General features: G+C 43.5%; 5 protein-coding genes across 8 annotated transcripts; 3 read left to right on the forward strand and 2 right to left on the reverse strand.

Annotated features, from left to right (window-relative positions):
* Nucleotides 1-1995: 1995 nt before the first annotated feature.
* Nucleotides 1996-54095, reverse strand: LOC144683951 (cytokine receptor common subunit gamma-like). Of its 2 annotated transcripts, XM_078547568.1 has the most exons (9): nucleotides 53684-54095; nucleotides 41951-42038; nucleotides 30307-30488; nucleotides 26069-26211; nucleotides 19975-20140; nucleotides 18430-18517; nucleotides 12809-12893; nucleotides 4987-5219; nucleotides 1996-3914 (listed from the first exon to the last, which is right to left on the reverse strand). In XM_078547568.1, exons 1-9 carry the CDS (start codon nucleotides 53823-53825, stop codon nucleotides 3896-3898), a joined length of 1146 nt encoding a protein of 381 aa, XP_078403694.1. In that variant the 5' UTR covers nucleotides 53826-54095; the 3' UTR covers nucleotides 1996-3895. The 2 variants fall into 2 exon arrangements, with proteins under 2 accessions (XP_078403694.1, XP_078403693.1); XM_078547567.1 differs by having other exon boundaries at nucleotides 1996-5219.
* Nucleotides 54096-82185: 28090 nt separating this feature from the next.
* Nucleotides 82186-102072, forward strand: cnpy3 (canopy FGF signaling regulator 3). Its single transcript, XM_078547570.1, has 7 exons — nucleotides 82186-82771; nucleotides 82888-83001; nucleotides 91047-91170; nucleotides 93878-93974; nucleotides 96157-96279; nucleotides 98054-98171; nucleotides 99393-102072. The coding sequence occupies exons 1-7, from the start codon at nucleotides 82762-82764 to the stop codon at nucleotides 99641-99643; spliced, it is 837 nt and encodes a 278-aa protein (XP_078403696.1). The 5' UTR covers nucleotides 82186-82761; the 3' UTR covers nucleotides 99644-102072.
* Nucleotides 102073-114885: 12813 nt separating this feature from the next.
* On the reverse strand, nucleotides 114886-141339 carry psmd10 (proteasome 26S subunit, non-ATPase 10). Its single transcript, XM_078547571.1, has 5 exons — nucleotides 141049-141339; nucleotides 139719-139817; nucleotides 135019-135165; nucleotides 125352-125518; nucleotides 114886-116602 (listed from the first exon to the last, which is right to left on the reverse strand). Exons 1-5 carry the CDS (start codon nucleotides 141160-141162, stop codon nucleotides 116449-116451), a joined length of 681 nt encoding a protein of 226 aa, XP_078403697.1. The 5' UTR covers nucleotides 141163-141339; the 3' UTR covers nucleotides 114886-116448.
* A 235-nt stretch (nucleotides 141340-141574) lies between these two features.
* Nucleotides 141575-198624, forward strand: atg4a (autophagy related 4A, cysteine peptidase). Its single transcript, XM_078547569.1, has 13 exons — nucleotides 141575-141906; nucleotides 143819-143929; nucleotides 148072-148143; nucleotides 161697-161795; nucleotides 165905-166006; nucleotides 170324-170396; nucleotides 177331-177410; nucleotides 179183-179367; nucleotides 180056-180134; nucleotides 181543-181688; nucleotides 193614-193670; nucleotides 196027-196138; nucleotides 197013-198624. The coding sequence occupies exons 1-13, from the start codon at nucleotides 141876-141878 to the stop codon at nucleotides 197075-197077; spliced, it is 1212 nt and encodes a 403-aa protein (XP_078403695.1). The 5' UTR covers nucleotides 141575-141875; the 3' UTR covers nucleotides 197078-198624.
* Nucleotides 198625-208534: 9910 nt separating this feature from the next.
* Nucleotides 208535-233124, forward strand: LOC144683955 (tumor necrosis factor ligand superfamily member 13B-like). Of its 3 annotated transcripts, XM_078547573.1 has the most exons (6): nucleotides 208535-208867; nucleotides 210280-210415; nucleotides 214627-214683; nucleotides 216521-216633; nucleotides 220802-220952; nucleotides 229360-233124. In XM_078547573.1, the coding sequence occupies exons 1-6, from the start codon at nucleotides 208622-208624 to the stop codon at nucleotides 229473-229475; spliced, it is 819 nt and encodes a 272-aa protein (XP_078403699.1). In that variant the 5' UTR covers nucleotides 208535-208621; the 3' UTR covers nucleotides 229476-233124. The 3 variants fall into 3 exon arrangements, with proteins under 3 accessions (XP_078403699.1, XP_078403700.1, XP_078403701.1); XM_078547574.1 differs by lacking the exon at nucleotides 214627-214683 and having other exon boundaries at nucleotides 216518-216633; XM_078547575.1 differs by lacking the exon at nucleotides 214627-214683.
* The last annotated feature ends 55234 nt before the right edge of the window (nucleotides 233125-288358 follow it).

Here is a 288358-nt window from a genome sequence, read left to right on the forward strand (position 1 = left end):
GGCTGAATGGCCTACCCCTGTTCCTATATCCCTGCATTACTATTTGGCACTGACACCGGTTGTTGAAGTAAGACAGAATTCCATACTCTGTCACTCAAAACAATCATCATAGCATGTCTTCAAAGTAAGATTTTTTTTAAGTACTTTGATCCTGTGTTCTTTGATAATTGAAAGTCAAACACCCTGTGTAGCAACCTACTCTTCCATATTTGGGCCTGCACCATTGAGCCTTATCCTCTTTACCCAATTCCTACCCCAGGAATTATTGGATGAAGATTAAGAGTTGGAGTCTTAACTGATCTTTCACCATTTTATTAATCCTGATGTAGAACAAGCTGATTGATTATTGGTCAAGTGCATAACTAGAAATAAACATAGAAAAGCAGACTTCTATCCTGCTTGTTCAGTTAATAGCTGAGCCCAGCCAAGCAGAGCAGTTCCAAGTTGAATCATTGGATCATGTTGAGTTAGCTGATCTCACTCAGGGTGAAGGAAAGAATGCCGCAGTTTGTCTTTAGCAACTCTGCAATAGAGGGCTGAATTATACGAGGCACGTGGACATTGACCCCCTCCCCCCAACCCCCGCATTACCCGTTCTCTGCCCAATTTACTCATTGAACCACATCGTATTCCAGTGAAGGTTAGTACCTAGAGTGATGGCTGGAGAGAGAACAATGGAAGGAAAAATACCATTTTAAAAAAGGAAAGGAAGATGCAGGTATATTTACCAACATGGTGGGGTTGAATTAACAACTATGAACAAGACCATAAGCACCTCAAACTTCCTGTGGCATTAAGTTAAATCAGCAGTTGTTCCTGCCTGATAAACTTTATCTTAGAACAAAACATGTGGTGGATTCAGCAGCGCAATGATAAAATTCTGCACCCACCTCTTATCAGCTAACTATTCTGTGTAGGAGTTGGTATCAGTGATCTCATTTTTTGCATTTAGCTTCTATAATAATTTGTCAGAATTTTTCTTAAAAAGGGAGCAGTGACTTTCTAAATTATCACATAATCCTGACAGTTCCAAAGGAAATTACTATCTTGAGCTTCTTCTTTCCATTGATGTGAATGGAAATGAAAATTGTGAGGTAGCATGGCATGTGCCCAAGCAGTGAGTTGAAAAACTTACCTACTCATGTCATGTATCTGTGCTGCTATATCCTCTCCTTTGTTTCTGGGAACTGAATGTACCCTAGGTGCATTTGTTAGGAAAATCCTCATTACGAAGTTTTCCTCCAGTTACAAGCGTAGGAATGTTTAGTATACCTGAAGCCTTGCAATTGCATAGGAACATAAACAGAAGTGGGCCATTCAGCCCTTCAAGCCTATTCCGCCATACAGTTAGATCATGGTTGATCTGTACTTTAACTTCACCTACCTAGCTTGATTTTGCATCCCTTAATACTCTCTCCCACAAAACATTATCAGTTGACCCAGGCTCAACAATGTTTGGGGGCAAGAATTCCAGATTTCTACCATGCTTTGTGTGAAGAAGTATTTTCTGGCACCACCCCTTAATGGCCCAGCTTTAATGTTAAGCTTGTGCCCACTGGTTCTGGACTCTCCCACCAGAGTTTGTCTCTATCTACCCTATCAAATCCTTTAATTATCTTCAACACCTTAGTTAGATCATCCCTTATTCTTCTGAGAGCAAGGGAATACAAGCCTAGACTCTGCAACCTGCCTTCATAATTTAACCCTTTAGCCCAGCTAGCATTTTGTTGAATTTATCCTTCACCACCTTCAGTATATATCCTTTTGAGGTGCGTGTCATAAGCTATAATCAGGGATAATCTTGAGTTTCAGCCTTTTATCAGCTTTGTGGAAGCGATTGGTCAGCTTTTAGTAATTTTCTACCTGCAAATCAAGGAATCAACTGGTGAACTTTGGATTTAGGTGGCTGAGTACCAACTCACTAACAATGGAACCGAGAATTTGAGTCTTGACAGTTCAAAGTCAATAAAAAAAGTGTCAGGAGAGCAAACAGAATGAGAGGTTCACATTTTTGTGCGTTTTTATTTATTAATCACAGGAATGATTTAGGTATATGCAGAGCAGCAAACTGGCATAACTCGAGTTACTACAGGGACTGCACAGATCTCATGGAATCAGCTTAACAACTTAACTAACCATAGGTCTGTGAAGTCACCTTCCTAGATATAAGAATTAATGTTTATACAGAATGCTAAAACAAATAACCTGAGCCAAAAACAGTTATTGTTTTGTTCAGTGTAAAAAAGGAAGGCAGGTCAAGGTGGCCCCTCTGAGCTCAGCACTACCCCCACCCTCATCTGAAATAACTGACTTTATCAACAATCTGTTTCTGTGTTTCCGTGGGGGTTGAGGGATGATCGGCTAATGTGTTAGAGGTTTTGGTATGTATGTTGGGGAACCCCAACTCCTAGGACTTTTGTACTAAAGGTTTATTTTACATAAATGCATAGTCTTGCAACAAAAAGTAAATTAAAATTCATGAATAACGTGTTAAAAAGCTGATAAACATGTAGTGGATGTGGCAGAGTTCAAAGGGTGAATTTAATACTTAGCATTGGTAACAAAATATGGCTGCCATACCTAAGTTGGAAAATGAATGGAAAAAGTTGACAATTCTGAACTAGTAAGTAAGTTTTGAAAGGGGAGTAGCTTTAAGCTTTAATTCACTGTGTCACAAGTGTTTCTGACCCACTATTCCAGACATAGTGAGATCTTGATTCTCATCATTTATTTGCAGGGAGAGACATCAAATGTCTTGATTACCTAGAACAGTGAAGGGGCAAGGGAGGGTGTTGATCTAAAACTGGGACTTCTTGGGGCAATGAAATTTAAACTGCATTAAATACAACTCTGTCTTTTCTTTCTAACAATGGTGGTGGTCTGGCAGCTAGCTTGATCAAGGAAGGTGGGTGACCTAGGGAGACTCACAGCAGAGGAAACTAACTACACATTAATTCATTATCGCAAAAGGAAAAATGCCTTTTATGGGATCATTCTTACACTTCAAATTCTGTAGTCCCTCTGACAGTTAAAAAAGCACATGGCCATGGGGAAAGTAGGACTTCCCTCATAATTACTTGATGGGACGCACGGCAACAGATTCTATTCCTTTCCTCTATGTCACAGTTAGATAGATCTAAGCTCAAGGCAATGGAAGGTGAATAATGCTAAATAAAGGGAGATTTCAACCTGGCTGCCAGGTCAGTGTGCGCTGTCTATTCAATTTCCAACCCTTTTCCTTAAGGTGTTCCTGGCAACGTAAAATAGTTGTCCAAAAAATTATGAAATTTTCAGTGACTTGTCACCATATCCAGCTTGAACAGTCCATTAAAAGTAAATTATTTTATAGTAGTGCTTCTAACAAATTTGATGTTATTGGTTTGACCTCCCCCTGTTGGCCAAGATTGCTATTTTGGCATCAGGACTCATGGTTGCTAGGCTATCCTCCAAGTCAACGGACATAAAAACTGGGAGAGATGTAAAATGGGCTGCTGACTTGCTTTCTCCCGTTTCACGCTATTGTACCAAGACTTACTGCAATGCCCTTGAAATGTGGACATCGAGCAAGTGAAACCCATTTTGACGAGTTCAAATAATGGTTTATCCATCAAACAAAACTTCATTTTACAGCAACTGCCCACATAGAAATTAAGTTAACATTAAATGCATGCGTAAAATGTTAAGGTACACTGGAGAGAGAATGACAGAATCATAATATATGCAAAGCATTGGTTGAGTAATCATCAAACTGCATGTTAAAAGTGTGCAACAGCCTGGTGTAAGTCACTTGTGACACCGCAACATAGTAACAAGCAAATGTTCCAACGCTATAATGTTCAGGCTGCTACCGACTCTCTCTCTGCCTTTGGTCAGTCCTTGTTCACTGTTACGCTCTTCAGCCAGACCTGGTGCTGCTACAGCCTCAACAAAATATGAAATAAAACAAAGAGCAAAAAAAAAAAGAAACACTCTCAGATGAGTCTCATACATGTATTACAAAAGAAAAGCAAGAAATTACACAACAGAGAGCCTCAAAATTGTTACACACCTCATGGATCACACAAAATGCTTGCACTCAGCTCTTTCATATTTTCTCACAGCCTGTGACATTGCTCACTTTCTCAGACAGGATACAGCCCATCTCATTCTCTTCCTTAAGAAGACAACTTACATCTTAATTGAAAAACATGCCGAATCTTAGCAATACAAAATACCTAATTGACATTTTGAAGCCAAATGACTGATATACCAAATGGGAACTCTTTCTGAGTAGTGGTAGCCACAGGTAACATTGATCAGCAAGTTGATTTTCCATTCATTTATGGGGAAAGATCAGGGGCTTCAGGCCTCCTATTCCCAGCTAGCATACCTTGAGACTCTACTCCCGTCCAGCAGCAGTCAATTGGGAAATCAGCTCTCAAATGTGGAATTATAGGTAAAGCAATATGCACTTATGTTGTCCAAAAGCAAAATACCGCGGGGGCTGGAAATCTGAAATAAAAACTGAAATTTCTGAATGCACCCAACAGGTCAGGCAGCATCCTTGGAAAGACAAATAAAGCTAGCGTCTTTAGGTTGATGAAAGGGTATCGCCCTGAAATGTTAACACTGTTTATCTTGCCCAGCTTTCCAAATATTATATGTGCTTGAAAGGTTAAAAGAAAATTGCCACAGTTTGCTATAAAGCTGAAATATAAACAGATAACATCAGAAAAGCACAAGAGGTTGACTAGCTTCTAAAAGAGAATGGGGGTTTGTTTCTCCTTCATATCCTGACTGACCTGTTGTGGATTCCCAACATTTTCTGTTTAATTTTCCTATGGAGGTTACTGTAAGATTTATAATTTTGGGGATTTTATTCCCAAGAGACCTGTGGAATCTTTTTAGGATTTTGTACCACCATAACTGGGATTTCTCCAGCGTCATATAGGCTTGCAATGCTGCAAAGGCTAGACTCTGACGTAGATGTTTTCATTAATGGCGTACCTATTGCTTTCTACAAAAGCTGCAATATCAGAGAACAGTGTTGCAGGAGAGGTGTTTTTTGGTTGAATCTCTCCCTTGTTGCCAGGAATGAACACCTTCCCTGGGATCTGTGTACTCCCTCCATGGACATTGCTCTGGATGGAGTTGGCTGGTGACTCACTCACGATACACACGTTCTCATGGTAGTTTGATTTGAAACCTTCCAATGCGTCCTTTGGGACACCAAGCCAATCCTGAAATGAGTAAGACAGTAGTAAAGTGTTGATCCACTTCATATTGGTTTGCTATAGTAACTTGATTAACATGACATTGTAAAACCCCTCTGTTGTAAGGAGGAGGCCGAGTTGTGCTTTCAACTCCCACTCTAACTCTGCACTGACTGCTGAGGTAGCCCGCGCTGGTCTCCTATTGGTTACTACAGATCATGTGACCTTCCTTAACAAGTATTATTCTTAAAGGTACATTACACACTAAATAACACCATAATTACTACATTCTTCCCCTTTTAACTCGGCTATACATATATTTACAAGAACATATTTTTCAAGACAACATAATATTTACACTGGGTTAGGAATTTACAAATTCAGTCTTTCAGGTGGTTTCCTGGTACATGTGGAACGTTGCAGTTCCACAACTTCAGGTTCTTTGTAAGAAACTTCCTTTTCCGGAGTTGCCTCAACATCAGGGGCTTTGGTGGGCACTTGCATTTCAACTCTTACAGGAACATCAGACATGTCAGTCCTGGGTTAAGTATCCTCAACAGGAAACGCAGACCCGGTCATAATCACTGGTGGAACCATATCTTGGTGATTTATCTCTCTCTTCCTTAAATGGTCCACATGTTTACGGATGATCCGACCTTCTACCTCCACATGGGAAGATAGAGGTCCAGTCACCACACTTATTTTAGCCGGTAACCACTTTGGTCCTTCCCCGAAGTTTTTCACGTATACCTTCTCTCCCACAGTAAATCCCCACTCGTGACTATGCCAGTCGTGTCTAGTTTTCTGGCTTCCCTGACTCCTTTCCACCTTCCCCTCTAAATTCGGCATTATTAAGCTCAATCTCGTCCTGAGACAGCGTTTCAACAATAACTCCGCAGGTGTGACACCTGTTGTTGTGTGAGGGGTAGTCCTGTAATGAAAATGAAAGCGTGCTAGCTTGGTTGTCAAGGAATCACCAGTTAGCTTTCTCATGCCTGCCTTGAGCATTTGAACCGCCCTTTCGGCCAGTCCGTTTGAGGAAGGGTGGTACGGTGCAGCTTTCGCATGAGTGATACCATTCAGGCTGATAAACTGTTGAAACTCAGCACTCGTAAATGCCGTGCAGTTATCGGAAACGACTACTTCTGGTAGTCCGTGAATGGCAAAACTCTGACATAGTTTCTCAATTGTAGCAGCCGACGTTGGTGACTTCACCTCATATACGTCCAACCATTTTGAATGGGTATCGACAATGAGCAGAAACATTGTTCCCAGGAAAGGTGCAGTGTAGTCAATGTGTAACCGCACCCAAGGTCTACCTGTCCACTCCCATGGGTGTAATGGAGCTGTCACTGGCAACCTTTGCAGTTGCTGACTTTGCACACAGTGCTTTACTAAACTCTCTATTTCACCATCCATCCCAGGCCACCATAGATAGCTGTGTGCTGTGGTCTTCATTCGGGAAATTCCTAGATGGGTACTGTGTAGTTCAATTAAAAGTGACTCCCTTCCCTTGGAGGAACTATCACTCGTGCTCCCCACAATAAGATGCCATCCTGGCTGGTTATTTCATGTCTTCTGTTGAAGTACAGTTTCATTTAGTCAGATACGGGTGCCTGTGACCAACCACGTAGCACTTGTTCTTGTACCTGAGATAGGACTGGATCCCGACTTGTCCAGTCCCTGATCTGTCGAGCACATACCGGCGAGGAATCCAAGAAATTTAACAGTAAAACAAGTTCCTGTGGAACTGGGACGTGCTCATCATTTTCTTATAAAGGCAAATGAATAAGGGCATCGGCGTTTGTGATTTGATTGCCAGGCCTATGTACAAAAGTATTTGTACACTGCCAGAATTAAAGCCCATTGTTGTATTCTTGCTGAGGCTATGGGTGGTATAGCCTTGTCCTCACTAAACAATCCTAGCAATGGTTTGTGGTCTGAAACGATTGTAAAATGGTGGCTGTGTACATACTGGTGAAATTTCTTGACGTCAAAGATAATGGACAGGCCTTCTTTTTCTAAATGCGAGTGTCCCTTTTCCTCTGTGGTGAGCGTTCTTGACATGTAACCTATTGGCCGTTCCGTGCTGTGGTCCATTTGATGAGAGAGCACTGTTCTCACTCTGTAGGGAGATGCGTCACATGTCATCACCAATTCTTTCGTCTGGTCATAATGCACTAATAGATTGGACGAGTGGAACCATTGTTTCATCTTTATGAAAGTTTCTTTCTGGGGCGCCTCCCGAGACCAACGTTGATTCTTTTTCAGTAGAGAATGCAGGGGCCAGCACAGTAGACAAATTGGGTAAGAACCGCCCATAATAGTTGATCATTCCTAAGGCCGGTTTGAGCTCTGAGGCATTCTTTGGCGCAGGTGCCTCCCTTATGGCTCTCACTTTCTCCTCGATCGGGTGGAGGCCCTGTGAATCTACCCAGTGACCCAAATAGATTACCTCCCTCCTGGAAAAGTGCCTGGAAAGTGCACTTTTCTTTTTTCTAGCGCAGACTTTAATCTCAGCCTTCATTCTGGCCTTCACTGTTGGCCATTCTTCTCTCAGATGCAAGCTCAACTTGTCTGAGCTCAGTGGCTGAGTCTCCCAAAATTTCATTATCTGTCTGCTTCTTGGGAAATTCTCCGACTTTTGCTTCCAAATCCTCTTTGGCTTCATTTAGCTGATTCTTCAGCTCTTCCGTCTCTTTTTTGTATTTGTTTGCTGCTCCTGGAAAATTGAACATTGTTGTGTCTTCTCTGCCAACTCATTCTTCAGTTTGCTCAGAGAGGTGCTGAATTCTTTCCTTGCATTGCCTCATCAAATGTCCGTTCCTATGACAATAGTAGCATTCAATTTTTTTAAACTGCCAATCACCAAAAGACTGATTGTTTCCACCTCTATTAAAACTATTCTTCGATTTTGCTGCCAGGTTATTTTTCTTTATTCTTCGGTTAGCTAGGGCAGTTTCCCGCAGAGTCTTGCTTTTTTGCATCTCTTCTAGTTGAGGTTTCCTGCCCAATGTGGAGTACAGAGCCACTGTGTGCACCCTGTATTGCTTTTGAATCTCTTATTGCTCTTTCTGTTCTGGCCAGCACTATCTCTAGCGCCTTCTTGAAATCCTGAGTCACTTCAGAAAATAATCTTTTCTGAATAGTGTCCTCTTTCACACCACACACCAAATGATCTCTGAGCATGTCGTTCAGAGTCGTACTGAACTCACAATGTTCCGTCAGCTGCTTCAAATTTGCCATGTAGCATGCAATTGTCTCTCCCTGGGCTCTGTTTCATGAATTAAACCTGAACCTTTGCATCGTGACTCAGGACTTTGGTTGAAAATGACCCTTCATGAGATCCACCAATTCACCGAAATTTTTCAAATCTGGGGCTCTGGGTGCCATCAAACTTCGAATCAAGCTGTAGGTTTTGCTCCCACAAGTACTCAAGAGGATCGCTCGCCTCTTCCCTTCCCCCATAATCTCCATTCGCTTGAAAAAAGAATGTGAGACATTCTATGGGCAGAATTTTCTGGCTGACGAGCGGGTGGCGGGGCCCGCACATCAGCGCTTAAAATGTCGCATGAGTGTCCCGACGTCAGCGCGCGGCATCGCGATGTTTAGGTCGGCGGGCGCGTTACGCAGCACGACGCGCGCCCGCCATTAATTAAAGGCCTTGTTAAGGCCATTAAGTCACCAATTGTCAACGATTTTGAGGAGCCCGTGCAAACTTTGGCTCGGCGCACGGGCCCAACGGGCTGACGGGTAAGTGATTTTTTAACAAACCTCATCCACTGGCGGGATGAGGTTTGATATCGGATTTAAAAAAGTTTAATAAAGTTTTTGTGTATTTCATTAACAAGTCCCATCTCGTGTGACATTTTCACATGAGGGGGACATGTTAATGATTTTTATATTGTTCTATTTTTAATCTTTCACAGCTTTTCAGCGATCTCCCTGCGATACCACTTAGCCTCAGGGAGATGTGCGCTCTTTCACACGCATGTGCGAAAGAGCGCACTCTCGCAGTTGGGGAATCCCCCCGCCCGCACAGAAAGCGCAAAGCGCTTCCCGTCGGGCGTCATGTTGGGCGGGCCTTAATTGGCCCGCCCATGTAAAATGCTCCGTTTTGGCAGTGGCGATCGGCTGCCCGCCCGTCAAGGGCAAAATTCAGCCCTATGTATTGAAACCAATTGTCTGTGGCTGACTTAAAAGGAACAATTCTCCCAAATTGTGGCATTTTGAGAGAGGATAACTTCTTCAATTCTAACGGAGCTTGCTACTTACAATCACTGAGCGAGATACAATGCCAATTTCTTTCCAGCTTGATTTCTTATGTTCAATCCTGTTTTATCCTCATCACCAGTTTGTTACAAGGGTGTTTGAGTTGTGCATTTAAATCCAATTCTATCTCTACACTGACTGCTGAGGTAGCCCGCACTACTCTCCTATTGGTTACAACAAATCATGTGATCTTCCTTAACAAGTATTGATTTTAAAGGTACATTACACACTAAATAAAGCCATAATTACTACACCTTTTTGCACTTATTCAGAATTTTGAAGCTCCATCTGTTTTTATAATGGTTCCTGCTGTTGGTGCAACACTGATCTAATTGTTTTATTTTTCTTTTGTTGTAAGGTTTGCTTCCTTCCCTTCCCTGGTCCTGCATTCTAGAATTCTGCAAAGCCACTCCTAGGCTCCTGTTTTGTTCTCAAACAAAATTAGAATCTGTATGAGAGAGGCCAGTAGGTGATTCTCCTGTCAACCTTTCCCTCTCTACAGAGAAGAGGATATGGTGGAGATAAGTCCACCCCTTGCCTTATAATTCCACTGTGACCCATTTCCACCAGGAAGGGGGAGTTAAAATCTCCTCCAATGTCTCGTTTCCAAGCTTACAAGGGCAAATTTACAAGCTTCCCATCACCAACCGTACTTTGAAACATAAGTACTGTGCTCTTGTGGCAGCAAAGACCCCAGTAACAATATTGATGTCCATAGTCTCAAAGCCGCCCAATTAAACTGGAGGCCCATAATAACGTCATTACTCTGCACACATTTGCAAAGGAATAGCTCTCTATTCCCAATCAGCACCTCATAGGAAATAAAACCAAGGAAGGGTGATGCTCAGGGATTGATAGAACCCTTTTCTGCTGAAATCATAGAATTATAGAATGGTTAAAGCACAGAAGGAGGCCATTTGGCCCATTGTGTCCATGCCAAATCACTGCAAGAGTATCTGACCTAGTCCCACTCCCTCTCCTTTTCCCCATAACCCTGTAATTTTTCTTCTCCTCAGGTAATTAAGCAATTCTCCTCTGGAGGCCTGAATTGAGTCTACCTAGGCCGTAATCTCAGACAGTGCATTCCAAATCCTAACCACTAGTTGCAGCGAAAAGATTTTTCCTCACGTCGCCACAAGTTAAATGAGCCTTTAGACACATTAAGATAGTGGCTGGCTGAGGAAGGGAAAAGGACCGTGCATCCCTTTGTAGATCCACGGTCTTTCTGTTGCCATGAGGCAAAGGCAACAAACCTTCACACCTGTGCAGCTCAGAAACCACATGGAACTGATACAATTTACTGAAGCTGTGGCAAAATGTTCTGCCCATTGCACCTGGTGAAGCAATATTGCTGACAGAATCTCGACCCAGTCAGAACAAGAATTTTTTTTAACTGAACACACTGCGGCCTTAGGGAGACCAAATGCAGATTAGGTGACTACTTTGCTATAAACACCTCCATCCTGCCCACATATGTGACACTGCTCACTGTTACTGACCATGTCAATTACACCTCCCACACAATCTGACCACTCGGGCTTCAGCTTCCTACACTGTCTCAGTAAAGCTCATGTGCAGTCCTTTGGTATTAATATTAATAACTTCAGACTTCTCACTTTCTTGGTAGCCAGCACTGGCAATTTGGAATGGGTGTGCCAATGTTTCGGGGCTCTGAGTAAGGGCAGAATTAATGTTTGGGAATGCCTTTTGGAACAATGTGCTGCTGAAATCTGCACCTTTGGTGTGAATCTGTTTTATTTCTTCTATCAGGTGTCTGTGCTGCTAAAGCCTGCTCTGCTTTGCAAGTTTTTCATGCTTCTCTTTCTATCTGCATTACTTTGAGCTGCATGTTCATTGTGGCTCATATATGCTTATTAGTTATTTCCCTCGTTATGCTTCCTATTCTCTCATGCTAATCGCACGTCTGCTGATTGAAAATCTTAAGTAGCAAGCTCGTTGGTAGTTCTGTTAATCAGTGCGCTGCTGTAGTAATCTGATTTGTAATATACCATTCGTACTGGCATTTGCTTTAAAGCATTGCTGCTCTTAAGATAATTGGCCTGAATTTTTCGGATAGCGGGATCCTGCTTCCCGCCATCCGAGGAGTCGGCGGGGAACACATCCGGCCGACTCCGAGGGCCCCGCAGCTATTTCACACTCCAATCAGCGGGCAGGTGCGGAAAATCCTGCCCTAAGTCCTGGTACTGGCGGCCCAGTTAAGTTCAAGGCCTCCCAGGCAAGAGAGGGTAGGGAATGCCTGGTGGGGAACGGAGCAGGTGATTGGGGTCTTGGGGGACAAGCTGCGGGGTGGGGGGATGGGGCAGCTGCCTTTCAGAAGGGGGCTTCTGGTGGAGGCGCCCCACACCCCCTGCACCACCTTCCAACCCGAGATGTAACTTTGTTCTTTATCGGGCTTCCCCCACGGAAGTTCAATCCTCCCACCAGCCCTAAAAATTGAGCCTGGCAGGAACCCATTTAAGGACATCAAATAGGGCAAGGGTGGGCTTCCTGTATGAGGTCCCGCCCACTCCAGCGTAAATTTGCTGTGTGGTCGGGGCGGGCGAAAACATGGAGGGAATCCCCTCCTTTCAATTTCATGGTTTCCCCACCCCAGCCTAAAATTCTGGCCATTGCGTTTTTGACTATTTTTTTTAAATGGCTCTTCTGGTTACTAAACTTGTCAACTCCTGCTCTAGGCTAACAGTTCTGTGCAGTTTTGAGGAAGTGCTTCACTGTTGGAAGTGCTGCCTTTCAGGTGAAATATTAGAGCAAGGCTCTTGTCTTCTCTCTCAGTTTAATGTAAAAGATCCAATGTCACTATTTTGATGAAGAGCAAGGGAGCTATCCTTGATGGCCTGGCCAATATTTATCGCTCAATTAACATCTCAAAAACCAAATAATTTGGTCATTATCTCATTGGTGTTTGTGGGAGCTTGCTGTTTGCATATTAGCTGCTATGTTTCCTACATTACAACAGTATCTACACTTCAAAAGGTATTTCTTGGCTGTAAAGTGCTTTGGGATGATCTGAGGTAGTGAAAGTTGATATAAATGCAACTCTTTCTTTCTTTTTAATTTCCCCCTCAGCTTCACTATGTTTCTGTAGCTTCCATCCATCCAACCACACCCGCACCTCCCGCCCCGCCATACCATATAATCCATTTCTCATTCCCTGTTAAAGGGATGATTAACACCTGCCCCCAATGCCACTTTTTCAATGCCACTCTCTAGAAGTCCTGTGCCTCCCTCCCTGTGAGGAATTGTCTCTGATTGATACTCCAACAAAGGCAACATGATTGAAATAAATCTGTTTTAACAAAGGCTATTTGTCTTCCTTATGTTACCTGGAAGTTGCCATTGTGATTGTTAAATAAAGGATCAAAACTTCTGCCTGGATTTGGAATCTTTGGGATGATTATCACCTTCAACCTGCAAAAAAAAAATCAGTGGGTCAAACTTTGATTTAAACATTAAAAAATCAGTGGGTTAAACCTTGACTTAAACATTAAACTGAGCAGGGCTCAATGAATCATATGTCCTGAATCAGTTGAATGAAGCAACCTGTCTCCAAGGAGAGAGATTCAACAGTGGTAATTACAATACAGGGCTCCTCATTCAAGGTCAAATGCAACTCCCCATCTTGTTTAAACTCTTCTCAGCTGGGCTGTGTAAATGATACCATCTGATGGAATATTTTATCTTATTAAAGGAGGGTGGCAAGTAAAATAACTATAAAGGTGCTTTGTTTCATGTCCTGAAAAGCATATCTTGGACTAGCTGATAAAGAGGCTTTGGAGCCAGCTGCAGGTTCCTTCCAAACTCTTGGCTGAAGAACTAAGAGTAGTCACCCTGATGTTGCTGAAATCACTGAAATACCTAAAAGCTTTCCACAGGAATGGCTGTTCTAGATAGTCGAATTTCTGAGTGCACTTCACTGAACCGGAATCCACCAATCATCTATTTGGAGAGACTGTGGGCATGCTGTACACAATCCTCTGTCTTGTATCTGCAGACTGTCTCCTCCTCCAGTTTATTTGTATCTAAGTTTGTAGAATGCTCATGACATTAATAAATGCCAATATTTGGAACCTGCTGCTCTTCATCTTTATCTCCTTTTGCAAGTCAGCACAGGTACAATTAATCCTGATTATGGAAGTACAACAATGAAAATAGTTTGTTAATTATACATTAATTGTGTTGAATTGTGTGCAAATGGTGGCCATTAACAGGGCATTCTCTTAAGTCCCTTATAAATAGACACACCTTCTGTGCCTGGTGGGCACCACAGGGACTGGGGTGCTTTATCGACCCCCTTAATCACATTTTGGTTTGATGTTTGTAGGTTTCCTTTAAATTTTGTCTTTGGTTTTACAGTTCCCTAATTTAGGGGCTGTGTTTATTTTGTCCCTGAATTTGTTAATTTAGTTTATTTGGTTGACTCCGAAAGAGTTATAAATAGACCCAATGGCCTGGATTTTCCAGCCCCCCCCACAGCAGGTTCCCCCATGGCGGATGTGTCGAGCCGTTCAAATGTCCATTGAATTTAGTGGGACTGGTGGAAGGTACCACTGGCAGGAAGGGCCAGAATATTCCAGCCAATAAGTCTGTTGTTGTTGGGTTAGAAAATGTTTTCTTGTAATGTGTAACTCTGTAAATAAATATAAAATTGTTTAAATATTGGCTCCAGTTCTATCCTTCATCAATTAGTCTTCTGGAATGGAACATGGTAGCAGAGAATACTTATAAAGATGAAGGTTGAAACCTAAGGGAAAAAATCAGACAGAAAACTACAATTCTAGTAGCCATTGTGGAAAATAGCAGAAAGCAAGCGTACATTGTGGGGATATGATAACCCTCCAATGTTCTTGCAGCCTGAACCATATGCCTAGTGGAAGAATGAAGTGGACATGTGGACGTTGCTAATTGTATAAATTAAGGGTAAGGATAAACAGCTGGAGGACATTCATTAGTTGAGCACATATAAAGAGAAACTAATAGGCATTGGGGTGGGGAGTAGGGTTAGGAGATGTACACTTGTAATGTTTTGCTTTGTGAATATATCTAAACTGAGTAAAGATTGACTCCTGGTCTCCTCCTTCACCAAATGACTGTTAGAAGTTTAACAGACATGGTTTACATCCTTACCAAAGAGAAAACTAGTCATGGTGTTGGCATTGGTGCTTCCTACAAGAAGTAAAATCAGGAGTAAAGTATTTTGTAAGAAGACTTGGATCTTTTTCCAATTGTGAAGTTTTGGTGGCTGAGGATAAATTAATGAAAGGGAATTAGATAGTTGGAGAGAGTTTGGAGTTTTTCTGAGGTACCATACACGGGGAGACCTGCTTTGTCACATAGGTAGATTTTGTACAAAAAGCATTGGCTGGGATTTCCCCCCCCCTACCCCCACCCCCACCCCAACAGCCCCCCCAACCCCCCACCCCATGGCAGGAACCATCGCTGGCAGGAAATAAAAATTTGGAGAGGCAATAAAAAGTTCATTGACTTTCAGCAGGACCAGAAAATCCCAGCTGTGGGCGGGGCCAGAAAATCCAGCTCGTCCTTCTAGATGGGATATATGAGGCTAAAGCAAGGCTAGTGGCTAGGGCTTTTGAGGAGCAACTAGGTGATATGGATGTTAAATTGGGATTCTTCCATGGCTGGGAAAAATGGGAAAAGTGACCTTGAAAATCTTTTTAGCTCTTTTGGCTACATATTCATGGGGAGCATAGATCAATCGATAAAAACCACACTTCTGCAGGGTGATACCTTTCAGAGAGATTTGTTTCTGAAACTGGCCAAAGAGACAGTAGACGCAGAAGAAAAACCATCGAAACTAAAGAAAACGTGGCCTGAATGGTGCTGCAAGGATGTGGTATTTTTCAGTGAGATCTGTTTTGCTGAAAATAAGTTGTATTCAACTAAAAGCAAATCCCAGTGTTTTACTGGTATCACAAAGGAAAACTTTCAGGCATCTTGATTTGTTATGGGACGGTACTGTGGAATTTGATTGATGTTATTAATAAGATTAGAATGGAATTTAAGTTTGGGAGTCAGGCTTGTGGGACTTTTACATACATTGGTTTAAACATTAAGCAAAGTAGGTCCGGAATAACTTTAAATCAATAATCCTATTTAAAGAGTTACTCCCATCCCGGTTAATGGTAATAGATCATCACAGGAAGATGAGGTTATATCTTTAAAGAAGCTACAGAAAAATTGCAAATCTTGATTGGTCAGTTGCACTGGTTGTGCACTCAGGCTAGACCAGAGGCTAGTTTTGATGTGTTGGAGTGCAGTAATATGATGAAATGCCCTAAAGCAGAGAATGTTTTAAGGGCAAATAAAACATTAAGAATGTTAAATCTGGATAAATATATACTTAAATTTCCATCATTGGGTGAAACAAAGACCATTTTTAGGCATTTTTTAAAGCAATGCTTCACATAGAATCATAGAATAGTTACACTACAGAAGGAGGTCCTTCAGCCGATTGTGTCTCTCCTGGCCCTCTGAAGGAGCAATTCATCCTCGTGCCAATCCATTGTATTTCTCATACCCCCTGCAAATTTTTTCCTTTCAAATAATGGTCCAATTTCCTTTTGAAAGCCTTAATTGGCCCTGCCTCCACCACACTTTCAGACAATATATTCCAGATCCTAACCGCTCAGCGGGCAGGATTTTACACATCGGCGAACGAGGGCGGGGCCCGCTCACCGACGCGTAAAATGATGCGCGGTGACATCGGGGGAATTCCCGACGTCACCGCGCCCCATTTCAATTTTCAGGAAGGCGGGAACGCAGCAAAATCAGCTGCAGGCCCGCCGACCTGTCAATGGCTTCCATGCGGACGTCACGCTGGGCAGGCCTTAATTGGCACCCCCACATAAAATGGCGGCGTGCCTCCAATCGGGGGCGCCAATCGAAAGCGTGCCTGTCTGCGCCAGCCCATCAACTTCCCCCCTGACAGGGAGAAAATTCAGCCCAGTGTGTGAAAAAACTTTTCCTCATGTAACCATGCCAATCTTCCTGATGGTTATTGTAGTGTAACTGATTCCACAATATTTCTGGTGGATGAAAATGGGAAATATTGTCCTTCAGCTTGGGAAGCTAAGGAAATAAAAATAGGGTTGTCAAAAATACTCTGAGGGCAACATTTTCCCTTCAGGGGGCGGGGGGATGTGTGGGAGCGGGCACGGGTGGGCAGGTTCCCGATCGGCGCCCGCAGTTGGGGGTGCGCCGCCATTTTATGTGGGTGGGCCAATTAAGGCCCACCCAGCGTGACATTCGCTCGGAAGCGCTGTGCGCTCCCTGTGCGGGTGGGGGTGGGGATTCCTTGAGCCAGGAGTGCGGTGTTCCGCGCATGCACACGAAGGAGCGCCCAGATCTCCCTGAGGCAAAGTGCCGCCTCAGGGAGATCGCTGGGAGTTTTAAAAGTTTTTGGAAGTATGAAAAAGAAATTCCTGACATGTCCCCTCACGTGACACTGTCACATGAGCTGGGAAATGTCAATTTATTTTATTTCAACACTTTATAAATATTTTAAATCCCTCATGAAACCTCATCCTGCCCGTGGATGAGGTTTCATGTTTTTTCCTAAAGGCCACCTGGCCTCCTCGCCTGCCCACCAACCTTAAGGTTGGACGGGCAGGTCCATTAATTGGCTTAATTACTTTTTTAAAGGCCTTAAGTAGCTGCTGACAGTTCGGCGGGCGTGCAGCTGCGTGCCCGCCGAACTGAAAATCTAAATGACGCGGGGTGATGTCGGGACACACGTCCATGTCACCCCGCGTTAGTTTATGCATCAGCGAGCGGTCCCCGTCCCCTGCTCGCCGACCAGAAGATGTAACCCTAAGATAAAAGCAAAATACTGCAGATGCTGGAAATCTGAAACAAAAACTCTTCTTCAGAAGCCTGAAGAAGAGTCATAAGGACTCGAAACATTAACTCCGTCTTTCTCTCTACAGATGCTGTCAGACCTGCTGAGTTTTTCCAGCAATTTTTGTTTTTGTTAAAAATACCCTGGTTGGTGAAACGCTGCCTCCTGTCAAGGCTGTGGATATGGGATTCTATTTGCCAAATATCTTAAGTGAGATTCTGTACAAGTGGGTGTACTGAAGACAGAATACCCATCGAATAGTGTGTAGAAGATAATGGTTCCTTGTGGGATAATGTCCATTCTATGAAAAGTGTGAGTGAGAAAAGGTTACAGATTGACCCTGCTGGCTTGAAACAAATGGTAGAGAGAAAGGAAATCTTTAAAATTAAATGGATGGATGCAAGTCACCAACTGTTAGAGATCCTGGAGGATGGGGTGTCTCACAAAGTAAAGCCTTGTTCAGGATATAGAGGTCTTTGATTTGATTTGTTTTGAAATTTTGGCTGTACATATAGTCTAACTTTTATTTAAAGAGAGAGAAGGAAATCAGTTAATTGCATATCAATTGTATGAAGGCGGTGGGCATGAGCTGGGAATTCACTTCTGCCCCTATCAAAAGGAACAGACTGAAACTGTGGTTTTGGGGTGAGGAGGTATGGCTGCCATGTATATCTCTGTAAATAAATGCTTCTGAAAGTGTGTAAAGATTGGCTCCAGTGCTATCCTTCATTACCTGATTTCCTGGAGAATACCCCTTCCCCTACCGCCATGTACCAGTTTCCCACCCAACCACTTCACTTGGTGCTTTTGTTCAGGTTAGAGTAGTACCATGTAGAAAATTACAAAGCCAGACCTCAGTTTAGCATCTTGCGTGCGCATCTGTGGGAGTCCGCTTCAATACAGCTGTAGCCTCAACAAAGAAGCTAGTAAATACTATTGTATACAGCCCATGGCATGTTGTGGATGTAGAAGTGGGCACATGGAGCACCCTGGTATACTCTGGTAGCAGAATTATAAAAAATATGACACAATATAGTATAGTGGTTTATAAATGATAATATTGGGGGATTTGTGCTATTTGTAACTTACCGTTCACTCTTTGTGAGAGCAAACACAAGTAAAATTAATCCCAATAGTGAAAGTCCAGTGATTATAGTACGGAGTTCTGTTGACTTCTCTGCAAAAAAACAAAACAAATTGGCTTAATTTTCCTTTTCTTTTAAATGTCTCTTTTAATAACTAGTACTTTTTCCTGCTAACCCTATTGTCATGAAGATATTAATGTATATAATGTTATTGGAAATTATTTTAAATTGGACTTGTAGAAGGGTCTGTGTCAATGGTTGTGAGTGTGTGTGTGTGTCTTAATTGGATTAAAGCCAGCTAGTCTGGGTGCTTCGATGTGTAGTGGTTTTGAGATGTTAAACAGTAAAGAAGTTAAAGTAAAGAGTACATTTTCATTTTGTGGAATAATCCATTCAAAGACTGGGAGTGAAATCTTGCACCTAGCTAGGAGACACCAAGCAATATGTTGATATCACTATTAAAATTGATACTATGAAAGGGGTTTTATTGTTAGAAGAGGTGGAGTTCAAAGGGCCTGGTGATACAATGAGAATTTGCATTCAAAGGGAAGGATAGGTATATACAGAAAAGGGTTTTGTGTAAGTAAGTCAGAGGGATGCCACCTGTAAGCCTACAACTGTGCGAAGGAATCAAATTGAAAGGAACCTCATTTTGAATTCATAAGATAAAATGTGCTTTGCCTGGTGTCTCTTTAAGTCTATGAGTTATTGTTGCCTTGGTGAAGGTTTACCTAGGAGTGATTAATTTGGGGATTTGTTTAAACGTTATTATAGTAGTAATTTGTAGATGTGTATGTGTTTAAATTTGTTGCTAAATTAATAAATGCTTAACTTAATTTATATAAAAACCCTGGTTTCATTTTGGTGGTTTCATTTCTGAATTCAGAGTTGCATCTCAAACATGCCAGTTGAAAATATAGGTTATAACAGTTGTTTAAAGTTTCCCTCTGGGATTTTAAATAACTCAGCCTTTACCAACTGCTGTGTCATAACATTATCCCTAAATAACAATTTTCCCCACACCTCTGATCACTAATAATGCACTTTGATTGAGAGATGCACTATCAAATTTGGCACAAATTCAAACAGTAGGTTATACTGATTTGAGTACTGAATTGTCATCATCAGTGATATCTGCTGGTTCATTCTGGCAGACAGGCTATACAAGAAAGCAGAAACTGGACAATAGCTTTCTTGAGTGCTCCAATTAATGGTTCCACTATTGCCACTCCCCTCACCTTCTCTGTGAGACGCACGAAGAATCCCATGCCCTTTTGGGGGAGTGAGTCCATCCAGCGCCTATTCCAGAGTGAAAAAATGATCTAATTTTGAATGGGCAAGGCAGCTAAATTACATACGTTATATTTAAGGTTTTGCACCTTTCCCCTCAGCCACCTTCTCTCCAGCTATTTCTGACTTTGTGCAATAGTGCAAAATAGATCACAATAGCTGGTTTTACATCCTTCCTGTTTTTTATTTACTTTAAGAGATCATTGTAACATTTATTTCCAGGGCCTAGTCTATTGCACTGCATATATGCTCAACTTACCTGGCAGGGTGTCATTTCTTCCCCACTGAATAGGTAGGCTCCATTCACTCCACAGCTTAGTTGAGGCACAATACTCGTTAATCTTACTTCGCACTTGAAAGGTATAGAGTTTCTCTGGATCTATACTCGACAAAACATATCTTGCTTGCGAATTGATTTTATATACCTATGTGAACAAACCAAGAAAAAGTAGTATGTAATCAAAAGTGATAATGATATTAACATCTCAGTACTGGGGTAAACAATAGACTGGATTTTACTGGGCACCATGTTCCCCGCCCACCAGCAACAAAAAGGTCGGTCAGGAGCATATCCATCAAAAAGCTGGCTGCCCCACAACTATTCAATTTGCGCCAGGTTGCTAATTGGCTCAGGGCAAGACTCCTGCCCCAATCTGGGGAGGAAGTCCTGCCTTAGAGAGCTGTCAGACAATCCGATTGGCCGGTAGCTCTGTAGCCCCAGCAGCGCCAGGTTCGAGCGGTGGCCACTGTTTGGACCACAGGCAGTCTCCAAAGGAGGGGGGCTAATGGAGGCCACACTAAAGGTCAGTCTGGGGTTTTGGCACAGTCTGGCAGGCATTCCCCAATGAGAAGGGGTGAGAGGGTAGGAGGTCGAGAGGAGGGTGAGAGAAGTGGCGGTATGACGTGAGGTGGTACCTTAGATGGGCACAGGGGACCTCCAAAGGAGGCCAAACCCTGCCCCCCCACCCCACCCCCAATTTGCCCGACACCAGCCTATGCAGTAAAAGCTGTCGGGCTATCCAACTGGCATGGGCCTTTCTCTGCCACAAGTAAAATAGTGGTGGGAACGGGATGAGGATTCAAGTGGCCATTAATTGGGCCCAAAGTTGGGAGGATGGCCAATGCCTACACTATAAAATGGAAAACAGTTCAGGGTCAGTGGGTAGGCGGCAGGCAGGCTACATGCTAGGTTTTATGAGCACCTCCCAACCTTTCAAACAAGACAGCGGGGGGTGTAAAATCCTTCCCAATGTATCTCTCTGCTGTTGTTATTTATAGTGATTGGTGAGGAACTCATTTCAGATCAATATTTTCTCACATCCTCAATAGTTTATTGTGAATAGTATAAGGAAGAAGGGACAATCCAAGTTCCTCTGAGCTGAAAGGTCATAGTCAACCATGGAAAGAATAGCCAATTTCAGTCAGATTCTTTTGTTCCATGTCCTACATTCAAAGTAATAAGTACTGAGGACATAAGTGGAAATATCTGCACTTATTAATGAAATACCAAACAGGCTAAAGTTGATCTTAGTTTATATTTAAATTTTAGTGTTGATGAATTCTCTTCCTAAACCTCTCTGTCCTTCCACCACTCTCTCTCATCTAAGATGCTCCTTAAAATCTACCTATTTATCTAAACATTTAGTCACCTGTCTTAATATCTAGATTGTTAAAGAGGGGTCATCCACGGGCATCTGATTTAAGACCTGGTACTTACAATTCCTGTGCCATGTGGGAACTTTAGGGAATTTCACATGTCTTGGGAGATCACATTTGTTGCAAGTGTCTCCAGCTGCCCCACATTGAGCCCAGGATTTCCTAACTTGAGGGCCAGTTAAAGTCAATGCGGAGCATCAGGGTGGATGAGTGTTTCCTGGATTGTAAGGGCCAAGAGGCAGTAACAGTTCAGGATAGTAGATGAGTGACCATTCGGAAGAGTAGGAAGAGGCAGGAAGTACAGGAGTTTTCAGGGGTGAGTTCCACTCTCTAGCAGGTATTCAGCATTGGAGCCTATGACACCTTGAAGGAGTGCAGTCTAGACCATGATACCAATGGGCAAGGGACTGCACAGGAGGGACTGGCAAAGTGTAGCAATGTGGTTCCATTAGATAAGTAGGTAACAAGTGCAGCTAATTTATCACAAAATGAATCAACACTCTGTCAATGATTCAATGACTTGGCTGGAGGTTGAGAGAGGTTGCATACAAGCACATAGGTAAAACAAGAATATAACTGTAAGGTAACAGAGCAGAACATTTATAGGCATAAAGGAAAATAGCCATTGTTCAAGGCCTAATGCCAAAATGTTGTGATGACACAGACAAGTGTTAGTAAGGATATAACAAATAAATCAGTTGAAATGAAATTAATAGGGTTTTGGAAATTATTTTGCATAGGCCATTATGGTAGATAGAATATAGCACAAAAAAATTTTCATAAGTCAAATCATCCTGTTTCAATCAGCTCTCCCCTTATACTTAAGGCAACATTTGCAGATACACAAGAGCACTGCTTGGAATAATGAGTAGACCATATAATAAAAGGCGAATTACAGCATATGAAAAAGACTACAGACGTAAAATAATAGGCCTTACTGTAAATTGCCATTTCTCACACCAGCCACTCTATCACCTGTTTTTGGTGTCAGAAGCTAAGAACACACAAAGATATGAATTAGAAGCAGGTGTAGGCCATTCAGCCCCTTGAGCCTGCTCCTCCATTCAGTAAGATCATGGCTGATCTGATTGTGGCCTCAACTCCATATTCTGCCTACCCCCAATGACCTATGACTCCCTTGTTAGTCAAGGATCTAACTACCTGTGCCTTAAAAATATTCAATGACCCTACCTCCACGGCTCCCCGGGGAAGAGAGTTCCAGACTCACAACCCTGTGAGAGAAAAATTTCTCCTCATCTCCATCTTAAATGAGATACTCCTTATTTTTAAACTGCATCCCTAGTTCTACCTCTCCCACAAGGGGAAACTCTTTTCGAGTTACCAACAGTCACAGATTGCAACTTCTTTCGAGTACAATCACAGTTCTTGGTTTTCCAGGAGTGGGACATGAACCCACAACCCTCTGATTCAAAGGCGAGGGTGCTATGAACTGAGCCACAGCTGATACCTCCTCCCACAAGGGGAAACATCCTCTCAGCATCCACCCTGTCAAATCCCCTCAGGTGATCTTGTTGATCTTTCAACAAGATCACCTCTCATTCTTCTAAACTCCAATGGATACAGGCTTAGCCCGATAACCCCCCGCCCCTGAATTTTAGCTATCAGTCAAGTAACTGAACTCTGATTGCCTACTTCATTTTATGTAGGACCTTTACAAGTGGCAAAGATATTTTTTTTGGTGAGTTATTGCTTGACACACACAAAAATTCATCAGTATATTTAGGAATCTCCAGTCCACGCCACTGGGAATTTTAAGCCCACCTATATGAATTCTGTTTATAAAACCTGAAGTACACATTCTTTTCCCGTAGGTGCATCCCCCCACAGTCCTAAGTTTGGAGAGATTCAATACAAGTTGGCAGAGCCAAACCCTAGGAACTTCACGCATACACAGGAATCCTACTGAAGTTTACCTAACCAAAGAGCAAGGTACTGGTAAGCTTCCTGCTCCATTACGGCAGGATTCTCCAGAGTCAATTCCCATCACCAGGGGAAGTCTGTCCTTCCAAGTTCCATTACTAAAATAACTTTGTTGTTCAATTATCAACCATGCCCTGGAGTACTATACACTTGCCTGCATCACGGACTTAATTATTGAGTCTTTCATGGCAGGGGCTCGAAGGTGTTGTTAAAAACAAGGAGGAGAGGGATTCAATTTGGTTCTGAAGTCCCCATCATGAGTTGTGCATGTTTGGAGTCGCCATGCCGACAGAGAGACCCTAACTACCATTTCCCCAGCAACAGTCATTAGCCCATTGTTAGACACAAACAAGGTAGATTTGAGATTTCCAAACTCTCAGCTGCTTCTCACACATGGCACGGTGAACAGCGTAACTCTGCATAAAATAAGAATGGGTTGCCACCATGCTCCTAACTACAACATGGTCCCACACTGTATTCCATTAAATAGTCATTCCATTTTTTTTACCCTTTCATGGGGTGTGGGCATCGCTGGCAAGGCCGGCATTTATTGCTTATCCCTAATTGACCTTGAGAAGGTGCTGGTAAACTACCTTCTTGAACTGCTGTAGTCCATCTGGTGTAGGTACACCCACAGTGCCATTAGGATGGGATTTCTGTCCCAATGACAGTAGAAGAATGGTGATATAATTCCAAATCAGGATGGTGTGTGGCTTGGAGGGGAACTTCCAAGTGGTGATGTTCCCATGCATCTGCTTCCCTTATCCTTCCAGATGATAGAGGTTGCAGGTTTGGAAGGTGCTGTATAAGGAGCCCTGGTGAGTTGGCACAGTGCATTTTATATATAGTACACACTGCTGCCATTGTGCATCGGTGTTGGGAGGGGTGAATGTTTAGGTCAGTGAATGGGGTGCCAATCATGCGGGCTGCTATGTCCTGGATGATGGCAAGCTTCTAGAGTGTTGTTGGAGCTGTGCTTATCCAGGCAAATGGAAAGTATTTCACAGCACTCCTGACATGTACCTTGTAGATGGTGGGCAGGCTTTACGTAGTCAGGAGGTTACTTGCCAAAGAATTCCCAGACTCTGACCTGCTCTTGTAGACACAGTATTTATATGACTGGTCCAATTCAGTTTCTGGTCAATGGTAATCCCCAGGATGTTGTTAATGGGGGATTCAGCAATGTTAATGCCACTAATGTCAAGGGGATATCTCTTGTTGGAGATGGTCATTGCCTGGCATTTGTGTGCCATGAATGTTACTTGCCACATACAACCCAAGACTGAATGTTGTCTAGGTCATGGACACAGACTGCTTCAGTATCTCAGATGTTGCGAATGGTACTGAACATTGTACAATCATTAGTGATGACGGGAAGAAAGGTCATTGATGAAGCAGCTGAAGATGGTTGGGCCTAGGACACTACTCTGAGGAACTCCTGCAGTAATGTCCTGGAACTGAGATGTTTGGCCATCAACAATCACAACCTTTTGTTCTAGGTATGACTTCAGCCAGTGGAGAGCTTTCCTCCTGATTCTCATTGACTTCAATATTTCTAGGGCTTCTTGATGCCACACCTGGTCCAATGCTGCCTTGATATCTAGGGCAGTCTCTCATCTCATCTCTGGAATTAAGCTCTTTTGTCCATGCTTGGAACATGGCTGTAATGAGGTCAAGAGCCAAATGCCCCTGGCGGAACACAAACTGAGCATCAGTGAGCAGGTTTTTGCTGAGTAAGTGCCGCTTGATAGCACTTTCATCACTTTTCTGACAATCGAGTGGAGGCTGATAGGGCAGTAATTGGCCAGAATGAATTTGTCCTACTTTTTGTGGACAGGATATACCTGGGCAATTTTCCAAATTGTCAAGTAAATGTCATTGTTGCAGCTGTACTGGAACAGCTTGGCTAGGAGTGCAGGTGGTTCTGGGGCATAAGTCTTCAGTACTATTGCCGGAATGTTGTCAGGGCCCACAACCTTTGCAGCATCCAGTGCCATCAGCCATTTCTTGATATCACATGGAGTGAATCGAATTGGTTGAAGACTGGCATCTGTGATGCTGGGGACCTCCAGAGGAGGCCGAGATGGATCATCCACTTGGTACTTCTGGCTGAAGATGGTTGCAAATGATTCAGCCTTGTCTTTTGCATTGATGTGCTGGGGTCCCCCATCATGGAGGATGGGGATATTTGTGGAGCCTCCTCCTCTAGTTAAATGTTTAATTGTCCACTACCATTCACTACTGGATGTGACAGGACTGCAGAGCTTTGATCTGATCCATTGGTTGTAGGCTCTGTCTATCGCTTGCTGCTTCTGCTATTTGGCATGCAAGTAGTCTTGAGTTGTAGCTTCACCAGGTTGACACCTCATTTTCAGGCATGCCTGGTGCTGCTCCTGTTTGCACATGTGATGCTTAGTAGAAGCTGTTGATTTTCTGTAAGCCAATTATGACAGGTATCAAGCCCTAGATTTATGAACGTATCACCCTACCTTCCTCAAGGTTACATCCCCAAGCAATTACTATTGTAAATCTCAGAATTTTACCATCAGCTATATGCCATTCATTTGCCTTCAGTCTGGTGAAAGGGCCAACACAGAGCAATTTGATCCAAGCCAGCTAGCAAAGGATAGATCTTCATCCTAATTCCCAGTGACAAAGGGATAACGCACTACATTTTTTCAGTGTAAAAATTAACTACTCTTCTCTGTTTATAAGGTAAAACACTTGTTAGTCTTGTTGTCATTGTCACACTGTACCTGCCATTCTTTATCCTTATTACTCCGGTACCTGATTTCAAACATTCGACATCTCAGCAAGTTCCCTGGTACGTCCCAGCTCAAAATGAGCTCGTTGTTGTTCGAGATATTCAGTGCCAGGTCTCCAGGAGGATTGAGTTTCACTGAAAGATATGAATTAAGTTTTTGTCCTGTTACTAAAGTGGATTAATCCAAGCATTTCAGAGAATGATACTTTCAGAAAAAAATTGTGGTGTAATGGAACTGGAGCAAGTGAACTGCCCGAGCTTCAAGAGCTTTCAGAATTTCTGAAAAAAATGAAGGTGCAAATTCAATGCAAAAATAAGATATTGTGGTATCCCTTACACCCCACATACCGTCAATCTCTTTGTACCTCTTTTGTCTCTGCTTAAACGAGGAACCCATCTGATTCCCTTTGAAAACGCAGTACACACAAACTGTTAAGCAGTCTATTCCATAGGTCAATGCTCTAAACAGGGAGGCCACAAAATTTGCCGCTATAATGCCACTGAGGCCAGTGCTACAGAAGCCAGAGGCCCTCAAAATGGCAGGAACAGTACCTGTGCCCATTTTTGGCACAGCCGGCAAGGAGCCACATGTTGGAAGGGCACTAGCACGGGCTTGCCATGCATGCTCCATAATTTTCAGTGGGTAGAACTTGATGTCAAACAGCCTCTCAGGCTAATGGGGAGCACATTCTACAAATTTGGACCGCACAGGTCCCATGAATGCCCTGTGTTAACCATTCACCCCTGCACATGGATTCAGATGCTGGGGGGACTCCACATATGCTATTTAAAGGGCCAGTGAGTGTAGCATGAAGGAGCACTAGTAAAATTGAAGTCATTGGGAATAAGGGTGAAAACTCTAGCTGAAGTCAACCCTACCACAATGGAAGTTGGTTGCGGTTGTTGGAGGCCAATCACCTCATCCCGAGGACATCGCTGAGGGAGTTCCTCAGGCACAGCCATCTTCAGTTGCTTCATTAAAAACCATAAGGTCAGAAGTGGGGATATTTACTGAAGATTGCACAGTGTTGAGTTTCATTCACGACTCCTCAGATAATATTAGTGGAGTGAAGGTTCTCTGCACTACTTTCAATGCACTTATTTCCGTTCTTAAATAAGGAGACCAAAACTGTACACAGTACTCCAGATGTTGTCGCATCAACCTCCTGTACAACTGTAGCAAAACTTCCCTACATTTATATTCCATTCCCCTTGTAATAACTGACAACATTTCATTTGCCTTCCTAATCACTTGCTTCACTTGTATAGTAACTTTTCCTGATTCATGTACCAGGACACCCAGATTCCTCTACACCGTAGAGTTCTGCAATTTCTCGCCATTTAAATAATATGCTGTTTTTCTATTATTCATGCCAAAATGGGCAAGTTAACATTTTCCCATATTATACTCCATTTTCCACATTTTTGCCAATCACTTAACCTATCTACATTCCCCTGCAGATTCTTATGTCCTCTTCACAACTTACTTTCCTGTCTATCTTTGATTCATCAGCAAATTTAGCAACTATACATTCAGTCCCTCCAGCCAAGTCATTGACCTTCTACTCCATGATCTCTTATTTTGTGTGGTAGTAAGTGATGTGACACCTTGTCAAATGCCCTTTGGAAATTCAAGTACATCACATCTACAGGTTCTCTTTTATCCACGTTACTTCCTCAAAGAACTCTAATAAATTAGTCAAACATGGGGGAGAATTTTCCCCCTGTCAGAGGGCTTGTGCAGGGTGGGGGCAGGCAGGGGCGGGCGCAGACCCCATCGGCGTCCCTGATCTATTCCATGCCGCCATTTTACGTGACATGCACCCGGAAGCACCGAGCGCTCCCTGTGCGGGTGGTGGTGGGGGGTGGGGGGGGGGGGGGGGGGGGGGGGTGGTGGGGAGGTGTGTGGTGGGTGCATTCCCTGAGTTGGGGCCTGCATTCTTTGAGCGCAGAAATCTCCCTGAGGCACAGAGATTGCCTGTAACACCACCCGACTCCACTCCGGCCTCAGCTCAAATGCTACCTCTAGAGGTGCCTCAGGCAAATTAGTTTAAGTTTTGAAAATTTAAATAAAGAAAAGAAAAAATTTTAAGACATGTCGCCTGATGTGACAGTGTCACATGTCAATGAACATTAATGAAAAAATGTATTTAATTTATAAACCTTTCATGAAACCTCATCCCGCCCGCGGATGAGGTTCCATGAAAAATGCAAAGGCCGCCTGGGCTCTTCGCCTGCCCCCCACCAACCTTAAGGTTGGGCGGGCAGCTCAGTTTATTACTTCAATTGATATTTAAATGGCTTTAATAAGCCTTTGACAGTTTGGTGGGAGTGCAGCTGAGTCGGCTGCGTGCCAGTCGAACTGAAAATCTAAATGACACGCAGTGATGTTGGGACACCCACCCAACGTCACCGCGTGTCATTTTACACCTCAGCGAGTGGGCCTTGCCCCTGCTTGCCGAGCCAAAAATTCTGGCCATGATTTCTCTTTCACAAAACCATGTTGACTCTGCCTGATTGCATTAAGAATTTCTAAGAGCCCTGCTATAGCCTCCTTAATAATGGATTCCAGCATTTTCCCAATGTTAAAGCTAACTGGCCTACAGTTTCCCGCTTTCTGTCTCCCTCCTTTCTTGAATAGAAGAGTTACAAATGCTATTTTCCAAACTGATGGGAACTTTCCAGCATCTAGGGAATTCACGGGCAGCAGAGTTTTGAATGATCTGGGGGGTTGAGAGTGGGAGAAAGAAAGAAGAAAGACTTGCATTTATATTGCGCTTTTCATGACCACTGGACATCTCAAAGTGCTTTACTGTCAACCTTTTGAAATGTAGTCACAGTGGTAGGAAACTGAGCTCTCAATTTGCACTCAGCAACCTCCCGCAAACAGTAATGTGTTAATGACCAGATAATCTGTTTTTTATTATATTGATTGTGGGATAGCTATTGGCCAGGATGCCAGGGATAACACCCCCAGTCTTCTTTGAAATAATGCCATGGGATATTTTACAGCCACCCGTGCAGGCAGAAGGTGTTTCAATTTAACACTTCATCCAAAAGGCGACATCTTTGACAGTGCCGCCCGCGCACCCTCTATAAAACATTGGAAAACAGTCTTGAATTTTATTGTACTCAAGCCCTGGAATGGGAATGGAACCCTGGATCTTGTGACTCAGATGCAAGAATGCAACCAACTGAACCATGGCTGATACTTGGAGCCCTGCCCATGGAAGTGTCAATACTAGAGGTAGCATTGGGGCTGAGGCAGGAGTGGAGTGGGGCGATGTCACAGGCATTGTGGAGGTGGTGGTCTAAGTGATGCTCAATTTTTAAAATTTAGTTGTTCATGGGATGTGGGTGTTGCTGGCTAGGCCAGCATTTATTGTCCATCTTGAATTGCCCTTGAGAGTGGTCAGAAGTTCATCTTGGGATTAAATATGACATCAAGTTTGTAAACAGTCTGGTTCAAGCAGACAGTTGCCAGGGAAAGGGAAGGAATCTAGGGAATGGAATTTATGGCACAGACTGAAGACAATGGCTTTGATTTTTTCCATATTTAGTTGGAGGAAATTTCTGCTTAGCTAGTACTGGATATCCGAAAAGCAGCCTAACATTTAGAGACAGTTCAGGGCTCTAGAGAGGTGGTGGTGAGATAGAGCTGGGAGATATCAGTGTACATGTAGAAATTTTCCAGATGACATTGCTGAGGGGTAGCATACAGATGAGAAATAGGAGGGTTACAAGGTTAGATCTTTGAGAGACACCAGAGGTAAAGAGGTGGGAGTGGAAAGAGAATGCATTGTAGGTGATTCTCTGGCGATGACTGGGCGGATAAGAATGGAATCAATTGAGTGCAGCTGGATGTTGATGAAGAGGTGCTGGAGGAGGATGATGTGGTCAATTATGTCAAAGACTGCATAGGTCAAGAAGGATAAGAGAAATTACCTTTGCCAGAGTAATGTAGGATGCCGGTTATAACTTTGATAAGAGCTCTAGTCAATAATGCTGAGGATTCTTCTTGATGAGGCATCAATATTAGCAAAGGGGACATTGCACTCCTCAACCTCAATCAAGCAAAACATTCATCAAACACCAGTCCCCACTTCCTCCCCATCCCCTCTCCCCATGTTAACATCATTATGAAAGCTAAAGTGTTTGAGGCAAACTCACCCTTTAAAGCACACTGGCATCACTGGCTCTATCTTATGAATTATTAACTAGTTTTTCTACCTTGATTCTGCAGCTGGAATGACTGGGTCTGTGGTAACGCATTTCCTGAGTCACTGGATCCATTTTTGTAAACAAAAAATTCTTGAAACTGGATAATCTCATTTTGTGAGAAATTGCAACCAATGTTATAGCCATTCTGCTGAATGTAGTTCCCACATTCCTTTACTGGAGCTGAGGAATACCTGTAAGGAATGAGAAATGGTTATTATTTCATTTATAGTACCTATTTGTAAGCTGGATATTCAAAATCAGTTGGAAAGCTGAATATTTTTGAAAATGCTTAAGAACTATTTAAGGACAAAAAGACTTGAAGTTAGATAGCGTCTTTCCTGTCCTCAGGAAATTGCTTTATATCCAATGAAGTGCTTTTGAAGTGTGGTCATTGTTGTAATGTAGGAAATATGGTAGCCAGTTTGCACACAGAAAACTCTCACAAACCAGATACTGGCCAGGATTTTCCCCTTGGCGATTTGGGGGCGGGGCCCGCTCACCGAGGGGAAAATGATGCGGGATGACGTCAGGAGGAACCCCCGATGTCATCCCGGTCCCTTTAAATTTTTAGGAAGGCAGGTGGACAGCGAAATCAGCTGTCCGCCCGCCGACCTGTCAATGGCCAATTGAGGTCATTGACAGGCTAATTAAGATCATTAAAGACCTGCCCGTCCAAGCTTAAGGCTGGTGGGCAGGCCAGGAGCCCCAGCGGGCTCCAGATTATTCATGAAACTTCATCCACTAGTGGGATGAAGTCTCATGTCCGTTTTTTAAAAAATTAATAAACTTTGTGTGTTTCTTATTAACATGTCCCATCTCGTGTGACATTGTCACATGAGGGGGACAAGTTAATAATTTTAATATTTCTATTCTTTGACTTTTCTTACCTGTCACTAATCTCCCTGAGACAGCACTTTGCCTCAGGGAGCAGTGCGCTCTTCCGTGCGCATGCGTGAAAGAGCGCACATTGACAGATGGGGAATCCCTCCACCCCCCCACACAGGAAGTACATAGCGCTTCCTGTCGGGAAGGCCGCTGGGTGGGCCTTAATTGGCCCGCCCACTCAAAATGGCGGCAGGCCCCATTTCGGTGGCGGGGTTTGGCTGTCCGCCCACCGCCGAGCCGGTGGGGCCTGCATGCCATCCGAGGGCAAAATTCTGTCCAGTCTTTGTTTTTTGAATTTGTGATTTGGGTTGGGGGATAAACATTGGTCAGGTCACCAGGGGGAATTAACCTGCTACTTCTTCAATATAGTGTCATGGAATCTTTTACATCCACCTGAGCGAGCAGATGCCCAACTGAAAGACGGATCTTTTGTGATTCTTTGCATTGTATTACATTTCAAAGTAGCGATACGGCTTTGCATTTGTGGTCTCAGGTGAAACAACAGGCCGCATTTTACATGCTCCAGCCATGTGTGTGTTTTTGGTGGGGTTGGAATGTAAAATTGGGTGGGTGCCCATCCCGTTACCTTCCTTCCCACTCCTGGGATCACCCCCATAATTTGTGGAGGGTGGGAGGATGGGTGGGGGGATGGGTGGGCCCCGAAAATCAGCAACACGCCCGCCATATTAAAAAATAATAATAATCAAGAGTCAATTGGGCTTGTTAACAAACCACTTGACTCTGATAATGCGTGGGCAGGCTGCTTTTTAAAAAATCTTTTGCAAAGGACAGGAAAGAAGCTGGGTGGTGCTATCTTTAGGGGTCCCCTTTGCGGATTGGGGGGAAAGCCCTCCCTAAGGTAGTACACCCTCTTTCTTCATACCCGCCTGCTCCATTAACCACACCACCCCCATCACAACCACCTCCACCCCTCTGCCCCCCTCCTTAAACTGCCCAAACCCTCCATGCCCAAGACTCCAGACGTACCCGGCTCAGGGATCCATGGGCCTTCTTCTTGGGCCTGCTTGCAGTCCCACCAGTGCCCACTCATACGCTCTTGGCACTGCCAGGACTGATGGAGCTGCCAGCCAATCCAATCGTCCGGCAGCTCCCAGGGGTGGGACTTCCTCCCCGGTGAGAGGCGGAAGTCCCGTATGGCACCAATTCAGCCCACCCGGAGCTCATTATGGCTGTTGGTCAGGCTGGCGTGGGGCGGGTTGTCTCCATGACGATTTTGCTTCTGGGTGGTGGGGGAGTGGAGGGGATTGGCTGCAATCCGTCTACTCCTCCTGTCCAACTTCAGCTTGTAAATTATATGTTTCAGTGAATGTATCAGGAATTCATATTTTGTAATTTTTAATCCTAATAATAATCTAAGATCCTTCCATGTTCTACCCAGCATGCTTGGCAAAGGGGTTCGGCCGTTGACTCCCAAACCTCTAATTTCCAGTAATCCACAAAGAATCACATGACAGTGGCCCAGTGATGATCCTGCCTTTTATTTCCTCTCAATGCCTTGGTTGAGGACACTGGCCTTCACTTAGTGTTTGCACATAGCAGCGTAACATCTAAACAGAAATAGCACCAATTCCAATGTAGTTTGACAGGATTCCAAGCCAAGCTGTGGGGGCCATTGCTATAAGTGCCCAACTTCACCAAAGAAGCAAACAGATTTGATAAAGTACACACATCTAGGATGTTTGGAAACTAGTCCAGGAACACTATTCTATGAAGCAGTTTTGTCTCCAAGCTGCCAGATAAGAAAGGATCATAACTTTATTGTGTGCTTTGCAAGACAATCTTTAAAATTGAAAATTTTAATAGCAGCTTGGTATGTGACATTGAGTCTACAGCACAGAAACAGACCATTCATCCCAATTGGTCTATGCCAGTGTATATACTCCACACAAGCCTCCTCCCACTTGTCTTCAGCTGACTCTACACATTTCATACGATTCCTTTTTCCCTCGAGTGCTTATCTAATCTCCCATTAAACACATCTATCCTGTTCTCAATAATTACTTGTGGTAATAAGTTCCACATTATTATTATTCCTTGTGTCAAGAGGTTTTGCCTGAATTCCCTATTTGATTTATTAGTGAGACTCTTCTATTTATGGCCTATGGTTTTTGTCACCCCCACAAATGCAACAGTTTCTCCACGTCTATCCTAACAACCCCTTTCAGTATTTTAAAGACCTCCATCAGGCCACTTTCCAGCTTTCTCTCTTCTAGAGAGTCCCAACCTCTTCAGTCTTTCCTGATAGTTACAGCTTCTCAGTTCTGATATAAACCTTGTGAATCTTTTATTGCTCTTCTCTAAGGCCTCTCTATCTTTTCAATAGTGTGGAGACCAGAACTAGGCACAGTACTCTTAAGTCTGACCAAGGTCCTGTACGAGTTTGACATGACTACCCTGCTTTTCAATTCTACCCCCCTGGAAATGAACCACAACACTTGGTTTGCATTTTTTATGACTTTATTAACCGGTGTCACTACTTCTAGGCCTGAATATTTTGGTCATCAGACCTGGGAATAGCTGGGAAACGGGCCCCTGACCGCGATTGGCCCCCGGCCGCGATTTCACACTGGCTGGCCAATCAGCGACCAGCCAATGTGAAACACGTGCTGAAAAGCTCAGCGCTGCCGGGGTGGGGGTGGGAAGAGGGTGGACGATAACATCTCCGCAGGCACGGGTGAGTGTTTCAAGAGTGCTCTATGAAGGCAGACAGCTGCCTCAGGGAGCTGCAGACCTACCAATAATGAAATGAAGCAGTAAAAAGCTGCAAAAAAAATGTCCATGCATCACAATCAAGCACCTGAAAGCATACCTCATAAAAATGCTGTCCCCAGATATTTCTTTTTATTTTATTTCCTAATGGAGATTTGATCCCACCCTTGGATAAGGTTTCATGAAAAATGTAAAGGCCGCCTGGTCGATTCATCCATCCACCAACTGTTGGACAGTTGGACAGGCCATGAAAAGTCGCAGACAACTAATGGGATTAATTGCCTGCTTAATTGTCAGCGAGCGCATTTCCAACTTTAGTGTGCTCCAGCCGAACGAAATATTGCGCGAGTGCGCAATGATGCCAAGATGCTCGCCTAACATCATCTCATGCAATTTTATGCCCAGTCGGGTCAGGTGGGCGCCCGTCCATGAGATGTAAACTTCTGCCCCTAGTTCTTTAAAAATTAATAAATTTTATTGACTTAGACACTAGGGCATTTTCCCATCAGGATTTCAAACCTGTACATGGATTTCCGAAAAGTATTTGATACAGTGCCACACAACGTCATGTGAGCGAAGTTATAGCTCATGGAATAAAAGGGAAAGTAGCAACAAGGATACAAAATTGGCTGAGCGACAGGAAACAGTGAATAGTGGTAATGTATGTTTTTCAGGCTGGAGGAAGGCTTGTAGTAGAGGTCCCCAGGGATTAGTGTTGGAACCCTCGCTTTTCCCCATATATATTAGTGACCTTGACCCTGTTGTACAGGGCACAATTTCAAAATCTGCGGATGATACGAAACTTGGAAGCATTGTGAACTGTGAGGAGGCTAGTGCAGAGCTCCAAAAGGACACAGGCAAAATGGTGGAATGGGCGGGCAGGTGGCAGATGAAGTTCACTGTGGAGAAATGTGAAGTGATTCATTTTGGTAGAAAGAACATGGAGTGACAACATAAAATAAAGGGTACATTTCTAAAGGGAATGCAGGAGCAGAGAGACCTGGGTACATATGTGCATAACTCATTGAAGGTGGTAGGACAGGTTGAGAGAGCAGTTAATAAAGTGGTCATAAAGAGATCAGCTGTCTTTGATGTGGGGCTGTGAATACTGTTAGAAATTAGAGACACTTTAAGTAAGCTATATTTGTATTTGTAGGTGTTAGGAATGGGTTTCAGCTTTAATATTTAAGTTTGGTTTGTGTCTCTGTACCTGTGTGTTAAGGAGAGGTCAAGTTGAGTTTCAGTTTCACTTTAAAAGGTGCTTGCATTTCTAATGAAAGTTTTATGACTGTAAGCTAAGGTAAAAAAAACAGAGTAGAAAATAAACAGTGCTGTTGCCTAGCAACAGGGGTCCAGAGAGGCCCTCCCACAGACACACACACAGAAAACTAGAAACAGTGACTTGATTCGGAAGATGTGGGAGTTCAGTTGATTTGAAGACAGCTGTCAAGCGGAAGCAACCAAGAAGGGATGGATAGCCAGTCCCAAGCTAAAATTGGTTGAAAGTAGAGAGAGACTGGAGCAAAAGGGACAAATAGCAAGTCTTAACCTAGACTTCCAAATCCAAGGGGAAGTCCCAAGCAGACCTTCTAGTCAAAGGAAGAACAGGAACCTGGAAAATATCCTGTTAATGAAGTTAAGAGTGAGAGGCAGAGGGAAAGGCTCCAAGCTTCAGATTTAAAAAGACATAAGCTGCAGAAAGCAGATTTAAAGCGAGAACAGCTTACAAGAGGCAAGAAGGTCCAAAGAGATGGCTGAAGGTCTGTAACTCTTTGCTATGGGCATGTGAAGAAGTGGTGTACTGTTGATAGCTGAGTTGGTGAGAGAGAGTACGTGGAAGACATCTTGAATGCATGTGGTGACCCAGGGAAGAGGAACACCAGAGGGAGAGTTCAAAACCCTGGAGGTGAACCCTTGCAGAAGACATCTGAGAGAAAGTGTCAATTTGGGAGAAGATTCCAAGGTGAGTTCTTGGAGATTAGAGATTGGAAATCCCCCTGTGAAAGATGGGGTTCAGTGAGACAGGTTGGCTCATGGTGCGACAAGTGTCTGGGGGGAGTTGAGGAGAGAGCCATAGCATCTGTTTGAGGTGGCATCTGTCACTTGGTTTCAGGCTGTGGTGTCTGACCACAGGTTGCCATTGGTTTACATAGACTGTGTACTTACTGTGTACTTTAAAGTATAAGATAGCTTTTGTAATTTGTGTTTTCCTTACAAATCTGTATATATCTGTAAAGGTATAGTTGTGGGTGAAGGAGCATTGTAATATAGTTAATCTTTTCTTGTTTAATAAAATGTGTTTTTGTTAAAAGTTCATCAGCTGACTCCTGTGCCTCTGTTCAGTAGCCTCTCTCCACGTATCTAAGCAAACAAAATAAAAGTTAGGATCTGTCGGGCTGGGTTCCACCCTGGGGTCAGGCTTGTCCAGTGGTAACCTTGGGTGGGATCATAACAACACAAATGTTTGTTTTTTATAAAGGCTTAAGTACATGAAGGGATTTAAATGTATTAAATAGGGTTTTATCAATAAGGGTGTAAATTTTAATCTAATGAAATCTGTAATAGCTACTTAGAACTTTATTTTATTTAGTCTCAGCATTGCTCCTGAGGTCTTTCCATGGTGGATATTGGGTGAGTTGGCATTGAGTGTATAAGGCACTAGGTGGTGGGTGAGGGGCATGGGTTGGCATGAGTAGACAATAGGTTGGCATAGGGGCTATAAAGGGCTTTGGGGATGATTGGGGGGGCCATGGGTTAACATGAGTTGGCACTAAGTTGGCATTGGGATTATAAAGGGCCATGGGGAAGATTGGGGTCATGAGTTAGCATGAGTTGACACTAGGTTGGCATAAGGGTTGGGGATGAGGCATAGGTTGGGATGGAGGATGGGGGAAATCGGTGGGGGCATGACGTGTCATGAGGTGGCATGAATGGGGAATGGGATTGTGTGGGGAGGTGGTGAGGAATTGTGAGGGGTGAGGGTTCTTTTTTGTTTTACTGTTTTTATTAAAACTGGAACAAAGTCCCAGAGCACTGAGGTGGGCCTTTAAAACAGCCCACCTCCCCACTCACCAGCCCCTGTGCTGCTTCTGCACTGTTTCCAAGGTCAGTGGACCCTGACTCCACTTAGCACCTGCCACCCACCCCCCGGAACAAAAATCCAGCGGTTTGGATCAGTTTCTCCCGAGTTGGGTTTGCGGAGCTGGGAAATTTCCCAACTCTGCGCTTCCAACTCGGGCACAAAAACTCAGTGCAATGTGGTGAAGTGTAATCTTAAGAAGGGAAAAGCAGAACATCTTTGTATACAAGCTACATAGACCATGCATTGCAGGAAGTTCAAAGGAGGTTTACTAGATTGATACCTGGAATGAATGGGTTGTCTTAAGAGGAAAGCTTGGACAGTCTGGGCTTGTTTCCATTGGAGTTTAGAAGAGTGGGAGTGATTTGGTTGAAGTATACAAGATCCTGAACGGACTTGACAAGGTAGACGTCGAAAGGATGTTTCCTCTTGTGGGTGAGTCCAGAACAAGGGGACACAGTTTTAAAATTAGGGGTCGCCCTTTTAGGACAGAGATGAGGAGAAATTTTTTTCTCTCAGGGGGTTGTGCAACTTTGGAATTCTCTGCCTCAGAAGTTGGTGGAGGAGGGGTCATTAAATATTTCTAAGGCAGAGGTAGATAAATTCTTGTTAGGCAAAGGAATCAAAGATTATCGGGGTTAGATGGGAATGTGGAAATCGAAACACGAAGTTCAATCAGGATCTTATTGAATGGTGGAGCAGGCTCGAGGGGCCAAACGGTCTACTCCTGTTCCTATTTCTCATGTTCTTATGTATCAGCAAGAAAAAAGAAAGGGAAACATTGTTAACCTTTATTGAGGATTGGTGTTTGGTGGTGTGGCGTGGAGAGAGGGATATGCACTGATGATGAAGTATAGAGTAAAGAAGTCATGCTGCAATTATATAGGGCTTTGGTAAGACTGCACATGAAATGCTGTCTACAATTTTGGTCTCCTTACCTAAGCAAGGACATACTTGCCGTAGAGAGGTTACAACAAAAGTTTACTAGATGGGTTCCTGGGGAGGGAGGGCTAGTCTATGAGGAGAGATGGAATAGAACTTTTTTTTTGTTTTATTCATTCAAGGGATATGGGCTTCGCTGTCTAGGCAGCATTTATTGCCCATCCCTAACTGCCCTTGAGAAGGTGGCGGTGAGCTGCCTTCTTGAACCCTGCAGTCCATGTGGTGTAGGTACACCTACAGTGCTGTTAGAGAGGGAATTCCAAGATTTTGACCCAGTGACAGTGAAGGAACAGTGACACATTTCCAAGTCAGGATGGTGAGTGACTTGGACGGGAACTTCCAGGTGATGATGTTCCCATCTATCTGCTGCCCTTGTCCTTCTTGATGGTAGTGGTCATGGCTTTGGAAGATGCTGTCTAAGGAGCCTTTGTGAGTTTCTGCAGTGCATCTTGTAGATGGTACACACTGCTGCCACTGTGCGTCGGTAGTGGAAGGAGTGAATGTCTGTGGATGGGGTGCCAATTAAGTGGGCTGCTTTGGCCTAGATGGTGTCAAGCTTCTTAAGTGTTGTTGGAGCTGCACTCATCCAGGCAAGGGGAGAGTATTCCATCACACTCCTGACTTGTACCTTGCATATTGTGGATAGGCCATGGAGAGTCAGGAGGTCAGTTAATCGTCACAGGATTCCTAGCCCCTGACCTGCTCTTGTAACCACAGTATTTGTATGGCTAGTCCAGTTCAGTTTCTAGTCAATGGTAACCTCCAGGATGTTGATAGTGGGGGATTCAGTGATGGTAATGCCATTGAATGTTAAAGGGCGATGGTTAGATTCTCTGTTGTTGGAGATAGTCATTGTCTGGCACTTGTGTGGCACAAATGTTACTTGCCACTTGTCAGTCCAAGCCTGGATGTTGTCCAGGTCTTGCTGCATTTGGAAATGGACTACTTCAGTATCTGAGGAGTTGTGAATGGTGCTGAACATTGTGCAATCATCAGCAAACATCCCCACCTTATGTTGGACAGAAGGTCATTGTTGAAGCAGCTGAAGATGGTTGGGCCCAGGACACTACCCTAAGGAACCCCTGCAGTGATGTCCTGGAGCTGAGATGACTGACCTCCAACAACCACAACCATCTTCCTTTGTGCTAGGTATGGCTCCAACCAGCGGTGGGTTTTTCCTCTTGTGGGTGAGGATTCCCATTGACTCTAGTTTTGCTAGTACTCCTCGATGCCCACTGAGTCAAATGCTGCCTTGATGTCAAGGGAAGTCACTCTTACCCGGAATTTTCTGGCATGAGCGGTGCTCTCATTGAAACGTAAATACTTTACAGAAGTTTCGGCAGAGTCTATGCTGACAGGTTGTTTTCACCTGCAGGAGAGTCTAGAACTTTAGGACATGATCTCAGGAGTTGGCCATTTAGGACTGAAAAGAGGAGAAATTTCTTAATTCAGTGGCTTTGGAGTTCTCTACCCTGGAGGGCTGAGGATATTCAGTCAATGAGTATATTCAAGACTGAGATCTATAGATAGAAGGACATCAGGGAATCAAGGGATAAGGCATATGAGACAGGGCAGGAAAGTGGAGCTGATGTCACAGTTCAGCCATGATCTTATTGGATGGCAGTGCAGGTTTGAGGGGTCGAATGGCCAATTCCTTCTCCTATTTCTTATGTTTTTATGATGATCTTATTCTGGTGTTTACTTTTACTTATTTAAATGGGGAGATGGTGATATTGTGGACTCATAATCCAGAAGTCCAAGCTAATGCCCTGGGTACATGGGTTCAAATCTCATTACGGCAGCTGGTGGAATTGAAATTCAATTAATTAACCTGGAATTGAAAGCTCGTCTCGGTAATCTGACCACGGAATCATCAATGCTTTTCGTGAAAATCCATCTATTACAATAATGCCATTTAAGGAAGGAAACCTGTGGGTCTTATCTGGTTTGACTTACATGTGACTCCAGATCCACAGCAACGTGGCTGACTCTTAACTGCCCTCTGAAATGGCCGAGCAACCCATTCAGCTCAAGGGCAATGAGGGATGGGCAACAAATGTTAACTTGGTGATTAATTACCAAGAACTAACCCCACCTCACCTCTCAGCCCCGTAATCCTCAGCTGAGACCAGTTCACTGAACACTGAGCCAGGGGTTGTAGTCTAAGAGGCTTACTGTCCCACACAGCTCAGTATCTCAGTGGGCAGTGTATTCACCAGTCACGTGAATGTAACTTCTTTATTCAAAAAGGCAAGGAGACAGAAAGCAGGAAACTATAGGCCAGTTAGCTTAACATCTGTCATAGGGAAAATGTTACAAGCTATTATTAAAGATGGACTTTGAAAAATTCAAGGCAATGAGGCAGACGCACCATGGTTTTGTGAAAAGGAAGTTATGTTTAACCAATTTATTGGAGCTCTTTGAAGAAGTAACGTATGCTGTGGATAAAGGGGAACCAGTGGATGTACTCTACTTACATTTCCAGAAGGTATAGGATAAGGTACCACATCAAAGGATTTGCAGAAAATAAAAGCTCATGGCGTAGGGTGGTAACATATTGACATGGATAGAATATTGGCTAGCTAACTGGAAACAGAGGGTAGGCATAAATGGGTCTTTTTCTGGTTGGCAAGATATAATGAGTGGTGTGCCACAGGGATCAGTGTTGGGACCTCAGCTTTTTACAATTTATTTAAATGACTTGAATGAAGGGGCAGAAGGAATGGTTGCTAAATTTGCTATTGACACAAAGACAGGTAGGATGGTAAGATGTGAAGAGAACACAAGGAGGCTACAAAGGGATATAGATAGGTTAAGTGAGTGGGAAAAGACCTGGAAAATGGGGTGTAATGTGGGAAAGTGTGAAATTGTCCATTCTGGCAGGAAAAATGAAAAAGAAGTATGTTATCTAAATGGTGAGAGATTGCAGAGCTCTGAGATGCAGGGGGATCTGGGTGTCCTAGTGCATGATTTGTGAAAGGTTAGTATGCTGGTACAGCAAGTAATTAGGAAAGCTCATAGAATGTTATCATTTATTGCGAGGGGAATTGAATTCAAAAGTCGAGAGGTTATGCTTCAGTTATACACGGCATTGGTGAGACCACATTTGCAGTACTGTGTACAGTTTTGGTCTTCTTATTTAAGGAAGGGTGTAAATACTTTGGAAGCGGTTCAGAGGTTTACTAATCTAGTACCTGAATTGGGTGGGTTGTCTTATGACGAAAGTTTGGACAGGCTAGGCTTGTATCTGCTGGAGTTTAGAAGAGCAAGAGGCGACTTGATTGAAACACATAAGATCTAGAGGGGACTTAACAGGGTGGATGTGGAGAGGATGTTTCCTCTTGTGTTGGAATCTAGAACTAGGGGTCACTGTTTAAAAATAAGGGGTCACCCACTTAATACAGAGACGAGGAGAAATTTTTCTCTCAGAAGGGTCTTTGGAACTCTCTTCCTCAAAAGGCAGTGGAAGCACAGTCTTTCAATATTTTTAAGGCAGAACTAGATAGATTCTTGATAAGTAAGGGGGTGAAAGATTATCAGGGGTAGGCAGGAATGTGGAATAAGGTTACAGTCAGATCAGCCATGATCTTATTGAATGGCAGAGCAGGCCTGAAGGATCAAATGGTCTACTTCTACTCCTAATTCATATGTTCACATGTAAACTCTTAGAGAAGCTTTCCTAGTCGCCTGATCGGCAATGCAAACTGATATTCATGGGAGCTGCTGCTGTACAGTAGTTCTGAGCCAAGTTCTATCAGAACAAATTCATGAAACTCTGCGGTCGAGCAGCATCCGTGGAGAGAGAAACAGAGTTAATGTCTCGAGCTCGTATGACTCCTCTTCAGAAGAAGGGTCATACGGACTCGAAACATTAACTCTGTTTCTCTCTCCACAGATGCTGCTAGACCTGCTGGGTTTTTCCAGCATTTTCTGTTTTTGTTTCAGATGTCCAGCATTCGCAGTATTTTGCTTTTATTATGAAACTCTGCACTCACTTCACCTGATCAGCAGACTCACCAGTGATACAGGGTGTAGTTTGGTTTCCCTTCACTGTGGTTCCATGTACACTCCATAAATTCCTCATTGTAGACAATGCAATTTACATCTGGAAGGAAAGCAGAATATGCATTTACACACTGTGGTCTGACCATCCAACACTCAACCAAATATAATTTGAACTATAAACTGATATTCTAGAATATCAGATGACTCTGGAATCTTTTCACACCCTGCATAGGATTGCAGCCAGAAAACTTGACATTTATGCCTGGTTTTGTAATATTACAAGACTTGAGGGTATTCAAGCCCTTGTTTATGTAAATTAGGTATATTCCCACTGGATAAGAAAAAGCTGAGAAATGAGATGAATGCTGTTTTGGGATTAGATAATGTAAACTATGACGGAACAGGAGAACCAGAGCATATGGCCTGTGCGTGAAAGGGGAAGATTTAAAACTAATCTGTGGAAACATTGGGGTGGATTTTAGCAGCCCTCTGGAGGCAGACTGAGAAACAGGAGGTTTGGTAAAATGACAGCCTAAGGGAGGAGAGCCTGATGTCTCCTTGCTGCCTAGGATATTACCAGAGGTAGGAACTGCAGTAGTGCCCTGTGCTCTGGGGGGCCATTTAGACCAATTAAGTAGCCTTTTATCAGCCACTTCCCACCCCTGCATGCATTTTATCCATACCAGGAGGGAGCTGCCGCTGTGTGGTGAGACCGTGAGGTGACCCTATCAACCTCCTAGTAGATTTCCAGGTGGGGCGCAGGGTCTCATTTATGGCCACTCCATTGTCCATGGAAGTGCCTCCTAGCAGCAATAGCTGCTCCTGTGGCCACACCGCTACCAATGGAAGGTGTAGCCCCCTCCTCCCCAATCGCCAGGCCCTGCCTGCCTGTCCCTGGCAGAGTAAATGAAAAGATTTACCTTGCCTTTGATTGTGGTTGTTATGAAAGCCAACTTACCTTCTCGTCGAGAGCAGACATTGAAACTTCAAGTCCTGACAGCGGGCTGCGCATGTGCAGTTCAGAATTTGAGTTCTTTGGGCTGAGGACAGGCCCAGCAGGCCGGTGAGGAAACAAAAAACGGCACAAAAACCCATGTCATGTGACCAGGAGCAGAGTGTCACTGAAGACAAGAGTCCCAGGCAGTGGAAAGGGAGAGAGGACAGGGAGAGGTCCCAAAGGGAGAGGAGGCAGGGAGGGTCCCAAAAGAAGATTCCCAGACAGGGACAGTGACAGGAAGAGGTCCAAGTTCAGTTAAAAAGAGAGGAGCAGAGAAAGAGACCCCAAACAGGGAAAGGGCTGCAGTTCATGGACTTTAAGTGAAGAGGGCTGAGGAGTAGCCCTGAAAATCCAAGAAGGCAACAGAAGGTTGGTGACTCCATGCTGCGGGCCATTGGGACGAAGCTACCCCTTTGGAGCAGTAGTGTCCTGTTAGGTGTGAGTTGGTGCTTGAGTGCACATTCGGGAATCCAGAGGAATAGAACCTTGGGAGAAAGGATTGAAGCCCTGTGGTGGGCTGTTGTTGAGGCCGTCCAAGTCAGAAAGACTTTATGAGAGAATTCCAAGGCAAGATCTTCAAAGGTGAAGACGGGAGTTTCAGAGTGACAAAGTTTCAATGAGATTGATTGACTCACGGTGTTTACTGATAATGGGTGGGTTGTTGAGAAACCCATCGACTCTGTCCTGGTCACATCTGCCATTTATTGTGAAGTATGGAGTGTCTGACCACAGTTTTCCTGTTAAGTCACATGTACCTCATATGAATGTTAGAGTATAAAATAGACATTGTAAATGTTTTATCTTTCTGACTATGTATAGTAAAGTTTATTTTTTGTTTGTTCAAAATCTTGTGGCTTTGTTCTATTAGCAAGTGTCTTGAATCCCAAACATTGTCTACTTTAAACAAAAGATTATTGGTCCCTAAATGAATATTACAAAAAGCTTGCAGCATGGACGAGGATCATAACAGCGGTTCAGCATGGAGGCACACTCTTCTTCTCCCTGCAGCCTCAGCAGTGGCTACCTCTATCGGTGGCACTGCTGAGCTGCCAGCCCTCTGATTGGACCAGTAGCTTTGGGAGGTGCAGCAGTTCTGGCAGCAGCCTTTTAATTGGCCGCCGCCAGTAAAATGCCGCATAAGGTCCCACTGTCCCCCACCTCCGAGCAGGGTCAGGGACTACTCTTTTGATAAAATTCCAATCAATATTTCAAAGAGCGAATGGTCGATCTATGGGAGACATATTTGTGTTGATACATACAAAAGGATTTCTTTCAGAAAATAACATTTTGCAATGCAGTATGTGAGTAATTTGATGCATGACATTGTATACGTCCTTGGAAGGATAATGGTGATTTTGGACCTACGGTTCTCAATATTTTCCAGTGCTCAGGCTTTCTTCAGAATGAATTGATTCTAACTCAGAAATGACATTGGTAACTTTCTTAATTCATGTGTGAACAGCAACCTGGCTGATGTGGCACATATACCCTGCACGCACCTGGAAAATTTCTCACATTAGAGCATGAGGTTAAGTCATTCAGGCATGTGGAGCACCAAATGGTAGTAATCTCACTGGAACTACATTATCAACCTTTCAGTTTCCCAGATTTGTATGCATAATTAAGCAATTTGTTTTGCTAAGAAGCTTTAATGACAAGTTTTCATAATCTCTCAGGATTTATTGTCATACCCTTCCTGTTCACTGAATCTTATGGAGGTATTCAACATCAAAATATTTCATAGACCATATATCTTAGTGGACCTCCTAAAATAACTCCATGGTCATCTTGAATAGACATTGCTAAGTCCCAGAGCAAACTTTCTAATGCCTGCAGCGGTTTGCCAGGTGCTCTTTCCCCATTATGTACTTTCCTTTCCTAATACTTGCAACCGCTTTCCTGAAAGCCCAAGTTTGCTATCCTCTATAACTATTTCCTGAATTAATTTCTCTCCTCTTTCTGCTCTTTTCAATTTTGGTAGCATCTTGCACCATTGGACATTACCATTCTTCTGGGTTTTTCAACAAATAAATGTTAGCAATTTATGCTTTGTGTAGTCTACGACGTTACATTGCACATCCTGGGTTAGGGAGGAACAGGTCAAGCAAGGCTTATCTTTCCTCACCACTATACAGTGATTCCTGCTGAGGACGTGCATTGGTTGGACGCAAGATTAGGCTCATACATAGCCATGTAGGTAAGGTGCAGCCCATGGAGCCATAATGCAGCATGAGCCAGCGTCTTTGGGAGAGTGAGCAACAGAAAAATTGGGAAGAAAAATTGTACCATAATGAATAGAAATGGGAGAAGGAAGAGAATTAATTTTATGTGTGATCAAATTGTATCTGTGTTGACCCTCGAGAGCCTCTGCTATTGCCATATATGGTCATTTTGCTCTATAGTAATTTCAGAGTGTACATTTTTTAAAAGAACAAAATCAGAACCTAAACACAATTGTTACAGTGAGCATTAAGAATGATTCTTTCTGTGCTATTGTGAAGGTTTACAATTTTTTTTTAATGCCGACTTCTTGTGGTAATTTTACTTAAGATAATTTTATTTTAAAATTACAAAGCATATATCTGTAAAACCACAAAAATTTATGCCCACACACTGGGGAATGTTTAAAAAAACTCTCATGCTGATGGTGAACAAAAATACCCTTTAGTTGTTGCCAAATGTGTCACGAAAATTTCCGTTGAACGTTCTACTGCAAGATTAATCTCATATCAGATCTTCTGGTGAACAACAGGCAGATGAATAAGGCCAGGGGGAAAAATATATAAGTTTATAGTTGGATCATAAAAGATGATCTTTTTGTTAATCTATCTGCTCAAGTCATTCATGACAATTTCAAATGAAATGATGGAATAGAAATTAATTTATGTTAAGTTGCTTCACAAGGGGGTACTCTGGACCCAGGTTACACTGTGCTGTGGATTGATTGGGTTCCCTATGCTATCTTTGTAAACGCTGCTGAGAACTCTGCATTCCCCTAATTCTAGCCTTTGGTGCATCCCTGATTTCCTTCGCTGCTCCATTGGTGGCCACACCTTCAGCTGTCTAGGTCCAAAGCTCTGGAAAACCTTCACTGAACCTCTCACATTTCTCTTCCTGCCTTCCCTCCTTTAAGAGACTGCTTAAAACCTAGCTCTTTAACCAAGTTTTTGGTCACCTGTCCTAATATCTGCGTATGTAACTCGGTGTCAAATTGAGTCTGATAACACTCCTGTGAATTACCTGGGAATGTTTTGCTACATTAAAGACACTTATAAATTCTTGTTGCTGTTCTGATTTATACCACTCGGTCATTAGCCAGTCATTGCACTGGATTCTCAGACGGATGGGAAGAGGTATTAAAGCCAAAAAGGACTGGTTATCGCAGAATTGCTATTGCATACCACCTGGAAGGCAGTGAGTGGAATTATCAGAGGTTTGATAATAGATGCAATAACAGACTATTGAATGTACTTGGCAGGGGGGGACCTGACTGAGGAGAAGGGGAAGAAAATGAGGAAATAGATTACAAAAAAAAAATTAAGGGCAGAATTTTGCCCTTGGTGGGTGGGCACGGCGGGGGTGCGGAGGCAGTCGGGAAGCCGACTGCAGCCCGTTATTGGCACCGGACCACGGTTTCGCGCTGGCGGGCCAATTAATGTCCGCCCAGCGTGAAACGTGAGCGGCAGCGCTCAGTGCTGCCTGTGCGGGGAGGTGGGGGGGGGGGGGGGGGGGGGTGGGGGGGATGAGGGCGAGTGGGCCGAGCGTGAACTTCGCGTATGCGTGCGAGTGAGTGCTTCATAATCTCCCTGAGGCACGGAGCTGCCTCAGGGAGATGAAGTGCTGTTTAAAAAAAAAATGAAGAAAATAAAAATGTAATAAAACATGTCCCCTCAGGTAACTCTGTCACATGAGCAAGGACATGTCATTAGTTCAATTGTAAAACTTGTAGTTTATTTTTATTTGCTTTTGGAAACCAGATCCCTCCTATTCGCCGAGCGAAAATTTCTGCCCTAAATCTGGCAGTCATGATAAACATTTGGAACCGTATAAATACAATAAAAGTATTTTTTGTGACAATAGCATGTAAATTATTGTTTGCAATAATGATGGATAAATAATTCACGTTTATCTGCCATTCTTTGCTATTTTAAGACAGGAGCTTATTTATTTATTTTAAATCAATTAATTTCCCTCATTCTAACATTTCATAAACAGAGAGAATATAACTTTATAATAAGATGATGTTTCCTTTTACTTTATTGATAAGAGATAATGTAAGCCTCGAATGTTAAGCCCAGGAGGAAATTGTTCCTGAATGTCCCATAGATGAATGAAAACAAAAGTTACTTGAGCCATGAAGAGGATGCATTAATTAGAACCCAAAGTCTTCTCCAGGAGATGTGAAGGGATGTCATTGTTGAGGAAAGGAACACTTTCAATTCAGAGATAAAAGGCTCAATTCTAATCCTGCCCACATGGGCAGGGCAACATGGATGGCGAAAATGGTGGTTGGGACTTTCTGCTGCATTTCCCAAGATGTTCGCATCCCGCTGCCATTTTAACTGCCCTGTAACCCAAGGTCTGGATTTTGTCATTAGATCCTGGCTTTTAAATATTAAGGCCTCCAGTTGCCACTGGTAGGCATCTTCCCCAAGCTGGTTTCACAGAATACTCTTACACACGGTGAAAATTTTGATCCCATTAATCTAGCCTGGTTGTGAACTGTGGTCCCATGGGTGAGAAGCCACTGTCTAACCTCCTGCATCACTCAGTACCCCTTTTAAGTTTTTAGTTAGTGGCCATGGGGACAGGACAGAACAGAGAATAGGTTCACTTTGTGGATTAATATATTTTGGTGTGAGAGAAAAGAAATATAAATGTAAAGAAGGTAATAAATCCAATAAAGAGTTCAGGAGAAGCCTCTTTATGTAGAGACTGGTTATAATGTGGAACTTGCTATTTAACAGGGTAGCTGAGACAAGTAGCATAGATACATTTAAGGACAAGTTAGATAAGTACATCAGGGAGAAAGGGATAAAAGGATTTGCATTTAGGGTTAGATGAAATGGGGTGGGAGGAGGCTCATGTGGAATAGGAAGACCAGCATAATGCTAAGGACTGAAGGGCCTATTTCTGTGCTGTTAATTCTACGTAAAACTAAGGACAGATTTTCAAAATTGATAATTGGGCACACAGTCAGGTAGACAAATAAATAGATAGGGAAATAAATGCAGGAAGATAACACCATTTTACTTAAGTATCATATCATATTTTCATCAAAAGATTGTGCAGACTAATAATATCAATTTAAAACTAACTCTTGGAACTGAGTTTGCCAGAGCTGTGTCATAAATGAGTCTGTCATTTCAATTGACCTTTAAAAGTGATCTTGTCTTCTAACCTTCTAGTTGTGAGGCAAAAAACAATGTGGGTTTTCCCCTTCCTTGCTGTTATCTACTGTAATAGAAAACAAGCCACTTTAAAGAGCAATTATCTTAAATTAAGGAACTATTAATCCAGAACAAGGGAGTAGCTGTATTCTGAAAAACCTCCAACATCTCTCTGTCTCACATCTAAACTGAACACAGTGAACTAAGTACCCCAGCTAAAAGAAAATAGTTCTACATTTGATGGAGCATGATCTTTCCAGTGTTCAGTCACATGTCTACAACCCTATCACAGCCGAGATAGGGAACTCACCGTACAATGAGCAACCAAATCTTCATACAGGACATTGAAGCTTTAACACACAGCTCTACAATTCTAGAGCATTTTGTTACCACAATTTCCTATAATAAACCTAGACTGTTACAAACCCCTTATTATTTGGGTATTTTGTGATATTTCCAGGCCTGGGAACAATATCATTAATTTACAGAGAAAAGGATAACTGACTCCAGTTAAGAAGATAACACATTCCCAATGCAATAAAATATAGATTTGATTGAAGATTTTTACAAAAAAAACCCGCAAATGATGGGAATCGGAAATAAAAACACAAAATGATGGAAATATACAGCAGCTCCATCAGCACCTCTGAAAAGGGAAAGCAAAAGTTAATATTTCAAGTGCTTGCTCCTTTTTGAGAATTGAAAACTGAAAGATAAACAAGTCATTTTGTAAGGTGGAAGCGAAAGACAAAGGAGGAAAAGTGACAGTAGATATTCCAATCCCCAGGAAGAAATAAATGGGTTAAATGACCTGAAAATAGCTTGATAGAGAGAGGCAAGAATCTGCTATACGGTGTAAGAGATCATTTCAATGAGGCAATGAAAAGACAACAGAAGTACAAAAGAACACTAGTAACTAACATGATGATAAGTTTGGGAACAGGCAAGAGGTTGTAAATTGAGACAAAAAATGCAGACATTTGTCTTGAATTAAATATTTTGCTTAACTACACATTCACCCTTTGGTACATTTCTTTTCCCAGGCGATGTTGGTGATGAAAAGTGAGTCTGTTGGCGCCCAAGGGGAGGCAGGATGAGTTGACAATTTGGATACGGATCTTTTATCGGGGAACAGCTCCAGCTAGGGATTCTGTTCTCTGGGTGTTTCCGTGTGTTTTTTTCAGAATGGGGGACCAATTGTACGTTTCCAACATTTCTGGTTTCATTTCAGGCCTCATGGCTTTCCCATGCTTTTTTGCCATCATAGCATTGAACACATTTACACTTCTGATATCTTTGCAATGTCTCACTGAGGTGATCTTTTGTATCACCAAACAGGTTCCAGTTTTTCTATCAAATGATTTTCAGACTGTTTAACCCATTAACCTCTTCTCATGGTTAGCATCAGTTCCCCCATTTTTTCTCTCTCCTTTTCTTCCACCCTATAAAAGGCTTGCTTGTCTTCCAGTTTCTGGTATGCACCTGAAATGTTGAATTGTTTTCTTCCCTTCCCTGATGCTGGTGGACCTACTGTGTATTTCCACACTCACCATCAAAGATATGAGTGAAAAATGCATATGTGTACAACATTGGTCACTGTCCATCAGGAAGGTCTCATTTTTGAGTATTTGGTGTGCTAGTTAATGCTACTTCCTAGTATAGCAAAAAGAGTCTCATTTTACAATAACATCAGTGTGTATTTTAAATCTTTATTGAGTCAGTTTGCTGAGTGCATTAGTTAGCTATTGGGGTGGAAGATTGATTTCTGTCCAGATAAAACCAGAAACTGGCTGAATGAAATGAAATAGCCCAAAAGGTAGCAGAATTTTAAGCTTAAGTGAGTGTGCCTATTAGCACTTTGGACAGAATTTTATGCTGATCAGGTAGGCGTGTGCGCGACCCGATCGGAGGTGAAATCACTCAAGATGATGTCGGGCGAGCATCCCGCACCGACAATTAAGAAGGCAATTAAGCCCATTAGCGGAGCAATTGACTCCTATTTTCAGTAGTCTGTCCAAACTTACAGTCGGGCGAATCGGCTTTACATTTTGCATGAAACCTCATCAAAGGGCAGGATGAGGTTTCCATTATGAAAGAAAATAAAAATAAAAATCTGTGGGCAGCATTTTTATCATCTATATTTTCAGGCACCTGATTCTGATACTTGGACATTTTTTTTTTCCTGCTCTTTGAGACTTCATTTGATGGTTTTCAGGTCTGCAGTTCCCTGAGGCAGCTCTCTGCCTTCAGGGAGCTTACTCTCAGTGCTCGCCCGCGCCCACATTGATGCCATTGCCCGCCCTCTCCCCACCCCCACTCCAGCAGCACTGAGCTTTTCAGCATGCGATTCACGCTGGATGACCATTAATTAGCCAGCCAGCCAGCGTGAAATTGTGGTCGGGGGGCCAATCGCAGTTGGCGGTCCGTTTCCCGGCCAATCCCAGGCCCACTGATTGCGCCTGCCCGCCGAGCTAAAAATTCAGGCCTTTCCGTGATCTTTTACGTTGATGCAAAGATTCCTTCATCACAAGTAGTCCCCATGTCGGAATAGAGAGTTTCTGCATTTGCAGGCATTAAGGGTGCTCATCATATGGCATCCAGAGCCTTGGGTGCGTAGGCACAATTGCTCATGTTAAATCATTGTTATATTTTAAATTCATTTTAAATTAGTTAGTAAATTGCCTGGGTCAAGTGATCTAGTCAATTGATCTGCCCTTAAGACCTGCAAGCAGTGGTCAATTGAAGCGACATGGATGTGCCCTGCTCTGCCGTTGTACTTTTAATTTTGCTCTTGTTAAGTTTTTGTCTGGTCACTATTTTATGTTATCACTGATCTTTAGAAATATCACATATTTGGCCACAGAATGAGGAGGTGAAGCATACTTCTTGACTCCTGACCTTTTACCCATAAAACTGTAATATTCTCATTAAGTGCAACTTTCTCAGTTGTGTGCATCACAATAAAGCGTGCCTTCACTTGGTACCCAGAGACTTGAGCTGAAGCATGTTTCCTGTGTGTCTATTACCACCTACTCCTAAGCAACACCATGACTGGCTCTGTGTTATATTTCTGCATAATGTACTTTCACTACGTATTGAAACAATTTTAGGTTACAGATAGTGAAGCTCTTTTATAAGAATTAATTCTAAGAGTGTAGATCTAATCCATCAGGGACAATTACAGCCTCAACAAGAATTGGTTTTTCAGTGTTATAATTTTTCTAGTGCTTGCCTTTGGAAATAAAAAACCTTATTTAAATATTTACTTCCCTCTTTTTCTACATAGTATATGGCTCCACAGGCATCTGCAATCAATCAGTTTCTCATCATTCTTGATAGATTATTCAAGCATCGGAGAGTATCACTTTCAATTAATCCCTTCCCTTAATCACAGCAGAACAGGAGTCACTAGATAGCGATCAGGAACTGGAAGTCCCTAGCTGTTTTAACCCACCACCCTTCTTACCTGAGGGATGCTTAGGCTAGTTGTCATGTTATATTCACTCTACAGTTAAGGAGAGCTAACTCAGCACAAGAAGGAAATGTTTAAATTTGTATGGCTCACAATGGCGTCTTCAATCTGGACATAGCTTTGTATGTAACGTACAGTTTAATAGAATTTGCACTGCGCTGCATTCCTGTTTAGTGGATTACACATACAACCACTACATAGTGACAATTAAATATCACGTCTGATTTTCAATTGTGTAATTCACCATGCATGTTAATCAGTAATGAGGATTTACTTTTTTGAACTGGATGAGATTTTCAGTTTCTCATTTTCCCAATAGATCTATCAAATATGGTCAAAACTCTGATCAATACATGCAGAAGGATTCAGTAGCCCCGTGCTAACGGCACTGGGTTAGTAATCTAATTAATCCAATTTCTACCATAGCAACTTGTGAAAGTGAATTAATTAAAGTTTCTGGTGATTTCCATTTTGTGGACGCACCAGGAAATAAGCAGGAAAGCTGTTGAATTGTCACAAAAGCCCAATTAGCTCATGAAGGGGAAGGGAATCTGCCAGCCCTGCAAAGTTTGGCCCACATGTGACTCTATTGTCTTTTAATGTCTACAGGCTGGCTAGGGATGGGCAGTAAATTCTGCCTTGCCAGTGTTGTCCATTACTGAAGCACAAATAAGAGAAAAAAAGCCAGTTCACGTACTAGGCTATAATTTGGGCTGCAAATGAAGTAAATTCTATAAACTATATGATGCAGGAATGAATAGCTCAAAAGATTTACTCAATAGAACATTGTTCAGGGCCTTCCCATTCTGTTAGATATATCAAGTATTCTCATAAGGGGCTAAACACTGCGATGTCATTGTTTCCATGGGCAGAATTTTCCATTCGGCTGCGCACCCGCCGGTAATTGGTGGACCTATTAAGGCCATTAACCAGGTAATTAACCTGCACGGTTGGCGGGAGGCGAAAAGGTCAAGCGGCCTTTACATCTTTTGGGAAACCTCATCCATGAGCGGGCTGAGGTTTCCTAAAGCTTTTACAAATTAAATTTAAAAATTTTGAAAAATGAAAACATGCTCCATCTCATGTGACACAGTAACATGAGGGGACATGTTTCATTATATTTTTATTGCATTTATTTATTTATTTATTTTAAAAGCACTTCAATCTCTCTGAGGCAGCTCCGTGTCTCAGGGAGATTAAAGCCCTCTTTCGAATGCATGCGCTGTCCTCGACTTGCCCTCTTCCCCCCCCCCCGCACGCACAGGTAGCTTTCAGCTACCGCTCGCAATCTACGCAGGGTGGGCCTTAATTGGCCTGCCCACGTGAAATCATGGTGCGGAGCTGATCGTGGGCAGCGGTCGGCTCTGCCACCACCCCAGCCCGCTCCCACCGAGCCCACCCGACGAATGGAAAATCCTGGCCCCTTATGTATAAGATCATTTTGCCTTGTTCAGTGTGTGATAAGAACTTGAGGCTGAAGTTAACTTGGATTTTTAAAAGGTTCTTTTTCAAATTATCCATTTGCGTTTGACAAAATATTACATTTTTTGTTACACAAATAGAGGAGAGAGGAAATAGTTGTATATTTCCTGTAATTCTAATTGATTTAAAGAAGAGTTGAATTATTGCTACGTGCAGCACACTTGACCATATTACTGATGAAGATACCTCATTTCAAGTGAAACACAGATAGGAACATTTTAGCACATATAAATAGCAAAATTAAAGACAATTGCTAAGATACCCAAAAATATTTCTCAACTAAATGTTTCAGGTAATATAAACAGAAAATCTAAGTCTAAATGGGGTAGTGGTAAATACATGCTTCAAAATGTTTCCTTCCTGCTAGCTTAAAATAAGAAATAGAAAACTAGCAAAAGACTTACCATTTGACTGATTGCTGAGTGCCACATTGCAGATAACAATCAGCCAGATCCAGTAAACCATCCCTGGCAGTACTTGGCTCTTCAACGAGTATTGATTAGCCATTTTATAATGGCTGTGGAAGTTTAGATGATTCTTAAACATGAGGCATTTTTAATTCCGTTCCATTGCAGACCTGTTTGCAACCGTTCTCTTCTGTGGTCTGATGAGAGGCGTCTCTGCAGTTGATCAATTTCCTCCACCCTCGCTCTTTTTCACTCTTTAGACGCACTATTTCCTGTGTCTTGTCATAGGCAATGATTGTACAGGCCGTTTCACTTCAAATATTTTCCAGGTAGCATTGAGGTTTGGCGTTTCCACATGCTGCACAAATGAAAATGAATATGACACGAAGACGCAGTCGCTACTTCCTTTTCCACCTCTCTTCCTTGTCAATAAAGGAGTCAATCAGCCTATTCAGGGGGAAAATAGAGAGCAAGGAGCAGGGAATAAAATATCAAGACAGCCCAATTACTCTTCCAGGTATCACAGAATCATGAAATCATTCGGTGCAGAAGGAGGCCATTCAGCCCATTATGCCTGCATGGACTCTTAAGAGCTATCCCGTTTGTCCCATTATCCTTCTCTTTCCCCGTAGCCCTGTTAATGTTTTTGTTTCAAGTATATATCCAATTCCCTTTTGAAAGTTAGCAATGAATCTACTTCCATCACACTTTCAAATAGTGCCTTTCAGGTCACAACAACTTGCTGTCGAAAAACATTTCTCTTCATCGTTCCTCCCCCCCCCTCCCCCTACGCTTCTCTTGCCAATTATCGTAAATCTGTGTCACCTGGTCGCTGAATTTCCTGCTAGTGGAAACAGTATATTTAGAGAGAACCTATCAAGACCTTTCATGATCATATACACCATGATACCCACTCCCGGAAACCAAGAACTGTGAATGTACTCGAAAGAGTTACATGCGATCTGTTGATAACTCGAAAGAGTTACACCATGATAGGTGTCAGCTGTGGCTCAGTTGGTTGCACTCGCACCTCTGTGGCCAGAAAGTGTGCTGAAGCCCCACTTCAAAACTTCAGCCCAAAAATTGGAGCAGAACTGAGGGAGTGCTGTGATTTTGGAGGTGCTGTCTTTTGGATGAGATAATCTGAGGCCTTCATGGCCTGCCCTCTCAGGCGGATGTAAAAGCACTATTTCGAAGACGAGCAGAGGAATTATCCCTGGATCCAGACCAATATTTAACCCTCCCTTAGCATCACAAAAACATTGCTGTTTTTAGGAGTTTGCTGTGTTCAAATTAGCTCCCATGTTTCCTACATTACAACAGTGATTACACTTCAAAAGTACTTCACTGGCTCTAAAGTGTTTTGAGATGTCCAGCCATTGAAGGTGCTATTTAAATGCGAGTGTTTTTTTAAACATTGAATCTCTCCTTAATCTTCCCTGCTCTAAGGAGAACAATCTCAGCATCTAGTTAGCTCAGGTAGATACAGATCAGCACTTGCCTAGCAGCAAGGTGGCTGCTAACCCTTAGGGCAGGGACATGAGGCAGCCACAGTGCAACAAAAGTGAATAGAGAGATTTTACTTTCACTTTTAACCATTTGTCTTACATCTTTTACTGTCCAAGTCATTACAGTCAGTAAAACTGTCAAAATATAATTTTCTTTTACAACAGCGTTTCTAAACGTTCAACTTTCTCAGCCTGACGTCTCAATGCATTGCCAGAATCATTTCTGAACCTTGTGTAAAAGGTTTAAAAGGATATCTTCATGTTGTTGGCAATTAGTGTTAAGGTAAAATACCAGCAATGATGAGGCATTTTCAGTAAAGATTTGACTAACAAAATGTCATGGAAATACCCAGGGTAGCAGACTTTTTAATGAAACTCATCCACGGGCGGGATAAGAGGGCTCAGTGGGGTGGTCAATCTGGTCAGTGAGTCTTTATTGCAGAAAGTTTTTTAACCTTGCCTGTGTGACCTGCAGCAGTTCAGAACGAATTCCAGCAGCTTTCTGTGTACTTTGAACCTTCAGCTCAGCACTCTGCAGTCAGTAATCTTTATTGGGCCTGCAACTTTCCGGGGGCCTCCCTTTAGCCTGGGTATGGGTTCTGACATGTCCACTGGAGGCAGTTTCTCTGAGGAGAAAGGGAGGGCTAGAATAAGGAGGAGGCCAGGGGTGCTCAATCAGCCTCCAGGGGACTCATCTTTGGGAGTATAGGCGCAGGCACAAGGGGTGCAGGGCCAAGAGGTAATCCAAGGTGGAAGGGACCGCAGAAGATGCCACTATCCTGCTGCCAGGGTATACAGGCGGAGAAGCAGGTACCTCAATATGACTGAGGTGCAGTGGTGAAGGAGGCTCCGACTGTCAAGGGAGACAGTCAACTATATCTGTCAGATGATTGGCCCTAACTGTGTGGGCGGACACCCCATGCCAGTGGCTCTAAAGGTCACAGCTGCCCTCAACTTTTATGCCTCTGGCTCCTTCCAGGGCTCAGTGGGTGATCTATGCGGTGTCTCCCAATCAGTTGTCCACACTTGTGTCAAGCAGGTCACAGATGCTCTGTTCAGACAGACATTGACCTTTGTCCATTTCAGCTGGGACCAGGCCAGCTAAACACAGCGAGCCAGAGTCTTTGTGGCCATTGCTGGCTTCCCCCGCATCCAGGGTGCAATAGACTGCACACATGTGGCCAACAAGGCACCAGCAAGTGAGCCCAGTGCCTTCGTCAACAGGAAGGGCTTCCACTCCATGAACGTGCAGATAGTGTGTGATCACAGGCTGCAGATTCTACAAGTCTGTGCAAGGTACCCAGGCAGCTCCCATGACGCCTACATCCTGAGGCACTCCCAGGTGCCGGGGCTCTTCAGTGCTCCAGCCCAGCTGGATGGATGGTTGCTGGGTGACAAGGGTATCCCGTTAGAAGGTGGCTCATGACGCCTCTCCGCCATCCAAGAACAGAAGCTGAGCAGCGGTACAATAGGAGCCACGGCACCACAAGGGCTGTGGTGGAGAGAGCCATTTGTCTTCTCAAGATGCGCTTCCGATGCCTGGACCACTCAGGGGACGCACGCCAGTACCCCCCAGATTTTGTGTTGGTGATAATGGTTGCATGCTGTGCTCTCCACAATCTTGCGCTGGAAAGGGGGGACGGAGTGGACGATGGAGACGTTGATGCAGTGGATGCGGCTTCACACGCTGATTCTGAGGATGAGGAAGCATAGGGGAATGCTAGGGGCTAAACGCTGACCTGGGACTACACCAAGGAGGCAGGGACACCGGGGAGACTTTAATCCAACAAACCTTCAGCTAGCTCACCACAAATGGATCAGCAGGACCAGCCTTCCTTGGCTCTTCTAAACTCGGCACCTAAGTGCTAAATTTGCCAACTAAGGGCTTTGGACATAAACTTCAATGTCAACTCAAACACTCATGACATGTATGTAAAACATACAGATACAGAACAAAGGAGCCACCCTCAGCCATGGTAACACGTCTGGTTTTAATTTTCACCATCAGAAGCTCTCACAAATTCAAAACAAAACATTAATCAAGCAGGAACAAATAACAAAGACCTAATCTAGGGCCAACACAAAAGCACCAGTGAGAAACCCATGGTGTGCCTAAGGTGCCTTATGCTTTCGTTTCCGGGTGCTACGTCTTGGTGCCGCCCCATCGCTCGGACTGGCATCTGAGCCAGCCTGCTGACTCTGCTGTCCTGTTGGCCTCGATGACCTTGGCAGTCGTTCTCTGGCCCATGGAGCCTGTGCTGGCCCCGCCTGGGAGGGAGCTGCCAATTCCACACCTGGCATCTCCCCAGTCGTCGCAGCCTCACCCAATGAAGTTGGTCACTGGTAGAGGGGCAGAGCAGCTAGTGCCCTCATCCGGAACGCCTTGAGAGGAGCCCGCAGATACGCCAGGCAGCTGCTGCGCCGACATGAGGTTGCCCTGGACCTCCCTGCTCACCGTCGATGGATGGGCAACGAGCTGGGAAGCTTGAAGCTCACACAATCTCCCACACTGGCAATGACCAGCTGTGGCCGCCGGCACTTTGAGGACTTTCAGGTCTGAGCGTAACCCCAGGAGAACCTGATTGTTCTCCTGGAGGCCCCTCTCCACGAGAGTCGCCACTCTCTCCATGGAGGAAGCATGACGCTCTGCCATGAGGCTCATTTCATCAGTGATGCTCCGCGTGGACCCCTCTACCACGGACACCAAGCGAAGAACAGCCTCATGTATCTCCCCCAGATGCTCCCGCACACCCGACCGTGTTTCCTGCAGCTGTTGCGTCACGGACGACTCCAGAGGCACATCATCATGCCGTGACTGAGCATGTGCCTGGTCCCCTGCAGTCCTCCGACTGCTGGCGCCATCGGCACTTTCTGTCTCTGCCAGCTCCTTCAGCGATTGTGAAGTGCCCACTCCACTGTGCCCAGGGACACTAGCCAATGTTGCAATGCCCACCGAGGTGCTTGTATCTGCGCTGGTGCCTGCCTCGCAGAAATGGTGTGACGCTGGTGACAGTTCAGGGCCCTCAGGTGTGAGAGGGGGCATCTGCAATTCCTCCTGGTGGCCATGCTCTGATGATGCTGAAATTAACAACAAGGACAGTGGATCAGTTAGCGTGCACACAGTGACACACTTCATCCCTTTCCACCAGGCTCATTATGCCCTCAACCTTCCAGAACCCATGGAGACAAATATTGGTGGGGTGGCAAATAGTGAAGATGATACCCTTACATTACAGGTAGATATAGATGGGCTGGTCAGATGGCCTAAGGAACGCCAAATGGAGTGTTATGTGGATAAGTGTGAGGTGATGCACTTGGGCAGGACAAACAAGGCACGGGAATACACGATAAACGTTAGGACCGTGGAAAGTAAGGAGGATCAGAGGGACCTTGCTGTGCATGTCGACAGGCCTGTTAAGGTAGCGGGACAGGTACATAAGGTGTTTAAGAAGGTAAATGCCATACTTGCCTTTATTAGCCAAGGAATAGAATACAGGAACAGAGAGATAATGGTCCAAGTGCAGAAAACGTTGCCTAGGTGACAGCTATATCATGCGTGCAGTTGTGAAATGTGCTTCACGGGAGGGATGTGATTGGAGTGGAGAGAGTGCAGAGGTCTTTGACCAAGATGCCGACTGGGCTGGAGAGTTTGACTTATGAGGAGACATAGCATAGACTGGGGTTATTTCCCCTGGACCAGAGGAGACTGAGGGGTGACATTATTGAGGTTTATAACATTATGAGGGGCATAAATAGGATCGACAGAAAGGAACGTTTCCCCTTTGCAGAGGGATGAGTAACCAGGTGACATAGATTTAAGGTAAGGGGCATGAGATTGACAGGTGATATGATGAGCAACTTTTGCACACAGAGTTTTTTGCGAATGTTGGACGCACTGCCTGTAAGGGTGGAGGACGCAGAAACCCTCCTAACATGTAATAAGTATTTGGATGTGCAGTTGCGATGCCATGTCATACAAGGCCATGGGGATAGTGGTCGGAAATGGGATAAGGCGACTTTGGAAGGTGTTTGATGCGCGCATCTTCAAAGAGCCAAAGGACCTTTTTCTGTGCTCCTCTGACTCTATCAGTCTGTGACCGAGCAATGTTGCAACAATAACAAATCAAACAATCATCAGCGCTATGGATGTTGGGACGACATAACGGATCTCACTGTTGGCCTCAAATACCTGGCCTTTCCACCCCAGCCTCACCGACACCAGTTGACCTGGGTGCATGGTGCCTCTCAAGCTCCAGGGCCTCCTGCTTGAAGCGGCTTAATATCAGCAGCTGGACCTGGTGCCTCCAGTCCTCGAACGCTCAGACGCATTGTGAGTATTCTTCTCCTGAAAAACAGAGAAGACCATTCATTGAGGCAATTTGCACATGGACTCTGCATGCGCACGCTGCAACCCAACCACAGTGGCCCATATCAGGCCTCCAGTGCCTCCTCTCCCCGCCACTGGTGATCAGTCCCCAGAAGATCATACGCCTGCTCCCAACCCCCCCCAACGGCCACCTTGGACACATTCTGCATACATCACTTTAGAACGCACACGGCCTTTGCTCCCATAGCAAGGAGATACAACTACATGCAGCGTCGAGGGCAGCAGATGGCTCTTGGCCACGAGACCTTGAGGCTCCCCTTCCACAATCTCACCACCATGAATAGGACATGTGTTAGAGTTCTGAGTATGCGCCTAACTGCATCTCCTGCAGGTTGCCCCCAGACTAGTCACGTACGACTAAGAGCAACACATGGTGCGGGGGAGAACTCATCTCCTCATGAACCACTCAGGCTGATGTAAGCATGGGCACTATCTGCTTGCCCACCCAGCGTACGAGAAACGCCCAACATGATTCAATGCAGTCACAACAGTAAGACTTGGAGGTGGGCGGGGGCTCCCTCAAAGGCTAAGGCTACCTGCTGGGTTAAACGCCCAATGCCAACATGGTACTCACCCTACCAGAGCGCAACAAATCGTTGAAGCGCTTACAGCACTAGATCCAGGTGCGCTGCACCACGTCGCGGGAGCTCATCGCCTCTGCCACCTCCTCCCAGGCACATTTGGTCATGTGGGGGGGGCCTCCTCCTCCCATCCTGGGGGACCAACACCTCTCACTGTGCTTCCACCTCCTCGAGGAGGGCAGCAAGGCAGTCATCTGAAAAGCGAGGGGCACATTGCCCCCCACCGCTGGCCTACCCTGCTCCTGTGGTAGATCCTGCTCCTCTGCCCTTCCCTCCAGCATGCCCTGCTCCTCTGCCCTTCCCTCCAGCATGCCCTGCTCCTCTGCCCTTCCCTCCAGCGTGCCCTGCTCAGCCGACCCCCGGCAGTGTGACCTGGAAGTGGCCATTGTGAGCAGCCTACAGGAGGCTGCTAGGCCTCCCTTTAAACAGAGTGCAGGGTTGCCATTGGACCCGGCGGTCTCTGCACACCTGCCGCAGCCTGTACGTTCCCGCTATTCACGGGAGTCGGAAATGGGCTGAGTGGGCCTTAGTTGGCCTGCCCGCGCAAAATGGCGGCGTGGACCTGATCGCGGGCACCGATCGGGTCCGCGCCTGCCCGCGGCCTCTCCTGCTCCGCCTGCCCAACAGGCAGAAAATTCTGCCCTATGATTTTTGACATCAGTCAGTCTTAGAAACATTTTTCTCTCCTTATCTCCTGAAGTTGCTGGCTCCTTTAAGTATATGATTCTGGGCACTGAGCACTATTCTACACCATCCCATAATGACCAGTCTTCATGAGTGAACCCAAAGAGAAAGTGCTGAGGAGATTTTGAACTTGGGTGGCATCCCAATCATGCCTCATGTTCTCCTCACACAAGTTTCTCACAAGTATTTCTGCCAGTTAGTAAAGGCGAAGACTCATATGGAACAGGTAGTATAAGTAATAGTTCAAAAACAAACGCAAGGGAAGAGAATAGAATAACAGTCAAAAATTGTGATTTAGGCACTACAGATTAAAGGGAACACTAAGAGAAATAAAGTAATTAAGCCAGGAGAGAGAAATAAGAAAAGTGTGTGTTGGGATGATGTTGGTCACAGAACATTCCTGTTAAAGAAGTCTTCATAGTCTTCTGTATGTTAACAGAAAGTCTTCAATAACTATTTGTAACTATATACAAATATACAGTCAAGGGTACAGGCAAGGAGCTATCTCCACGGGCAGAATTTCCCCCCCGCTGGTGGGGGGACGTTCAGGAGCAGGCGCGTGGAGGCGCGCCTCCAATTGGCGCCCCCAGTTGGGGGCGCGCCGCCATTTTATGAGGGCAGGCCAATTAAGGCCCGCCCAGGGTGACGTCCGCCAAGAAGCGCTATGCGTTCCCTGTGCGGGCGCGGCGGGGGATGATTCCCTGAACTGAGAGTGTGCTCTTTCACGCATACGTGTGAAAGAGCGCACTCATCTCCCTGAGGCTAAGTGCTCCCTCAGGGAGATCGGCTCCACATTAAAAAATGTTAAAAACAGAAGAAAAAAATTTCCCTGACATGTCCACTCATGGGACACTGTCACATGAGTTGGGACATTTCCATCACTTTCAGTTTCACTTTTATGAAAAATTTATAAACATACATGAAACCTCATCCCACCCGTGGATGAGGTTTCATGCTTTTTCTAATCCCCGCCAGGGCTCCTGGCCTGTCCGCCAACCTTAAGGTTGGACGGGCAGGTCCACTAATCACGTTAATTACTTTGTCAATGGCCTCAAAAGGCCGTTGACAGGTCAGCGGGCACACAGCTGATTTGGCTGAGCCCCCGCTGACCTGAAAATTGAAATGAGGCGGGGTGACTTCGGGTGTTCCGCCTAATGTCATCCCGCCTCATTTTACGTGTCGGCGAGCAGGCCCCGCCCCCCTGTTTGCTGACCGGGAAATCCTGGCCCATGGCTAGGACATTACACATCTCTGCTCAACACCACACTGCCTCTAGGTCTGGGTCATGTACCTTCTTATATGACAGTGTGGGCGGTACTGTACTCAGTCCCACATTAACCCTGTATGCACCACACCCTTATAATACAGTGGGAGTAAAGCATTAGAGCAGAAGGACAGGTACAGATGTCTTCTCCAAGTCAGCATTCTCTATACAAACACACAAGCCGGGATTTTCTGCTTCCATTTGCGGTGGGCATCATAGTGGGCAGGAGCAGAAAATATCGGGAGATCGCAATAATCGGTTTCACGTTGTCGTAAAACAACAAGTTTGCGATCATCCGCCCTACCCATCAATGGCGGGCCGCATTTCTCACCACTGCTCATCGGGAAGCTAATTTCAGTTACGTTAGAATCTCATTAAAAGCCCTGCTCGTCGGAATCATAGGAGAGAATTTTCTCCCCGTCGGGTGGGCAGGTTGGGAGCGGAGCCATTTTGCGTGGGCCGGCCAATTAAGGCCCGCCCCGTGTGACGTGTGCCCAGAAGCGCTCAGCGCTGCTCGTGCGGGCGGGGGGAGGAGGGAGAGTCGGGGCCTGTGCTTGTTCGCGCGCGCAGAAATCTCCCAGAGGCACAGCGCTGCCTCAGGGAGATTAAGTTCAGTATGGCAGAAAAAAAAAAATTATTCAGACATGTCCCCTCATGTGACAGTGTCACATGAGCTGGGACATGTTTATGAATTTTCATGAAAAACTTGATTTAATTACTAAACACTTCATGAAACCTCATCCCGCCCGTGGATGAGGTTTCATGAAAAATGTGAAGGCTGCCTGGTTGGCCGGGCAGCCCTGACAATCACTTTAATTAGTTGATTAATGGCCTTAACAGGCCTTTGACAGGCTGACTCCGGTCCGCGCCCGCCGAACTGAAGATCGGAATGATGCGTGGTGACGTCGGGATGCATGCCCAATGTCACCACGCGTCATTTTACGTGTTGGTGTGCGGGGCCCGCCCTTGTGCACCGAACAGAAGATTCTGCCCATGAGCTCATCACGCTGACGTGTTTCATAATGGTACATAAGTGGCGTGCACTTGGCAGCCTGCACTTCACTTGGGGCTTTGAGGCTTGTTTGCCTACCTTTCTTCAGGCAGCACTCGCCGTTATCAGCACCAGGTTTCGCAGGCAGTACCCCATTGCTTTTAGGGGGGCTCACGGGCAAGTCTCTACCTGCTAGACCAGCGATAAGGCGGGGGTGGCTTTTTAATGACTGCAGGGCTAGGGCTTGCTTGGGGAAGGGGGAGGTGGCCTCCAAGCAAAGGAACAGGCTGCAGGGCAAGGGCTGTACTGGGGAAGAGAGGCATCCCAGGGTGTGTGGGAGGGCACATGTTGATCTGTGCATGTGGCCCCAAGTTGGTGAGGACTCAGGAGCAGCGTCCAGAGGAGATGAAGCTAGATGGAGATGTGAGGGTGTGTGTGAGAGAGTGAGTGGTGATGTCCCTTGAGCTGGCAGTGAGTGAGATGCCAGTGAATGTGTTTTGGGCTTGTGAGTTTGAGTTTAGAGTGATGAGATGATTGACTTACCCTGATGGCATGGATGAGATCATTCATCCTCTTTCCTGCACTGGATGGCCAACCTCTTCTGTTGGCACTGACCTCCACTGCCACCACTGCCCAAGCCGGAGTAGTGAGATTGCTGGACTTCCTGCAGACAGAGCGGGGGTAGAGGACATCACGGTGGGCCTCCGAAAGGCATTCCAGTGACAGGTTACTGAACTCCTCTTGGTTTTTAGAGCCTTGCCTTCACTGGAGCAGTCCTGGGCTGCAAGCATTGAGAACTGTGTGCACGGCTGCAGTTTAGATATGGCACCCAGAGTGAGGAAATGGTGAGGTAATGGCGTGGCGGGCGACTCTGAGGTTGTGGCTGCATAATTAATAAAGTGGGAAGCAGATGATGTGGCATGAAAACCTGTCCTTGCAGCTCATGGGAAAAACATCTTTTTTCACACCCGCCACCACAATTAGTTGAAATTCAGGGAAAATTCCGGCCACAGGATGTAAGGAACAAATTATATTCACTGTGGGTGTAAATTCAACTTGGAGGGTAAGGAATAGTAGCCATTAATGAGGCTTGGCTGTAAGGTGGTCAGTACTGGGAACTAAATATTCCAGGATATAAGGTCTAGGAAAGAAAGGGAAAATGGTAGCAGGAGATGACAGGCCTTAGGGGCGAAATCATTTCAGTGATAGCAGGAGGATATAAAAAGAGGTAAGCTTGCAGCGGAGACTTTTGGGGTAGAATTAACAAATAGAAAAGGATTTAAGACTGCAGTGGGAGCTGTTAATAGGCCCATTAGTAACACCTGTGATGGGATAGAAATGGCAGAGTGGTTTTAATAGAGGATTTTAATTTTCATATAGATTGGGATAAGCAGACCAGCACATGTCCAAAAGGTAGTGAATTTTTTGATTATGTTCAAGATAGTTTTATGCAGCAACATGTCCTAGAACCAAAAAGGGAGGATGCCATATTAAGTTTAGTAATGAGCCAGATTTAATTAACAGCCTAATAGTACATGAATACTTATCTAATAGAGATGATAATACGATCGAGGTCAACATAGTGTTTAAAAGGGAGAAATATGAAACAGCTACTAAGATGCAAGATTCAGGTACGGTTGACTTCATTGTGATGAGACAGGGACTGTTGACAGTAAACCGGGCAAATCTGTTCATGGATAAAAATACAGAAGATCAGTGAGGGGTGTTCAAAAAAAATAACCGAATATCGTACAGAACCATTTTATACCCCTAAGGGGCAAGAGCTCGACTCACCAAAAAACAGCCATGGATGACTAAAAAGGTGAGACAATATGAAACAAGAAGAAGGACCATTCAAAACTACAAAAAGTAGCATGATCCTGGTGAATAGTAGGGTTACAATGAAGAGGAAAGGGTGACAGACTAGATAGTAAGAGCTACAAACAGGAAGTTCGAAAAGAACTTGCAAGGGATAACAATATCACAACAAAACGAACATAGCACGATCATGGTTATTTGATTGTAACCTCAACTCCACATTCCCACCTACTGCAAATAAGCTTTCACCCCCTTGCTTGTCAAGAGTCTATCTACCTCTGCCTTAAAAATATTCAAAGACTCTGCTTATACCACCTTTTGAGGAAGAGAGTTCCAAAGACTCACGACTCTCTGAGGGAAAAAATTTCTTTCCATCTCTGTCTTAAATGGGTGACCCCTTATTCTTAAACAGTGACCCCTAGTTCTAGATTCTCCCACAAGAGGAAATATCTTCTCCACATCCACCCTGTCAATACCCCTCTGGATCTTAAATGTTTCAATCAAGCCACCTCTTACTCTTCTAAACTCCAGCAGATACAAGCCTAGTGTGTCCACCCTTTCCTCATAAGACAGCCAGCCCATTCCTGGCATTAGTCTAGTAAACTTTCTCTGAACTGCTTCTAATGTATTTACATCCTTCCTTAAAAAAGGAGACCAAAATTGTACACAATACTCCAGATGTGGTCTCACCAGTGCCTTGCACAACTGAAGCATATCCTCCCTACTTTTGTATTCAATTCCCCTCACAATAAATGAGAACATTCAATGAGCTTTTCTAAATACTTGCTGTACCTGCTTACTAGGCTTTTGCAATTCATGCATTAGGACACCCAGATCCCTCTGCATCACAGAGATCTGCAATCTCTCACCATTTAGATAATATGCTTCTTTTTTATTTTTCTAGTCAAAGTGGACAATTTCCCACTTTATACTCCATTTGCCAGATCTTTGCTCACTCACTTAACCTGTCTATATCCCTTTGTAGCCTCCTTAAGTCCTTTTCACAACTGACTTTCCTACCTTTCTTTGTATCATCAGCAAATTTAGAAACCATGCCTTCGGTCCCTTCAACCAAATCATTTTATATAAATTGTAAAAAGTTGAGGCCCAAACACTGATCCCTGTGGCACACCACTTGTTACATCTTGCCAACCAGGAAATTATCCATTTATACCTACTTTCTGTTTCCTGTTAGCTAGCCAATCTTCTATCCATACCAATATGTTACCCCCTACACAATGAGCCTTTATGTTCCACAATAACATTTGATGCTGCAACTTATCAAATGCCTTCTGGAATTCTAAGTACAGTACATCCACCGGCTCCTCTTTATCCACAGCACATGTTACTTCTTCAAAGAACTCCAATAAGTTGGTCAAACATGATTTCCCTTCCACAAAACCATTCTGACTCTATCTGATTCATTTGAGATTTTCTAAGTGCCCCACTTTGATGATTTGTCTTTCATAAAACCAAGTTGACACTGCCTGATTGCCTTGAATTTTTCTAAGTGCCCTGCTAAAACATCTTTAATAATGGCTTCTATCATTTTCCCTGTACAGATATTAAGCTAACTGGCCAGTAGTTTCCTGCTTTCTGTCTCCCTCCCTGTTTGAATAAGTGAGTGACATTCACTATTTTCCAATCTAATGGAACCTTACCTGAATCTAGTGAATTTTGGAAAATTAAAATCAATGCATCAACTATCTCGCTAGCCATTTCTTTGAAGAAGTCCATCAGGACCTGGGGATTTGTCAGCCCGCATTTCCAACAATTTTCTCGATATCACTTCCCAGGTGATTATAATTTTCCTGAGGCCCTCCCTCTCTTCCATTTCCAGATTTACAGCTATTTCTGAGATCTTCTACTTCTATCTTCTATAGTGAAGGCCAGTGCAAAATACCTGTTCAATTCATCTGCCATCTCCTTATTTTCCATTGTTAATTTCCCAGACTCACTTTCTATAGGACCAATGCTCACTTTGTTAATTCTTTTCTTATTTAAATACTTAGAGAAACTCTTACCATCTGTTTTTATATTTCTAGCTAGCATTCTCTTGTACTTTAATTTTTCCCTCCTTATTAATCTTTTAGTTATTCTTTGCTGTTTTTTATATTCTGTCCAATCCTCTGTCCTGCCATCCATCCTTGCACAATTATATGCTTTTTCTTTAAACTTGATACTGTCTTTAACTTTTTTAGTTAACCATGGATGGTGGGTCCGTGGGTCTCACTGGAGTTTATCTATTCTGAGTACTCTGAAATATCCCTTTTAATGTCTGCCACTGCATCTCTATTGACCCATCCCTTAACTTAAATTGACAGTTCACTTTAGCTAGTTCTGCTTTCATGTGCTCACAATTGCCTTTATTTAAGTTTAAAGTACTAGTCTTGGACCCACTCTTCTCTCCCTCAAACTGAACGTAAAATTCAATCATATTATGATCGCTGCTATCTGGGGGTGTCTTCACTACAAGATCCTTAATTAATCCTGCCTTATTGCACAATACTAGGTCTAGTATAGCCTGTTCTCTGGTTGGGTCCAGAATGTGCTGTTCCAAGAAACTATCCCTAACGCACCATGAACTCTTCAGCTAGGTTACTTTTGCCCATCTGATCTTTCCAGTCTATATGTAGATTAAAATCCCTCATAATTATTGCCGTTCCTTTCTGAAAAGCTCCCACTATTTCTTCATTTATACTCTGCGCTACCATGTGGTTACTGTTAGGGGGCCTGTACACCACTCCCACAAGTGACTTCTTGCCTTTATCATTCCTCTTCTTTACCCAAACCATTTCTATATCCTGGTTTTTTGAACTTAGGTCATCTCTCCCTATTGTGTTAATACCATCAGCAATTAACAGAGCCACCCCTCCACCTTTTCCTAGCTTCCTGTCCTTCCTAAATGTCATGTACCTTTCAATATTCAGGTCCCAATCTATGTCATCCATGTCTATACTTATTTATTTCTATTTGCACTCTCAGTTCATCTATTTTGTAACAAATGCTACATGCATTCAAATACAGAGTCTTTAGTCTTGTCCTTTTATTATTTTTGTAACCTCTAGCCTTACCAGCTGATGTACACTTAGCTTTGTACTCTCTATCCTTTCCTATCATTGTCTGTTTATCATTTCCCCTACTAATACCTTTCTCTATCACCATGCCTCTATTCTTTGATTTACCACATCTTCCCAAATTTGATCCCTTGCCCCCACTATTAGTTTAAAACCCCCTCTATTTCCCCAGTTACACAGTTCGCTAGAATACCAATCCCAGCACGGTTTGGGTGTAGACCGTCCCAATGGTACAGATCCCACTTTGCCCAAAACTGGTGCCAGTGCTCCATGAACCAGAACTCACTTCTCCCAAACCAGTCTTTGAGCTGTGCATTCATTTCTCTAATTGTATTTGCCCTATGCTAATGGACTAGTAATCCAGGGACGCAGGGTAATGCCCTGGGGAACCTGGGTTCAAATCCCACCACGGCAGATGGTGGAATTTGAATTCAATAAAAATCTGGAATTAAAGTCTAATGATGACCACAAAACCATTGTCGATTATTGTAAAAACCCATCTGGTTCACTAATGTCCTTTAGGGAAGGAAATCTGCTGCCCTTACCTGGTCTGGCCTACATGTGACTCCAGACCTACAACAATGTGGTGGTTAACTCTTTAAAAAAAAAAATGCCCTCTGAACAAGGGCAATTAGGGATGGACAGTAAATGCTGGCCTAGCCTACGACACCCACATCCCATGATCAAATAGAAAAAAAAGGTGCACGTGGTTCAACTAATAATCCAGAGATTATTACCTTTGAGGCTCTGCTTCTTAATTTGGTGCCTAGTTCCCCATACCAACTATACAGAGCCTCTTCCCTAGTTCTACCTATCTCATTGGTTCCTACATGGACCACGATGACTGAATCCTCCCTCGCCCACTGCAAGTTCCTATCCAGCCCTGAGCAGATGTCCCAAACACTAGCACTGGGCAGGCAACAGAGCCTTCTGGGCTCTCGCTCTTTGTTGCAGAGAACAGTGTTAATCCCACTCACTGTACTGTCCTCTACTACCATTACATTCCTTTCTGCTACTCCCACTTGAATGGCTTCCTGTACCACGGCGCCATGGTCGGTCAGCTCATCCATCCTGCAGCCTCCGCTCTCATCCAAACAAGCTGAAAGAATCTCAGGCCTGTTGGACAAAAGCAAAGGACTGAGGCTCCTGCACTCCTGCTCTCTGGGCCCCTTACCTGCCTCACTCACAGCCATACTCTCCTGACCTTGACCTTGACCTTGACCACTGACCAAATCAGAAGACCCTGTCCTAAGAGGTGTGACTGCCTCCTGGTACAAAGGTAACCTTCCACCTCCCTAATGTGTTGTAACGATGTTGAGCTGAAGCTCCTCAAGCCGCAAACATTTATTGCAGATGTGTTTGCCCTGGATTGCACTGGCATCCAGGGGTACCCACATGCTGCAGCCATGATATTTCACCTGTCCTGCCATCTTTAATATGACTTTATGAACTACTTGAATTATTTTATTCAATTAATTACTTTATTTTTTAAAATATATTTTATTAACCTTACTGTACTATGTTAAACCTCAGGAATAGAAAAGACCTTAACCACTTACCAGACGCTTACTAGATACTCTCCAAACAGCTAGCTTCTTCCCCTGTAGTAGAGTAAGAACCAATTCTTACAGGGTGAAAAGGTTATAAAAGGCAAAAGGAAAGGAGCACCAATTCCCCTAATTCCCTTAATCAACCAACACCCAGCACTCCGTTCAAAGTTGCACTCTGCTAAGTTGCACTGAAATGTCTGTAGTATATCCTTCTCAAACTAAAGCGTTAGCTGACCGCAGTTACAGAAAAACTGGTTTAAGCAGCTTTCCTAAATTAAATAACTTCAGCTGCTCTTGTAGTAGAGCTCTAAAACCCTGCTTACAGCTGGGAAATTTAGAATTTAAACAGTAAATTTCAGTTAAATGCTAATTACAAACAAAGTCAGATTTTTACAAGGAGATTAAGACTTCCTTACGCACCCAAATTGCCAGCAATCAATGCTAGATCACACTGAAATGTCTGTTTTTATATCCTTCTTAAATTAAGGAGTTAGCTGGACCAAATGGTTCCCATTCCAGGATTTTAAAGGAAGTCAGTGAGAGCATTGCAGATGCCCTAAATCAGGATTTGGGAATTGTTCATTTAGATTGGAAAATTGTACATGCCACTCCACTATTAAGAAAGATAATGGAAGGAAACCAGGAAATTGCTAGAGTCTATAATTAAGGATAGGATGACTGAACACCTAGAAAGTTTTCAGCTGATCAGAGAGCCAGCATAGTTTTATAAAGGGTAAGACACGTCTGACAAACTTGATTTAGTTTTTCTGAAGAGGTGGCTGAAGTAGTGGACAGGGGGAATGAAAACAGACAATGCTGGAAAACTCAGCAGGTCTGGCAGCCTCTGTGGAGAGAGAAACAGAGTTAAAGGGGACGATTTTCTGCATGTCGGGTGGGCCGGTCGGGAGTGGGCATGGAGCCGATCACTTCCCACGATCAGTGTTGCCATTTAAAATGGGCAGGCCAATTAAGGCCCGCCCAGCGTGACACACGGCTGGTAGCGCTGTGCGGGCACAGGGAGGGGGGAGAGTCGGGCCCTGAGCTCTTTCACACATGCGCGTGAAAGAGCGCAGGAATCTCCCTGAGGCATGGAGCTGCCTTAGGGAGATTAAGTACATAATAAAAACTTTTATATAATAAAGTTAAAAATTATTTAAGCATGCCCTCTCATGTGACAGTGTCACATGAGCTGGGACATGTTTGTGAATTGTGCAAAAATTAATTAATAACTTTATAAAACCTTCAGGAAACCACATCCTGCCCGTGGATGAGGTTTCCTGAAAAATGCGAAGGCCGCTTGGGCTCTTCGCCTGCCCGCCAACCTTAAGATTGGACGGGCGGTGTTGATAACTACTTTAATTGGTTTTTTAACGGCCTTAGTAGGCCATTGACAGTTTGGCGAGCATGCAGCCACCTCTGGCACCCACCCGCCGAACGTAATATCTAAATGAAGCGCGATGACATCAGGACGCATGCCCGATGTCACCACGCATCATTTCACGCGTCGGTGCGTTGGGCCCGCCCCCACACGCCGACATCAAAATTCTGGCCAAAGTTTCGAGTTCATATGACTCTTCTTCAGAGCAGGGTGCAGTGGACAAGGGGAATGGCTATGAATGTTATTTATATGGACTTCCAGAAGACATTTGATAAAATCCCTTGAAAGATACTGTTAGCTTATGTTGAAGCTCATGGAATTGAAGGCAAATTAGTGACCTTGTGGGGAAATTGGCTGAGCAGCAGGAGACGAAGGAGGGATAATGGGCAGGTAATCTAATTGTCAGGATGTGACTAGTGGTTTCTCACTAACCTTTGTGTGGGGGTTTCAACTATTCAACATTTTTATTACCAGCTTAGATGATGGGATCAAAAGCTACATATCCAAGTTTGTCGATGACACAGAGATAGGTGCCATTGTAAGCTGTGCGGATGGAAGCATACAATTACAAGATAATATTAATAGATTAAGTGAACGGGTTAAACTGTGGCAAATGGATCATAATAGAGACAAATCATTGACTTTGGACCTAAAAAAGGTTGAAAAGTGTACTTTCCAAATGGTGGAAAGCTAGAAACAATGGAGGTCCAAAGATAGTTGGGGACCCATGTATATAAACTATTCAAATGTCATGAGCAAGTATAGAAAATAATCAAGAAGGTTATTGGAATGCTGCCCTTTATATCTAGAAGATCAGAATACAAGGGGTTAGAAGTCATGCTTCAGCTTCACAAAGCCCTGATTAGATCACACCTAGAGCACTGTGAGCCATCCTGGGCACCACACCTTAGGAAGGATGTATTGGCCTTAGAGGAAGCGCAGTGCATGTTTACCAGAATGATACCTGGACTCCAAGTATTTAGCCATGAGCAGAGGTTACTGCCGGAATTTGAAGTGGTGATTTGATCAGGGCTTTCAAGATATTATGGGGAACAGATAGGGCGGATAGAAAAAATCTATTTCTTTTGGTTGGATAGTATAAAAATTAGAGTCTTCCAAGAATGAAATTAGGAAATACTTCTACACATAGAATTCTCTTGTAACTCTCTTCCACAAATGGCAATTGTTGCTAGATCAATTGTTAAATTTAAATCAGATTTTTTTTTCTTTCATGGCATGTGGGCACCTCTGGCAAGGCCAGCATTTGTTGCTCATCCTTAATTGCCCTTGAACTGAGTGGCTTGTGACAGTCAAAAGTCAACCGCATTTCTGTGGATCTGGTGTCACATGTAGGCCAGACTAGACCAGGTAAGGTTGGCAGATTTCCTTCCCTAAAGGGCACCTGGAGTACTCTGCACAGTTTTGGTCCCCTTACTTGAGGAAGGATGTAGTTGCACTGGAGGCAGTTCAGAGGAGGTTCACTAGATTGATTCCTGAGATGCAGGGCTTGTCTTATGAGGAGAGATTGAGCAGTTTAGGCCTATATTCAAGTGAGTTTAGAAGGATGAGAGGAGATCTAATTGAGGTATATAAGGTGTTAAAGGGAATAGACAAAGTAGACGTGGAGCGGATGTTTCCCCTTCTGGGGCATTCTAGAACGAGAGGCCATAGTTTTAGGCTAAGGGGTGGTAGATTTAAATCAGAGATGAGGAGGAATTACTTTTCTCAAAGGGTCATGAATCTGTGGAATTCACTACCTCAGAATGCAGTGGATGCCAGGACGCTGAATAAATTTAAGGAGGAGATAGACAGATTTTTAATTAGTAACTGGTTGAAAGGTCATGAGGAGAGGGCAGGAAATTGGAGTTGAGGCCGAAATAAGATCAGCCATGATTGTAATGAATGGCGAGGCAGGCTCAAGGGGCTGAATTGCCTACTCCTGCTCCTAGTTCTTATGTTCTTATCACTGAACCAGATTGGGTTTTAAAACAATCACTGATAGCTTCATGATCACCATTACTGAGATTAGCTTTTAATTCTAGGTTTAACAGAATTCAAATTCCACCAGCTGCCATGGCAGGATTTGAATCCATGTCCCCAGAGCATTCACTGGAACACTGAATTAATACTACACCAACATCATCTCTAAATATTGATGTGTCTTTTTTAGCCAAAGATATTAAAGAATATGGGATAAAGGTGGGTGAGTAGATAGTTAGGTTGCAGATCAGCTATCATTCTATTGAGCAGCAAAACAGACTAGAGGAGCTAAAGGGCCTATTTCTGTACCTATGTTCTATATTTTTTCCAAAAATATGCTTTTCTTTTAAATTTGTAGAATTACACTTGATTGCAGTTCATATTGGGCATTAACGAAAGTGCAATACAATCCAAGTTCTTACCATACATTTTATGTCACTCTGAAGTGCCTCAATACAATTGCAATTACACATGATATTTACAAAACACATTCCATGACAAAGATACCACCCAAGGAGTTTTACAGTTTCCAGCTCCTTGGTATGCAATGGCAGGAGGACCTTAGTATCCTATCCCCATTAAGCCTTTGTGTCCCGGACTTTAGTGCGGCCTTCAGCACATAGTCCTGGACCTTGGAAAGTGCTAGTCTGCAACACTTGAGTCATGGACAACTCTTTGAACTGGAAGACCCACAAGTTTCAGGCAGACTGAAAGGCAAATTTCACTGAGATGATGATCCTCCAGTAGCAGATGATGTTTGTCTTGCTCTGTGTACCTGGGAACAGCCTGTGGAGCACGGAGTCCTGCGTCACAGAGCTGCTCAGGATGAATCTCAACAAAAACCACTGCATCTTTTTCCAGGCCTGCTTTGCAAAGGCACATTCCAGAAGGAGGTAGAAACAGTCTCTTCCTCACCACAGCCACCTGGAGGGCAACACACAGAGGGAGTTAAGGCTCCAGGCATGCAAGAAGGATCTGATGGGGAAGACCCTTCTCACCGCCAGCCTTCTTCTTCTTAGGCAGTCCCTCGGGGTCGAGGATGACTTGCTTCCACACAAAAAATGAGTTCTCAGGTGACTGAAGAGTCCAATGTATGATCTACAGTCTTTGTCACAGGTTGGGCAGACGGTGGTAGGGGAAATGGGTAGGTAGGGTGCCCGGGTTGCCATACGCTCTTTTATCTGTCAACGCTTGGCTTCAACTTGCCCTTGGTGCTGAGACTCAGCTCCTTTCCGGATACTTTCCCGCCACCTCAGGCGGTCTTGGGCAAGGGATTCCCAGGTGCCGGTGGGGATGTTGCATTTTCTCAAGGAGACTTTGAGGATGTCCTTGAAGTGTTTCCTCTGCCCTCCTGGGGCTCGCTTGCCATGTCAAAGCTCCAGGTAGAGAGCTTGTTTTGGGCGTCTCATGTCAGGCTTGCAGATGATGTGTCCCGCCCAGCAGAGCTGATCAAGCGCGGTCAATGATTCGATGCTGGGGATGTTGGCCTGAGCAAGAACACTGATTTTGGTGCAACTATTCTTCCAATAGATTTGTGGGATCCTGCAGAGGCAGCACTGGTGGTACTCCTCCAGTGTTTTGAGGTGCCTGCTGTATATAGTGCACATCTCTGAGCCATATAGGAGGGCGGGTATCACTACTGCTCTGTAGACCATGAGCTTGGTGCTGGGTTTGAGGTTCTGGTCTTCAAATATTATCTTCCTCAGGCAGCCAAAGGCTGCGCTGGCACAACGAAGGCAGTGTGGAACCATGTCATCGACGTCTGCCCTTGTTGACAGTAGGCTTCCAAGGTATGTGCGGCAATTATGGTTTTATCTAATGTGTAGTATAACTTTAGGAAGGATGTTATAAAGGAAGATCACATGATCTTGTGTAACCAATAGAAGAGTAGCGCAGGCTATCTCTGTAGTCAGTAGTCTGTAGTTAGTAGTCAGTAGTATGGAGATAGGGTTCGATTTGAAAGCATGCCTGAGTAGCTGCTGATTACCTTTATAAATAAACAGAATGTTTTCCACCTATGAAGTGTCTGCTGATCAACTCTATCTATAGTACCAATTCGGCCACCCCACGACAAGCGTGCAACTGGGATCTACAAGTCCCAACAAACTGGCGATGAGGATAAAATGAGGATAAAGTGAGGAAAAAGTGAAGATACAACAAACTGGTGCCCAGAGTAAAATAAGTTAATGGAAACAAAGTCAGGCTGTACCTTGCACAGTAATTGTAAGTAGAAATCGTCAAAGCAATGCCTTCACAGAATGCCGCAATTCAGAAGAATTGATCCTTCCAATCCAGCCATGGACGATTGGCCTCATCATATTGAAAGCTTCGCATTCTTTTTCCAAGTGAACAAGATTGTGGGGGAAAAGAAGAGGTGAGCAATCCTCTTATCTACATTTGGAAATAAAGACTACTGCTTGATTCGAAGTTTGACGGCAACCAGTGCCCCAGGTTCAAAAAATGTTGACGAATTGGATGACCTTGTGAAGGGTCCTTACCAGCCAAAGCCCTCAGTAACGATGCAATGGTTCAAGTTTAACTCGAGAAATAGAGCCCCTGATGAGACAGTTGCTTGTTATGGCAAGTTTGAAACAATAAATGGAACATTGTGAGTTTGATACATCTTTAAACGACATGCTCAGAGATCGTTTAATGTGCGGTGTGAATCAGGACGTGATTCAGAAGAGATTGCTGTCTGAAACAAATTTGGATTTTAAGAAGGTGCTAGCGAAAGCACTGGCCATGGAAAGTGCAGTAAGGGATTTAAAAGCCATACAGGGAGTGCAAAATGGCACTGTCCGCCACATCGAGCGGGAAGCCCCAGCCAAAAAGGACACGAAAATGCAAGACTCTGCCGAGAAGCAGGAAACAGCCATCGCTAGCAGAAAAGTAAAAAGAAATGACTTAGCAGCGAAAACAAGGAATAATTGCAATAGAGGTGGAAACAAGCAGTTAGATAATGATTGGCAGTTTAAAAAAATGAATTATTTTATTGTCATCAAAATGGACACATAATGAGACAGTGCAAGGAAAGAATCAGGCAGACTTTCAAACAAAAGAAAAAACCCTGCAGAAGAGCCTGAAGCAACAAATTCAGATATTTATTCATTGTTTAATTTGAAGTTTGGAAAGGCAGAACCAATATATGTAACAGTGAAGGTAAATGGCAGACCTATTAGAATGGAAGTGAGCACAGGAGCTTCCACTACGCTAACTGGGGAACTTAGCTTCAGAATTATGGTGAACATCAATTAAATTTAGAAGAAACTGATGCCAAATTAAAAACATACATGGGTGAAGACATCCAAGTCAAAGACATAAGAAGAATAACTGTCCACTACAGAAGCCAATCAACAAAGCTGCCAGTGTTGGTATTGAGAGGCAGAGGACCAAGCCTTCTAGGGGAAAACTGGCTAAGGGAAATCAACCTTGACCAGCCACTGAGATTCCAAAAAGAAGCTGGAAACGTTCCTGTTTTGGAAAAGGAGTGTGTAAGGACTCAACAACCTGAAGAAATGTAGGATGTCTTAAGCCAAAACATGATAGAACAGCAGAAGGAACTCTAGGAGACCATGCTTGATGACAGAGTTCAAGATGAGGTGAGCAATCTTTGAAAGCTAAAAGAAAACCTGCTGAAAGACCTTTATACACTACAAGATTCCTTCAGGTCAAAGTTTGAACCACTGGAAAAGTATGAAAAGAAACAGAAAGAATTCAACACCTCTCTGAATAAACTAAAGGATGAGTTAACAGAGAAGGCACAGCAATGCTGGATTTTCCAGGAGGCTGCAAACAAATGAAAAAAAGAGATGGAAGAGCTGAAGAATTAACTAAACAAAACCAAAGAGGCTTTGGCGGCAAAAGTTGCAGAATTTTCTAAGAAGCAGACAGATGATGAAATCCTGGGAGACTCAACCACTGAGTTCACTCAAGTCGGACTTGCATCTGAGAGTAGCCTGGCCAATATTGAAGTTGAAAAGAAGGCCGAGTTTAAAGTCAGTGCTAGAATGAAGAAGGCACGTAGAAAGAAGACACAGAAACACAAATAAGGCTTTAATCCTGGCAGCAGACAAATATACTTTTGTACATAGGCCTGGAAATCAAATTGCAAACGCTGATGCACTTAGTTGCCTTCACAAGAAAGTGATGAGGATATCCCAGTTCCACAAGAACTTGTTTTATTGTTAAATTTCTTAGATTCCTCACCAGTATGTGCTAGACAGATCAAACACTGGACAAGTCGGGACCCAGCCCTATCTCAAGTACAAGAACAAGTGCTGCATGGTTGGTCACAGGAGCCTGTTTCTGAAGAAATGAAACTGTACTTCAACAGAAGACATGAAATAACCAGCAGGATGGCATCTTATTGTGGGGAGAACGAGTGATAGTTCTTCCAAAGGGAAGAAAGCCATTGTTAATTGAACTACACAGTGCACATCCCGGAATTTCCCGAATGAAGACCATAGCATGCAGCTATCTATGGCCTGGGATGGATGGCGAAATAGAGAACTTAGTGAAGTATTGTATGCAGTGTCAGCAATTGCCAAAAGTTACCTTCAACAGCTACATTACACCCTTGGGAGTGGCCAGGAAGGCCATGGGTACAATTATACATTGACTATGTGGGATCTTTCATGGGAACAATATTTCTGCTCATTGTTGATACCCACTCAAAATGGATGGGCATATATGAGGTGAAGTCACCAACATCTTCTGCTATCATTAAGAAGCTACATTAAAGTTTTGCCATTAATAGGTTACCAGAAGTAGTCATTTCTGAGAACGGCACAGCATTTACGACTACTGAGTTTCAGCAGTTTATCAGCCTCAATGGTATCACTCATGTGAAAACTGCACTGTACCACCCTTCCTCAAACGGACTGACCAAAAGGGCGGTTCAAACGTTCAAGTCAGGCATGAAAAAATTAACTGGAGATTCCTTATCAACCAAGCTAGCATGCTTTTTTTTCCCATTATAGGACCACCCCTCACACAACAACAAGTGTCACATTTGCTGATGAAATGCCGTCTCAGGACGAGATTGAGCTTAATAATGCTGAATTTAAAGGGGAAGGTGGAAAGGACTCAGGGAAGCCAGAAAACTAGACACGACTGGCATAGCCACGAGAGGGAATTTACCCTCGGAGAGACGGTATACGTGAAGAACTTTGCAGGATGACCAAAGTGGTTACCGGGTGAAATAAGTGCAGTGACTGGACCTCTATCTTACCACGTGCAGGTGGAAGGCCGAGTCATACAGAGACATGTGGATCATCTAAGGAAGAGAGAAATGAATCACCAAGAAACAATTCCACCCGTGTTCACGACTGGGTCAACATGTCCTGTTGAGAGAACTCAACCCAGTACAGACATGTCTGAAACAAAAACAAAAATTGCTGGAAAAACTCAACAGGTCTGAGTGCATCTGTGGAGAGAAAGACCGAGTTAACATTTTGAGTTCATATGACTCTTCCTCAGAACTAAAGAGAAGTAAAAATGTGGTGAAATATATACTGTTTAAGGGGGATGGGACAGGTGAAGCTGGGTAGAAGGCCATTGATAGGTGGAGAAAAAGGAGAGATTGCAAAAGATGTCATAAACAAAAGGTCGAAGGGTTGTTAATAATGGTGATACTGGCTAAAGGAGGTGCTGATGGTGACATTAAGAGTAGAAAGCAGAATGAGCAAGTGACAGGTGGCTCTAGTAGGGGTGGGGGGAGGGGACATTGTGCGAAAAAAGATCGAACTAGGCTTAAAGATGGGGATAAAACAATGAATAGAAATTTTTAAAAATAACAGAAATAGGTGGGAAAAAATATATATATACATAAAAATTAAAAAATAAATATTTGAAAAAAGGGGATCAAAAGGGGGGTGAGGATGGAGGAGAGAGTTCATGATCTGAAGTTGTTGAACTCAATGTTAAGCCCGGAAGGCTGTAAAGTGCCTAGTCGGAAGATGAGGTGCTGTTCCTCCAGTTTGCGTTGAGCTTCACTAGAACATTGCAGCAGGCCTAGGACGGAGATGTGGGCATGAGAGCAGGGTGGTGTGCTGAAATGGCAAGCGACAGGAAGGTCTGGGTCATGTTTGTGGACAGACCGAAGGTGTTCTGCAAAGCGGTCACCCAGTCTGCGTTTGGTCTCTCCAATGTAGAGGAGACCGCATTGGGAGCAGCGAATGCAGGAGACTAAATTGAGGGAAGTGCAAGTGAAATGTTGCTGCACTTGAAAGGAGTGTTTGGGCCCTTGGACGGTGAGGAGGGGTGAAGTAAAGGGGCAGGTGTTGCATCTTCTGCGATTGCATGGGAATGTGCAATGGGAGGGGGTTGAGGTGTGGGGGGTGATGGAGGAGTGGACCAAGGTGTCCCGGAGGGAATGGTCCCTATGGAATGCTGACAGGGGGGTGAAGGGAAGATGTGTTTGGTGGTGGCATCATGCTGGAGTTGGCGGAAATGGCAGAGGATGATCCTTTGAATGCGAAGGCTGGTGGGGTGAATAGTGAGGACAAGGAGGACCCTATCATGGTTTTAGGAGGGAGAGGAAGATGTGAGGGCAGAGGCGCAGGAGATGGGTCGGACATGGTTGAAGGCTTTGTCAACCACTGTGGGTGGGAAACCTCAGTTAAGGAAGCACTGTTTTGGAAAGTGGCATCATCGGAACAGATGCGACGGAGGCGAAGGAACTGAGAGAGTGGGTTGGAGTCCTTACAAGAAGTAGGTTGTGAGGAGTTGTAGTCAATGTAGCTGTGGGAGTCGGTGGGCTTGTAATGAATATTGGTGGACAGACTATCACCAGAAATTGAGACAGAGAGGCCAAGGAAGGGAAGGGAGTGTCAGTAATGGACATTGTGAAAGCGATGGAGGGGTGGAAACTGGAAGCAAAATTAATACATTTTTCCAGGTCCAGACAAGAGCATGAAGCAGCACCAAAACAGTCATCGATGTACCGGAGAAAGAGTTGTGGAAGGGGGCCTGAGTAGGACTGTAACAAGGAATGTTCCACATACCCCAGAAAGAGACGGGCATAACTGGGGCCCCTGCGGGTACCCATAGCCACATCTTTTATTTGGAGGAAGTGAGATGAGTTTAAGGGGAAATTGTTCAGTGAGAGAACAAGTTCAGCTAGACGGAGGAGAGTGGTGGTGGATTGGGATTGTTCGGGCCTCTGTTCAAGGAAGAAGCGGAGAGACCTCAGACCATCCTGGTGGAGATGGAGATGTAGAGGGATTGGACATCCATGGTGAAGAGGAGGTGGTTGGGGCCAAGGAACTGGAAATTGTTGATATGATATAGGGCATCGGAGGAATCACGGATGTAGGTAGGAAGAGACTGGACAAGGGGAAAAAGAATGGAGTCAAGGTTGGAAGAAATGAGTTCCATGGGGCAGGAACAGGCTGACACGATCAGTCTACCAGGACAGTCCTGTTTGTGGATTTTGGGGAGGAGGTAGGAGCTGGCTGTTCGGGGTTTGGAGACTATGAGGTTGGAAACTGTGGAGGGAAGATCTCCAGAGGAGATGAGGTCAGTGACAGTGACAGTCCTGGAAACAATGGCTGATCAGACATGCCTGATGTGTGTGACGTACCAGCAAAAGTTGAGGAAACATATCTGCAGGTGCCACCAAAGAACCTGATGTTCAGACAACTCCAGAAAAGGAGGTTGTTGACAAAGCATCTGAAGTTGTAGAGCTGAGACATTCCACACGCCTAAGGAAACCCCCAGAAAGACTGAATTTGTAAATTATTTATAAATATAAATTTGTTATTTTGAGAAAATTGTAATTGTAAATTTAAGACCTATGTTCTGAGTAAAGGGGAGGGATGTGGTAATTATGGTTTTATCTAATGTGTAGTATATCTTTAAGAAGGATGGTATAAAGGAAGATCACATGATCTTGTGTAACCAATAGAAGAGTAGCGCAGGCTACCTCTTTAGTGAGCAGTCTTCAGTCACAGGCACTCCTTACTTCTTATAGAGAGATATTATCCATTTGGCTTCTAAGGCTAACCAACTCCAATGGCAATTATTACTAAAGGTAAAAACGGTGGAAGTAACTTAGACCAGTTCATTTTTAATAGATTGAGGGAATGATCATAAACTTGTATGGAAATAAATTATGAGGATAGCGTGAACCAAAAACAAAAATTTTGATAAATACAGAAGTTAACACCTATAAAGGGAAAAGAAATAACAGTCAGTAGTATGGAGATAGGGTTTGATGTGAAAGCACACATGAGTAGCTGCTGAGTACCTTTGTAAATAAACAAAATGTTTTCCACCTAACAAGTGTCTGCTGATCAACTCTAGCTATGGTACCAACTCGGCCATCCCACAACAAGTGTGCAACTGGGATCTCCAAGTCCCAACAGCATGGAAAGTGGTCCACGTTATCCAAGGCCTCATCATGGATTTTAGTAACTGGGTGGGGGGGGGGGTGGTGCAATGCGGTGTGGAGGGGGCAGGTTGGTAGATGACCTTCGTCTCACAGATATAAGGGTAAGGCCCATGCTCTCGTACACATTGGTGAAGGTGTTGATGATGGCTTGGAGCTCGGCCTCTGAGTGTGTGCAGACGCAAGCATCGTCTGCATACTGGAGTTCAATGACAGAGGATGGGACGACCTTGGATCTGGCCTGCAGGCGGCGGAGGTTGAACAGGTTCCCGCTAACCTCTTGTTTGACCCCGGTTAATCCTCCTCCCCAAAATCCACAAACAGGACTGTCCCGGTAGACCGATCCTGTCAGCCTGTTCCTGCCCCACAAAACTCATTTTGTTCTGCAGTTTAACTCCACTCCAGCGGGGAGCTTGCTGGGAGCGAGATGGAGCATTGCAGCAAGGAAGATCAAGAAGAGCATCGGTGCGATGACATAGCCTTGCTTGACCTCGTTTCGAATGGTGGATTGGATCTGTGGTGGATCCATTGGTTAGGATCACGGCTTGCACGTCATCGTGGAGCAGGCGGAGGATGGTGACAAACTTTTGGGTGCAGCCAAAACGGAGGAGGGTGTTCAGTAATCGTTGGTGGTTGACAGTGTCGAAGGCTTTCGTGAGGTCAAAGAAGGCCATGTACAAGGGTTGGTGCTGCTCTCTGCATTTCTCTTGCAGTTGCCGCACGGTGGAGAGGCTGTGGTGATGAGGCATTCTACCACATGACTTTGATAGTCTGTTCAGGGAACCATCCAACAGGGTTTCAAGGATAAAAACAAAAAACTACTGCGGATGCTGGAAATCCAAAACAAAAACAGAATTACCTGGAAAAACTCAGCAGGTCTGGCAGCATCGGTGGAGAAGAAGAGTTGACGTTTCGAGTCCACATGACCCTTCAATCAAGGATGTTGTGTGCAGACCTGCCTAATGGACTTGAGTAGGTTTTCATTTCAGATTTATTTAATTAATTGAATTTAAATTTTCCCAGCTGTTATACGTGGGATTTGGAGCTCATGACTGTAGAGCATCAGGCCAGGCCTCTGGATTACTCGTCCAGTAACATTACCATTCTGCTACTAGACCCCAAACGTGCTTATATACTCCCAAAGCTCACAAAATGCTTTAGTTACAGGGATGGGATCGGGATGAAAATTCATCTACGATAACCTATCCTGGGTGCCAGTATTTAAATGCAAGAATCCATTAGCGTAGGCTCTCTGTATTTTTTTTTAAAGTAGGAAACAAATACGTGTGGTGTGTTAATATATTTATAAGCTCCACATTCAGTTTTCACTCTCCAAACACTCCCCGCCTCCTGAAACACAGCGTTGGTCTCTGCGCGTGCTCCGTGAGAGTTGCCATTGATTGGTCGGAAAGGACACGGCGGACGCAGGGATTGGTCGGTGCGAGGAGGAAATGGATACAATGTGACCATGGGACCGGGTAAGTGTCAATTTCTCAGTCAAGCCAGCCTGTGCTTTATTAAAAAAAAGACATTTAAACAAAACCACTGCATATGTTTGTAACTTTTACTGTTGTGTTTTTTTTTTACATTAAAGATCACAGCACTATGCAGACCGTGACCAGGCTGATCTCAGTCCTCCTCTTGTTCTGTGGGCCAGCCTGGGGCGACGATGATTCCGAATGGGTGAAACTCCCCAATACATGCGAAGGTTTGTGCCCCACTGACTGCACTTGTTACACACACACACACACATGGCCTTCTGTTTTTTAAAAGTCGATATTCACGTCGCCGATACTCTCCGAACGGTGCACAATAAATGCTCTTAATCGGAAATTATTACCATTAATACAGAAAAAATATGTTTATAACGTATTTCCTTTTAACAAATCAACGAGGTTCGAATACAGAGCTACTTCCCCTTTTCGGGTCCACGATTTTTATTCCTGTGAATTGCACGTTGTTTTGGCTATTGTGCCTAATATGGACGGCAGAAGTACAATGGATTTGGTCTCATTGTGCTTCCAGTGCTTACAGGCTTTCATATAAGTCACCCAGATTCCAGTTCAAGTTCTTCTATATAAATTATTATTGGGCAAAACAATGTTAAACGTTTGAGTTAATGAAAAAAAAGAGGAACTGCTTATTTCAAGAGTAGCTTTAACATTACTCTGTTGCTGCAAGCATTGCTGTTTAATCTACTTTATAATATTTTTCATTGGGAACTTTTAGTCTGGAAGCTTTTTGGCCACAGGAATAATTTCTGAAACGTTCAGGATTCAAAAGATCATAAGAAATACAAGCAGGAGTAGGCCATTTGGCCAATCAAGCCTGCTCCACCATTCAATAGAACGTTTCTGATCTGATATAAAAATAGAGAATGCTGGAAAAACTCAGCAGGCCTGGCATCATCTGTGGAGAAAGAAACTGAGTTAATGTTTGGAGTCTGTATGACTCTTCTTCAGAGTATTTGCAGTATTTTGTTTTTATCTTAGTGGCCGATCTGATTTTTTTTTATTCATGGGATGTGGGCTTTGCTGGCTGGGCCAGCATTTATTGCCCATCCCTAGTTGCCCTTGGTGGTGAGCTACCTTCTTGAACCGCTGAAGTCCATGTGGTGTAGGTACACCCACAGCACTGTTAGGAAGGGAGTTCCAGGATTTTGACCCAGCGACGATGAGGGAGCAGCAATATACTTCCAAGTCAGGATGGTGAGTGACTTGGAGGGGAACCTCCAGGCGGTGGTGTTCCCATCTATCGGCTGCCCTTGTCTTTCTGGGTGGTAGTGGTCATGGGTTTGGAAGGTACTGCCTTGGTGAATTCCTGTAGATGGTACACACTGCTGCTACTGTACATTGGCAGTGGAGGGAGTGAATGGTTGTGGATGTGGTACAAATCAAGCAGGCTGCTTGGTCCTGGACAGTGTCAAGTTTCTTGAGTGTTGTGGGAGCTGCACTCATCCAGGGAAGTGGGGAGTATTCCATCACACTCCTGACTTGTGCCTTGGTGGACAGGCTTTGGGATGTCAGGAGGTGAGTTGCTCATTGCAGGATTCCTAGCCTCTGGCCTGCTCTTGTATTTATATGGCTAGTTCAGTTCAGTTTCTGGTCAATAGTAACTCCGGGGTGTTGATAGTGGGAGATTCAGCGATGGTAATGCAATGCCATTGAGTTTCACCCATTCGGAATCAAGGGGTGATGATTAGATCCTCTCTTGTTGGAAATGGCCATTGCCTGGCACTTGTGTGGTGCAAATACTACTTGCCATTTGTCAGCCCAAGCCTCTATATTGTCCAGGTCTTGCTGCATTTGGACATGAACTGCTTCAGCATTTGAGGAATCGTGAATGGTGCTGAATCCTCAGCGAACATCGCCACTTCTGGCCTTATGATGGAAGAAGGGTCATTGATGAAGCAGCTTGGTTGGGCTGAGGGCACAGAGAAGAGGTTTCACCAATGCCCTGTATAGTTGTAGCAAGACCTCCATACTTTTATACTTCATCCCCATTGCATTAAGGCAAATTCATTCATGTGGATGTGGGTGTCACTGGCTAGGCCAGCATTTATTGCCCATCCTGAATTGCTCTTGCTTAGAGGGCAGTTAAGAGTCAACCACATTGGTGTGGGACTGGAGGTAAGGGCAGCAGATTTCCTTCCTTAGTGAACCAGATGGGTTTTTACAACAATTGACAATGGTCATCATTAGACTTTTAATTCTGCTATGGTGGGATTTGAATCCGGGTCCCAGAGCATTACCCTGGGTCTCTGGATTACTAGTCCAGCAACAATACCACTATACCATTGCCTCCCCTATTGTGGTCTTAACTCCATTTTTCTGTCTACCACCCCACCCCCCAACCATAACTTATGATACCTTTATAGATGAAACATTGTCTAACTCAGCCTTGAATACATTCAATGACCCAGCCTCCACTGTTCTCTGTGGAAGAGAATTTCAAAGACCAATGACCTTTACAAGCAGAAATTCCTGCTCATCTCTGTTCTAAATGGGAGATCCCTTATTTTGAAACATGTCCTTATTTCTAGATTCCCCTACAAGGGGAAAACACCCTCTCAGCATCCACCCTGCCAAGCACCCTCAGAATCTTAAATGTTTCAATAAGATCAATTCTCATTCTTCTAAACTCCAGCGAGTATAAGCCCAACCTGCACAACCTTTCCTGATAAGCCAGTCCTTTCATCCCCGGAATCAGCCTAGTGAACCTTTTCCAAACCTCTAGTGCAAGTATCTCCCTCCTTAAGTAAGGAGACCAAAACTGTATACAATACTCTAGATGAAGTCTTACCAATGCCCTATATGGTTGTAGCAAGATTTCATACTTTCATACTTCATCCCCCTTGCATTAAGGCCAACATCCTAGTTGCCTTCCTAATTATTTGCTGCATCTGCATGTTAACTTTTTGTGATTCATGTACAAGGACACCCAGGTCTCTTTCAACTGCACCATTCTGCAGTGTCTATTTAAATAATTGTTACGGACAGAATTTATGTGCTTTCTTACTGTGATCAGTGTGTTTTGTATGTAAGGAGTGTGTTTTCTTACCCTTAGTGATTGTCCCAATTTAAATGATCCCACCCTAGCAGCAAGCTTTTGGTGAGTTTTAAAAATTCAGAATGTTATTTATTATCGCTGAATTTCCCCAGAGGTTTAAAACGTGATGTCTCATTCATCGATTCTCACACACAAAGATTAGATACAGATGAAAGTAAAACAATACAAATTATGATTGTCCCAATCTCTTTTGTGACAGGCCTGTAGTTCCTTAGATGAGTTGATACTTTAGTTGAAGTGAAGGTCTTGTAAAGCAGAGGATTCTCAGTAGGCTGCAAGTCTTTGTAGTCGAATTTCCAGGAGGTTGGTTCTCAGGTGAACTCAAAGTTGGAAAAGGTTGGGGGGAGTCCTTCACCCACTTTCAAGGTATTGCCGTTTATTATCTTGGCTGCTTGGATTACTCGCAGCTGGTTTGATGGATTTCCAATGGAACTCTGTCTGCAGAACATATTCTTGCTGTTATTTTTAAAGCAGACAACAAAATGGCTTCCCAACCATGTGACTTGTACAAGTTCAAAGACCTTTTTTCCAAAAGGGGTAGTGTGTTGATTATACATCTAATATTTGACACCTTGAAATTCACCCAGTCTAATTTGGATGAGGAACCATCATAATGCAATGGAAGGTCAATGGGATCCATTTGCATTTATCTAACACACTAAATTTCAATGTTTCTTTTGTCCATTGTAAAACACAAAGACTAGCTGGCCGGAATGCTACAGTTCTTTTTGGATGGTCCATCCTTAAACAAGGGGATGTGTGAATTCCCCAGATGACTGTGAATGCTCATATATAATTAGGTATTTGCTTGAGACTCAGTAATGTCTGGAGCTTGAAATGACAAAAATCACATGGTTTTCAGCAGTCATTTTAATAGCCTGTGTTCAAAATTTTAAAGTATTGATTGAAACTTCATAATATGGAAAATGACATATTCGCTTTTCTCTTTTTCCTGCCAAAATGGACATTTTCCCACGTTATACTCCATCTGCCAAATTTTTGTCCACTCACTACATATCTATATCTCTTTGCAGACTCTATGTATGCTGCTCACAACTTGTTTTCCCACCTATTTTTGTATCATCTGCAAATTTGGCTACAATACAGTTGGCCACTTCATCCAAGTCATTATTATAGATCAGGAATAGTTGAGGCCCCAGCACTGTTCCTTGTGGCACTCCACTCATCACAGTTTGCCAACCTGAAAATGATCCATTTTTGCTGATTGTTAGTTGGCCAAAACTCTGTCCATTCTAATGTATCATCCCTAACACCATTAACTCTTAGCGTGTGCTGTAAGCTTTTGTGTGGCACCTCATCAAATGCCTTTTGGAAATCCCAATACACTACATCTACTGGTTTCCCCATTATCCACCCAGCTTATTACATCCTCAAAGTACTCTTCATAAATCTGTCAAACAGAATTTCCCTTTCACAAAGCTATGTTGACTCTTCCTGATATTATTATGATTTTCTAAATGTCGTGCAACTACCTCCTTAATAATGGATTCCAGGATTTTCCCAATGACAGATGTTAAGTTAACTGGCCTATAGTTTCCTGATTTTCTGTCTCCCTCTTTTCTTAAATAGCTATGTTATATTTGTGGTTTTCCAATCCACTAGAACTTTTCCCAAGTCTAGGGAATTTTGGAAGTTTACAACCAATGCATCCACTATCTCTGCAGCCACTTCTGTTAAGACCCTCAGATGTAGGTCATCAGGCCCAGGGAACTTGTCAGCCTTTAGTTCCATTAGTTTTCCAAGTACTCTTTCTCTAGTGATCATGGTTGTTTTCCTCCCTTCCTTTTGCACCCTGCTTTTCCATTAATTTTGAGATGCTTCTAGTGTCTCCTACTTTGAAGACGTATACAAAATATTCTGAATACAACACTGCCCTTCTCTTGTGAAGACTCTGTCCCTTTAAGAGCTCTGGCCTATGGTTTTTGAAATGATGTGAAATCAGATTTGGATGATAATTGCTCTCATCCTATGCAGTAACATCAGTGGAAAGAGAAACAGTTAACATTTCAGATTTATCAGAACTGAAAATGTCATTGACCTGAAATGTTAACTCTGTTTCTGTCTCCACAGATGCTGACACAGCTGCTGCTTTTATTTCAAATGTCCAGCATCTGCAACAGATGTAATATCAGACTTATTGTGTTGATCTAGTTTTGGTCAGCTTTTGCTAGCTTTCAAGGTTGACATGTATATGTGCATGTTCCTGGTCCCAACTGCGGCTCACACTGGAGGCTACTGCTTCATTTCAGTACCTCACTCTGTGCTGTAAGTGGGAATTCCAGGTATCATGATCAGTCAGGAATTCCCTCCTGAAACACAGAGCCTCATCCCAAAATGAAGTAGCATTGTTAATTGGGAGCTGCAGGAAGAAGGTGGAGTGTGTCTGCGAATTGTCATTGGAGAGGCAGTGCCTCTGTGAACCATGGGGAAGAGATTAGAGAGAAAGAGGCCTCTGTGAAAAGGGTGGAGAGTGTGACTGCTGAGACAGCTTTTAGGAAAGTGTTAGCCTCGCTGGCCTGCCCAAAAGTCAATTTTTTTCTGTCAAGCTCGATTTATAATGTAAACATTCATGAATTTCTAGGGATTCCATAAAATAATAAATGAACCACTGTGCACAAGAGGACACAACCACGTACTGTGGCTGCGTTGTATATTCTCTACAGGATTCACTGCAACAACTGGCCAAGGCTTTTCGGCCGCATCTCACACCCATAACCTCTTCCACCTAGCAGGACAAAGGTCGTGGAAGGATTGAGACATCAAGCCCTTTCAGATCAGGTACAATACAGGTTTGATGGAAAATAAAGGTTGGTGAGACCCTCACACCAATGTTGAAAATGGATCACTTCCAAGCTATAATGACTCCTCAATTTCCCGTTTCAACATCCTTCTGGTTTGAAACGAAGGACAAAGGCACCAACACCTTTCACCACCCTGACGTATCTTATATTGCCATTCCTTCATCGGCGCTGGGTCAACATGTTAGAACTGGCTATCAACCAGCACGGTGGGACCATCTTTACCACACACACTGTAACTATTCAAGGAAGGTAGCTCACCATCAATTTCTTGAGGGCAACTCAAGATGAGCAATAAATGTTGGCCCTTCCATCCTGAGAATGAATTTTAAAAATAGTGTATAATTTTAGATTTACTCACCTTGGTTCCTAGTGCATAGGAAGCTACAGCACAAGCAGCTTTTATTCAGTGCAACTTGGCAGTCTTGTTCAAACCAGAAGGATATTGAAACAGGAAATTGAGAAGTCATTATAGTTTGGAACTGATCCATTATCAACATTAATGTGAGGGTCCCATCAACCTTTATTTTCCATCAAACCTGTATTGTACCTGATCTGAAACGGCTTGATGTCTCAATCCTTCCATTTCCTCTCATCTCCCTCTCTACCCAACCTTCCAGCTGCCCTCCAAACCCTCTGACCCTGACCTCTTGTACATCCTCTCCATCCCTTTGCTCTTCCAGTAGTTCCACTCATTCTAATACTTTAACTTGAAGTCATTTTTTGAATATGCATCTGTGACATGTTCTGTGATGTTATTGGTGCTACATAATGAAAGTTGTTGCTGATAACATAGGATGCTAAAAGTGGGGGAGGCAGGGGGTAAAAGATTATGTTCCCCAGCTTGGGCATAACCTCGTCAAATACTCGACAAGCTTCTATCAAAATCTTTACTCTCAAATCTTTTAGGCTGGAGTAGATGTGTGCATTTTACTATGATATTGTAACTATCAGGTTGACCAGTCCAGTGAAATAACCATGCTCAACTGAAAACATTTGTAATCTTGTGATGGGCACACTGACTACACAATCCTCTGTGCCACTTGTTCATACACTATCTCTCTTGCTAGTATTTTTGACTATTTTCTTTCTGCAAAGATAGTTTCCGTTTTCTTAAGCCGGTGGGGAGTTATATTTCAAATTAACTAAATTGTCAGTCTTACCAAGGTGGCTGACGCAGTATACAGAAATATTAAACTGGTCCCATAGATAGTGCCCTTTTAAGGTTGGAATTGAAGTACTGTGTTAAGGCAGATTTGAGGAAGTTTTGCTCTGTACTTAGCTGTGGTATATGTACCAGACAGCACTTCATGTTGACCATGCAGCCTGTAAATGACTAAGCTTTTTACTTATTGTTAATTTCAAACTGAATTGAAATGTGTTGCTTTATCAATTGTTCCTCTTTTGGAACAAAAGTTGAAGCGAGAGACAGTGTTGCCATTTCTCTTTTGTTTGTTTCCATTTCAAGAAACAGTCACAACCGATTTTATTCATTGACTGAGAGGCAGAGCAAAGATAGTTTCCTTTTTCTTAAATCGGTGGGGAGTTATATTTCAAATTAACTAAATAGTCAGTCGTACTGAGGTGGCCGGTGTAGTACACACAAATATTAAACTGGTCCTTTTAAAAGTGCCCTTTTAAGGTTGGAAATGAGGTATTGTCATAGGGCAGATTTGAGGAAGTTTTGGTCTGTACTTAGATGTGGTATATGCACCAGACGGCACTTCATATTGACCCTGGGCACTTGATAAAGTGGCAAATACCAGCTCTAAAATTAATCACTTTGAGCACAAACACTCACAAAAATACACTAATATCACTGTATTACAACAAAACAAAATCACTGGTCAGCATTCGATTCTTCAGCCCTTTGAAAGCGAAAGATGGTTAGTGTTTCAGGTGGGACACCGCATGAAAACCAGATTCATGCTAGAGAAGCGATCTTCTAGAAATGGCCAATCTAAATGAGGATTTGATCACAATGGCAGAAGGAGTGAAAGAAACAACTGAAATTGAAAGGTATTATTAAATCTTCCATTAACAGCTATTAACGGATTCCCATTGTTTGTCTCTTTACAAAATATTTAGTGGATTTGCACACTTGAATATATTCAAACAATATGAGACTGATGTTAAAACTCCTAAGTGAAACATTCAGAGTGTTCTTGCAGCACTTCCTTTGAACCACTGAGAGCATATTCCAGACCCAAGCTCTCCATAGCTTTGGCGAGTGTCAGGCATTTTGGCTACATGACCAGCCCAACTCAAATAATGTAGTGTACAATATTCCTTTTCTGCTTAAATAACAAAGTCTGCATTTTCAATTATTCTTCCTTTGATATCTATCTTTTTTTTTACTCCTTAGTTTGCAAGTACCTTGCTGTGGAACTAAAATTGGCTTTTGAAGAAACAGGAAAAACCAATGAGGTGATTGATACCAAATACGGCTTTCTGGAAGGAAAGGGGTCGAAAATAAAATACAGGCACTCGTAAGCAAATTCCTGCAAGTTCACTTATTTTTGTAAGGGTAACTGGTATTTATACTTCAATGAATTCTTTCTCTTTATTTTTCTTTCTGGACCCTGACAAAAACAAAATAAGATAATCTGCTCCTAGACGTCTTCAAAAGAAATTTTGAACCCACTGTTAGCAAACACAGTCAAATCTCTTCCCGTCCTAGTGGAGACTGGTTGGTGTAAAAGGCAGGTTACCTTCAGTGAACACTGGCTACCGTCTTTGTTTTCAGGTTGAATTCAAACTCGAGTCTGAGACAGAGGGGATAAAAATCTGCTGGTGGAAGTGCACTTTCTCGAATGACTTTGGCACAACTTCAACTCTGTCTATAGTGGGTACAGTGGGTTCATTGCACAGAACTGCACATCATTTGGCAAAATTAGTTGCTAAATTTTCAATCGTGCGCAGTAAAGATGTATGAATCACCAATGTTTGGCAAGTGCAATTGCCACATTGGTATAATCAGGGATGAGGTTCAGAAATGGGGGTTAGGACATATTGGGGCAAATTGGAATGTGTTTTGCTCTGTATCTGGTTTCGTTTGACCATACCTGGGTAGTGCTTGATGTAGACATAAATGCTGGGCGTAAGAACATTCTCAAACACTGGTTCGTACTCCTTGGAGTAGAAAATTCATCCGCTTGCAAGTAAGAAAGTAAAAGGGAAAACGGTAGTTTTAAAAAGGCAATATTTCAGTTGTTGGACTGGAGACCTGTTTCTGTTTGGACATTTTCTCCAACAGCTTCCTTGTGTTATTTGCTAGACTGAAGTTTCTAAAATCAAACTTAATTATTTTTAGGAAGCAAATTCTGCATCTCAATTCTCTGCAGTAGTTGAATTAACATAACCTTTAAATCCAGTAAATTGTTTTCAGGAGAAAACATGGGATGCGCACCATGTTCTCCCATTACTTAACGTGGAAAAATAATATGCCATGAGCTACTGAGAGGCAACTGGAATGATTTTGAGATTACAGGGATTGGATTATGAGGAATGATTATGAGGCATGTTCTCACTGGAAGAAGTGATGGTTGAGAGGTAATGATCACTGTTTTAGGATTCTGAAGAACCAGATGATGTAGTTCATGACAAGCTATTTCACCTTGCCAAGAACAGTAGAATTAGAGGACACGGACTGTGTTTGTAGGAGATCAATAGCAATTTAAAGAAGAAAAATGATGAAAAAACAGCAGGATGGGATGGGGCAAATGAAGAGGTGGAGGATTGAATGCACAATTGAAGGAAATATTTCTGAGCAGATTTTTGAAAGCAGTGAGGAAGGTGGAAAGAGTTAGGGAGAAACTTCCAAATGATAGGAATGTGGTGCTTGAATGAGCATCCTTTATTGGTAAACATCGGAAGACAATTAGGAATGCAGTGATATCAGCAGAGTAAGGTACTTGTGGGCATGAAAAACTAGAGGAGATCTCCATATGTGGAGTGAGACCATGGAGCAATTTGTAAGTAAAGATGAAAGTTTTGAAGCCAATTGGCTGCACCAGGAGGAGTCATTCGACCACGGAAGTGGTTCTTATAATTCAGAAAGTCAGATGGTGAAGGATATACCTGGAGCCAATCTTTACATATTTTTATAAGCATTTATTTGTAGAGATGCACATTACAAACATCTCCTAACCCAACAATCACAGTTTCAGTTTGTGTATATTTTAAGGGACAGAAATAAATCCCTACTTAATGCCCGCTACCTATATTCAATTAATATACAATTGACAGTGGTAGGGATAATGGGAATGTCAGGACTTGAGGCATTGCTTTGTGAATTAATTCTAACATAGCAGGTTGAGTCTTTAGACCGATTAGGAGAGTATTTGGTGGGGGTCAGTCATGGAGCCTCAAAGGTTTGAAGAAATGAACTCCGGTTTTGGCATCAGTGGGGGAGTGGTAAATGTGAAGGTGGGTTGTTTTGTACAGTTGGACGAAATTAGTTTTCATAATGGATACTGAGGAATTAAGCTCAGTTTGGATCAAACAGTATGCCAATGTTTTGCATCTCATGTCTTGGCCTGAGATGGTTTCTGGGTGTGTTGGGGCAGAGGAAGAAGTTTGATGGAGTTGATAGTCGAAGCCATTGATCACTGGAAGGAGTTAAAGAGGATTGGCTTCAGTTTTACTTGCATTAAGCTGGATGAAATTCAGGCTTACCCAGGACTCATTGAAGGACAGGTAGTTGAAGGGTGTAGCAACAGTCGTGATTGATGGAGGAGATGGCACTAGGTCATTGTCAGTATTCAAGTGGAAGTTGACTCAGTGCTTAGTATAATATTGTTAGGGTGTAGCATGTAAAGAAAGAGCAGGAATAGATGGACCTCTGGGAATTGGCTAGGTGAAGAGAGAGGGACCTAGTGCTTACTTCACCAACAACTAACTTTTTAATTGACCTAAAATTATGTCAGTGAGACTTTGTAGCCTTAAAGGGCCAGGTCACTTTATACACATTAGTAAAACACCACATAGTTATGACAGTTAGCTTTAAACAAAACAAAAAAATTTTTAATCTTAGAGACAGAAATCTAGATTAATCTGCCTGACCGCAGAGAAGAGCTAAATATAGATTTGGAATAGCAAAGGGCTAAATTTATCACATTAGAATCTGAAAATAAAATACTCCAGTATGACAAAAGGTTTACTTGTTAACTGTACTCATTTTCTTTTCTCTCGAAGTGACATTCGGTTGATTGAAGTAACTGAAAACATTTGTAACCGGCTGTTGGAATATAATTTACACAAGGAGCGAACTGGGAGTAATCGCTTTGCAAAGGTAAGCACTGCTGAAATATCTTGGGTAAAGCAGTTTTGTTCTGGGTTTTGCTGATGCTGGGTGCCATGGTGGACTTTGTATTTGATGTATAGTGGCTTCCACATTGACGGATCATTGTCTGTGACGAAATGACTGTAAATTTATTAAGTCACAATTGGCTCTTTTTTTTTTGGTCTTAGGAATGTGAGTGACTTTGCCAAAAGCACATTTATTGCCCATCCCTAGTTGTCTTGAGAAGCTGGTGATGAACCTTCTACCTGAACAAGTGTAATTTTTGTGCTAATGATGTTAGGTAGGGAATATCAGGACTTTGACCCAAGAACAATCAAGGACATACATGTCCAAGTGGGGTTGGTGTGTGACTTGGAGGAGAACTTGGAAATGGTATTCCCATAATTTTGTACAGAGCTGGAAGGTGCTGTGAAAATAAATTTGGTGAGTTGCGGCAGTGCATCCTGTAGATAATGCAAACTTCAAGCATTTTTAATAGAGCGTTTTTATTGCAGATTTAAAAATCTAGGCCTTTTCTTTCTTCCCACTTCCTGGGCATCTGTGCTTACTTACCTTCTCCTGCCTTCACAATGCAACACTGCTTACTACTCCTCGCAGTCTTCACAAATTAAGTGCAGATGAGGGATGTCCTTCGGCTCATCATGCTAATGCTTGCATAGAATCCTGGGGTTTATCTTGCCTTTACTTACACTAGCTGCCTATCATTGTAATAATTCTGAGAGTTAGATACTGAGTTTTACCTCCACTACATAATCCAGAAGGTCATTCCAGATGTCATCGCTATTTCAGTGAAGGAATACTTATTGACAAAATGACTGAAGAAATATTCAATGCTGAACCTGACTTGTACCAAAGCCCCCTGTCCTGCCAGAATGATTTAACTTAAAATATATAGTTTATCTTTTCTATTCCATGTAGTATCCTATATACATATTTTGCAGTCAGGGACAAAGTAATGGTGCTCGCCACTGACCTCAAAGAAAGTTGCCTACAAAGATCAAGTTAGCATGACTTTCCCCTTTCCCAATGGCAATTTAAATCTGGTGCCAAGTTAAGGGAATCTCCAGGCATCCAAGAACAGTGATGACAGCAAGCAAGGTAAGTAGTCAATCACATTGAAATATTCTCACAGAGCGCAAACCAGGAAGTTAAAAGCACTGAATCCCTTTACTTCTAATTTAAAATTTCAGATGGCAAAATAAATGACTTATGGTTGGATTAAACTGGAAGCTAAAGATAAACTTAAGAGTCATCACAGCACAGAACGAGGCCATTTAGCCCATCAAGTCTCTCTGTAAAGCAAAACAATCAGCCCAATTCGCCCATTCTTATCCCCGTAGCCCTACACATTTTTTTTCCCCTCGTGCTTACCCAATTTTCTTTTGAAATCATTGATCGTCTCTGCATCCACCAACCTTGTAAGTAGCAAGGCCCAGGCTATCACCGAGCACTGCATAAAGTAGTTTTTCCTCCCATTTCCCCTGCACCTCTGGCTCAAAACATGAAATCTGTGCTCCCTAGTCCTGTACCATCAGCTAATGGGAACAGCTTTACTTTGTTCTTCAACCCTCGAACCATTCTGATAAATTTCTACTTAAATTTGTCAATTTAAATTTTTCATCATAATGGACAAATTTTGCATTCCACAAATTTAAAATTAAAATTTTCAGACCAGTGAAGGTGTTTATCAATTATTATGAAGTTAGTCAATTAGCTATTTGAAGACTAGTTCATCATTTAACAAGGTGTTATTTTTTTCAAAGGTTTTTACAGCATAAGATGGATATTCTTGTCAGTTCAGTGATTTCTAATTCACTGCAATCTAGGGGGACCTCAACAATGTACCCTCTTAAGAAGGATGGAATCACTACAGCAACTACTGAATCTCTGGGTTTTTCTGCACATATGTGGTCTCCCAAAATTGCTGCCAGTTTCTCAGGAGTAAGGACGGTAAAAACTGCCAGTCTTGCTGGCATTACCACTGCAGAATCCATGCCATAGAAGATCTCATCATAATCACCTTGCTTTATGGCTGCTAGCTAGATCAGAATTATGAATGAGATTCCAAATTACAAAGTAATAAGCTAGAAGCAAGAGTGAAATATATCTTTTTAAACAAGAAAATCAAAGAGAAATATCAAGTGCTTTATTTTACTTCTTTCCAAACCAGGGAATGAGTGAGACATTCCAGACTCTCCATGGCCTTGTTCACAAAGGTGTAAAAGTTGTTATGGACATCCCCTATGAGCTCTGGAATGAGACATCGGCTGAGGTCTCTGACATGAAGAAGCAGGTATGCGAAGAGCATCTGATCTACAATGTGGGGGTGGGGGGGGGGGATGGGGGAGTGGGTGGCAGATCTAGTACTGCTTTCCAAGGAAAAATAATAACACCAGCCATAATTACTATTTCCAGTTCCCTTGATTCTTCAGTTGTAAGATGCGCTGTCCAATATGGAGCTGGAGCAAAGAGACCAGGAATATTCTAGATTTCATCTCTGGTCTGGGTTCAGTGAGCTGATCTAGGACTGAAGGACATTGAGGTGCTACAAACAGGAGGGGTGAAATCAGTCAGTATTTCAGCTCCTGACAACTATCCAGGATCTCTCTTGGAAGTGTGTGTGTTTATGTACTGTGATGTCCTTTGAGGTTGAATAGGGTCATGGGAAATGGGCTATCAATCAAGGTACTGGAGCGTGCTCAGCACCAGTGGAACATTATTCTAGTCTAGGTTAGTGCCTTCAGGAAAGGAAGAAGAAAAGTAAGAGGTGAAAATATTGTTATGCTATTGATTATGGGCTTCATCCTGCCAGTGTACTTCATAGTGACCCAGATCTCAACAATATGGTAGCAATAATGTTTATAAAGTGCATATAAATTGGTTTAAAGATAAATACTCCTCAATCTCAAAATTAAATAAAAGCTATTTTATATTAAAACAACTGAGTTTAATTTTTGGAAAAATATACAGTCTATATAGCCAAATTCATTTTCTTGGTTGTGGTGGGGGGAGGGGAATGGTCGATGAGGACCAGGCTGTGCCCAGTGGAAATATTTTGAGTTTTTTTTGGAGGGGGTGGGGGGTGAATGGGGATCCTAACCCTCAAGGGCAGTGGAGCACTGGAGGGAAGTGGCTCAATAAATGGGACAGGGCTGCTTTCACACACTCCTTTAGAATTCATTTTAAGTTGTTGAGTGCTGCTGTATGATACGAGTAAGTTCAAAAATATCCCAACTGCATGGTCACCACATGGTGATTTTCTACATGAAATATATTATTCTTGGACTGCCATTAACCAACAAAATACAAGAGAAGACCAAGAAACAGTAGTTTTTCTTTAAAACCATTTAGGGAATAGTTGGCAATTTTCAAAAATTAATTTACAGGATGTGGGTGTCGCTGGCTAGGCCAGTATTTATTGCCCATCCCTAACTGCCCTTGAGAAGATGGTGGTGAGCTGCCTTCTTGAACCGCTGCAGTCCATGTGGTGTAGGTACACACACAGTGCTGACAGGGAGGGAGTTCCAGGATTTTGACTCAGCGACAGTGAAGGAACAGCGAAATATTTCCAAGTCAGGACAATGAGTGGCTTGGAGGGGAACTTCCAGACAGTGGTGTTCTCATGTTTCTGCTGCCCTTGTCCTTCTAGATGGTAGTGGTCGTGGCTTTGGAAGGTGCTGCCTAAAGAGCCTTGGTGAGTTTCTGCAGTGCACCTTGTAGATGGTACACACTGCTGACACTGTTCGTTGGTGGTGGAGGGAATGAATGTTTGTGGATGGGGTGCCAATCAAGCTGGCTGCTTTGTCATGGATGATGTCAAGCTTCTTGAGTGTTGTTGGAGTTGCACTTATCCAGGCAAGGGGAGAGTATTCCATCACACTCCTAACTTGTGCCTTTATAGATGGTGGACAGGCTTTGGGGAGTCAGGAGGTGAGTTACTCGCCGCAGAATTCCTAGCCACTGTATTTATGATATGCAATGCAGATAAATATACTTTCCCTATAAGCAGTGAAGCTGTGTTGGTACTTGTCTAACTCCAAGTATGTGCTCTCTGTTTTATACCCCAGTGTGATGTAATGGTGGAAAAGTATGAGGATGTTATTGAGGACTGGTATAAAAATCATCAGGAGGAAGACCTCACCATATTCCTCTGTGAACGGCATGTGCTGAAGGCCCATGAGACAGGTATAAACCTTTCTAACACTAGTAGTCCTGATGACATGCACTGCATTTAGGCTGCTTTAATTTTTACTGCAGACAGAACAATCATTCCTGGATAGAAAGCAGCCACAGTAACCCTGAGAGGGAGTAAAACCAAATTTTCCCATGTCTTTCTGAATTGCCATGGCATCTTTTACCTGTTAAAGGTGTGCATAATTGCGAGTTGTAGTTACAGTAATGGATCTATCTCCCAGTCCTATTTTGGTATCTTGAGTTGAGAGGGACAGCAAACGTATGATCCCCAGCCTCCATCTGCTCCTTTCTTGCGTATTCCCAAATGTTAAAGGAGCCTTATCACAGGAAATGGAGATAAATAAATGGCATGTCGTATCTGTTGGCAATGCACAAATGAAGCCATTGCATATTCACAGTGTAGCAATGCAGTAAAGCATCATTTGTCCTTTAGCAAAAATAGCTGGAAAAACTCAGCAGGTCTGACAGCATCTGTGGAGAGGAAGACAATTAACGTTTCGAGTCCATATGACTTTTCATCAGAACTGAAGGGAAATAGAAATGAGGTGAAATATAAGCTGTTTAAGGGGAGTGGGACAGGTAGAGCTGGATAGAGGGCCAGTGATAGGTGGAGGCAAAGGAGAGATTGCCAAAGATGTCATAGACAAAAGGACAAAGGGGTGTTGACGGTGGTGATATTAGCTAAAGGATGTGCTAACGGTGACATTAAGGGTAGAAAGCAGGATAAGCAAGTGACAGATAGCCCTAGTGGGGGTGGGGTGGGGGGAAGGGATCGAAATAAGCTAAAAGGTGGAGATAAAACAATGAATGGAAATAAATTTTAAAATAATAATAGAAATAGATGGGAAAAGAAAAATATATTAAAAGAATATAATGATTATTAGAAAAAAGGGGATCGGAAAGGGGGTGGGGATAGAGGAGAGAGTTCATGATCTAAAGTTGTTGAACTCACTGTTAAGTCCGGAAGGCTGTAAAGTGCCTAGTCGGAAGATGAGGTGCTGTTCCTCCAGTTTGCGTTGAGCTTCACTGGAACATTGCAGCAGGCCAAGGATGGACATGTGGGCATGAGAGCAGGGTGGTGTGTTGAAATGGCAAGTGACAGGGAGGTCTGGGTCATGCTTGCTGACAGACCGAAGGTGTGTGCGCTAAAGAAAACTAAGTAATTTTCCAAAGATTCCTGCACAAAGATGAATCAATTTGAATCTATTTCAGAATGTTTAAGGGAAAAGTGGAATGGACAGAAGGGGGACCCTGCAGTGATCGATGAAGAGAAGAAGAAGAAAAAAAAGAAGAAAAATAAGGATAAAGACGGTAAGGAAGGGAATAGCAAGAAAGAAAAAAAAGGAAAGAAGAAAAAGAGACAAGAAGCGGACAGTGACCAAGAAGGGGGAAAAGACATGTCGTCTGATGATGAGCAAACCCAACAGAAATCACCTCCATCCCACAGACCTGATGAACTGTAAAGACTGAAGGACTAGGCCAGAAAGTATTGGTTCAGAACAGTGTGTTAAAGAGCATTGCTAGTAAAAGGACAGTAACCCAAACCCAGTGGACTGTTTTCATAATATGAATTTAAATAGCTTTAAATTAATTGGATACATTGACAAAAAAAGTCACTTATCTGACTGTTAGTTTGTCCATTTATACATAATGGTCACCTGCAATAACCCCATTTTCTACCATCCCTTCCTATTTCTGAGTGACATTGACGTAGAACAAGGCAGACTGTGTCTTCTGTTCTATTGCTTGAATTTAAGCAAGTTACTGTTGACATTTTATGCTTGAATGCCCCTTCCTGCCTTTTTTTTAAAGGGTATTTTAAAATGTTTTCTTGGACATGTAGATCCAGAGTTGTAGGAACTGGAAAATTAATCTATATTACACCTCTGGTAGTTTAGCCAGTGGTAGGGAATTCATGATTGATTAATTTTGTGTTGAAATTTTGACTTATAATTGGGAAATTATGGCACTACATTCAAAACGCCAGTTGTTTTGAGGTAGATGATCCAATATTGTGAAGCGTCGTGGATGCTTGGAAGCTAATCCCATGATTTCTAATTTGTCAAAACACCAAGGAGAGACCCAGTATGAAGCATGCACCAAAGCTGAAATATAAAATCAATTTATAACCTTTCAAGGTTACTGGTCTTCAATTTCAAGAAAACAAAAGGAGTTGAGAAATGCATCTCCCAAAACAGTGGTACAGATCTCGAAATAACATCTTAAAAAAAAAAGCAGAATTTCACGTATTTAGTTCCTGTAAGCTTTTGGTTTCGTTGTAGGAAATAAAAATTCCACTATATACTAGTCAAAGTCACGTATTTTCCATTTTCATGGAAAGTCAAATGGGATTGCAAAATGTGGTCTCCAAAACACCAGTAAAAATTGTGGAATCCCATGTAATAAGAACGGAATTTGACTTATAAATCACCATAAATCAATGGCCCTCTGACTTTCATTTGATCTAAACTGCTTGTGTAGAATTTGAGTTCTGTATGGATGACAAAAACACACTATTCTTTCATCTACTACAAAAAAGTGACTCATAACTGAGCATTGTAACCAAATAAATGTGTGCATTCAGCAATGGATGGGCAACAAATACCGGCCTTGCCAGCAATGCGCGCATTCCGTGCACAAAAATAAATGCTGTCGGCTAATTGGATTTAAAGAAAAAAAATCTAAACTCCTTTCTGCCATACAGTGTGCAAAGTCACATGATAAAACTTAGCAGGAGCATTTCGAAAAACATTAATTGTTTTAAAGCTAAGTTGCCATTTCAAGGCAATAATCTGTGTCTTGGGGTTTGGATGACCTGAATAAGCTTATCCACTCTCATTCACGTGGTCTATGAATTTGGCCAAATTGACAGAGACAGACAAACACGCACAGACGCTTACAAAAAAGAGACATCATTCAATTCAGTGAAATGAAGGTCCCTAGGCTTGCAGTACTCAGGCTTGTAATGGGCACAGTTGTCTTGATTCTAGGAATTTTCCACTCATCTCTGCCAGTGACTTCTGTAAATCAGTAACCACTTGTGCTGTTACTGTTCCTTACGATGGAAACTACTAATCATTTGGGGCATGGTGGCGTGGAAATTCCCAACACATATCTACCCAAATATAGACACAAACCTCTGGGAAAAGTAATTTTCTACCTATTTGCTAAAGCCCCAATTATACCCTTCCATATGCTTGTTGCATGTGGCTTTTATGCTCATTCTGATTGACTGTTGGCGGCACAATTTCACAGCACCAGAATAATTTAAAGCTACTTAATGACTGGTCCTAAAGTGTTTTTCTGGACTCCTTTGGAAATCATCCAGTTTAACTGTTCTTATTCAAATGTCAAGAATGTTCATTATTGGCAGCAGGAATTAGTCAAAGCGGGTCTTGTGTTACACCTTGGCAGAGTGCTCCAAACTGGCGTGGACACGATGGGCTGAATGGCCTCTTTCTGCGCCTTAACCTTTCTATGGTTCTAACTCCTGGAGCAGAATGCGTATTTGCGCCCACAAATACACCGACAGAAACAGGCTCCTTACAGAAGAATGGTGCTTTACACTCCCTTTCCTGCCCTATGCTCCTCCTCAAGCACACAAGGAAAGTGGGAGGGGAATTACTCCAGAGAATCCAGAGGCAGAGGTTTGGAGGAAGCACACCTATGTGATCTCTTAGTCGGAATAATGCTGCAGTGCAAGGAAAATCTGGAGTGTGGTTGTTTTTATTCTAATGGAAGCAGATAAAGAATTGAGTGAAAATGTAGCATGAAGCTGTTCATCAGAACTCTTTCAGAAGCTGGCTGATCAGCTGTGTTTTTCTGTTTTTATTCATTGTTTTTAAGCTTCAACACTCAATAAATAGTTATAGTCATGTATTTAATCTGTAAATACCAAAGTGTGTCCTGAATCATTTCCAGCTGGGATATTCCTCTTTACCTTTCATTAAGTGAATGATTCAATGGTAAATGCAATTGGGCAAAAGTCAACTGTGCACCCCCCCACTCCCTAGCATAGACCCTTTGCAACAGGCCTCTTACTTAATTTTAGTGTATCAAAATTTGCATTATAGTTCCTTATTGTTTTGAGCCTTGGCTGTGACCATCATTGGCCACTTGTGGGGTAAGATACATTGTTTGTCAGAAAATGCGCACTTCCTTGATTCCCTTGATTGTGGCACATTTCGGGCAGGACAGGACTGCCCCCCCACCCCAGAGATGCCTCAATACCCTGAGCTAAAATTCTGAACTGGGGCCATTTGCATATGTTAGAGGGGGAGCTAACTGGCTTCTGCCAAGAAGTCACATCAGTTTGGGGGGAGAAACTTGTTGTAGCAGGCCTTGGGAAGCCAACTAAGCAGAAGGAATAGGTAGCCCGTTGATTCCGCGCCCCCCACCAACAAAACCTTATTTCAAGGTCCACAAATGGTTAAGCTCTTCACTTTTAGCCCAACAACCACTTCTGTTTGCCTGTGAACAGCGAATTCCAGAATCGATCTGGCAAACCCTGCACCCAGGATTCCAAGAGTGCAAATAGCTGGCATTAACTCTTTACCTGCCGATACCATGTCAGGGCCAGCCACAATAACGATGTTCTCATTTATTTTGTGTCTTTAACTTGGCAAGGCATTTCAGCCAAAAGTCATGGGAACATAGCTGAGGCTTTCACTTCCACCCACCGAAAAGAACACCAGTGAGGAGGGAAGCAGAAAGCTCAGTCCTATGTGTAAAAATAGATGGGTAGGGCAATCAAGGCAAGTGAATCCTTTCCATCTTCTCATAAAGCTTCTAATTGAAATTTGAATTATTTAAAAATAGGCTGGGAAATGGAAAACATTGAGGAACTGAACTTTTAGTGGGGAGTAGTAGGCTGGATTGCTGACATAGCCCAGAATCTCTCACTGAGATCTTCCTTGATATTGGAAGATACACCCCTAACTGCCCCTCCCCTTTTACTCGAAAGATGCTGCAGGTAGCACACGGGACAAAAATGTTAGCGGAACCAAATTCCAGGTGAAAATAGGCCATGGAGTTATTTCTGACACAGAAGGCCATTTGGCCCATCGAGTCCATGCCGGTTCCCCACAGAGCAATCCAGTCAGTCCCACTCCCCCACTCAATCCTCATAATCCTGCAAGTTTATTTCCTTCAAGTGCCCATCCAAATTCCTTTTGAAATTCTTGATTATTTCTGATTCCACCACCCTGGTGGGCAGTGACAGCCAGGTTATCACTATCTGCTGCTTAAAAAAAACTTCTTCGTCGCTTTCCCCCTGCATCTCTTGCTCAAAATCTTAAATCTGTGTCTCTTAAACCTAGTACCATCAGCTAATGGGAAGAATTTTTCCCTGTCTACATTATTTAAGCCTATCATAATTTTGAGGGGAGGTTTGATAGAGTTGTACAATCTCCTGTGCTCCAAAGAGAACTATCCCAGCCTTTTCAACCTAACCTTGTAACTAAAACCTCCCAACCCTGGAACCATTCTGGTAAATCTCCTATGCACCCTCTCAAGGATCTTTACATCCTTTCCAAAGTGGTGTCCAGAACTGAATGCAAAACTTTAGTTGGGGCGTAATGAGGTTCAGCAGAAGTTCCCTGCTTTTGTACTCAATGCCTCTATTTATGACGCTCAAGATCCCATATTCTCTGCTAAGCAATCTCTCAATATGTCCTGCCATCTTCAAAGATCAACGCACATTCACCCCAAGGTCCCTCTGTTCCTTTCTTTAGAACTGTGCCATTAAATCAATATTGCCTCTCCCTAACCCTTCTGCCAAAATGCATCACCTCACACTTCTCTATGTCGAATTCCATCTGCCACTTGTCTATTCATACTGCTAGCCTATCAATGTCCTCTTGCAAGTCATTCATGTCATCCTCATGATTTGTCATTCCTCCAAGTTTGGTATCATCAGTAAATTTTGAAATTTTACTCCAAATTCCTGAACAAGCCATTTACATATAGCAACAAAAGCACTAACCCTTGGGCAACACCAATGTCTATCATTCTCCAAAACAAAAACAAAAATACCTGGAAAAACTCAGCAGGTCTGACAACATCTGCGGAGAGGAACACAGTTAACGTTTTGAGTCTGTATGACTCTTCAACAGAACTAAGGAAAAATAGAAAAATCATTCTCCAGTCTGAAAAACAACCATCTGCCATGTCTTACTGCTTTCTGCCATTGAGCCAATTTTTTAATGCAGTTGGATACTGACCCTCCTATTCCATAAGCCTCAATTTTGTTAACCAGCCTTCTATGTGGTACTTCATCAAACACTTTCTTAAAATCCATATAAACATCTACCACATTCTCTTCATCAACTTTCTCTGTTACTTTATCAAAACAATCAATTAGTCAAACACTATCTGCCTTTTATTAATCTGTGCCAGCTGAACTTAATTAACTTAAACCTCTCTAAGTGCCTGTTGATTTTTTCCCTGATTATGGATTCCAAAACCTTACCCACCACTTATGTTAAACTAACCTGTAGTTGTTTGGACTATTCTTGTACCCTTTCTTGAATAAGGGTGTCACATTTGCCACTCTCCAATCCTCTGGCACCTACCTCATACCTAGGAAAGATTGAAAGATTAAGGCAAGCTCTTCTGCTATTTCTAACTCCATGTCATATGGCCATCCAAATCCAGTGGCTTATCTACCCTAAGCATAGCCAACCTTTCCAGTACCTCCTCCCTTTCAATCTTTACACTATCCATTGCCTCCACTATCTCGGCTTCTACCAAAATTTTATCAGATTTCTATTCCTTAGTAAACACCGATATAAAGTATTCTAGCTTTGTCCTGGGCCTCCAAATATGCATTGCTCTCTTTGTCCTTAATAAGACCCACTCCACCTCTTACTACCCACTTACTATTTACATGCTGGTAGATTTTTGGGTTCTCTTTTATGTTGACTGCCATTTTATTCTCATTCTCTTTGCCAATCTTATTTTCCTCTTTACCTCTCTCAAACTATTGTATTTGATCTGGTTCTCACGTGAAGAATTCATCTGACATGCATAATATACCCTTTTTTGTTTCATGATAATCTCCATATTGTGATCTAAAGAGCCCTGTTTTTGGCTCCCTTACCTCTTGCTCTTATTGGAATGTACCTAGTCTGTATCTGAGGCATTAAAGATTACCCATTGCTCTGTTACACTTTTTCCTGTAAGTCTCTGAGGGTAGTGGAAGTAGGAACAAGCAACGATTTCAAAAGCAAATTGGATGGGCAATTGAAAGAAATAAACTTGCAGGGCTATGGCAATTGACAGGAGAGTGGGCATGACTGGATTGCTCTGTGGGAAGCTGGCATGGACTTGATGGGCCAAATGGCCTCCTACAGTGTCCTAAATGACTCAATGATTCCATTTTATCCTGGCTAGATCCCTTCTCATCATCCTGAAATTAGTTCTCTTCCAAGTTAGAATTTCTATATTAGATTGTTCCTTGTTCTTCTCCATCATTATTCTAAACCTTATGATACAATAATCACTCTTATCCAAATATTCCCCCACAGACACTTGGTCCACTTGGCCCACCTCATTTTCCAGCACCAGATCCAGCAATGCCTCCTTTCTAGTTGGACTGAGGACACACTGATCAAGAAAGTTCTCTTGAACACATAGGGATCCATTTGCTCTCAAAGCTGGTGCTAGATTTGAAACTTGAAACCTGAGATTCTCTGAAATGAATTTGGGCAGTTTCAACGCAGTTCATAACAGAGGGAAGGTCACAGTGTAATTCAGCCTGACTCAACTAGATAAGACGATAGAAATTGACAGCTGGGGGAATGCAAAATTTCACACATGACATTAGAGAGAGTCCTTTTGGGGCAGAGATACATACATACATATATACAAATTAGGAGCAGGAGAAGAATACATACATATATACAAATTAGGAGCAGGAGAAGACCATTCAGCCCCTTGAGCTTGCTCCACCATTCAATAAGATCATGGCTGATCTGATTTTGGCCTCAACTCCACACTCTGCCTACGCCTGATAACCTTTGAGATTACCCCATTCTAAGTATAAAAATTCACAAAATGGTTTTCACAAAAGACACATCCCAAAATCACAAGCTGATTCACCTACTCTGCAATCCCATTTATGTCACCTGATCTTCTCCAAAAATAAAATTAGGCATTATTTCCAGACTATGTATTTAGAATTTTACTGGTTTATAAGCTGGTAGAATATTAACTTCCATCTTTGAACGGATGCGTATCTAAATATCTGAGTCTCTGATGGATATCAGACTTTAAATTTCCTGTTTGTATAAATTATCCAGATAATACTTCTCACTTATTTTCAATTATATATACATTTATTCACTATTTTAAATGATTTGTATCAATTCAGAATTTTAATGTACCATCCTTTAGTAGAACGATATTTGAAAAACAGTTGGGAGGGAATGACGGCTATTCCTTCTGGTGGCAGATGAAAGAAAATGCAATGTTACCCACCTGATACGATCTGCGCTCTTTTTCAAATGTTAGCATCCTTCGTACCTGCAGCAACTGGTGGGTAGGAAATGTCTGGTGGGTGATATGAAATGGGTCAGCTAGTCATCATCCCTGGGTACGTCCTGTCCCACCGGACTGAGCAGAGGTGGTAGCACAGTGGTATACAGTCGGGAGGGAGTTGTCCTTGGAGTTCTCAACATTGACTGCAGACCCCATGAAATCTCATGCCATCAGGTCAAACTTGGACAAGGAAACCTCCTGCTGATTACCAATACCACCCCCTTCCTCAGCTGATGAATCACTATTCCTCCATGTTGAACACCACTTGGAGGAAGCACCAAGGGTGGCAAGGATGCAGAATGTACTCTAGATGGGGGACTTCAATGTCCATCACCAAGAGTGGCTCAGTAGCACCATAACAGACTGAGCTGGCCAAGTCCTAAATGACATAGTTGCTAGACTGGTTCTGCGGCAGATGGTGAGGGAACCAACAAGAGAGGAAACATATTTGACCTCATCCTCACTAACCTGCCTGCCGCAGATGCATCTTAACTGGTGGGTAGGAAATGACTGGTGGGTGATATGAAATGGGTCAGCTAGTCATCATCCCTGGGTACGTCCTGTCCCACCAGACTGAGCAGAGGTGGTAGCACAGTGGTATACGGTCGGGAGGGAGTTGTCCTTGGAGTCCTCAACATTGACTGCAGACCCCATGAAATCTCATGGCATCAGGTCAAACTTGGACAAGAAACCTCCTGTTGATTACCAATACCACCCCCTTCCTCAGCTGATGAATCACTATTCCTCCATGTTGAACACCACTTGGAGGAAGCACCAAGGGTGGCAAGGGCGCAGAATGTACTCTAGATGGGGGACTTCAATGTCCATCACCAAGAGTGGCTCAGTAGCACCATAACAGACTGAGCTGGCCAAGTCCTAAATGACATAGCTGCTAGACTGGGTCTGCGGCAGATGGTGAGGGAACCAACAAGAGAGGAAACATATTTGACCTCATCCTCACTAACTTGCCTGCTGCAGATGCATCTGTCCATGACAGTATCAGTAGGGGTGATCACCGTGGTGATGAAGTCCTGTCTTCACATTGAGAATACCCTCCATCATGTCTTGTAGTACTACCACCATGCTAAATGGGATAGATTTCGAACAGATCTAGCAACTCAAGACTGGGCAACCATGAGGTGCTGCAGGCCATCAGCAGCAACAAAACTGTGCTCGAACAAAATCTGTAACCTCATGGCCCGGCATATACTCCACTCTACCATTACCACCAAACCAGGGGATCAAGCTTGGTTCAATGAAGAGTGTAGGACAGCATGCCAGGAGCAGCACCAGGCATGCCTAAAAATGAGGTGTCAACCTGATGAAGCTATAACACAGGACTAATCTCCTGGAACTGAGATGTTTGACCTCCAACAACCACAACCAAGTGATACACAGAGCTAAGTGATTCCAAAACCAACAGATTAGATCTAAGCTCTGCAGTCCTGCCACATCCAGTCATGAATGGTGATGGACAATTAAACAACTCACTGAAGGAGGAGGCTCTACAAATATCCCCATCTTCAATGATGGGGGAGCCCAACACATCAGTGCAAAAGATAAGGCTGAAGCATTTGCAACAATCTTCAGTCAGAAGTGCCGAGTGGACGATTGATTTTGGCCTCCTCCAGAGGTCCACAGCATCACAAATGCCAGTTTTCAGCCAATTCGAATCACTCGACATGATATCAAGGAACGGCTGAAAGCACTGGATACTGCAAAGGCTATGGACTCTGACAATATTTCGGCAATAGTACTGAAGATTTTTGCTCCAGATCTTTCTGCACCCCTAGCCAATCTGTTCCAGTACAGCTACACACTGATATCTACGCAGCAATGTGGAAAAGTGCCCAGGTAGGTCCTGCATACAAAAAGCAGGGAAAATCTAACCTGGCCAATTACCACCCCATCAATCTACTCTCCATCATCAGTAAAGTGATGGAAGGGGTCATCAAGTGGCACTTGCTTAGCAATAGCCTGCTCAATGATGCTCAGTTTGGGTTCCGCCAGGGCCACTCAGCTCCTGACCTCATTACAGCCTTGGTTCAAACATGGACAAAACAGCTGAACTCCAGAAGTGGGGTGAGAGCGACTGCCGTTGACATCCAGGCCGCATTTGACTGAGTGTAGCATTAAAGGAGCCCTGGCAAAACTGGAGTCAATGAGATCAGGGGGAAAATTCTCAGCTGATTGGAGTCATACCTAGCAAAAGGAAGATGGTTGTTGGAGGTCAAACATCTCAGTTCCAGGACATCATTCCAAAGGGCATTAGTGAACTAGATGGAATTTATAACAATCCAGTAGATTTCGTGGTCACATTACTGATAATTAAATAAATCTGGAATTAAGTTAATTCAATTTAAATTCCCCAGTTGCTATGATGGGATGTGGACTCATGGATCATTAGTTCCAGCTTCTAGCTTACTAGTCCAGTAACATGACCACTTTGCTACCTAATGTATTTCTACTCCTGTCTTGTATTTGCCCCAGGAGCTTTTGTGATAAAAGAGTTCATTTTTGGCTTTAAGTTAACCTTTACCAACTGCCCAAGATTCCCCAGCTAACCTAGAAGTGTTTGAGAGGATTGGAAAAGAACATGGTCTATGAAGGATACTATCGTTTGAAAGGCTGAAAACGTATTGATATTCTCGTTTGTCATTCTGCAGCCTGTCCAGGAGCTAGGCCAAAATATACAACTTAGAAGGAATAAGGCCCTGTGGGGACACTCCAAGCTCAGCTACCAAAACTAATCTGCCAAAAACATTGTCCTACTGAATAGCAAAGTTAACATGCAATACCTGGAAAATGTGTACGTTGACCTCCATGCAGCTGCTTCATCCCCAGAAATCAGTCACAGAAAAGTTGATGGTGTATACAATGTATTACTATATTCATAAGTTAGCATATAACACACATAACTGTTAGAACTTCATAAAATCCTGAGCTCCTTTATAATTTATGCAGAGTTTATGTTAGTGAAATCATTGTACACAGGAAGAAGCCATCTGGCATGTCACACTTTGTGCTGTTGTTTGTTCTAACTGGAACTATTGCCCTATATTTTCAACAGGCGTGTATTTCACAATGATATGGTTTGAAATAGGTGCTATGCTGACAATTTTATTAGTCTGTCCATTTGCATCATTATGCATAGGCTGAGGCACCAATTTGACATATTCAGTATGCACAGTAGCAGTCGAAATGGGAAACTCTATATGAAGAAAATCTATAGGGGTGCAGGCAAGTAAAGATAAGTATCAGAAGAGCAGCACAATTTTTTTTTGGGTAAAGCTTCAATAGGCATTTCAAACAATTAGAAGCCTTAACCAAAGTTTATATAGAGAGTGAAAACTGGCGAGCAAAATTGAAGGGATAAATGGAACCCAAGGTGCAAGTGTTAATCTGCAGGTCAGTGATGCAGTGCTGGTGCAGCCCAGTCTGTTTCCTTTTGCTTGATGACTGCCGAAATGGAGGTGGTGATACAACATGGCTGTGAGTATAATGGCATCTGTTTACTCTAAGCATCGTCTTCACAGGTCAGTATCAATGCCCTCACTGGAAGAGGAGGCTCCACAAATATCCCCATCCTCAATGATGCACATCAATGCAAAAGATAAGGCTGAAGCATTTGCCACAATCTTCAGCCAGAAGTGCTGAGTGGATGATCCATCACGGCCTCCTCCAGAGATCCCCAGCATCATACATACCAATCTTCAGCCAATTTGATTCACTCCATGTGACATCAAGAAACGGCTGAAGGCAGTGGATACTGCAAAGGCTATGGGCCCTGACAATATTCCAGCGATAGTACTGAAGACATGTGCTCCAGAACTTGCTGCACCTAGCCAAGCTGTTCCAGTTCAGCTACAACACTGGCATCAAACTGGCTATGTGGAAGATTGCCCAGGTATGTCCTGTACACAAAAAGCAAGACAAATCCAACCTGGCCAGTTACCACCCCATCAGTCTACTCTTCATCATCAGTGAGGTAATAGAAGGGGTTATCAACAGTGCTATCAAGTGGCACTTGCTTAGCAATAACCTGCTCACTGACACCCAATTTGGGTTCCGCCAGGGCCACTCAGCTCCTGACCTTATTACAGCCTTGGTTCAAACATGGACAAAAGAGCTGAACTCGAGGTGAGGTGAGAGTGACTGCCCTTGACATCAAAGCAGTATTTGACAGTGTGTGGCATCAAGGAGCCCTAGAAAAATGGTGTCAATGGGAATCGGGGAAAACTCTCTGCTGGTTGGAGTCATACCTAGCACAAAGGAACATTATTGTGGTTGTTGGAGGTCAATCATCTCAGCTCCAGGACACCACTGCAGGAGTTCCTCAGGGTAGCGCCCTCGGCCCAACCATCTTCAGCTGCTTCATCAATGACCTTCCTTCCATCATAAGGTCAGATGTGGGGATGTTCGCTGATGGTTGCACAATGTTCAGCACCATTCGCGACTCCTCAGATACTGAAGCAGTCCATGCCCAAATGCAGCAAGGCCTGGACACTATCCAGGTTTGGGCTGACAAGTGGTAAGTAACATTTGCACCACACAAGTGTCAGGCAATGACCATTTCCCACAAGAGAATCCAACCATCGCCCCTTGATGTTCAATGGCATTATCATCACTCAACCCCCCACTATCAAGATCCTGGGAGTTACCATTGACCAGAGACTGAACTGGACTAGCCATATAAATACTGTAGCTACAAGAGCAGGTCAGATGCTAGGAATCCTGTGAAGAGTAACTCACCTCCTGACTCCCCAAAGCCTGTCCACCATCTACAAGGTACAAATCAGGAGTGTGATAGAATACTCCCTTACTTGCCTGGATGAGTGCAGCTCCCACAACACTCAAGAAGCTTGACACTGTCCAGGACAAAACAGTCCGCTTGATTGGCACCACATCCACATTCACTCCCTCTACCACCGATGCACTGTAGCAGCAGTGTGTACCATCTACAAGATGCACTGCAGGGATTCATGAAGGCTCCTTCGGCAGCACCTTCCAAACCCATGACCACTACCACCTAGAAGGACAAGGGCAGCAGATAGATGGGATCACCACCACCACCTGGAAGTTCCCCTCCAAGTCACTCACCATCCTGACTTGGAAATATATACGCCATTCCTTCACTATCGCTGAGTCAAATTCCTGGAACTCCCTCCCCAACAGCACTGTGGGTGTAGCTACACTACAGACTGCAGCGGTTCAAGGAGGCAGCTCATCACCACCTTCTCAAGGGCAATTAGAGGTGGGCAATAAATGATGGCCCAGCCAGCGAAGCCCACATCCCAAGAATTAATTTTTTTTTAAAGTTCCAAAGTCACAGAACCTTCAGAGAATTTTCTTTTCTTCATCTCTGTCCTTTAAGGGCAACCCCTAATTTTAAAACAGTGCCCCCTAGTTCTGGACTCACCCACCAAGAGGAAACATCCTTTCCACATCCACCATGTCAAGACCATTCAGGATCTTATATGCTTCAATCAGGTCACCCCTCACTCTTCTAAACTCTAGTGGAAACAGGCTCAGCCTGTCCACCCTTTCCTCATAAGTCAACCCACTCATTCCAGGTATCAATCTAGTAAACCTGCTCTGATCCGCTTCCAATGCATTTACATCTTTCCTTAGATAAGGAGACCAAAACTGCACACCGTATTCGACATATGGTCTCACCAATGCCCCGTATAACCGAAGCATAACATCCTTACTTTTATGCTCAATTCCTCTTATAATACTAACTTTTTGTGACTCATGCACGAGAACACATAGGTCACTCCGCACTTTGAAATTCTGCAGTCGTTTTCCATTTAAGTAATACTGTTTTTTCATTCTTCCTGCCAAAGTGAACAGCTTAATATTTTCCCACATCATACTCCATCCGCCAGATTTTTGCCCGCCCACCCAACCTATCTATATCCATCTGCAAACTCCTTGTCTTCTTCACAACATACTTTCCCACCTATTTTTGTGTCATCTGCAAATTTCACTACCCCCATCTAAGTCATTGATGTAAATTTTTATAAGATGAGGCCCCAGCACAGACCCCTGCGGGACTCCACTTGTCACATCCTGCCAATGCATACTCTTTTCTGTCAGTCAACCAATCTTCTATCCATGCTAATGTTACCATGAGCTTTTATTTTTCACAGTAACCTTTGATCTAGCACCTTATCAAATGCCTTCTGAAAATTCAAGTACAGTACGTCTACAGTTTCCCCTTTATCCACAGCACATAAACTTTAATGATTTGGTTGAGCACGATTTCCATTTCACAAAACAGTGCTGACTCTTCCCGATTACCTTGAGCTTTTCTAAATGCCCAGCTACAACCTCTTTAATTATCGATTCCAACGCCTTCCCCAAGACTGATGTCAAGCTAACTGGCTTATAGTTTCTTGCCTCCCTCCCTTCTTGAATAGAGAATATTTGCTACTTTCCAGTCTGATGGAACCTTTCCAGAATCTAGGGACTTTTGGAAATTAACACAAATGCATCTACTACCTCGCCAGCCATCTCCTTTAAGACCCTAGGATGAAGTCCATCTGTACCCAGAGACTTGTCAGCCCGCAGCTCCATCAATTTGCCTCATGATTGTAATTTCATCATGTTCCTCTCTCCCTTCCCCTCCTGTTACAGCTATTACTGGAATGTTTTTTGTATCCTCTATAGTGAAGACAGAAGCAAAGTATTTGTTCATTTCATCCACCATTTCCTTATTATCTACTATTAACTCCCCATTCTCACTCTCTAGAGGACCGAAATTCACTTTACTTACTCTTTTCCTTTTTAAATACCTGTAGGAACTCTTGCTATCCATTTTTACATTTCTAGCTAGCTTCCTCTCATACTCTAATTTCTTTCTCCTGATTAACCTTTTAGCCATTCTCTAACATTCTTTATATCCTGGCCAATCATTTGACCTGCCACTCATCTTTGCGCATTTATATGCTTTTCCCTTAAGTTTGATGCTTTCTCTAACTTCTTTAGTTAACCACGGATGGTGCATTCTCCCTTTAGAATTTTTCTTTATAGTAGGTATATACTTATTATGAGTATTCTGAAATATCACCTTAAATATCTGCCACTGCTTTTCTATTGATCCATGATGATTGCGCAATGTTCAGCACCATTCGCGACTCCTCAGACACTGAAGCAGTCCATATCCAAATGCAACAAGACCTGGCCAATATCCAAGATTGGGCTGACATATGGCAAGTAACATTCATGCCACACAAGTGTCAAGCAATGACCATCTCCAACAAGAGAGACTCCAACTATTGTCCCATGGTGTTCAATGGCATTACCATCATTCAATCCCCCGCTATCAACATCCTGGAGGTTACCATTGACCAGAAACTGAACTGGACTAGCCATATAAATGCTGTGGCTATAAGAGCAGGTCAGAGGCTAGGAATCCTGCAAAGAGTAACTCACATCCTGATTCCCCAAAGCCTGTCTACCATCTACAAGTATAAACTTACAGGCTACAGGAATAGAATTGGGGAATGAGATGGAGGGGACTGGTCTACAGAGAGCCAACATGGACCTGATGGCTGAATGCTCTCCTTCTGCACCAATACTGACTTTATAAGTGTGAGGTTGATTCAGGCACTGGTTTAGGAGCACAGCAAGATTGAGCTCTCCAGTAGTGGAGTGAAGTCTAGGAACCAACTGAGGATAGGGGGCCATCTCAAGAATCTGCAGTAGAGACAGTATATACTGAGGGCATTGCCCATAGTCCTCAGATGAACATGGAATTGGGCAACCAGGAGACAGAAGAGCAGCAAAGATTAATGCAGAACCAGTGAAAGAGTGCAGCATGGTTCAAACAGATGGAGGTGGTGCAGGATTTAGTATCATTGACGAAGTAGTTTGATCAAGTAAGGCAGCAGAATAGTAGTGTGAAGTCAATCTAAGGGAACAAAGGAATACAATGCTCTTAACACAATGCAACTGTAGGTCAAGTGTGTCAGCACCTAACCTAATATCACTTTGAGGATGAGCTGAGTCCATAGCTTCCCCAGAATGAACCAAGGTCAACCAAGCTCCTCTGGTACAATGCAGAATAACAAAGAACGGTCATCATCATAGTCCATAAAAATAATTACACATACTTAAGGAAAAAAGATTCAGCATTTTTTTTAGACAAAAAACAAAGCAATGATTGTGTACACATCTTTATTACAGGAATCATATTCAGTAGACACTAAGATCATATTGGTGAACAGTAGGTTATAAGAGTAGCACTTTCAATCAAATTTCATTTTTAAGTATGATCTGCTGCACAGTGCTGCCAAACCTGACTAATATCTCCAGCACTTTTCTTCTTATTTCAACATTACAATTGATTTACATATCAAATGTTCCCTCAGTAACCTCCTTTCACCAAACCAGAACTGATATGGTAAAAGATAATGTCCATTTACCTCAGCAAATACACAAGCATTTTTTTGTTTTAACATTAGCTCCTACTCCAATGTATTGCAATGGACATTTCTAGCTGTGAAATCAACACAAACATTAATGCTGCACAGAGTCAGAAGTTATCCTTAGAAAGTATCAAAAACAAAACTAAAGAACCTTTTGTTTTAAATATTTTGTAGTTCCAACAGTAAGAGATTCAGCAGTAAAAGGTGACAATCAATAACTCCATTAAACAATGTGTTTAGTGATGAAAATAAAATGTTAAAATTACTGCTTCGCATTCATTAATCCTCTCTTCTCCCCCAACTCCCCAAAGCCCCAAATGAAGTTAGGATAGTCACAGTCGGCAATGATGACTGTACCCAATTAAATGTTAGCCAACAATAAGGACAAGACCACTGCTTCATCTACTTAGGATGATTCCAAATTTATCAATATAATGCTATAATGTTTTCATCTATTGTTTGTGCCAAAAAACGAGTCTAGATAATGACTTTTAAAAAAAGTTTTGTTGCTGATACACGAAAGCGACAATGATATTTCAAAATGTTGAACCAATAGGGGTGGGTGGGATGGGGGGGCGGGGGGGAGGAAGAAGGGGAGAAGGGGGAAAATACGTACAAACACATACACACAAACTGAATAATGGTCTGAGCAGAAATCTAGGGTGGAAAGTAGACAAGAGGGGCCAGGGGAAGAAAGGATTAATCATTCGATGACAATCCTCAGAAATTTCATGTCAATATCACAAGTTGTTTTCAAAACATATCCTACAGAATGTTAGTGAAGTTACACATTACTGAATACACTTCTATTTTTATATTTTCACATCTCTAGTTTACCAGTGACATCTTTCAAACCTAAACCCAATCCAACTGTTAGTTACAGTGACTACCTCACACTGCTGCAAGTTTGGTCTTTGATGTTCTTTATCAACGAACAGTTTTGACACTGCACTGAAAAATGGGAAAGAGAATTTATTCTGTGATCAGTGCTGCTATCACTGTTTTGACAAGCCACTTGAAGGTACACACCCTGTTTCATGTTCGCAGAGCTGTTAAGACCAAAGAATATTATATGAACAAGACTGTGGTAAAAAGACTTTCCTTCAGGTACAAGTCCAAATAATTCATGAGTTGTCGGTAACACAACTTGTGAGGTGCTCATACTTGGAGAGATAGCATGTCGTACACAACCAATACAAGCATTCAGACATTAGGTTCCTCGCCTTGCTCTTATTCCATGTTTTGAGGAAAACACCACAGTTTGGACTGGTGTCATAAAGCAATTTCATTTTCCGTTTTCAACCTTCTATCATTCTCCTCAGCTGTAAGCCAAGACCACCTTTAGCCATTTGTAGAGGTGTCTTTTCCTCCTTGTTCTCAATGTAAATGCTTGCTCCATTCTCCACCAGAAGCTTGGCTTCCTCAGCCCGTTCTTCATCACATGCTAAGTGCCTGCAAAGAGAAGTTTAAATTAAACATCGATCTCGCACCTAACTACAGTAGGGAGAAAATTAGCCATTTCAAGCTGTGAATTTGTTGGCTTTCTGTTAAAAGAAAAATGTACAATTACCACATAGCTGTAGAACTCATTTATCTTTACTGTGTCACAGATAGACCATTTGCCCTGCATTCAATGGACAACTGTGCATTTTTAGCACTATGAGGGCTTTTAGTTCCACAGACAATAATTTTTATGCATAATTATTAGCAATCAATGTTTGTAGTTACAGATCCATGTGGAGGAGTTGAGGGGGTATGACAGCTGGAACACCACATAAGGTTCACTGGATAGAAGTCAGGACTATGAACCCACTCACTCCACCTGTTCTGGGTATATTGAGAAGGAAGACAATGCACATCACTGCATCACTGAGATTAGCTACTCAGCACAGACCACAGATTGAACCAAGTGCTGTACAGTTCAATAACACATTTACCCATTGTCTATTGCAGTTACCAAGAGATTGGGCCTGAAAATGGCCACCATAACAATAAAGCATCCATGGTACGTGCCATTATAATGTGGCAGAAGTTAGGGAAAGTATGGCACAAATGATTGATCATTATTTTCAACATGCCATTATTTGTTGGGGCTTTTGCACTGTCTCACAGAGACCTGGGCCAAAAAAGTTGACCAGCTGATGATCATAGCCATTGACTCCATCCCCTCCCCACATCCCATTGAAATCAATGTTGAAAGCAAATTTGCAGAATTTCAGGCAAAACTCAGGCTGCTGTTGCTTCAACTGAACAATAATGGCATTGGAAACTCGGCAGAAGTGTGAACAGTTTATTCAAGATGGTAGCTTCTGATGCCTCTACAGCTATTTAATGCACCCACAATCAATCCAAAGAGACCAATCTCCAGATCCATTCTCATAAATCAATTTCAAAGTACCAAAATCCTTTTTGAGACCATAAGGTGCCACATAAAAGCATTATCTCATAGTTATACATTTTATAATCAACAACCCTCATGACATAATCAGTAATTATTTGTATACTGGAATGTTCATAATTGTGCAATTATTTCATTATTTTATACTTTATCTTAATGATTGTCCATGATAATGTAATGAATTATGATTGTTTTATTTGCATTGTCATCACAATCCGGTACCTACCTGCCACCATGATGATTTTTCAATAAATCAATTATCTATCTAACCCTACATGCATTATAAAATCAATAAGTAATAATGTAGGCATCTGATGAATATGAAGAAAACAGACCCCCCAGTAAAAGAATACACCAGGTGCAGTTAGAAACTGAAGTTATCTGCATTGCTTTTTGCATTTGCCCAGTTTGGCAGGCCTTTGGCACTTCTCAAGAGCTGTGATTAAATAATAAACGAAGAAGAAGTGAAAGAGTCCATTACCACTTGTAGGAATGTCAACAACCACAAAGAAGTGGGCATATTTCACAGGGACTGCTCCCACTGTCGAACAGTTCAGCATTTTCTAGTTAAAATTTAAGCCTTGTTAAGCAGTCGATTTTATGACATCAGAATGTCACATTGTATCAGCAAATAGGTGCACAGTGGTTGTCATAATTAAAATATTTTGTGAAAATATCTTGGTGCCATGTAAAACATTTACAGGTTGGAATGATTGCAATTCCCATGTTTATAGTAACTTCCATTGAAAAATATTTAGATTTAGTGTGCAAAGCTAGGGGGAGAAAATTTTAAATATTCCTAAATGCTAGTTTCCCTACATGACTACCTACTAAAGCAGGTACAACCTCCAGCCTTTGATCTTTATCGAACATCAGCTGAACCGCTTAGCTCACTGCAGCATATTTTAAATCAGTTCTTCAGAAAACTGTGGCACGAATTTGTCACTGAAGGGGTGGGGTGTACAGTGGTCTAACTTATGGCATTCCTCACCAATATCACTGTAGTTGCAGTTAATACCAGACCAATATTTTGGACTTTGTTATAATTAAAGGATTCACAGCATGAATTCAAACTTGCAACATTCATGAACCACTGACAGTTCACAGTTGGTTCAGGACTCAGAGCTGCTCAGTTGAATTTTATCTCACTTGTAGAATTATCATGATGCTTGTGTTATAAAATGCCACCATCTTTTCCCTGTATACCAGCACACTCATGTGGAAAAGGTTACAGGCAGTTTTGCAAACACAAAATCTTTAAAATGTTGAAAGTTTCTCTTTTCTTTCCTCAAGAAACTGTCGTAATGGTTAAAATAATGATTCAGTGATATTTTATCAACCCTGCTTGTTACCTCCTAAAAAAACTAGTAATTTAGTCAAACAAGATTACCCTTTCACAAAGCATGTTGACTCTGCCTGATTGTATTATGATTTTCTAAACGTCCTATTACCCCTGAAATGATGGATTTAAGCATTTTCCCTACGGCAGATGTTAGGCTAACTGGCCTATAGATTCCTGCTTTCCGTCTCCCTCCTTTCATGAATAGAGATGTTACATTTGCAGTTCTCCATTCTGCTGGGACCTTTCCAGAATCTAGGTAATTTTGGAAGCTTACAACCAATGCATCCGCTGACTCTTTAGCCACTTCTTTTAAGACCCTACAATGCAGGCCATCAGGTCTAAGGAACTTGTCAGCCTTTAGTCCCATTAGTTCTCACATTACTTTCCCTCTAGTGATAGTGACTGTTAAGTTCCTCCCTCCCTTTTCCCTCCTGATTTTCAACTGTTATTGGGATGCTTTCGTGTCTTCTATTGTGAAGACTAAAACAAAATACATGTTCAATGCTTCCAAATCTCATTTCCTATTATTAATTCCCCAGTCTGACCCTCTAATGGACCGACGCTCCCTTTAGCTACTCTTTTCCTTTATATATACTTGTAGAAACTCTTACTGTCTGTTTTTATATTTCTAGCTAGCTTTCTCTCATACTCTAATTCCTCCCTTCTTATTAATTTTCGAGCCGTCCTTTGCTGGTTTATAAAATTTTCCAATCTTCTGGCCTATACTAATCTTCACAATATTGTACGCATTTTCTTTCAGTTTGATACTAACCTTAACTTCCTCAGTCAACCATGGATGGTACATCATTTTCAGAGTCTTTCTTAATGGAATGTATTTTTGGTGAGAGTTATGAAATATCATCTTAAATGTCTGCCACAGCTTCTCCACCATCTTACCTTTTAACCTATTATCCCACTCCACTTTAGCCAATTCTGTCTTCGTACCCTTGTAATTGCCTTTAATTAAGCTTAAGGCACTAACTAGTCTTAGACCCATGTTTCTCATCCTCTAACTGAAGGGGGATGGTGAATTCCTGATAAACACTTCAGTTCAGTGAAATGCTCGCATGATCCAGTTGCCATGTGGATAGAAACTCAAAACAGAAACTCATTGAGGCATCAGGTGGCAGTTTTAGCACTTTTCAAGTGTCTCACAGAATAAGGAACAGCTGCTATTGAGACACAGGCAGGAGAAGAATTGAAACTCTCCCAGTAGCAGGTCTTTGTTGTTCTGTAAAAAACAGTGGAGAGCAAGTAAATCTCTCTAGGGAGAAAGTTTTACCAGAGTTGATTAAACCTTTTAAAGTGGTCAAATACAGAGACAGGAATGTCTGCAATTCTGGATCATCAGTATTGTTATAACCTGAGGGAGAGGGGGATTTCATAGACTCAGATGTTTACAGCAAGGAGGCCATTCGGCTCATCATGTCCATGCTTTTCAACAAAGATCTGACTACACCAATCTCATTTTCCAGTACTTGGCCCATAGCTCTGGAGGCTATGGCAACGCAAGTGAATATTTAAATACTTGTTAAATGTTACGAGTGTTTCTGACTCAACCATCCTTTTAGGCAGTGAGTTCCAGACTCCCACCACCCTCTGGGTGAAAAAAATTCTCCTCAACTCCTTTCTTAGCCGTCTACCTCTTACCGTAAATCTATGCCCCCTGGTTATTGACCCCTCTACTAAAGGAAAAAGTGCCTTCCCATCCACCCTACCTATGCCCCTCATAATCTTATACACCTCTATCGGGTCCCCTCTCAACCTTCGCTGCTCCAAGGAAAACAACCCCAGCTTATTCCAATCTTTCCTCATAAATCAGACCCTCCAGGACTCTGGTGTAGGACTTTATTTGGTCACCCACAGTCAGTGGACTTCGAATGAATGGTACCTATTTCTGTTGCCCCCTGGACTCTGGGAAATCCAGCCACCTGATAAAAGCTGGATGGTCCCATGATGCTGTTGCCTTACTGCAATGCCGTTCTGGGTCAAAATCCTGGTACTTCCTCCCCAACAGCATTGTGGGTGTACCCATAGCACACGGATCGCCGCGGTTCAAGAAGGCAACTCACCATCACCACCCTAAGGGCAACCAGGGACAGGCAACAAACGCCAGCCTAGCCAGCAATGCCCACATCCCATGAATGAATTTTTAAAAAAAATACTGGGACTGATTTGTTGAGGTATATCTTGCTGGTGATAATCAAACCCAGGAAATCTCAGGCAGAGTGGAATGATTGCCAAAGGACACAAAGTTTTGACCTAGCATGGCAGTGAGAGGTGATCGTCTCAGAACTGGGGATGATGTTGGGACAGGTACTTTAATGTTATATATCAGAGGGGCATGGCATAAAGTAAAAGAGTTTCATAAGGCATATATCGTTAGTGTTAGTTAATCCAAAGCTAACCTTTTACTTTAGTTGATGTATTAGTTACCTGTTAATTATGAACGGTCTATGTTGATTTTAGTTTGCTACATAAAAGTCTTAAAAAGTGAAATCTTGGCCATTGGTCATTTGGAAAATTCATCTCTTGTAAACAAAGTTATTGGTCTCTATGTGGACTGTAACAATAGATCAAACAGTAGGGTGCTAACCAAGGTGCAATATTAACTCTCATTATAGCTGGTATAACTCAGGCCCAGAAATTGGTCTGCACGGCATCATATCTTGGACACAGCTTGGACTACTAAAGCACCAAAATGGCATGCAGGAGGCCTGCATACATTTTCGGTAGATGTGCACCACCCACCATATTGGGTAAGAATTAACAAGAGGAACTGTTTACCCATTTATAATTAAGAGACCTAACGTCCGTTTGAGATCCCTTCTCCAACACCAAGGAATCACCTGCAATAAAGATGGTAAGTTGCTTACCTGAATGTCACTCTGATCCACACAGCTCCCTCCCTCTCTCCCAATCTATTCTTTCCCCCGCTCTCCCAATTTCCATGGCCCCCAATTAGCCCAGCAATTTCTGGACCCAACCCATGGTCCAAACCCACATAATTGAGGGCCTTGGTGAGTCCAGCAGCAGCCAGATATTGCACAATGCATGCATGTTCTGAAGAAGTCATATTCAAACATTAACTCTGTTTCTCTCTCTGAAGATGCTGCCAGACATGCTGAGTGTTTCCAGCACTTTGTTTTCATTTCAGACTTCCAGCATCCACAGTATTTTATTGCACAAACCTTTACTGGTGGGCTCTGATGCCACATCGTTCTCATTAGAATGAAGATCAAGGCCCAATATCTCAGGAGCCTCGCCATTCTGGTGCAAGAGATCACAGTTTTCTTAAAACCACTACCATCTGCTAACCCAGATTATCATCATAATGAGCTATATTTTGAGACCCTGGGCTGCCTGACTTTTTCCATACTGTGACATTGTATGTTTGGTGTTAGAATGAAAGCATTCTAAGATCTATATTTATATCAGAAAGTCCCAAAATGTTTCCAGTAAATTAATTATTTTGAAGTATAACCTTTGCGGTTGTGGTCAAGAACAGCAGACAATCTTTCACACAGGAAGGCTGCCTAAAAGCTTTAAAAAAAAAAATGACCAGTTACTCTGTTTTGATGAGGCAGGGTTGAAGCATGAATATTAGCTGAGACATGAGGATTATTCCTTGGTTTGCTTTGATTAGCAGCTTGGGATCATTTTTTAATTTGTTCACAGGATATGGGCATTTGCTGACCATTCCTAATTTCCCCTTGAGAAGTTGGTGGTGAGCCACTGTGGTTCATGTGGTGTAGTACACCCACAGTGCTGTTAGGGAGGGAATTCCAGGATTTTGACTCAGCGACAGTAAAGGAACACCAATATAGTTCCAATCTAAATGGTATGTCACTCGGAGGGGAATTTGCAGTGGTGGTGTTCCCGTGCATGCGTGCCCCATGTTCTTCCAGGTGGTAGACGTTGCAGGTTTGGAAGGTAATTGAAAGTCACCATCTTTAAAATAGTTTCTGGGAAGCTCAGTTATTATCAACATTTTATGGCTGTCTGACAGGCTAATGCAATAGGAAATATACACAGCTAATTTTCTTTGTTCACGAACTGTCCATCAAAAGTTGGATGGTGCATCTTGAACAGGGTTGCCCTAGTTCAGCCCTTTGGAGCATTGCTCGACAATGAAAGAGGTGCACAATGGGTTTTTTGGAAGGTTAACAGTGATCTAGTTCTAGGTTCAGTCTTACATTGATTTTTAACACAACACTGCCTTTTCTATATTCCAAGGAGGAAGATGCCCTACTTTCACTGTGCCCACCCGTGCTCCAGTTCAGACTACCTACCACTGAAACTCTCCCACCTCCAGACATAACACTTCGCACTCTCCTGGTCAGCCCCCATTCTCCACACTCCATTAAGTTCAGCTCTTGTATTCAGTTGTGCTCACCTGTGCTCGATCACCTACATTAGGGCCCATTTCCCCAGCACCTCAAATTTAAAATTCTCATTGTGTTTTAAGACATCCATGATTTCACTCCTATCTCTGTAGCCCCTCTAGCCCTACTCCCTAATACCCTCAGCATTGTTTCTCTGACTTCACCTTCTTGTACATCAATCAGCTCTTTCTGCCCCACTGCCGTCAATGGAAACCGGACTTTCAGCTACCTGGGTCCCATTTTCTGGAATTCCTTTCCTAAACTTTCCCACCATTTCAATCTTCTTTAAGCCTCACCTCTTCAAACAAATTCTTGGTCAGCCCTCCTAATCTCACCTTCTTGGGCTCATCATCCACTTTGCCCAGGCCTTTGAAGCACATTAAAGAAACATGTGAATTAAATGCAAGTTTCTATTTCTATTTGATCCCTGGTTTGCTTCAATTGTATAAATATTGGCAAGTAAAGGCACACACTATTTTGTAGGAAGTGAGGGCTTGTGTACGATTTGCTAAATAGCCAAAAGAGGTGAGATTAAGAATCTGGTTTAAGACGTAAGTTTAAAGAAAGTCTTAAAGAAGATTGAAATGGTGGGAAAATTTAGGAAGGGAATTCCAGACAATGGGACTGGGCAAAATTGATGCATAAGAAGATGGAGTCAGAGAAATAGTGCTGGGTGTATGGGGAGTATAGCTCGAGGGGTTACAGAGACAAGAGTCGTGTTTGTTACTATGCACAAGGATAATACTAGAGTTAAAAATTCAAAATCACAATATAGTGTGGATGCTATTGGGCCAATGCAACGGTGAGCAAACAAAGCACAATAACCACACAATTACTATTGCCCAACGAGAAAGTAATACTATGGTCAGGTGATTAAGGTCAGCCAATGAGTCCTAGAAAGCAACGCATGCTTACAATTGGCCAATTAGCTGTTTCATAAGCAATTCTAATTTTATTTTTTACTAATACACTAGCAGATCTTCTGTAGCATTCATTGCCTAAGGGAGTCATAGATTAGGCCATTATAAAAGACAAATTATATAGCTGATGAAAGAACTTGGAAAACATCTGAGACAAATGTGTTCAGAGATAGTGAAATAATTATTGTTTTTGACCAGTTCTTGGTAACCGAAGCGTGATGGACACATATAGTAAGCAAAATTACATACATTGAATATCCTCTGGCATTGGTGATGATAAATAGGATGATATGTCTTATAAATACATGGGTGCTCAACCATATAAGTGCATGTTATATTATTCTACTAAATTGGAGCTGTGTTTCCTTAAATCGGAAAAATCAAACTCTTAGGTAAACAGGTTACTGGGTTATTCTAGTTACTGTAGGTTATTCTGAGCTTAATTGCTTTTTAATCAGAAAATGTAGGGGATTGAAATATGCCTATTAGTTTGAAACTAGAGGTTAGAAATCCAGGTCAGAAGAAACTTTAAAAATGTTACAAGTGTGAAAAAAAACAAGGTGTGTGCACATGTGACAGTTTAAGGTGTGTGGGTGTGTGTGTGTGTGGGTGTGTGTGTGCGCTGCTGAGCAGCTTTAAATGTTGTTAATGGATCTTCCAAGGCATTGCTCAGTTTGTTATATGGGACACAAAGTGGACAAAAAGTATAGAATATTCCAGTAGTTGGGGAAAAAGGTGTCGTGCTAATATGGACCCTGCATTGGGATTGTTACAAATGTGTTTTTTTTTTAAAAATTGGATCCTGGAAATTTGGCTTTCCATGATTGTTTTCAAGTTCTTAGTACAAAAAAAATTAAAGCACTGGTATTATGACTACATCTTATGCGCTAGTTCACTCTGTCATAAAAACTAAACACTTGATAATATCTTGTGCGTGAAACCTTTTTTTAAATTAAAAAATCCTTTTAAAATGAACGAAGCCTGAAATTTGTAGCAATCTGATATTTGTCAACAATCTTAACTAACTGCTATTCAATGATGTGATATATCTATCTATAGGTGACACGGGGTGGGGAAGCCAAAAGTTTTTTTTACTTTTTTTAAATACCCCATGCCACATGAACTACACCCCTTTAAAAAAAAGTGAGGTACTTACAGTGGTGTGTTTCCCTCCAAATCCTGGAGGTTTGTAGAGGCATTATGCTTCAGCAACAGCTGTACAAGGCGAAAGTTTCCTTTTGCTGAAGCTCTATGCAAGGGAGTGGAGTGGATATTGTCTGTAACATTAGGGTCTGCTCCATTCTCTAACAACATGCAAGCAATCTATAGCAGATAGTGAGAACAGAATTAGAGTTTTAAAATAAAAGCAGTTTGCTGCTTCACAATAATAAACACAACTTTAAACGGTTGCGACATTAAGTAGGTTTGATTCTGCACTCTGCAGCCTCCCTCTGGAGAAGAGAAAAATTAAAGGAGGAATTATCAACATCACTAGTAACTGGTTGGCACGGACTTGTCTCACATTTGCCTCTCCTTGCATTAGATGATTATTTAAATAGAAACAATGTGCAAGGTTACAGGGAAAAGGCAGGAGAATGATACTAAGTCATATTGTTCATATGGAGCGCCAGTGCAGACATGATGGGCCGAATGGCCTCCATCTGCCTTGTAACAATTCTGTGAACTACAGGGGACCCAGGAATACTTCTACAAGGATGAACAAACTAAAAAGCAGCATAAAGAGAATAGTCAACCATCAAAATTAAATGCTATATACTAGTAAACTGCCTGTTGCATTGTTTATTTTAATATCCAAGATGGTGACAATGTTAGGAGACTCACCCCACAGCACCACCTACTCACTGGATGAGGCAACTACAGTGTTACAGACAGTGTTTACATAGGAGCGTGAGATTGATTTTGGGTGGTAGTTATCACCCATTTTGCACTACCGTACAGGATCAATTTCCTTTAGACTTGCCTACTATCTCAAATTATAATTATTGACAAAAAGCATGACCAAACACCATGACAATAGAAAGTGCATGCACACACAAGACATTTCAAATACATATTGAAAAAAATATCCATCCACATTAGCTTCTCCGGTCTCTTCTGTTTTCAACTGGCTGTAGCTGTGCTTTGAGTAAATTACAAGACACATGACTGATGAAAACTATGCCCTCATTATAAATAGTCCTTCAGAGCCAAGCAGTTTACATCTTAAGACAAGTCACAAGTTATCTTCCTGGAGGTGACATGAAATGCAATCTTAAAATGCTTAGAATTACAGCCCTCGTGATGGGGGTTTTATTTTAATTTAAAAAAAGTTCTTGTGGTTTAATCAAAGTAGCTTTAGCAGTCAATTTGTGGAATCTTCATCATGGAGAAGGTACTGAATTCCACCCACTCATGGATTTGTGAACTCACCCTGGAGTGGAAAGTGATACCATTATGCACCATGAAAGCAGATTTCATTAGATGATCATTAAGTCATACTGATGAACTCAGTGAAGAAATCAGATGTAGACCAGTCAGGGCTATTGAGATTGTGAAATGGAAAGCAAAGTGCAATGTTTATAATCCCTTAAACCACTGAACAAAAGTTGTTGTGCTAGTTTTAAAAGCATAAGCTCATCTTCATATCACAGCTGAGAGTGAGAGAGGTAGTTCAAACCTATAAAAGTAAAGAAATATTCAGAAATAAACATAATTGAGTATTATGGAAAGGGGTCATAGAGTAACAGCGTAATGCACGTCAGGCCAAGAAGTGATAAAGTCCATGGCAACTCATTATGTTTGCATTTTACAAGTAATAAATAGGTCAGTTATTTTATAGAATGCAAATGCATTTAAATGAGCTGTGTGGTTGCATCAGTTAGCACACTAAGGAATGATCTGAACTAGATGAAACTATACCACATCAACTGATAACAATTATCATTTAACCATTATACCAGACAGCTAACAGAGCGCTGAAGAACTATTAATTAGTGGCCTATAAAAACGTTAGAGATAGAAGCAGAAGTTAAATCACTGTGCCACTCTGGCATTACCAAGCCATGAACCTGACGACAAGATGTCATGAAAATAAAGCTCTGCACAAATGTCATCGACCTAAAAGGTTAACTCTTTTTCTCTCCAGAGATGCTGCCTGACTTGCTGAGTATTTCCGGTATGTTTTGTTTTTAATCCGGATTTCCAGCACCTGTAGTATTTTGCTTTTGTTAAGACGTGTTTTATTCTCTCCCCATCATACAAATACATCTGCATGCCCCAAAGAGGCTTGTAGTTTCGAAACATTCAGCAAAACATGAACAGACAAATAAAGGGGGAAAAACACCATAAGAGACTACGGGAAGTACAGAAAATGCAAGGCAGAGCCTTCACAAGAGCTGGCTGCTGAGTCAAACGATCCACATGAGTAGTTGGGCGAAATCATTACCAAACCAGTGACAAATGCTTTGCGAAGTTACAACTATTGAATTCTGACTGAGGTGATGCAGCCATATCAGTTTTATTTTTTTGCCTGTTTGTGGTTTTCTGGATGCGTTTGGGTCAGCGGATTATGGATATCAAGAAAGTCAAGGAGGGAGGAAGAGGGAGAAGTTCACAAAGGAAAAGGCACAGATTACATCAGCAATAGGACAGCAGGGTAACCAGGGAGCTAAACATTTTCTTTTAAAAATGGAATGTGGCCAGAAGTTGAGTCAGTAAGGGGAGTAAAGCAGCCTGCTAGGGGAGCAAACAAGTAAACAACTGAGTGCCGTAGAAAATGTCAAGGACAGAAAAAGGGTGGTAACAACAAATTGGAGGATTTTTTTTGAGCAGGATTCGGAAATGATCCTGCAACATTCTTCCTATAGTTTGAAGCTCAAAACCACACAGTCCTCCAACTGTGGTTTTACTAAGGTTTTATAATATATTCACCGTTACATCTAGACTTTTATATTTTATACCATAAAGCTTAATATTCCATTAGTTTTTGTTAAATGACATTAGCCACTCGAGGTACTGCATTTAACATGTTGTGAATCTGAACCTTCAAATCCCTCTGCTCTTACACCTCATTCAGCCTTCCCCCTATATCATTCTATTTTTGCTAAAATTCAAAATGTATTCATTTTGATTGACACTGAATTCCAACTGCCACTTATTTGCCCATTCCAACATCTTCTCAATGTCCACTTGCAGCTTCCTGTAATCCTTAGGATTATTTATCCTGACCCTATTTTAGTATCATCTGCAAATCTAGACGTTCTGAATAGAAGCAGTCCCAAAACAGAGCTCTATGGAATACTACTACTCATTTAGAATGACTAACAAAGTAGCCTCAACTCTTAATCTTAGCTTCCTCCCTTCTGAACAGTTTTTAGTCCAATTTGCTACTCTTCCTGAATTCCACGTCCTTTAAAATTCTATAGCTTCCTGTGTAACATTTTGTCACACTTTTGGAAAGTGCACATTCACCAAATCTGTAGCCTTGTCAAATCATTTTGACAGGTTCCTCCAAACCAATTTTCCTTTCTGAAATCTGGGTTGGCTGCTACTACTTATTTTCTCTTCATCCGGATATTTTCATGATTTTGTTTTTACAGATACCAAGTGTCTTTCTCTGTGGATTTTAACCACTAAAATTACCTGGGTTAGCTCTATGCACTTTTTTTGAAATGGATACAAAGACATTGCAGCTCGAATGCCTGGAACCACAGTCTAGCCTTCTCGATCACACTTTAAAAAATATATATAAACAAACTTCTGACCTGCAGCTGTCAGATTGTTACGGCTGGCAGCATGGCCATGTAAGTCATAAGCCCCAATATGGACATCAGCACATAATCTAGACCGACATTTCAATGCTGCCACCTTTTGGATAATATATTAAGTGGAAGGAAGGTGGCTGGTGGATGACGAATGGACATTCACCAAGCATCCTCGTCAACATTCCTCCCTCAAATAACACAAAGATTACCCGGATATTTGTGTGTTGTTTGCTGCCTAGCTGTGCCACATTTGCCTGCATGATGGCGACTGCATCTTAAAAGTAATCTACAGCTTGTAAAACACTTTGGCATGACCTGAAGAGCTGAAAGGTTCAATGCAACTGCAGCCTGAAGAACAATTAAACTGTAAGCTCATCCAATGTTTATATAACAAGTAGACTTTGTGGTTTTTAAGAAAAAAAACCCCTCTATTTTGTGGAAAAATTACACATTATGCATTACATGATGGAACGCTTCTAGTCGTACAAATTAGCTACAAGAGATTCACTCGTCATATATTAGAAAAACTGCCAGTGAACGTACAGGGAGGAAAAAATATTAAAACGCTGTGCATTTGTGATCGGAAGCTGGAAACCAGTTTTCAGAGTTCCCCAACCAAACAGCAGTTAAACCTTTAGTGACCGAAGGTGTTGTCTCCTTTCTAATTAGACTTTGACCTTTAAAATAGAATATGTGGTAGCACAGTCCTGTCTTTATACAAGAGTACTTGTATTATCTGGCTTATTGTGAGCAACACCGCTTCTTCTAGATAAAAAGATTGTGAGTGGCTAGCCTGCATTTGTTCCATCATATCAACTGCAACATATAAATTCTCTGCAGCTGCAAGTTCAAACGTCATGACCAGAATTTTACATTCAACATGCGGGCTTAGCGGGAGCGGTTGATAAGCCAGCTGCCACCTGTGATCGGCTCCACACCGTGATTTTACGCAGGCGGGCCAATTAAGGCACGACAACGGCAACAGCGAGTTACCTGTGGGCGGGGGCTCCATGTCCGCCGGGTCCAATGGCAACCCGGCGGCCAATTCAAAAGCGGCCGCAACAGCCATGCGAAGGCTGCCAGTGCAGCACAAAGTGAAGCACACAGTGAAGCCGTGGCACTGGCCGCTCCCTCCCAGGCGGGGCCAGCACAGGCTCCACGGGCCAGAGGATGCCCGCCAAGGTCATCAAGGCCAAGAGGACAGCAGATTGAGCAGGCTGTCTCCAATGCCGGTGCCAGTGAGGGGAGAGCACCTAGATGTAGCACCCGCAAGCTAATACTTAAAGCACCTTAAGCACAATACGGGTTTATCACTGGTGATTTTTTCCCCCACACTTTTAAGTTAAATGTTATTTAGTGTGATGGAAAACACCTATCAATTTAATTTGTATTATTTATGCCAGGCGCAACAGCATTAAATGTGTTTCTGTTCAACAAGCTTTTGGGTGCTTCATTAGTTCTGCAGGTGCAGGGTAACCCATGATATTATGAGTGACTTGTTTGTCATTGAACTTTATTGAAATGGCACATAGTGCATGTTGTTCACCAAGCAAATGGTCCTGTCAGGTAAAGTATGGAATCTGCAGCCTTGGCATGCGGTGGTGGTTCTTATTTGGTAGGCTAGCTGAAGGAGCTTTGGATCAAAGCATCCTGGGTGTCCCTGCCTCCCTGGAGGTTGCCCAAGTCAGCTCTATCCCCTCAGCGTTTTCCTGACCGTGCTCATCCTCGGACTCATTGTCTGTTGCCAGAGCAGCTGCGTCAACATCTTCTTCCTCCACTGCGTCCCCCCTTTCCAATGCCAGATTGTGGAGAGCGCAGCATGCAACCACTATCAGTGACACACGATCCGGGGGTATTGCAGTGCAACCCCTGAACGGTCCAGGCATCGGAAGCGCATCTTGAGAAGACCTATGGCTCTCTCTACCACCGCCTTTGTAGAGGCGTGGCTCCTATTGTACCACTACTCAGCCTCTGTTCTTGGATGCTGAAGAGGCATCATGAGCCACCTTTTGAGGGGATAGGCCTCGTCACCCAGCAGCCATCCATCCAGTCAGGGTGGAGCACTGAAGAGCCTTGGCACCTGGAAGTGTCTCAGGATGTATGCATCGTGGGAGCTGCCTGGGTACCTTGTACAGACTTGCAGAAGCTGCATCCTGTGGTCACACACTATCTGCACATTCATGGAGTGGAATCCCTTCCTATTGACGAAGGCAACCGGCTCACCCGCTGGCGCCTTGATAGCCACATGTGTACAGTCTATTGCACCCTGGCTGCGGGGGAACCCAGAAATCACTGCGAAGCCTCTGGCTCGCTCTGCCTGGCTGGCCTCGTCCATTGCAGTAGCGAATGAAAATCAATGCACGACTGAACAGAGTGTCTGTCACCAGCTTGACACAACCGTGGACAGCTGATTGGGAGACTCCACAAAGATCACCCACCGACCCCTGGAAAGAGCCAGAGGCATAGAAGTTGAGGGCAACCATAACCTTAAGTGTCCACCCACACAATCGGAGCTGATCTCAGGGCCGATCCTCTGATAGATGGAGGTCACTGTCTCCTTCGAGAGACGGAGCCTCCTTCGGCATTGCACCTCAGACACATTGAGGTAGCTGCATTGCCACCTGTAAACCCTGGCAGCAGGATAGTGGCGTCTTCTGTGTCCCCTTCCACCTTGGACTTCCTGTTGGCCCTGCACCCCTTGTGCCTGCGCCTGTCCTCCCACAGGTCATTCCCCTGGAAGCTGAATAGAGACACCTGGCCTCCTCCCCATTCTGGCCCTCTCTTCCTCCTCAGAGAAGGTGCCTCCAGTGGAGACCAGAATCCCCATTCCCACAGTAAGGGAAGGCTGTCTGATACCTGGAAGGACCCAAGTGGCATTCCTCCTCCAGAGTCCTGAACTGAAGCCTCTTATTTCTGTCAAAGCAGCTCTGAAGCGAAATGAAGGTGTCCTATTCACACAAGCAAGCAGCAGCAACTTAGAAGCTAAATAACAAGCAACTCACATTAGCAAGCCCAATCATCCCTCTTATCCCACCTGTGGATGAGGTTTTTGAAAATGTGGCCTACCTGCTTGCTCGTTGCGCCCGTGTGATGTCCAGAAAAATCGCAAGGGCTACGTAAACTCTGAGACAATTGGTGTCTCAAGGGCCTTAACTGGCCCGTTAATTAATGGCACGTGCGTCTCTGAGCTCATCGCGTGCCTGCCTAGTGAAATAATGCAAGGGTGCACGGTGATGTCAGGATGCACGCCCGACATCATCGCGCATCATATTACGCTCGGGTGTGTCGGGTGCACTCTCACACACCCAACATAAAATTCTGGCCCATATTTCTACAACAAATCAAACCTAACGATAGAGAACATACTATTAAAACACAAGGAAGGTTGGAAAACTTTCAATAAAAACAATTGAAAAAAAGAACGGTCAGTAATATCTACCAATGAAGATCAAATCACTGCAACAAACTTGTTTTAAAAATCCTTACAACCACCATCTTGGGTTCTCCACTAAACTGAGGACATATTATTAGAAATAAAGTTTATAACAATGGGGCATGAGAAATAGGATATTTAGCATAGTGATTCAGCATAATCTAAAGACATGCATTTGCTGTGTTTGAAATGCTTGCAGTAATTCCACCAGCAGCCTGCATTAATGTGCTTCTCAGATTCAAGCAGCTTACAGCTATCAGTATTCACCAAGGCCTACAACTTCTAAAAATGTTTATGACTGTAAGTGAGAAAAGCCATTTACAGCATACAGTGGGTCTGTGCCCTGCTCCTCCCTATGAAAATTCCAAGGGACAAAACACAAAAATTAGCTATGGTCCCTTGCCTGATTATGATTCAATGACTCTAGTCATGTCTCACTAGTGAGCCAATCAGCAGCAAATGTGAGAGAGAAACACCTGTGATTGGAAGAGCAGCGAACATTGGCAAGTGTGAGTATGTGTACACAGAGAGAAACTCTGCAGCACGCAGGGCCTCCACTCACTATGCTTTTCTATGGCTGCATTCCCCCAACTCCCGGTGCATTGGCCCGGCTCTGGCAACTTCCCCCGGCTCCGTGTTTTCCCCTGGCTCTCCCCATTGTCCCCACTTTCCCCTGGCTCTTGCCACTCCCTTTGGTGGGCACAGGCGTTCGGGAGCCGCTAGGCCTCAGATCTCATTCCAGGTCTCTCTTCCGCTCTCATGGCACCTATCCACCCCTCCCAGCCAATTTAGTGCAGGCATGTGGGTGGCGCAAGAGAGGTGTGTGTGCACGAGGTGAGTGTGCAGGTGGGGGCAGACGCGGGCAGAGAGAGCGCGTGTGTGTGACTGCACACGGGGTGAGAGTGCGTGCGTGGTGAGAGTGCTTGTGTGCGCGCGCGGGCTGAGTGCACACGCGTGCAGGCGGTGGGAGCACACATGCGGGCAGTGAGAGCGCGCACGGGGTGAGTCTGTGTGAGTGAGCGATGATCTGCGTGTCCGGCTCACTCCCCGTCTTGGGGTTCTCATTCACCTTCAACCCCACATGCCAACAGGCACTCTTACAGTGGGTGAGGGTGAGTGAGTGAGCACCCTGAGACTGGGAGTGAGCTGGATACACACACTCTCTCACCCTTTCACACTCTAATGGTCGCCTTTATATATTACTCATTTTGTTCATCATGAATTTATTGTTATGACTTTTTTTTTTGCTCAGCAAGCTGTTTCCTTTCATACATCAGTTTTTTTTGTTGAAATTCACGTTTAATGTTGTGGAAAACTTTATCCTTCTGAAATTTGCTCATTGGCCCCCCACCCAAGCGAAAAGGTTGGCCAAGCTATGCCAATTGATCCTGGTGATGACCATATCAGAGATGCGATCACATTCCATTCTGTGTACAATTTCATTTATGGATAGACACTGCCAGAAAGACAGATGAAAAACAAAACATTGCAAATCTACATTGTTAAGCTTACACTGACCTCTGAGAAAATCAAGGAGAAAACAGCATAGATAAGTCCTGTGTTTGAGAACTGCTGGTATGTCAGCAGATATAGAAGAGCAACATGACACAAAACATTTCCAGGGACTCTACTAAAGTGTGCAAGGAGTGAGAAATAGACTTTAAGGAGCAAGTGCATCTTCAAAAGGGATATTGTAGTTATGTTACTGGATTTGTAATCAAGAGGCCTGGATTAATGATCCAGAGACAAGTTCAAATCCCACCGCAGCAGCTGGGGAATATATTCAATTTAATAAATAGGAAGTATTAGTAACTACAAAACCACTGGATTATTGTACCTACCCTGGTTCACTCATGCCCTTTGGTGAAGGAAATTTGTCTTCTTTATCCAGTCTGGCCTTTGTATAACTCCAGACCAACAGCAATGTGGTTTCCTCTTAACTACCTTTTGCAATGGCCTTGCAAGAACTCAGTTGTGTTTGGAAAGGTGGTTCACCACCACTTTCTCAAGATCAACTAAGCATGGGAAACACCCTGACCAGTGACACCCACATCCCGTGAATTAAAGAATATTGAAAAGTAATAGCAATTGTGTGAAATTGTGCTGTTCTGCATGTCCTTTCATTTATTAGAATTACTGAAAATAAAACCTAGCAACTCAACTTGAACATAAATATCAACATATTGCACTCTAGTTGGCTTTATGTCTTTTGGGCCTATGTACAAATAAAAGTGAAATAAAAATGCAGGGAGTGGTGAACTAGAATCTGTAATTCCCAAGCCTACAAGATCTTCACAGGGACTGAAATCGAAGAATATGTTTTATTCTTTTGTGGGTTGTGGGCATTGTGGCAGGGCCACAATATTTGTTACCCATCCCTAACTGCCCTTGAACTTTGCACAAAATAGAGCATGTGAAGTCTACTTACACAATACAGCAAAATGATTTAAAGGTAAACGGTGGTTTCATCAAAGTACCTCAATCACAAGCAAATAGCAGAGGGCCCTAGGTGTTTGAGGAACGATGACCCAATAAGAATAATGATCTCCTCAGGGATGGAGAAGTGAGCAACAATAAAAACAGGATATAAATTAAATAGAAATTGACTCATGTTTAAATGTCAATACCTCATATCGGTTTCGAGAAGCAGCATAGTGCAGTGGTGAACAACCATTCTGATTGATAGCATTGACCTGTGCTCCTTTACCAATCAGCACCTTCACAATTTCCTCTCGACCTGCTGATGCAGCAATGTGTAGGGGTGTCCAGCTGACCTGTAAAAATAAAATTATCAGCACATGTTTTTATGGGCACGACAAAATGTGAATCTTAAGAAGCTGAAAATTCTGGAAATACACACACAGATCAGTTAAGCAGCTGAGGCAGGGTTACACCCATTTATCAACACACATCATAATGGTAGCCACCTTTTCTGTTTACAGCTGTTGAATGCCCCGTGAATTTCAAACATTTCTGTTTTTATTTCAGCTTTTCAACATTTGCAGTTTTTTTTTCCCTTTTTGAATTGTAGACTTACTATTAAGTTCTGATAAAACATTACATAGAATTTGTTAATTTAGTTTACTTGTTTGTGCTCAAAAGCGCAAAAGAGTTAAGACATTACATAGTATTGAAAATACTGTTTATGGCCAGAATTTGAAGTCTCAGGATGCAAGATCAAGATTTCTCTTTAATTTGTCCCAACAATGTGACTTAGTTCTCATGAGCACCCTCTCATGGTATGAGTGTAGATAACATCCTAGATGATTCTTTCACCATAATTGGACACTTGTGTAATAGAGCAAGAGATTGGTTTAGACTGCCCCAAATTTATTTCATATAGGACCATAATTGCGAGTAGAGAAACTGGGAAGAGGTGAAATGATTTCCCTAGTGCAACTGAAGTAATGCAGATAACCGGGTCTTGTGTTTGAATAGCACACTTCTTTCAAACACCAGTTTACTTGGCATAAATTGTCACTTAGCAAGCTCGCTGAGAGAAATCGCAAAAATAGTTGTATTGGAAAACAAAGTCTGATTCTGGAGGAGTGAGATCAGGGGTTGGGACTGAAGAATGTTAATGCTGCAAAGTAAAGGGAGCTTTCTGCTACATCTCAATGGGCTTAGGAGTGCTATGTGATGCCAAAGATGGAAGAATGTTAAATTTCTTAGCACCATAAATCCTAATTTGGTTTGTGCAATATTCACCTAAAAAAAAAACTAGTAGGAACATAGGAACAGGAGGAAGTAATTTAGCCCCGAGCCTGTTTCAGCATTCAATGAGATCAAGGCTGATTTGCGAACCAGCTCCACAGGTCCTCCTCTGCCACGTGTCCCTTAATGTCTTTGGTTAACAAAGAACTTTCAACCTTAAAATTAACAACAGATCTGGCATCAGCTGCCATTTAGGGAAGAGAGCTCCAAACTTCCATCATCCTGTGCATGTAGTGTTTTCTAATTTCACTCCTGAAACGCCTTGTTCTAAATTTTAGACTATGCCCCTTCTACTCAATTAGCAGAAATGGTTGCTCTTTATTTACCCTATTTGTTCCCTTAATGCCTTCAAAAATTTCCATGAAATCACCCCTTAAACTTCTAAATTCCAGGAAATACAACCCTCATTTTTGAATTCTCTCCTTGCAACTGATCCCTTGAAATCCACATATAATTCTAGTAAGTTAAAAATGCACCCCCTCCAAGGCAAATATATCCTTCCTAAGTTGCCCAGAACTGCTCACACACTAAATGTGGTCCACTCAGGGCTATGTATAGCTGAAGATGACTTCTATCCCTTTGTATACTATTCCACTAAATAAAAAGGCCAGCATTCCATTAGCCTGTCTGACTATTTTCTATGCTTGTTCCTGATATTTTAATGATCTATGTAACTGGACCGTCAAGTCTCATTGGACCTCCATTGTTTCTAGCTTTTCACCACATAGAAAGTAGCCTGTTCTATCCTTTTTAGATCTAAAGTGGATGAACTTACATTTGCCTACATTGAAATCTATTTGTCAGTTTTGCACATACAAGGAAATATGGATTGATTAAGTGTAATTTTCATGCTTCCAAATACACTGCTCACAATGTCACCCATCTTAGTATCATCAGCAAATCCAGGGATATATGGCTTTCTATCCCATTGTCAAATATTGTTTAGTTGAGGCCACGAAGACAGATCCTTGTGGGATACATCATCACATCCTGCCAATTAGAATATCTGCCCATTATCCCTATTCTCAGTCTCCAGTCACTCCGGCTAGTTTTCTAACCAGGTCAATACTTTGCCTTCAATTCCATGAATTTCAACTTTAGCTAACAGTCTGTTTTAAGAGATTTTATCAAAAACTTTATGAAAACCCGTATAAATAACATTCATAGTCATCCCCCCGTCCACTAAATCAATCACCTTTTCAGAGCAGGCATGTCCCACCCTTTACAACTTCATGCTGGCTGCCTCCGATCAGCTGAACATTTTCAAGATTTTCAGTCCCCTATCCTTAATAATAGACTCTAGCAATTTCCCATCAACAGACGTTAGGCTAACTGGTCCATAGTTCCCTGGTTTCCTCTCTCACCTTTCCTAAATAGCAGAGTAACATGTGCGATTTTGTAATCTAAAGGTCAGCTCCCAGGGCGAACTTCTCACCTACTTCTTTTAAAACCCTGCGACAGAAACCACCCGGTCCTCATGATTTGTCACTCTTTAGTGCCATTGTTTTATACATTATTTTGCTTTAGTTAATTTCTGTGAGACCCTGTCCCAGATTCACTGTTTGTTTCCTCAAGATGTTTGGCATGCTGACCCCTTTCTCTACTGTAAGTCCAGATGCAAACTAATTATTCAGCACGTTCACTATTTCCTTATTTGCATTTATGCAATATCACCTGACAGTTTTCAAGGGGATCACATTGCTACTGGTCACCCTCTTTTTCCTAAAGCAATCATAAAACGTTTTGTTGATTTTGATATCCCTTGCAATTTTCTTTTAATATGCCTTTTTTGTAGCTCTATCTATTTTGTTACCCTTTGCTATTCTTTGTATCTTTCCCATTCATCAGGATTGGTGCTGCTTTCTGCATTTTTGTATGCTCTTTCTTTCAGCTTTGTCTCAGTAATGGCTACCATGTGATGCCCCCAAAATTGAATTTGCGCCTGCAATTCATTTGTTTTGTTCCTTATAATCTGTGCATTTATACAAAGGACATTCATTTGGTCCACATACCTGTTTTTCTGCTCTAATATTTAACTCATTTTTTATTTCTTCCATCTGGTTTAACTACTTTACATCTTTAGTTTTAGCTTTAACTGTAGTGCTTAAAGCACAATTTCTGACGATTAGTCTACTCTCTTTCACTTCATTTGTTTCTGAACTTTTTTTATTTACTATAACCTTTTCCATCCCCCCCCCCCAACTTAATAGTTTAAAGTCCTTGTTTCTGTCCCATTTATCGTCTCCACTAGGACTCTGGTTGAAGCCCACTTCAAGTGGAGTCTGTCCCAATGATACAGTTCCTTCCTCTCCCAGTACTGGTGCTAGCATGCCATGAAACTGAACCTCTCGTTTCCCACACCACTCTTTCAGCCTAATCTGCAAATGGTTTGGGTAATAATCTAGCAAGCAATTTAGTTTCTGAAACAGAAGCTCTCGCTTACCCTTCCCCATTTTGCTGGTCCCAAAATGGATCACCATGACTGAACCCAACCCCTCCCTTCCTCCCTCTCTATTATCCTTTCAAAGTGGTTCAAAATGGCACCAGATAGGCAACAACGATGTGGGACTTTCAAACCTGCTTACAAAGGATGCTATCTGTCCAGGTGAGTGAAGGCAGGGGGGGGGGGGGGAAAAGAGTGTAGTGGGTGGTGCAGTTGTGAACTGTGCAATGTTATGAGGCTAATGGTTCAGTTGTGAGGATATGACAATTGCAGATGCACCACTTACCTGAGGTCATTAAACTTTTTGTGCCACTGCATCCAGGTCTTCAGCACTATGCTGCTGGCACCGACCCTAATGGTTGGTATTTTTCTGAGGGGCCTCCCGTGCAGACCTCTCTCTCCTCCTGTCCAGCTTCTCCATCAAGGCCTCTTGTGATATGTCAGCACCTACCCTCTACTATGTTGCACCATTCTTGTATCTTTCCTAGGTCAAACTCAATTAAAATGACTTCCAACTCCTGTTCAGGTATGCAGCCACACAGCAGCATGAAGTTTGTGTGCTGCCTGCATCAGAAGCAACGTGCGTGAGTTAATCGTGCATTGTGATCCCTTTACCCATCTTCTGGCCGTAGCGAATTTCGCAGCCCATTAAATTTAATGCGATTTTTACATTAACCCGAGGAAATAGTTTGGAACTTCACAGGATCCCATTACTTTTATGGTGATCATGAAACCCAAGAAAACACAGGCCTATGTATAACAACAACTTGCATTAACATAGCACCTTTGATTTATCCCAACATCCCAAGTCCCTTATCAGACATAAAATTGACAAGGACAGGTGACCAAAACCTTGTCCAAAGAGTTAAGCTTTAAAGGAGGCTCTCCACTGACAACAGTGAGGTAGAGAGGCAGATATGTGGGGGATTTTAGAGCTTAGGGCCTAGCCACCAGCAGATGCAGCCGCTAATGGCAGAGTGAAGGAAATGGGGGATGGATAAGAGGCCAGATTTGAAAGAATGCAGAGATCTTGGAGAGTTTTAGAGCTACAGGTGGTTACAGATAAGGAGGGGCTAGACCAGTGAAAGATTTGAACACGGGAAAGAAACATGAACTGCAGCCGTGAACAATAAGAAATAGCTTGAACAAGAATTAACCAACTCTACTCACATCATCTTTAGGATCTACTGGTACTCCAAGACTTAACAGAAAGTCTACAATGTCCTTGTGCCCAGCTGAACATGACCAATGTAATGCCGTCCTGTTATCCTGAGCAAACATGAAAATAGAGAAGGATTATTTTAAATTATTTATTCCTCATGTTGAGTCCACATACTTTACATAAATAACCCTCACAGATTTACTGTAAATCATTTCAGAGATATCCAAGCTACAACAGCCATTAATCGAAAAGCAGAATAGTGCAGGCCCTGGAAATCTGAAATCAAAACAGAAAATGCTGTAAATACTCAGCTGGTCTGGCAGCATCTGTGGAGAGAGATAACAGAGTTAATGTTTGGGGTCAACGGCCTTTCATTAGAACTGGTCCAACACCACTACAATCACTACAGGTATTTCTCTATGCCAGGTTTCTTCATCTACTTTTTGCCTATTAAGGAAGATAACTGCCCAGGGTGCAGCCATTCAGTGAACAGGTAATGGTTGGAAGCCAGTTATTCACTGAGAAAGCATAAGCATCAATTTCTGAAGCTGACCATTGGGCAGCTGTTTATTTCCCCTCGCTGGGGAATCAAGAATATAGGGCACAGTCCCAGGATAATGGGTCCATTACTTAAGACTGAGATGAGGAGAATTTCGTCACTCGGAGGGTTCGAATCTTTGAACTTCCCAACCTCAGAGGTTGTGGATATTCCATCATTGACTATGCTCAAGGTAGAGATAGATTTCTGATTTCTCAGGGAATCAAGAGATAAGGAGAGCAGATAGGAAAGTAGTAGTGTTTAGCAGAAGATCAGCCACGATCATATTGAATGGCAGGGCAGACTCGGGAAGCCTTATGATCTACTCTTGTTCCTACCTCTTATATTCAAAGATAAATCAAATAATGTCAAGCATCTTCTATTAACTCAGCATTTACATGCTGCCTGCAATGAACCATCAAGGAAAGATTCTCGCTTGCAAGAAACAAACGTGCAAGTCTATGGGGATAGAGCAGGGAATGAGGCTGGATGGGTTGTTCTACAGTGACCTGGCATGGGCAGAATGGTCTCCTTCTATGCCGTAAATGACTCTCTAACAAACTCAGTGGAGTACCAATCCCCAGTGGAACTGCAGATGTAACTTTAGGGGCCCAAACCAATCCTTCTGATTGAGATTGAAGCAAAATACTTCAGATGCTGGAAATCTGAAATAAAAACAGAAGATGCTGGAAAACTCAACAGATTTGGCAGCTTCTGTAGAGAGGGGAACAGAGTTAATATTTCAAGTCCAAAGGACCCAGCCCATTGGCAATATAAATAATGAAGGAGGTTTTGCTTACTTGGTCAGTTTTTGTAGCTAGGCGCTTGTTTGACAGGATAAGTGCTTTAAGCTGCTCCAAGTCCCCTGTGTAGGCCAGGCTGCAGATCTCCACATTAGACACTGCACCGTCCATGCTGCTGAATCACTCACTCTCATAGCAACAAGAGCCTGCTCTCCACTTCCACTTAACCTGACACACCTTCCGGTTCGTCGGGACTTTACTCCGCCCCTTGCTGCATACAAAATGTTGGCCACGCCCCCTGCCTCGCTGACAATCACGTCATTTGCCACGCCCCCTGCCTCGCTGACAATCACATCATTTGCCACACCTCTTGCCAAGCCTGTCAATCATGTCCTTTGCCCACACCTCTTGCCTCGCTGTCGATCACGTCCTTTGCTCCGCCCCCTGCCTCGCTTTCAATCGCAGCCTTTGGCCTCCCCGCTTGTTAATCACCTCGTTTGCCACGCTGCCAGTCAAAACACGTTGACCAATCAGATTGAAGAAAAACACACCGGGCAATGCCGCACCGATTTATGCGTCGAATCGGCTATAACTTCCCATCCTCCAGGAGCAGTGCCCTGTTGTTGGCCAAGGGAAGGACAGGCATACTATTAGTGACTGAAGAAGTCAGCCGTGCCCGAGGCCCGACTTGAGCTTTGGGCCTTAGCAACGGAGGCGGGACCAGCTCATACCGGATAGGACGTCACTGTCGGGCATGGTGCATTCTGGGAGCTGTAGTTCCTACTGTCCGGAGGGAGACAAAGGCTCAGGGGTCAGGAGAACTACATTGATCAGAAGGCACTGCGCCGCTTGCGCAGGCGCAGGCGCAATGCTCTGATCCTCTGATGACACTGACAGGACTGAGAATGGAGGCAGGTAACGTCTTAGCTATTGTAACAAAACTACAGCATGCAATTCCAAAAGTCTTCACATGCTTAAGTGCTGTTTCTAAGTTGATTTAATGGTTCTTGAAAAAGTTGTCGGTAGGTAGATAAAAGCTATGGGTGGAACTTCACTTCTGGTTGTCTGGAGGCCACAATAAGTATAAGTATTGTAACAATCAGTTTGTGGGGATGGTCTCGATCTCCAGGATGTTTATTAATATTATTGAGATCATGTGTTCTAATCTCAATTCATTATTTAGCACATTGCTTGTACTTATACTGAAACTGAAGGCAGCCCTGTGAGCTCGGATTTTACCTGATGTCAGCTAGGTTTATTTGTTCACAGGAACTCCTTTTTATCAGTGCTTTTCGTCTGCTCAACTTTCTTTTGTCATGTTCGTTTATATTTCTCAAGCTTGATAAATCTTTTAAGTTAAGCGAAGCTTGTAAGACGCGCACTCTAAATCTGTTGTCAGGTTAGCGAAAGCTTGTTGACTATCTGTTTCACAATGACACGAAATCCTGTACTTAAAATAAAGTGACTTGGATCCAAATAGTGATGACATCCCGTGTTCCAAGATTGATTCTTGGTGCCTTGACTTGACTTTTTTGGCAGCTCATGAGCATTGATCGCAGCTGGCCTTGTGCAACAGTATTGCCAACGTTTATTGAATCAAAACCAGATCAGGGTGAGTTTGATAGGGTAAAAATTATGTTTAGGCATGTGAGAGCGAATCTATCTGTGATGCGTTGCAACACTGAGTGGTGAGACGTTTCTTGAGGCTAAGGGGGAAAAAAGCTTTTTGATATTGCATGTCTTTTTCCCCATTTTATGAAATAAATAAAAGTGAGTGCCAAGGAGCTCCACAAACAGTGGGATGTTATGAGTTGAAATTGGCACTAGAGCCACAGAAATAAAAATAAATTGCACCACATTGAACCCTGACGACTTAGTGAGTAAATAAATTGTACGTTGTGGACCAGGGGACTCCCAAGTGCTATCTCTGCTCTGCTGAGCTAGCTGATCTCAGACAGGGCAGTGCTACAGTTTTTGCCTGGGTTGAGTGGGAAGAAAGCTAGCTTTGGTCCCTGTTAGTGATCACTTTTCAGTGATTGATATAAGAAATTGCATGGATGTAAATCCTGAGTGAGGACAAGGTATGGTTTGGCAGTGGTGCCTTCTGTAGTCAAATAGCCTGGTAGCAGTTACTGACCAGACTCCGTGGCATTTCTTGAAATAATGTCATGTAATTTTTTTGTGTCCACCTGAGAGAGTGGGAAATGTCTCATCTGACAGTTCAGCACTCCCTCAGCACTGCACTGAAGTGTGAACCATAATATTGTGCTCTAGTCTATAGAATGTGGCTTGATCCCACAACCTTCTGACTAGGGCAACAGTATTTACCACTGAAGCAAGACTTCCCAGTTGGAAATACTGGTGACTGATAATACAACAGAAAATTCCATACACAGCTTATTATGTTCAGCCAAGCAGAGTTTTATTTTAATATTGATTCCTGGGACATGGCTGATATAGGCAAGGCTGGCATTATTGCCTATCCTCAGTTGCTTAAGTTGGTAGAGGTTTGATACAACCTAGGCTTGCTAGGATACTTTATGGGCAATTAAGAGTCAACTACATTAGTCTCAGGTCATAATAAATGCTAGGCAAAGAAGGTAGGTTTCCTTCTCTAAAGCATGTTGGTGAACCTGTTGGGTTTTTACGACAATTTAATAGCTTTGTGGTCAGCTTTACTGGTACCAGTTTTTTTTTAAAATTTCCTGATTTGCTAAATAAGAATGTTGCTGGCGGCTTTGAATAGTTCTTCAGAAATGTATTTTTGTACCCGTTTAATGAAGAGTAATCATTTTTTACTATGCCGTCTGTTTTGTATCACTTACAGTTCTGGCCAAGTGTGAAAATCAAATACCTGGCTTCTCTGAATTGCTTGAAGACTTTCCGGACACTGAAGAGCCCACATGGATTCTGGGAAAACAGTATCACTTAAAAACAGGTAGGATTGGTGTAGTGAATAAAGCAAGTACAATTAATCCCTCTCCCTATTCAGGGCTATTCTGAGTAAGATGGTTCCAGGTTTTTAGCTTTGAAATAGCTGTTCAATCTAGACAGCAATAAGGCACCAGCAGGAGATTGTTAGTTCTTAAATGGGGTGAAAATAGCTAATGGGTAGTTTCACTTTTTATCTCCATTGAGAGCAAAAACACTCCTGACAAATAAACCTTGGTACCAGAATACAATGTGTGAGTGATTGAGTGTTTTCAGTTCAATGAAAGCGATAGATCTCTCTTTAAATATACACTTTTAGGGGTACGGCAAAGAGGAAGAAGATAAGAGTGAAGGAAAGAGTTCATCAAAATCAGTTTCTAAGAAGAAAAAAATCAGTGAAGCGTCTGGAAAGCAATATTTTTGCTTGAAATCAGGAGTAGAGATGAAGGGATGAAGTAAAACAAGAAAATGCCAGAAATGTGCAGCAGGTTGATCATCATTTTAAAAGGAAAGATAAGCTTAACAATGTAGATGTGACATTTGTGAACTGTGTTGATGAGGGTCATATCTTTCAGATGCTGAGTGACCTTCTGTACGTTGACTGTAATTATAAGCTTGCAAAGCTGGAAGCTAATGTAACCTAAGGAGTAATTTGATAATGCTTACAGTAATCTGGCATTTTACTGCACTAAACCCCTACAAAATGCTGTGCATTGTATTTTAAGCAGTGACTTTTGTTAAATTGACAAATGACTAGTTATTCTGTGGCAGCAATTTCACATAACCATGAGAGAAATGAATGTCCTTTTTGTTAGTGGCAAAGGTTGAGGGAAGAAAATTGCTCAGGACTCCAGGAAAATATTTTTTACTCTTTAAGAATTAGAACCAGCAAAATTAGTGGGTGAGCCCTGGGAATTTACTGAGCCCAATGAATGATGATTAGGTTGAAGCTTTCAAGACTGAAAGCCTAGTTCAGACAGAAGTGGAGCAGTAAATGGATCTGGAGTAGAAGAAATATGAAAGTATTGCAGTGAGGCAAACATAAGGGAGAAGGGAATAGAGGAATTTGGATTAGGGGCTGGATGAAGAATGGCAGGAGATAATTAGAGCAGGGGGAAGTTCGTGGTGAATGGATACCAGTTTAGACCCAGTTGGATTGAACCAAAATTCTGTTAAATTAAAATAAAATAGTCGTTTGGTATGACAGAACTTGAGTATTGCTGAAAAAAGACATGTTGTTGAAGCTTTGCACTCATCAAGACAATTCACAAGAATGCCAAATGTAAAGAGAACAACAATTTATAGTTCATGAGAAGAGAGTGCTGATTGGTTGGCAAGTGGACTCTGATTGGTAGAGGTGTTGCCATGGAGAATGCACCAGTTAACTGATGACCGACAGTTAATTGACAAACTTTGTTTAAATTCAAACCAGGCAAGTTGACTCTAATTGCTCAAGGCATTGCCCTGAGGAGTGAACCAGAGAATGACTGTCGCCTGTTTTGTTTAGCTGAAACAGGCACAATGAGTTGATGGCAGCATCCTGTTAGTGGTCAACACCATTCATGTTGCTACTGCATTGTAGCAGTGTGAAATGGCTAGCTTCACCTGTTGCTCAAATTTTTGAGATACCTTACCCTTCCAGAGTAATCTGAGGTAGACTGGGCACTTTTCAAGACCAAAATGGGCAGCCTTAGGCCCATTCATGAGCTTGCGTGATATGCAGCGCACAATTTTCTGATCAGGGCAGCCGTAATCTCGCAGGATGGCTTTAATGCACCCTATCTGAGCATCAAGCTTGTACGGTGAGAAAATGGACCCTACTTACAAGGTTGCCGATATAAGGCCAAAGGAAACATAGAAAATAGGAGCAGGAGTAGGCCATTCAGCCCTTCGAGCCTGCTCCGCCATTCATTATGATCATGGCTGATCATCCAACTCAATAGCCTGCTCCCGTTTTCTCCCCATACCCTTTGATCCCTATATCTAACTCCTTCTTGAAAACATACAATGTTTTGGCCTCTTATAGTGCGTGGAACTGTACGAATTCCAATGCATATATTGAGCATTGAAGGTAGACTTGCTGTGGTAAAGAATCCCCAGCAGATTCTCAACTAGCATGTCAAGGAAAGTGAGCTCACTTGACTGCTCCATTTCAAAGATGAATTTGAGCGCAGGATGGAGTTCATTAAGGCGTAGCAACAAGAGTGGTCTTTGCCACTAACAGGATGCTGCCGTCAAGCCAAAAAACATTCTGCCTATCACACAAATCAGTAATATGATATATGAATATGCTGTCATGCCCATGACATTTTCATCGATCTCTCCCGAGCTCCCACCTATCCCTGACCTTCTATTTTGCTCCACCTGCTCCACCCCCTCTTAAACAGTATAAAATCCATCACATTTCTACTTCTCTTTAGCTCTGAAGAAGAGTCATATGGACTCAAAACGTTAACCCTCTTTCTCTCCCCACAGATGCTGCCAGACCTGTTGAGTTTTTCCAGCATTTTCTGTCTTTATTATGAATTTCAGTACCAGTGTGATACTAGGTATGTAGGTTGTACGTACCAAAGACTAGAAGATCGTATCAAACAGTATGTCCCTTTGGCTGTACCCAACCAGCCCATGCTTGCAAAACTCAAAACATTGTGTCCAACATCGGATGTGATTCCCAGATTGGACAGCATTTGCTAAACAATCCTGAGTGTGCTAAGAACTACACTGACAACCAATTCAAAGTTATCAGTTGGGCTCGCAGTGGGCGCACTTATGGGTGCTAGAAGCTACATCTATTAATACACGGGGCCCTGTTCTTTGCAGACAGAAAGAACATGTAAACACATTGTGCCTGTTTCAACTAAACAAAATAGGCGACAGCCATTCTCTGGTTCATTCTCAAGGGCAATGCTTTGACCAATCAGTCAATCTGCCTGGTTTGAATTTAAACAAAACTTGGCAGTTAACTGTCAGTCATCAGCTAACTGGTGTATCCTCTTTGGCAACACCTCCACCGATCAGAGACCACTTGTCAATGAATCAGCACTTTCTTCTCACCTCGCCTCTCCATGGCATAGTGGTATTGTAGCTGGACTAGTATTCCAGAGACCCAGGGTAATCCGAGATGGTGAAATTTGAATTCAGTAAAAATCTGACGATGACCAGGAAGCCATTGCCATTTGTTGTAAAAACCCATCTGGTTTACTAATGTTCTTTAGGGAAGGAAATCTGCCGTCTTACCTTGTCTGGCCTACATGTGACTCCAGACCCACAGCAATGTGGTTAACTCTTAAATGCCCCCTGAACAAGGACCAGTGACACCCACATCCCATGAACAAATTGTCCTGATGCAGTGCAAGACGAAAAGCCTTGACAATGTGTGTCTATTTTCAGCAATACGTAGAATTGGATAAGGTGACAGAGTGCTAATGCTACTGAACTGATAATCTAGAGGTCTGGATAATAATACAGAGACTGAGAGTCCAAATCCCACCAGGGCAGTTTGAAATTTTTTTATTCATTTTTTTTTAAATCTGGAAAAATAAAGCTCGTTCGCTAAGAATGGACACCAGCTTCCTTCTCAGGGACAGTTAGGAATGGGCAACAAATGCTAACCTTGCCTGTGATGTCCACCAAATAATAAAAGTTGCAGTAAATGCTTTAGTGTTCTCTACTGCGTCATCTGTACTTGTATCTCTGTCCCACCCCACCACTTCAGAAATTCCATCAACAGTTTTAAGTATTCTCAGCACCAAGTTACAAGGTGACAGACTCCGTAACTACAAAGACTGAACAAAAATAATATTTGGTAAAATTTGGGGTCAACACCTGTATATCAGGCCTGCCTTGGCACTATATTTCCCTACATCTGGCTGCAGGTGTTAGTACCACCATACCAAATGTGTAAGATTTAGCTCTGTGCTAGCACTCTTATCTGAGTCATAAAGTTATGAGTTCAAACTGCAGAGAGCACAAATCCTTCCAGTTCAAGAGTCATTACATTGGGTAATAAATTCCTTAATGCACCAGCGTGTAAATTCAGTGTCCTTGCACAATTTATCTTGACAGCAGCTCTAAAGCTACTGGCATTAATGTACTTCATCACTTGGAGAGCAGTGTTACTTATCGAATGTTTCCTTTTTTTTTAAACAGAAAGATCTGAACTCCTGTCAGACGTGAGGTCAAGACTTTGGTTTACGTACAGGAAGAAGTTTTCCCCAATTGGTGAGTATTCTGACTGCAATCAGCATGGTTGGGGACGCACTGCCCAGTTGTAGTGTGATGTGACATTAAAAGGCTCAAGCGGAAGGGATGACACCTCTCCCTTCCTCCCCACCACCAATATTACTTTTGGGGTGCTCCTTCTTTAAAGAAAACAACTTGCATTTATATAGCACCTTTAACACACATCTTCTGGGCATGACCTTTAGTCCAATCATATTACTATAGGGAATAAAGTTCATTGCAGATAATTCTACCACAACCAATCCACGGCATTGTGTCTTGAATCTTCCTGTGTAGATTCCACCCTAAAGACCAACAATGGGACACTTAGTCATTCTCCTGTTGCCATAGCTTGTTCTCATCCAGATTGCTTGGCATAGAGGAATGTTCAGGGCATTGACAATCAGTTAGTTTTTAAGCCTGCACTGAATCAGCTCGTCTCAGCAAAGGTGGTGATGGCCTGAGCGTTCTTGGGCCAGGGAAATTAACAATAATTGGCCAACTTGATTGTTATTGATCACTGTCTAGTGAAGGGATAAATGCTATAAATGCATTTGGTTAAATGGCGTACTAGAATAAAATGGGACTCAGTTGTGGTCATCCCCATTCTTGAAGAGCCCCTCAACCCTCACTGTATAGGCTCATGCATGACAATAGCTGCTTGACTGAGGTACTGAAAGCTGCCACTGCCCTTCAGAATGTTAACTGGGTGCATAACTGTTTTCAAAAAGGGAAGCACTGGGGAGGAAAATTGGGGTGAGATTATGTGCTCAAGACCGGGAGAGGGGCTTGAACACGCAATCTTCTGACTTGGGCAGAAGTACTACCAACTGAGCTAATCTGATCCATCTTCCTAGTAATTTCTTAGTGCACAGGGGGTAGACAATGCTTTCCAGTAAAGCTCCCAACATAGGGAAGCTTAAAATTATTTATTCTTTCAATTTGTCCCTTCCTGCCTGTAGCCTCTCCAACCCAAACATTTTCCTGGCCTGAGAGAAGGACGGTGCTGTTTAGCTGTCCAAGGCATCTAGAGTCTTTGGGTATCTTTCACCTGTGGAAAATGCTCGATCTTCATTCAAACGCAGAGGCGGGACCAGAGACAGACCAGCCTGCAATTTCCTGCTACTGGCAGGTGTGCTGGTCCCCCACCATGGTCCTGCCTCTGGGCATTTTTCATTGAGGCAGGATTAGGGTGGTGGGGGTGGGGTTTGATGCAGCGGGTAGCCCATTAGGCAGTTAAAGGCCTATTAAAGCCTCTCTGCACACGCTGATTAGGATTTTCTAATTGGTATGTGGGACCCCCTGCTGATGCCGAATCATGGCTGAGTGATAGAGCCAGTCTCCTAGTAGCAGACCAGGGGGTTCCATCAACTGGGAAACCGGCCCCCACCACCACTCCCCCACAGCCCTGCCAGTCATCCAGTGGAGGGGTTGCTCCTCAGTGATGACAGCCTGGCAAGCTGTCATTTATAAATTTATAAAAGCTCTTCAGAGGGTGGCTCCATCTTGAGCTGCCTTCTCTTTCATTGATAGCTTCCACCTCTCATTGATAGGGCTTCCGATCTCTGTGTGGAGGGCCTCCTATTGGACCTCCAGCCTTGGGAGGCCATCCTCCATCCTTAACTGGATGGAACTCCTTAAAAGTTGCTCTTTGTGGGTTCCTGGCCTGTATTTCCTCCCAACAATGGTATTGGATTCCACAAATGAAAACCAAGCCCCACCTCTCCATGGAACCTCAGGTGTGTAAATATTGTCTGTGCTAACAAACATTCCGCCACTCTGCTGTAGCTCTGAGTCATTTGGCAAAGATGTTTAAACAGCAAACACAACAATGGTCTCCTACAGCACACTCAGAATTAAGAGCTTCATGATCACCTGGTTAGATTCCTAATTCATCTTAACGCAAGAGAGATGATGGGAGTCAATGATTTTCCAAAACAAGGCACTTGTGATGTTGAAAGATGTTGACATAAAGAATTGATACTCGCCTGTGAGCTTGATTCCAAATAAGCAGAATTTTATGGTCCCCGCCGGGGGATTTGCAGGCAAAGGGACCAGTAAAATTCCCTGGGTGACGTTCCTGCTGTCCTCCCACCTACCCGACTGGTCTGAAATTTTTCATTGAATTGGAGAGGCCTAGGGCGGCCCAGGGGGAAAGCCCGTGAAGGTCACCCCGCTCGGTCCTCGGGTGGGAAGCGGGGGGGGTTGGGTCACCTCCCTCATTGGTCCCCTATCCACATCAGGTGCACCTCCCTCCCCCACCCCCTGCAAGGTCTCCCCATCCATGGGTGCTCCCTCCCTCCCTGACCTCTCCATCAAGAGCCCCACCCCTCTCCCTAGGTTTCACCTTTCTTCCCTGCCGTAAGACCACCCCCCACCTCCTCCTCCCCCCCCCCCCCCTCTCCCAAGGATCCGGGGATTGTCTGTAGTCCCAGTCCTGACCACTGCTGCTGCAAGTGCGCGGGGACTACAAAACTGCTGGCCAGTCCAATTGGCCAGCAGCTCTCTGAGGCAGGACCTCCACCCGAATGAGGGGCGGGAGTATACTCTCTAGCCAATTGACCCTCCTTGGTGGGTCAGGAAACCCAACCATTCTAAAAATCGTGCCTCAAGTCTTCTGGGTGTGAAGATGCCTTTTTTATCCCTGGTTTCCTCACAAGACCATTCCTGTCAACTTGCAAACCAGCTAAAAATTGCAAATGGGTGTCAAAATTGGTGATGTTATGATGACTGGCAGGTGCTCATTGTTTCTTTAGAAATTACAAGGCACAGAATAGAACCCAGAGAAAAATTATGGTGCAAAAAGAGGCCATTCAGCCCGTCTGCGCCGGCCAAAAAGAGATAAAAGAAACTAGCCACTCATTTTAATCCCACTTTCCAGCACCTGCTCCACAGCCTTGCAGGTTACAGCACTTCTGATGCAGATCTAGGTACCTTTTAAATGAGTTGAGTGTTTCAGCCTCAACCACCAACTTAGGCAGTGAATTCCAGAGGCCCACCACCCTCTAGGTGAAAAAGTATTTCCTCATGTCCCCTCTAATCCTTCTACCAATCACCTTAAATCTATGCCCCTTATTAACTGACACCTCAACTAGGGGAAACAGTCTTTCCTGTCTACCCTATCTAGGCCCCTCATAAGTTTGTGCACCTCAAATAGGTCATCGCTTAGCTTCCTCTGTTCTAAGGAAAGCAACCCCAGCTTATCCAATCTCTCCTCATAGCTGCAATTTTCAAACCCTGACAACATTCTTGTAAATCTCCAGAGCAATTATGTCCTTCCTGTAATATGGTGACCAGAACTGTACACAAAATTCCAGCTGTGGCCTAACCAGTGTTTTATACAGTTTCATCATTACATCCCTGTTTCATATTCAATACCTCGTCCAATAAAAGAAAGCATTCCATATGCTTTCTTGTCCACCTCCCCTGCCATCTGCAAGGACCTGTGGACATGCACTCCAAGGTCCCTCACTTCCTCAACCCTTCTCAATAACTTCCCGTTTATTGAGTATTCCCTTGCTTTGTTTTCCCTCCCCAAATGCATTACCTCACACTTTTCTGGATTGAATTCCATTTGCCACTTCTCCGCCCACTCAGCCAAACCATTGATATCATTCTGGGGTCAACAGCTGTCCTGTTCCTACCAACTACAAGGCCAATTTTTGTGTCGCCTGCAAATTTCCCAATGATGCCTCCCACATTTAAGTCTAAACCATTCGTATATGCAACAAACAGCAATGAGGCAAACCGCATAGATGCATTTAAAAAGAAGTTGGCCAAGTACGTGAAGGAGAAAGGTGAAGATTATGTTGATAGGGTTGAAGAAAGATGGGAGGAGGCTCTGGTGGATAAACACTAGCATAGGTCAGTTGGGCCGATGGCTAGTTTTTTTGCTACAAATTCTGTATAATTCTACATCATATCCTAACACCTGGCAGCATAGTTTTTTTTAACCACAGAAAGCTTCCTTTGGTGCTTTTTTTAATTCATTTACAGGATGTTGGTGTCGCTGGCTAGGCCAGCATTTATTGCCCTTGAGAAGGAGATGGTGAGCTGCCTTCTTGAACTGCTGCAGCCCCTGTGTTATGGGTACACTCACAATGCTGTTAGGGAAGGAGTTCCAGGATTTTGACCCAGAGACAGTGAAGGAACAGCAATATATTTCCAAGTCAGGATGGTGAGTGGCTTGGAGGGAACTTCCAGGTGGTGGTGTTCCCATGTAGCTACCGCCCTTGTCCTTCTGGATGGTAGTGGTCGGGGATTTGGAAGGTGCTGCCTAAGGATATTGGTGAGTTTCTGCAATGCACCTTGTAGATGGTACACACAGCTGCCACTGTTCCTTTGGCGTGTTCCAATGATCTGTATTAACCTTAATTGCACCAGTATGACATTTCAGCTTTCCACTCCAGCTGTCCTTATGGGTTCTGAATGCGATTACTAATTTGTGCTGAATTATAGGGGTATTTGTGTTATGGACTTGTGCTCAACAGGAACCATGTTGAGGTTGCCCATCCTTGTTTCACATGGGACCCATAGTCAGCAGAGTGGCAATGGTCAGACGGCAGGTTGCCTAAACATCTTGTTCAAAGGGTATCTTGGATGACATGAAAGAGAAAAAAAAGGTATAGAGTGTCAGCATTGTGTAGATGCAGTTTTTGAAGGATATGCACTTAATTTGGGTTTCTTATCAAAACATTCAGAACCACATGCTTCCTCAAATCCAGCAGAATTGGCAGCTTTATGAATTTTCGTTTATGCTCAAATGATGGGTTTGATTCCCCTCCAAGGTTCACTTTCAATGCTCTGCAAGATCTAAATCAAGGATATGTAAATAATTTTCCTGAAAGTCCATTATCAAAAGCCAGCCTGGGATCTGGTGTCCTCTTATTTAATCTGCCCTCAGATTATTAATTATACAAGAATGAACCCAATGATTACCATATCTGTAATTGAACTTGATCTTGATCTAACACCAAAGATGGCAAGCTCTGCCGTGTAAGTTTTGGTAACACATTAAATTATCTATGCACATTATTAATGCTAATTTCCTACATTATTATCACTAGCTATACTGTTGGTCCAGTATCATTCTGACTAGTTACATGCTAGATTCTTTGTCAATACCAGATAAACCTGACCACAAAAATTGTAACCCCCATCATAAAACTGCTTTAAAAAGCATTGACCTTGACCTGGAACATTGAATAAAGCAAGGCTGACTGACTTAGTTTGGAGCTTAAGGCGATTCTTTAAAAGCAACATTAGTCTGAAGCCATTCTGCCTGCTTTGGGGATTCAGGTGGACTTTAAGGATCCCATGACACTATTCAAAAAGTGTGTTTCCTGGCCAACATTTGTCCTTCAACCAATACTAACATTCGTTCATCCGATTGCTGTTTGTGAGATCGCTGTGTGTGCAAAATGTCTCTGTTTCTCCACGTAACAACAGTTATTACACTTCAAAGTCATTCATGGGGCAGAATTTTTCGTGCCCATTGGCATCAGGCATCAGTGTGTGTGAGCGGATAATATGGTGGGAAGGCCAAAAATCGGTTTCACGCTGTCATAAAACCAGTTTGTAATCGTCCGCTCCGCCCATCAATGATAGGCCATGTTTCCCGCCGCCACATGTCGGGAGCTTCATTTCCATACATCTGCATATCATTCTTCTAAGCTCCAGTGAATACTGGCCTAGTCGGCCCAATCTCTCCTCATATAACAGTCCTGCCGTCCTAGGAATCAGTCTGGTGAACCTTCACTGCACTCCCTCTATGGCAAATATACCCTTTCTTAGGTTAGACCAAAACTGCACACAATATTCCAGGTGTAGTCTCACCAAGTCCCTATACAGCTGCAGTAAAACATCCTTGCTCCTGTACTCAAGCCCTCTCGCAATGAAGGCCAACATACCACTTGCCTTCTTAACTGCTTGCTGCACCCGCATGGTCGCTTTCAGTGATTGGTGTACAAGAACACCAAGGTCCCTTTGTACATCAACATTTCCCAATCTATCACCATTTAATTAATACTGTTCCATTCTGTTTTTCCTACCAGAATGGATAACTTCACACTTATCCACATTATACTGCATCTGCCATGTATTTGCCCACTGACTCAGCCTGTCTAAATTGCCTTGAAACCTCTTAACACGCTCCTCATCGCTCACATTCCCACCAAGTTTCATGTCATCAGCAGACTTGGTTCCCTCATCCAAATCATTGATATATATTGTGAACAGCTGGGGCCCAAGCACTGATCCCTGTGGTACCCCACTAGTCACCCCCTGCCACTCCAAAAAAGACCCATTTATCCCTACTCTGTTTCCTGTCTGCTAACCAATCTCAATCCATGCTAATATATTATCTCCAGTCTCATGTGCTTTAATTTTACATGCTAAACTCTTAAGTGGGACTTTAGCAAAAGCTTTCTGAAAATCCAAATACACCACATCCACTGGTTCTCCCCTATCTATTCTGTTAGTTACGTCATCAAAAAACTCCAGTAGGTTTGTCAAACATGATTTTCCTTTCATAAATTCATGTTGACTTTGTCTACTCTCGTTGGTATTTTCTAAGTGTCCTGTTTATAATAGACTAGCCTTTTCTCTACTACTGATGTTAGGCTAACAAGTCTGTAATTCGCTCCTTTTCTCCCTCTCTCCTTTTTTAAATAGTGGGGTTACATTTGCCACCCTTCAACCTGCTGGGACTGTTCCAGAATCTACAGAATTTTGCAAGATGACAACCAACACATCCACTATTTCCATGGCCGCGACCTTTAGTACCCTGGGATGTAGATTATCGGGCCCTGGGGATTTATCGGCTTTCAGTCCCATTAATTTTTCTAGCACTGTTGTTTCAGTAATACTAATTTTCTTCAGTTCCTCCTCCTCACTAGACCCTTGATTCCCTAGTATTTGTGGGAAGTTATTTGTGTCCTCCTCCATGAAGACAGAACTAAAGTAGTTGTTTAATTGCTCTGCCATTTCCTTATTCTCTATTATAAATTCTCCTGTTTCAGACTGTAAGGGACCTACATTTTTCTTCAATATAATCTTTTTCTTTTTATATACTTATAGAAGCCTTTACAGTCCACTTTTTCTTTTTATATACTTATAGAAGCCTTTACAATCCACTTTTTTGCTCCTTGTAAGTTTACTCTCATACCTTATTTTTTCCCTCTTTAATCAATCTCTTGGTCCTCCTTTGCTGAATTCTAAACTGTTCCCAATCCTCAGGCTTGCTACTTTTTCAAACAAATTTACATGACCCCTCTTTGGATCTAATACTATCCTTAATTTCTTTTGTTAGCTATGGTTGGGCCTCTTTTGCAGTTGTGTTTTTGTGCCAAAAAGGAATGTATATCTGTTGCATATGTTCGCTCCTAAAATTTTCACCATTGTCTATCCTTTTAATGTAGTTCCCCAATCTATCTTAGCCAACTCATACCTCATATCTTCGCAGTTTCCTTTGTTAAGATTTAGGACCCTAGTTTCAGATCGGACTACTTCACTTTCCACCCTAATGAAGAATTGTATCACGTTATGGTCACTGTTCCCTAAAGGACCCCGTACAACAAGATTATTAATTACAAATACAGGATAGCCTGTTCCCTAGTTGGTTCCTCAACATACTGGTCTAAGAAAAATCTCATACACACTCCAGAAATTCATCTGACACAGTATTATTGCTAATTTGGTTTGCCTAGTCTATATGTAAATTAAAGTCACCCATGATCACTGTAACACCCTTGTTACGTGCATCTCTAATTTCCTGTTTAATGCCATCCCCTACCTTATCACTACTGTTTGGTGGTCTATGGACAACTCCAACTAATGTTTTCCGCCCCTTGTTGCTTCTTAGCTCTACCCAGACTAACTCTACATCTAGATTTTCTGAGCCAATATCCTCTCTCACTATCGCACTGATTTCATCCTTAACTAACAATGCCACACCACCTCCTTTTTCTTTTTGCCTATCCGTCCTAAATATCGGGTACCCTTGGATAATCGGTTCCCAGCCTTGGTCATTCTGCAGCCATGTCTACTTAATCGCAATCATATTGTACCTGTTTGCATCTATTTGCACTGTTAATTCATCTAACTTATTGTGAATGCTCCGTGTATTCGACTTTTAAAATTTTTACACATTTTTTTGTACTATGACCCTGTTTGCTGCTAGCCCTTGTTTCCTCTGCCTTCCACTTTTGCTTTCTACTCTTCTGTCTTTCATTCCTATCTTTGTTTCCCTCTCTTGTGTCTCCCCGTGCAGGTTCCCATCCCCCTGCCAACCTAATTTAAACCCTCCCCCACAGTATTAGCGAATACCTCTTTGAGGATACTGATCCCGGTCCTGCTATGTTGTAATCCGTCCAGCTTGTACAGGCCCCATCTTCCCCAGAATCGATCCCAATGCCTCAGGAATCTAAATCCCTCCCTCCTACACCATTTGTACATCTGGTCTATTATCCTATTTCTGACCTCGCTAGCACGTGGCACAGGGAGTAATCCTGAGATTGCTACCTTTGAGGTCCTGCATTTTAATTTATTTCCTAGCTCCCTATATTCTGCTTTCAGGACCTCATCCCTCTTTTTACCTATGTCGTCGGTACCGATATAGACCACAACCTCTGGCTGCTCCCCCCTCCTTCAGAATGTTCTGCAGCCCCTCGGTGACATCCTTGACCCTGGCACCAGGGAGGCAAAATACCATCCTGGTGTCACGTGTGCAGCTGCAGAAATGTCTACCCATTCCCCTTATGATAGAATCCCCTATCACTATTGCTCTCCCACTCTCCCCGCCCCCCCCAGCTTTGCAGCTGACCACTTGTGGTGCCACGATCTTGACTGTTGCTGCATTCCCCTGAGAAACCATCTCCCCCAGCTGTATCCAAAATACAAAATCTGTTGGGGAGGGAGATGGACCCAGGGGACTCCTGCAATACCTGCCCAGTGCTCCTACTCTGTCTGGCGGTCACCCATTCCCTTTCTGCCTGTGCACTCTTTACCTGCGGTGTGACCACCTCACTGTACGTGCTATCCACAAAGATCTCAAGCTTGCGGATGCTCCACAATGACTCCAAGCGCAGCTCCAACTCTGAAACACGGATTTTGAGTAGCTGCAGCTAGAGACACTTCCTGTACACATGGTCACCCTGGACACTGGAAGTGTCCCTGACTTCCTACATCGCATGGGAGAAGCATTCCACTTGGCAAAGCTGTCCTGCCATGGCTTCCTTAAATTACTCCCTTTACTTTTACTTCCTCTATCTTAGAGAATATTAAGGACAGAAGAAATACTTACCAGGTCCTACTTACCAAGGCCGCAGCTCTTCTTACTGAGGAAAGGTAGAAAATGAAAGAATCACCTCCTTCCCTCTTCGGTGAACTCCCTCTCTCACCAAACTCCAATTGAAGCACTGTAGTGCAGACAAAAGCAGCACTGTAGATGGCTTCCTTTTATGCTGTCTGAATCTAGCTTCTGAAAACCTGTTTAAGCTAGTTAACTAATTTACTAGCTGCAGCTGCAAGCAGAGCCTGTATAACCCCCGTTTTAAAGCTGCACAAAAACTCACCTTCTCCCAACCCAATGAGAGAGGGCAGAGTGAGCCAGTAGGGTGGGAGGGGAAGGGTGAAGGTGCGACGGTAGCAGAAGAAGGGACAGCGAGGGTGGTTGGTGGGGACTTGGAGGCACACACGGACCCTGGGGTGGGAAGGATGAGGTTGGGAAGGTCAGTGTGGATGGGGGTGAGATTCTCAGAAAGATGGTGATTGTGCACGTTCATCTGGATATCGTGGAAAGAAAAGGGTTCTGGCTGGTAGGTGATGGTGGGGAGGTGGAAGGTGATGTTGGGGGGGTTGACAGTGATGGAGGAAAGGATATCAGTGACCGGGGGATGGGAAAGGACGGGGGAGCTAAAGACAAACTTCACCAGTACCGTGCTTCTAAAATCGAAAGTGAAAGGAGCCTCGTGCTGGGCGGGAACTGGTGCTGCATGGGAGTCCAATCAGTGGGTGGGCGGAGATGCAGGTTAGCTCAGAAGGACAACTGAAAGGGAACCCCAGCAGGCAGCATTGAACGTACTTGGGACAGTGAGATGAGTGTGATTGATAAAGGCATCGCGTGCATGCGAGAGTGCTTGCACGAAGCTCAAAGGCCCTGCCCATACACACTTCTCCCTCCAGAATCACTCGTGGGCCGGCTACATGCAGCTGAACTGCTAGTGCGTGGGGAAGGGGTGGGTGAATGCAGGGGGAGGACTCGCATAGCCTGTAAATGATGCTGAAAGACACCATTACATGTTATTCAGTGAAAGTGAATATGTTTTCAGATTATTGTGACAAAATGTGTTCACCCATGCAACCACTTGTGATCGGAAATTATTAACTTTTCTATCACTTCTAGGTGCTGCCTTGACATCCGCAGCAGGGGTGGAGACTGCCTGTGCAATGATTGGCCCTGTTGCCTCCAATGACTTCTGCGTGCATCCTCTGGAGAGCTGAGGCCTTGAGGTTTCATTGGCTGTCCTCCTGTGGGCTAGCTGCTCTCTCTGTAGTGACAGAGATTGAGGTTGAGGGGGTTCCAGGCAAAGGGGACTCAGAGGAAAAGGACAGCTTCTGAGATTCCTGAGTGGATGACTCAGGGATGTCCAGCTGCCGCTCCCCCTCCCTTTGGGTGCCCGAGGGCCCTGGCCTGACTCTTTGAGGGGTAGGAGCATCTGGAGGGATGTCGAGGTGCCCCATTTCCCCCTCGCGTCGCAGCTGCAGGAACTCACCCAAGGCTACTGTAATGGAGTGCAGATCTGCGAGCATATCCACGTTCTGCTGGACCAGGGTCTCCAGGCATCTGCCTTCCTTCCCATGGAGACCTCCATACGTGCACATGTGGGCACCACTTCATCAGAGAGCAGGCGGACGTACTCCAACTCATGTGCACTCTGAGAGCTTCGAACAGTTTTGCATAACAAAAACAGAATTACCTGGAAAAACTCAGCAGGTCTGGCAGCATCGGTGGAGAAGAAAAGAGTCGACGTTTCGAGTCCTCACGACCCTTCAACAGTTTTGCATGATGTTCCCCACCTTCTACTGACTCTCTACGATTAGTTGAAAGGCCTACCTCACAGATGCCTCTTCCTCAGCAGTCCTCCGAATGCCGTGGAGCTAGGCTGAACCTGCCTCCCTCTGCTACGGACACGTGTCCATGTGATCACCAGATTGTGAACCTGATCCTGCTCTAGATCTCGATCCCACCAAGGTGTGTGTCTCTGTGCTTGTGCAGGGTGTGGGTAAGCGCTGTGACAGGCTTCCTAGCTGCTTATTTCCAGCTCTTAAATGGAGGAGGTGTCGTCTTGGCTGGAGGTGAGGACCTGGATGGAGCTGAGGGACTGGCTGGCTAAGGATGTCGGTCACTTGGCAGAGCTCCCTGTGAACCAAGGTAGAGATCATTAGTGCATGGCAGCAGAGTCGAAAGCAGCACCGAGAGCACTCACCGTTGCATTGAGAGAGGGACGACTTGGTGCAGGATCCTCAGTGGGTGTTCGGCACCGGCCTCACCGTCGTCACAGGCATGGTCCATGTCCTCACCAGTTAGCGCGATGGCACGCTCCTCAAAAGTGAGTGAGGGGTCTAATGTGGGCCACTCCACCCCTGGTCTGGAACCTCTCTCTGCTGCTGTGAGCCAGCTTTTCCTGCCTGAAAACAGGTGGAGAGAATGTGAGCAGGGCACATGGCACTGCATGGAATGTTTGTGTGGTGGGCAGAGCTATGGACGGGATGAGGACGCTAGCTCGAGAGGATTTGAGCCGGATGGAGATGTGAGGGTGTGTGCGAGAATTAGTTGTCAAGATGTCTATAATGTTATTGGAAATTATTTTAAAATACTGTGTGTGTGCGCGCATGCGCGTGCGTGTGTTCATTTGCATTTTTCTTTAAACAAAGTATTGTAGTTTGGGTTCAAAGAGAGGGAGCGGAATATTACGCCTAGCCAGCTGAAGCTCAGAAACGGTGTGTATGTTTATTTTCCCCAAGGATTACTAATAAAGTGGGTATTATGAAAAGGTCTCATTATTAGAAGAGGTAAAGTTCAAAAGATGTAGTGATACAATGAAAATTTGCATTCAAAGAGGAAATATGTATAAAGGAAGAGAAGGTTGTTGGTGAAAAGGGGAGGGATTCTAAGATCTAAGCCTCCCGCCTGTAAGCCTCAAGCTGCTGTCTGCAAGGAGCCAGAGCTGAAATAAACTGATTTTGAATGCGACTGTTCAGAGTGTGCTTTGCCAGGAGTCTGTTTAAATGTGTTTTACTGTTGCTTTAATGGAGGTGTAACTGGGAGTCAGATTAATTAAGGGATTTTTATTGTTATTATAGTAGTAATTTTGTAGATATTTGTATGTGCTTACAATCTTTCTTGTATTAATAAATGTTTAATTTAGTTTTATAAAAACGCCTTGAGACTCAGTGGTCTTATTACTACTGAATTCAAAGCCTGCATCTTGAAACATACAAATTGCAAAAATTGGTTATGACAGTTGTTTCAAGTTTCCTTCTGGGATTTGAACGGCTCAGCATTTACTATCAGCTATGTCATAATATAGTGGTGTTGTCCCTTGAGGTGTGAGATCCCTGTGGATGTGTGATGGATTTGTGAGTACGTGAGTTGAGTGATGAGAAGAGTGACGACCTGGCGGAACTGATGAGACCATTCAACCATTCACCCTCTTTCTGCACTGGGTGACTGTCCTCTTATGCAGGGCCGCTGCCACCGCCTCCCATGCTGGATTGGTGACCTTGCTTGCTGGCCTTTGCCCAGAGCTGGAGTAGAGGACTTCACGGTGGGCCTCCACTGTGTCCAGTAGGCGCTCGAGGGAGGCGTTGCTAAATTTGGGGGCAGCTTGTTTCCTCCCTTTGGCATCCTTCAGCTTTCAGCAGTTTCCTATCCCTTGAAGACAGCTAGCTCTTTGCAGGGGCCGCCTTTAAACATGCGCCCAGTTTACTGAAGGCTGGATGTGACAGCGGGGCGGGTGAATGAGAGGCCGCCCTGCCAGCGACCCTGCGTCTTTCCCTGGAATGCATGATTAATGAGGCGGGATTGGGACAATACACGTGAAAAGCCGCCATTACGGGCAACGGATAAAACATCCTTTTTCCTGCCTGCTACCACACTTAGTGCAAATCTGGAATGATTCCGTTAATGGTGTGTGAAATCATTTGAGAGAGTTCAGAGAAATATAATGACCTGTTATATAAATACAAGTTATATATAAAATCACTTTCTGGGTTTTTGTTAGAATAAGTCTAATTTGATAATTTTTCAATGAATCAACAGGGACAGTGAAATATATAAAGCCATTAAAAATTCAAACCACATTTAACAAATATTACATTGCTATAATCATACAATATATAAAATGTGTTTATGTTTTACATAAAAATGTTAGATTGTCTGAAAATATAAAATGTTCATAACCAAATGCGAATCATCAGGTTGACAGTAACTTGCTCACACTTGGCTGGAGGTGCTGAAAGTTGTAATAAATCCTCTGTTTCTATTCACACAGGGGGGACTGGTCCCTCGTCCGATGCTGGCTGGGGATGTATGCTGCGCTGTGGACAGATGATCCTGGCACAAGCATTAATATGCAAACACCTAGGGATAGGTGAGTCTTAATGGTAACCACTCATTTCAAAAACCTGAACTATATAGAAGTTGAGCTAGATGAGTGTCACGTTGTTGGAACACCAGCTTTGGGATTGGGTGTACTCCCAAGGAGACACCCTCTTTCACCACTTTCCAGAGGATAAAAATAATCCCTATCAGATCTTTTAAATTACTTAAGAGTAGATTACCCTGTCTCACATAAGGATCTGATTAATGCAAAAGAGGCAAAATTAGAAATCAGTTCATTGTCAAAGGAGACTATAGTTATCCACAACCTTACTATGAGTAATTCATTAACTTCATAATCTTGTCCCTTACTGAAGCTTTCCCTGCCTGAATATACTTCACATCACCTGCCTTTTTAAAAATTCGTTTATGGGATGTGGGTATCACTGACAAGGCCAATGTTTATTGTCCTTGAAAAGGTAGCAGTGAGCTGCTGCCTTTAATTGCTTGGCTCTTGAATTGTTGCAGTCCATGTGGTATAGGTACATCCAGAGTACTGTTAAGGGGGGTGCTCCAGGATTTTGACTAGTGACAGTGAACAAACAGCAATATAGATCCAAGTTAGGATGGTGTGTATGACTTGGAGAACTTGCAGCTGGTGGTGTTTTCAAGCCATTGTGTTGGTGACGTGTCAACAAACCATATCCTGGTCTCTCTCCTTACTCCCTGACACCACCTCCTCTTTTGAACACCTTCCCTAGTTCTGGCCATTGCCCTTTAAAAACCCCCCAACCCTGTTATCAACCTTACTCTGAGTCTTTTATCAAGAAATATTCCATGTTACTTCCCTCAGTCTTGGTACTGTGTGACTCCTCAAGCAGAATGGCGCAGATGGCTCCCGCCCACCCCTGGAAGTAAAGTCGGCGCCAGCCCGCCCCACAGCCAAAACATGCTGTGCGCAGGCTAAATAGGGGAAGTGTGGGACTTCTACCCCTCACTGGGGAAGAAGTCCCACCCTCCGGAGCTGCCAGCCAATCCAATTGGCCAGCAGCTCCATCAGTCCCAGGAGCGCCACGAGCGCATTAGTGGGCGCTGCCAGGACTGCAACAAGGAACACGAAGAAGACCCATGGGGTCCCGGAGTAACGTAAGTCCGGGGTCTTGGGCAGGGAGAGTTTGGGCAGGTTAGAAAGGGGTCAGGGAGGTGGGGTGCTGTGTTTAATGGGGGCAAGTGGGTAGGAAGAAAGGGGGTGGTTCTATCTTGGGGGACTACCCACTATCTGCAAAGGCACCCCACAAAGATAATACCCCCCATTTCCTTCCCATTCTTTGTAAAAATTTTTTAAAAAGCGACCTGCCCACTTCAGCCTAACTGCCCACACCAACTGTTTTATGGCATGGGCAGCGTATTATCGGGGTCAATTGGCTTGATAATAAGCCTAATTTATCCTTAATTATCTATTTAAATATGGCGAGTCAACTGCCAATTTCAGTGCCCCCCCGCCCCCCCCCTCCCCCCATGTATTATGGGGGTGAACAGGAAGGTGGTGGGGTGCCCCCCTTGCCAAAAACACACAACATGTATCTAAAATACAGCCCCTCATCTTCTGTGATTTTAGTCTTCATTTCAACTCACCTTTCCCTTTCTCATCTGATTACACTCCCTCCTGTACTCCCATAAGCTCCTGCTTCATACAACCTACCAAAGTTCACAGCCACTCCCTTGACATTACCGTAGGCAAGGCCATCTCCAATCACTTTCTTGTGTCCCTCATCAGCTGTGGGATGAAACATTTAAGTTATGAAGAGAGGTTGGATAGACTTGTGTTGTTTTCGTTGGAGCAGAGAAGACTGAGGGGCGACCTGATCGAGGTGTACAAGATTATGAGGGGCATGGATAGGGAGCAGCTGTTCCCCTTAGTTGAAGGGTCAATCACAAGGGGACATAAATCAAGGTGAGGGGCAGGAGACTTAGGGAGGATGTGAGGAAAAACATTTTTACCCAGAGGGTGGTGACGGCCTGAAATGCGCTGCCTGGGAGGGTGGTGGAGGCAGGTTGCCTCACATCCTTTAAAATGTACCTGGATGAGCACTTGGCACGTCATAACATCCAAGGCTATGGGCCAAGTGCTGGTAAATGGGATTAGGTAGGTCAGGTGTTTCTCACGTGTCGGTGCAGCCTCGATGGGCTGAAGGGCCTCTTCTGCACTGTGTGATTCTGTATTCCCTTAGTCCCTTCCAAATCCACTTCCTTCTGTGCCACTCCTTGGAGAACTCCAACTCTTCCCCTTCCACAACAAGAGTCACTTGCAGTTGCACTTTCAAGTTTCCAGCTGTCTAACCTTTGGCCTCCGTCCACCATGATATTTCGGCAGCTGTCGATATGCTCAACTACTTCCTCACATCCATTTTTAAATGCCTTTGTTTCGAGTAAACCCTTATTCTCTCTGATCCTGATCTTTCTCTTGGCATGGTCCCTCTTTATTCCTTCAAGTCTACAGGGTTTAGTTATAAGCATATTTGGCACACAATTAGCTTAATCATCTGTCACCGGCATCCAGCATTATTGGGCATTGCCTTTCTCTGCTAAAACCTCTTAGTAATCCAGGATCATCCTAGAAAATATAGATATCTCCAGAGTAAGGAGCATTCCAGCTTCTTTTCTCCACTGTCCCTTTTACCCTTCTCCCCTACTCTATCTACCCACATCCCCAACAATTGCAAGGAGCTCATGCACTTCTCTGCAATAAGATTGAGACCATCTGTTCAGTTGCCTGTGCTGCACCCCCAGTGTCGTTCTCTATTTTCTCTCTCATTTCCCCTTCAAACTCATCTTTTCCACAAAATCCAGCTCCTACCTTCGAACCTGTTCCCACTAAACTGCTGATCACCCAACTTCCCTTCCTGGCCCCCATGATAAATATTGTAAATAATTCACTCCTCGCATACCAGAACCCTCACTTCCTACAGTCATCATTCCCCCTCAAAAAAAACACCCTCGAATCCTCTATCCTTGCAAACTAGATCCATCTATTCCTCTCAAAAATCCTTTATTGACTCCCAAATCTGTACCCACCTTTCTTACCATTCCATATTTTCATCTCTTCAATCTTCCACAGCACTAAAACTAATCAACGTCATAAGTATCATTCTATTTGACTGTGGTGTAGTATCCTACTTTATCCTTCACAACCTTGCAGCCTTAGACACAGTCAACTACACCATTCTCCTCCAGTGCCTTTCTTCCATTGTCCAATTCAATAAGACTGTGCTCACTTGGCTCCACTTTCATCCATCCAGTCGTAGCCAGAGAATTTTTGGCAATGTCTTCTCTTCCTGTCCCTGCACCATGAACATGGGATTCCACAAAGGATCTATCTGTGACCCCCTCTTCCCTAGCTGCATGCTGCTGGGATCAAGTTTCACATGGATGCTGATGACACTCAGCTCTACCTCCGTTACCTCTCTTTATCTGTCCACTGCCTCTTTGTTGTCAGACTGTTTGTCCAACATTTGGTCCTGTGTGAGCCACATTTTCCTCTGTTAAAGATTGCAAAGACCAAAGCCATTGCCTTTGGACCTACCGCTAACTCATTTTTTAAAAAATTGAGTATTTTGTTTCAAACTGTAAGTAATGTCACAACTGGAGAAGCTGTTCTGAAATGTTGTGATGCATGATACCGTTTAAGTTACTCAATCAGGTTAATGACTGATATCTCAACTGATGTTAAGTCAGTTGCTTCGCACTGCCTGGCTGATTAACCCCTCCCAGCCAGCATCTTGTATTATTAAGTGTCTTTAATGATATGAATTCAACTGCCTTCCATAGTTTATTCTGTGTAAAATTAAGAAAAGCTATTTTCCCAAACTGCCATTGGTTTATAATGCATTTATCCAGCTGTCAGATTCAGGACAGTGTTCATTACCGTGCCCTACTGATGTTAATTAAGATTCACCAACAGTCAGGGCCAAATAATCCTTCTTGGCTGATTTTTCCTTACCAGCTATTCTGTTTTAAACAGAAATACTGAAACTAGTGGGTTTTATAGTTAATACTTTACAAATAGCTTTTAAACAGAGGGTAATCAGTCTTTTATTTTGAATTAGTATTTTTATATGCATATATATGCTTTAGTTGATTAATTGAATGGTATTGTTGTAGATTGGCGATGGGAGAAAGGCAAATGGCAGCCTGAGCAGTATCACCGCATTCTGCAGTGTTTTCTGGACAGGAAGGACAGCTGTTACTCAATTCATCAAATGGGTAAGTGAAACAACATTTTTTTTTTGAACAACAGTAAATCTATAAGAAAAAATATATTGGACAATTGCTGCCCCTTCCAAAAATATGAAAACACTAACTGTTAACATCGAGGTGTCCTTAACACTTTTTTTTCTTTTCCAAATTGAAATTGTCTGGTATTGCATGCTGTAGTTCTGGTCACAGTTCTGGAACTGCAGCTTGAGAAGTGGAATCCTTTCATAAAGCAGCACCTGTTGTGGATGTGGGTTGTGGGTTAGGGTTGTAGCACACGACATAATTTGATAACAGTTTTCTGTGTGACTGTAACCTTGGCGATCACTGCTCCTTGGACAGCTGGAGGTAACAGCATCTCTTACCTGTGTATTCTTGGGTGGGGTACTGGTGGAAACTGTGTGTGTCACATGCTGTTTCTTTACAGCCAGGATAGTTAGAATATGGATCTCAGCTACAGATGGTTGCTGATGCAGAATCAATTATTTTAAAAACAAAATGAGGTAGTTGACTGAAAGAGAAGAATGTTTAAAGGGCATAGAGATTGAAGAGAAGGGTGGGATTAGATTAGGGGGCATATGTGAAGGAAACCACTGTTTTACTAGCATGGAGTGGTGTATTTCTGGATCAGTCAAGTTTTTCCTCACATAATGATCACCCAATCTTAGTGGGAGGCATCAAACAGATTGTGTATTGAGAGAAAGACAGCACTGGACTGCATGTCATGTCGTACTGTTAAGTGCTTGACTCAAGCAGATGCTTTGGAGCTGACCATTTTCCCACTCTGTTGAGGAATGATGTTCATGTGCACATGGTGGATAGGTGGGTGGGTAGTGGGGAGGAAAATGGGAGAAAAGTAAATGCTTCCTTTGGGACCTGAGCAAAGAAGGCTCCTGTCTATACTGGCAACAGCCCTTCCTTCAGTATAAGGAGGAGAAGAAAGGAAGGACAGCTGTTACTCAGTTCATCAAATGGATAAAGGAAACAACATTTTTTTAACAACAGTAAATCCATCAGTGAGAATATATTGGACAATTGCTCCGCCCTCCAAAAATAAAGATAAAAATATGAAAACACTACTTTAACATCGGGGTGTCCTTAACATTTTCTTCTTTTCCAAATTGAAATCATCTGATATTGCATGCTGAAGTTTGGAACTCCTTATTCCTCTGAGCAGCATTTGTTTTTGTAGCAGTCCAATGTATTCTAACCCAGAAGGAAAAAACAGATCGGACCAGTACCCTTTTTCCCAGTTTTTACTGTTTTCTCCTTCTGGGAAATTAACATTGCACTGTGAATATTTTTGGGAGGTTTTGCGTCAATAGTTATTGACATGCTCAGAACTAGGTGCATGCAAGACAGCTAATATACAATGCCCTGACAAGTTAGTCAGAGGATTAGTCACCTTGCTACCACCACTGACCGTGATGTGGCGCTTTATAACCCTGAGACAATCGGACATCACCTGATCCTACAACTAGCTCACTGTGGGAAGTTGAATTTGAGCATCGTTCACGGCATTGGCATGAACCCTAAGTTCTAGATGTGAATCTGGTTTCTCACTAAGTAAGAGTTAGAGGCAGGATGACCAACTGGTCCAGAATTTTCGGGATTGTCCAGTAACTGGGCTTTGTCATGTGTTCTGGGGGTTTTGAGCCCAGGACACTGTTTTTCCCAAATTAGCAATGTCGGAGCTTTATGCAGTACTCTGGATCCAATCTGACCGAAGCACAGAGTTGGACTGAGTCAATTAACATCCAAACTTAAGATAAAGGCAAAATACTGCGGATGCTGGAAATCTGAAACAAAAACAAAAAATGCTGGAAAATCTCAGCAGGTCTGACGGCATCTGTGGAGAAAAAGACAGAGTTAACGTTTCAAGTCCGTATGACTCCTCTTTAGAGCTACAGGGAAGTAGAGATGTGGTGAAATTTATACCGTTTAAGGGGGGTGGAACAGGTGAATCTGGATCGAAGGCCAGCGATAGGTGGAGGCAAAGGAGAGATTGCAAAAGATGCCGTAAACAAAAGGTCAAAGGATTGTTAATAGTGGTGGTACTGGCTAAAGGAGGTGCTAATGGTGACATTAAGAGTGGAAAGCAGAATGTGATAATGGCTGGACCAGGGTAAGCGCTTTGGAAAGTGACAGATGGCCCTAGTGGGAGTGGGGTGGGGTAGGGGGAAGGGATGGTGGTGGGAAAATAGATCGAAAATAGGCTAAAATCTGGGGATAAAATAATGAATAAAAATGCAAATAAATTTACAAAATAATAATAATGAAAATAAGTGGAAAAAAATAAGTAAAAATCAAAAAATAAAAATGAATATAGAAAAAAGGGGGATCAAAAAGTGGGGGGACGGAGGAGAGAGTTCATGGCCTGAAGTTGTTGAACTCAATGCTAGGTCCAGAATGCTGTAAAGTGCACCAATATTCATTACAAGCCCACTGACTCCCACAGCTACCTCAACTACAGCTCCTCACACCCTGCTTCCTATAAGGACTCCATCCCATTCTCTCAGTTCCTTCGCCTCCGTCACATCTGTTCCGATGATGCCACTTTCCAAAACAGTGCTTCTGACATGTCTTCCTTTTCCCTTAACCGAGGTTTCCCACCCACGGTGGATGACAGGGCCCTCAACCGTGTCCGGCCCATCTCTCGCGCCTCTGACCTCACACCTTCCTCTCCTTCCCAGAACCATAACAGGGTCCCCCTTGTCCTCACTCTTCCCCATTCCTCCGCATTCAAAAGATCATCCTCCGCCATTTCCGTCAACTCCAGCATGATGCCACCACCAAACACATCTTCCCTTCACCCCCCTATCGACATTCCGTAGCGACCGTTCCCTCCGGGACACCGTGGTCCATCACCCCATACACCTCAACCCCCTCCCATGGCATCTTCCCATGCCAGAAGGTGTAACACCTGCCCCTTTACTTCCCCCCTCCCCACCATCCAAGGGCCCAACACTCCTTTCAAGTGAAGCACTTGCACTTCCCTCAATTTAGTCTACTGCATTCGTTGCTCCCAATGCGGTTTCCTCTACATTGGAGAGACCAAACGCAGACAAGGTCTTTGGTCTGTCCGCAAGCATGACCCAGACCTTCCTGTCGCTTGCCATTTCAACGCACCATCCTGCTCTCATGCCCACATGTCCGTCCTTGGCCTGCTGCAATGTTCCTGTGAAGCTCAACGCAAACTGGAGGAACAGCGCCTCATCTTCCGACTAGGCACTTTACAGCCTTCCGGACTTAACATTGAGTTCAACAACTTCAGACCATGAACTCTCTCCTCCAACTCCACCCCTTTTTGATCCCCCTTTTTGCTATATTCATTTTATTTTTTAATTTTAATTTTTTCCCACTTATTTTCATTATTATTTTGTAAATTTATTTCCATTTTTATTCATTGTTTATCCCCAGCTTTTAGCCTATTTTCGATCTTTTTTTCCCACCACCGTCCCCTCCCCCCACCCCCACTCGAACCATCTGTCACTTTCCAGAGTGCTTACCCTGGTACCATTACCATTATCACGTTCTGCTTTCCACGCTTAATGTCACCATTAGCTACTACTTTAGCCAGTACCACCACTATTAACAACCCTTTGACCTTTTGTTTATGACATCTTTTGCAATCTCTCCTTTGCCCCCACCTATCACTGGCCTTCTATCCAGATTCACCTGTTCCACCCCCTCCCCCTTAAACAGTATAAATTTCACCACATCTCCAGTTTGCTTTAGCTTGGAGGAGGAGTCATACGGACTCGAAACGTTAACTCTGTCTTTCTCTCCACAGATGCTGTCAGACCTGCTGAGTTTTTCCAGCATTTTTTGTTTTTGTAATATCCAAACTTAACTATACAGAATTTCTGACTGAAATTAAAAATGTAAAAGAAGGCTAATTGAGTGTGTTTACGATTGGATAACCAATCAGTTGGCTGTGCTATAAAAAATTGTGACTTGCTCTGGGACAATTCTCTACATTAAAGACGCTATATAAATGCAGATGGAAGTTGACATTATGGGCAGTTCATGCCCTGGTATTGTACATCTTGTATTCATGGTGAGCAGTAGCTTGGGTAACTAGCTGAACAATGCTGTCTGATTCTAGGATAAAATCCCTGCATGATAATTCCACTGACTGTTATCCATCTCTATATCTTCATAGAGAAAAAAAATTGTAAACTAGCTGTTTTAAATTTAGGCCTTAATTAGACATCACAATCCAAGCCTATCACTTACAGGATTTTTATCAGGATATGATTGTGCTGCATACTATTAGCTGCCTTGACTGAATTCTAACACTTTTCTTGCCTTATTTTCTAACAGCTCAGATGGGAGTGGGAGAGGGTAAATCTGTAGGGGAATGGTATGGACCTAACACAGTCGCCCAAGTATTAAAGTAAGTGAAAATTCAGACGGTTACAATCAAGATTATCCATAATGTCCTTCTGTTTAGAATGTATTGTTGTTGAGTTTTTTTAGGTGAAATTTGTTTTTGTCAGAGTTCGTGTTAGGGCATGGAACATTTTGGGCAGAGACCCCTATATGTGCAGGATTGGAAGCAGTGGTGCATGTTTTCAACCAGGGAACCCGGAAATACTGGTAAGGTCCTGTCAAATTTTATGGCAGGATATCATTAACGTTTTCTTTTTCACTGCTTCCTGCCCATAAACCAGCCAGATTAAACAGCTGGCCAGCTGCCAGGGAAGAAAGCCAGTGTTTGAAGGCCAGAGTTGGGGACTACTGGGGACAATCCCTAGGAATCAGAAATGGTTGGAGGAATGGTAGGGGGCCTCAGAGCATAGCAGAGGGGGAACAGGGCATAGTGAGTGGTGATGCTGAGAGGATATTTCCTCTCACAGGGAAATCTAGAACTAGGGGTCACAGTTCCAGAATAAGCAGTCTTCCATTTAAGCTGGAAATGAGGAAGAATTTCTTCTCTCTGAGGGTCATTGATCCATAGAATTCTCTACCCTAGAGGCCAGTGGAGGCTGGATCATTAAATATATTCAAGGTTGACTTAGACAGATTTTTGAGCTATAAGGGAATCAAGGATTATACGGGACAGGCAGGAAAGTGGAGTTAAGGCCACAATCAGATCAGCCATGATATTATTGAATGGCAAAGCAGGGGGGAGGGGCTGAATGGCCCCCATTTCTTATCCCCTTTTGAAAGGGTCTGAAGTTTGTGGAGAATGAGGCAGATCATGGCAGAATATTTGCTTGAGTGGCTCAGTGAAGCACTCCTGGTCCAAAAGCAGTTCTCTAAAAAGCACTTGGTGCAGCAGGCAACTTCCACCTCCCTTTAGTTTCCAAAAATTTGGAAATCCAGCCCACAGCTGTCACATTCAAAGGGCTTCCAAAATCTGAGGAATAGGACTTCGTTTAAATGTTATAATTATATTACTTTAGAGAAGAAAAACAATTAGAAGAGACAGATAGCACTAGTGTAAGAAATAATAAGCTATTAGGTGGGGTCAGAGTGAGAGGGAATGCAAAAGGTCTAAATGAGGTTTACAGTGCATGCATATGAACACATGGAACATGGTAAATAAGGTCAGTGAGCTGTAAGCGCAGGTAGCAAAGTGGAAACATGGTGTTGTGATGATTTCAGACACCTAGCTCAAAAAGGACAGTTCTGAGCACTAAATATTCCTGCATACAAGGTGTTCAGGAAAGAAAAGAGAAGGGGTAGCAATATTGATTAAGGAGAACATTGCAGTGCTGGAGAGAGAGGATGTCCTAATGAGATCAAGGACAGAATCTATTTGGTTAGAACTAAGAAATAGTAAAGGTACCATTACACTACTGGGTGTATTCTATACGTCACCAACTAGTGTGAAAGATATAGAGTAAATTTACAAGGAAATTGATGCAGAATTGATGGAAAGAGATGCAGAAACTATTGAGTAGTTATAATGGGGGACTTTAATTATCCTAGTGTATATAGACTGGGATATTGATATTGTAAAGAGAGAGCGAGGAATATTGTTGTGGTAACTTTGACAAACGAACCACCGGAATCTCAGGTACAGGTTACGATCGTTTATTCGAGCAATTGCAAGGAGAGAACCACCTCAACGCAGCTTGAGGTAGCACTCGATCAAATTACAGGTATGCAGCTTATTTATACATCACTGACAAGAACATTGTTCAGCCTTCACCCAGGCAGAGCCTTCTCCCCCTATCTAAGCTGGGACCATCTGTCCTTTCCTTATCTGTGGATAGCCAAACTGCAATTTTTTAAACTTTGTAAGAACTGTAATTTACACTATCAAAATTAAAACTACCTCTTCCTCGTGTATTGATTTTGTATCCAGATTAAAAGTCCCGTATGTTTATCGACACATTCTTTATCTTGGATAGCATCCTAGTTATTCAAAAGTAACCTTCTAAATTACACTGCACTTTACATCTCAAGGTTGTCCAAAATTCAAATAACAGTGCTGTTGGGATGTAGATTTCCTTTCATATTTAACTAATTTCTTCAAAAGAAACCCCTTTTTATCCATTGGTACCACCTAGACCGTGTTTATGTCTTTTGGTTTTCCTAGAATCCTTTTGAATTTCAGGTAACTTCCCCTCAGAATTTTAGAATAACAACTCATATGAGCTAATGTAACTTGTATGTATCAATCCCAATCAGCTTGGAAGCTGGTGATAAGGGTTACCCCCTACTACTCTGTAAGGGGGTGGTACAAAGGTTGGTTCATCTCAAACAAAGGCAAACCCTGTTTTCTCTTTACAATACCTTCAAATTGCAATTTTGCCAGAAATCTCAACTCAAACCTTATACTCAAAACTTTGGAAAGTTTGAGTATACTTTTCCTTTAATCTAATATGGAGCTTTTGACTCAAGTGCTGAATTACACACACATAAATGACAATTTAGGGAAGAAAGCCCATTAAGGGCAGAATTTTGCCCTTGGTGGGCATGCAGGCCCCACTGGCTTGGTGGCGGGCGGACAGCCAAACTCCGCCGCTGAAACGGGGCCCGCCGCCATTTTGAGTGGGCGGGCCAATTAAGGCCTGATCAGCGGCCTGCCCGACGGGAAGCACTATGCGCTTCCTGTGCATGGGGGGAGGGAATCCCCAGCTGTCAAAAGTGCGCTGTATCGCGCATGCGCGCAAAAGAGCGCACTGCTCTCTGAGACTAAGTGCTGTCTCAGGGGGATTAGTGACAGGTTAAAACGCTTAAAAAATAGAAAAATAAAAGTATTATTAACATGTCCCCCTCATGTGACAATGTCACACGAGATGGGACATGTTAATAAAAACGACATAAACTTTATTAAACCTTTCAAAAACGGACATTAAACCTCATCCCACCAGTGGATGAGGTTTCATGTATTATCAGGAGCCCTCTGGGGCTCCTAGCCTGCCCGCCAGCCTTAAGATTGGACGGGCAGGTCTTTAGTGATTTTAGTTAGTCTGTCAATGGCCTTAATTGGCCATTGACAGGTCGGCGGGCGGACAGCTGACTTCGCTGTCCGCCCGCCTTCCTAAAAATTTAAGGGACCGGGATGACGTCGGGGGTTCCTCCCAATGTCATGCCATGTCATTTTGCCGTCGGCGAACAGGCCCCGCCCCCAATTCGCCGACGGGAAAATTCTGATCTAAAGCTCACGTACAAATGCTTCCTTGCACACAAACACACACATATAAAGGTATGTATTTATATTCCTATAACATTGAACTTAACGACTTAAAACTCTCATACTGTAAACGAAACTTCAAGTAGCAGTGGGGGGCATAAAGGGATCTTGGAGGCTCCACCTATAGGTACAATCAAACTGACTGAAGCTCACATTTCCTCTGCTTCTGCCTGTCACTGCTCATTAACCCCCTTAGGGGTCTCTCTCTCTCTCTCTCTCTCTCTCCCTCTCTGCCTGCCTCGCTCTCTCTCTCGCTCTCTCTCTCTCTCGCTCGCTCTCGCTCTCTCACTCGCTCTCTCTCTTGCTCTCTCTCTCGCGCTCGCTCTCTCTCGCGCTCGCTCTCTCTCTCGCGCTCGCTCTCTCTCTCGCGCTCGCTCTCTCTCGCGCTCGCTCTCTCTCGCGCTCGCTCTCTCTCGCGCTCGCTCTCTCTCGCGCTCGCTCTCTCTCGCGCTCGCTCTCTCTCGCGCTCGCTCTCTCTCGCGCTCGCTCTCTCTCGCGCTCGCTCTCTCTCGCGCTCGCTCTCTCTCGCGCTCGCTCTCTCTCGCGCTCGCGCTCGCTCTCTCTCGCGCTCGCTCTCTCTCTCTCGCGCTCGCTCTCTCTCTCTCGCGCTCGCTCTCTCTCTCTCGCGCTCGCTCTCTCTCTCTCTCGCGCTCGCTCTCTCTCTTTCTCGCGCTCTCTCTCTCGCGCTCTCTCTCTCGCGCTCTCTCTCGCTCTCCCCAGCACAAACAGCTCTTGTAACTTAGATCAATTCATATTTTTTGCAAGTGACAAAAATTCAGTAGGGGACCTTTTGGGTCCCAATCATCTTTCCACATATTCCATTCTCTGTTGTTCCAGTATGAGCCTCGTGATGGAGTCTGCGGTTCCCCAGTCGAGTTCTGTTGCACTTTCCTGTTTTCCAAACGGCATTCTATTCTTCTATTCCATCTGTCTCTGCACAGCTAATTCACGCGGCTCTGGCAACTTTAGTTACTTGCAATCTACTTGTTTCCCTAGGAGTATGGCCTCCCTGCGTCACTTCGGCTATGGTTTTATTTCAAACCGTAGCCCACCAGCATGGCTCCACCTCCTGTTTCGGTAGTGGTCCAGATCCCCTACGTGGCTTCAGCTCCGCTAGCCTGCCAGCGCAGCTCCGCCTCCTGTTTCTATAACCAGGCGTCTGGCCTCTCTACGCGGCTTCCTCTATGGTTTTATTTCAAACTGTAGCCCGCCAGCACGGCTTCGCCTCCTACTCCGGCGCCTCCTGTCTTGAGTCCTCCTCCCGATTCTTTTGATACTTGACTGGACCGTTCTTGGATGGGCTTATTGCACTAACTATGGGTGGTAAATAAAGTATACTCACCCACTTTGCAGAGCTATCCTGAGGATCCTGCCGACTATGCCAATTGTTGTGGTAACTTTGACAGATCAACCACTGGAATCTCAGGTACAGGTTATGATCGTCTATTCGAGCAATTGCAAGGAGAGAACCACCTCAACACAGCTTGAGGTAGACTCTACTAAATTACAAGTATACAGCTTATTTTTACATCACTGACAAGAACATTGTTCAGCCTTCACCCAGGCAGAGCCTTCTCCCCCTATCTAAGCTGGGACCATCTGTCCTTTCCTTATCTGTTGACGAACACACTTAATCTATATTGTTTTCATCCTCCATCTCCAGTCTAGTTCCCAGGGTCTTTCTGGCGATTGCAGGCCCTAAGGGTGTGCAAAGTTCATCTGGTAACCCTTAACTGTTAATGTACTTGATGGCACTGGCTGCCTGGAGATTCTAAGTAATTCCCTTTCAATAAATTCCTAAGTGTATTCCCCCTAACAGTGTCAAGTGTGTTCAGGAGATTTTCTAGTGCAGTATGTTGCTTGCCCAACAAAGAAGGAGGCATATGGATCTGGTTCTGGGGAATGACTTCAGTGAAGTGATTCAAGTATCAGGAGGGGAACATTTTAGGGGACAATAATCATAGTGCCATGAGGTTTAAGTTAGCTATGGAAAAGGATAAGGAGCAATCAAGAGTAAAATTATTAATTGAGGAGGGCCAGTTTCAATGGGATGAAATCAGATCTGGCCCAGGTAAATTGGAATCAAAGATTGGCAGCAAAAATGTTAATGGAACAATGGGCTGCCTTGAAAGTGTAGATGGCTTGAGTACAGTCAAGGCATATTCCCATGCGGCGGGGAAGGTAGGAAAAAACAAAGCCAGAGCTCCATGGATGATGAAAGAGGTAGAGTGTAAGATGAAGCAGAAAAAGGCTGCATATGACAGATGTCAGATTGATAATACAAGCAAAAAGCAGGCTGAATATAAAAAGTTCAGAGGGGAAGTGAAAAAAAGAAATGAGGGAAACACAGAATATGAGAAGAGACTGACAGCTAACATAAAAGGGAATCCAAAAGTCTTCCATAAGCATATAAACAATAAAAGGTAGTAAAAGGAATGATGCTGATGAGGGACCTAAAAAGGGATTTCTGGAGGCTGGGGTGTGGCTGAGGTACTAAGTGAGTACTTTGTATTTGCCTTTACCAAGAAGATGATGCTGTCAAAGTCATTGGGCGGAATTTTATGCCAGAGGGATTTTACAGCCCCACCGAAGTCAATGGATTTATGAATGGCTCGCTGCATTTTACTACCCCCACCGTGACAGGCCATAAAATTCTGCCTGTAGCAAAAGTAGAGGCACTGAAGCACTGGATGGGCTAAAAATTGACACTGAGGAAGGCTGGCTGTGCTTGAAGTTGATAGGTCACCTCGACCAGATCAGGTGCATCCAAGGATACTGAGGGAAGGATAGAAACTGTGGAAGCACTGGCCATAATCTTCCAGTCGTCCTTAGATACAGTGGTAGTGTCAGAGGACTGGAAAATTTCAAATGTTACAACCTTGATCAGAAAAGGGTGTAAAGATAAGCCCAGCAACTACAGGACAGTAGGTTTAACCCCAGTGCTGGGAATGTTTTTAGAAACAATATTCCAGGATAAAATTAAGAGTCACCTGGACAAATGTGAACTAATTAAAGAGAGCCAGCATGGATTTGTTAAGAGAAAATCATGTTTAACTAGTGTGAGTTTTTTGATTAAGTAACAGGGAGGGTTAATGAAGGTAATGCAGTTGATCTGTTGCAAATGCATTTCCAAAAAGCAATTGATAAAGCATCAATACTTATATAGCACCCTTACAGCCATCAGGCAGAGGAGACTATCACACCAGTCTGGGCTAGACAAGAGCCCAGATCCCAGCAATAAAAGGCCAATGTCTAAATCACCAGATTGCCCAGTACACCACCCAGCTTCTTTTAAATCATTCCATTAAAGAGCAGCACAGTTCCTAAATAAACAATAGGTAGCTTCAATTTCCTCAGATGGCATTCAAGGAACTTCAAAATTTCCCTGCTGAAGCCTGCTGCTTCATAGAGAAATGCATCCGTATGCACCCTTTGCAGTATCCTTAATGGTGTAATATAATATCCCAGAGTGACTACAAGATTGCAATGTAATGGACATGCTGACTGGTGCATACTATGAAGAATCTTAAAATATGTCTGTATGTCAATTCTTCAATTACTGGCTTATATCTATATTTATCCTGCTTGTGTAATCACTCCTAGGTATCCATTCTCCCCCCCCTCCCCGTTCTTCTCTCCAAATAGAAATGTACAAGAAGAATGTTTCTTTTTTCCACAGGAAGCTTGCCTTATTTGACGACTGGAATGCTCTGGCAGTTTACATTTCCATGGACAATACTGTAGTTATTGAGGATATCAGTGAGTTTGAGTATTTTTCTTATTCAGTAAACAATGCTTTCTCTATTAATTAACACAGAGTGCAGGGAATTGGATGAATCATTTTGAGCTGGCACAAATGGCCTTGTTGCTGAATGTGGAGTTCGGCTTCACACTCTGCTATTCACAAGCGGGGTTGTGGTAAAATTGTTCAGAGTTACTGGAAAACAACCATTGAGTGAGAAGTTATTTTCCTGCCACGACATGATGTTTGGTGTAAGAGTTCCAACTTAGCGGAACACTATCTTAAAACCAAACCGCTCCTAATATTGATTGGCACCTCAATAGTGAAACAGTATATCCTGGGGATTTCCAAAGCTTTCTGTTTCTGTTGCGCACATGCTAAATGCCCATGGAGCGTCTCAGGAATTAGACTCCCTTTCCTCATCCAATTTATGTGGAAGAATTGTATTCTAGTGTACTAATCATTCAAATCCTCTTATTCAACCAGTCTTCTGATTTGTTCACAACCCCAACACCCTACCAGTGGCACCTTTTACTGGGTTCAAAACTACAAACATAACATGATGGGTATTTTCAAAGCAAAGGATCTGAAATATCTTAGTGTACTATTTTTATAGCTGCAATCATCACTCAGTCAAAATCCTGAAATGCCCTACCAGGATTGTAGATGTACTTTCACAAAGGGGTCACTGCCACCTTCTCAAGGGCAATTAGGAATGGACAATAAATGCTGGACTTTCCATCAATGTTCATATCCTATAACAAATATTTTTTTAAATGTTTTCAATGTGGTTTTCATTTAAAGAAATATGAATAAACAGATTAACATCTCAGTTGAAAGGAATTTCACCGAGTTCATATTCACATTGGAAATTCAGTGCCTTTGACCCTGTCTCCTGCAGGTTGTCCCCGATATCTGAAGCATAAGTTTACAAAACTGAATGCAATGGTTTTATTTTTAACTTAAAAGATTTCCTCCCACAACATATATCAGCATTTCACTCTTTGTCAGCATGCATCTGTTTCTTGTGAAGCATTTGGAAACAAAGTTCAACCACTAAATGGAGATAATAAAACCTATAAACTTTGGACCCAAAACAGAATTGACTTGTTGCTTAGTCTTGAGAAAAGAGATTACACTAATGTGCTGGTAGCCCAAATTTCATATTAAGCAATGCAACATTTATCTTTTTTAAATGGAAATAATACTGTCTTTATATTTTACAAAATATTATGCCCATTGAGTATTTTTGCAAGATTTTGTACGATTGCTCTAAAAGAAAGCCTTTTGCCAGAGAAAAGAAACAATGTTAAAGTGCATTACCATCATTATTTTATTGCATTTCTATGTGCTGCAATTCTGAGTACTCCTCTTAGATTAGCATATGTCCGGCACGCTGCCACAACATGTTTGCCTGTATTTTTTTTTCACAAATCCTCAGGTGAACTGTTTTAAAACCATCTTCATGCCTTTCATTATGGAGCTTTTCCACTAGCCTTTCCTCTCCATCATCTTTAGAAATTTAAATTAAATAGGTTTATCTTTGAAATTCCCTTTTTTCTTCTGTTTTATCAGACTATTTCCACTGTACAACTTAACTTTCTGGCAAGCTGAATGTTGTCATGAATATCTCATTAATATCCATTGTTGCAAGCTGGCCACACTGAAGACAATTAGTATATTGGCACTGACACTATGAAGAAATATACTTAACACCATGTATTCTCCATTGATTACTGATTTTAAATTTGTAAATTTCTTACTTTTGTTCTTTTTAAAATTGTTTCAGAAAAACTTTGCAAACATTGGTCTGAAAATTGCAGGTTACAAACAGATACCTCGCTATACAGAGGTGATGTGTCCAAAAACCAGACTGTGTCTGTGCACTGTAGGGATTGGAAACCACTTTTGCTGATCATACCTCTACGTATGGGAATAAACCACATCAATCCTGTTTACATCAATGCGCTGAAGGCAAGTTGAAAATCCATCTCTCTTTCTAAGAGGATTTGTTAGAAGGCCTCTTGATCTTCATGGCTATTGATTCTAAAATAAACTAGGGGGTGCTTTTAAAATAAGGAGTGACTAAGTATATGTCCCAGAGTAAGGTGAACCTCAGATGGAACCACATCATGGTAATGATATGAGGTATATTGTGGCTATTTGTCCCCTCTGTTTTGCAAGAGTGTAGCTCTAGAGCATTGCTAGATTGCAGTCTACTGCCATTCTCAAGCCTTAAGCTAAGCAACCCTGTAACCCACTATTAATGTGATTCAGTAGAAACTTTGGCTTCTGAATTTCATTGCTTCCTTAGTGGCTGTTACAATTAGCAGGCTGAGACTGGAAACTTTGCTTCTGAAAAACTGCTGGCGTGAATCCAAATCATTATATCGTTTTAAGAGTTTATACCTGACTTAAGTCAGTTATAGCTTACACATACTCAAATAACGAGGAGTCTACCACCACATATACCTGAAATATTACTCTGTATTTTCTCTTCAGAAGTTAGGTGATCTGTTGCATATTTCCAGCATTATCTCTTTTTATTTCAGTTTTGCAGTTTTTTAATTCCATTTTTAATTATGTATTTTAAAAGCCGAAGATTGGCACCTTATGCTGATAATTAAAATTCTGATAGTCTTTTCTTCCTTTTCTGTTCCAGGAGTGTTTTAAGATGCCTCAGTCTTTAGGAGTCTTAGGAGGAAAACCAAACAATGCTTATTATTTTATAGGATTTCTTGGTAAGTACCTAAAGTAATTACTTGAGTTACCAGTTTCAGTATTGGTGCAAAATTAAAATAATGGCACTGAGTGACACCAAATGGAAAAAGTAAATCCTGCAGCTTGTGTAAGCAAATCAGATCCATGGAGAAAAAACAGAGTACAGTACTGTAAAATCTGAGTTTTGTACTGCACTCCGGATTTTGTAGACATTACTTTAGAACACTGGTACAACAGGGCCTAGTTCTTCATTCAGAATGTACCCTCATCTTGGTCTGACCATTTACGGGCAGTCTTATTGACGATCACCAGGTCTTTTTTGCTGAATGGTAACTGCTTATATTTTGTCATAATGTGATTTAAGTTCTCCTCTTCACCACACCTCTTCTGTGACTCCCCTCTTGTTGTATGTGGTACAGAATTATATTCAGCCTCAACTGCTGTTTTTTTTAATTCTCTCTGCACACCTTATCATACTTTTAACATTTTTTTTTGTTTTTTAAAATCATCCCTGCAAGATTTGTAGGAGTTTTATCACAATTGTTTTATTTCTTTCTTAATCCATTTAACATCACACTAGTTTAGTCTAAGTTTGTTAGTTTTGGTATGTATTTATCCTGTATGCTCAGCATTACACCTTGAAGTATGTTCCACTGCTGCTACTAAAGTAATGTTGAAAACCACACCCCCATTCTTTTTTTTAAGTTATTTCCTCATTTCATAATATTGGTTTCTGGTTATGATCTGGATCATGAAGCAGTCATCTGTGACTCTTTAAGCAGCTTGGATTTTCCCATTTTATGTCAGGTTTATTGAATTTTCCCATTAAAATAATATTCTGTTCTCGAGTAACCTTCCTATTTCTTTGTAGAACAAATTATCTTTGTTCATGTGCTGATGTGGTGCTCTATATTGTTAATATTGAGAAAGTACAAAAACCACCACTGCTACAGTCCACATGATAATGAATAATACCATTCAGTGGAATTGTAGTTAGAGCTATGCCTTGATTGAAGATGCTTGATTGAGAATACATGACCAAAAAGCAGGAATCAAGGGTCCTGCGGTTATAAGAATTTGCTGCAGCAGTCTTATTTTCTGAGAGTTGCTGGTAGAGCAGTTCCAGAAAGTGCTTTGATGTACCATGTGGGTCAGGAGCAGCCAGTAATGGACTAGTGCCATAGCATTAATATTGTGTTGTGCAATGGACACTGCTTATATAATGGCAGAATTTTACAGTAATGTAGAATGAGTCATTGCAATACTGCAATATAGACCTGTGTTTGTCTATGTATGCGTTAGTCAGTGCTGGTATAGTGGTTATTTTAAACTGAAAGGTCTCTTCAAGGTTTTGTATTGAGCAGTCACTAAATTTTATTTGCATCATTCATCTGCTCTTGCACTGAATATTCTGTTCTGTCTTCACAGGAGATGAATTAATCTATTTGGATCCTCATACGACACAGGCTGCAGTTGACACAGAGGATGATGGGAGTGTGGACGATTACAGTTATCACTGCCAGCGAATACCACATCGTATGAAAATTACACATCTCGACCCGTCAGTAGCTTTAGTGAGTGATGCTATGCAATTCATTGTTTGCTGTCTCAACCAAGAATAATAGGTTCTGTGATCAGGCTGACAAAATTCCGGGCTATTTTGTCAGAACAATAGAGTGGAGCCAGACATGAGCCCAAAGCCACCAGGAAAAGAACCAGTAACAAGTTCCCCCCCTCAGGAGGACAGCATCACTAACGATGTCCCAGCCAATCTAAAAGTGTGTGCAAAGTGTTTAAAGTTTTGTCAAGATCCTGTTTTCAATGTTAACAATACACATGTGTATGGAGTAGAATCATAGAAAGCTTACAGCACAGAAGGAGGTTTTCAGCCCGTTCATCCATTTAGGGTCACCCTTATTCATAGAATCATAGTATGATATAGCCATCAGCACACCATGCCTGTGCCAGTTCTTTGGTAGAGTTACCCAATTAGTACCATTTCCCTGCTCTTTCTCCATAACTTCAGATTTTCTTTTCCCTTGAAGTAAAGAAAGAAAAGAAAAACATGCCTTTCATGACCTCAGGGTGTCCCAAGGTGCTTTGCAGCCACTATAAAGCTTTTGAAGTGTGGGCACTGTTGCACTATAGGAAACATGGCAGCCAATTTGCGTACAGTAAGCTCCCACAATGTGAGAATTACCAGATCATCTGTTTTTGTGATGTTGATTCAGGAATAAATATTGGCCAGAACACCAGAGATAACTCCCCAACTTTTCTTCAAAGTAATGTCATGGGATCCTTTACGCCCACTCTGAGAGCTAGGGCACCCAGGGCCTCCATTTAATATCTCATCCAAAAGCCAGAAATATTTCTCCAATTCTCTTTTGAATGTTACAATTAATCTGTTTTCACCATCTTTTTGGGCAGTGCCGGAAAATCTTCGTGTCATCTCTGGTTCTTTTGCCAATCACCCTAAATCTGTGAGCTCTCGTTACTGATCCTTTTATCACTGGAAACACTTTCTCCTTATTTTTTGAAGACCTCTATCAGATCTCCACTTAACCTTTTCTTTAAGAAGAACAGTTTCTCCAGTCTCTCTATATAACTGAAGTCCTTCAGCTCTGCTACCATTCTAGTAAATCTTTACAGGACCTTCTTTAAGGCCTTAACGTCCTTCCTAGAACGTGATGCACAGAATTGAACACAATAGTCCAACTGAGGTCTAGCCAGTGTTTTATAAAAGTTTAGCATAACATCCTTGCTTTTGTACTGTATTCCTCTGTTAATAAAGCCAAGGATCCCTTAGGACTTTTAATGACCCTTCTCAACTTGTTCTGCCAATTCATATACATTACGCCTCCAGGTCTCTATTCCTGCACCTCTTTAAAATTGTACTATTTAGTTCATGTTGTCTCTCCTCATTCTTCCAACACTTGCTAATCCTGGCTTTGGATTATGTCTTTAAAGGTTTTCCACTTTACATCTACCAACAAACTCCACCAATTTGCTTAAACTCTGTTCTTAGTTCACCAATATTAAGCCTTTTAAAATTATATTCCTGATGTTTGGTATTTCTGACTCACAGTTGATTTCAAGATTAATCATTGGTTGGTCACTCCCCCTGAGAATACCATAGGTTTCTTTTCTCCCATATTGCCTAGATCATTTGCCATTACCAAGTCAAGATGTGCTTTGTCTCTCATGGCTCCACTAATCATTTTGCATCTTTTCACTGTCCATAGGACCAGTTTCATTAACCTCCCAGATATCCCTGGCATACAGGAAGAAAGAACTTGCATTTTTATAGTGTCTTTCATTACTTTAGCAGGTTTAATGAAATATTTTTTAAGTGTTGACACTGTTGTAACGTTGGAAACGTGGCAACCAGTTTACACAGAGCAAGGCCCCACAAACAGCAATGACATAGTGACCAGTTCAACTGGTTCTTTAATGATTTTGGTTGAGGGATAAATCTTGACCAGGAATATATATGTGGGAGGATCTTGGGCGTGGTCAGCAGGCCTGGGAGCGGCTGGGAAATGGGCCTCTGCCTGCGATCGGCCCTCGACCGCGATTTCACGCTGGCTGACCAATTAACGGTCAACCAGTGTGAAAGGCGTGCTGAAACGCTCAGCATTTTTAAATGCTGAAAGATTTTCAAATGCTGGGGGAAAAAAAATGTCCACGTATCAGGATCGGTCACCTGAACATATGGCTGATGCAAATTCTGTCCAAACATTTTTATCTTTTATTTTAAATTAATATCGGAAGCCTCGTCCTGCCCTTGGATGAAGTATGCTCAAAAAGGCAAAGGCCACCTGGCTGATTCACCTGCTCACCAGCCGTAATATCGGACGGGCAATGAAAAATCACCATTGATTACTACCTTAATAGGCCTCTTTTAATTGTCGGCAGACAGGCTGCCAACTCTTGGGCATGCCCGCCAACCGAATTATCGGGCGAGTGCACGATGACATCAGGATGCTTACATGCCAAGCGAAAATTCTGCCCATGATTATGTTTGACTCTGCATCCCTTTTTAGTCTTTTTCTCTTATATTCCCTCCTGCCCTTTCTTCCTTTTAAAATTGCCCTTAAAACCCACCTCTTTGGTCACACTTTTAGCCACCCTCCCAAGTAGCTCCTTTGGCTCAAAGTTGATTTTTGCTTACATTTATGTGAAATGCCTTGGGATATTTTTCTACATTTAAAGTACTATATAAACATAAGTTGTTATTGTTGTCAGACAACAGCTTACTTACATTTCCCTATTATTAATGTTTAAATAGACAGATTTAATGTTAAATATCAACGTAAAAAGTAGAACTCAAAATCATAATACAGAAATGAGTGTTTGTGGATGAAGTGCCAGCATAAGATATTTCATATATAGTCTTGCCACCTTCCTTGATCCCCTGTATCTGCTAGTTTTTGCTTTCTGTATGTTCTTGAGTTTTTGCTGTCCACGTTTGTCTGTTAACTCCCCTCCCCACTCAAAACTGTCCTGTTTAAAATCCAGTACCTCCCTTAACCTTATCCTTTGCCTATCTTGTTTAAATAACTCTTGTTAACCGCTTTTATATTTCTTGCAAGCCTCCTTGTTCCTACGTTGTTTATGTTCAATCCCTCTTTCTTTTTGTCATTTTGTCCTGAAAATTTTTGAAGCTAATTTATACAGATAGCATCCTTATTTTCACACCAGGTCACCAGACATTCATTTACATATTTAATTTTCTCGGTGAATTCTTCTTCTTTACCATACGAATGCAGATTTTGTATCATTTATCTTCGAGCTTTAGGGCATTCCTTATATATGTGACTTCTAAGGCCTATATTATGGCATTGCTCCAATATGGAATACTGCCATTTGGTTCCTTTGTATCCCCTTTGCAGTCTTTCTAACATTTTTCCTCATTATACACTTAATGAACTCCAGGTAAGCAACACACCATGACCTAGCAACTGGTCTGGAACACGCATTTATATCCAACTGTTTGGACATCAAAGACTATCCTACCATTGCAGTGCCCCTGTGCCTTCTCTTTGCTATCTTTGATTTTTCTAGCTGCTGTTTCCTCCATGACTTGACTTTCTTCTACAATCTTACACATTGTATTATATCTGCTATTATAATCTTTTAAGTAACTTCACAGCCTTAATCTTTCTTGCTGCTTTTACTAACCTTAGTTCATTCAACATCCCCATATTCTTGGTTCCCTCAATATGACTGTTTATAATTCATCCTTTAGTGATTCAATTACTGAGTTTAATACAATCCATCCACCTTCAGTGATCCACTTGCTTTTGTGAGTTTCTGTGTGGTCTGCTCTGCCTGAAGCTTTATATTTATGATAAGTTTTTTAAAAATCTTTTCCCCATCTATTACACCTGACCTTCATGTGTAAAATATCTGCAGCAAACATACTTTATCCTAACTAGTTCTTTTTGTGTCTCCTTTTGATTTGATTTCTCTTGAGGTTTCTTTTTGGGGGATTGTTTTCTAAAACAAGGGAGTCTCAGGGTAAAGAGTTGATCATTTAGAATTGAGGTGAGGAGCAATTTCTTCACTCAGAAGATTGTAAATCTTTGGAATTCTGTACCCCAGTAGGTTGTGAATGCTCCATCGTTGAGTATATTCAAGACTGAGATTGATAGGTTTTTGATCTATTAGGGAATCAAGGGATATGGGGAGCAGGTGGGAACATGGAATGGAGTTATACGATCAGCCATGATAGAATTGAAAGACCGAGCAGGCTAGAGGACAGAAGAGTCTACTCTTACCATTTCTTGTGTTCCAAGCTGTAGTTTAATTTTTGACCTGATATCCTGTTTTCAGCTTTACTTCTTTAAGGTGCTCCCCTTTAACTTTTTTTTGTTGCTTTGCTTGAGTGTACCTCTTTTAAATTTATCTAATGCCTTGTGCTGCTTTTTTAAAGTTTAGCTCAGCCTAGTGCTAACCTTTTTTATTTCTTCCATATCCCATTCGAGTTTTCTAGCCTCCCAACTGGTTCACGCTGCTCGAGGGTTTTGGAATGAAGTTTTACCACAATGCAGTGGTGCACTTGATTATTTTCAATTTCTTGATACATTACCTTGAAGACCCCAACAGTCTGTCCCCCTCTGTTCTTCTGCCATTGTGTGGCATACACTACGATGTTGAATTTCTTTAAAGGGCTTTGGGAGCCCATTTCACCTTTTTAACACATTGCACTTTGGGAAGTATTAGGTTAGCCCTAAAAGAAAAGGTTTACATAAATGTTAGATGGGAGGAGGCAACATAATACATTTCCTCTTTTCCTTATGAAGCACTGAGTATAATTTCAGACCTTTACAAAGTGCAGTAGCACCATCTGCTGGCAAAACAGTGATTTGATTATGAGCAATAAAAAACTATTTCAATGTAAGACAGCAACATTTAATGAGATGGAAGCATAAAAGCAAAAAACTGTGGATGCTGGAAATCGAAAACAAAAACAAAAATACCTGGAAAAACTCTACAGATCTGGCAGCATCTGCGGGGAGGAACACAGTTAACGTTTCGAGTCCGCATGACTCTTCAACAGAACTAAGGAAAAATAGAAAAGGGGTGAAATATAAGCTGGTTTAAGGTGGGGGGGGTTGGGACAAGAGAGCTGGATAGAGGGCCAGTGATAGGTGGAGATAACCAAAAGATGTCACAGACAAAAGGACAAAGAGGTGTTGAAGGTGGTGATATTATCTAAAGGAATGTGCTAATTAAGGGTAGAAAGCAGGACGAGCAAGGTACAGATAGCCCTAGTGGGGGTGGGGTGAAGGAATCGAAAAAGGCTAAAAGGTAGAGATAAAACAATGGATGGAAATACATTTAAAAATAATGGAAATAGGTGGGAAAAGAAAAATTTATATAAATTATTGGGAAAAACAAAAAGGAGGGGGAAAAATCAGAAAGGGGGTGGGGATGGAGGAGAGAGTTCATGATCTAAAATTGTTGAACTCAATATTCAGTCCGAAAGGCTGTAAAGTGCCGAGTCGGAAGATGAGGTTGATTTCTCAATGCAAACTGGAGGAACAGCACCTCATCTTCCGACTGTTCCATTGTTTTATCTCTACCTTTTAGCCTTTTTCGATTCCTTCACCCCACCCCACCCCCACTAGGGCTATCTGTACCTTGCTTGTCCTGCTTTCTACCCTTAATTAGCACATTCCTTTAGATAATATCACCACCTTCAACACCTCTTTGTCCTTTTGTCTGTGACATCTTTTGGTTATCTCCACCTATCACTGGCCCTCTATCCAGCTCTCTTGTCCCAACCCCCCCCCCCCACCTTAAACCAGCTTATATTTCACCCCTTTTCTATTTTTCCTTAGTTCTGTTGAAGAGTCATGCGGACTCGAAACGTTAACTGTGCTCCCTCCCACAGATGCTGCCAGACCTGTAGAGTTTTTCCAGGTATTTTTGTTTTTGTTTTTTATTTAATGAGATGGGTCCTAATGGTTCTAATAGCATAGAAAGTTCTGGAGAATCTGCAGTGGTCCACAAAATAGGACAGTTAGAGGTTTGTAGTGTTCAGAGTCCCAGTTGGATGAAGCAAAGATTGTATTTCCAAAGAGGATTTTCTCTGCAAACTTCTTGCAGTAATACTGATTGAGATGTAGCTGCAGCTCTTGACATCCTGGTACACACTTGGAGGTATGGCATGAAACAGAGGTTGTGCTGCACTGCTAGTTCACCAAATCCTAGAGTTTTACAGTACGGTCCATTGTGGCTGGACTGCCTCCAGTCAGAGCTAAACATTTAGTCCCATTCCTCTTCCATTTTCTCATACCCTTTTTTTAAAAAAAAAAGATTTTATTTCCACCCTTGTTTCTGGCAGGGCATTTTATGCCCTAAAAGCCGTCGATGTAAGAATATCTCCAACCCTGGGCATGAGCTCAAATCCCATAGTGGCAGCTAAGGAATTTAAATTCAGTTAATCAAATAAATTGGCAATAAAAAGTTAATATCAATAATGGTGACCATGAAAACTACCATATTGCCATAAGAACACATCTGGTTCACTAATGTTTTTTCGGGAAGGAAATCTGCCATCCTTACCCAATCTGGTCCATATGTGGCTCCAGGCCCAAAGCAATGTGGTTGACTCTTAACTGCTCTCTAAATGCCCTAGCAAGCCAACTAGTTTCAAGAGCAATTAGGGATGGGCAATAAATGCTCGCCTTACCAGACACCTACATCCTGTGAATGAATTGAAAAGAAAACTACTACTTTTATTTTTTCATGATAATCTTAAATATAATTCCTCCTAGTTTAGCAGATTTCCCAAATTACTTTATCAAAATCCTCACGGGCTTCCTATTTTTGTGTCATCTGAAATTTACACAGGTCCTGATCTTGTAATTTTTATACATATATATGTATTATAAAAATATAGTAATAGTTTCAACACTGACCCCTGGGGAACACCATTGTTTACATCCTGCCAATGTTGCAGCACACCAGCTGCTAGGAAGTGCAAATCAACAGTGTGGATCGACTCACCAACAGATTTTAATAAGTACCCCCTGGGGAAGCACCTTGCTGCATGTTTGGTTCCTACCTTCTTCCTCCAAGCTAAACAGACCAGTTAAGAACAGGAACATCTCTACGGGGAAGACTTTGTGTTCTAAAGAGCAAATATGTGTTCATTATTTTGTTCTAGCTTTGAAGATAATATGGAGGTCTTGCGATGCAGTGGGCCAGAAGCTCCAGGTTCAAGTCCTATTTCAGGACCTGATGGTCACGGGAGGTGCCTTCATAACATGGCCAAACAGGGTTGATTATCAGCCTGTAAATCCTTCCAATATGCCTAATGGCAGGTGATAAGAGCAGGAGAGTTTCCTGGTCAGCCATATTGCAGAAGGCAATGGCAAACCACTGCAGTACTTTGCCAAGCCTAATCATGGACCGATCCAATGGAAGTCCATGGTCGCCAGCACCTTCTTAGGGCATGGTACCTGAAGGAGGAGGATCTTTGAGGATAAACTCTGCCTGCCTTTTTCCCTGGGTCACATGAATGCAACAAAGGAGATGACAAGAAAGTGACAGTTTTCAGCCATATGTCTGACATATAGAGAAGCCCATCACCAAGTTTGAGAGTCATGACACTAAATTACTGAGAAAGCTACACAGGTAGTTTCTGTTAACCCAAAATGGACTGTACACAATCTTCCTCGTTACCTAAGTCTAAACAACCTAAGTGCCAGTTAGCAAGAATCAAGGCTCAATGTCCCAATTGGTGGACCAATGTGGAACTGCAGTTTACCTGGCAAAGGAACAGTAGCATAGCGGTAATGTCACTGGACTAGTAGTCCAGACGCCTGGACTAATGCTCCAGAGACAAGAATCCAAATCCCACTAAAGCAGCTGAGAAAGTTAAATTCGGTTAATTAATTAAATCTGATAATCATGAAACTACCGGATTGTCGTAAAAATCCAACTATTGAACTTTATGAAAGGAAATCTGCTGTCCTTACCTCGTCTGGCTTACAAGTGACTGCAGATCCACAGCAGTGTGGTTCACTCTTAACTACCAAGCCAATCACTTGTATTAAATTGTGACACAGAAGTCAGAGAATAAAAACCAGATGGACCACTTAGCATTGATTTAGGCACTGGATACAACAGTGGCATTCTCCACCTCACCCCAAGTCAACCCTAAATGCAACACTAACATCTGGGGGCTCGTGCCAAAATTGAGAGTTGCTCCACATACTAGCCAAGCAACAGCCTGTCATAATCATACTCATAGAATCATACCTTAAAGCCAATGGTCCAGACTCCTCCATCACCATACCTTAGGTATACAGCCAGGAGAGAGTGGCCATGGGAGCCCTCAACGTTGAATCCAGTCCCCATGCAATCTCATGGAATCAGGTCAAACACAGGCTGATTACCATCAACTGCTCTCCCTCAGCTGATGAATCAGTACTCCTCCATGTTGAACACACTTTGAAGAAGCACAAAATGCACTTGGGCTGAGGATTCAATGTCCATCACCAAGGAATGCTCGGTAGTACCACTACTGACCGAGCTGGCAGAGCCCTGAAGTCCAGGTGCTGAAAGAAACAACATGAGGGGAAAAACCTAGTTGACCTCGTCCTCACCAATCTACCTGTCGCTGGTGTCTATGATAGAATTGTTAGGAATGACTATCACACAGCCCTTGTGGAGATAAAGTCCCATCTTCATGCTGAGGACATGCTCCATCATGCAGCTCAAAACTGTGCATCCATGAGGCACTGTGGCTATCAGCAGCAGCAACAGAATTGTATTTAACCATAATCTCATGGCCAAGCATAATTGTCACTCTTGGTGCCATTACCACCAAGCCAGGGGACCAACCCTGGTTCAATAAGGAGTGTAAGAGAGCATGCCAGGAGCAGTACCAAAACCTGGTGAAGCTACAACACAAAACTACATGCATGCTATAGACAAAACTAAGCAATCCCACATCATGGTATCAGATTTAAGCTCTGCAGTCCTGCCATATCCAATCATGAATAGTGGTGGACAAATTAAACAAATAACGGGAGGAGAAGGCTCTACAAACGTCCCATCCTCAATACTAGGGGAGCCCAGCAAGTCAGTGCAAAAGACAAGGTTCAAGCATTTGCAACCATCTCTAGCCAGAAGTCCTGAGCGGATAATCTGTCTCATCCTCCTCCTGAGGCTTCCAGCATTACGAATGCCAGTCTTTAGCCAATTTGATTCATTCCATGTGATATCGAGAAAAGGCTGACTGGATACAGCAAAGGCTATGGATCTTGACAATATCCCAATTGTAGTGCTGAAAATCTTTGCTCTCGAACTAAAGGTGCCGCTAGCCAAGCTGTTCCAGTACAGCTACAACACTGTCATCCACCCACCAATATGGAAAAATACGCAGATATGTTCTGTTCACAAAAAGCAGGACAAATTCAATCTGGCCAATTACCATTCCATCCGTCTACTCTTCATCAGCAAAGTAATGGGTTTCTGCTAGTATGGCTCGACTCCAACCCTGATTATAGTCTTGGTCCAAACGTAGACATTCCAGAGGTGAGGTGAATGTGAGTGCCCTTGGCAGCTAGACAGCACTTGACTGATTGTGGAATCATAGCACCCCCATAAAAGTCCAGTGGGAATCGGGGGAAAAACTATCCATTACTTCGAGTCATATCTAGCACAAAAGAAGATAGTGTGGTTGTTGGAAGCCTAACATCTCCGTCCCAGGTCATTACTGAAGGATTTCCTCAGGGTAATGCCCTCAGCCCAACCATCTTCAGCTACTTCATTAATGACCTTCCCTCCATCATAAGGTCAGAAGTTGGAATCTTCGTAGATGATTGCAGCTTTCAGTTCCATTCACTATTTCTCAGATATTGAAGCAGTCTGTGCCCACATGCAGCAAGACCTGGACAACATTCAGGTTTTAGCTATTAAGTGCCAGGCAATGACCATCTCCAATCAGGGAGCATTTAACCATTTTCTGTTGACATTTAACAGCATTACCATCGCTGAATCTCCCACCACCAACATCCTGGAGGTTACCATTGACAGATTCTTAGCTGGACCAACTACATAAGTGCTGTGGCTACAAGAGCGGGTCAGAGACTGAGAATTCTGTAGCAAGTAACTAACCTCCTGATTCCCCAAAGCCTGTCCACCACTTATAAGGTACAAGTCAGGAGGCTGATGGAATATTCCCCACTTGTCTAGATGAGTGCAGCTCCATCAACACTGAATTTTCCCCCCATCGAGGGGGGGAGTTGACAGGCGGGCACGTACGGGCATGCTTCCGATTGGCACTCCTGATCGGAGGCGTGGTGCCATTTTACGTGGGCGGGTCAATTAAGGCCCGCCCAGTGTGACGTCCACACGGTAGCACTATGCGCTTCCTGTGCGGGCGGAGGGGAGAATCCCAAAATCGAGAGTGAGCTGTTTCGCACTTATGCACGAAAGAGTGCACTCATCCTCCTGAGGCTAAGTGCTGCCTCAGGGAGATTGGCTCAAAATGTAAAAAAGACAAAAATAGAAAAATAAAATTTCCCTTACATGTCCATAATTTTTACAAAATCTTCATTAAAATTTTTTAAAGCCCACATGAAACCTCATCCCGCCCGTGGATGAGGTTTCATGTTTTTTCTAGTTCCCGCCAGGGCTCCTGGCCTGCCCGCCAACCTTAAGGTTGGACAGGCAGGTCCTTTAATTACTTAATTGATCCTGTCAATGGCCTCAAGTGGCCATTGACAGGTCGGCGGGCGCGCAGCTGATTTTGCTGCGCCCCCGCCTTCCAGAAAATTTAAATCGGGCGCGGTGACATCGGGAGTTCCCCCCGACGTCACCGCACGTTATTTTACACGTCGGCGAGTGGGCCCCACCCCCACTCGCTGACTCATAAAATTCTGCCTAAGCAGTTCAACACTATTCAGGGTAATTCAGCCCATTTGATTGGTTTGCCACTTTAAACATTTACCTCCCTTCACTACCAGCACACAGTGACAGCATTGTGTACCATCTACAAGATTCACTGCAACAATTCACCAAGGCCCCTCTGACAACACTTTGCAAAATCACAGCCACTACCATCTAGAAGCACAAGGATAGCAGGCACATGGGAACATCTGAAAATTCCCCTCCAAGTCATTCGTTGCTGTTTCTATTACTAAACAGGCCAGCTGTTTCATCATCAACAGTTCCTTTGAGTACTGTGAATCTATCTGACTTATACGGAATCTTCCACAAAGTGTTGAAAGTTCTCATTTTCTATTAAAAATCTTAAATTTTAACTCCAAAGAAATGCAGCTTTCTTCCTTTTCTCTCCACAAATAAGGATAATTACTAGATGGTCATGAGACAGCTGATGGGGCACAGTTGTGCTTCGTTGTTAGGCTAACAGGATAGAACTAGCAACTCCTCAAGAGCAGCAAGATTCTACTTCACAGCTTGGTGCTCGATCTCTCTCACATAGGCTGAAGGAAGCATCTTGTTACATGTGTTAGACTTGCTACACATCTGTATTTTCTGAGCAATGGGGAGATCAGTTAGGACGCACATTACATACCATAGATTTGATCTGTACAGGGGCCTTAAAGAAGAATAGGAATATCTAAAGCGGCTTGTACCCATTCCCAGCACAGTCATGAAGAAAATGAGCTGCTCTCAGATCTCCACGTATGCTGCTTTGAGTTGAGGGCTGAGAGGTCAAAGATTGGTTTGGGGTTTATTGGTTTGTTCTTTTCCTTTGCTTTTTCCACCTTTTTTTTTCCTCTTAGGCTGTGGGAGAACAGCTCTCTTACACATGAGGCCTCTTTGCTGGGTTTGTCTGTGATGGATTGAACATTCATCCACATAAAATCTGTTATCATCCAATTTAAATATTTTAAACCCTGTGCTGTCAAAAAAGTGTGTGTTAGAAGCCCAATATGCCTCATGTCTGATTTCATAAGCTTGTGCTCCTTACTCATTTTCACATTTTTCTTGATATTTATTTCTTGTTCCAGGGATTTTTTTGCAACACTGAAAAAGATTTTGAAAGCTGGTGTAATTCTGTACAGAAGGTACGAAATGAAACCATTTCTTTTTTAGTCTTAATCTTAATTCTGATTCCTCTTTTATGAATTAAACTTTAATTTAAAATCTGTGGAGTTTTACATGAGATTGAAAGAAAAGTGATAAATCTGTTTTAGTTTTGAAAGGGCATTTAGTGAAGATTGGATTGAAGTCAGCCATGATGACCCCATGGCTGAATAGTCTGTTGACTCAATGCCAAGGTTCATAAGAAGATTGGTTATTTATACAAGATTTTTTCAAATGATTTTATTTTGAGTAGAGATAGCAGTGCCATAAAATTTTAATATTCTCAGAAGTTTTGTGTCCAGTGCCAGCATATCTGATTAGACACCTGGTAAAGATCAGGCATGTTAGGTTAGACAGTGGGCAAAGATCTTTTATACAATAGCCAATAAGACCAACCTCAAAAAAAAAAGTGTCCTTACTGCACCAGTATGACATTCCATAATTCAGTATTACGGATCCTAGCAAAATTGAAGTCAATGAGACTCAAATGGAAAAGTCCCCACTGGTTGGAGTCATACCTAGCAGAAAGGAAGATGATTGTAGTTGTTGGAGGCCAATGATCTCAGTCCCAAGACCTTGCTGCAGGAGTTCCTCAGGGTTTTGTCCAAGGCCCAACCATCTGCAGCAGCTTCATCAATGACCTTCCCTCCATCATAATATCGAAAGAGGGGTTGTTTGCTGATGATTGTACAGTATCATTCATGACTCCTCAGACACTGAAGGAGTCTTGCTCACATGCAGCAGGACCATGACAACATTCAGGCTTAGGCTAATAAGTGGAAAGTAACATTCACATGACACACAAGTGTCAGGCACTGACCATCAACAAGAGAGAATCTAACCAACTCCCTTTGACATTCAATAGCATTATCATTGCTGAATCCCCACCATCAAAATCCTGGGGGTTACCATTGACCAGAAACCCAACTGAACCAGCCATATAAATACTGCAACTACAAAAGCAGGTCAGAGGTTGAATTCTGTGGTGAGTAACTCACTTTGACTCCCCAAACCATCTATAAGGCACAAGTCAGGAGTGTGATGGAATACTGTCCACTTGCCTGGATGAGTGCAACTCCAACAACACTCAAGAAGCTTGACACCATCCAGGACAAAGCAACTCGCTTGATCGGCACCCAATCCACCACCTTCAACATTCACTCCCTCCACCACCAATACACAGTGACAGCAGTGAGTACCATATACAAGACGCAAAGCAGCAACTCACTAAGCTTCCTTCAATAGCACCTTCCAATTCCAGTACCTCCACCACCTAGAAGGACAAGGGCAGCAGATACATGGGAACACCATTACCTGCAAATTCCCCACACACCATCCTGACTTGGAACTATATTGTCGTTCCTTATGTCGCTGGGTCAAAATCTCATTTCCTAACAGAACCGTGGGTGTACTGCAACAAAGAAACTGCTGCGATTCAAGAAGGCGGCTCACCACCACCTTCTCAAGAGCAATTAGGTATGAGCAATCAATGCTGGCCCTTGCCAAAGATGCTCACATCCTATGAAAGCATTAAAAGAAGCATTGCCAACAAGAAAAATTCACAAAGAATGAGTCATTTTTAGATGTTATTAGGATGTGGCCTAAATAAACTTTCCCCCCCTCTGTTCATCCTAAGATGGTGTATCATTTCTTTTCTCTGAAGTCTGCCCAAAACGTGACAACAGTTTTTCCTACATGATGATTAAGATGTTGATTTAATTTAGCATTGAAATTCATGTTAAATTTGAGATCAGTACTCTTTCAGATTTGTTTCTCATTTTCTAAATTATTTTACTTTTTAAAAGAACTCTGAGGAAGTTTGTAACATTTAAGGGACCACAGAATTCTTGGTCACTGATGGGCACAATTCTTTTATCCAGAAATATGACACACACTCATGGAAAATGGAAATCTTTTTTGGCTCTCTGCCCAGACGACAAGGGAAAAACTTTCAAAAATGAAGGTCTGATCTTTGAGAAAGGATCCTCTTTAGGAGTGAGCCATGGGCCATTTTTAGGTTAATGTCATAAGCACTGGTATCTGTGAGGACTGGTTTTGCATCAACATGATTTTGTGTCATACCTGGACAGTTTTATACTGTGAATGCTTATCCGTGAGGACCTAGGTTTAGACTACCCCAGACTCATTTCATTGCTCTTACAGCTAACAATGAGGGAAGATTTTCATCCAGATCAGTCTGGGATGGACTGGAACCCTGATCTCAGAGCTGAAATGGGTATACCACAATACGCTTGCCCGTTATAAAAATAGTTTACAGTTGTAACATTAAAATTGTGTTGAGCTTATGTCTAATGACGTGAATGTGCCAAACGATAGGAAATTCTGAAAACGCGAAGCTTCCGGATGTTTGAATTGGTTGAGAAGCATCCTGCACACTGGCCTCCTTTTATACCTGCAACCAAACCTGAAGTGCAGACCACAGGAGCAGGTAAGATTCGCGCTGAGACATTATTCATTGTTTACCCCTGTAATAACCCCATTTGTTCTTCATGCCAACCTCCCCAGCTTCACCCTACAACAACACTGCATTCACATCCTACCTTGCATCTTGTCTGGCACACCTATCATCCTGTCCTCACTGGTTCATTTTCTTCTCCCCAAAAAGGGTATCAAGGTTCTTGTCTTTAAATTCCTCCAGGACTTAACTCCACACGAGCTCAGTCCTCTTCTTCAGTACCATAACTCAGAATATACACAGTACTCTTCCAATCCTGGCCTGCAGCATTATTTCCACTCCACCAAGGCTGTCAGAACTCTCTCCTTGTTCATCTTTGCCTTGCTATCCTCTCTTCCTCCAAAGCCTCCCCAAAGTTTATTTATTCCCCTTCTCTTATCTCTCCTGATCTTTCCTCTACTTTCTGCTCTGCCCATCGTTCATCATTAAAGCACCTTAGTTACCCAAAATGTCCTTTGTAACTGTAAGTTGGTTTTGTTCCTTTCATACTGGTATATTTTTTAAAAAGATAATGAATTGTTTTTATTTTGCTGCACCAAAAAAATTAGAACGTAAGATAAGTTAGGGATGAGAAAGGTTTGATTTAAGGGTTAATTAAAGCTCATTCCTCTAGTACATCAAGACTCCCATCATATCTAGTTGTATACTGAATAATCCTAATGATTTTGCCTGTTATCTTTCTTGTACTCTATTCATTATTTTAAATCAAAATGTTTTTTCTTTATTTGTTCTAAGTTTGCTTTTCAATAATTTCATTCCTCCCTTAGTATACCATGAAGTGATAATCTGGGTTTTGCTTTATACCATTAATAATGTTTATTTTGTCTTTGTTTTCTTTGACCCACAGAGTTTGTTGAACCAGCAGACAAACTGTTTGAGTCAGAGGAAGAATTTGAAATCCTTAATGTCTAAAGCATCTAGTTGGACATTCACACATTGCTGTTGAATGACTACAGCAGACTGTTGACTGTTTATCATTCAAGCAGCCTTTTTAACAAGACAAGTGCCTGATTTCATAAGGACAGAAGAAACTTTGCAGCACGCTTGAAAATAATGAAATAACTCCCACTTAATGAGCAAGTTGCTTCCAAGTAGTTTACTCACAACCTCATGTACTTAACTTTCTTTTGAACAAAACAGGAAAGGCAGAAAGCTTCTAAAGAATGGATCCTCTTCATTTTTGGGAATCCAAAGGAGCAAGTGTTATTTAGAAAAATATTCTTGAAAGGAGTTGGTGATGTGGGGCAGGAAAACATTGAGAGTAAATGACTGGATTTTAGCTGAAGAGGATCTTTGATGCACAAGGATGATAACATTATGCTTACTGTATGCTTGTGACTGTTAATTATCACATGGACCGTCTGGAGCACATCTCTTGGACAAATGAGGATCTTCCCTATTTATCTGTTCTTTATCTACCTGAACTCGGGGTTGCCTGTCTAGAATTGTAATTCGAGGAGTCTTTCATTAATGCTGCATTCCCACTTCAAGTCTTCTGATTTTTTTTTTTTGGAGAGTGAAATATCCAATGAGAAATAATTCCATTAGTCATTTTCAACATGTATGGGTCTATTCCACTTTTGGTCAAATCTATACTGATCCTGCAATTCCAATGTATTTATAGCATCCTACCCATGATCTGTTTTTGTACACTCCATTATTGTGTATTAATTTGACTGCCCCAAAATAATCCAAATTTTAGCGTAAGCCGCATCAGTGCAGTGATTGTATATTTGTGTGTACTATAACATTTTAATCCTTTTAAATTCCCAAAAAGTTTCCTTTTGATTATTGTGAACTTATTATTTGAAATTTAGAAAAACCCAGTACCAGTCCTGTACAGTACAAAAATGCTTGTTTTTATTTTAATGATGCATGTACAAAGCATGCGTCATGTAGGAGCTATATGCCAGCTTGGAAATATAGGAAATATATAGCCATTTTAAAAAATGTACCCCATGTAGCTTTTCAGATATTAGATATCAGCACCAGCTTCTTCCATGTCAGCACAGCCTGTCCTGTGCCGAGCTCCATTTTTAAGATGGGCGTGTAACTTAATTAGTATGTGCAAACAAGAAATGGCACTGCAATGTCCTTGGGCTTTATAATACCCCAGGCATCCAAATATTCAGCAGTTAGCCAGTATGTACTACACATTATTTGTGATGGGCATCTTTGGCTGTTCTGAGTGGGAAGGGACTGATCTCATTTAAACGATGCTGGATGCAGAATACTACACATTAAATAACCTCAAAATAATCTCTGCGTTTAGCTTCTGAAATATTTTTAAGCCCTGTCAGTGTTACTGAGAAATGTCTGAAAGGGTGGTGTACCTGCTAATAATTTTTTAATAAACATTTAGCTCAGGAAAACTAAAATAAATTAGCTTGAAATTGTGATAGAATGTTTTCTTTTTCTTACGAGTGTGTCATCAAGATGCAAAGGCAATGAGGAGCATTTTTTTAAAAAAAACTGCTGGCAGGGCTGCAGGTATTGATATAAATTTCTAACTTCTAAATGTCAATAATGACGTTACCTGGGGTATTATCATTGGTAAGCATGGTATTTGGACGATTATCATCATGCATGAAAAAAACAATTTATTTAACAAGTATTGTAGAATCACATATGGATTGTAAATGCGAGCTTTAGTGCCCTGTGTGGAGAGAATTTTTACATACCAATAGAGGGAAGTCTCAGAAAACGAATAGTTTCAAATCAATATTAAGCAAAATAATACTAATTGTAAAAAAAAAAAATTGAAAATTCATGGCCTTACTTGAGTACTCAGGTATTTTACCTATTTTTGTATAACTTACGGTTCTTATAGGGCAGAAGGAAGCCATTCGGCCCATTGTGTCTGTACCGGCTCTCCCCTTTAGCTTGTGTAAATAAACATTTCTGCCATTAACAAATGAGATCAGAGAACTAGAGCTGTCAATCAAGCAATGTTTTCCCTGGGGTTCAGGAGTTTCAGTACTCTAGTGAATGTCTGGTCTCTTGAGATGGACAAGATAGAGGTTTTCAACTGCTTGCAGTTTCAGCTATAGATACTTCGAAGGGTCTGGATGATTGACACTTTTATTGGCCTGTAGTAAAAAGGAGTTTTTTTAAGTGGAAAGTTATCAATTAATGACTTTTTTAAAGGCTTTTTTCACACATACTATTGTCACTATAGGGTTCATTAGTTTTATAGTTGTATAGTGGGGGAATGGACATGAAGTGCCATAGCTTGGTATGAGGGGCCATAGGGTGTGGGTGGATGCCCTCTGGCATCAGGGCCAGAGGGGCCCATTTATCCAGTGGTTTACTGGATAAATTATAGTACTGAGCCACAGAACAGGTAGGTCCTATGTTTGATCAGCATTTTCTGTTCAGTTATCTGAACTCAGCTGGATATGGGTAGCGCTGCCACAATTGTCTTCAGTTCCCTTAGGGTATTGAAGGAAAAGTGGTATAGTGGTATTGTCACTGGACCAGTATTCCAGTGACCCAGGGTAATGCTCTGGGGACCTGGGTCCGAATCCCACCACAGCAGATGGTGAAATTTGAATTTGATTTTGATAAAAATTGATGACCACAAAATCATTGTTGATTGTCGTAAAGACCCACCTGGTTCATGAATGCCCTTTAGGGAAAGAAATCTGCCATCCTTACCTGGTATGGCCTACATGTGACTCCAGACCCACAGCAATCTGGTTGACTCTTAAATGCCCCCTGAACAAGGGCAATTAGGGATGAGCAATAAATGTTGGCCTAGCCAGTGATTTCCACATCCCATGAGCGAATAAAAATTTCCCATTCCTGATAACCATCCAGTGATCTCTGCTGGATAGATAGCGGAGTGAGTAAGTGAATGCCCGACTTGTTGAGTGTTTGTTTTTGTTTCACATTCCTAGCATCTGCAGTATTTTATTTTTGTGTTGAGTCAAGGCTCGGCGAGACTTAGATTGTAATATGTCCCCCCCCCCCCCCAACCAAACCCCATATTCCAAGTGTGAACAGGGATACTGCTGAAGATTAACTAGCTAAAACAATGCAGCTTACTAACACAGTAATGGTAAGTCACCTGCTTGCCCTACTTTTAAGGTGCTGGTTTGTAGGGCTATTTGGAGCTCTGTGGGAAGAATTCCAGTCCTCAGTAACAGGCCCAACTAATAATCCAATCTGAATCATTAATGACCAACAATATTCTAGATAGATTACTGTCAACCTCTTTAACTCACTCCAGAAAATGAAAGTAAACTCAACACTCTGGGATATAGGTTATTCAAGGCAGATGGAGATGATAACAGAGGAAGAGGGATAGCTTTAAATATATGGAATAAACTTGAAATCAAGTAAGTTGAATGAAAGGAAAGGGACAACCAAAACTGTATAATTAGTGCCTAAAAGTAACAAGGAGGCTAATTAACAATGAACATCAACTACAGACTTCCACAGCAAGTAAAGGAAGACAGTAGCACCTTACATGACAAGATTAGAAGGATGAATATAGATAATTTATAATAATGGATGACTTCAACCAACTCAACTTAAATTGTGAATGCACAGATGTGGCCAGAAAACCCAAAGTAGTAAATGGAGTAGAAGATTGACTCATAACACAAATTTTCTGAGAACGTACTGGTGTTAGTCAACCTTGGGACATCAATTTGGTCCCTGCAAGAAAGCACAATTGTATCTGCAATTCAGAAGTAATAAGACCCATGGAGACATTTGATCACAATATATTGAAATTTGGTCCTGACACTTAATGGGAAATTATTGCCCCAACACCTTAAATGCCTTTCAGCACTTTATCAATGTCATCTTCTGCAAACTAGAGAATAATCTCAGTGATTGACTAGATAAAAGTTGCCAGATCAAACTTAGAACATAAAGCTTTGTGTCCCTTGATTCATTCATTCGCCTTGTTCTTTGTCTATCCTTTTTATTAAAAGCCATTAGTAACTGAATAATGAGCACTGATCCTCACAAAGTACCATATTCTTAGTATAACATTGAAAGAATGTAGGGTTCATAATTTATGGACAGCATTTTCCTTGAAGCTGTTCCCATTTTGTTGTAAGTGTGGAAGCCAGCCAAGTAACACCAGCTGAATGGAAGCAGCTCTGAAGAAATTACTAGCCTATAATTCTTCCTTTTAGGCCATTTTTCCATCAAGAGATCTTATCCCTCTAATATCATTGTAAGAAGTGCAGAATGGACCTCTCCAAAATTCCCTTTTGCTGCCAAACCTGAACAGTAGTGTCTAAATCAACAACAACAACAACTTAGTAACACCTTTATTGTAATGGAATGTCCCAAGGTACTTCATAGGAGCATTACAAAACAAAGTTTGACACTGAGCCACATAAGGAACCATTCAATCAGATGATCAAAAGCTTGGTCAAAGAGGTAGGTTTTAAGGAGTGACTTAAAGGAGGAAAGAGAGGTAGAGGTGTAGGAAGGGAATTTCAGAGCCTGGGGCCTAGGCAGCTGAAGGCATAGCCAATAATGGTGGCGCGATTATAATTGGGAATGTACAAGAGGCCAGAATTAGAGAAGCACAGAAATCTCAGAGGGTTGTGGGGCTGGAGGAGATTATAGAAATAGGGAGGGTCAAGACCATGGAAGGATTTGAAAACAAGGATGAGAATTTTCAAGTCAAGGCATTGCTTGACCGGGAACCGACGCAGGTCAGTGAGCACACATATTATAAGGGAATGGACTTTGCTGCGAGATAAGATACAGACACCAGAGTTTTGAATGACCTCAAGCTTACAGAGGGTACAATGTGGAAAACCAGCCAGGAATACATTTGAATAGGTGAGTGTAACAGTAACAAAGGCATGAATGAGGCTTTCAGCAGCAGATGAGCTGAGACAGGTGCAATTGGGCAGTGCAATGGAGGTGGAACTAGGTGGTCTTCTTGCTGGCATAAATATGAGGTAGGAAACTCATCACTGAATCAAGTGTAACATCAAGATTGAGTGCCTTGGAAGGGAACTTGCAGATAGTGGTGTTCCCATGTGTCTGTTGCCCTTGTCTTACTAGGAGGTGGAGGTGCAGGGTTTGGAAAGTTCAACACAAAATCATCACCTTGGCGAGGGAAGTTGGTTTAATGAAGTGGATATCTGTTGTCACTAATGCTGAACTTTACAAGACGGTAATGTTTTAAAATGTCTCCTTTAGCTCAAATTAAAATTGGGAATTCCAGAAGCACCCCAACTCAGAGACATGCCTAGGTGGTCTGGTTGCCATGAGGGTGAAATGCAAACAGAAACCTATTAAAATCAAGTGACAGTGTTCACACCTGTACACAGTAATTCACAGAAACAGCTGCTTTGTGAGACACATGGATAGAGAGACAAAGCAATGACTGATCTGTGGAGAAATAAGGCAGCTACTACCCTGAAGGGCAGAGAAGGACTGTTTTGTGTTAACAAACAAGCAGGATGCTTGTGAGATTTGGTTTTCTGTTCAAAAGGAAGGGGACAGAAAAGGCAGGACTTTTGGAGGTTTAACAAACAAGAAGTCACAAAGGTGGGCCTTGCTGTAAGTTGGATCTTGAAGACTCAAATTGACTCGAACGACTTTTGAAGGACACTGGAAGTTTCGACCTAGCATGGCACGGAGAAGTGAACCTGCTGGAGAGCCCCGAGTAATTTTGGACTATTTCTTACAATGTTACACATCTGCCAGAAGTGCGGTGCACAATGAAAGCAGTTGTAAGGCGTGTCTCGATTGTGTTAGGTTGTTAATGTGAAAGTGCCTTTTCTTTAGTGTAGCGTAATAGTTGCCTGCTAATTAATGTTTGATCTACGTTGATTTTAGTTTGCTACAGTAAAAGTCTTAAAATGTGAAACTTATCCTTCGGTTGTTTCTGTTGATCTTTTGGGAAATTCATCTCTTTTTCAAAGTTATCGGCCTGTATGGGGATCATAACACTGTCAATAAATTATGGGAATACCTTTAACTTGTCCAAATATGGAGAACAAGCCTCAGTGTCCAAACAATGAAATCTGCCTCCTATTAAAGGACAAGTCTGGACATGAAGGAGAGTTGTAGTTTTGAGGAACATGAACATTTTGAAGTAGGCATTTTGAGAGATGGTCTGAGAGAAAGATCAGACATCCCGCCACATATAGATGAAGCTGAGCAACCACCAAAGCTGATCAAACAGTTCTAACTCCATAAATGCTAATGGTATTTGAGAAATGTAATCTCACATGAATTGAATAGTTGAAAGTGAGACCAAAAGTTAATGCAACACTTAGTTGAGATTCCATTCCAGAACAATGGGAGGCTGGAAGTGCAAGATTTCCCTAATTTTTCACACCATGGTTTATGAAATAAATACTTGCCAACTGAGTAAAAGGAAAGTGAGAGGTTGCCACAAATCCAATCGCACTTGGTTTCATTCCCTCATACAACATATATTCAAAAATAAATTAAATTCAGCAGGTAATGGTTTTCTATTTACCACTATACCATTAATTTAAATCTTTTTAATTGTAGCCATATCAACTGCTACCAGTAAATAATTCTGAACCATGTTGGCCATTTCTTTCAACAGCTACACTACTAAATTTGAGGGATTTTTCATGACTCAGACAGGTAAATTTTAACTTTTGGCTGATGTATTAGTAGAATATGTCAGCCGCCCAATTTTGTAGTGAATAGACAGGAGCTATTGAGATTGGGCCTAATTAGAACCTGGCTCAAATGGACATCTCAATGCAGCTTGCTGGGGGAGAATTTTCTCCAAGTCGGGGTGGGGGTTGAACGGGAGTGGGCAAGGGTGGGCGCGTAGCCGATCACCACCCACGATCGGCTGCTCGCTGCCATTTTACGTGGGCGGGCCATTTACCCAGAAGCGCTGAGCATTTCCTGTGCGAGCGGGGGGAGTAAGCTGAGTCGGGGCCTGCGCTCTTTCATGCATGTGCGCGAGAGTGCACAGAAATCTCCCTGAGGCTGCCTGAAGGAGATCGGTTTTAGTTTATAAAATTTTAGTAAAAAAAATTTTAAGACATATCCCCTCATGTGACAGTGTCACATGAGCTGGGACATGTCAATGAATTTTTTTATAAATTTTTATTAAACTTTAAAAACCTTCATGAAACCTCATCCCGCCCGTGGCTTTAAATGGCTTTAGTAGGTCTTTGACAGTTCGGCGGGTGCGCAGCCAACTCCGGTGTGTGCCCGCCAAACTCAAGGTCTGAATGATGCGCGGTGATGTCAGGATGCGCGTCCGATGTCACCACGTGTCATTTTACGCATCGGTGAGTGGGCCTCACCCCTGCTTGCCGACCTGAAGATTCTGCCCCCTGGATTCTGGCTGCTGCAAAATTAGGCAACCCTGGGAGCACCTGGCTGGCAGCCAAATAAGTCCTGGACTGGGGTATCAAATTGTGGGGGGGTGGGGGTCTGATCCCAGATTGGTAGCAGCCTATTGCAATTTTAACAACTTACTGCTGTGCTTTCTCCAACCAGTAAAACCTACCGGATACCCAATGGTGGCCTCAAAAGATGAGTGCTCCTCTAGGCTGCAGAAGGAAAGTCTGGGCTCCTGCTGCTTTGTCTCACACTCTCTAGTTGCTAACTGCACAGGTTCATAACATCTGTAAAAAGGGATTGCAATTGATTTGTGTATCTTTGGATGCAAGCCTGTTTATGAGATTGTTGCATTTAAACTGAGTTGTATAATGTCTGCTGGGCATCCATCCGTTTTAAAGGGTAGTAGTGATTGCTCTCTACAGTTGAGCTGATTTCTTTCCCTGGATTTTATTGGATGATTTTCTAGAATGCTGGGATGTTATCCCAAAGGTAGAAAGGTAAGTGTAAATATAAACTCCCAGGCGGAAAGCTGGGGAGTGCCACCCAATTTCACACACAAGAATATCCATGTGAATTAATGGAAGGTCATTGATGAAGCAGCTGAGACACTGCCTTGAATATCTTCTACAGCAAATCTTGCTGCTGAGATGATTGATTTCCAGCAACCTCAACCATCTTCCTTTGTGCCAGATCTGATACCCGCCACATGGAGAGTTTATTCCTTTGACCCCCTTTGACATCAGTTTTAATAGGACTCTTTTTGCCACAATCAGTTAAATGCTTCCTTGAGGTCAAGAGCAGTCACTGTCACCTCACCTCTGGAATTCAACTCTAGTGCCATGTTTTGACCAAGGCTATAATGAGGTCTGGAGTCAAGTGGTGCTAATAGAACCTAAGCTGTACATCAGTGAGCAGAGTATTGGTGAATAAATACTACTTGGTAGCATTCTTGGTGACTCCTTCCATCACTTTGCTGATGTTTGGAAGTAGGCTGATGGGGTGAAATTGACTGGGTTGGATTAATCCTGAAATCTTCCACTTTTTTCATGTAGATGCTGGTGTGTTTTCAGCAGGGGCATTATTTAAACTGCCTATCCTTCATCCATATGCTGCACTCTTGCTTCTCCAAGCACCTCTGAACTTCTATTCAACCATCATTTCTGAACATTGCAGCTTCCTTAGAGTTGAGACTGGGGCCCTTAACAAAAGGTTGACGATTGACAATGTTTCATGGATTTCTGCAATATGTGATTTAGAAACTAATTATCCCCATGTGTAATAATGCCCACATTCTAATACAGAGATATGTTATCCTGCAGTCAATGACGCCTTGGGACATTTTACAATGTTCAAGGTGCTATATGAATGCAAGCTGTTTGTTGTTGAGTGGCTTTTCTCCTCACCTCCCAAAGCCTCTACCTACAAGGCACAAGTGAGTGTGATGTCTGGATGGGTCCGACTCCAAAAACACTCATGAAGATCAACACTATCCAGGACAAATCAGTCCATTTGATCAGCACCCCATTCACTCTCATAAATATCCATTCACACCACAATCAGTGTACCATGGGTGCACTGTGTACTATTTACATCAGATCCCAGAAGCAAAGAGTTGTGTAATATTGGACCACCAGTAGCATCACAATGGCCTGCAGGTATGTAGGTCCAGGATTCGGGTCTGGGATCAGCTCGGGCCAGAACTGGGCTGGGTTTTGGGTTGAGCTGATGACCAGATATCCTGGAATTGTGGTGGGCTAGGGGTCACAGGGGAAATCAAAAGGATCACATCTAGGACTGGCAAGGGAGTCTGGGAATCTAGGATAGGAAGTTCTACATCAGGTGTTGGGAGAGGAGACTGGAAGGGTTTATTTAGAGGCTGGGGGCAGCGGAGATTTGGAGTAAGGGCTGGAGGCATGGTAAATCAGTGGTTAAAGCCTGGGGTGCTTGAGATTGGTGGTTGGTGCAAGGAGTGGGGAGATCGGCAGTCAGGGCTGAGAGATCAGGGGTCAGAGTCCAGAGATTAGGGGTTGGGGATGGGGGCATAATTCAGGGCTGGGTGATCATGATTTGAGGCAGGGAGATCAGGTAAGGACTGAGAGATCAGGAGTTGGGGCTCGAAGTTGGAGTGATTGGTGGGACAGGGATAAAAGATCACGGTTGGAGTCAGATGTGGATGAGATTGAGGGATGGGGACAGGAGTTTGGTGGCAAGATAGGATTGGATGAGATTGGGGAGAGGATCAAAAGATCAGAGTTAAGGGATTGAAGCTGAGAATGGGGGAGATTAGAACTCAAGGCTGAGACATCTAAGGTTGGAACTGGGAGATCGGTGGTCCTGGATAGGAACAGGAGAGATTGGGAATAGGGATCTCAAAATTCGGGGTAAGGAATGGGAGCGGGGAGATTAGGAGTTAATGCCAGGAGATCAAGGTCAGAAACCTGAGCAGGTGAGATTAGGAGTAAAAACAAAATGTGCTGAGAGCACTCAGCAGGTTAGGCAGCATCTGTGGAGAGAGAAACAGAGTTAACACTTCAGGTCCGGGATCTTGCATCAGAATTGTGAAATGTTAGAAATTTAATAGGTTCTGAGCAAGGGGTGGGTGGGACAAGGCCAAAAGGAAGGTCTGTGATAGGGTGAGCACAACTCATGATGGCACTGGCTGTCCCAGGAAAAAACCAATCAAGAGCAAGGATCTCAAACAGGCATGATGAACCTTATTTGCTTATGCAAGAGGCCTAACACCTGCTTGAGATGTGATAAACGGCGTATACTTTATTCCATGCCAGACAGTGCACCTATTCTGGCCTGAAACGTGCGTGCACTCCCTGTTCTACATTTTGGGTTCTTACAAAGCCCGTCAGCATCTGGTGAACAGGCACAGCATGACTAAATTTGCAAGTCCTTCACCTCCAAGTCACACACCAGCCTGACATGGACATTTATCATTGTTCCTTCATGGTCACTGGGTCCCTTCTTAACAGCATAAGAGCATATGAAAATAACAGACAAGTGAAAACCACACCATCATGGCTCAATCATCATGGATAAACATTTCTTACCTTCTCACAACCCATGCCCCACTTCACACTGCAGCCGTATAATCACCTAAGAGAGGCGCAAGAACAAGGGGAAAAACAGGGATAATAGGGAAAAATTACCCTGTAAAATTTCTCTCTGACCCCCTCAATGAAAATAAGTTTAGGGTATCACATGGACCAATTGTTACTTAACGTCTATATGACGCAGTCTCTCCCCCAGTAAAGAGTTGCTCCAGCTCCCTCATGAAGGTGTGCAGAGAGTCAGCACCCACCACACCAGCTGGCAATACATTCCAGAGGCACACTACTCATGGAAAAAGAACTGCCTAACGTCCAGTCTATTCCTACTTTTCCATAGTTTAAACTCATGTTGTCTAGCCTTTCCCAATTATTAAACTGGAACAATCTATCAAAAGAGATGCTATCCAGCCCTTCAATTGTTTTATAAACCTCTCACAGGTTGCCCACATGCCTACACTACTCTAAAGTAAATAGATCAAGGTCCGGAAGCCTATCTGAGCAGATAATCTTCTTGATAATTATTTTTGTAGCTTTCTGGACCTTCTCCAAGGCCACTAAATCGCCAACCAAATTGTGGGAGTACCTTCATTATAGGGGCCCCAGTGCTGTAGGGCAATAAATGTCTGCCTCGTCAATGACGTCCAAAACCTGGGAGTGAATTTTCAAAAATTTATCATCATCACTCCTGAAAGCCTAGCTTGTCAACAAGTCAACAAGCAATCAAATCTTCCTTGCTATCATTCTGTGCATTGACTCTGAAGATATATCATTGAACTGAGGGTTCAAAGAATTGAGAATTTACTTCTATTTAAACAAATGAGAGAAAATTTCATGGAGCAAAATTTATTAAGTGACAGATTTACTTTTGATTGAAGTTGCTTATGTTTTGGTTTGCAACCAAGAAATTATAGATGAAATGCCCTTTTAACAAAAAATTGTAATTATGCAAATATTTGCATAGATATGCAATTTCCTGTTCCCATTTCAAAATAGCATCTTCTGTCACGTGAACTTCCTCTGTTGAGTAAAAGAATTGTATCAGGGTGATTTGGACTAAAAAAAATAATTATTAACAATGCAACCCAAATGTTGGATTAAATTATCAGACTCAAGGACCAGATCTACCTCGAGAGGGCTGGTTGGGATTGTTGTTGTTCTCTTCTTGGCTGTTTTATCCTGTTTGTCACTGCTGGTGATTTTACTGCAGCAAATAAGTGACCTACGGAGTGAACTGGCAAAAGTCCACAAACAGCTTCATGTTTTTAACAAGAGGGCAAGAATAAATCTTGAGGATGATTCAGTGGAACATGAGAAAGAAATGGTAAGGAAAAATTTCCACTCGATCTCTCAGATTGTTTTCATTTGCAGGGCATTTCTCCAAGTGTTGTCCTCTATTCTCAGTTGTCAGTCATTCTTTAATAGTATACCTCCTCTTCCCCTCAACAATTTAGTGTTGATGAAGCTAAGAAATTGGTCATTCTTACAAATTAAAGGCATTTTCATTCATGGAACTTCTTGGCAGATATAAAATAGGTTATTTGAAGGATATACTTCCCTCTATTGCCATATCAATTATAGTGCAATTCATATTTAGTTGGTCAAATGGGCAGATAAGTGGCAGATGGAATTTAACCCTGAAAAGTGTGAGGTGATACACTTTGGAAGGAGTAATTTGACAAGGGAGTATTCAATGAACGGCATGACACTAGGAAGCTCTGAGGAACAAAGGGACCTTGGCGTGTGTGTCCATAGACCTCTGAAGGCGGAGGGGCATGTTAGTGGGGTGGTGAAAATGGCATATGGGACGCTTGCCTTTATCAATCGAGGCATAGATTACAAAAGTAAGGAGGTTATGTTGGAGTTGTATAGAACCTTGGTGAGGCCACACATGGAGTACTGTGTGCAGTTCTGGTTGCCATATTATTGGTAGGATGTGATTGCACTGGAGGGGGTGCAGAGGAGATTCACCAGGATGTTGCCTGGGATGAAATATTTAAGTTATGAAGAGAGTTTGGATAGATTTGGGTTGTTTTTGTTGGAGCAGAGAAGACTAAGGGGCGACCTGATCGAGGTTTAAGAGATTATGAGGGGCATGGACAGGGTGGATAGGGAGCAGCGGTTCCCCATAGTTGAAGGGTCAGTCACAAGGGGGCATAAGTTCAAGATGAGGGGCAGGAGGTTTAGGGGGGGATGTGAGGAAAAGCTTTTTTACCCAGAGGGTGGTGATGGTTTGGAATGCGCTGCCTGGAGGGTGGTGGAGGCGGGTTGCCTCACATCCTTTAAAAAGTACTCGGATGAGCACTTGGCACGTCATAACATTCAAGGCTATGGGCCAAGTGCTGGTAAATGGGATTAGGTAGGTAGGTCAGGTGTTTCTCACGTGTCGGTGCAGACTCGATGGGCCGAAGGGCCTCTTCTGCACTCTGTGATTCTGTGAAAATGTCACCTAAGTTTCCTGTTCCAGATTTCCATTTTGTGAGTCCTTGGGAAGTGCAGGTGTTGAACATTGACCAGATTAAGATCAGATTCATGACTCCCATTGTAGATTAGTGTGTTGGCATTCAGTTAGCATAGACATAACGCATGAAGAATGATCACTGGGATAAGTAATTAGAGGACAGCCATAACCTGTTGAACAAAACAGCAACAAGAATCAGCTCTTGACTCTGGGGGAGAGGAGGAAAACAAAGGGAATAACATTTCAAGACACATTTTGTTTACAATTCTCCTTAGGAAGATCTGACTGAAAATCTAAAAAATAACAATAATGCCAAATTCCAAATTAAAGAAGAGTTAACTGGACTGAATGAGAAGAACTATGGACTCAGAAGCATCTCAAGGAAAAGAAGAGAGACAAGATCCTGTGAAAGTAAGTGACAGATTATAAAATGACATTCAAAATGGACCTAAGAATGGGGAGGGTTTCAGCATTTTCGAGTTCTGATACATGGGGCACGATTTCCCCACAGGGGCAGGAAAGAGAGGTCTGAACCATTTCTGGGTCCCAAACTGCATCCCCCCACCCCACCATGGGAAAAAAATCACCTGCCATGATTTTCAAGGTGCGGGAGGAGGGCAACGGGGGTGGTCTTTAATTGGCCTGGAGACATGTTGGGGGGAGCCCCTCCACAGGATGACCTGTGGCCACTCCTGCACAAGGACGGGCAGAGTGGACCTCTAGGCCTGCCTGCAGCACTGCACCCTCCCGCCCTGGTCTGCCACTGGGAGGCAGACTCCGTGCATCTAGACTGGCCCCCATCAAATGTGGGGACCCGGAGTTCAACTGGAAAATCTCAGCTGGCCTCCTTTAATCTTCCTCAATAAGTTCTTCATGAGCCATGATGGCCACATGCGGGTGGGTAGCCCTGCCTCCAATCCCCCACCCACCCCCTGCATGTCCGCCCCCATCCTGCCCCCACGAAAATGACCCAGGAGCAGGATGGAGCTGGGGAACTAACATGTCAGACAGCGAGGCTATTTTTAGCTCTTGCCTGCCTCCGATCCCAGCCCGTTGGGGAATTCAGCCCATGGTATCACAATTTTTCCCACAGGCTGAGTTCTTGATCTCAGTTGGTGTTTTCAGAGGGGAATGCCAAGCAGGGGTTGAGTATTTCCCCACTCAGAGGGAAGACAATACAGAAGGCAAGTTGACATCGGGGCTGTTCTCGTACAGCATCCTCCCATTAAATGTGAATGTTCTGTGACAAAGGTTATAAATTTTTCCCAAGTATTCAAAAACTATCAGTAACAATACAGAAGTAAAATATAAATGTTAAACTTTTTCTAGCTCAGCTTCCACCCTCCAAAAACCTAAGCTTATCCAAAACTCTGCTCCCTGTCGCCTAACTCACATTAAGTACCGCCCAGCCATCATGCCTGTGCTCTCTGACCTACATTGTCAACTGGTTAAACGATGCCTTGACTTTGAAATTCTCATTGTTTTCAAATCCCTCCATTGCCTGGCCCCTCCCTATCTCTATAATCTGCTCCAGTCCTACAATCCAAGGCAATCTCCATTCCTCCAATTCTGGGCTCTTGGGCATCCCCAGTTTTCATTTCTCCATCACTGGCAGCTGTGCCTTCAGCTGCCGAGGCCAAGATATGGAATTTCCTCTGTAAACTTCGCTGCCTCTTTCCCGCTTTTTCCTCCTTTAGGACTCTGTTTGAAACCTTGCTCTTCGAACAAACCTTTTGTCATCTGACCTAATATTTCCTTATGCAGATTGGTGTTGAATTTTGTTTGGTAACATTCCTGTGAAGTATCTTGGGAAGTTTTACTGCATTAGAAGTGCTGTATATGTGAAAATTGTTGTTTTAAAATACTTTGCATAGTGGGCTATTGAGCCATACAGAAATGTCAGGAGTTTGATTTTTAGTGAGTTTAGCCTGAGCAGCAGCTAAACATTAGCTTCAATGCCCCTAGACTGGGAAAATCAACTAGATTTCCTGTTCTTGTTCCCTGCCCAGGGACTCCTGCTTGGATGTGTGCTTCCGTAGCAATTGGCTGATCACTAGATTGGTCCCTGCGATGACTGGGTTTTCCAATGATGAGAGGCTGAGTAAATTGGGCCTATACTCTCAAGTATGGAAGAATAAGAGGTGATCTTATTTAAATATACAGGACTCTGAAGGAGTTTACGAGATAGACACTGAGAGGTTGCTTCCCCTGGCTGGGGAATCTAGAATATGGCCTCTGCATCAGGGGTCGATCATTTAGGACCGAGAAGAGGAGAAAGTTCTTCACTTCAAGGTTGTGAATCTTTGCAATTCTTTACCCCAGAGGGTTGCAGATGTTCCTTCGTTGCATATGTTCAAGGCTGGGATAGTTAGATCTTACATCTCTCAGGGAATCAAGGGACAGGGGGAGTGGGCAGGACTGTTGAGGCAGAAGATCGGCCATGATCATATTGAATGGCAGTGCAGGCTTGAGGGACCTTATGGTCCGCTCCTGCTCCAATTCCTTATGTTCTTAAGATAGGTTCTGCTGTATGTCCCCCATGGGAAATAGACTGCTGTCACTCACTATCTGTGCTCATACATGAGGAATGGGATATCTCGAGGCTGTCCATGCATGTTCTTTCTTAACTGCTTGAAGTTTCATGTACCTGCCCATAATGGAGCCAGCCACGCTTTCATAAAACTGGGAATAGCCATACCTGCATTGGAAAAGTTCCAACAAACTTACAACAAAAACTAGCCTGATGATGTACGCACATCTGATTACAAACAAGCTGAGGTATACTGATAGTCAAATCTCAGTCAAAGCTCTATAGACATCTTGACAGAATTGGGAAAATTTTGAGCCAAGTGGTTTTGGGTTGGGTGGGTGGGATGGTAAAATATCCAAAACCAGAATCCCAATCTCAAATCCTGAGATTTGCGTGTTCGAGGTGGAATGGGGTTGGGCAAGCAACCCACTTCCCGGAGGCGGATTTGAAATTTAAAAAAGGCTGCAAACCTCATATTTAACCACCATTTTAAATTTAATTCTGGCTGTACGATGTTTCTGGGCCTCGGGAAAACTAGCGGCTGGGAGTAAGGCTTTCTGGATCCAGGACATATGTGCCTTTTCACTTATCTGCTGGATCCAGTTTACTTGCATCACCAACGCCACCATGATTGGTCAAACCTCAACCCTCCTTCTATTCTTCCCCCATCCATCCCCTCACTCTGGCCCTTCCCATCTCTTCCACAAGACCTCAGATCACCCTCAACTCCAGCCCTTGATTGATCTGCTGGCCTCCAATCACCCTTCTGGCCTCTGATCTCATACCTGGCCTGGACCCCAATCTTTCCTCTGATCTCACCCACACCCCAGACAGCCCAGGCCTTTCTGATCCTTCTCTTCTTCCTCTCCTCTCCCCAATTCCAGCATGTGCCACTGCCTACCACCCAATGGTCTCATTGTGGCTGGCTGCAGCTGGGAAACAGAGCTAAAAGAATGTTGATCAGGTCGATCTGTTAAATTCAATAGGACCTGCAGAAAACCTGTTCTTCCAGGTTTCCCGACCTCAAAGCATTACCCCTCCCCCTTCCTCTCGGTCCCTCCCTCCAGCTCTACTTTTCAGCTCAGTAGGGCAATTCAGGCTAAGGGCGAATCAGCAATCTGTTTTACACCAAGCCAATTTTCATCTCATTGGCTTAATTGAAAAAAAAATTGGGTGCAGCATTAGTCAGCTTGTGAGGTGTCAGCTGTGGCTCAGTCCATAGCACCCTCGCCTTTAAATCAGAAGGTTGTGGGTTCATGTCCCACTCCCGGAAACCAAGAACTGTGATTGTACTCAAAAGAGTTGCAATCTGTGACTGTTGATAACTCGAAAGAATTAGTCAGCTTGTCGATTCGTTGTCAGCCCGTGTTGCGGTACTGGCAGTAGCTAATTACATTTTCAAGGTGATGCAAAACAGGTGGGGACAAATTTGAACAGGACTTTCAAGGGCTTAATACTTTCATCCTGTTGCCAATGAACAATGAGCATGTAGGCCAGGGTAGAGCTGAAGTGGAGGGCTACTGTTATCCTTTTCCAGGTATTCTTTCTTCATTCACATACATGCACAGACTCCAGCACACCAATGTGACACAATACTCTAGATATGCATGGTATGAGCAATGGGAGTTGTGTGGGACCTCGGGTCTTGAGGGGAGGGGAGAGAATCTACTGCATTTGAGGACAGAGACCTTATTAAAGGGGAAAGAATAGACCCCATTGCAGGAGAAGCGGGGAGAGATAGAGACAGCTTCTTTTGCTGAAGGGCATGGTGGCAACATGATAATGAAGAATAGCTGTAGCTTGGATCAAGGTTGCATTTCCATTAATGCTTGAAGGTGTTGTTTGAAGGTCATGTCAATCCTTGGTAGATTGTAACCAAGAAGGAGGCTTTATTAAAGCCCGATACTGGGTTTCAAGTTTCATGGGTGTGGAATGGTTGAGTCAATTCAGGCTGCATTACATCAGTGTGAGTATCAAAAAGGGGAACCACAATCTACAACATAACTCAAAGCATTCATATTAATCATTTATCAGTGAAGAGTGTGGTAATAAATTGCAATTAATGGAATACTAACCAATCTTTTCTTTGTAGAACAGCTATCATTCCTCCAGCTGATTCCTAATGCTAAGAGAAGCATAACTCTGCAAGGTAATTTACCAGGGCTTGTTTTGGTGTTGTGAATACTATGTAAAATCCTGAAATATAATTTCTAGGGCCTCTGCTTTTTTAAAAAATCTTATTTCCTTTAGGATCCCCTGGATATCATATATCAAGTCCTGGCACTTTGAGCTTTTTTAACTTAATAACTTGTTTCATACATGCCCTTTTATTTACTATAATAGCTCTCAACTTGTTTTAAGCATTTCAGGCTTTACTTCCTCCTTAATATCATCCTCTTCTATAAACGCTGAAGCAATGTAATTGTTAAGATTCTCCGTCAGCTTCTGCTTGTTTGCTACCAAATTACTTTCCTGTCCTCTCAGATTCACAGTTAATAGTCAGGAGTACTGATCAAGACATGAAACATTTGGTACAGGAGATAGAACCTTGAGGATATCTTTTATTGTGGTGGCAAATTGCAATCAACACAACTTACATTTATGAGGCACATTTAACATGGAAAAATGGTCCAAGACACTTCACAGAGGCTTAAAGAAATAAATGGATGCTAAGAAGAAAGGAAGACTAAGAAAGATGACAAACTTGATTACAGAGTTTTAAGGATGCTCTTACGCAGAGAGAGGGGTCTGGAGAGGCTCATGGGTTTAGGGAAGAATTGCAGAGCATTGAGTGTTTTAATAGCATAGTTTTCCGAGATGCTCAAGTGTGTTAGAGTGGAAGGTGCTAGCTGAGCATTTCTTTCAGTTGCAGGTCCCATGGGACTACACTCTCAAAAGTGAAAATAATTCCTCTCAACCACTTCCTAATCTTATCGTTTTGTTTCACTTTCCTCCTCCTACATCCACTCAATTTTAATCAGTGTTATAGATCAGTGTCTCTTCACACCAATGCTTTTAAGATCAGCACCACAAGGTGTAAAAAATAGGGGTGTGAACATACATCCCTGCCCTTGGTGACAGTATCAATTGGTAATCCATTACATTGCCAACAGTGGCTTCAAATTATAAACAGATTTTATATGACTAACTAGAGGAGGTTGCCTCCCTCTAGCTTCCAAACTCGATTGTCAGTGAAGAAATTTTTGATATTGAATTTACCCACCAAATTCATCTCACAAGAATGCTCTACAATTAATACTCTTCAATCCCCAATGATAATCAGGCAAAGCTGTTTCCCAACCAATCCTGTACTAACAGTTGCTTTTTATTCACATTTTTGCTTTTGATTAACATTGTAATCAGGTTAAAGTTTAAAGACTTATTTTGCTTTTTTCTGCCAGATCTGGTTATGCAAACTAGGCACACAGTGACATGGTGTATTAATGTTCCACAGTGCAAGAGATCAGAGAGTAGGACGTGAGTTCTAATATTTTCCAAAATGTGCCAGCAAGTCACATGGGGTGGGTGGGGTGAGGTGGGGCAGGTGGAAATTGGAAGCTGCTACTCTATTGTTCAAGCACCAAACAAGTCTCATATGCCCAACCAGTTTTCCTCATCTCTTCTTTGGCCAGTAACAGTGTTTGGCAGAGATCACATGCTTGTTTTCTCAATTCATAAACAACAAATGCATCCATTATTTATGAATGAAGTGAAAAATATTAAAGTGGAGTGAAATATAAATTTTAGGAGATCAGTTACTGTAATCAATATTTCAAACTGTTTAAATAAACTACTAATACAACCATGAATGCAAATTCTTAGAAAATGTGTATGCATTCATTGTGTTTTCTTTTCACATTGTTGTTGGTTTAATTCAGCCAGTATCTGCAAATCCAATTATAATAGCTGTAACATCCTCACAACTGCAATAATGTTCTTGCTTTGTTGAAGCACTCTTCATTGCTACATTAATGTTATATCAGCAGATGATTCAACCTTTATTCCTTGGAATGTGGCTTCAAAGAGGGGTGAGGCATTGGAGGCAATTTCCAATAAAATATTTGTGAGAGAAAATGGCTATTACACTGTGTACAGTCAGGTAAGCACCAACCTAACAGCAATTAATGAGCTCTAGAGCTGGCAAAACTGGACAAATTTGGGAAGTGAGGTTTTTAGTAACTTGCAAATCCTAAATGTGGTTACAAACTACAAATTGTGTCTGCTTAAGTAGAATTTTCCAGTTTGGACTTTCTCCCAGCACTTTCCTGTTAAGTTCATGGTTATTTATGGGGAGACAGTGACCTAGTGGTATTGCTGGACTAGTAATCCAAAGGCCCAGACTAATGCTATGGAGACATGGGCTCAAATCCCAACACAACAGCTGCTGGAATTTACACTCAATTCATAAAATCTGGAATTAAAAGATAGTTTCAGTAATAATGACCATGAAAACATTGTTTATTGTCGTAAAAAACACATCTGATTCACTAATGCCCTTTAGAGAAGGAAATCTGCCAACCTTACCTGGTCTGGCCTACATGTGACTCCAGACCCGACTCTTAACTGCCCTCTAAATTGGCCTAGCAAGCCCCTCAGTTCAAGGACAATTAGGGATTGGAAACAAGTGCTGGCCTTGCCAACAACGCCCACATCCCATGAAAGAGTAAATAAATAAAACATACTTCCAAAACCAGAGCATAGGCATAGTTGCTAACCCTCCAGGATTGCCCTACAGTCTCCAGAAATCGGGTATTAATTTCCTGGATATTTTGAGTAAGCTGAGAGAAAAAATAATCATAGGGTCACAAAAAGGTCTTTTTTATTTTCTTTGAGCATTTTTGCTTATTCGCTATAAAAATATTGCAGATGGAAAAAGCTTTGATTGGGCAGGAAGATTGGAGGTGGGAGGTCGTATGATAAAACCTCCGGGAATACATCCAACTGAAGTTGGCAACAACAAACCATGATCAGAAATCTCCAATCTTATGCATGTCATCGCTTGGATAGTGTGCCCAGGATTAATAATTACCCCTTAATTGCAGCATCAAATACTGGAAATCATGTGGGATAGCCACAATGTTGTTCTTCTTCTTTTAAACGACAGCAAATGTTAAGTTTTCAGATAAATGCATAGAAGCTATAACTAATTGACTTAAATAATACATAAACACAATACAAACCAGAATATAGAGCGTATAATATTGAAATACAATAATAGCATCAGTTCGTAAGACTGTCCTTTTTACAATGTATTTCTCACAATGCTGGAGAGGCATGTCGGGGCATTCCCAGATCAATAGAAATGTACCATATTCAATTTTAATGGACAGTTGATTCAGCATTCACATCCTGCTGCCTGGAGATATTTCTTCAGGAGTCCAAACTGGCCCAGGCTGGCTCATGCCTAGAAAGCAGAACAAAGGAAAACCCTCGCACAGTGGTAGGGAGAGGCAGGTGGTAGGGAGAGGCAGGCCCTACACAAAAAATAGAGAGGCAGGGCCTCGGCCAAAGGCAGAGAGAGAGAGAGAGAGGGGCAGGTCCTGGGCCATGGACAGAGAGGCAGGCCTACCACGCTGAAAGCAGAGCAAAGTTAAGCCCATCCTTGGGAAGATGGAGCAGAGCGTGTCAATAACGAAGCTAAGTTGTACTATGCCTGCAGAAATAGGTAAAGTTTGAATTACTTCAAGTTTAATTGAAATTAAGTCAAAGTTTATGAGGAAGGATTGCACTGTTTGCAGAAGGCATGGCAGGTTCTTAGAGCTAAACTTACAGGTAAATGTGTGATTCACTCGCGCTGATTATGTGATAAATTTTGCTTTTAGTGGCATAAAATGGGATGGGTGAGTTATTATCATAGTGCTCATGCGACAGGATTTTTTAAGATGGAATGTGATTCTTGATCTAATGGGATCATGTGGAATATTTTGCAGTGAAATGTGATGAGGAAATTACAATTATTTGAAAGGATTGAATAGTGTAATTAGTCAATAAAGCAAATGGCAACTATCTACAAAAAACAAAAATACATAACCAATAAGACAGAAGAAACCAATAAGGTAGAAGAAGGGCTAAACCTCTATGGTGTAAGTAACACACTGGTTCACAATGACAGCACAAGAAATTTTAATACAATGTTTTAAAATGTAACTTTACAATGTAACTTTAACATAACAGAATTACATTGGAAAGAACTACAACTAGAGCTTACAGTTACTAATGTTTTAAATGATTTAATTCCTTCCTCAGGGTGTCATTTTTAAAAGGATCTCGATATCACTATTCTCAATGTAGTCTTACCCTCAGAATTCAAAAGAAAGGATTATTGTTAATTAAATGCATTTTAGCTTGTTTTGCCTTTTATCAGTGAATAGAGATGACATCAGGAAAATGGCTCGAAGAATTCGAGGCCAGCTATTCACAGTAGCTGGCTAACATTAGTAATTAATAAAGGGTAAAAAAGTTACAAGTCAGACAGTTTGAGGAAGTAGTTATCAGTAGATAGTTTAGATTATGTTATGTTTGTTGGGTTTCTTCATATCAGTCCCTACAGTGATGTCATAGACAGTTTATTTTCTTCTAATCTATATTTGAAGAAATACTACTAGAATAAGGTTATGCCTTAACACAGTTTCTATTTATTCAGAACAAAAGTGAATAATATGGCATTTATGAACAGCTGTCATTATTGGGTTAATGCAGATGTACTCTGCAGTGTCAACAACTTGATATAGTGAATTCTGATTTTGCCCTCAGCAAGAACTTACAACATCCAATTAAGGAATTGTGATAAATTCTTATACTCAAGGTATACACAAACATACACATTCAATCATTCTGTTTAGTTCAATAATAACACAGCCTACGACTTCAAGCTGCAGTAATGAAACTGATTTGTATTTTTTCATAACTATGGACTCTGAATGACAATGTATAACACCTTCAATTAATAATGTTTTCATTTAGCAAACTCAGCCCCACTTACTCTAATTAACAACTCCCAACCCATCTACTCCAACTAATACCACTCCCCAACTATTCTAATTAACCCTGATCTTTACCTACTTTAATCACCAACTCCACCCACTCAAATTAACAATTACCAACTCCATTTATCCTGATTAGTAACCCATCCTCATTCCAATAATTAACAAAACCCTAATCTCTCTTACTCTAATTAATAAACTGTAACCACGTTTATTCTAATTAACGATCCAACCATGAGTATGGTGGCAACCTTTCAATCATTCCAATTGTAATTAACGAACAGGCCTACTTATTGTAATTAGCAATTCCTAACCCCAGCTCACTGTAGTTAACAAACTTTAATCCCACCCATTGTAATTAGCAACAACCCCGAAAGATCTAATTAGTGACAGTGATAAAAACAAAAAAGTGCGGATGCTGGAAATCCAAAACAAAAAATAATAGATACCTGGAAAAACTCTGCAGGTCTGGCAGCATCGGCGGAGAAGAATACAGTTGACGTTTCAAGTCCTCATGACCCTTCAACAGAACTAAGTAAAAATAGGAGAGAGGTGAAATATAGGCTGGTTTAAGGGGGTGGTGGGGGGGGGGGGGGGGGGGTGGGGGGGGCTGGTTGTTGAGACAAGCAAGCAGTGATAGGAGGAGATAACCAAAAGATGTCACAGACAAAAGAATAAAGAGGTATTGAAGGTGGTGATATTATCTAAAAGAATGTGCTAATTAAGAATGGATAGCAGGACAAGCAAGGTACAGATAGATCTAGTGGGGGTGGGGTGAAATAAGACTAAAAGGGCAACCCAACAAACTAGCTTATATTTCACCCCTCTCCTATTTTAACTTAGTTCTGTTGAAGGGTCATGAGGACTCAAAACGTCAACTGTGCTCCTCTCCGCCGATGCTGCCAGACCTGCTGAGTTTTTCCAGGCATTTTTTTATTTTTTGTTTTGTAATTAGTGACAGTGCCTTGAAGTACAGGGCTTCAGCATTGCCACAGTTACCAGCCAGAAAAAAAAACATGGATTCTAATCCTGCTAACAGTCAATTCCATACAAGAATTTTTTTATATATAACTGTTTAATTTTCCAACATGTCACAGCATATTTGAACATGTTATCATCTCTAATGACACAAAGTCATAGCTCATGTCTGTAAATAAATATGATTCTGTATTTAGCATGTTCTAATGCCAACAACAAATGAGAATCCGCAAGTTTGTTATTTCAATCTAGCAATGTATTTATCATTTCTTCATTCTATTTCTTTAATGATTGTGCATTTCGCAGGTTCTGTACTATGATAACTGCATGGCCATGGGCCATGTAGTCCGGAGAAAGAAGGTTAATGTCGTTGGGAATGAGCGACGTATAATGACGCTATTTCGCTGCATTCAAAACATGCCAAATGACACAGCCAGTAATACTTGTTTCACTGCTGGTAAGACCAGAATCACACACAACGTATACTATGCAGCCAGAAAAGCTAAATATTACTTTCTGGAATGCCGAGTAAAAACAAATGATTGACTAAACTATACACTAACAACAGCAGAAAATGGAAAACTGATTAATGCCCCCTCAACTTCACACAGTTGCCTCCAATGACAATGACAAGAGTACCTTTGGTTGCAGCCCTGTGATGTAGATATTACATTAGCAGCGTTATTGGAGATACTAAAATCCACCCCAGGAGCAAATTTCCTCAATTGCCTCTGATTGCAAGTAAAGTCAAATTGACAACATTTATGTTCTGCCACAGGTCATTTGACCTTTCTGGCAAGCTCATGGGCCAGCAATGTATCTCTTTATTAGCAAATGCCTCAGCCAGAAGAACAAAGTCTCAAATATAACTTGGTACTAACAGCATATGTAAAAGTTGTGCATATCTGGTTTATTTATTTCTTTATTATTTGTTCTTGGAATGTCGATGATGCTATCAAGGCTGCATTTATTGCCCATCCCTAGCTGCCCTGGGAAGGTGATGCCGGACTTTCTTTTTGAATTATTGAAGTCCCTGTGGTGAGAATGTTCCCACAAGTGTAGCTCAGAAGGGGGTATCTGCATTTTTAGCCAGTGATAATGAAGCAATGGTAGTACAAAGATAACTCAGGATGGTGTGTGACTTGGAGGTGATGGTGGTGCATGATCTTGATGCTTTGGTGTTAGAGGTCATTGACCTGGAAGGTGCTTGATAAATATTGCAATGCACCAGTTGTGAAGGTGTGGATATTGAGTGTAATGGCAATGACACCAAAGAAGAGTTCTGCTCTGTCTGAAAGCTGTCAAACCTCTTGTTCCTGCAGCTGTTCCTGTCCAACTGAATTGTGAGCATTTCAACACACTCCTGACTTGATCTTTGTAGATGTCGGAGAGACCTTGGAAAGTCAGGAGATGATGGGTTAGGAGACTCTGATCGGTTGGTTGTGGGACCACTTTGCAAAGTACCCTGCCACTGTCCTGCTCCTATAGCCACATTGTCAATATAATTGGTCCAGTGAAGATTAATGGTAACCCTCAGTGTGTTGTTGGTAATTCTCCTGAAGATTAGGGAAGGTGTTCAAGCCACTTCTCATTAGAGACATTTATGTGGCATTAATGTTGCCATTATCTGCCATTTGTCAACCCAACTTGATATTATCCAGGTCCTTATTGGACAAGTAGCTAGCTTAATGTACCTGGGTCACTGGTGGCCAAAGTATGGAAATGGAAATTAAGCAACAATTAGCTCTGGATAGAGTGATGGGAAGAAGTGCAGTGGAGTATTAGGTGATAGAAAAGTATCCCTGAAACTGACAGGAAGAATCTACAAGATGGTTGTGAGACCGGCCTTGTGAGTGCAGAAACTTGGGCATCATCAGGAAGAGAGGAACAACTGGATACTAATGAGATGCAGAAGCTGAGTTGGATGTGTGGAGTAACAAGAAAGGACAAAATCAGGAACCAGTACATCAGAGGGTCAGTGAAGATTGTGGAAGCTTCAAAGAAAGTAGCCGAGAAGAGATTGAAATGGCGTGGTCATCTGTTGTGGAGAGAAAGATAGAGGGAATGTGGTGAGGTGAGTCATGGGGATGGGACTCTCAGGAAGATGGAGGAATGGAAGACCTAATACCAGGTAGAAAGATGCAATAGCAAGAGATTTAATGGCAGTGGGATTGGAAGAGAAATGAGTGACTGACAGGCTGAGATGGAGAAGGGCGATCAACCAGCATTGTGGCGAACCCAAGTAAAATGGGAGAAGCCACAAGAAGGAGAAGCTGTGAATGCAGCTGAACTCATCTATGAGCAGGCCCAGTCTTGGGGTGGAATCGTCCGAGATTTGTGCTAAGTGTGCTAGCGGGCGGTAAAAAGGACGTTTAACCTGTTGGCTGCAATGGAGGCATTTCGTGCCGTATCGTCCCTTTCCGAGCGAGTCGTACCTCGTTAATTATGCTTTCCCCAGAAGCACACGCTGGCAGGATGGCCTCTGATTCGCCCGCCCTGCCGTCACATCAGGCCTTCAGTAATCCGGCTCTATGTTTCAAGGCTGCCCCTGCACAGAGCTAGCGCTCTTCAAGGGATAGGAAGTTGCTGGGAACTGGTGGTTGCCAAAGCGAGGAAGCATGCTGCCCCCGGATTTAGCAATGCTTCCCTCGAAGCACCTACTAGATTCAGTGGAGGCCCACCATGATGCCCTCTATCCCCCGCCCTGGGCAAAGACCAGCAAGCAAGGTCACCAATCCAGCATGGGAGGCAGTGGCAGTGGTGGTCAGCGCCAATGCTGTGCAAAAGGGGACAGCCACCCAGTGCCAAAAGAGGATGAATGATCTCCATTCCCCAGGATAAGTCGCTGTTCTCATCACTGTCAACTCACACACTCAAGCCCATCACACATTCACAGGGATCTCACTCACTGCCAGTTCAAGGGACATCACCATTCACTCTCTCACACACGCCTTCATCTGCCCTGCGGATCGTGTCCTCATCCCATCCATGGCACCACTCACCACCCACACATGCCAAGCATTCATATCATCTCACCTGGCAGGCATCCTGCTCACACTCTCTCCACCTGTTTTCATGCAGGAAAAGCTGGCCCTCAACAGCAGGGAGAGGTCCCAGACTCGGGGTGGAGTGGCCCACATTAGACCCCTCAGTCACTTTGAGGAGCATGCCATTACGCTGACTAGTGAGGACGTGAATTGTGCCTGAGGTGACGGCATGGTCGGAGGCAAACACCCTCGTAAGGATCCTGCACTATATCATCCCTCTCTCAACGCAACTGTGAGTGCATTCTCTCCTGTTTTTGACTCTGTTGCCATGCACTAATTAGCTCTACATTGGTTCACAGGGAGCTCCGCCAAGTGACCGACACCCTTAGCCAGCCATTCCCTCAGCTCCATCCAGGTCTTCATCTCCAGCCAAGAGGACACCAACTCCATTGAAGAGTTGAAAATAAGCAGCCTGGAAGACCCATCACAGCGCTTACCCACAACCTCCACCAGCATGGAGACACACACATCAGTGAGACCTAGATCTAGAGCAGGCTCAGGTTCACAACCTGGTGGTCACCACATGGACTCATGTCCGCAGCAGGAGGAGGCAGGTTCAGCCGAGCTCCTTGGCACTCGGAGGACTGCTGGGGAAGAGGCATCTGTGAGGTCCGAGTCAGATGACTTACCTCTGAATTAGACCTTCCAACACATCGTAGAGAGTCAGCAGAAGGCAGGGGAACTGTTGGAAGCCCTCTACAGAGTGGCATACGAGTTGGAGGAGTGTGTCTGCCTGCTCTCTGATGAAGTGGTGCCCATATGTGCACCTATGGAGGTCTCCATGGGAAAGATGGCGGATGCCATGGAGACCCTGGTCCAGCAGAACATGGAGATGCGCCAGACCTGCACTCCATCGTGGTAGCCATGCGTGAGTTCCTGCAGTGGCAATGCGAGAGGGAAACGGGACACCTTGACGTCCCTCCAGGTGCTTCTTCCCCTCAAGAAGTCAGGCCAGGGCCCTCAGGCACCCAAAGGGAGGAGGAGCAGCAGCTGGACACCCCTGGATCATCGACTCAGGAATCTCAGAGGCTGTCGGCTGCATCTGAGTCCCCTTTGCCTATGACCCCTTCAATCTCGTTCTCTGTCACTGCAGAGGGAGCAGCTAGCCCACAGGAGGATAGCCAAAGCAGGCTGGGGTCCTCAAGGTCTCAGCTTTCCAGAGGACCACACCGAAGTCATCAGAGGCAACAGGGCCAACCATTGCACAGGCTGTCTCCACTCCTCCTGCGGCTGTCAGGGCAGTACCTAGAAGAAGTGGTAAGACTAGAAAAGTTAAGAATTTCTGATCACAGTGCTTGCATGTGCGAACACATTTTTTTCACTTTGTAATCTGTAAATATATTCACTTTCACTGAATAATGTGTAATGTTGTCTTTCAGCTTCATTTACAGGCTTCATGAGTCCTCCCCCCCATCCTCCACTAGCAGTTCAGCATCATGCAGCTGGACCAGGAATGATTCTGGAGGGAGAAACGTGTGTGTGGCAGGGCCTTATGGGGCCTCGTTCAAGCACTCTCCCATGCACGTGGAGCCTTCATCCATCACACTCATCTTACAGTCCCAAGCATTTTTAATGCTGCCTGCTGGGGTTCTCTTTCAGTCGTCCATCTGAGCTGACCTACATCTCTGCCCACTCACTGATCACACTCCCAAACAGCACCTGTGTTCTGGGCTGGCGTGTTTTCCCACCAATGTGGGCAATAAATTTGATGCAGGGGTTGATTCCAGCGAGTAGGCAAGATGATGAGATGCAAGTGCATTGAAATTATGTTTCTGATATTGGATGGCGGGAAAGGCGGCATGCCACTGGCAGGATCAGACAAACTGGTTTCATGACGGTGTAAAACTGATTTTTGGCCTCCTTGCCATATTGTGCACTCATGCTCGCCATGACACCCGATAGAAAATTCTGGCCCTGACCTTAAGACAGATGGAAGATCATTGAAGAAACAGTTGAAGAAACTACCTGGCAATATCTGATGGCTGTGATGATTGCCTTCTAAATATTACAACTATTTTCTTTTATAGCAGCTATGACTTCAGCAATTGGACACTTTTCTCTGGATCCTTATTTTGCTTGGACTCTTTAGTACCATTCTTTTTTGAATGCTACCTTGATCTCATCCTCAGACATTCAGCTCTTGTGTCCCTAACTGGAACAAAAGTCTGGTGAGGTCTGTAACAAAATGAACTAAAAGTCAGCAAGCAGGTTATTGATAATTAGGTGACTGGTACTATTGTTGATTTCTTCCATTACTAAAAACAGAAAATGCTGGAAATACTCAACAGGTCATCTGTGGGGAGAAACAGAGTGAAAGTTTCAGGTTGATGTTTCGTCAGGACTGAAACATGTCATGGAACAGGTTTTAAACAAGTAAAGAGATAGGGAAAGCGAGGAGAGGGAAAAGAACAGAAGGGAAGGTCTGTGATAGGGTGGAAGACTGGAGAGATTAAACAACATGAAGGATGATGGTGCAAGGCATAATGAGACGGTAACAGGACAAGTAAAAACAACAAAAGATGTGTCTAGAGGAGATGAAAATGATAATGACAGGATCACTACCAACATGTGTCATCAAAAATATTGGAAGCAGAGGTCTTGATTTAACATTGTTAAGCACAGTGTTGAGTCTGAAAGGTTGTAAAGTACCTAATCGCAAGTTGAGGTGATGTTCACGAACTTACTTTGGGCTTCATTGGAGTGGTATAGGAGGCTAAGGAGAGAGGTCAGAGTGAGAGTGGGGAGGAAAATTAAAATGACAGATGACTACAAGCTTGAGGTTATGCTTGCAGACTGAACGGAAGTGTTCCACAAAGCAGTCATCCATTATGCATTTGGTCTCCCCAATGTAGAGGAGACTGCATTGTGAGCATCAAATGCAGTATACTAAATTGAAAGTGTTTTATCTGGAAGCAGTGTTTGGGGTCTTTAGACTGTAGAAAGGGAGGAGCAAAAGGGCAGATGTTGTATCTCCTACGCTTGTATAGGAAGGTGCCATGGGAAGGGCAGCGGTGTTGGGGGTGATTGAGAAGTGGACCAGGATGTCTCTTTCGAATGCTGAAAGGAGAGGCAAGGGGAAGATGTGTTTGGTGGTGGCATCATGCAGGAAGTGGCAGAAATGGCAGAGGTTGATTCGTTGAATATGGAGGCTGGTGGGATGAGTCTAGGAGTGATTGAAAGGAAGGGGGGAGAGCAGAAGTTCAGAAAATGGAACCAACATAGTCTACAGCCCTGTCAATCATGGTGGGTGTAATCCTCGGTTAGGGAAAGAGGAAGACATATTGGAGGCATTGCTGAGGAAAGTGGCATAGTGAGAACAGATATGACAGAGACAGAGAAACTGGGAGAATGGAATAAAGTCTTTACAGGAAGCAGGGTGGGAGTTAGTGAGTGACCACTTTGCAGAAACGTATGTCCAGTTTGCAAGTGTGATCCTGAGCTTCTGGATGCCTGTCATCTCCATTCTCTGCTTCAATCCCACTCTGGTCTCTCTGTCCTCAGTTTCCTACAACTGTTCTGATGAAGCTCAGTATAAGTTTCAGGAACAGCGCCTTATGTTTCAATTAGGCACTTTACAGCCTTTACGGAATCAGCACTGAGTTCAACAATTTCAGATCATAACTTTTGGCCCCATTTTGTTTTGGATGGCATCTGTCGGTGGTGATTCTGCTTTTCCCATTTACACCTCCTCTAGATCCATTTTTTGCTTCTTTACTTGCCATCTCATTTTGACTTGCACCTTCATCCCTTTTGTCATTTCATTTTTCCTGGTCTTCTACCTTATCCCTTTTATTCTGCACTCCTTTCCCTTCCTCTTTGCTTTAAAACTTGTTACATCTCACTCTTTTTTCAATTCTGGCCGAAGATCATCAACCTAAAATGTTAATTGTTTCTCTCTCCACAGGTGCTGCCAGCCCTGTTCAGAATTTCCAGATTATTTTTGTTTTTATTTCAGATTTTTAGTATCTGCAGTATATTGCTTTTGCTGATAGGCAAGGAATTGAATTGGTAAAATTTCCACTGTGTTTGTGGCTAAGACATACCTGGGCAGTTTTCCATATTTTAGTTTTGCTAGGGGGTGGTTTACTGGATCTGAGGTACAGGTATTCAACAAAATAACCAGGATGTCATTAAGGTCCATAGACTTTGTCATTTCTCTGCCCTCAGATGTTTTCTTACTTTGTAGTGTCATGTGAAGTGAAGCAATTTGGCTGGACACTGCCATCTATGATGATGCAGACCTTCGGAGGAGACAAGTGGGGTTATCAATCTCACACTTTTGGCTGAAGACATTTGTGCATGTTTCACCTGTCTTGAGTACTCAAATATTGCGCTCCAACATTGTTGAAGGTGGGAATGTTCATGGAACCTTCTCCCTTCACTTGCCTGATTATCCACCACCATTCCGAATCATGTGTAGTAGGGCTATAAAGCTTTGCATAGATCTGTTTGTTGTGGGATCACTGCCAATAACCTGCTGCTTTCTTTTTTATTTTTTGTATGTAGATAGCCATGAGCTGTAGTTTCACAAAGTTGTTTCCTCACTATATGGTTGGTGCTGCTGCTCGCATGTCATTCTACTTTCCACATTCAACAAAAGTTTAATCTCCAACCTTGATGACGATGAAGGCATGAGAGATCTGATGGGCCACAATGTTACAGACTGTGATGAAATGATATTGGCCTGGTGCTCCCGATGCAATCAGCGGCTCATCTACAGACAGCTGCAACTTCTGACCAGTTTAAATCCCACCGTCTAACCGTACCCCCTTAATCTCACCCCCCTCACCTTCACCCCCTCATCTCTCATCTGCTTACCCTACCCCTTCATCCCCTTACCCTCACCCCACTTTATGAACAGAACTCACAAACACTATTGAAACAGCTGGAAGCCATACAATTACCCATAAAACTCCAAGTAAACAGACTCTTCAAACCAGTTGTATGAACAAAGGCAAACATTTATAAAATTATTAAACAGTTGGATTGCAGCCAACAGCCCATAAGACTCCCGGAGTAAACAGATAGACATCAGAACTGCTATCTCAATTGATATCTAGATTGAGCACATGAACAATTAGAAATTATCATACTAGGCTACCCTTTCAATAGTGTGAAATGTATTCCGTCATTTTATCCATTAGATGATTTTTTTTTTACTCATCTGAAGACTTTTCCACATTTACAATGTTGATCTTTTACTTGACAGCTTGCCAGTTGGCAGAAGTAACAATCTAGCAAACGCACTGTTTAATTGGTAGTTACATCTTTCAATCATAGCACTATCGTGACTCACCTTACTGAACCTGCAGCATTTTATGATGAACTGGAAAGGAAACAAAGCCATTTTACTCACTTTTTAAACACTCCTTGCCTCCAATCAATGATTCATGCCTCTATGTAGCTGGTATAAAACCCAACAACTGCTATAGTCCTCCATGAAAATTAAAATATTTTGGGACCTGCTCCCTTCCCCATGCTCAGGAAAATGGCTGAGGGCGGGAATGGAGGCGGGAATTCTGTCTGCCCTGCTCGGTAGCCATTTTTTTCTGGTCCCACCTCTGTTTGGTCCTGATTGGGATCATGATTTTGTCCCTCATTCAGATACAGCTTGTGACTCACTTAATTTGCATACAAATTAAAATTTACTTTAACATACACCAGATGATGAATACACTTTGTCAATGCATTCATGATAAATCAGTTGAGGTAAGATCAAATTAGAAGAACAGTCCTTCATAAAGAACGTTTTCAACCATCTGGTCTATGAGCTGGAATAGGTTTCATTCTTTTGTTAACTGTGTCTTTCTGGTTTAGGAATTGTGAAGCTTGACCAAGGGGATGAGCTGGAACTCCTGTTACCATCCCGACCCAATGCTCACATCTCCATGGATAAAGATTCAACATTTTTTGGTGCCATACAATTATTATGAAGCAACTATTTGAGAACACAATGACTGCCCAAGAGTGGGATAATTCAACTTGAGATGCAGTTCACCTAATATGTCTCCGCTGATCTCCAAGATTAGCATTGTAATCAAAAAACATCAAGAGGGTGGATTTATCTGATGTCATCACAGGCTGTGAAGTATTTGTGGTACTAAGATCTGTAGTTGCTATTCATTTGCTAAGGTCTTTTGAAAGCAATTTTAATTGCACACTTCTTTGGATGGAATCTAATGCAGCTCCAAGCCCTCTTGTCTCATATGTGACAGGTTTTCTGTTTTCACTGTCTGAAAAGTAAATTGTTATTTGCTTTCATAAACTTAACTTCCCAATGCCGCCAGATTCCCCGATCTTTGCATGTGACTTCTCTTGAGGCCTTTGTAACGTTAAGACTACATTACTATAATGAACTGCAAAACAAGTGCATAATGGACAAAACAGTGAATCCTCCTGGGATTTCTTCACTGTGTCCTAAGGCAGTGAGGGTTGATAGACCTAGTGGCATCTTTAAGGAGGGACAGACCTTTCTCCAGACTAAGCATTTTAGTGGCTCTGTTTTGGTCTCTTCTGAGAAAACTTACTTTATATTTTGCATGGGTGAAATCTCCAGGAAAATTGCAAAAGTGGGGGCAAGGAAGGGAGAGGATCCAGAAAAGCTATGCATCATGTGAATCACAAAGCTGCCTGGCACACATGACAAGATGATGAGTTTTGATACAATTTACATCAGTAACATCATTAAGATGTGTGTCCAACAGCCAGTATTGAATGAGCAGAAGTTTCCACCAATTAAGTATTGGGAAGACCAAAGCCATTGCCAATCTCTGTTTCCTAGCTACTGACTCCACCCTTCTCCCTGGCAACTGTCTGAGGCTGAAACAGACTTGGTGTCATATTTGACCCCAGGATGAGCTTCTGATTGCATACCCGCACCACCACCAAGACTGCCTCGTTCCATCTCCATAACATTTGCCAAACTCCACCCTTGCCTCAGCTCACATGCTACTGATCCATGACTTTGTTACTTCTTGGCTCGACGATTCTAACACTTTCCTGGCCAGCCTCCCATATTCCACCCTCCCTAAACTTGAGCTCATCTAAAAGTCTGCTGTCCATGTCCTAACTTGCACCATGTCCCATTCACACATCACCCCTCTGCTGGCTGACCTAGATTGGCTCCCAGATAAGCAATGTCTCAATTTTTAAATTCTCATCCTTATTTTCAAATCCTTCCATGGCCTCACTCCTCCCTATCTCTGTAATCTCCTCCATTCCTACAACTCTTCAAGATATCTGCGCTCTTCCAATTCTGGCCTCTTGTGCATTCCCAATTTTAGTCATTCCACCATTGTTGACTGTGCCTTCAGCTGCCAAGACCCTAAACTCTAGAATTCCCTCCTTAAACTGCTCTACCTCTTTTTCCTCCCTAAGATGCTTTTCTATAGGTATATAAATAGTAAAGGGTTGGTAAAAGGAGGAGTTGGGCCGATTAGGGACCAAAAAGGAGATTTACACATGGAGGTAGGGGCATGGATGAAGTGTTAAATGAGTACTTTGCATCTGTCTTTACCAAGGTCATGGTGAAAGAGTTCAGACACTTGAAGGGTTTAATTCTGAAAATGAGGAGGTATTGGATAGGCTGTCTGTACTTAAGGTTGATAAGGCACCAGGATGATATGCATCCAAGGATACTGAGGGAAGTGAGACTGGAAATTGTGGAGGCACTAGCTATCATTTTCCAGTCTTCCTTAGATGCAGGAGTGGTGCCAAAAGACTGGAGAATTACAAATGGTTACACCTTGTTCAAAAAAGGGTGTAAAGATAAGCCCAGCAAGTACAGACCTGTCAGTTTAACCTCAAGGCTGGGGAAGCTTTTAGAAACAATAACTCAGGGCAAAATGAATATTCGCTTGGGCAAATGTGGGTTAATTAAGGAAAACCAGCATGGATGTGCTTGAGTTTTTGATGAGGTAACAGAAAGGGTTAATTGGTGGCAATGCTGTTGATGTGGTGTACATGGAATTCAAAAAGCCATTTGATAAGGTACCAAACAAAAGACTTGTGAACAAAGTTATAGCTCATTGGATAAAAGGGACAGTAGCAACATGGTTACAAAATTGGCTAAGTAAAAGGAAACAAAGAGCAGTGGTGAATGGTTGTTTTTTGGGACTGGAGGAAAGTTAATAGTGGATCCAGGGATTGGTGTTAGGACTCATACCCTTCCTGATATATATTAATGACCTAGACCTTGGTGTACAGGGCACAATTTCAAGATCTGTGGATGATAGAGACCTTGGAAGTATTGTGAACAATGAAGAAGATAATGTAGAACTTCTGTGGATAGGCTAGTGGAATGGGTGGACAATTGGCAGATGAAATTGCATGCATAGAAGTGTGAAGTGATTCATTTTGAGGGGAAGAATTCAGAGAGACAATATAAAATGAAGGATACAATTCTGCAGAGGGTACAGGAGCAGAGGGACCTGGGTGTTTATGTGCATAAGTCACTGAAGGTGGCAGGACAGGTTGAGAGCGTGGTTCATAAAGCATACGACATCCTGAGTTTAACAATAGGGGCATAGAGTACAAAAGCAAGGAAGTTATGTTAAACCTGTACAAAACATCAGTTCAGCCTCAACTGGAGTAGTGCGTCCAGTCCTGGGCACCACACTTTAGACAAGATGTGAAGGCATTAGAGAGGGTGCAGAAAAGATTCACAAGAATGGCCCCGGGGTTGAGGAACTTCAATTATGTAGAAAGGTTGAAGTAGTTGGGACTGTTCTCTTTGGAAAAGAGAAGGCTAAGAGGAGATTTGAATGAGGTATTCAAAATCATGAGGGGTCTGGACAGAGTAGACAGGGAAAAACTGTGCCCATTGGTGGAAGGATTGAGAAGCAGAAGACACAGGTTTAAGGTAATTGGCGAAAGAAACAATGGTGGTACAAGGAAATACCTTTTCATGCAGTGAGTGGTTAGGATCGGGAATGCACTGCCTGAGAGTGTCGTGGAGGTAAGGTCAATTGAGGCTTTCAAAAAGGAATTGGATCATTATCCAAAAAGGAAACATTTGCAGAACTATGCTGTAGGTAGAAGGGTGTTTGACATAGCAAGGGTTAATGTGGGACTGGAGAACAGTACTGCCACATTGTGATGCAGAGAATCACATGATAGACTGTGTGTAGACAGAGTCTGAGAGAAGTCAGCAGGAAGATCGTCTCTCGATAGGGCCATTTCTTGGAGATATGTAAATAGTTGTGTGTTAACAACAAACAATTTATGTTCAACCACATAAGCCTCCAGACCTCTTAGTGAGACACCAAACAACCTTACAACATACAGGGAAAAGGCAAGGGAGTGGCAGTAAGTAAATTGCTCCTTCAGAGGTCCAGCAAAGACATGATGGGCCAAATAGCCTCTTTCGGTGCTGTGATCATTCTGTGATTCTATGATTAAAACCTATTGCCTTGACCAAATTTTTGGTCATCTGCCCTAATTTCTCCTTATGTGGCTCAGTGTGAAACATTGTTTGGTAATGCTCCTGTGAAGCATTTTGGGTATATTACTACATTAAATGTGTTAAATAAATGCAAGCAGCAGTCATTCTTGTTGCGAGTAAATAAATTATTTTGCTGCTTTTTTGTGAAGCCTTTTTAATATAAGGAGTTTTGTATCTTTATCGTACAAGTATATTTTTTGTAAATTGATGACATTGCAAAGTGTCTTCAACGAGCCAGTTCCTCACCCCTGTGTCATTTTCTGATTAGATACAATGAGCCAACAGTGTTTTTCTGCACTATGTATCACCGGCTAAAAAGGACTGCTGCTTCACAGGGAAAAATGCAATACGACTCTGTCAGTAGGGTTTGGTCAATAATAGTGATGTACCGGTAGCAGGAATTTTCTGCTTTCAGTTCACACATACTTTAATATGGCAGATGATTCATGGTAGAATTATATTAGCTGGAGTATAACTACCAAAACACACCTGGGAAGTATCGTTCCTTTAGGAGATCACTCCTGCTGCAGCGCAGTCATTGGATGCCAAGGATAGACCACACTCCTATTAGAAAAGTTAATATGATGCACTCAAGTTAGTACCTGAGCTCAACCAACAGTCACACTCTCTAATAGTGCAATGTGTTGGTGTGCAATTGCATTGCCCCATAGGTAAACTGGTGTATTCTTCCACAATTCCACCTCTTTGATCCACACACCAAACACTTAATATCAGTTGGCCCATCTAAAAGAACCCTAACCCTAACCAAAAGCAGCAGTTAGGCACATCACATAGGAAGGAAAGTGAAGCAAGAGCCTCTCATGTAATATCCTGAAATCCCTCATTTTGAAGGCCATATTTATTTGTCCATACACCAATACATTAGAATGCAAAATAGAATAACCTATCTATTCACACATTGATACACATTTAAAGATAATTAACCTTTACAGAAAATTAAGATGTGAAATAAAATAAAATATTTAATTTTGAGGAACTTAAAAGAGTTAACTTATCTTAAAAGAGGTATCTTATCACAATGTTCAGCATGCATGAGGTCTGTCAGTGACACAGTCCTAAGCTGCATTGTGACTCATATAGTGTTGATGCAAATATTTGCACTCATACACTGACATAGCCCTCACATGACTTACTGTCAAGGAAATAAATAGAAAAATCTATTTTTATCCCTTGGGCCTATGTACATCAGAGTTGCATTCTGTCAGTTTTTGTTATATATGCTGCATTGAAACAGAGAGAAGTGAACCAGCATCTGATTTGTCTAGAACTAAGAAACTGTCCCCAGAACTGACCAGAAATAGGGATGGAATATACAGTACATTACCCAAGCAATGAATTCTTTTTTTCCCCTCCTTGATGTGATAATATAATCAGAACTATCTGTGACTAGGATTTTGAGGTCCATCTGCAAATATTCATATCAAGTTCTACCATTGATCCACCTATAACCCCTCAAGCCATCCATTTCCCCACTTTCATTCACCTAACCTCAATCCATACACGGCATTGATTCATTCACGCCCCCCCCTCAATCTATTCACACATTCTATCTATCAAGCATTCAATCTGTCTCTCCAATTCATTTATCTGTTCAACATACTCAACCCTCAATTACCCTGTTTGCCCAATTCACCCAACCTCTCAATACATCTGGTTGATTGATCCACTTACCACCTTGATCCATCCACCTTCAATCTATTCTCTACCTCAATCTATTTGCCTCCTCTGAGTACTGTGATGGCAGAACAAGGCTTCAGCCTGCACAGTAGAGCAATGTGTCAGAGCTCAATCTCTCTAGCCAGAGAGCAGCAGGCCAGTTCTAATTGCTCACAATGCTCAGAAAATTAATCTGTAATATTTATGCTGCAATACATGTAAGCGTGCTGATGTTGCAGAGTTTGACAGCAGCTCTTAACTAGCTATTTTTGGAACTTTAAGACCTTTAAAAACAGTTGTGCGATGAACTCCTAATACCTCATTTAGTAAATGAGTTAGCATGTGTAGCACTTGGCCACGCATACCAAAAAGATAAGGGTCTCAGGTTCAAGCCTCTGCTTAATTAGTTGATCTTAGTTGTGATGACTTTACAATTGAACTCAGCACTCCAGGGTTAGGGAGCGAAAAATCAGATAGGATTCCTGCTTTGGTCACCACCAGGGTCTTTAGCTGGACAACGCATGTTTATGGGCAGGTTAGTGCTCAGCTATGATGCTTTCTGTGATAAAGCAACTTGTTAACATTTACTTATGCTCAGACACAAATGGGCATTTAGATGAGGTCCTAGAGCATGTCCAGCACCCATAGAAGGAAATTCAGTTTCCTCCAAGAAAAAAAGAGGTAAAAATTGGAGATATAAAGCATTGGGCAGGAAATTCCTCAGAGCTGCTCCCACTTTGTCATAGTTACTTCACCAGAAGTGGGCCAGAAACCCCATTTATACTCATAATATTTGTGGAAAGGGAGCAGTTTCCCAGAGAAATTTCCTGGCCATTGTTGACATAAAAGGCAGAATTTTCAAAACTTCATGCCGGGCAAAATGATGGGTCCACTAGCGGCATGGCAACCAGTTGGAATCTGCAGCGGACTTTGTTGTGGCTCTTTAACTGAGGTTGCTGCCACTGCAGGAACCGAGGGGAGGTCTGGGAATGCTTTCCCTCACCCCCCACCCAGATCTCTCTCACTCTTACCTAGAGGTCCTGCTATAGGACCTGAGGGACAGCAGGAAGTTGGTGCTTTTCGAGGATGGGAGGAAGAGGCTAGCCTCTCCAATCAAGCAGACATGGATGGAAGTGACCGAGGAAGTCAACAGCAGGAGGGCCATTCCTCTAACCTGAAGCCAGTGCTGCACCAAGAGGATCCAGGTGCCAAGATCCACACTCCGACTTCCCCAGCATTGTCCTGCACAGTGCTCCTCAGAACAACACACCTTACAACTCCACTCAATTCTATCACTCCAGGGAGCCCATAACCCCATGTGAATAACCAACACTCACACTCATCCTATTGCTCTGTCACACCCATGCTTCCCAGTCACACCCCACAGATGCTGTCCTTCTCTCCTATCCACGCAAGCCATTTAAATACTCATAGCTCTCTACTTTCTCTCCCCGAAGGAGAAGAGAGACACAGCCTGGGGGAGAGGCAGAGACTCAGAATGGGGTGAGTAGGGGCCTTCTGACACTTTGCCAATGTGGTCCACCTGCTCCACTGGGAAGGATGTATTGTTTCAGGAGGCTGCAGATGTCATAAATGATCTGCCATGAAAGCCTGAGCCTGTCAAGAGAGCTGATCATCTGCCTTTAGACCCGGAGTTGGAGATCTTGCCCCCTTCCAGCTGGAGCCATGCTCACTGAACCGCAGCATGTGGCGGAGGAGAAGGCTGACAGCAGGGAAATGCAGCTGACAAAGAGTGAAGTGAAAGAGAGGTAAAGTGACTCCCAGGTTGCTGGCAATTATCAGTCAAGCAGTGAAAGCACATATCGAAAAGAAGTGCTGTGACTTCTTATTAGACCATGCCTGGAGTTCTTCAGTTCAAGCCTTCCCAGCCTATCAGTTTCACTGAAGCAGCATTCCTCACTGTGCATTTGCCTGGTCCCTGGCAAGTTGCTAAAAGCTTGAGAAGTAGATAGATACACTTGCTGTTAAAGCCAGATTGCTTGGCTAAAATAACCTTTAATTATCCATTAGAATGTTTAAATGACTTACCAAAAGCTGCACGTGGCTCCCCGTTTGCCTCCAAACCTGCTTGAGTGAAACATGGAAGTGGGCGAGATGATGCTGGAATACTGACCCACCATTGCTTTTAAAGGATTGAGCACCCTGCACATATCCAAACCTGCTTCTCTGCCTGTAAAAATTTCTCCCCACTAATAAATGTATGTAATTCCAGATATCACCATAAGATGGCAGTCACACAATACTGATGGTGTAAATAAATGCAATTGAAAGAAAGAAATTGCATTTATATTGCGCAATAACAGAGCCAGAGATGGTGTAACAGAACAGATATCTGACAAAACTACTGATTCCAGGGAGCAGGGAAAAATTTGGACATTAGGCAAATTGTACAGCGGTACCAGCAAGCAAGTCACAAGTTTCCCCTAACAACATCAACTTACACTTCTAGACATACAGAGGTCTCAAAGGAATGAAAACAAATGATGGACACAAGGAGATAAAAGGGATTACAGACAGGGTTTGGGGTAGTGGAGGAGGCTGAATACATGGTCTAAGAGAAATGGTTGGGAAATTTGTAAAAGCAGGGACAAAGATAGAAAAGTGGAGGGATCTCGAGAGACAGTTCCAGAAATTGGAAACATATAGCTTTAAAAGCAGCCACTAATGGTGGAGTAGAGGAGAAATGGGGAAGAAGAAGGAAGAATAGTGTCACTGAAGCAGAGTAAATGGGTTGGGTAAATGGCTATAGGATGAAGGATGTAGGATGAATGTAAAACCATGGAGAGATATAAAAACATGGATGAGGATTTTAATATAAAAGCAAAAATACTGCGGGTGCTGGAAATTTGAACCAAAAACAAAAATAGCTGGAAAAACTCAGTAGGTCGGACAGCTGCGGAGAGGAATACAGTTAACGTTTCGAGTCTGTATGACTCTTCATCAGAACTGAGAAATATAGAAATGAGGTGAAATATAAGCTGGTTGAGGGGGTTGGGACAGGTAGAGCTGGATATAGGGCCAGTCATAGGTGGAGGCAAAGAAGAGACCATTCAGTCCATTCGGTCTATGTCAGCTCTCCTGTACCTCTTTCAATTACAAAAATATGATCAAAATAATTATATAATAATCCTCACATAAAAGGGATCTGTAAAAGCTCATTCTGATGAGGGAGGAGGAAGTACCTGGTAAGAAATCATGGTTGGGAAATTCCTCAGATGTTCTGCCCTGCTAGTGTAACTTTGCCTTGAGTATTACGGCAAGCCCATTTACATGGAAATTAAAACTGACTGTCCTAATCAGCCTTCTCACTTCACAAGTTATTGTAACTACCATGGTTAACATGTCCTGCACTTCCACCTCTGTCTTTATCAACCTCCTGTTATGATCCCCAACTGAGGTTACCACTGGACAAGCCTGATCCCAGGTGGAACTCAGCTAGCTAGACCCTAACTTATATTTTTGTTTGTTTAGCTACGCGGAGAGTGGCTCCTGAACAGACCTACCGGAGTCAGCTAATGAACTTTTAACAAAAGAATAAAACATTTATTTAACAATAAAATATGAACTATATTACAATACTCCTTCATCCACAACTATATCTTTACAGATTTATACAGATTTGTAAGGATGACACAAGTTACACAAACTATCTTATGTTCTAATGTTCACAGTAAGTACACAGTCCATGTAAACCAATATGCACTCTCTGGTCAGACACACCATACCCTGAAACCAAGTAATAGATGCCACCTCAACCAGATGCTGTGGGTCTCTCCTCAACATCCCCCAGAAGCTTGTTACATCGTGAGCCAACCAGTCCCACTGAACTCTGTCTTTCACATGAGGGTTTCCAATCTCCACTCTCCAAGGACTCTCCAAAGATGTCATAGACAAAAGGACAAAGGGGCGTTGATGGTGGTGATATTAGCTAAGGAATGTGCTAATGATGACATTAAGGGTAGAAAGCAGGACGAGCAAGTGACAGATGGCCCTAGTGGGGGTGGGGTGGGGGGAAGGGATCGAAATTGGCTAAAAGGTAGAGATAAAACAATGCATTTAAAAATAATGGAAATAGGTGGGAAAAGAAAAATATATATTTTTTAAAATTATAAATTATTGGAAAAAGGAGGATCGGAAAGGGGACGGAGATGGAGGAGAGAGTTCATGATCTGAAGTTGTTGAACTCAATGTTAAGTCTGGAAGGCTGCAAAGTGCCTAGTCGGAAGATGAGGTGCTGTTCCTCCAGTTTGCGTTGAGCTTCACTGGAACATTGCAGCAGGCCAAGGACGGACATGTGGGCATGAGAGCCGGGTGGTGTGTTGAAATGGCAAGTGACAGGGAGGTCTGGGTCATGCTTGCGGACAGACCGAAGGTGTTCCGCAAAGCAGTCACCCAGACTACATTTGATGAGGATTTTAAGTTGATTCAGCCACCAGTTGAGTGTTAGGAAACAGAGATAGTTTAAGTAGGTTGTGTTTGTAGGTGTTAGGAATGAGTTTTAGCTTTAAAGTTTGTTTGATTTGTATTTCTGTATCTATGAGTTAAGAAAAGGTCAAATTGAATTTTAGTTTCACTTGAAAAGGTGCCTGCATTTCTAATGAGAGTTTTATGACTGTTGCAGCTAAGTAAAGCAAACAAGTGTAAAAAATATCCTGGGCTGTTGCCTAACAACAGGGGTCCAGAGAGGCAGGTCCCTCCCATAGACACACACACAAAAGAAATGACAGACAGCAGTTTGGTTTGGGTTTGAGTTCAGTTGGTTTTGAAAGTAGCTGCCAGGGGGGACTGGAGCAAAGGGGACAAATAGCCAAGGTAAAGAAAAGACCCCAAAATCCAGGGGAATGGAACAGGAGAAGGTCCCAAGGAGACCTTCTAGTCAAAGGAAAGTACAGGAACATGGAAAATGTCCTGTTAAGTGAAGTTAAGAGTGAGGGGCAGAGAGAAAGGCTCCAAGATTCAGATTTAAAGAGACAAAAGCTGCAGAAAGCAGATTTAAAGAGAGAACAGCTGGCAAGAGGCCAGAAGGTCCATTTAGACAGCTGAAAGCCTGTAACTCTTTGCTGTGCGCATGCAAAGCAGTGGTGTACTGTTGACGGCTGAGTCAGTAAGAGAGATTGCATGTAAGATAGCTTGCATGCATGTGGTAACCCAGAGAATAGGGTCATCAGAAGGAGAGTTCGAAACCCTGGAGGTGAACCCTTGTAGAAGGCATCTGAGAGAAAGCGTTGGTTTGGGAGATGATTGCAAAGTAAGTCCTTGGAGAGTGGAGATTGGAAACCCTCATGTGAAAGACAGAGTTCAGTGGGACTGGTTGGCTCACGATGTAACAAGCTTCTGGGGGATGTTGAGGAGAGACCCACAGCATCTGGTTGAGGTGGCATCTATTACTTGGTTTCAGGGTATGGTGTGTCTGACCAGAGAGTGCATATTGGTTTACATGGACTGTGTACTTACTGTGAACATTAGAACATAAGATAGTTTGTGTAACTTGTGTCATCCTTACAAATCTGTATAAATCTGTAAAGATATAGTTGTGGATGAAGGAGTATTATAATATAGTTCATATTTTATTGTTAAATAAATGTTTTATTCTTTTGTTAAAAGTTCATTAGCTGACTCCGGTAGGTCTGTTCAGGAGCCACTCTCCGCGTAGCTAAACAAACAAAAATATAAGTTAGGGTCTAGCTAGCTGAGTTCCACCTGGGATCAGGCTTGTCCAGTGGTAACCTCAGTTGGGGATCATAACAGGAGGTTGATAAAGACAGAGGTGGAAGTGCAGGACATGTTAACCATGGTAGTTACAATAACTTGTGAAGTGAGAAGGCTGATTAGGACAGTCAGTTTTAATTTCCATGTAAATGGGCTTGCCGTAATACTCAAGGCAAAGTTACACTAGCAGGGCAGAACATCTGAGGAATTTCCCAACCATGATTTCTTACCAGGTACTTCCTCCTCCCTCATCAGAATGAGCTTTTACAGATCCTTTTTATGTGAGGATTATTATATAATTATTTTGATCATATTTTTGTAATTGAAAGAGGTACAGGAGAGCTGACATAGACCGAATGGATTGAATGGTCTCTTTCTATGCTATAACATTCAATGATTCTATAATTTAAATGTACCACCTGCAACTGAGGAGAGGGCAATGTAATGTAGTCCCAAGTGTCACTCAGACGCAGGATTTGTGAGGGAGCATGCGATTGACAACTGTTTCTAATTTCAGTTCTATTCCTCTGGGAAGGGACCTGACTACTCAGTCCCTTACTATATCAATGCAGCTGATATTAGGGGCACTGTAGATAGAGCAAGGAAGCTGAATGTATGGTCGGGATTTCCCTTCCATGCACTAAGTGCGGTGGCAGGCGTGAAAAGCGGCATTTTTCCCGCTGGCCACAATGGCGGGTTTTTGCGCCATATTGTCCGTTTCCCACCTCATTAATTATGTATCAGTAGGAATCATGTCAGATCGCAGGCGGGCAGCCTCTGGTTGGTCCACTCCGCCGTAACCTCAGTGGGTATTCGATCTAGGTGCCATTTTTAATCCGCACCCACACACGCCTTCTCAATGTCTGCAGCCCAGGACTGCTCCACATTAAGTCATGGCTCCCGAAGGGAAGAAGCATCCCATTCCAAAACTTCGTGATGCTTCATTGCTGGACGCTGTTGAGACCTGCTGGGAAGTCCTCTACCCCTGTGATGGCTGGAGGAGGTCTACCATTCTCACCACTCCGGCTTAGGAGGTGGTGGCATCGCGGTCAGTGCTAACGCAGCATAGAAGAGGTCAGCCATCCGCAGAAAGAGGATGAATGATCTCATCTATTCTGTCAGGGTAAGTCATCCATCTCACTAATCTCAACTCACGCTCACAAGCCCATCAGGCATCAGCAGGATGTCACTCCACAGGGATCTCACACATTGCCAGCTCAAGTGACATCACCACTCACTGCCGCACACACACCTTCACATCTCCATCTGGGCTCATATCCTGTGTAGCTCATGTCCCCAACCAGTGCACAGCTCCACTCACCACCCACACAAGGCAGGCATCATTAGTGACCATGTATTTGATAGTGAAGAGAATAGCTGTCGACTCCAGAATAATATCAATGGTTTGGTTGAGTGGGCAGAGAAGTGGCAAATGAAATTCAATCTGGAAAAGTGAGGTAACGTAATTTTTTAAAAAATCATTCTCGGGATGTGGAATGCCTGAAATCAAGGTCCTCACGGACTTTGAAAACAGAGCCATCCAGCTGGCCGGCGAGGATCTGGACTGGTCCTGTGCTGACGGTGAGGTCGGTGCTGCTCTACCATGTGAGGATCCAACAGTGCAACATCCATCAGACAACCATGCCGTGAGTGATGTGTCCTGTTTCACAGGCCTCTGCCATGCACTAATTATCTCCCCTTACTTCCGCAGGTACACTGGGAAACAGCCGATGGAGTCCACAACCCAGGGCCTCCAATCAAGGCCCAAAGAAACCTATGAAGAGGAATCTGGAGACACCCTCCTTGAAGTCCGTCACAGCGCTCACCCATACCCTCCACCAGTGCAGAGACACACACCTCAGTGGGATCTAGGTTTACAGTAGCCTCGGGATCACAATCTGGTGAGCACATCGCATTGTCTGATCCACAGCAGGCAGCAGTAGGGACTTCCCAGGTGCCTGGCACTCAGAGGACTGCTGGATGCCAGAAATTTGCTGAGTTCGAGTCAGATCATGCGCCTCTGAACTTGGTCATGTCACAGTTGCTGGAGCTGCAAAGGCAAGCCTGGGGACATCAGGAAGGGATGTCCACTGCACTCTTCAGATTGGAGGAGTCCTTCAGGCTGAGGTGATACTGCTGGCATGGCAACACACCAAGGTTAACACTGGTAGGATGGCAGCCGCCATGGAGACCTTGGTCCAGGACATCAACCCTGCATTGCTGCATGGGCTGAACTCCATCGCTGACACCATAGTTAGCCTCCCAACATATTTACACAAGAGGGTTGCAGGGCAGCTCGATCTCACTCCAGCTACCCCTTCTCCTCAAGGAGTCAGCCAGGGGCGTTTGGGCACCCATAATGAGGAGGATCAGCAGGTATACCCCCTGGGGCCATCCATCCAGGTGACTCTGGGAGTGTCCGGCCCATCCGAATCCCCTCTTCCTGTGACCTCAGCAGCTCCAGCTCCACAGACCAGTCGAACTGCCACACAGTTGGACCCCGAAAGCGGGCCAGGGCCCTCCAGGCCTCAGCCCTCCAGAGGATACCCGCCAAGGTCATCACAGGTAGGATGTAGTAGTCAGTAGGCTGCCTCCACCTCTCTTGCGGATGGCCAGAGAGCACCAAGTGGCAAGGTTAGGAAAGTTAAGAAGATGTAGTTGCACAGTCTGGACATGGTTGCTAATCACTTGTACATACTGTTTACTATTGTCAATAAACTCCCAAGAATATAGTAGCTGGCAGATGTGACCGACCAGTTCCCTGGACATGCATAGTCTTCGGCGACACTGGTTCTGCAGGAATGAAAGGCAGTGTCTATAGACCCTGGGTCTATCTAAGCGCCGACCAGCGATGTCTCACTGTGGCTCTTCAGTGGCGTGTATGGAAACCTCAGCCACCCCTTCTTCCAGAGGGTGCTGCTCCTCCCTCTGTGCAGCCAGGCACCTCAGTCGCTCTCTTCTCAGTCGTCTTTGCGCTCTGTACACCATGAGGCATACAGCTAGGTCACCAGGCTCCATGATCCTGATGTACTCCTGCAGGGTGAAAGAGAGAGACACGTGGGTTAGCTTGGGTGTACTAAGAACCTGTTTTTGTTAAGCCTGAAGGCCCCTTAACGCATCCTGGAGAGTGCTGGCCACCACTTGGATGGCGAGAGATTAGTGCGCTGCATGGCTGCCCAAAACCCCACCCACCTCCACCCCATTCCATACAACCGATTGGCAGCAGCTTTGCCCACTGGACTGCATGTTGTACTCTCAGCTCAGGCGCAGGCATTCTCCTAACCCGCACTGCAAGGCTGCACTGTTAGCTTGAACCATGGGGGAGACTGGTCCAAACCGGGATGCTGACATTGCAAGGGGCTGTGAGCGCCTCCACTAGTGACTGCTCCGTGGTCAGCTTTAGCAAGGAGATTGTACAATGTGCCCAGTCATCCAACTGTTCTGCAGTCCACTAAAACGGTCATTACTTTGCAGTCTGTACCCGAGGAGTGAAAAGCTCTGGGGCACTTGGTGGCATTTCCATGACTCTGCGTTGCTTGAGTGGCCAGAGAAGCTAGAGGCCCGAATCCAATCATATCAACATGGCTGCGCCTGAATTGTCCCAGCTGCAGAGAATGGTCACTTTATACAAGGTTTCCCTAATACGTGGCCACTTCCCTCGCCCACCACCCCCACCCCGTCCCGCATGTGCTTATGTACTACCTTCAACTGCAGGGCAGCCCTTGACCCCCCACCCCCCAACATGCCTCAAATGCTGGGCAGCCCTTGCCCATCCCCCCAAAGTGCCTCAACCTTGAAGCCCAACAGGTGACCTGGGCAAGCGCTCTGCAACGCTACTGTGTACTCACCTCCAAGCTCCTCTCAAAGTGCAGCCTGCCATGCGCGTGCTTTTTATACATCATTCTGGCGGACAATCTAATGGGGTGGGGGGAGGGCGGAAACAATTCCGGCGGTCTGGGCTTACAATGATATGCAGGTGTATTACAACGAGGTTCCCGATGTCTTATGGCTGGAAACGCAGCCATCCATCGTGAAACCGATTTTTGGCCTTCTCTCACCATATTGTCCGCTCACGCCACCGAGCGCGCCCGATACCAGCTGGCATGGATGATTCCGCCCATCTGCGCCTCAGCATTATGTCAGAAACCCCCCAGACCAGCGTGCCTGATGTTATGACCACGCCCTGCGCACAACATGCTGGGCACAATTAACACTGGGCTGACATGCCCTCCCCCTCCCTGGACTGGGACGAGGACAGTCTTTGCAAGGGCAGGAATGTAAACTGAAGCACTTCTTCAATCTGCCATCCTCCCATTCTGGCCCCAACTTGCTTATGTCCCTCTGTAAAACACTTCTCCATTCTGGCCCGGAGAATTCTTCCACCCTGCACCCCCCCTAGTCATGCATCTGGATGAAACCTTCAACACTCTTCACCCCCCTCCCCAGTCGAGCCCTTGACCTGCAGCACATTACAAGCCACTCCCACCTTCCCACTGGTCTGCTAGGTAGCCTGTTACACCCCCCACGAAGGTGATGTAGTGATGCCTGTGAAACCTGGTGCTGAACCCAAGGTGCAGCGAGTGCTGTGCAGTGCAAGGTTGACCAACAAACCTCAAAGTCACGGGCTAAGTGCAGCTCGCCAAGGTGCACGTCACTTATATACAGTTGTGAAATGTGTCGGTCTAATTAGACGCCAATGTGGCCGATTGATCCAGCGTGTGGGGAGGGGGGATGATTCCGGTGGACAGCCATTATAATGAGTATGCATGATATTCAAATGTATTAAAACGACGTTCCCGTGGGAAACGTGCGCCGCCATTGGAGTCAGGAACAGGTGACTGCAACCTGCTTTCCTACCAGCGTGAAACTGACTTTTTCGCTCTTGTGATATTTTCCGCTCCCACCCACCTGGACGCCCGCTGCGGGCGGGAGCAGAAAATCCCAGCCTGTTTCCCACCACCTTGTTGCGATTTTGTGTTGATGTTCAGACACAGTGGGCAGAATCTTACACCTTTCAGAGGCTGAGACCAAAAGCGTGTCCCAGCTCTGTTAGTGATGCCGCCTTTGGGAACGCTGTTCCATTTAGGATAGTGGGCAGGATATGCAGCTGGCAGACGCAATGGGAGGACCCACAGCGATGCCCGGCTGGCAGCCCCACCGGACAAGGTGGGCAGTGCTGCGGCAGGCAGAGCGTGAGGGCGCCTCAAGATGGAGGCGCCTGCTGTGGAATTGCAATTTAATTAAAATGATTCATGGCCATAACTGCCAGACCAACACTGTGGAGAGGAAGCCCCCCCCCCACCTACAAGATCGCCTCCAGCCACAGCTGTGATGCTATGGCAGAGGCTGCCCGGGATGGGAGTGGGTTTAAATATAGGAAGATATGCTGGCCCCCGCCCTGCCATTGAGAGGCCGCCTCCAGGGACCTGTCAGCCTTGCCCTGCACAGGGTAGTTCCTAGTGACCCCAATCTGGCCCCAGTTGGCAGGAATTGGCACTACTTAGCTACCTGTTTCTGTTGCTTACCCGCATCCTGCAAGATCATCCAGAGGCAGGAATGCCGAGTGGCCAACCTGATGTGCCATTCTCCAGAATTCCCCCATTGTCCGGCATCAAAGCCACCTTTGCACAGCTGGTAAGATTCCGTGTCATCTCATTTTCCATTTTCATGAATTGGTTTTTAAAAATTAAACAACCTCAAAAAGTTTCTGAACCACGAGCATCTACTCCTTCGAGCCAAACAGTGCAATAAATCTGCTTTCAATATCCAATATTTCTAACCCCCCACCATTGAGGGTGATGAATTGCCCTGAACAGTTTGCAATGTTGTGTTTTAACACTGAGCTCAAAGTTTGTTGTTATAAAATATAGAATCACTGGAAATCAGTGGTTCCTCCTGAGTCAATAAACTAACTGCTGAATCAGACTTCTTTTCCCAAAAATATACTTTGGCCAGAATTTTCCCGTCAGCAATTTGGGGGTGGGGCCCGCTCGCCGACAGGAAAATGATGTGAGATGACATCGGGAGGAACGCCCAACGTCATCCTGGTCCCTTTAAATTTTTAGGAAGGCGGGCAGACAGCGAAATCAGCTGTCCACCCGCCGACCTGTCAATGGCCAATTGAGGTCATTGACAGGGTAATTAAAGTAATTAAAGGCCCTGCCTGTCCAACCTTAAGGCTGGCGGGCAGGCCAGGAGCCCCAGCGGGCTTGTGATAATACATGAAACCTCATCCACTGGCAGGATGAGGTTTCATGTTCCTTTTTAAAAACTTTTATAAATGTAATGTGATAGTTATTAACATGCCCTATCCCGTGTGACATTGTCACATGAGGGGGACATGTTAATAATATTTTTATTGTTCTATTTTTTAAGTTTTGTACACTGTCACTAATCTCCCCAAGACAGCACTTAGTCTCAGGGAGCAGTGCGCTCTTTGACAGCTGGGGATTCTCTCCCCCCACACACAGGAAACGCATAGCGCTTCCTGTTGGGCAGTCCACTAGGCAGGCCTTAATTGGCCCGCCCACTTAAAATGGCGGCCGGCCCCATTTCGGCAGCGGAGTTCGGCTGCCCGCCCGCCGCCGAGCCGGTGGGGCCCGCTCGCCCACTAAGGGCAAAATTCTGCCCTTTATTCATAAAATTTGTTAAAAGACACTACAAAACATTTCAACTTGAAACTTACAGAAAGTGCAATAAAATTTGACATGTCTCCATACAGTAAGTTCCACTCATAGGTGTCTCTACACAATTCTGGAAGCTTCCAACAGTAATTATAGGACAAAGTTCAGCCCTCACCCTTGTTGAATCTTACACCTATCATTGTGTGAACCCATTACAATCAATGAAACAAGGGAACAGCAGATGGTCTATCTCCCCAGCCTGGACTTATAACAAAGAGAGAGAGCCGTCAAAACTTGGTATACCTGCAGAGGTGCTAATAGCCACCATCTATCCCCAAAGGTGAACAATGGAGTTTGACCAGAAACACAGGGCGGGATTTTCCAGCCCAGCCTGCCGCTAGGATCGTCTGGTCCCGCCAAAAGTCAGTGGACCTTTGGCAGAGCCACCGAATCTCCCGTCCCACCATGACAGGACCAGAAAATCCCGGCCATAGAAACTGATTGTTAACCTGAAACAGACTCATCAATGGGCAACACCATGTGACCGAAGCTTCTTTGGCCTTTGGAAAGTTTAAAGGTTACATTCCTGGACCTCCAGGGCACATCCAGCTTGCCAACACCATAACAGGACACAAGGCTGACAGCAAAGCCTGCCTCAATTCTAAATCTCCTTGAAGCCTGGTTCTCTGGAAGATTCCTGCCATTGCCTGTAGAGCGGACCAAGTCTCTGTATACCAACCTCATCTTGCTGCGTCATCACCAACTTTAAAGGAATTTGGCAACTCCTGCTTTCAGCTAGCTGAACCTGCCTGAACTTTAACTCTGACATTCTTGTCTCTGACATTCGCATGAATTAATATTCATATCTTCGTGTTTTTTTTTGTTTGAAGTTATTCCTAGTTGTAAAATTCTTTTGTGTGTGTCTTTGTAGTTGCAATGACCATTCCCTGGGTTTGAGTGCATGAATAAACAATACTTCTGATTTAACGCCAAAGAGCGTTTGCTACAAGTTACTTTAAAATTGACTTCACAAACAGAGGGTTTGAGGAAACACACCACAGCCTATTTCAAAATCAAATCAACTCTGCTTATGGACAGACGGCGAGAAAAATAGAGTTCAGTTTGCCTCTCTCCCCTGTCCATAACACTTCCAATCATGTCAATCAATTTGTAAAGCCAATCTCTCAAGGTGTTAATTAGTGAGTCAACACTAGGTGGGACTTCTGTTTCCACCAGTTAAAATTATGTCAGGGCCCTCACACAATTAGAGGACCCTGATTTGCATTTAGTAATAGCCACTTGCCTATCTGGGGATGCGTTTTGGAATTTGTGAAAGCAAATGAGGAATGCATTAGAATTTTCTGCCTCCATCGGGATTACATTTAGACTTTTTTGCCGTCGGCGGCAGCGGCAGTCCCTCAGGATTGAAGATGATGTTTGTCAGGCTTGGTGAGACTTCAGACCACTGAGGAGTCCAATTCTGGATCCACATGTTCTTCCGTAGTGGGGGCACTTTGTTGCACAGGGGAGTGGAAATCGCAGCCCCGAGTTGGTTTCCTTCTCCTTCCTCTGCTGTCGCTGTTCCGCCTCGCTGTCGAGTTACTGAGCCTCGAAGTGGCTTGCGCCTTGATGGACCAGGTGGCGCCATGTTGAGTGACCGGCAGCATTCTCCTCCCAGTCAGTGGCGTTAATGCCCCTGTGCTTTAGGGCGACTTTGAGCGTATCTTCATACCTTTTCCTTTGGCAACTCTTAATGAGCGTTGGCCAATGGAGAGCTGTGAGAAGAGAACCTGCCGAGGGAGGCAGTTTTCAGGCATCCGGGCGCAATGGCCCATTAATCGTAGTTGGTTCTGCAGGAACAGGGCTTCAATGCTGGTAGACGCAGCTCCATGGAGTACACTCGCATTAGTCTGATGGTCCTCGCATTTGATCCCCTGGATTCAACACATGCACCGCTGATGGTAGCACTCAAGGATCTTAATGTGGTGTCCATGTTTCACTGAAATAGAGGAGGGTGGTCAACACAATGGCCTTATAAACCAGAATCTTTGTTGACTTGCAAAGGTCACTGTTGTTAAAGACACATTGGCGCAGTTTGAAGAAGGCAGCGCCGGCACAGTTGACTCAGTTTTGGACTTCCACATCAATAGCAGTCCCTTGGGAGAGGTGGCTGCTGAGATAAGGGAAGTGCTGCACACGCTCCAGAGCTACCCCATCTACGTGGATGGCCCCGGGGATGCTCAACTGGTCCGGGGAAGATTGGTGAAGGACCTTCATCTTGGCGTTGTTTGAGGACAGGCCAAGCCCCTTATATGAGGTGTTGAAGAGATCAAGTGTCCTTTGCATGTCCTGCACAGAGTGAGCCATCACGCAGCAGTCATCTGCAATCTGGAAGGTCGTGGATGTCCATGGTGGTGAGTTTTGTTTTTGCCCGGAAGTGACCAAGGTCGAAGAGCTTCCTGTCCAGACGATACTGAATGCTGACACCAGGTGGTAGGTCATTTTGCTTGAGGTGGACAATGACTGTTAGGTAAATGGTGAACAAGATGGGGACAATCACACAACCTTGTTTGACCCCGGTCTGGATGTGAAAGGTGTCAGTTTCAGATCCTCCATTCAGGATGGTGGCTGCCATGTTGTCCTTCAGGAGTTTCAGGACAATGACAAACTTTAACGGCAACCAAAGCGCTGGAGGACGATCCATAGAGCTTCACGATTTAAAGAATCAAACGCCTTGGTCAGGTCGATGGAGGCAAGGAACAATTCTTGATTTTGCTGCTGACATTTTTCCTGGATCTGTCTAGCCAGAAAGACCATGTTTACAGTACTCCGGGATAGTCAGAAGTCACACTGGGTTTCCAGGAGGATTTCCTCAGCGACCAGACGAAGGCGGTTCAGGAAGATGAAAGCAATGGGGAATGCATTAGAAATTTTTGCCTTCATCAGAATTACATTTAGCCTCATTTGTAACCATGTAGTAGAGATTGATCCAATGTACAGAACATTATGTCAGCTTCAGCAGGAATAGAAAAACATCATTAATAGCTTCCTCTGTATTTCCTGATGAGAAAATCAACCAATACTACAGCTTCCTTGAGTAAATCTTCCAACTACTTTAGTGCCAGTGAGACTACAATAGGAAGTTATTATTTAATGTTTTCTGAGAGATTTCACTTAGAATAAAGCACTCTGCAAAATCTTATATGCTGACCTTTGACTAGCAACAGAACTGCTTCTTCCAGTAGCACATGCAAACAAGGAAGACAAAAAAAAATCTCCAATGCACAACCCTTTACTAAAAAAAAACAGAAAATTGTTTTTCACCTTCCCTTCAATAATTATTGAATCTTTTTAGTTGTATAAACTTATCATAATATGAAAAAAATACTGATAATGTTATAGATTTTAGATAATGATGCTCATTTGGATAACATATTGGCATGTGAAGCAGGAACAAAATAAAATTTAAGCTAGCCAGGAATCTATATAGAACATAGCAATGCAAGCACGGATAGGATGCTTGCCAGAATGTTCCGCAATGATCAGAATCAACTTAGTTTTTATAATTTTGTCAACACCGTTGACAACATGCATCTTTAATTAATCCTTTCTGAGGACAACACCTTAATCACTTTTGTTTTGTAAAGTAACTTATCTTCTCCCCCTTCCCTTTCCACTGATTTCCTGACTTACACTATGGACAGAATTTTGACCTTGATGGGCGGGCGGGCCCCACCGGCTCGGCGGCGGGCGGGCAGCCGAACTCCGCCGCCGAAACGGGGCCGGCCGCCATTTTAAGTGGGCGGGCCAATTAAGGCCCACCCAGCGGGCTGCCCAATGGGAAGCGCTATGCACTTCCTTTGCAGGGGGTGGAGGGATTCCTCATCTGTCAAAGTGCGCTCTTTCGCGCATGCGCGTGAAAGAGCGCTCTGCTCCCTGAGACTAAGTGTTGTCTCAGGGAGAGCGCTGAATGTTTAAAAAACTTTAAAAATAGAGAAAGAAAAACATTATTAACATGTCCCCCTCATGTGACACTGTCACACGAGATGAGACATGTTAATAAATATGAGTGAAACGTTAATAAACTTTTTAAAAACTGAGATGAAACCTCATCCCGCCAGTGGATGAGGTTTTATCTTTTCTCAGAAGCCCACTGGGGCTCCTGGCCTGCCCGCCAGTCTTAAGGTGAGCTTAATGATCCTGTCAATGACCTCAATTGGCCATTGACAGGTCGGCGGGCGAACAGCTGATTTCGCTGTCCGCCCACCTTCCTAAAGATTTAAATGGGCCGGGATGACGTTGGGGGTTCCTCCCGATGTCATCCCGTGTCATTTTCCCGTCAGCGAGCGGGCCCCACCCCCAAATCGCCAACGGGAAATTTCTGGCCTATATCTCCAGGTGATGGGCATACTTGTAACCTTCTCCCGAGCCTCTGTCCTTGGCCTTCTATGATCAGAGGTACATGAGAGAGGCCCGTGTAATTATCACTACCCCAGAACAGTGTCACTAGACTGGTAACACACCCCAGGGAATTGGCATTACCAAGCCGTATTCCCCTATCAGTTTCAATTCATGTATATATTTTTTAAAAGAACAATGCAAAGAAATACATTCTGCATGTTTCCACAAATTTAAAGAATATATTTAGTTTTTAAAAATGCAATACACTCAATTTTGGTCCATTCTCTACCTCCCAGAAAACTGAAAGATGATTAAATTATATGCTCTCATAAATGACATGACCCAGCAGAAGTAGCCAACAAAAATTGCAAACTGTGTTCAAAGATTAAGCAACAGTTGACTTTTCTTTTGGAGAAGGTGATGAAGGGGTTTTCAATACACATTATTTGAGATATATTTAATCACCAACTTTAAATTTGAAATGAGATTTTGATTTACATAGGCCTATGTATTATTCCTCTTCTTATTTATGTTCTTCATTTAAGCCCTTGAAAATTCTTAAGAATTTCTATCCAAAATCCTTAATCTGCACTTCTTTGATATTGTTGTAATGCCATGATTACTAAAGTAATCCTAGCAGCCTCCTGTGGATTGCTGGTACCAATGTTTAGGTGAGATTGGCAGACTACTGGATCTATTACTAGACTGACACCAGTGGGTTGAAGTAGTTATTGCTGTAAATGAACTGGGTAAGCAGCACCTCAATCTTTCAACGACACCAGACTTTAATTCTTTGTCAAGTTCACAAGCGTTACCAAAGCAGACTCTGACCTGCCAATTTTCTGCCACTGCCACTCAAATTGTGTTGAAGTGTGAACCACAAATGATATAGTTGGCAGCTTTAATGGAGCCAAGGAACTGGAAAGGGTTTGGTGGGGGAGGTGCAGTAGGAGGGGAAACGATTTGACAGCTAAATCAGGTTGTGAGGCGACAACTTCCTTACTTTCATCCTAACAACATGCAGAGGCAGCCAGTTGTTATTATTAAAAGGGATACTGGGACACCATGGGGGGAATTTTTTGAAAGGCAGTCTTTTCTGAAAATTGTTCATCAAAATCTCCCTGTTGGGCCCTAGTGTCTGTTCAAGCTGCAGTGACTGTTCCAGTGTAAAAGTGCTTCGGGAATTTTAATGTTTGTTTCTAAGCTTTTTTCAAAAGAATTTTGAGACTGTAAGTCAGGATTGTTGGCTTGATGTTGCTGAAAGGGTCACTATGAGTTGAAACCTTAGAGGAAGATTGTGGGCCAATTATATTCTATGTGAAAACTCTGTGTACATGGTTTGAAGGCTGAGCTGTGGTACAGTGCATTGACATAATGGTACACAGTGATTAGTAGAATGACAGTGATATTGTAATGAGGTGACTTGACATAATCATAGCACAGAGCTGGAGCTTAATGACTATCAACACAGGAAGGCTTGTGCCCTGTGAGACCTTAGGTAAATGGAAAAGCTTCAAATTTTAGAATCGGACCGAGTGTGGGGTCTGATGGTGTAGTGAATTAGCACTCCTTTATTTTCATTTCTAGACTCTGAGTGCATAATTCAGTCCAGTCTTAATTGTTAACTACAGACAAAGTTGTTTGCATATTTCTTTTACATGGTAATTTAAAAAGTAATGTCAAAATGTTAACATCCAAGTTTGTCATTCACTCTACGGCCTCTGGTCATACGGCGGGGGTGGAGGGGCGTGGGGGGGTTCAAAGGTTAATTATGATTGCTGGTTGTAAAAAAAACCCTGAGTGCAATGATTGTGGACAGTCTCAATGCAAAGCCCTTATGTATTGGGTCCACAGGATGACACTCTCTGAATGTGGTATGAATTGGCACTAATCAGGCAATCTCATTCGGGGGTCAATGGATGGTTGGTGTGAGAAATTAGCACAGTGCTGCCATAAGGAATAGTCTTCTGAGTTGGGTCTGGGCATGGTATAGGAAACTTTAATTTGTATCTAAACTTGTGCTCTAAGAATTCTTGGTGCTGACCTTAGCTTGCTAAAATAGTCATTATTTTTTTTATCTCAGTGGTAACATTCGCTAATTTGACGAGCACAATGTTCAAAGTAAATAACTATGGGGCAAAGTTATTTTCTTCTTCATCTTTAGGTCTCCTTGACAACACAGAACATTTCTCATCCAATAGACGAACTCATTTTGCCCCCCTGCCAATACCTATTGGTATTCAGTTGTCAGGAGACAGCATTGATTTCATGATTTCACTTGCCTGTTTAATTACACTCTACATAAATGTAATGCTCAAAGATCTTTCCCTGGAGAAATAATTTCTATTTAGTCTGTATCACCAGTGGCCATAGCATGGATGATGAACTTGGATGTTAACGCTTAACGTTGCTTTTCAAGTTACCATACAAAAGAAGTGTACAATCAACTTTGGCTCTACTTAGTGGACCTCATTTAGACATTGTGTCAAATGAGAGCCGGTAGAATGAAATAGCAGGAATATGAATCTATGTCCTGTCATCACTTTGGTATGGTAAATTAGCTTGCCAACTTGCTCCAACATTTGGCCATCTCATATTCAAAAGCTTGCTAAGATCTTGTTGCCAATCTGTCGGTGATTGTCTCCCAGGTATTAGAGTACCCACATTGTCACCTAAGTAGTACCTTCTGATTTACTTTATCTTCTTTCCTACTGTTCTCAGCCTTGTAGTTTTACACCATGGACTTTCACTTTCACCTAGATTTCCCAATGCAAAACAAAACATCCTGGAACCTAAACTGCTTCTTATGTATCAACGTGCTGCAGGTTATAATATCTAGATATCACATCCAGCTCATTCTTGACCTTATATTCCTTGTGCATTTAAAGAGACAGGGACTGTTTTTAGGTCTTTCATTCTTGCTTCTCCTATCCTTGCAATGGGGAAATTCCAGGAAACTGATAGTCATATGAGAGGGAAAATCATATTAGCCATAGGTCCCAAAAATGTTAAGCCTTTGTATGTATTGATGTAAATCTAGGATTAAATCCTGAAGTTTTGTAACAATATTGTTGCTTTGCCTAATTGCTACAGCTTGCTTGGTCAATTGTGCATTGAACAAGTTTAAATTCGCTTGTTAATGTTAACTACTGTATGTGCAAAGCCCACATTGGCTAAAGGCTTACAATTCACTCACATCTTGTACTGCATGTTTCAGGCCCTGTATTTGAACAAATAACAGCTGACGATTCACTTCTACTGCATACTGCAGACGTACACTTCAGTGTCAATTCTCGTAAATACCAAAAAAAGTGACAGTTCTCTCATGCCTGATGTTGTATGGCTTGTGCATGCATCAGTTTCTATTCCTGTAGATGTAACATATACCCTGGGTAAAAATTTTAAAATTACTCATTTCCAAGCTGAGTAACTCCTCCAAACAATTTCCCCAGTGATGTTGCTATTTGAATAAATGCCACAAATTTTGTTGGGGATTCTCCTGATCAACCACTGTAACTCTGTTTACACTTCTATCCAGGGTTTCCGTTAATCTTTCTCCAACATCACAGGGGGCAATCAGGAAAACCTCGATGAAATTGCCAGTGAAAATAGCCAATAAATCGAAATAGGGAGACAGAAAGAGAAAAGCAAAAGATTATTAATGTTATTCATGATTCTTTTTTATGTGTTTAATTTGCAAAATGATTAAAATGACAGTAAGATTCCTTTTTAATGAAATTAACTATATTTGTTTCCATATATGTTTGGTTACAGTGGAGACACACACTAACAGTACAATTTCACAACATCTTAGGTGCAGAAAGGAATAACCAAATGAGTCCAAAACTGAAAGGTTGAACTGACCAAGGAACTGTCACATTCATCTCAATAAACATTTCTCATTGAAGGACAAATGGTGAGGGTTAGACCTTGAGAAGCCTGTCCAATTGTTATTGTCACACTACGTCATAGAGGGTGTACTCATTGCGAAGGCAAGACTTTGCAATGGTCACTCCTACTAATGCTATCATTAGTAGGATAGATGTAGCAGTTAAGTTGGTGAGGAAGAGATAAAATAAGGAACTCCCTCATGTTGGTTTCCTGATGACCTGATGTAGATTGAGTCTGGCAGCTTTTCCTTCAGGACTTCCGTCAGTGATGGAACTACCAAGATATTCTTATTGATGAAAATTGAAAATCCACCATCTAGAGTACATTCTGGGCTCTTGTTTTCCTCAATGCCTCCTCCAAGTGATGCTCAAATTGAGGAGTACTGATTCATCAGTTGACTGGATGTTTCTTTGACCTTGTTTGACCTAAAGGCAAGATATTTCACTGGCACTGGTAAGCATTAATATATTAGACAGTGAATTGACCAGTCTATAATCTATGGGACAATTCTACCTGACTTGTTAGTCAGGAAGACTTTGCAGGGTCAACTGAACTGAGATTGGCCAAATCTTTTCCTGGTATATCTTGGTCATTGCCAATAGAACCGCACCATAAATCATTGGGTGGAATCGTCTAGTGCCATTGGTGGCGCACGTAATAGCGGGTGTGAGCAGACAATGTGGCGAGAAGGCCAAAAATCGGTTTGACACTGTCATGAAACCAGTTTGCAATGGCCTGCTCCACCTGTCAATAGCGAGACGCGTTTCCACCACTGCTGGTCGGAAACCTAATTTCAATACTTTAGCATCTCATTATAAGCCCTGCTCGCTGGGATAATCCCACCACATCAAAGTTACCACCCACGTCATTATGACTTCAGGACCATGTGCTTCACAATTGCCTTTAAAAGGCGAGCACATGGCAAGCTGAACTTCAACAGGAACTTGGAGGTGAGTGCAGACAACCTTGCACAGCACTCACAAGCATCGTCCATAGGACATCAAGGAGGAGGAACCGTGCATTCGGGAGGGGCACGTGGAAAGTCGCCTTTTCCCGGCTGGCTTTCAGTGCAGTGCCAAGGCAAGGGCTCCAGTGTGGGCCAGGCCAGGGTGGAGGGGGATGGGTGGGGGATGGCAAGGTAGCACGGGCTGAAAGAAGTGCACAAGCATATGCCGGGGATGGGAGGGCATGGTGGGGGGGTTGGGGGGGGGGGTGAGGGAAGCAGCCACGCACTTGGAGAAGCTTGTAAAAAGTGAGTATTCTTCCGCAGCTGAGACCGTTCTGCAGCAGCTCCATTGACATGCTTGGGGTTGGGCCTCTGGAGCTTTTCTGCCCACTCAAGCAATGCAAAAGCATGAATGTGCCACCAAATGCTCCAGAACTTTTCACCCCTCGGGCACAGACTTCAAATTAATGAGCGTTTTAGGGGGTACCAGAGCAATTGGCTAACTGGGCCAGTTGTAGATTCCATTTGCGAAAGGTGACCATGGCACAGTCACTGGTGGAGGTACTCAGAGCCCTTTGCAATGTTTTTATTAAGGTTTGGACCAGTATCCCGCATGGTTCAAGCTAACAGCGCAGCCTTGCAGAGCGGGTTAGGAGAATTCCTGCATCTCAGGATAGCACAGCATGCAATCCAGTGGCCAAAGCTGCCGCCAGTCAGTCAAGTGAAGTGGGGCGGAGGTGGGTGGGGTTTCGGACAGCTATGAAGCGCACTACACACTGGCCATCCAAGTAGTGGCCAGCACTCTCCTGCATCCGTGAAGGGGTGAAGGGACCTTCAGATTTAACCAGGAGAGGTTCTTAAGACACATATGCTATCCCATGCGTCTTTCTCTTTGATCCTGCAGGAGGGTAACAACAGGATCATGCAGCCTCGTGATTTAGCGGTATGTCTCGTGGCTTACAGGGAGCAGAAAAGAAGAAGAGTGCGGTGGAGGTGCCTGGCTCAGCTAAGGGAGGAGCAACTGCCTCAAGATGAAGGGGTGGCAAGGCCTCCTGTGCAAACAGCTGAAGGTGCACAGAGAGGCATCGTTCATAGGTGCTCCGCTAGGCCAAGGGTAAGGTGGCGCTTGTAATTCCTGCAACTGACTGAGAGCAAGTGTCACCGAAGACTGCACATGTCTAGGAAACTGGCCAGTCACATATGCCACCTGCTGCAGGATTTGGGGCCATGGGGACATGGAGGGCATCCACTGCCAGTGGCCGTGAAAGTAACTACGGCGCTCAATTTTTACACCAGTGGCACTTACCAGGGCTCCACAGGTGACTTTTGTGGGATCTTGCAAGCCTCCACGCACAAATGTATCTAGGAGGTCACAGAGGCCATCTTTGCAAAGGCGCAGAAGTTCACACATTTCGCCCAGGATCAGGAAAGCCAGGATGCACGAGCACTGGGATTTGCGCAGATCTCAGGTTTTCCACAGGTGAAGGTGCCACCAGCTACACTCACATGGTGCTTAGATCCCTGTGGCAACAAGTGGTCAACAAGTGGAAGGGGCAATACTGGACCTGGTATTAGGGAATGAACCCGGCCAGGTGGTTGAAGTTTCAGTAGGAGAGCATTTCGGGAAAAGTGACCATAATTCAGTAAGTTTCAAGGTACTGGTGGATAAGGAAAACAGAAGTCCTCGGGTTAAGGTGCTTAATTGGGGGAAGGCTAATTATAACAATATTAGGCAGGAACTGAGGAATCTAGACCGGAGGCGAATGTTTGAGGGCAAATCAACAACTAACATGTGGGGGGCTTTCAAACGTCAGTTGATAAGAATTCAGGACCGGCATGTTCCTGCTAGGATGAAGGATAAGCAAAGCAAGTTTCAGGAACCTTGGATAACGAAGGATATTGTGAGATTAGTCAAAAAGAAAAGGGAAGCATTCATAAGGGCTAGAAGGCTGGGAACAGATGAAGCCCATGGAGAATACAAAGAAAGTAGGAAGAAACTTAAGCAAGGAGTCAGGAGGGCTAAAAGGGGTCATGAAAAATCACTGGCAACCAGGATTAAGGAAAATCCCAAGGCCTTTTATACATATGTAAAGGGCAAGAGGGTAGCCAAGGAAAGGGTGGGCCCACTCAGGGACAGAGGTGGGAATCTGTGTGTGGAGCCAGAAGAAATGGGAGAGATAGTGAATGAATACTGCTCATCGGTATTCACCAAAGAGAAGGACTTAGCAGTCGATTTGTCTAGGGAAGAGTGTGTAGATAGCCTGGATCATGTTGAGGTCAAAAAAGAGGAGGTGTTAGGCGTCTTGAAGAATATTAAGGTGGATAAGTCCCCAGGGCCAGATGGGATCTACCCCAGAGTACTGAGGGAGGCAAGGGAGGAGATTGCTGGGGCCTTGACAGAAATCTTTGTATCCTCACTGGCTACGGGTGAGGTCCCAGAGGACTGGAGAATGGCCAATGTTGTTCCATTGTTTAAGAAGGGTAGCAGGGATAATCCAGGAAATTACAGGTGGGAGAGCCTTACGTCAGTGGTAGGGAAATTATTGGAGAAGATTCTTCGTGACAGGATTTACTACCATTTGGAAGCAAATGGGCATATTAGTGAGAGGCAGCTTGGTTTTGTGAAGGGGAGGTCGTGTCTCACTAACTTGATCGAGTTTTTCGAGGAAGTGACAAAGATGATTGACGATGGAAGGGCAGTGGATGTTATATACATGGATTTCAGTAAGTCCTTTGACAAGGTCCCTCATGGCAGACTGGTACAGAAGGTAAAGTCGCACGGGATCAGAGGTGAGCTGGCAGGATGGATACAGAACTGGCTTGGTCATAGAAGACAGAGGGTAGCAGTGGAAGGGTGCTTTTCTGAATGGAGAGCTGTGACTAGTGGGGTTCCACAGGGATCAGTGCTGGGACCTTTGCTGTTTGTGGTATACATAAATGATTTGGAGGAAAATGTAACTGGGCTAATTAGTAAGTTTGCAGACGACACCAAGGTTGGAGGAGTTGCAGATAGTGAAGAGGATTGTCAAAGGATACAACGGGATATAAATCAGTTGGAGACTTGGGCGGAGAAATGGCAGATGGAGTTTAATCTGGACAAATGCAAGGTAATGCATTTTGGAAGGTCTAATACAGGCAGGAATTACACAGTAAATGGCAGAACCCTTAAGTGCATCGACGGGCAGAGGGATCTGGGTGTACAGGTCCACAGGTCACTGAAAGTGGCAATGCAGGTGGATAAGGTAGTCAGGAAGGCATATGGCATGCTTGCCTTCATTGGGAGGGGTATTGAGTATAAAACAAAAACAAAAATACCTGGAAAAACTCAGCAGGTCTGGCAGCATCTGTGGAGAGGAACACAGTTAATGTTTCGAGTCCACATGACTCTTCAACAGAACTAAGGACAAATAGAAAAGGGGTGAAATATAAGCTGGTTTAAAGGGGGGGGGTTGCAACAAGAAGAGCTGGATAGAGGGCCAGTGATAGGTGGAGATAACCAAAAGATGTCACAGACAAAAGGACAAAGAGGTGTTGAAGGTGGTGATATTATCTAAAGGAATGTGCTAATTAAGGGTAGAAAGCAGGACGAGCAAGTTATAGATAGCCCTAGTGGGGGTGGGGTGGGGTGAAGGAATCGAAAAAGGCTAAAAGGTAGAGATAAAACAATGGATGGAAATACATTTAAAAATAATGGAAATAGGTGGGAAAAGAGAAATCTATATAAACTATTGGAAAAAACAAAAAGGAGGGGGAAAATCAGAAAGGGGGTGGGGATGAGTTACCACCTCACTTATCACTTATCTTCACTTATCACCCCACCAGCCTCCGCATTCAAAGGATCATCCTCCGCCATTTCTGCCAACTCCAGCATGATGCCACCACCAAACACATCTTCCCTTCACCCCCCCTGGCGGCATTCCGTAGGGATCGTTCCCTCCATGATACCCTGGTCCACTCCTCCATCACCCCCTACTCCTCAACCCCCTCCCCCAGCACCTTCCCATGCAACCGCAGAAGATGCAACACCTGCCCCTTTACTTCCCCTCTTCTCACCGTCCAAGGGCCCAAACACTCATTTCAAGTGAAGCAGCATTTCACTTGCACTTCCCTCAACTTAGTCTACTGCATTCGTTGCTCCCAATGCGGATTCCTCTACATTGGAGACACCAAACGCAGACTGGGTAACCGCTTTGCAGAACACCTTCGTTCTGTCCGCAAGCATTACCCAGACCTCCCTGTCGCTTGCCATTTCAGCACTCCACCCTGCTGTCATGCCCACATGTCCATCCTTGGCCTGCTGCATTGTTCCAGTGAAACTCAACGCAAACTGGAGGAACAGCACCTCATCTTCCGACTCGGCACTTTACAGCCTTCCGGACTGAATATTGAGTTCAACAATTTTAGATCATGAACTCTCTCCTCCATCCCCACCCCCTTTCCGATTTTCCCCCTCCTTTTTGTTTTTTCCAATAATTTATATAGATTTCTCTTTTCCCACCTATTTCCATTATTTTTAAATGTATTTCCATCCATTGTTTTATCTCTACCTTTTAGCCTTTTTCGATTCCTTTACCCCACCCCACCCCCACTAGGGCTATCTATACCTTGCTCGTCCTGCTTTCTGCCCTTAATTAGCACATTCCTTTAGATAAAATCACCACCTTCAACACCTCTTTGTCCTTTTGTCTGTGACATCTTTTGGTTATCTGCACCTATCTCTGGCCCTCTATCCAGCTCTTCTTGTCCCAACCCCCGCCCCCTTAAACCAGCTTATATTTCACCCCTTTTCTATTTGTCCTTAGTTCTGTTGAAGAGTCATGCGGACTCGAAACGTTAACTGTGTTCCTCTCCACAGATGCTGCCAGACCTGCTGAGTTTTTCCAGGTATTTTTGTTTTTGTTTTCGATTTCCAGCATCCGCAGTTTTTGCTTTTATTGAGTATAAAAGCTGGGAAGTCATGCTGCAGTTGTATAGAACCTTGGTTAGGCCACACTTGGAATATTGCGTGCAATTCTGGTTGCCACATTACCAGAAGGATATGGAGGCATTGGAGAGGGTGCAGAGGAGGTTTACCAGGATGCTGCCTGATCTGGAGGTTATTAACTATGAGGAGAGGTTGGAGAAACTCGGATTGCTCTCACTAGAGCGACGGAGATTGAGGGGCGACTTGATAGAAGTTTGCAAAATTATGAGTGGCATGGACAGAGTATATAGTCAGAAGCTTTTTCCCAGGGTGGAAGAGTCAATTACTAGGGGACATAGATTTAAGGTGAGAGGAGAAAACTATAAAGGTGATGTGCGGGGCAAGTTTTTTACGCAGAGGGTAGTAAGTGTCTGGAATTCGCTGCCAGAGGAGATGGTGGAAGCAGGTACAATAGTGGTGTTTAAGAGGCAGCTTGACAAATACATGAATAGGATGGGTATAGAGAGATACAGACCCCAGAAGTGCAAAATGTTTTAGTTGACGGGCAATATGATCGGTGCAGGCTTGGAGGGCCGAAGGGCCTGTTCCTGTGCTATACTTTTCTTTGTTCTTTGTTCTTTGTTCTTTGTTTATGTTGACCTCAAGGGCTTCCACTCGCTGAATGATCAACTGGTCTGTGACCATCACAAACGCACCCTATAGTTCTGCATACGATTCCCAGGGAGCGGCCACGACTCCTACATCCTTGGCAGATCTGACATCTTCCAGGGTCTACAAAGGCTGCAGGGTTGGCTCCTCAGGGACAAGGGCTGCCCATAGAGGATGTGGCTGATGACACCTGTGCAGCAGCCTCAGACTGCAACAGAGTGATGGGAAAATGAGGCTCATGCCGCGAGCTGGACTTTGGTGGAGCAAACAATAGGCATCTTGAAAATGAGGTTCCAGTGCCTTGACAGGTCTGATGGAGCACTGCAATACAGTCCCCAGAGGGTGCCATGCATCATTGTCGTTCACTGTGCATCCCACAACCTGGTGCTGTAATGGGGAGAGGACCTGGCTGAGGAGGAGCTACACGTCTCCTCCGATGAGGAGGACGCAAAGGGGATGATGGTGATGAGGTTCTCGAAGGCAAGGATGCCTGTGATGATGCTGTTGCACTGGCCAGATGAGGCAGGCATGCTCAGGAGGCCCTCATAGCCGCAAGATTTGTGGAGGATGATGATAAGATGCAGTGAGGACAGTCTTGACATCCTCACCTTGCATCTGTGAACGTTTGATTCCTATGTGGCTGATGGTAGCGCACATACCCTCAGTGTTCAGGCTCATGTCATGGGGATGCAGCAGAGGCCCTAATAGTCGCTAGATTCCTGGAGGATGATGACAGCATGCAGTGAGGACACTACATTGATCTCGACATTGCCTCTGAGAATGTCTGAGTCCTGTCTGGCTGGGGGCAGCTCGCTTGTGCTGTGATCAGGTTCATATCATGGACACGCAGCTATTAAACTTTAAATGCACCTGATCCTTTGTCAGCCTTCAGCACCTGCCCCTTCAGGAGCACAGCATCACCGGACACAGGTGCTGAGGAAATGGGGACCAGCCCCACCTCAAAGGTGCTGAGAGCACACAGAGAGAATGACAAAACTCTGTGAAGCCTGCCCACGACATTCTGGCAGCAATGACAGGCATCAACGAGGTGCAGGCATCAGTAATGTATTCAGTGAGTGTGAAGTCGGACCATACTTTGATCTGAAGGTTACACACTGCACAAGGAAGAGGCCCTGGACTGAGACACCTGCCTTTGTCTTGTGCAGGAGCCAAGCATTCACATCTGAGTGACACGAACACTGCTTATTATATCAAGGAGCCATAGGCAAGGAGACATTCTTGGGAGTTTATTTACAATAGCAAATATTATGTACAAGTGATTAACACCTGTGCCCAAGCTGCCCAACTACATCTTCTTAACCTTCGTAACCCTGCTGCTATGTCTTAGTGCCCCCTCGGCATCCACAGTAGAGGTGGGGGCAGCCTGTTGACTGCGCCTTGTCTGTGATGACTTGGGCATGCATCCTCTGGAGGTCCGTGACCTGGAGAGCACCGACCTGATTTGGGTACCCTGCTGTGGGCCAGCTACACCCTCCTCGGCCCGTGAAGCTGGAGCAGTGGGGGTCACAAGAAGAGGGGATTTGGATTGGCTGGACATTCTCGGCATCACCTGGGTGGATGGCCCTGGGATGCTGAGCTACTGGTCTCCTCCCTATGGGTGCCCAATGGCTCCTGGCTGACTCCTTAAGGAGAAGGGAAGCTGCAATGAGATCGAGCTGTCCCGCACCCTTCTCGCGTTGAAACTGTTGGAGGCCAGCTGTAGCCTCAGCAATGGAGTTCAGCCCCCTCAATGACCAATGTCCTGGACCAAGGTCTCCATGGCGGCCACCAGCCTGCCAGCATTGACCTCGATGCATCAGCATGCTGGTGCTATCACATCAGACTGAAGGCAGACGGACTCCTCCATTGTCCCTTGCAATTTGAGGAGTGCACCAGACATCCCTTCCTGACGTTCCTGTGATTGTCTTTGCAGCTCCAACAACTGTTTGAGGACTGAGTCCAGAGGCTCATCATCTTACTTGGACTCAGCAGATTCCTTGCCTCCAGCAATCCTCCAAGTGCCAGCGATGAAGGATGTCCCTGCCTCCGCCTGCTATGAAACAGATTGTGTGCTGTGCTCACCAGACTGTGATCCCAAAGCTACTCTACATCTAGGTTTCACCGAGGTGTTGTTGCACTGGTGGAAGGTATGGGTGAGCGCCATGATGGGTCTTCAACAGGGCTGCCCTCAGGGTCCTCAGTTGAGGTGTTCTCGGTGCTAGGGTCAGGGTCAAGGTTGCCTGAATGTGATGTGTCAGATGTGCCAAGTACAGAAAGTGGAGATTATTAGTGCTTGGAAGCCGCACTGAACACAGAACAGTGGACTCAGAGTAGCATTGAGAAAGGGATCATGTGGTGCAGGATCCTCACGTGGGTGTTCACCACTGACCTCACCGTTGCCACAGAAATGGTCCATGTCCTCTCTGATCAGCTCTAACATGCGACTCTCAAACGGACTGAGGACCTTGATGTCCGGCACTCCACCCCCGGTCTGGGGCCTCTCCTGTTGATTGTGTGCAATATTGTCCTGCATAACGACAGATGGAGAGATTATGGGCAAGGCGCATGCCAGGCCAAATGAGGAGGATGCCAGGCGTGCGTGTGTGCTGAGTGGAGCCATGGATGGGATGAGGAGGCGATCTCCGGAAGAGATGAGGCCAGATGGAGATGTGAGGGTGTGTGTGAGAGAATGAGTGGTGATGTCCCTTGAACTGGCAATGAGTGATATGCCAGTGAATGTGTGATGGGTTTATGAGTAGGTGAGTTAAGATTGATGAATTGATTGACTTACCCTGGTGGCATGGATGAGATCATTCTGCACTGGATGGCCGGCCTCTTGTTTGCAGTGTTGGCACAGACGACTTCTGCCACCGCCTCCCAAGCCGGAGTGGTGTGACTGATGGGCTTCCTGCAGCCAGAGCGGGGGTAGAGGACAGCGTAGTGGACCTCCACAGTGTCCAGAAGGCATCCCAGGGATGCGTCACTGAATCAGGATGCTGCACTCTTCTTGGCTTTCAGGGTCATGTCTTCACCAGGGCAGTCCTAGGCTGCAAGCGTTGAGAACTGTGCATGTGGCTGCATTCTAAATATGGCGCCCAGTGTGAGATAATGGAGTGGCGGGCCAATCGGAGGCCGTCTGCCAGCGATTCTATGCATTGCCCATTAATGTATAATTTATGAGGAAGGAAGGTGATGATACAGTGCAAAAACCCATCATTGCGGCCAGCAGGTAAAACTTCTTTTTTCACGCCTGCTATTGCACTTACTGCAAATCTGGGATGATTCTACCCATTGTCTAACAGAGGTAGTAGTGAAACCTGCTCCTCTGGATTTTGCCAGTGTTCTTCCTTAAATGACCTCAAGAAGGGCTGCTTTAATCTGTTTGGCTGAAACTGGCAAATGGATATTTAAAGTGACAATGGGATTTACACACTCTGACCCTGCTGCCTTCCTGCAGGTTGTGATCTTCTACGTTCTGAAGGGTACAAAGAATGGGAAAAAACAGGAAAGAACTGGAAAAGAAACAGTACACACAGAATAGTGACATATCATTCTACTCCATTCTGTCGGCCTTTTGAATTGTCAGTGTTGGCTTGTATATTACAGAATCACAGATTTGTTACAGCACAGAAGGAAGCCATTTGGCCCTTCATATCTGTACCAGTCCTCTAAACGAGCAATTCACTTAGTGCCTTTCTCCTGCCTTCGCCCAGAAACCTTGCACATTCTTCCTGTTCAGATAACAGTCTAAGTCCCTTTTGAGTGCCTCGATTGAACCTGCCTCCACCACTCTCAGGCAGTGCATTCCAGACCCTCAGTGCTTGATCAAGGGATCGAGGGACCCGGCATCAGGAAGCGGGAGCCTGCTGAAAGCCATGCCCCGGCCCTTGCTGCTGACCCCCATGACCCCATCTCCCCTGAGGCCCCCCTCTCCTGCCATCGCTCACCTATGCCTGGGTTCCTGCTCAAACTAAAGCCTTGGATGGGTCTAGTACCGGCAGCCACCTCCCCCTCCCTGGTGGCACTACTGAGTACAGAAGAGCTGTCAACCTCTGATTGGTCGGCAGCTCTTGGTGTCGATGTTTAGGGGGAGACATTCGACCCCGGGGGTCCTTGATCTTGGGAGAAGGCTCGCTGCTGGCCTGTCAAGTGCCTAAGTATCACATAATTCTTTGGGCCTTCCCTAAAAGAAGCAACATGGGGGCTCCTACCAGCTCTCCAGCCACAAGCCGAGACCCCTGCTGCCTCCATTAAATCCAGCCCATAGAATAGTACAGCAAAGAAGGAGGCCATTTGGCTCATCTGTGATGGCTTTTTCAACCTAGTGATGAGAGTGCAACTGCTGAGGCAAGGCTGACACCTTGTGAGTTTTAATCTCTAGGTTTATTCATAATACTTCTCTTCAATACATTCCCTTTTCATCTCATTGAAATGTATCTATTCAAATCTCAATCCAGGACTTGAGCAAAAATCAAACCTGACACTGCAGTGCAGTACTGAGAGAGTGCTGCATTGTTGGAGGTGCCGTCCTTCGAGACATTAAACCAAGGCCCCATCTGCCTGCATGGTGACTGTAAAGGTTTTTTAAAAATTATTTCCAGGTAGGTGTTCCAAAACCAATAGTTACAATTTGTGGCATAATATTGGGTACAAGTGTCTGGTTCTCAATCAGCTGATCCCCAGGACATGCCTTCATTTACCATATACCACTTTAACCAATTAATACTGTGATTAGGACATTTTAGATGCAATTGCCATCATTAATTTTAAATTGACTCGCCAAATGGCACTTGACCCTGTAGCCTGCAGTGACACACCCTGATGTTCCCTGAGCCAGGGTGATAATTTGTATTCTGAGAGCACCTTTACAGATTCCACCTACTTCAAGGGTCCTACTATTTTCCTAAACTCTTGTAAATGTTTTATTTATAGTCTTCTTTTCAGTGATTTTGGAGACAATGATGACTTTAATATTGACTTTAAAAATTTCATTTCGCTTTGATAAAAAGAATCACTGCATAAAAATAAAACCAAATTTCCTTCAAAACCTAATGCTCCTTTAATTGTTATTTTTGCATAGTTTATCTATAATGTCCAAGAATAAGCAATAGCAACAACGCCTTATATTTTTATGACACCTTTTAAAATAGTAAAACGTCCCAATGCATTTTTCAGGACTGCTAGGAAAAAATGATTGACACCAAGCCACACCAGTGGATATTAGGGAAGATGACCAGAAGTTTGGTAAAAAAGTAATTTTAAGGAGTACCTTAAAGAAAGGAAAAGAAATAGAAAGGTCAAAATGTTTAGGAACGAATTCCAGAGTTTAGGACCTTGGCAGCTAAAGACATAGCCGATAATGGCAGATTGATTAAAATCGAGGATACCCAAGAGGCCAGAATTGGAGGAGCGCAGATATCTCAGAACATTGTGGGGCTGGAAAAGAATATAGAGACAGGAAGGAGTGAGGTCTTGAAATGATTTGTAAACAAAGATAAAAGTTTTAAAATTGCGGCACTGCTTAACCAAGAGCTAATGTAGATCAGTGAGCGCAGGGGTAAAGGATGAATGGGATTTGATGTGGGTTAAGGCGCAGCCAGCAAAATTTAGGATGACTTCAAATTTGTGGAGGGTGGAAGATGGAGTTTGGTCTGGAATAATCATGTCTGGAGGTAACAAAGACGTGGATGAGGGTTTCAGCAGCGGATGAGCTGAGGCAGGGGTGGGGTCAGGTGATGTTTCGAAGAAGTTCTAAAGTTACATTTGACTTGAAGCGTCAAGTGGAATCTTCTGAGCCTGCCTCGAATCAGAAGCTTGGCAGGTGGGGAAATAAGTTTCCTGACGGTAGGATTAACTTTTAGAATTAAGTTCTCAGAACTTTAAAGGCATGTTGAGCTTCCTGCCAACCAACGTCGGGAAGCTCTTTTGCATACATTTGCATGTCATGCATAATCATTAAAAGGCCAGCTTGCCATAATTAAGCTGCCCCTCCAAATTATGTTCTCCATGAGTGAGAAATTCATGTGTTCAGATTCACGACTGCATATAAGTAGCATGCACCTGGTGAGGGAGACGTTTTCCTCGACTTTGGAGTGAGTAGCCGCTGCCTTGGCCTTCTTTGGAACTGTGTGTAAACATCAGCCTATTGATTGAGAGTGGGTGCCAGTAGTCCCGGCTGCACAGAGGTTGAGCAAGGGAGGCAGGATCAATGGGGAAGGGTGAAGTGGAGGCTGGGCAAGGGGGGCAGGATGAGCGGGGGAAGGTGGGAGGGTGTCCAGGGCAGGAAGCCAGGCTGCCCAAGGCATGTTAGGAGAGTAATAATGTCATTCACACCTTGGTCCCATTGTAGGGCTATGGATGGGAGTTCTGTGCAGTAAACATCATAGAGAGATTGGTCTAAAGGGTAGAGTTGGTGATGTCAAGAGTTTGGTCCTAAGAGTTTAAATGAGGGCATTGGGAAGCAGAGGGTACAGAAACAGACAGAGGGGTGAGTTGGATCAGGTAGGGTAGACGTTTGAGGGTCATGGGCAAGTAGTGGACGGTCTCATGGGGGAGCTTGTGGAAAGTCAGGGTACAGCTGCCTCCAGAACAGGAGGAGTCAGTCTCAGGAGGGGCATGGGCACATTGACAGTTATGGGCTCAGTGGGGGAGAGCAGGAATCTCCACATAGATAACAATATGGTCCAGGGTAACTGGAGGAGATGGTTACAGGAGGGAAGGAATGACAAGGCGGTAATTGTGTAGGATAACAGGAAGAACTTGGTGGGTAACAGGAGGAGAGTAGAAGGTGTTTGACGTGCTGGCAAACTCACACACACCATGATGAAGCTGTCAAAGTTATTGCGCAGTTCATAAAACCTCTCAAGCATTCCACATGAGAAGAGTCTCTCTTCAGGTGGTCGGAGTTAATGTTTCCTTTTTTGGGCTGAGTAATGGGGCACCTTATTAATAATTAGTCCACTCCGTGGAGAACCAGGCTCAACTGAGTTCTCCTCTTGAGGTTTCAATGTCTAATAAGCCAGCATTGCTCCATGACTAATGGATCATATTCCAGCGAGAACCCATCAAGGTCTGGAGCTGCAGTACATTGTGTGCCAATTGGCATCTGCTGCTGTCAGAGGCAGGGATGAAGAGAGGGAGGGAGATGGATGCCTCCAAGGGGCATGAGTGGTGGATGGCAGCAAAGTTCCGACTCCAAACCTCCATTCTCCCAGGTAAACGGTCATGGCTGACAAAGGTTTATATGGTAAGTCTCCTTTTGATACCAAGGCAATAGTCTCTCGACAGAGTCTCGTGGGTAATGGAGGGAAGCTAGTTAGTGTCTGAGGGAGGGATCTCACACATGGCTGTCATTGTGTAATGTCTTCATGCACATTCAGTTATGAATGGAAGGAACACTCATCTGTGGTCCTTCACCATGAAGGGCGGGGTGGGGAGGACATGTCTAGACGGATGCCAGACATAGGCTTAGCATTGGCATAACGGCTCAGGGATGGGGGTGAATCTACAAAGAATGTGTTGACTAGATGGATCACTGCAATTTGTTTACAGATCTACTCAGGCATAGATGGTGCAAGCTCCAGATAACTCTGCCTTTCTACTGGCTCTGGTCCAGATGAAGAGGAACCAGCACAGGTTAGCCAAGGGCCAGGAGTAGCAACAGCCAGAACAGCAAGAGGTAGCAGAACCTCAAGAAGATCATGACACTGGTGATCAGGGGCCAGTGCAACGGCAAACATCGGCAGTTTGCGTGAGTGAGGGAGTGTTAATCTCTTTGTAAAAATCTAATTTAGTTTGTATTTAGCATTTAACTGAAATTTACTCTCTAAATTCTAAATTTCCCAGCTTTAAGCAGGGTTTCAGGGGTCTACTGGAAGAGAAGCTGAAGTTAGCTAATTAAGGAAAGCAGCTTAAACCAGTTTTTCTGTAAGTGGGGTTAGCTAACAACTTAGTTTGGGAAGGATATATAAACAAACATTTCAGTGTGACTTAGAACAGAGTGCGGCTTTGAACAGAGTGCTGAGAGTTGGGTGATTAAGGGAGTTTGCTTTTGCCTTTTCTAACTTTCCAATCTGTAGGAATTGGTTCTTGCTTGACTTGGATTCTTGGTAAGCCAGGGGGTGATAGGTTATCGGGGGTAGATAGGATGCAGATTTCAGGTTACTATCAGATCAGCCATGGTCTTATTAAATGGCGGAGCATGCTCGAGGGGCTGAATGGCCTGCTCCTGCTCCTTGTTTGTATGTTCCTATGTTTGTAAGCACAGGGGTAGAATCTAGCTGTTTGGTGAGTATCTGATAAGTGGTTAAGGTTTATTCTGTTCCTAAGTTTAAAATAGTGTACAAACTGGTGGTAAGTTAATGAAATATATACAACAAACCAGTGGTAAGGTTAATAAAATATATATATAGAAAGGAAAATAATTAATTGAATACAATAATTTAAGTAATTAATAAAGACACAGTAAAGATGACAGGACAGGTGATATGTCATGACTGCAGCAGGTGGGAGCTCCTGGATGCTAGTGTGATCCTGGGCAAACGTGCCTGCAGTAAGTGTTTGCGGCTCGAGGAACTTCCGCTCAGAGTCATTGAGCTGGAGGCTGAGCTGCAGACACAGCAACACATCAGGGATGGGGAAAGTTACCTGGATACTTTGCACCAGCAGGCAGTCACACCTCTTAGGACAGGGTCTTCTGATTTGGTCAGTGGTCAGGGACAGGACAGTGTGACCGAGTGAGGCAGGTGGGGGGACCCAGAGGCCAGGAGCACAGAAGCCTCAGCTTTTGCTTTTGTCCAACAGGTCTGAGGTTCTTTCAGATTGCTTGGACAAGAGCAGGGACTGCAGGATGGTGAGCTGACACCATCCATGGCACCGTGGTACATGAAGCCATTCAAGCGGAGGCGGGGGGGGTGGGTGGGGTGGGGGGGCGGTTGCAAAGGGGAATGTAGTGGTAGTAGGGGGTAGGGGACAGTATAGTGTGGGGGATTGACACTGTTCTCTGCAGCAAAGAACGAGAATCCAGAAGGCTGTGTTCCTGCCTGGTACTAGATTTCAGGACATCTGCTCTGGGCTGGAGAGGAACTTGCAGTGGGAGGGGAACAATCCAGTTGTCATGGTCCATGTAGGTACCAATGACATAGGTAGAACTAGGAAAGAGATTCTGCATAGTCATTATGAGGACCTAGGTACCAAATTAAGAAACAGAACCTCAAAGGTAATAATCTCTGGATTATTACCTGAGCCACATGCAAATTGGCATAGGGTAAATAAATTCAGATAAATGAATGCGTGGCTCAAAGACTAGTGTGGGAGATGCGGGTTCAGGTTTGTGGGACACTGGTACCAGTACTGGGAAAAGTGGAAACTGTACTGTTGAGGCAGTCTATACTTGAACCATGCAGGGACAGGTGTTCCAGCAAGCTGTATAACTAGGGAAGTAGAAAGCATTTTAAACTAAATAGTGGGTCAAGGGATTACATTTGGGAAGATGTGGTAAATCAAAGGGTAGAGATAAGGCAAGAGAGAAAGGTATCAACATAGGAAATGATAAACAGACTGTGACAGGAAGATCATCAGCAAGTAAGGCCAGAGGTTACAAAAATATTAAAAGGGCAAAACTAAAAGCTCTATCTGAATGCATGTAGCATTCATAACAAAACAGGTGAGCTGAGAGCACAAATAGAAATAAATAAGTACGATCTGATAGTCATTGCAGGAACATGGCTGCAGGATGACATAGATTGGGATCTGAATATTGAAGGGTACATGACATTTAAGAAGGACAGGAAGCTAGGAAAAGGTGGAGGGGTGACTCTCTTAATTGATGATGGTATTAACACAATAGAGAGGGATGACCTAAGTTCATGAAACCAGGGTGTTTGGGTAAAGATAAGAAATGATAAAGCCAAGAAGTCACTTATGGGAGTGATGTACAAGCCTCCTAACAGTAGCCACATGGGGCATGAGGAAGAAATAATGGGAGTTGTCAGAAAGGTACAACAATAATCATGGGGGTTTTAATCTACATATAGGCTGGATAAATCATATGGGAAAAGGTAGCCTAGATAAGGAGTTCATAGAGTGTTTTAGGGATAGTTTCTTAGAACAGTACATCCTGGAGCCAACTAGACAACAGGCTATACTAGACTTGGTATTGAGCAACGAGACAGGATGAATTTGATCTCATAGTGAAGGCATTCCTAGGTAGCAGTGATCATCATATGATTGAATTTTACTTTCAGTTTGAGGGAGAGAAGAGTAGGCCCAAGACTAGTATTTTAAACTTAAATAAGGGCAATTATGAATGCATGACAGGTGAAGGAGGACCAGCAGGGAAGGGTGGGCTGTCTGGGCAATGGTGGGAGGCTCCCCAGGAAAGGAAAATGTGTCCAAAGCAATGAAGGGAGGGAGGCTGTCTGGGGAAGGAAGACAGGCTGTGCGGGGAAGGGTGGGAGGCAGTGAGGGAATGCAAGGATGCAGGGACGTGGGATGGAGGGAAGGGCCTTGCTTGTTTGGTCTGAGAGTCCTGTGGTTGGGTGGGGAAGGGGTTTTCCAGGCAGGGACAGTGGTGGACCGATGGTCCTAGAAGATGGGATCAGTGCTCTCCTACAGTGGAGTCCTGGGAGTTGAACTGAGAGTACTGGGCAACAGAGGGAGCAGTCACAGTGAGTGGGGGAGTGGGATGCAGCAGGGTGGCAGGTCCAGGATAACAGTTGGGTAGCTGAAGGTTTCATGGCAGGGTGGTCACAGAAACGGACAAAGCAGGTGGCTCAGATGACGGGATAGGGTGGACATGGGGACGGTAACGGGTAGAGGCTCAGAGGAGAGAGAAGGCATGTTGATAGTTATAGGTTCAAGGCTAATGGGGGGAGGTTCAAGACTGACAGTAGGGAGAGGAATGGTTACATTGGGCAGCTCGAGGCTGATGGAGGGAAGTTGGTGGGTGACAGGGGAAGGGTTGAAGGTGGTGGAGTGTATCTGGAAAGTTACACGCACCATTTTTGCAAGGCTCTTCTTCATAACACAGTTGTTTTATACATGTGAATTCTCAAAATGGGGGTGGGTCGTTACGGGTGGGTGGAATTCAAGGTCAGAACAATTGGCCGGCTAATGGGACATCCTAATGATCATGAGGCAACTGGATGAGAACCATGCTCAGTTGTGTTCTCCTCTCCATGGTGAAGCCCACACAGCAGCAGGTTTGCTCCCTGGCACATGGATCTCATAACATAGAGATCCCAGCAAGGTCAGCAGCTGCAGTAATCTCACCTCATGGGATAATCCCTCAATCCTTGGAATAAATCTGGTGAACCTTGGTTGCACTCCCTTTATGCATGCTCAATCCTTCCCTCGATAAAGAGGCGAACAGGACGGACAATACTCCAGGTGAGTTCTCACCAGAGCTGCCTCTTTAATCCAGTTACTTTTGAATAATGACAGCCAGGTCAGTTTGGCCGCCCACACTTCTCACTATTTCACTACCTATGAAAGACTCTTGTTTGCTATTCCTCAGACCACAGTGGAAAGCCTTATGTGTCCAACCCTCATACTCCATCTGCCATGTTTCTGGCCATTCACCTAGCCTGTCTAACTCCCCTTAACGCCTTTCTACATTCTCCTCATATCTCATATCAGGATACCAGCAGGACATGCAATGACTTGACTGCAAACGCTGCACAGACAACATTCTATGAGGGCTCAAAACTGGGTCAGCAATACCTGCTGGGTTGCCTGATGCATGCCTAGGCTGCACATACACAAATGATGGCCAAGGCTTAAACATACTCATGTCGGAATACTCAATAATGACATCACTGATGATGTGAGACGCTAAATAGTGTATCGTTAGAACCACATCATTGGAATCTGATTTGGAATGGAGTGCAATGCCCACAATGCGCCACAATTATGGCAGCAACTAGCAGCATAATGAGAGTACAGCAAACCTGAACACAGTGCAATTAAACAGATATTTACAAGCGCCAAAAGTATATACAATGGTTGTACACCCGTGCCAGCTCTGTGCCTTCAAAATTTCTTTATCTTTCTTTTCCTATTACAGCGTTGAGGTGCAGCCCCAACATCCACAGCAAAAGTGGAGGCAGCCTACTGACTGCTATGCCCTGTTTACTGTGATGACTATGGCAGACATACTCTGCTGGTCCAAGCTAGAGATCCCTGGCCTGCTAAGGGTCTCCTGTTCATGTGTAGGTGTACCCTCCCCGTCCGGAACTACTAGAGCTGATGGGGTCAGTGGCAGAGGCGAGATGGGACAAAGCCCCTGGGGTGCCTGATTGGTGCTCCTCCTCCCTGTGGGTCACCCAATGGCACCTTGCTGACTTCTTGAGGAAATGGGGCACCTGGAGGGAGGGCGAGGTGCCTCAATCTCCTTTCGCCTAGCCACTTTTGCACTGCACCCTTGGCTAGAGCCATAGAGTGCAGGTCCGAGTGCAAATCTGGCAGCCACTGTATGTTCTGCTGGACCTAGTTCTCAAAGGTAGGACTTTAGGAATTACAGAGGACAGAGGGACCTTGGTGTACAAGCCCACAGGTCCCTGAAGGCAGCAGCACTGGCAGATAAGGTGGTTAAGGTGGCATATGGGATACTTCCCTTTATCAGCCGAGGCATGGAATATAAGACCAAGGATGTTATGTTGGAGCTGTATAAAATATTAGTTAGGCCACAGCTGGAATACTGTGTGCAGTTCTGGTCACCACGCTATAGGATATGATTGCACTGGAGAGGGTGCAGAGGAGATTCACCAGGATGCTGCCTGGGCTGGAGAGTTTCAGCTATGAAGGGAGAATGGATAGGCTAGGGTTGTTTTCCTTAGAGCAGAGAAGGCTGAGGGGGGACCTGATAGAGGTATACAAAATTATGAGGGGCATAGATAGGGTAGATAGGAAGAAACTTTTCCCCTTAGCAGAGGTGTCAATAACTAGGGGACATAGATTTAAGGTAAGGGGCAGGAGGTTTAGAGGGGATTTGACGAAACGATTTTTCACCCAGAGGATGGTTGGAATCTGGAACACACTACCTGAGGGGACGGTAGAGGCAGGAACCCTCACAACATTTAAGAAGTATTTAGATGAGCACTTGAAATGCCATAGTATACATGGCTACGAGCCAAGCGCTGGAAAATAGGATTAGGATAGATAGGTGCTTGATGGCCTGCATGGGCATAATGGGCCGAAGGGCCTGTTTCTGTGCTGTATAACTCTATGACTCTATAGCTCAAAGGTGGCCACAACTCTTTCCATGGGGGCAGCCAAGCACTTGCATGCTGAAGTCACAACAGCAGACAGAAGTGGACAGATTCCTCCAGCCTTCGGTCTAGTCTGCACACGGCCTCTGGCATCTTTGCCTGATGTTCCCCTGCTTGTCTCTACATCTCCATCAGGTCCCTTGTGCCTGAGACCAGAGGCTCGTCTTCTGCATGGGGCTGAGCAGGGAGGCCAGGTCTCCAGCAGTTCTCCGAATGTCAGAGACCTTGGCTGCCACTGTGGACCTGTGCCAGTGATTTGCTCACCAGATTGTGGCCACAGGCCTACTCTAGAACATGCACCCACAAGGTGAATGTCTCTGTGCTGGTGGAAGGTGCAGGTGAATGCAGTGATGGTGCTTCCTCTGAGCCTTCTGAGGCATCATCCTCAGAGGCGGGGTTGGGGCTGGTTCAGTGGCTGGTCTCCCTTGTGGGCCTCCCCCTTTTCTTGCTGGTACCTGAAACGGAGAAAAGAAAAATTTAGAGGATGCCTAAGCAGGCTCCCTTATTAAAACAGTGTCTCACTCTATGGATGCATCTGACAACTGCAGACTGGAGGCATCCTCTCTGGCTTGCTGGGGGAGCCTAATCTCATCTTCAACACAGGCACGGTCCTGCTCCTCCCTGGCTAGTGGTGAGGCCTCCTCCTCAAATGGGGTCAGGATTCAAATATCGGGCAGTCTGCCTCTGGACTTGGCCTGCTCCCTCCTCCTGTGTGAGTTCTTGTCCTGCAGACAGACAGAAGGATTAAGTGTCATCCCAATGGGTGCATGGGTAGTTTAGGAGCAGGTATGCATATGCCAGCTACTGAGCTCTTCCGAGTGAGTGATTAACAAGTAGGACATCTTGTAACTGAGAGAACATTGAGAGCATGAAGTGGCTGGCACACATTCAGTGCACATGTCCCATCTGCTGCTGAGTCCTGCAACCCAAACTCCTGTCTGACATCCCTGTGCACTCACACAATTATACTGTCTGATGCCCTTATGAGTGTCACTTTGCAGTGAATAGACGGAGCCACTTACCCTGGCAGAGTGCAGCAGATTATTCATCCTCTTTCTGCACTACTGGACAGTTCTCCTGTGGGGTCCACGGGCACTAACCTCCACTGCAACTTCCGCTCAGGCAGCCTTGGTCAGACGGGAGGGCTTTCTGCTGCCACCCCAGGGAAACAGGACTTCCCGCCTTTTGTGGACAGCCTGGAGAAGAACCTGTAGAAAGGTTTCGCTAAATCTTGGGGTCACACGTTGTCTTCTCTACGACATACTGCTGTAGGGTCTTCAACTCCATGAGGTAATGGTGGGGACTGCCTCTTCTGCTTGCCCCCACCACGAGATTCACCATGCTCCTTGCAGATGCATATGCAATGAGCTGAACAGTGTATGATCACAAATGACCAACTGCCCCTCCAACCAGCAGGAATCACTCTCACTTCAACTCCCACCACCAAACTTAGACTCCAGAATGGAAAATTCTGGCTGTGATCACACCAGAAAATCTTGTATATTTGTGTGCAGTTCCCATGGAACCCTCACGACGCCTGCATTCCGAGTCATCCCTCGGTGCCACAAATTTTGAAGGACCTCTAAATTGCAGGGCTGGGTCCTTGGGGACCAAGGTACCCCCAGAAGACCTCACTGACAGTTTGGTGTCTGCAGAGTGCTCCTGAAGCCTCCACAAGGGCCACTACTGAGCAGACAATAGGCTTCCTAATGATGAGGTTTAGACGTTTGGACCACTCAGGCAGATCACTCCAATATTCCCCATGGAAAGTGTTCTGGATCATCATTGTCTGCTGCACCCTGTACAAAACTTCATGCAACAAGGGGGGGATGTCTTTACAAAGGAAGACATGGAGGACCAAGGTTTCTCCTCCAACAATGAAGATGGGGAAGGCGATGGTGGTGATGAGAGCCAGATGGCATGGAAGTACATGCAGAGGCTATTGCAAGGCAGCAGACAATCTATTAGCTAACAGACTCCAGGCAGAGTATGCTGCTGATACTTATCCTTTATTATTTTGTTTTCAATCCTTTGCTGGCTGACAGGATGCAGCTCTTTATTTGTAAGACACATTATAGTTTATCCTCATGTACCTTGATTGCTGACAGATGAATTAAATTGCACTACTTAACGTCAGTCCTGCTGTTGATGTGATCCTTTGCATGTGGCAAACTATGCTGATGTACAGACCCCTTGCACCAAAAGCACGCATCAGATCTTGCACAGCACTCTGTTCTGCCATGACCTCAGACACTTGTAGGTAGAAGTTAAATTTGTCCCATGCCCTCACAAAGTCCATATGCATGGCACATTGAAAGCAACATGAAATCTTACTTCGGCAGGGATGCATCCATGTCCTCACACCTGCTCCCAGTGGGGAGTAGACCTTGCAGAGAACTTTTTCAGGCAGAGCCAGAAACATGGGTGCACAGGAAAGAACAGCATGAGTAGACCATTTGGCCCCTTGAGATTGCTCCGCCATGCATCTTGTACGGGGAAGCGCTTGTAACTGGTCCACAGTAACCCCATATCCCTTGAGATCTTTATCATCCTGAAAAGTATTGAAGTAATTTTGGAATTCACTCAATGACAGTGTCTCAGCTGCATTATGGGGTGTTGACAACCAACCACTCACAAGCCTCCAATTGCAGTCCTATACATTTCATTCCTAGATGCCCTTACTATTACTGCGAGACTGTGCTTTGTCATTCTGGACACCCCAGCCAAATTAAACATCTTTCCTGCATGGACCTAGCAGAGCACTATAGGAGCTCTTGACGTTTCACATGGATGACTTCGCAGTCCTCCGCACGGTCCAGCGCACAGGCCCATTCTATTCATTCTCACCTCATGGGATAATACCCTGGTTCTTTAATGAAGTCTGGTGCACTCTGGTTGCAATCCCTTTATGCGACGTCTATTCCCACCCTTGATAAGCAGGAGACAAGCAGGACAAAAAGTTCTCCATGTAAGGTCTCACAAAGGCTACAGTCTACAGCACACACATGTAATCCTACACTCAAACCCTCTTGCATTCAAGGCCAGCTTGCCCATTGCTTCCTTATTTGTAGCCTTCACCTGCAGGTTTGCTCAATATTGTATTTGAACAAGGACAGCCAAGGATGATTGGACGTATATACCTTGCCATTTTCCTAACATCTAGGGAAGCCTCTGGTTTTCAATTGCTCAGACCACTGTGGAGAGCTTCACTCTTTTAACTCTCATACTGCATCCACAGTGTTCCTTGTCACTCGCATAACCTGTAAAACTCTTTGCAGCACTTTTTGCATCCACCTCAGCCCACATTACGGCAACAGCAGCAGCAGATGCAATGACTTCGCTGCACATTCTATATAGCCATCAATCTCAGAGCTCAGAACCTGGTGAACTGCAAGTAATGAATTGTGTGATGCATACCTACGCCGCACACTCACAAATGATGGCCAATATTAAGCATCCTCATGAATATTCAGTGATCAGAATGTTGATAATGTGAGGGAAATAACTCTATAGGAGGACATTATCAGACTCTGATGGGGCACTCGATTCCACATCCCACAAATAGCAAATAGTAGCAAGATGAGAATCCAGAATCCAACTAGTGAACATAGATTTACAAGTGCCAAAGCCTATACAATGGTTGGACACCAGTGCCACCTATGTGCCTCTTTATCTTTCTTTTCCTAATACTACACCTAAGTGCAGTCCCGACATCCATAGCTGAGGTGAAGACTCCTGTTGACTGAGGTGTCCTCTGGTGGCCCAATGCCTAGAGGGTCTCCTGCACAAGTGCAGGTGGATACTCCTCTGCCTGCCCTGCTGGAGTTGTTGGGGTTTGTAATATATTCACTAGTTGGATTCTGGATTAAGTGGCAGAGGGAAGGTGGAGCGGCAGGACACCCTTGAAGTGAACTGGGATGAAGTCTCCAGGAAGCCTTGCTGGTGTTCCTCCTCCCTGTCAGTGCACATTGGCACCTCCCTGACTTCTTGAGCAGAAGGGCTGCCTGAGAGAGGTCCAGGTGCCTCATCCCCCTCTTGCCTACACCCATGGCTACAGCAACAGAGTGCTGGTCTGAGCACATATCTGGAATAATTCCAGATTTTTACTGAATTCAAAGTTCACCATCTGCCATGGTGGGATTTGAACCCAGTTCCTAGAGCATTACCCTGGGTCTCTGGAATACCAGTCCAGTGACAATGCCAAAATGCCACTGCCTCCCCATTGCTAACATCTCCTCACTGGTTTGCTGGAAGAGACTGTCTCACCTTCAGCATAAGCACAGCTCCCTGACTAATGGTGCAGCCTCCTCCTCGAATGTGGTGAGGAGATGGATATCTGGCATGCCATCACCCATCTGTGCCCACTACCTCCTGTTGTGAGCATTATTGTCCTGCAGACAGACAGAAGGATTGAGTATCATCCCAATGGGTGTATGAGCAGTTTAGGAGCAGGCATGCCTATGCCAGCTCCTGAGCCCTCCCCAGTAAGTGATTAACAAGCACACTGTCCTTCCACTGAGAGAACATTGAGAGCACGAAGTGGCTGCCACACATTCAGTGCACATGTCCCATCTGCTGCTGAGTCCTGCAACCCAAGCTCCTGTCAGACATCCCTGTGCACTCGCACATTTAAACTGCCTGATGCCCTTATGAGCGTCACTTTGCAGCAATTAAATGGTGCCACTTACCCTGGCAGAGCACAGCAGATCACTCACTCTTTTTCAACACTGGAGCCATGTTCTTTTGTGGGTCCCATGGGCGCTAACCTCCACTGTGACTTCCATCCAGGCAGCCTTGGTCAGGTGGTAGGGCCTCCTGCTATCGTTTGTGAAAAACAGGACCTCCTGCCTTTCCTGGATGGCCTGGAGGGAGGTATCGCTGAAACGTCATTGTAGTAACTGAAGGTATAGCCTCTCCTGCTGTCTATCAGGAGTCATGTGATGTTCTTGTAGGCTCCGACGAATAAGCCCTAAGCACGGGCAATCCAGGGGATGAGGCTTCCTGATGAGAGTCCTGATTGAGCATGTAGCACCTGAAAAGCTCTCTGTAATAAAGGTTATCTGTTTCATGTTGAAACCTATCCACTCCATCAAGTCATTACAGTCAGGCCACACGTTGTCTGCCCTATGACATTCTGCTACCTGCAGGGCCCACAAAAGAACATGGCTCCAGTGTCAAAAAAGAGTGAGTGATCTGCTGTGCTCTGCCAGGATAAGTGGCACTGTCTATTCGCTGCAAAGTGACGCTCACAAGGGCATCAGGCAGCTTAAATGTGCGAGTGCACAGGGATGTCAAATAGGAGTTTGGGTTGCAGGACACAACAGCAGATGGGACATGAGCATTGAATGTGTGCCAGCCACTTCAGACTCTCAATGTTGTACCAGTTGAAGGACATTGTGTTTGTTATCTGGTTGGAATGACAGCCAGATTGAATCTCCTGGCTTGCAGTTAGTGAATGGCTGTCGAGGTGCCCTTTAAATATTGCGCCTGGACCTTTCACCCCATGAGGTAAGCATGGTCTTGCCCGTCCCTGCTGCAAGATTCACCATGTTCCACACGCATACATATGTAACAAGTTGAACAGCACAAGATAACAAGGGGCCAGCCGTCCTGCCCCCGAGCAGAAACCACCCTCATTTCTGCTCCCACCATGCAACTTATACTCCAGAATGGAAGATTCTCCTGGTTAACTGTTTCCCTCTCCACAGATGCCAGACCTGCTGAGGATTGCCAGCACTTTTTGTTTTTATTTCTGAAAAATTCCCATTTATCATTGGTTGGCATAAAAACCCATCTGGTTCACTAATTCCCTTTAGGGAACGAAATCTGCTATCGTTACCTAATCTGGCCTACATGCGACTCCAGATCCACAGCAATGTAGTTGATTCTGAATTGGCCAAGCAAGCCATTCAGTTCAAGGGCAATTAGGGATGGGCAACAAATGCTGGCCTTGCCAGCAATGGCCGCATCCCATTAAAGAATTTTAAAAAGCTGGATCCTTTGCCTTTACTAAGTCAGTCAATGCTATGATTGGCATCAGAGCCTAGGTCATGGCTGGGAAAAATCTGCAAGGTTTCTACTCCTGATTGCCATCTGGTGAATTCTGCATGAAAATGCTCAGATGCACATGATGGAAGGTGCTGGATGAATAGGAGCATCTATGGAGTGATGCCCCAGTATGATTCAGCAGAGCAAGGTAGAAAACAGGGGAAGGAAAATTAAGCAAAGAAAAAAATCTGGATTGTTAGCTAATACTGAAGCACTGAAAGTTCTGCCGTTCTTCCTTAATTCACAGTATTATTGTCAGCTTTGCTTGGCAGAATCACATCCTGAACCTGACCTTTATCAGATACAGCATGTTCCTAGAATGAAATGTTTTTTTGAACTGTAAAGGGACAATGAAGCAGGATCTGAGGAACAGAATGCTGAAAAGAGCACAGCAGCAAGGTACAAAGTGTTCTGATTGAGACGGCATGGAGCATCAGTCACTGAAATCACTTTACACATTATATCGTCACTGGGAGTTCATCTGTCCTTGTTATATAGCTTTCCCAATGTCAAAAGTTCAGTGCCGAATAGTTCACGGTGATCATTAAGTGATTAATGCTTCAAAGCGTCAATCTTTCAAGCTGTCATGTTCTTTGCAATTTGCACACTGCTCATTCCTTTGGGAGATCTTATATTTCCTCCTTCATCTGATTGCTGTATTTTACATCCCTTATTCCTTTCCCTGTAGTTTAATTTTTTCCAGGACAGTGACAACATTGAGGGCTAACTTTTACACTTAGATAGTGACTTTGTTGCTGTTGAGTAGGTGATATTTTTCAGATACCATTGCAACATAACTGTTTTCATTAACGATGAGGAGCTAAACCAGCACTCATCTCCATAACCCAGCAGTAGCCAGCCACCTTGGATTTGCTGCTGCTGCTGTTAAAAGAAAGCCTTGCGTAGGATAAACTGCGCACCTGCACATTTATTTTGATAGTTACTCTGATACTCATCCAATGCCTCACTTGTTGAATGCACTGTATGGAATGATTCCGAACAATACAACCTAGGATATTCCCAGACTTCATCCCTTTTATCTTATGTTAATTTAGCTGCTCTAAGCTAAGTAGTTTTTGGGTAATTGATGAAATAGACAGAAGCATGGCAGATGGAATTTATCGCAGAGATATGTGAAGTGATTCATTTTGGTAGGAAGAATGAGGAGAGGCAATATAAACTAAATGGCACAATGTTAAAGTGGGTGTGCAGGACAGACCTGAGGATTTGAGTACACAAATCTTTGAAAGTGGCAGGACAAGTTGAGAAGGCTTCTAAAAAAACACATGGGATCCTTGGCTTTATAAATAGAGGCATAGAGTACAAAGCAAGGAAATTATTTATAAATCACTGGTTATGTCTCAGCTGGAATATTGGGCTGAATTTTCCTGGCCCAGCAGAGTTTGGTTTCCCCAATGTATTCCCACCACCAGGTAAGCTTCCCAAGGGTGGGTGGGGACTCTGATCAGCTGCTCACACCACAGAGACAGGTAGCTAGTTCAACCAATAGTTCAGTTCAATAAAGTTTGATTTTGCGGCTGCGCCAGCATTCTGATGCTATCTGCACACACTAGCAGTGAAGCCAGCCTCCCTGTGCAGACCAAGGTGGCATCAAAGCTGGAGACTCCATGTCCCACAGAGAGGAGCTACGGCCTGTGACCCCAACAATCCACATGGAGGGGTTTCCGCTCCACTTCGATGGGCCTAATAGTGTCAGCACTAAAGGTGTGCCTCCACGTTGAGATACCCTCGCAGTCCCCAATCTGTCTCAGCAACGCCTACCTCTCCCGGTGGGCCTGCAGCATTAAAAGTCCACCCGCTGTCCATTAGGACAGAGGTATCTCCCGGAAGATTGCTAAGCCAGTTTCATTGCTGGCAAATGTGAGTTCAGGACCTCCATTAGGTCCCAACATCAGTATCCCGAAGCCTGTGAGAAAATCCAGATGATTATGTCCACACTTTCGGAAGGATGTCAAAACTTTGGATATGGTGGAGGAGATACTTGAATGGTGCCAGGAGTGAGGGACTTCAGTTATGTGGAGAAACTAAAGAAACTGGCATTGTTCTCCTTATGAGGTGCTATAAAACATGAGTGGTTTTGTTTGAGTAGAGAGGAAGAAACTGTCTCCACTGGCAGTGGAGTCAGTAACCAAAGGAAACAGATTTATGATAATTGATAAAAGAATCAGAAGGGAGATGAGGAGAAATATTTTTACACAGCTGGAACACACTGCCTGATAAGGCAGTGGAAGCAGATTCAATAGCAACTTTCAAAAGGAAACTGGATAAATACTTGAAGGGTAAAAGTTGTCGGGATATGGGGGAAGAGAAGTGGGACAAATTGGGTAGCTCTTTCAAAGAGCCTGTACATGCATGATGGCCTCCTCCTGTGCTGTATCATTCTCTGAACATCCATGTTCCAGGACTGAGAAAAATTTCTCAAAATTTCTGATCCTGTCTGCCGGAACCTCTGCTGGAACATCTGTGGACATTTTGTGAGGAAACTACTGGATATCACAATGATACCTCCATTCCTCCAAGAACATTAGAACATATCAACAAGACTAGTCTATTCAATCCTTGTAAGCCTGTTCTACCATTCAATTAGATCATGGCTGATCTGTGCATCAACTTCATTTATCTGCCTTGCTCTGTATCCCTTGATACCCTAACTAATGAAAATCTATCACTCTTAGTTTTGAAAACTTCAATTGACCCAGCAGCCTTTTAGGGAGAGTCCCAGATTTCCATGAGACTTTGTATGCAAAAATGCTTCCTGATTTCACTCTTACATGGCTTGGCTCTAATTTTAAGATTTGTCCTGTTCTGGATTCCACTTGCTGGAGAAAATATTTCTCTGTATCTATCTTTTAAATCCCTTTATCATTTTAAAGACCTCATTAGATCAACACTGAACTTACCAAATTCACAGGGATGCAAATCAAATTTGCAATCTGTTTAAAATTTAACACTTTTAAGACCTGTATCATACTGATGAATCTGCATTGTACCCTCCAAGGCCAGTATATCCAAAGTTTGGTGCCCAAAACTGAAAACAGTACTACAGATGAGATCTAATCAAAGCTCTGTACAACTGAAGTATCACTTCCTCACTTTAGTATTCCAGCCCAATTTGAAATAAATAACAACATTATTTTCGATCTTTACCTGTGTGCTAGCTCTTAGTGGTTTGTGTGCATGGGCACCTAAATCTCTTTGTATCTCCAAAGCTCATAGTCTCTCATCATGAAGAGAATGTTCTGATTTGTCTTTCTCGTATCCAAAGCTTTCTAGAATGAACTCCATCTATCATATTTTGCCACAAACCCAGTCTGTCTATGTTCCTTTGTAACTTCCTGCTGCTCCTATCTGGACAACTTACTATGCCTTGTAACTTAGTTTACATAAATGTCACCTTTAAAAGAATGCTAACCTGGTCACGAGATGCCAAGAACTGCCTCCATAAAACTGACTTCTTCCACTGCTTCTCAAATTATTGGGTAAATTTCCAAATCCTGGGCTTTACAAAACAACTCAAAATTTGGAAATAGTTGTGTTATAGAGCCAGCAATGTGGGGCTTGATTTAACAGGGCACCACCATCCTCATGCCCCTGGCTAAAAAGTTGGGGTGGGGAAGCCCGCCCATGATCCTGACAGCTGCCCCACAGCAATTTAAAGCCAGGAGAATGGTTAATTGTTTTAAGGTGAGACATCCGCTCCTTTCTTGGGAGGAAGACCAACCTTAGAGAGCTGTTGGGTAGTCCCAGCAGCACCAGCCAAGTGCAGTGGCCACAACTGCAACTAAGGCAGTCCCAGCTGAGGGGTTGAGGGTCTCAGCAAGGGGGTTGAGGGCAGTGGAGAGCCGGGTTCACATTTTTAAAATTTATTCTTTCACAGGATGTGGGCATCGCTGGCTAGGCCAGCATTTATTGCCTATCGCTAATTACCCTTCAGACGGTGGTGGTGAGTCACCTTCTTGCACTGCTGCAGTCCATGTGGTGTAGGTACTGTGCTGTTAGGAAGGGAATTCCTAAGTGGCGAGGGGGGTGGGGGAGAGTGTTAAAGGTGGGTAGGGTGACTGATAGGCCTAGGGGACCCATAAAGGAGTTTCCCTGCCCTTGCCTGACACCTGCATGCGCAACTAAAGCTGCTAGGCTTCCTGCATGGTGTGTACCTACCCCTGCCACGGTTAAAATACAAATCAACATCTCCCCCACCCCCCATAAAATTTCAGACAGTTTGGGGGCAGGTGGATAGGATACAGGAATTAAAGCCACCCATTAGATTTTACATGCCTCCCCGACCCTCGCCACCCCTCTCCCCCCCCACCCCCCACCACCTCCCCCACCAACTACCTTCAAGCAGGGTGTGTAAAATCCAGTCTGTGATGTTTTGGGTTCATCAAGTTTAGATATTAAATTATTAAATGTCTGTAGGTACAGGAGGAATGGAAAACTGAAGATTGTTAAGAGGATTCCACCATTTTTATCTTCTAAGCAAGAATAAATTAGGTTGACAGATGGTACAATGAGTCTTAACTTCAATACCAAAGGATGCAAAGAGGTGGAGAATATATAAGGCAGTACTGGCTCAGAATTTCCTGATCGTAGCCATTTCTTGTTCTGCCTGTATTCTGGAGTTGACAACGGCTTTAGAGTCAAGCATTTCAGGCAGAGTAGCAATACTCATTTACAGTTAGGGGAATAATGTCAGGGTTCTGAATATACACTCAAGACTATGAATTTCTTTTTGTTTCATTCTGGGAACACATGTCTGACCCTTCTATGTTTTGTAACTGACTAGTACTAATAAACGTTAGCTTTACCGATTTGGATTCACCTCTACGCTCCCTGCGGCAAATTCTAATGAAAAAAAAACAGGAAATATTGGCATAAGTTGATAATATTAAGCAAAATTTATTGTATATGTTACTGGTTTTGCCAATCAATTTGGGTTTTGTCTGAGCTGAATCTTTTAACATAATATTTCTGTATTGCTAGATTCACCTTATAAGGCATTAACTTCCAAGATTGCATGCAGCATTTATTTTCTATGCTAAACTGGCAGCCTAGAAAAGCAGGGATGTCATTATTGTACAATATGAAACATCATGTGCCGTTGTGAGAAGATCACTCCTTGTGACACCCTGAGAGGCCAGGTCTTATTCCACTCCATTTACCCAGTGAACAGCTTAGCCAAGACAGGTGAGTCGGAGCCTCCTGTTCCCACATCATGCACAGTAGTAACTTTGAAAACTAGCTTTGGTGGGCTGAGTCCTGGACCTCACAGATTGGAGTTGTTGGGGTGGTGGGTGGTGAGGGTGAGTATTGTTCTCTCTATCAACAGGATAGAACAAGCTGTGTTCAAGCCAACAACAACATTAATTTACCTGCATTTTAAGTCTGAACCAGATTAGCTTTAAGAAGCTTAGCTAGTGGAGGTGAGCCCATGTTTATTCAGTTGGTAAGTTGCATCTTTATTGTTTTCCATAACCAATGACCGTTGAGAGAATGATCATACACGCACTGTGAAAAGTTTACAGTTTGACGGGTGTATCTTATTATGTAAAGTGCTATTTCAGTCTGCCTTCCTTGAAGGAAGATTCATACAGTGGCATGTGATACAATTCAGCAGCTGTATGGTGTAAGGGTTGTCTTTTACTATCCCAGGGTTTTGTTCTCATTTATTTAGATATTGGGCAGAAAAAAGTGCAGTCTGTATTGAAAGAGAGGCAGGGTCCACTTATGGTACTGATGATGCTGAGCCCTAGGAATATCTAGTGTAAAAACACTAACATTGTGGCCAAGTCTATAAAGCTCGCTGCAGCTTTCTAGGTTAGAAGCTAGCTGCCCCTGCACTCACTGCTTTATGCAGCCAGTGCTTAGAACAGATGCTGTTACTTCCTCCTACAGCATGACCACACAGTGCTCTGCTTTGGAACCAACAGCTATCACTAGCTGGCTCCCATCCCCCAACAACAATTAATAGTGAAGGACTACTATTTATCGTTCAACACTAATGACTATGTTACATTGCTGCCTATATATCATATTTAGGCTGTCCCAATGAAGAAAGGACTGGTACTGTTCCTACCTGTTTGTTCTGTGCGATGACTATTACTGGCAGCATGTTGGAGCTGACCTGATTTTATATCTTAAATGACCTGGCCCATCCCCAAAACTATTTGAAAATGATATCACATCCAGGGAATACTCCACATATAAGTTGTTATCATTTTAGATGGAAGGTGCTATATGAAAGTGTGGCAATATTTTATCTTTTATTTTTAAAGGTGACATGATAACAAAGTGTATTTAAATGTACTATCATGCCACTTGTGCAATATAGCACAATGTTTTTTTTATGTCTCAACTTCAGTGGGTCCTGGCTTTGTAACACACAGTAGTCTGTGTGTTATTCTACGTATAAACAATCCTGAGTCCTTAATGCATCTCTTCCAACACAGTCCTTGTAAAAACCACCTTCAACCTTAGTAAGTTACCATGTATAACATATTGGCCCTAAATTTCTTCAGGGTTGTGATCTTTATAGCTACTCTGGAATTACACCCGAAGCTGCCCTCCAGTACTGATCCAACTGGGATTTGTGGTGTCAGTGGGAGGGCATCTCACCTGCACGGGTAAGGCATCTGCAAGTGTCACTTTGGGCACCTCTCTAGCACCTGTCTGCTCATGCCGCCTGCCAAGAAATCCAATACCTGCCCCATTTGAGGAAGGGTTGAGGTTGCTGTTACATCACTTTCACCGAACCTAATTCTTTGGACCCCTGATCAAGGAGACCAATTTTTACATATTTTAAAAATAAAAATTTGGAAATCTTTGGGCCTTTTAACTGTTTGCCTGACTTGAAGTCCATCATTGGGACTGGCAGAGCCCCTGTGGAATTTCAGGGTTTGTGTGTTATCCTGCATATAAACAAAACAACCTCTCAATGTGTCATTCCTTTTTAACAGATTGTGGGTTATCACATGTAACATATATCCGGAGAATTACTACAGACTTCTTTTATTACTTTATTTTAGATGTTGCAAGCTCTATAGACTATCATTTCCATGGTAACCAGGGATTTGTGTGAGGTTTTGCTTGAATAAATCATATTGCCTCGGGGATCATATTGGGAAATATAGCTTGCGCATAGAGAGTGGGAGAACAATTCCAAGTGTGTAGGAGGTGTAAGTGTGGGCACAAAAGTGGGAG

Source organism: Cetorhinus maximus, chromosome 8, assembly GCF_964194155.1.
Source record: "Cetorhinus maximus chromosome 8, sCetMax3.hap1.1, whole genome shotgun sequence".
Taxonomy (NCBI): domain Eukaryota; kingdom Metazoa; phylum Chordata; class Chondrichthyes; order Lamniformes; family Cetorhinidae; genus Cetorhinus; species Cetorhinus maximus.

Coding starts and splice junctions, on each gene's coding strand:
- psmd10 (XM_078547571.1), bottom strand. CDS start 141,162: ATGGACGGTGCAGTGTCTAATGTGGAGATCTGCAGCCTGGCCTACACA. Junction 125,519..135,018: donor CTTCTCGAAACCGATATGAG/GTATTGACATTT, acceptor TATCTGCTATAG/ATTGCTTGCATGTTGTTAGA. Junction 116,603..125,351: donor TTGGAGGGAAACACACCACT/GTAAGTACCTCA, acceptor TTCTCTTTGCAG/GCACTTAGCATGTGATGAAG.
- LOC144683955 (XM_078547573.1), top strand. CDS start 208,622: ATGCAACCCAAATGTTGGATTAAATTATCAGACTCAAGGACCAGATCT. Junction 210,416..214,626: donor AGAGACAAGATCCTGTGAAA/GTAAGTGACAGA, acceptor TTTTCTTTGTAG/AACAGCTATCATTCCTCCAG. Junction 216,634..220,801: donor ATTACACTGTGTACAGTCAG/GTAAGCACCAAC, acceptor TGCATTTCGCAG/GTTCTGTACTATGATAACTG.
- LOC144683951 (XM_078547567.1), bottom strand. CDS start 53,825: ATGTTTAAGAATCATCTAAACTTCCACAGCCATTATAAAATGGCTAAT. Junction 18,518..19,974: donor AAGAAATGACACCCTGCCAG/GTAAGTTGAGCA, acceptor GTTTTTTTGCAG/AGAAGTCAACAGAACTCCGT. Junction 12,894..18,429: donor GCTCTCACAAAGAGTGAACG/GTAAGTTACAAA, acceptor TTTTTTTTGCAG/GTTGAAGGTGATAATCATCC.
- atg4a (XM_078547569.1), top strand. CDS start 141,876: ATGACACTGACAGGACTGAGAATGGAGGCAG. Junction 141,907..143,818: donor AGGACTGAGAATGGAGGCAG/GTAACGTCTTAG, acceptor TATCACTTACAG/TTCTGGCCAAGTGTGAAAAT. Junction 177,411..179,182: donor TGTAGTTATTGAGGATATCA/GTGAGTTTGAGT, acceptor AAATTGTTTCAG/AAAAACTTTGCAAACATTGG.
- cnpy3 (XM_078547570.1), top strand. Junction 83,002..91,046: donor ACTCCCCAATACATGCGAAG/GTTTGTGCCCCA, acceptor TTTACTCCTTAG/TTTGCAAGTACCTTGCTGTG. Junction 91,171..93,877: donor AAAATAAAATACAGGCACTC/GTAAGCAAATTC, acceptor TTTCTCTCGAAG/TGACATTCGGTTGATTGAAG.